The sequence below is a fragment of the Urtica dioica genome, chromosome 11 (genome assembly GCF_054948205.1).
Source record: "Urtica dioica subsp. dioica isolate 48M chromosome 11, U.dioica_male_clone48M_v1_H2, whole genome shotgun sequence".
Lineage (NCBI taxonomy): Eukaryota > Viridiplantae > Streptophyta > Magnoliopsida > Rosales > Urticaceae > Urtica > Urtica dioica.
In genome coordinates this window covers 15,760,142-16,040,555 of record NC_142766.1, presented here as the reverse complement: position 1 = coordinate 16,040,555, position 280,414 = coordinate 15,760,142, and the positions used below count along the sequence as shown (strand labels likewise).

The 280,414-nt window shown below is 37.5% G+C and overlaps 33 protein-coding genes, 2 non-coding genes and 2 pseudogenes across 59 annotated transcripts; 23 read left to right on the top strand and 14 right to left on the bottom strand.

Annotated features, from left to right (window-relative positions):
• Positions 1–3,457: 3,457 nt before the first annotated feature.
• Positions 3,458–11,507, top strand: LOC149381672 (Rab3 GTPase-activating protein catalytic protein). Of its 3 annotated transcripts, XM_089630739.1 has the most exons (23): positions 3,458–3,517; positions 3,703–3,769; positions 3,922–3,965; positions 4,050–4,113; positions 4,261–4,375; positions 4,465–4,532; positions 4,615–4,712; positions 4,903–5,074; positions 5,414–5,639; positions 5,828–5,954; positions 6,491–6,600; positions 6,704–6,793; positions 6,966–7,091; positions 7,229–7,362; positions 8,027–8,110; positions 8,194–8,279; positions 8,486–8,657; positions 8,765–8,836; positions 9,421–9,460; positions 9,707–9,969; positions 10,109–10,286; positions 10,381–10,598; positions 10,972–11,507. In XM_089630739.1, the coding sequence occupies exons 2-23, from the start codon at positions 3,710–3,712 to the stop codon at positions 11,266–11,268; spliced, it is 2,844 nt and encodes a 947-aa protein (XP_089486865.1). In that variant the 5' UTR covers positions 3,458–3,517; positions 3,703–3,709; the 3' UTR covers positions 11,269–11,507. The 3 variants fall into 3 exon arrangements, with proteins under 3 accessions (XP_089486865.1, XP_089486866.1, XP_089486867.1); XM_089630740.1 differs by lacking the exons at positions 3,458–3,517; positions 3,922–3,965 and having other exon boundaries at positions 3,533–3,769; XM_089630741.1 differs by lacking the exons at positions 3,458–3,517; positions 3,703–3,769; positions 3,922–3,965; ... (1 more) ...; positions 4,261–4,375; positions 4,465–4,532 and having other exon boundaries at positions 4,596–4,712; positions 4,914–5,074.
• Positions 11,508–27,799: 16,292 nt separating this feature from the next.
• On the top strand, positions 27,800–28,833 carry LOC149381671 (protein LIGHT-DEPENDENT SHORT HYPOCOTYLS 6-like). Its single transcript, XM_089601410.1, has one exon. The coding sequence runs from the start codon at positions 28,189–28,191 to the stop codon at positions 28,831–28,833; it is 645 nt and encodes a 214-aa protein (XP_089457536.1). The 5' UTR covers positions 27,800–28,188.
• Positions 28,834–38,993: 10,160 nt separating this feature from the next.
• Positions 38,994–46,098, bottom strand: LOC149381670 (uncharacterized). The gene is made up of 4 exons (XM_089601409.1): positions 45,508–46,098; positions 45,341–45,433; positions 45,168–45,269; positions 38,994–39,089 (listed from the first exon to the last, which is right to left on the bottom strand). The coding sequence occupies exons 1-4, from the start codon at positions 46,096–46,098 to the stop codon at positions 38,994–38,996; spliced, it is 882 nt and encodes a 293-aa protein (XP_089457535.1).
• Positions 46,099–53,308: 7,210 nt separating this feature from the next.
• LOC149381669 (gamma-interferon-responsive lysosomal thiol protein-like) lies at positions 53,309–55,368 on the bottom strand. Its single transcript, XM_089630309.1, has 5 exons — positions 54,768–55,368; positions 54,603–54,668; positions 54,366–54,506; positions 53,953–54,045; positions 53,309–53,841 (listed from the first exon to the last, which is right to left on the bottom strand). Exons 1-5 carry the CDS (start codon positions 55,023–55,025, stop codon positions 53,620–53,622), a joined length of 780 nt encoding a protein of 259 aa, XP_089486435.1. The 5' UTR covers positions 55,026–55,368; the 3' UTR covers positions 53,309–53,619.
• Positions 55,369–55,494: 126 nt separating this feature from the next.
• Positions 55,495–58,087, bottom strand: LOC149381668 (gamma-interferon-responsive lysosomal thiol protein-like). Of its 2 annotated transcripts, none has more exons than XM_089630310.1 (6): positions 57,856–58,087; positions 56,425–57,012; positions 56,291–56,356; positions 56,075–56,215; positions 55,884–55,976; positions 55,495–55,819 (listed from the first exon to the last, which is right to left on the bottom strand). In XM_089630310.1, the coding sequence occupies exons 2-6, from the start codon at positions 56,680–56,682 to the stop codon at positions 55,652–55,654; spliced, it is 726 nt and encodes a 241-aa protein (XP_089486436.1). In that variant the 5' UTR covers positions 56,683–57,012; positions 57,856–58,087; the 3' UTR covers positions 55,495–55,651. The 2 variants fall into 2 exon arrangements, with proteins under 2 accessions (XP_089486436.1, XP_089486437.1); XM_089630311.1 differs by having other exon boundaries at positions 56,425–56,691; positions 57,856–58,080.
• A 1,921-nt stretch (positions 58,088–60,008) lies between these two features.
• Positions 60,009–61,386, bottom strand: LOC149381667 (gamma-interferon-responsive lysosomal thiol protein-like). The gene is made up of 5 exons (XM_089630356.1): positions 61,023–61,386; positions 60,869–60,934; positions 60,631–60,771; positions 60,443–60,535; positions 60,009–60,349 (listed from the first exon to the last, which is right to left on the bottom strand). The coding sequence occupies exons 1-5, from the start codon at positions 61,284–61,286 to the stop codon at positions 60,179–60,181; spliced, it is 735 nt and encodes a 244-aa protein (XP_089486482.1). The 5' UTR covers positions 61,287–61,386; the 3' UTR covers positions 60,009–60,178.
• Positions 61,387–61,676: 290 nt separating this feature from the next.
• LOC149381666 (NAD(P)-binding Rossmann-fold superfamily protein) lies at positions 61,677–64,193 on the bottom strand. The gene is made up of 6 exons (XM_089630355.1): positions 63,966–64,193; positions 63,718–63,890; positions 63,323–63,508; positions 63,045–63,207; positions 62,058–62,244; positions 61,677–61,952 (listed from the first exon to the last, which is right to left on the bottom strand). The coding sequence occupies exons 1-6, from the start codon at positions 64,087–64,089 to the stop codon at positions 61,808–61,810; spliced, it is 978 nt and encodes a 325-aa protein (XP_089486481.1). The 5' UTR covers positions 64,090–64,193; the 3' UTR covers positions 61,677–61,807.
• Positions 64,194–67,897: 3,704 nt separating this feature from the next.
• Positions 67,898–71,066, bottom strand: LOC149381665 (Mitochondrial import inner membrane translocase subunit Tim17/Tim22/Tim23 family protein). Its single transcript, XM_089629927.1, has 5 exons — positions 70,750–71,066; positions 70,086–70,276; positions 69,932–70,004; positions 69,206–69,291; positions 67,898–68,442 (listed from the first exon to the last, which is right to left on the bottom strand). The coding sequence occupies exons 1-4, from the start codon at positions 70,913–70,915 to the stop codon at positions 69,206–69,208; spliced, it is 516 nt and encodes a 171-aa protein (XP_089486053.1). The 5' UTR covers positions 70,916–71,066; the 3' UTR covers positions 67,898–68,442.
• Positions 71,067–79,275: 8,209 nt separating this feature from the next.
• LOC149381664 (Ribosomal protein S4 (RPS4A) family protein) lies at positions 79,276–81,113 on the top strand. The gene is made up of 5 exons (XM_089630425.1): positions 79,276–79,340; positions 79,418–79,495; positions 79,580–79,760; positions 79,852–79,949; positions 80,329–81,113. Exons 1-5 carry the CDS (start codon positions 79,338–79,340, stop codon positions 80,761–80,763), a joined length of 795 nt encoding a protein of 264 aa, XP_089486551.1. The 5' UTR covers positions 79,276–79,337; the 3' UTR covers positions 80,764–81,113.
• Positions 81,114–81,401: 288 nt separating this feature from the next.
• Positions 81,402–83,424, top strand: LOC149381663 (O-Glycosyl hydrolases family 17 protein). The gene is made up of 3 exons (XM_089630424.1): positions 81,402–81,955; positions 82,034–82,696; positions 82,771–83,424. The coding sequence occupies exons 1-3, from the start codon at positions 81,582–81,584 to the stop codon at positions 83,195–83,197; spliced, it is 1,464 nt and encodes a 487-aa protein (XP_089486550.1). The 5' UTR covers positions 81,402–81,581; the 3' UTR covers positions 83,198–83,424.
• Positions 83,425–86,095: 2,671 nt separating this feature from the next.
• On the top strand, positions 86,096–89,778 carry TAF15B (TBP-associated factor 15B). 7 transcript variants are annotated; one of them, XR_016302078.1, is made up of 8 exons: positions 86,096–86,370; positions 86,466–86,610; positions 86,769–87,450; positions 87,734–87,884; positions 87,988–88,063; positions 88,505–88,709; positions 88,862–88,884; positions 89,153–89,778. XR_016302078.1 is itself a non-coding variant. In XM_089630848.1 (6 exons), exons 1-6 carry the CDS (start codon positions 86,172–86,174, stop codon positions 88,608–88,610), a joined length of 1,359 nt encoding a protein of 452 aa, XP_089486974.1. In that variant the 5' UTR covers positions 86,096–86,171; the 3' UTR covers positions 88,611–89,114. The 7 variants fall into 7 exon arrangements, 1 of the variants encoding a protein (XP_089486974.1); XR_016302079.1 differs by having other exon boundaries at positions 88,827–88,884; positions 89,394–89,778; XR_016302077.1 differs by having other exon boundaries at positions 88,827–88,884.
• A 4,246-nt stretch (positions 89,779–94,024) lies between these two features.
• Positions 94,025–95,951, top strand: LOC149381661 (uncharacterized). The gene has a single exon (XM_089601998.1). It carries the CDS (start codon positions 94,585–94,587, stop codon positions 95,719–95,721), a length of 1,137 nt encoding a protein of 378 aa, XP_089458124.1. The 5' UTR covers positions 94,025–94,584; the 3' UTR covers positions 95,722–95,951.
• Positions 95,952–96,074: 123 nt separating this feature from the next.
• Positions 96,075–98,573, bottom strand: LOC149381660 (protein FLC EXPRESSOR). 2 transcript variants are annotated; one of them, XM_089629878.1, is made up of 4 exons: positions 97,963–98,573; positions 96,872–97,026; positions 96,719–96,781; positions 96,075–96,337 (listed from the first exon to the last, which is right to left on the bottom strand). In XM_089629878.1, the coding sequence occupies exons 1-3, from the start codon at positions 98,478–98,480 to the stop codon at positions 96,729–96,731; spliced, it is 726 nt and encodes a 241-aa protein (XP_089486004.1). In that variant the 5' UTR covers positions 98,481–98,573; the 3' UTR covers positions 96,075–96,337; positions 96,719–96,728. The 2 variants fall into 2 exon arrangements, with proteins under 2 accessions (XP_089486004.1, XP_089486005.1); XM_089629879.1 differs by having other exon boundaries at positions 96,075–96,328; positions 96,720–96,781.
• Positions 98,574–101,346: 2,773 nt separating this feature from the next.
• LOC149381659 (protein DOUBLE-STRAND BREAK FORMATION) lies at positions 101,347–104,411 on the top strand. Of its 5 annotated transcripts, none has more exons than XM_089629943.1 (6): positions 101,347–101,483; positions 101,563–101,770; positions 101,869–102,060; positions 102,310–102,448; positions 103,443–104,051; positions 104,130–104,411. In XM_089629943.1, exons 1-5 carry the CDS (start codon positions 101,425–101,427, stop codon positions 103,637–103,639), a joined length of 795 nt encoding a protein of 264 aa, XP_089486069.1. In that variant the 5' UTR covers positions 101,347–101,424; the 3' UTR covers positions 103,640–104,051; positions 104,130–104,411. The 5 variants fall into 5 exon arrangements, with proteins under 5 accessions (XP_089486069.1, XP_089486071.1, XP_089486070.1 ...); XM_089629945.1 differs by having other exon boundaries at positions 101,917–102,060; positions 104,130–104,410; XM_089629944.1 differs by having other exon boundaries at positions 103,443–103,828; positions 104,130–104,410.
• Positions 104,412–115,044: 10,633 nt separating this feature from the next.
• On the top strand, positions 115,045–116,103 carry ASL5 (Lateral organ boundaries (LOB) domain family protein). The gene is made up of 2 exons (XM_089630672.1): positions 115,045–115,398; positions 115,590–116,103. Exons 1-2 carry the CDS (start codon positions 115,243–115,245, stop codon positions 116,025–116,027), a joined length of 594 nt encoding a protein of 197 aa, XP_089486798.1. The 5' UTR covers positions 115,045–115,242; the 3' UTR covers positions 116,028–116,103.
• Positions 116,104–120,667: 4,564 nt separating this feature from the next.
• LOC149381657 (CCT motif family protein) lies at positions 120,668–121,871 on the top strand. 2 transcript variants are annotated; one of them, XR_016293840.1, is made up of 3 exons: positions 120,668–121,239; positions 121,387–121,536; positions 121,635–121,871. XR_016293840.1 is itself a non-coding variant. In XM_089601588.1 (3 exons), exons 1-3 carry the CDS (start codon positions 120,687–120,689, stop codon positions 121,659–121,661), a joined length of 735 nt encoding a protein of 244 aa, XP_089457714.1. In that variant the 5' UTR covers positions 120,668–120,686; the 3' UTR covers positions 121,662–121,871. The 2 variants fall into 2 exon arrangements, 1 of the variants encoding a protein (XP_089457714.1); XM_089601588.1 differs by having other exon boundaries at positions 120,668–121,244.
• Positions 121,872–126,532: 4,661 nt separating this feature from the next.
• On the top strand, positions 126,533–128,595 carry LOC149381656 (UDP-glycosyltransferase 87A1-like). Its single transcript, XM_089601101.1, has 2 exons — positions 126,533–127,096; positions 127,579–128,595. Exons 1-2 carry the CDS (start codon positions 126,616–126,618, stop codon positions 128,448–128,450), a joined length of 1,353 nt encoding a protein of 450 aa, XP_089457227.1. The 5' UTR covers positions 126,533–126,615; the 3' UTR covers positions 128,451–128,595.
• An 8,212-nt stretch (positions 128,596–136,807) lies between these two features.
• Positions 136,808–136,969, top strand: LOC149381655 (U2 spliceosomal RNA; annotated as a pseudogene).
• A 1,902-nt stretch (positions 136,970–138,871) lies between these two features.
• On the top strand, positions 138,872–141,136 carry LOC149381654 (UDP-glycosyltransferase 87A1 pseudogene; annotated as a pseudogene).
• An 8,626-nt stretch (positions 141,137–149,762) lies between these two features.
• LOC149381653 (UDP-glycosyltransferase 87A1-like) lies at positions 149,763–152,023 on the top strand. Its single transcript, XM_089601046.1, has 2 exons — positions 149,763–150,533; positions 151,019–152,023. The coding sequence occupies exons 1-2, from the start codon at positions 150,056–150,058 to the stop codon at positions 151,900–151,902; spliced, it is 1,362 nt and encodes a 453-aa protein (XP_089457172.1). The 5' UTR covers positions 149,763–150,055; the 3' UTR covers positions 151,903–152,023.
• A 2,077-nt stretch (positions 152,024–154,100) lies between these two features.
• Positions 154,101–156,200, top strand: LOC149381652 (UDP-glycosyltransferase 87A1-like). The gene is made up of 2 exons (XM_089629802.1): positions 154,101–154,778; positions 155,112–156,200. The coding sequence occupies exons 1-2, from the start codon at positions 154,298–154,300 to the stop codon at positions 156,011–156,013; spliced, it is 1,383 nt and encodes a 460-aa protein (XP_089485928.1). The 5' UTR covers positions 154,101–154,297; the 3' UTR covers positions 156,014–156,200.
• Positions 156,201–160,084: 3,884 nt separating this feature from the next.
• On the top strand, positions 160,085–161,878 carry LOC149381651 (uncharacterized). Its single transcript, XM_089630828.1, has 2 exons — positions 160,085–161,062; positions 161,212–161,878. Exons 1-2 carry the CDS (start codon positions 160,244–160,246, stop codon positions 161,416–161,418), a joined length of 1,026 nt encoding a protein of 341 aa, XP_089486954.1. The 5' UTR covers positions 160,085–160,243; the 3' UTR covers positions 161,419–161,878.
• Positions 161,751–164,194, bottom strand: PBCP (Protein phosphatase 2C family protein). 2 transcript variants are annotated; one of them, XM_089630830.1, is made up of 11 exons: positions 164,012–164,194; positions 163,852–163,903; positions 163,691–163,770; positions 163,512–163,593; positions 163,365–163,435; positions 163,202–163,281; positions 163,022–163,119; positions 162,393–162,516; positions 162,223–162,305; positions 162,087–162,135; positions 161,751–162,005 (listed from the first exon to the last, which is right to left on the bottom strand). In XM_089630830.1, the coding sequence occupies exons 1-11, from the start codon at positions 164,143–164,145 to the stop codon at positions 161,953–161,955; spliced, it is 906 nt and encodes a 301-aa protein (XP_089486956.1). In that variant the 5' UTR covers positions 164,146–164,194; the 3' UTR covers positions 161,751–161,952. The 2 variants fall into 2 exon arrangements, 1 of the variants encoding a protein (XP_089486956.1); XR_016302073.1 differs by having other exon boundaries at positions 161,838–162,005; positions 162,223–162,300.
• A 91-nt stretch (positions 164,195–164,285) lies between these two features.
• Positions 164,286–164,356, top strand: TRNAG-GCC (transfer RNA glycine (anticodon GCC)). The gene has a single exon. It is a non-coding gene; the product is annotated as a tRNA-Gly (tRNA).
• A 41-nt stretch (positions 164,357–164,397) lies between these two features.
• Positions 164,398–165,188, top strand: LOC149381648 (uncharacterized). Its single transcript, XM_089601032.1, has 2 exons — positions 164,398–164,487; positions 164,581–165,188. Exons 1-2 carry the CDS (start codon positions 164,457–164,459, stop codon positions 165,054–165,056), a joined length of 507 nt encoding a protein of 168 aa, XP_089457158.1. The 5' UTR covers positions 164,398–164,456; the 3' UTR covers positions 165,057–165,188.
• Positions 165,189–168,028: 2,840 nt separating this feature from the next.
• SLP1 (Calcineurin-like metallo-phosphoesterase superfamily protein) lies at positions 168,029–171,211 on the bottom strand. The gene is made up of 11 exons (XM_089629807.1): positions 171,056–171,211; positions 170,349–170,565; positions 170,106–170,206; positions 169,919–170,032; positions 169,627–169,839; positions 169,247–169,382; positions 168,988–169,157; positions 168,803–168,891; positions 168,653–168,722; positions 168,437–168,556; positions 168,029–168,353 (listed from the first exon to the last, which is right to left on the bottom strand). The coding sequence occupies exons 2-10, from the start codon at positions 170,539–170,541 to the stop codon at positions 168,470–168,472; spliced, it is 1,173 nt and encodes a 390-aa protein (XP_089485933.1). The 5' UTR covers positions 170,542–170,565; positions 171,056–171,211; the 3' UTR covers positions 168,029–168,353; positions 168,437–168,469.
• Positions 171,212–171,315: 104 nt separating this feature from the next.
• On the top strand, positions 171,316–171,386 carry TRNAG-GCC (transfer RNA glycine (anticodon GCC)). The gene has a single exon. It is a non-coding gene; the product is annotated as a tRNA-Gly (tRNA).
• Positions 171,387–171,755: 369 nt separating this feature from the next.
• Positions 171,756–174,440, bottom strand: LOC149381645 (uncharacterized). Its single transcript, XM_089601760.1, has 10 exons — positions 174,089–174,440; positions 173,766–173,851; positions 173,599–173,665; positions 173,293–173,435; positions 172,983–173,031; positions 172,759–172,896; positions 172,603–172,683; positions 172,339–172,515; positions 172,171–172,257; positions 171,756–172,071 (listed from the first exon to the last, which is right to left on the bottom strand). Exons 1-10 carry the CDS (start codon positions 174,296–174,298, stop codon positions 172,009–172,011), a joined length of 1,101 nt encoding a protein of 366 aa, XP_089457886.1. The 5' UTR covers positions 174,299–174,440; the 3' UTR covers positions 171,756–172,008.
• Positions 174,441–185,844: 11,404 nt separating this feature from the next.
• On the bottom strand, positions 185,845–187,769 carry LOC149381644 (Small nuclear ribonucleoprotein family protein). Of its 3 annotated transcripts, none has more exons than XM_089629743.1 (2): positions 187,658–187,769; positions 185,845–186,348 (listed from the first exon to the last, which is right to left on the bottom strand). In XM_089629743.1, exon 2 carries the CDS (start codon positions 186,321–186,323, stop codon positions 186,036–186,038), a length of 288 nt encoding a protein of 95 aa, XP_089485869.1. In that variant the 5' UTR covers positions 186,324–186,348; positions 187,658–187,769; the 3' UTR covers positions 185,845–186,035. The 3 variants fall into 3 exon arrangements, with proteins under 3 accessions (XP_089485869.1, XP_089485870.1, XP_089485871.1); XM_089629744.1 differs by having other exon boundaries at positions 185,845–186,879; positions 187,658–187,757; XM_089629745.1 differs by having other exon boundaries at positions 185,845–186,341; positions 187,658–187,757.
• Positions 187,770–194,188: 6,419 nt separating this feature from the next.
• Positions 194,189–196,969, top strand: LOC149381643 (eukaryotic translation initiation factor 6-2). Of its 6 annotated transcripts, none has more exons than XM_089600851.1 (7): positions 194,189–194,405; positions 194,507–194,546; positions 194,618–194,668; positions 195,513–195,562; positions 195,662–195,758; positions 196,039–196,169; positions 196,259–196,969. In XM_089600851.1, exons 4-7 carry the CDS (start codon positions 195,553–195,555, stop codon positions 196,756–196,758), a joined length of 738 nt encoding a protein of 245 aa, XP_089456977.1. In that variant the 5' UTR covers positions 194,189–194,405; positions 194,507–194,546; positions 194,618–194,668; positions 195,513–195,552; the 3' UTR covers positions 196,759–196,969. The 6 variants fall into 6 exon arrangements, with proteins under 6 accessions (XP_089456977.1, XP_089456974.1, XP_089456975.1 ...); XM_089600848.1 differs by having other exon boundaries at positions 194,502–194,546; XM_089600849.1 differs by having other exon boundaries at positions 194,502–194,546; positions 194,618–194,679.
• Positions 196,970–211,627: 14,658 nt separating this feature from the next.
• Positions 211,628–212,338, bottom strand: LOC149381642 (uncharacterized). The gene is made up of 2 exons (XM_089601407.1): positions 212,051–212,338; positions 211,628–211,975 (listed from the first exon to the last, which is right to left on the bottom strand). The coding sequence occupies exons 1-2, from the start codon at positions 212,336–212,338 to the stop codon at positions 211,628–211,630; spliced, it is 636 nt and encodes a 211-aa protein (XP_089457533.1).
• A 12,828-nt stretch (positions 212,339–225,166) lies between these two features.
• SEF (HIT-type Zinc finger family protein) lies at positions 225,167–226,415 on the top strand. Its single transcript, XM_089630684.1, has 4 exons — positions 225,167–225,426; positions 225,519–225,621; positions 225,907–226,013; positions 226,118–226,415. Exons 1-4 carry the CDS (start codon positions 225,322–225,324, stop codon positions 226,319–226,321), a joined length of 519 nt encoding a protein of 172 aa, XP_089486810.1. The 5' UTR covers positions 225,167–225,321; the 3' UTR covers positions 226,322–226,415.
• A 156-nt stretch (positions 226,416–226,571) lies between these two features.
• LOC149381640 (laccase-13-like) lies at positions 226,572–229,106 on the bottom strand. The gene is made up of 6 exons (XM_089630685.1): positions 228,930–229,106; positions 228,669–228,820; positions 228,320–228,564; positions 228,099–228,227; positions 227,059–228,006; positions 226,572–226,954 (listed from the first exon to the last, which is right to left on the bottom strand). Exons 1-6 carry the CDS (start codon positions 229,047–229,049, stop codon positions 226,824–226,826), a joined length of 1,725 nt encoding a protein of 574 aa, XP_089486811.1. The 5' UTR covers positions 229,050–229,106; the 3' UTR covers positions 226,572–226,823.
• Positions 229,107–240,087: 10,981 nt separating this feature from the next.
• Positions 240,088–247,256, bottom strand: LOC149381639 (Tetratricopeptide repeat (TPR)-like superfamily protein). The gene is made up of 19 exons (XM_089630797.1): positions 246,950–247,256; positions 246,269–246,425; positions 246,067–246,185; positions 245,878–245,952; positions 245,451–245,544; positions 245,257–245,375; positions 244,839–244,909; positions 244,022–244,163; positions 243,730–243,905; positions 243,354–243,559; positions 243,049–243,179; positions 242,885–242,961; positions 242,727–242,801; positions 242,423–242,615; positions 242,041–242,160; positions 241,808–241,946; positions 241,612–241,652; positions 241,244–241,495; positions 240,088–241,074 (listed from the first exon to the last, which is right to left on the bottom strand). Exons 1-19 carry the CDS (start codon positions 247,094–247,096, stop codon positions 240,391–240,393), a joined length of 3,018 nt encoding a protein of 1,005 aa, XP_089486923.1. The 5' UTR covers positions 247,097–247,256; the 3' UTR covers positions 240,088–240,390.
• A 4,257-nt stretch (positions 247,257–251,513) lies between these two features.
• LOC149381638 (sorting nexin 2A-like) lies at positions 251,514–254,996 on the top strand. 2 transcript variants are annotated; one of them, XM_089600830.1, is made up of 5 exons: positions 251,514–252,815; positions 252,895–253,104; positions 253,254–253,517; positions 254,459–254,545; positions 254,709–254,996. In XM_089600830.1, exons 1-5 carry the CDS (start codon positions 251,775–251,777, stop codon positions 254,787–254,789), a joined length of 1,683 nt encoding a protein of 560 aa, XP_089456956.1. In that variant the 5' UTR covers positions 251,514–251,774; the 3' UTR covers positions 254,790–254,996. The 2 variants fall into 2 exon arrangements, with proteins under 2 accessions (XP_089456956.1, XP_089456957.1); XM_089600831.1 differs by having other exon boundaries at positions 251,516–252,815; positions 253,257–253,517.
• Positions 254,997–255,346: 350 nt separating this feature from the next.
• Positions 255,347–260,193, top strand: CHX24 (cation/H+ exchanger 24). Its single transcript, XM_089601831.1, has 6 exons — positions 255,347–255,779; positions 255,962–256,475; positions 256,559–257,043; positions 257,325–257,841; positions 258,275–258,724; positions 259,231–260,193. Exons 2-6 carry the CDS (start codon positions 256,158–256,160, stop codon positions 259,924–259,926), a joined length of 2,466 nt encoding a protein of 821 aa, XP_089457957.1. The 5' UTR covers positions 255,347–255,779; positions 255,962–256,157; the 3' UTR covers positions 259,927–260,193.
• A 2,243-nt stretch (positions 260,194–262,436) lies between these two features.
• On the top strand, positions 262,437–264,646 carry EXO70B1 (exocyst subunit exo70 family protein B1). Its single transcript, XM_089600713.1, has one exon. It carries the CDS (start codon positions 262,620–262,622, stop codon positions 264,474–264,476), a length of 1,857 nt encoding a protein of 618 aa, XP_089456839.1. The 5' UTR covers positions 262,437–262,619; the 3' UTR covers positions 264,477–264,646.
• The last annotated feature ends 15,768 nt before the right edge of the window (positions 264,647–280,414 follow it).

Below are 280,414 nucleotides of genomic sequence, written 5' to 3'. Positions count from 1 at the left end.
CGAGCTCGTTTGGAGGTCGAGCCTGGCCTAGAGGTCGAGCTCGCCTGGGGGTCGAGCTCGCCTGGGGGGGTCGAGCTCGCCTGGAGGGCGAGATCGCCTGGGGGTCGAGCTCTTGCCTGGGGTCGAGCTCGCCTGGAGGTCGAGCCTGCCTGGAGGTCGAGCTCGTTTGGAGGTCGAGCCTGGCCTGGAGGTCGAGCCTGCCTGGAGGTCATGCTCGTCCGGAGGTCGAGCCTTCCTGGAGGTCGACCCGACCTGGAGGTCGAGCTCGCCTGGAGGTCGAGCCTGGCCTGGAGGTCGACCCTGGCTGGAGGTCGAGCTCGCCTAGAGGTCGAGCTCACCTGGAGGTCGAGCCTGGTCTGGAGGTCGACCCTGGCTGGAGGTTGAGCTCGCCTGGGGATCGATCTCGGGTCGAGCCTGGCCTGGAAGTCGAGCCTGGCTGGAGGTCGAGCCTGGCCTAGAGGGCGAGCCTGCCTGGACGTGGAGCTCGCCTGGAGGTCTAGCCCGTCTGGAGGTCGAGCCTGCCTGGAGGTCGAGCCTGTTTGGAGGTCAAGCCTGCCTGGAGGTCGAGCCTGGCCTGGAGGGCGAGCCTGGCTGGAGGTCGAGCCTGACCTGATAATCGAGCCTGCCTTTAGGTCAAGCCTGCCTGGAGGTCGAGCCTGCCTGGAGGTCGAGCTCGCCTGGGGGTCGAGCTCGTCTGGCGGGCGAGCTCGCCTGGAGGTCGAGCCTGCCTGGAGGTCGAGCCTGGCCTGGAGATCGAACCTGCCTGGAGGTCGAGCTCGCTTGGGGGGGGGGGGGGGCGAGCTTGCTGGGGGGGTCAAGCTCGCCTGGAGGTCGAGCCTGGACTGGAGGTTGAGCTCGCCTGGAGGTCGAGCTGGCCCGGAGTCGGATTTTTGTGGAATCACGTCTGATAATAAAAAAAAAGATTATTATAGTCAACACAATACACAAGATATAATAACAAGACATCTTTTAAAAAAGATCAACGGAATGATGATTTATTGGGTGACCATACCCGAGTCAGCAACCCTACCAGGCTGCGAGGTTGTGCAGTCGCTGCTATCACAAACTGTATCTGCAAAAAAAAAAAAAAAATAGAAAAGCAGCAAAAACAAAGAAGTTTAGTTGCAGAAAAGAGTATCAATTTCTAAGAGAACTGTAGTAGCCAGAATTTTGCAAAAATTTAAACGCGTCTATACACAGGAGAGAATAATAACAAGATATTTAAAAAAAGGATAAAAATTTAAAAAAATTATTATGCAAGCATACCGGAGTCAGCAGCCGTGCACAATAGAAGTTGACGTTTTTTATTCATTTTTTCGTTTAAAAACAAGATCCTCTTCTTCCGCGCGCTAGCCGTAGAACCAAGTTGTGCGTAATTGGAATTGTTTGAAATTACGGCTGATAATAAGAAAAGAAGATATAATCAAGACAACACACAAGATAAAATAACAAGATATTTTTTAATACGTCTCAATAAAGTAACGATGTATTAGATAACCATACCCGAGTCAGACGGAGGAGGTAAGTCAAGCTGACGTTTCCTATTTCTTTTTTTACGTAAGAACAACGCCCGCGCATGCCGTGCGGCAGCGGCATGACCACCTTTTCCAGGTTTTTGCGAAACCTCGTCGGCTGAATAAGGTAAGTCACGACAGCCAATCATTTCAGTGGTAGGACATGTAGTATTAATGTTAAATTTTTAATACGGATCAGTAAATAAATGATGTATTAGATAACCATACCCGAGTCAGACGGACGAGGTAAGTCAAGCTGACGTTTCCTATTTCTTTTTTCACGTAATAACAACGCCCTCGCATGCCGTGCGGCAGCGGCATGACCACCTTTTCCAGGTTTTTGCGAAACCCCGTCGGCTGAATAAGGTAAGTCACGACAGCCAATCATTTCAGTGGTAGGACATGTAGTATTATTGTTATATGTAGTAGACGTAGTAACAATTGGAATAGCACAAGCATTAATAATTGAATGATCTTTCGATCCACTTGTTGTCTTCATTTTCCGTGCATCCTCAGACAGCCTGAATTCTTCTACATTTAGCTTAAAAGTGTGCGGGAAAAAAAAGGGAAGAAGTAACGTCAAACACTGCAAACATAAGATACCTCATCTACCACATTCCAGCGCAAAGAGTCGTTGACTTTCAGTGATTTTGAATGAAATCCAAGGCCAACAAGATTAGCTGCGCAAAAGAACAATTCCAATTACGCACAACTTGGTTGTACGGCTAGCGCGCGGAAGAAGATGATCTTGTTTTTAAACGAAAAAAGGAATAAAAAACGTCAACTTCTATTGTGCACGGCTGCTGACTCCGGTATGCAAGGTCGACCCCCAGGCGAGCTCGACCTCCAGGCAGGGTCGACCTCCAGACAGGGTCGACCTCCAGGCGAGGTCGACATCCAGGCGATCTCGACCTCCAGGCGAGCTCGACCTCCAGACGATCTTGACCCCTAGGCGAGCTCGAACGCCAGGCGATCTCGACCCCTTGGCGAGCTCGACCGACAGGCGAGCTCGACCGACAGGCGATCTCGACCCCTAGGCGAGCTCGACCGACAGGCGATCTCGACCCCTAGGCGAGCTCGACCGACAGGCGATCTCGACCCCTAGGCGAGCTCGACCTCCGGGTCTGTATCATTTTTTTTTGTTATTTTTTCTTGCCCAGGGCAATGGTTGTCAAAGACGAACATTGAAGGAGATTAGAGTGGATAGAACTAACCACGAAGGCGTGACAAAAGCGCGGCCGATGTCGGACCGGAAGCGGTTCGGCGGAGTCAAGTTCGGGGAGATGGAGATGAACTGTTTGCTGGCCTACGGAGAGTCGGCCAACCTCCACGAGCGCCTCTTCACGATCAGCGAGTCGTCTCAGATGAGTTTGCTGCGTCTGCGGCAGTGTCGCCACCGTCGTCCAGCGGCCCGTCGCCGAAGGCCACAAGACAGAGACCCCTCGCCTTTGCGAGTCCGTTGATTCGAAGAAAGAGCGTGATTTGAAGCTTTATCTTTGCCGCAATCCTCTTAATTTCCTCGTTTAGGTTCCTTTGTTTTTTTTTTTTTTAAAGAACCATGGACATTAGGTCAAAGAAGAGGAGAAGATAGGTTAAGAAAATCAAGCTGAGAAGACCAGCAAGAATCCACGTGTCACTAAGAGACTACAAACAATTTCGCCACGTGGCGCTCAAGGAAGGGGGCAAAGAATTGCCACGTGGCAGAGCGTGGATAGGAGTTTAAGAAGCGTAGATACTTATTATCTATGTTATGGATTAGTCGAGAATCTTCCTCATTTAATTCCTTTTTTTGTAACTCTATAAATATTTATATATTATTTTATTCAAATAACAAGTAGAATAAAAAATTCACATAAATTTGGAACACTCTCTCCTCTTCCGATTATCTCTCCTAATTTCTACAATTTAAAAAAAAAAAAAAAAAAAAAAAGCCATTTGTGGAATTATAAAGCAAATTTTGACTGAAATACAAAGGATATAAAAACAGAAGAAACTCCGCGCGGGTATGGTTTTTATTTTAACCGGTCTTTACAGATCTCAAGCTCAATCTAAATTCTAAAGTAAACGACCTTAAATAGCTATATAAAAGCTCGAAGTAAATATAAAATGGGACAATAGAAAATCCATAAGAAATATAATAAATTATACCAAGACAAATTCGAAACATCTCTGCTTTTTATGTCCGCAGATCTTTCATGGCTTCCGCAAGCAAGCTGGAATTAACCGACGACGACGAAGAGGCACCCGAAGAAGAGGTATGACTTGCTCTCTAATTCTGTAATTTATAATTATTGGTCGAAATCATGTTTGACGTCTAATGATAATCACAGTACTAGTTTTAACCTCGAAATCACAAAAAAAAAGGAGGTATTAGTAAAGAGCTCTGATCGTTCGTTTCTTTGTCTAGTATGAGCATTTCGATGATTTCACTCTTGCTTCTACTTGGGAAAGGTAAGTCATACATGTACATGCATATAAATATGTAAATCTATTTGGTAAAGAACGAAGTTTTGGCTAATTTTAGTGACTGTATAGGTTCATTTCCGAGATTGAAGCTGTTTGTAGGCAATGGTTGAGTGATGGTCCAAAGAATCTATTGGTAAGTTTGAATTTTGTCTGGAATTCAATTTATCTCAATGAATAAGAAATTAAGCACAATGACAATTAACAAGGAAAACATATACAATTGAAAAAAAATTAGTTATATGTTTGGGACAATATTGATAGTCTGTTTATTTGGCCATAGAAAAAAAATGCCGTACAGCTAGATAATACCAAGGATTTATTCAAGGTCAAATCTGACTTGAAGGATGTGACAAAGTGCTATTGCATAGAATACTACTTCGAGTCCAATGATAAAGGTACTTGTTGAATCATATATTTTTCGTTTTCATTGTGGTTAGTTAATTGTTGATGTGTAAGACTAATACACTGTGTACAAATTTGTCAGATAAAATTATGGATTGGAATTGTGCGGCGCATGATTTGCAGTTATGTTTTGGAGTCAAAGAGTTTTTGGTATGTTTAAAGTTACTCTCGTGTTTGTTTCCGTAGGAATTGAGCTTTCGCTGTTGTTCATGTATCATTTGTCCATGATAAGGTGATCGCTCCGCAAAGTGCAAGTGGCGTTGTTCTCGATACCCCCGAGTCAAGCAAGCTATTAAGTGCCGTGGCGATTGCTTTATCAAATTGTTCATGGTATGGCCTGTGATGGAAACTCTTTCACTACTTCATAGCGAGTGTAGGATAGTTATGTCGATCAGCTCTGTGATGCTAAACGATTTTAGGCTTATCCTTGCTTTCTGCCAGAATAATATACTTGGGATGTGTGTTATTAGGTTGTTAAGTTTATTGGACTGTTGATATATTCTTTGCTAATTGCTGGCAGTTTATTGCCAGCATTTGTGCCAGTGCACGATCCTTCTCGAAAATCATACATTGGCATTCAAAACATGGGAACAGTTTTCACCAGAAGATTTGAGGCGGACCAATTGGGTAGTCAGGTTCCAGTAAGGCTTATGCATTTGGAAGGTCTATACGAGTTGTTTGTTTCTAAATTTGTAAGTGACTTCTGTACACGATGTCTCATTGTATGTTATACTTGACCTCTTCTGTAATTTTTTGTTTAGTTTAAATTTGTAAGTGACTCTGTTTTTGTCGACTAGCAAAGCTATACGGCTAGCTTAGGTAGTGAGTTCAGAAATGTTTGTAGATATTTAGGACAGCCCAGTCCTAAATGTCTTTCTTTTACTGTTTTTTTTGGTATTTATTATTTATTATTATCGATGATACAAATTAAATTCTTTTGTTTTCTTAAATTAACTTTTTTCGGAACTGCATTTCTTATTCTTTCATCCCCTTGTCGCCCAATCATAGTGAATTTTCTTTTGATGTTGAAGGCATATTCTGCACTGGACTTCACTGTGCATCTATTCAAAGTCCGTTTCACGATGAAGCTAACATACAAAACCCTTCCCATTGACGAATACGATGAAGATGTACAAGGAAACGACACTGATACTACTCAAACTGGTGGTAGTCCTCGCAGTGACACTCGCAACAGAATACAATGGGACGATGACTGTCCCTGGAGCGAATGGTATTCTGCTGAAGATCCTGTACAAGGTGATTGCGTTAGACAGAATTCAGTTTTCTTGCGTGTTGTGGTTGAGATCCATTCTGCTTTAATGTTATTTAATTTCTCAGCTTATGTATAGGTGTTGAATCAGGCTTGTAATATTCATCGGTTTGGCCCGTGCCAAAAAATGTATAGTTTATATTTTTATACTAACTTTTTGTTGTACTCCAAGCAGGATTTGACTTGATTGCCACGTGGTCAGAAAAGACGATTGAAAACTCTCTTGAAATGGCTGAAGTGGAAAATTATTCGCCCCTTGATGCTGAGAAGTGGATGTTACATCCAATTTTTTCTCCAACTTTGTAAGATGTTTGAAAACTCTCTAAACACATTCCCAGGTTATACAATCAAAATAACTGCAGTACCTATGTTTGGGCATGCTGTGACAGCTGTTTATCCATTAGTATTTACACTTTTAAATCTTGGATCCTCTTTCGGTTTTGGTTAAGTTAGTGAATTGAGACCTCAAATTCAGTTTGGACGGTGTTTATGAATATATATCTTTAACTTTTTAATTTCTTTAAGAAACAAAGTTGGTTTAGATATGAGCAGCTGTAAATCTTCACATCAAGAATTGCTATATGGTATTAACGTCATTAAAATATTCATTCGTGTTCTTCTTCTTATGTATTGTTCTACGATATGGGCTTCTTTAGTTTCTTTTGGCGATTAGCTTCTTTTCAAGTAGTCTTTAATTCCAAAAGAAAAATCGTATGTATCAGCTTTTGTACATGTTGTGAACGAGTCCTATTCTGTGTGCAATTATTTTTAATGCTTGTATATGCAAGGTCATCTCATTTCTATTCATAAGTAATAAAATGATATCATTTCTTGTCAGGAGCGATGGTTCCCTGGGAAGCAGGGTAGGTTTTGCTTCACAGCTGCGCCTTTTGGTCGATGCATTAGATATGTCCTTCACAGCCAAATTTATGGAAGATTTTGTGTCAGGTTAGAATTCGATGCATTAAATGGATTTGCATATTGGCACATAAATGCTGGAGAAGGTGATTGTTTCCAGTCTCTCATATTTATTTTGTTTCGTTTTTGGCAGTCGAAAACCCAACTACTGACAAATTGAAGTCAATCGTTCTACCTCCACCAACTGTTACCGATCGCGTGCTTAAAGAACTCTTTCATGAGGGTATTCTCGTTTTTGAAACACTTCACCTTGTTTTGCATGCTACTTTTACCCTTTATATTATCGGCACCCTCTCTTGGATATATATGTGATAATTATAATTTTTAATGCGTCCATATTGTGACTTCAGAAGATATTGGGTCTTATTATGTGCCTGATTTTATCCACATTACAGGTGTAAAACTCCCAAATATTGTTGATGCTAATAAGACTTTGCGAGCTATCAAGGGCGCACCACCACAATCCCTTTTTTCACAGTTTTGTTTACATTGTCTTTGGTTTGGAAACTGCAACATACGTGGTATATACGATTCATTTGCAAATCATATTTTACTGTTAGCTTTTTTCAATTATAAAATAATTTTCTTTCCGCCTCTTCTCTCCGGGCGTGATTAATTTAAGACTTACTTTCAACATGATATAATTCATATGGCGCAGCTATTGCTGTACTCTGGATAGAATTTGTTCGAGAAGTTCGGTGGTGCTGGGAAGAGTTGCAGCCACTGCCTCGAATGCACGTCGATGGTTCGGTGGACTTGAATACTTGTTTGATCAACCAGAAACTGCAAATGGTAGGATTTTTCCTCTTTCTAGTAGTGGCCCTATTTTTATGGTTTAGTCGTAGGAGTAAAAAAATATCCGTCAATGAGTAGATCAGAATTCAAACAAACTAAGCAATTAAGTAACTGTTTGCAATTTAAGTCTGTTTTTTAAGCTTCTAGAACGTAGCATTAACAGGGTGTAATTGAAAACTTAGCTGCAAATTATGTTCTCCAAGTAACAGTAGAAGTTGATACGGTTCAATATTGTCATTTCATCGTCTTAGCAAGCTGTTTAATGCAATCCATAGAGTTGAAACTTGACGTGTATTTCCTTCCTATATTATCCATTTTGATATTACTTGAGCGTTCTGTTGATGGAATACTAGTCTTTCGATGGAATTTTATTCTCAAGGGGCCAATCTTGCGGTAAGCATAAATAATGGGATGTGTGGATAGGCACGCTGTCCCACTGGGAGGGTCTCCTGGGACCTCTAGGGTCCCATGGGCTTAGTCAGAAAAAGACTCGACACCGAAGGTTATACAAAACAATCTTGTTTCCGTCTTGTTCCTCCCGAAGAAACATACCCCTTAGCATATCCTGTTTTTTAGGTTGATAATCAGAACAATCTTTGATATGCAATGTCAAAATTACACTGACGTAAGCAGATTTTACTTATCTGCATTTCTTATTTAGCTAGCAATATGTATTGAGAGAAAGCATGAAAATTCGGAAGACTTTCAAGATTGCATTGCCAGCAGGGATGGCCTTTCTTCTCAGGTTGAGTTCATAAAGCTTTGCGTGCTTACTTATATTTTCCATAGTTGTGCTGTCTTTATAAACCCTTCCTAACGAAATTGCAGGAAGGCAGCATAGACGATGAAGAATCGGTTGATATGGAAATAGTTGACGAACATCTTGATAGAAAACCTGACAGTGAACTAAGCAAGTGAGATCTCTGTGGTTTTCTTATTACAAATCGGCAACTATAGATTAGTTTCCTTCTCTCCCTACAGCACAAAAGTTACCCAGGCATGGAGCAAAATGCCTCGTAAAAAAATTGATATTCACACATATTACAACAATCTGGTTGATCATCCATGGAAATTTTATAAGTATTTTTTTTATATCTGTTCGTTCTGTCCAACATTGCAGCCATTTAACACCTGACGGTCAGCATGATTCTGGAACAAGCTTTGCTGCCAAGCCAGAAGATATGTTGTTCAGCGAGCTAAAGCCAGAATGTTTGAGAAGGGGATCAGCTGGCGTGGCCGGGTCCATGAAGCTTTTGAAGTCAAATCAGAGTATGCATATTCCGTTCACACAGGTTTGTATAAACATCTGCCTCAGCTTCACAGTGTTTTCAGATTTCGATTTCCCAAACATTTCTAAATGCATGGCTGATGTGAGAATTTCTGTTCTTAATCATTGTAGGAACCACCACTGATGACAGAAGACATGCATGAAGAACGGCTCCAGGCTGTTGAAGCATTCGGCGATTCACTCGTAAGCTTATACAAACATAAGCTATTTATCTCGCTCATTCTTTGAAGAATATGATAAAATATGGCCATTGTCGTTCTCAACTTATATGGATTGTGAGGAAAAGGTAGTGGAAAAAGTATGACTCAAGTCTTTCTAATTTTTACTTCTTTGGGGACGTTCCTCATATTTTAGCATAAAGTTCAAAAATTACTTCAGCAATGGGCTAAGTATTGCCTGCACTATGTTCGCTCCAACTGAGCGATGCTTAGGTTTAAAAGGTCTCACATCAAGAGACTGAGAATAGTGGTGGCTGTCACAGGGTGCTATATTACGCTATAAAAATCTTGCTTTGTGGAATCTTAAGAATCGAATTGAATTTGCAGTATAGATACAAGTCTGTAGTGTGTGATTGCTGTTTCGTTTAGCAAATAACTATTTTGGGTCTCTCCTGCAGGAATCCACGTACCTTGTGTTTTGTTTTACGTATATAAATTTTGAAGAACTATTTTGTATGAGATACTTTAAATAAGAGCTATCGGTGTGATGTGTCTGTTTCAATTTACACTTGTTGACTCGCTGAATATTCATTTGCATTTTTTCCCCAGAATTTTTCTGCTCAGTTGGAGAAGGAAATCTTATCTTCAGGTGATAATTTAGCCATTTCTCTTGTCTACTTTTACGATGCTCGTAGTAGTATGAACAACGCGTACTTGAATCTTATGTGTGAAGTTGTTACCTGCGCTCTCACCACTCTCTATGTCATAAAATATGGCCAAAATAATGCAAGTCCGGCTTATAAATAATTACACTACATTGATTATACTTCTGTCAACACACTCAACCGTACCCGTGACACTAAATTGTCTGATGGGGTATGTTAATTTGAACCAGACATGTCAGCGTTCAAAGCAGCAAATCCAGAAGCTGTTTTCGAAGATTTTATCCGGTGGCATTCTCCCGGAGATTGGGAGAACAACCTAAAAGGAAGCGAGTCATCCAAAAGCTTTTCTCAAGATGATTGGCCTCCTCAAGGACATCTTTCACAGAGAATGTCCGAGCAAGGAAATATGTGGCGGAAGATTTGGAATGAAGCACCTGCTTTGCCAGCTTCTGAGCAGAACCCACTTCTCGATCCTAATAAAGAAGGAGAAAAGGTGAGTCTTTTGTTTTCCTCAAATCTGCTTAAGGTTGCATAACTCAAAATTGGTATTTCTGGTTTTCAGATCCTTCATTTTTATTTCCTCAAATCTGCTTAAAGTTGCATAACTCAAAATTGGTATTTCTGATTTTCAGATCCTTCATTACCTTGAAACCGTACGACCACACCAGTTGCTCGAGCAAATGGTTTCTACTGCCTTCAGAGTATCGGCAGCAATTCTAAACCAGACTAGTTATGGAGGCTTGAAGCCAATGGGGACCAGAATCGATCAACTCTACCTTACTCTCGTTTCTGGACTGAAGTCATTGCAAGGTTACTTGGTCTTCTTTTCTTTTTTCAACTGGGCAAACCCTTGAAATCTTTGTTGAAAGTGACACTAATATTGCGGCATAAAATTTGTGCTCAGCAAATTGTGTGTCCCAGGGAAGTGAAGGCATTGAAGACCTTAGACGACTCTGTGGCGTTTTCGAACATGTTGAGAAGCTACTGACAGTTGCAGCTTCTCTACATCGCAAGTTCGTGAAAGCACCGCGTCTCTCTGAAGCAATTTTCAGCGACTTCCACAGTTTTTACCTCCCAAGAATGGGAACGCCCTCAAGTACAGAAGAAGACATTGTTCAAAAGGTAAATACATTATGAATCACAATTTTATTTATCGGAGGGTAAATTAGTACTTTTATTAATCGAATTACAATTTAGTATTAGTAGATCGTTAGGGTGGCGTATCAGAGTTCGTGAGAGAATTATGTGGTTAATCAGTCTAGAAACGAAGTCGTCTAGAGGGAGAGATCGATGTAGCTCTTAAATTGTAGGCCGATCCGGCCTAATCATCAAGCATCAATTTCATGTTCTAAATTATCCTGGGTTCTAGTTCAACAATTGAGCCTATTCAAAAAAAAAAAAAAAAAAAAAACCCTCCTGGATCCAAAGTGCTGAAGGCTCTACAATGCAGCTAACCAGTTTATGATTTATGAATGATTTAATTTTTGGTATGAAGGAGTATGACAAGTGGCAAGAAGTAGGGAGTCGCGAAAGAGAAGTGATCTCGAGCATGTTTGTACCTCCCACAGCCAACCAGTCATGGAGGAAAGTACTAAGCATGGGCAATCTTCTCAACGGCCACGAACCGATTCTCAGGGAAATCATATTTTCGATCCGCGACCGCATGATTGGTAACCATTATGCAACTCCAAATTCGGAGTTACATCGCAAAGAAATAGAAACCTATCGAATGTATATATCAGGGACTTCGAATGATCTTCGAGTTGCACTTTCTGTTACCTCGTGTGATTAAGAATTTATTTTTCTCTAATTGAAAGTCTAATTTTTGTACATTGATTTTTATTCCTAGTGCTGAAAAATCTCACAGGATTCAGGCCGCTTGAGTTGAAAGCTTCATTAACATCTAATTACAGGTACATCTATATGTTTATGTTGGTGATGGATATTGACTGTCACCTATATTTTGAAGCAAGCTTTATGGTGTGTTTGGTTGGAAGTAATGGAATGTACATTCCAAGGAATCTCATTAAAGTAATCAAAGTAATCAGAGTCCTAGAAATGAGAGATTACAGTGTGGTTCAATAAGTTAATGTTTTAAATAGATCAATGAAAATGTTACATTACTGTGTTTCGAATATGAAGATTTTCTCTAATCCATGAATTCTCCTGCATTATACCACTTCTTTGAATGATGATTAGGAGAAGTCGTACAGACAAAGCAACAATTGATTTAATCTATCCATTTGTTGTAAAACGGAAATAAGTCTCAATTTTTGACGGTGGCAAAGAATACGATTCATATCCGTGAGAAGCTTAAAACTGCAGTACAATGAACGAAATTACAAAAAACGATATTAGCAATGAAATATCTAATATGCTTGATTACAAAATATGTTCCTTGCAATTGCATATTCTGTTAGTTAAAACTTAAAATGTGTGTTTTGAAAACATAAATTTCCGAACCATCAATTACCACACAATAACGATAAAGCTTGCAAAATTCTTATAAATAAATAATTGCAATAGACTAATCAACACGAATCCATTAATAAAAAAGCTAACAACCAGAGAAAAACTACGAAATAGGTAAAGAAATCGAAACGGAAATTTGGAAAAAAATAAAAAAAAATACCAGCGTAATTCTAGCTTGGTCGGACGGAGAGGCTCAAAATATGTAGTATCAAGAGTACCAAAGAGGAATGGAAAAGCTGCGTGGTTTAATAATATATTTTATTTGTATGAGCCCAAGGGTTAGTGACATAATATTTTAAAAATAAGTAACGATCAACACATTAATTAGATGGTGGTAATTTGAAAGCCACCAAAGAGGTGGTATTAAGATTATCTCATTTTAGAGTATTTCGATTATTTAGGTGATCACATTTTCAGGAATTTTTTTAACATTAATTTATAACAAACAAGGGAGTTTAAATATTCTTGAGAATGTAATTAACATTACCACATATCAAACACACTCATTATCCCCTGTTTTTTTTTTTAATTTATTTATTTAAATATGTATTATCACCTGGTTGAAATTAGAAACTAAAAGAATAAAAAGGGCCTTTGAAAAGTTTGATTCGCTCAGTATTACAAAATTAAATTATGCATAGGGCATCATGGCCAAAACTACTCATGAAACATAATTTCTCTTTTGTATTTACTATTTTTCGTGACTCCGAGAAAAACGATTTTGTTGTTTATGGCATCATTGATTTGATGCTCATTAAAGTCAAAAGAAAAAAGAGGGAAGATTCGAGTGTATTTTACATTTTTTCTATCTAACTTTTTGGAAATGGTAATCCATATTTTTTTTTTTGTTTGAATTAGAAATGATAATCCACATGAAACCCTATTTTATCATAACCGTCTATGATATATCCGAAAATACGTAACACCGAAGAAACGACATCATTATCGGTTTAGATAAGAGAGCCATCAAAAACGACCCCATGCTGAGCCTAAAGTGTACGGACGCGCCAAAAGTGGGGTCACTACTACTAGTACCCACTACTATCTTTTTTTTGGGTATAATATTGGACTGCTTTTACTCGAGAAGACGACAAAAGGAGAGGGAAAAAAAAAGTGAGAGACCTATTATCTTACGCACTCGCGAATGATTATACCCTCCTCAGATAAGTCTTCATTCCTACCATACAAATGTCCCCTCCAACTAAGCTAAGCAAAGAAGTGTTTCATATCAATCTTTTGAAATAGGAGATTGATACACACTGAACATCATTTTCCTTAACAATCATTTTCTAGATCAGTTCTTGCGGTTTCAATTGCTCATTTGTTCACACATAGTCTTGATCAGGATTATTTCATTTCATATACTCTCAAATTAATCAAGTAGTCAAATAGAATTAGCTTTTGTTTCATGGGCTTCAAGGTCAACATCACCAAGGTTAAATAGACCCTACACAAGAATGGAATGGGAACAAGAGAGACATGAAATATGAAAAATGGTAGGTGGGTTGGGTGTGTGGTAATAAATGTACAAGTATATATATATTATACATACATTCAAGAGATGCTCATCTATGCAACACATCAATTGTTTTAACAAAGATCATGCACCTCCAATGGTACACATTTTTTTACTTGTTTGCCTTCCACTGAATTTTGTGAGACAAGATCGACTACAAATGCTCAACTGTATATGAGCTCACTGCAGGATAGGCAACACTTGACTACATGAGATCAACTATTTGAGCTCATCGATGGCGATGCTAAACTACTTTAGCTTAACGATTTGAATCCATTTTCTGAAGAGAGGTAATGTGTGTCGCCAAGGGAGTAAAAAAACCGAATCAAGGTTCTTCATCTTGAGACATCATCAACTTAACTTACGTAGTCAATAATTTTGCTAAATGGGATATGATTTGTCTCAATACATGACCTCGACGAATATTATTCAACTCAACTCCTCGGCCACACGGCTTTATTTGCCTCAACATACCACCTCGTCAATTAATCAACTCAACTCCTCGGCCACGTCGAATCTGATGATGAAGACTATTACTTGATTAATTACTTTTCTTAATATTTGAGATAGTAAAATGCAACCGACGAGAAGACTTATTTAAAGGCCCTTCGAATAAAAAATAAGGGTTCCAACAATATTATATATGCTTAATAAATTATAGATATTCATTTTTCCAAGTTAAAGACCCATCTCCGAGCTCAAGAAAACATAGACACACTTCGTGGTGAATTTTCTAGGACTTAGAGTGAATTTATTTTTTGTGATCACATTTATTATTCTGACCTTTGATTCAAAGTACTAATTGAGTCAATCATTGTTGACTAATTTCCACCACCAACACTACAAATTATTCATGTATTAGCCGTGATTTATATCTTTGAAATTCAAGCAAGATTTTAACTATCTCGAGTCTTGACCATTATCTATATGAAATGGTTAAAACACCTTGATTATTCTTTATCTAAAAGTTGTTGTTTATAGATGCAGAACGAAGGATTCCTATTCCTAACAGCTATAATACCAATATATCAAGAAATGAATATGTAAAATGAATTTCGCAATGTGTAGAGCTTAAATGTGTGTGTGTGTGTGTGTGTTTAGAAAATAACCAGATCGTGTATTGAAGAAAGCTATTCCTTTTTCCTTTTTCATTTTATTTGTTTACATAACAAAGATTATTATATTTAGGCCATCAATACTTTCGAAATCATAATATGTTAAAGACTAAAATCAATGTTATCAATAACACATATAATTGATCTATGATTGCAGAAACAACCAACCACCATCCATAAAACATAAAAAATAAAAATAAAAAAACAACCACCACCGAAATTTCAGCTCTAGTATAGTATAACCGACCAAAAAACAAAATAATTAATTGAGTAACTAAGTCACCAAAATTTGGGGATTTGCTAAATAGTCAATTTTTTGTAAATTTTAAATAAATAGTCATTATAATGATGTGATATTGTTTGGACGTTTTTAACACTCTATTTATGCTATTGGAGTCTGATAACTATTTACAATTATTATCGAATATTTATAACTATTAATGTCTTTTTAACTTTGTTAATAAAATTTCGTGATTATTTATTTAAAATTTATCAAATACCGACTATATAATAAAACATGAGTTTTCATATGACTATATATATCTAGACTAGAGAGCCCAAAACAAAACAATATAAAGAAATAGCTAGAAATGTTATATTATACTTGAGCCAACCAAGTATTAAAATAGCGATATCGATACCGAGATTCTGATTTTACTGATATATCGAGTATCGACGAATATATCGACGAGTATCTTATAACAATTTCAATATTGACAACCGATGATATATCGACTATTGACGAATATATCGACAAAAATCCTATAGCAAATAGATATTACGTATGTATCATTTAATGATACATATAACCATTATATATATATATATATATATATATATATTCATATCTATACATATACTTAATGAATGAATATATAACACTTATTTGAATTTTGAACCACTTGATTTGAATTTGAAGCAAGTGAATGCAAAAAAAAAAAAAAAAAAAAAAAAAATCGTCTTTAGTTTTTATTTAGCTAACAAATAATGTTCACTTTATTGTGAAACTAAAAAATTAAAAGAAATCACTTCGTATAAAGCTATGTGGTACTTAGATTTTTAGAAGCAACAATGGGTCTTAGTCGGCCAAAGAATTTAAGTTCAAATTTTGGGCTTGTTTGAGGCTCTAAAAATCGGTATTTGATGAATAATTTTTTTTATTTTGGCTGTTATATATTTTTTCGGTATTTTGAACCAAAAAATGTTGCATTATCCATCTATTAACAAGACGTCAAGATATAAAATATAAAACTAAATTGGCAGTGACGGACGGAATATACAATTTTATGTACATAGTGAGACTGAGAGAAGAGGTTATGTATTTTCGTAGCTAGCATTGAATGTTTGAGATGTAATAAATGATTAGGAGGAATCGTCTTTTATATGGTGGGTCATCCATACCTATGAAATTTTGTATAAATTTGTACTGTTTCATTATTTAAAACGAAAAAAAAAATTGTGGGGTTTGGAAATTGACATCTTTTGTCTTAAATTTAGTGATCTATGGAGAAAAATATGAGAGGGAGGGCATTGGATGCGCTATCTTTTGCATTAAAAGAAATAATAATGATAAAACTAGAAATCTTGAAAAGAGATTGTATAGGTGATCGTAGACCTTATGCAACCATTATCCTCTTCGCTTACGCTAGTTGTCGATTTTTATATGGTTTATATTACGTCACCAGAAAATAATTTAGTTAATTATTATTTGCAATGATTTTCAATATTATATGTGTGTGTGTGTGTGTGTGTGTGTGTGTGTGAGCTTTGAACTTGTCCAACTAAATATATATATTACATCTACTAAATTTTGGGAAAGGAATGTCTAAATTGATTAGTTTAATTATTAGAGACTTAGAGTATAACAGCATATTTGTTTTTATAAAAAAAACAACAATTTAAAACATAAACTAAAATATGATACTACAAATATTTTAGAAGACTTTGTTGTAATTAGGCAATCTCCTAATTTTTTTTTAAAATTCTAACTATTTTTTTTTAATAAGAAAATAGTCGATTAAGCCGAAATAAATTAAATTAACTACTTCGACTTAGTGAACTATTTTCTTAATAAAATAAAATTTTAAAAAAGAAGATAAGCTATTGATCTGTTGGCCTAATTGTCTCAATATTTTACATAGCATAATTATAACTGTTTTAACATTATAGCGTATTTAGACACGAATTTCTTATATTTCAATTTTCGGAAGGGGTTATAACCTCCCCTCATTAATTACCATCTGCTTTCGCTAGTGTGTATTTGTTTGATCATTCCATTAATCTTTTAAATCAAACTACCTAATTCTCCCAACGAATTCCTATAGATAGATGAAAGTAACAAAGTTGTAATATATTTGCTTATTTGTGTGATGCAATAGTTTGAAGAAGTATCAAACAATTTAGAATTCACAATGGAAATTTTTTGGAAAAGATGCGTTGAAAATTGGGAAATTGAATTTTTAAACGGTTTTAAGATTTAATTTGGAAAGTATGTATAATTTGACAAAAATGTTCTTGACACATAGTTTTCAAATCCCAACAAGCCACAACAAAAGATCGCATGACACATCAGAAGATCGCAGGTCACCGCAAGATTGTGACGGGACCGCAGACCACATCAGGAGACCGCATGCCACAGTAGGAGATTGCATGTCACCGCAAGGCGCAGCAGAAGACCGCAGACTACGTCTTTAAGGATTCGTATTGTATCAAGGTCATATTTTTTAAATTAAAACTTACTACCTTTTAAAAACCCAATTTTCTAACTTTCAACACATACTTTCCCAAATTTCCCTTCACAGTTTTGGAAGTGAAACATATAATCCCTTATGAAGCTGTTAAGGAAGTTGTCTCGCTTAAGAATTTTTTAGTCTGACGAGAAGTTGTTCCAAACTCGAATGATCAATTGTGACGGAAATCCTGTAGTTCCAATGAGCCTCGCAACCATAATAGAATAAAGCACATAAAAATGAAGCATCATCTCATATGAAGCATGACTATCCTAATTATCCCAATATTGGATAACTTGGGGATCCTTTCACAGAGACTTTACTTGAGCATTTATTAACAAACACATAAAAAAATGAGTCTTATGAGCATGGCTTATCTGTTTAAGTCAAAGTTGGAGATTGACTTAGAAATTCTTGCTAAAAATTGTATTTTAATCATTTATTACGTTTGCTGAATTATAAAAGAAGTAGACATTTTCAACTTATTTGATTAGAACCACTATTTCATTTATGATTTATAACATTCATTAAATTCATAGCCTTTTTTTAGAAGTGACACTATTTGTCAAGATAACATGGTATATTAGCAGTGCAAACTCAGGTGGTATTATTGACCAAGATTACATGATTTAGTACAAGGGCATTAAGCTGAAAGATGATAAATCCTCTATTTGAAAATGGGCATGCATCTCTGCAGCCCAAAGATATCGAACCTAGAAACTCTCAACCGAAATATGTGTGAGATTACCACTAGACAAAATTAGCTACCACTCTAATTTATAGCTTTATGTAGTAAGTAGGTTAGATATTTATATACGAGTATAGACCATCACCAACAAATAATGACTTTAATCCACAAAACAACATATCCTCGAAAAAATGACAAGTCGCGGCTAATTCAAATTTTCACAGCTTAAAAAATCGACAATTGCTACCTTTTAGAGACATGTTTTTAATTAACGTGACAGCCGTGACAAATCGTGACTAGTTTGAACAGAAGTCTTTTTTCTCATTCGACTCTAATACAATCTCTCTCTTTCTCTCAACCCCCCGATAATAATGCTTCCTATATTTGTCTGTATCTCTCTCCCTCATTGTCACTATCTCTCTCTCTCTCTCTCTCTCTCTCTCTCTCTCTCTCTCTCTCTCTCTCTCTCTCGCTTACCCTCTTCGCCTCCGGCTCCACCCCTCCTTCGATAAAATTCCCCTCCTGTCCAACCTCATCTCTCTCATACGCTCTGTGTACCAGCATCTGTCGGTCCACCCTTTCTTCTAGCTGGAATCCCCTCTGACTCACCCATCGAATCTAACCCTCCCCTGAGCCCCAACCACACCCCATCATGACCACGAGCTAAGATCGAGCAGAGAGTAATATATGGACCATGAGCTAACATGTGGTGAGAGATGAAAAAATGAAACACGTGTTAAGTGAAGGGAGATAGAAAGAGAGAGATAATAAATGAAGAAATTAGAGAATTTAATGAGTGGGTAAAATGTACAAAAACTTTTTTTCTTCTACATTTCTTGAATTTACTAATAAATTTGTCCTAGTTAGGATATTAGTTAATTTTAAGAAAAATCTTCAATTTTACTAATATTTGGGTCTCATATATTCTCATAGCATCGTTAATATTATTTATGATTATTAAAAAAAAGTTAAAATTATTTATGATTAGAGGGACAAAAAAGGACAGAATAAAAAGCAGAATTTTTTGATTTGTCATTTGTGTAGTGTACCACACATCTATGGTAATATTCTTTTATTTCGAATATTAAATACGGTATTGATTGTTTTTCTTTTGGCCGGCTATCCGTTTTTATATAATTGATAATTAACATTATGGCGGATACTATTTATACATATAAAGAAAAGTCATACTCTACGATTAATAGTTGAGTTTTCCGTACGTATTGCAGTAATTGTATATACGAAGCCAGTCTAGCATATATATAATTCATCACACTGCAAGAACTTCCCAAAAAAAAAAAAAAAAATCGCACTTCGTCAGGGTTATTAAGTTGAGCTAGCACTTTATCACAAGATCTAAAGACAAAAATCTAAATTTTATGCCAATATGACTGAAATCTCTCCATTAACAGCATTATTAATACCAGCAATATCTTTCTCGAGTGTGTGTGTGTGTGTATATATATATATATATATATATATATATATGGGCTTTGAAAATGTACAATTTTTGTATTTTCCGTGTGTTACATTACATGCAAATGAATGCCAACAATTCAATGGATCATGAATAATTCAGCGATGACTAAGGTTTGCACTAAACACACTTAAATTAAGATACCAAATCAAATATAAAAAAATTAATTGCACCCTAAAATTCGGACGGTCAATACCTCCTTTTATAGATTTGTAGTCATGGTACATTTAAAATAGCTTTGGGATATAGACGGTGTTTGGCTTAGCTTATTAAATTTGTTTTTAACTTTTTCTAAAAGTCTAATTGTTTTAAAGTGTTTGGTAAAAATAGCTTTTAGTAAAAATTGAAAAAATGATTATACAAATTATAGAAGAAAATTGAAATGTTGAATTTTCGTAGCTTTTGAAAAAAAAAACATTTTTTTTTTCAAAAGCAGAATCTAAAAGCGTTTTTTTAAAAGCAAAGTTATGCCTAACACAGTCATAATTGCTGTGTTCATGCCGTTTATTTTATTTTATTCATACAATTAGAAAGTATAAATTTAAGAGCTCAAACTCTGATCACTTCTCAACAACTATTTCAGAGCAAAAATAAATAACGTCATTGAAATTGGGTAATAAAAAAAAATAGAATGCAGACATGCACGAAGCCACTAATATAGGCCCCTCAATTTTATTTTGCATAGGGAAAATGATACATATATATATATATATATATATATATATATATATATATATATCTAGTGTTTTAGTGAAATGTCGAGTTTAACCTTTGATTTTCAAAAATGTCGAGTTCATATCTTCTGTTTAACTAAAATGACGAAATTGTATCATGAAATAAACAACAGTATCATGAATCTTTTTTTTATTGACTTTTAATTGACAACACCAATTTTTTTTTTTTCATTCGCTCCATATATGTAATTTATTTAAAAAATAAAAAATAAACAATTGTCTTTTAATCGTGAAAAACACAGAAAGATGCAAATGGTAAAAATCGACAGTTGATAGTCAAAATCACAGATTCGAACAGAGAATCTAGGATTCATAGTTGCAATTCGAAAACTGAATGAGGTCATCTATTGAGAGATATGAATTTTATAATTTAATTTCAATTTAAGACTATTTTTATTTCAGAATTGAGAATTTAGAAGTTAAGGTAGTGGTGTGGATTTGATTAAGTTTTTCTTATATAATAGTTAATATCAACGAAATGGAGATTTTTGATACTGTTATCCATTTAATGATATAATTTCGTCATTTTAGTTAAACAGAGGGTATGAACTCGATATTTTTGAAAATCAAAGGTTAAACTCGATATTTCACCAAAATAGATGGTATATATGTGTTATTTTCTCTTTTGCATATTAACATTAAAAAATTTACAAATCAGCTCTCCGTTTGTTTTTTTTTTTCATATCAGCCTCTCTAATTTAAATTTCTGGTTTCTCTGAACGAAGCAATTCAAGTGTTGACTAAGCATCATTCTCAAAGAACGTTAGAAAAACCCCAAAGAATTCAAAATAAATTTTCTTGCATGAAAGAAAATTGTGTAAAACATAGATACATGCGGTCCACGGAGTGAGAGAGAGAGAGAGAGAGAGAGAGAGAGAGAGAGAGAGAGAGAGAGAGAGAGAGAGAGAGAGAGAGTAGCTAGTGTGCTATTAGGTTTGTACAATGAAGCCAGTAATAATGCACGCACGGATAGCTTTAATCAAGCTCACATGTTAGCCCTCATCTCCGCAACACTCGCTGTGCATTTACATACATCGATATCTCTCTCTCTCTTTTTTATTTTTATTTTTTATTACTTGCTTTGTCATTCCATGCCATTCTCTTTCTCTTTTAAACATTTTTCATCTTGCTCGTAGATTTCATCTGACATTTGGAATCCCACTGACCGAATTGTACCAATGGGTCCCACGATTTGAATACACTCTGGCCCTTTATATTACCATCTATATATATATACAGATTCATATTAGTAAGCCTTCAACTCCAAAGGCCTAGCTTAGTATATTTGTGTGAGAGAAATGTTGATGTCACAAGTCACAACCAATCACATTTGGTCACTTATTAGGCTAGCTAGAGAAAAAGAAAAGAAAAAAAGCAAAGATATGCCTAGTGCCAACCTCTATAGCCTATATGTCCTAGGTCTGTTTTGGAAAATTTAATTACTGAAAATAAGAGAGAACTATTGTCAAGCGTGTAAGTAAAATTTTCCCTAGTCTGTGTAATACACGAGCTTATTATTATTATGATGTTGGTACGTACGTACATGTAGAAATGAATGATGTGAGCTATAGAGATATATGAGAATTATTACTGCATTGGATGAGAAAATTCACATCTCATGTGTATAATAAGCTAAGTGTCAAATAGTGCATTCTACAAATTAAACTTTACTTGCGAGTTGCGAGTTGCAAGTTGCAACTACTTGCAAGCTATAATGGTCTAAATCTATGCAAGCTATAACTACTTGCAAGCTACAAATTAGAGCTTGTAAACAAATTATTACGGCTTCAAAGTCGCCATTTCTCGCACGAGATCAAGAAACTAATAAAACTAATCGCGTACGATTAAAATCAGAGATACAATAGTGTCATGCACTATTCATGTAATATCGAATTTGATCCATATGAATATCCAGAAAGTCGATGAAAAATATTGTTGAACAATATCCTCAAATAATATCTATAACAAACAATGCTACAATTTAATGTTTAGGATACGAGACTTCAAAATAAAAAAAGGCGGTAATAATATATAAAAAATGAAATAAATTTATAAATAAGACATTTGAAACATAATGATTTTATTTTAGTCAAACATTTTTTTTAAAATAGCTTTCAGATTGATGACAAATATCACGATTTTGGTTTATAATCAAAACTTAATATCTTTTTTTTTAATTAATTGTAAATATGTGATTGTTTCCATATATATGTAGGAAACAATGATTTCATTTATAGGGAGAGTTAGAAATATAACCTATTTAAATCTCATCCGTTAAAAAATTAGCTGAAGTTTCTAAAATTTAGAAAATAGTCCAAACTCAAAAAATATGCATGTGCCGTATTATGAAGACGTAGGCATGAATTATGTTATTTTTTAATATTTGAATAGTTTAGCTATAATTTTAATTAAAAGTAACTATTTGACAATTTTAAATTGTTTTTTCTTCATTATATTTCTTACATTTATTCCTTTTAATTTGAATTTTTAATTGAGCGGTATTGTTGAAGCATTTCACGTTTGCTTTTATTTGGTCCTCGAGTTTTTGTTTGTTCGTTCATATTTGAACCATAAATTGGAGTCTTGCACGGCAGGTTCATCTTGGTCCTTGGTCAAATTTGGTAAAGAAGATAATAGAATTCTATGTCCATTTTCAAAAATTTGGGTTTTTGGGTTTTTTTTTTCTTCTCTAAATCCCATATAATTAATAATCGATAATCAATGTTAATAATTTTATGATTTTCTAGGTATCTGCAGTGACATTTAAATTTTTGATTTTGTATTTTATTTAAATTGTGCATATATAATAACCGATAGTAATTGTTCATAACTATACGAGTTTCTAAGTTTCTGTAATAAGTTTTTTTATTTTTTTTCCCTAAGTTGCGTACAATCAATAATCATTAATAATTATTTTTTAAGTAATTATCTTTAGATTTGTCAAGTAACTCTTTGGTGCTATCTACAATTGTTTTACATATTGGGTTCATTAGGAAAATAGCCAACTTAAATGTTTGACATTGCTAAATAGTCAACGTTTGGTAAATCTTAAGTAAATAGTCATTTTCATGTATTTACATACGTAAATCTTAGATAAATAGCCACCTCCATATATTAGGTCACATCATTATTTACGGCTATTTATCTAAGATTTACCAAACATTGACTATTTAACAATATCAAACATTTAAGTTGACTATTTGTAAAAATATTCATCATAATCTAAATAGAACTTCAATATTTATGAAAAAAAAATAGAATTATACATTTTTTTAGGTCCGAGAAAAATAAGATATTCCTCAATCCGTACTACTATCATTTTTAGATGGTATCAGAAGTTGGAGCGGGAGATTATCTTAAACCACAAATTGAGTGGGAATATATATTCTGTGCGATTTTATGTCGAGCAATTTTGTCACGGGAATTCAACAGCACCCACCAGTAGGTATATTGATCTATATCATTAGATTAATTAAACAAATTAGAGCTCCACTTGTAAATGAAATCAAGTATCAGAATCTTAGTCAAATTGACTCCTAAAGTAGTTGAAAATTATGCCCCTCTTTTTCTCACCTTGGTTAATGGGTGATGAATTAATTTTTTTAGGTTGGTGGAGAATTCAGATCTGAGATACTCCAAGCCATCTATGGACATGTGAACCTTCAATGCCTTTTCAACTTGTACCAAAATCACTAATGTAAAATCCAATGCAAACATTTTATATTGCGGAATCAGATTTGCATATCACTATCATTTTTTCCTGTTATTGCTCCACATCTGTTTGGGTTAGTAAGGAATCCATCCAAGGGATTTCAGGAAAAATAGTACAAAATAATCATTTGAAACTTATTGATTAACAAAATAGTTAAAATTTCAACTTTTCACCAAATTAGCCTCGATTATTTACGTTTTCAAAGTTTTTTTTACAGTCAAAATTAACATTTTTTACGATTATTATAAACAATTTATCACTTTCAAAAAACTTAATCCTGGGATCAAAAAATATTTTGAAACCAGATTACTACACATTTTGACTATTTCACTAAATTAAGATAAACTTTGACTATTTTGACTATTTAACTACATCATCCTTATTTGAAAGGAAGCTAATTTTTAGCTTTTTTATTGTTATTATTATTATTATATATATATATGTATGTATAGGAATGAAGAACGCTCCCCGTGAATTATGAAAAATCATAAATGATACGTTTTAATCGTAACATTTTAAATATCCATATTTTTGAATATTTCAATATTATATTATACATTATATCATTGTATTACATATTTTAAGGTCATCTCACGATCATGACATTTTGACATGGACTAAGCCGTTGTGGAGAAATATTATACACATCTACATAATTAATAATACGATTAGTACATGCTTATAGTTTTCAATGACTTTTGTATTGTTTGAAATCAAGATTCGCTAAGACAAATTGCACCATTATCGGACGACCTTTGAATGAGACTAGTCGCATCCAAAATTCACATCCAATTAAGAATTGGATGCGACTAGTCGCATCCAAATGTGTTAACAAGAGTCTCTAAAATTTCGGTCATTAAAGTTAGTTATTGAGCATTGGATGCGTTATTGTAGTACGATAACATATCAAGATTATATAATACAAGCTGCAAGTAACTAATACACGCTTTATTTATTTATTTTTATTTTTTTAAAACTGACATCCTTAACCTCTCCCCACATTCCTGGGAAGTTCGGTAGAAGGAGGACTAGGAGGAAAATAAAACCCCGAAGGTTCTGAGATTTCAAATTCAGAGAGTGAAAAATACTAATGAGATACAAAATTTATTTTATGGGTACGGTAATCAAACAAAAGAAATAAATATATAATTAGCACTTGAAACTAGTGATTTTTTGGGACCAAATTAAAAGGCTTATGTATTATTTAAATAATACAAAATAGCTATTTGAAACTAATAATTGATTAATAAAATAATCAAAAGTTTCAATTAATTTCAGTAAAATAGTCAAATTATATTGTCAAATTACTTTTTGACACTGATATTAGAAGTTTCGACGGTTCATATAAATAATTTATCACTTTCAAAAGACTTAATCACAAAATATAAAAAAAAATATTGAAACATGATACTCATATATTAACTATTTTACTAATTTTATAAAAAAAATTAATTATTTTATATAAGTATTAATTTCAATTAATTATTTAACTATAGCGGTGTTTATGTGAGCCTAAAAAGTGGGACTAAACCACACTAATTTTTAGTTTTAATTGTTTTACGATTTTTATTTTCTCAAATGATATTAGTCAAGAGATACAACACTGCTTTTATGATTGTAATCCGAAGTTTTATTTTTCGTTAGATTACATATTTGATACACACAATTAAACTAACTTAAATCTTAAAATAATTAATTTGTTAATAGACACAATCTATTGCATCAACTTACATATGTGGTAGTATGTAGAACTTGATTACGAAGCCTAATTGGTACAAACAAAGTACAAACACACACGCACACACACACACACACTATATATATATATATAAAATATAATATATATATATATATATATAAAATATAATATATATATATAATATAATATAAAACCAACATTTTGGAAATAACGCCCAAAATAAAATATAATAAAATGACGAACGAGCAAAACGTTACTACAGTGAAGCAGGAGAGTGGAATCCTATATAAGGAAAGAAATGGCACCGCGGAAGAAATTAATCAGATTGGTGTTTGATTAGATCGTATAGAGAAAGAATGGAAAAACCTTTTAGTTTGGGTCATTTCAATAGGTCATATCTGTCAATCACTATGATATAGCTAGGGCATCATATCTTGTATATTATTAGGAGCTTCAGTACGTAAACGAGCAAAGAAGTTACCTAATTTGGTATGCCATATATGGAACTACTACAATGACTTGAGGGTTTCTCACGTGAACCCTAAAAACTGTAGACAATTTACTTTCCCACGAACATATTATCAGAGCAAAAATATATATACATCAATATTTGATAATGATATGGCATGTGGAATATGCCGATATATAGCGGTAATGGGTTTTCAACTTTCAATACTTCAAATTTAATTACTCTCATGCATCAGTACATGTGTTTTCAGATCATTAATCCAAATCATTTTTTTTCTTTCTAAAACATAAGATACGCAGATGAAAACACGCTTTATTACATAATTATATGAGCCAATGAGCTTTTATATTTCAAGATAAAAATTTATTGTATTCGTTAACCTTTGGTGTGGCAAGTAGTTTATTATACTTGAAATCCCATTTCAAAACATGGTTTAAGTTAATCAACCACAATGGGATACCAACTACCACAAATAAAAAAGGTAACACATTTACTTATACTGCTTTTAGTCATGAGTTGAAATCATATTTTCCCAACACTTGCCAAATAAACACCAAATACTCGATCATGAATCTCTCATCAATGACTGTTAACTTGTAAGATTTACAAATTGACCAACTTATTGAATAACATAACTTAACTAGCACCCCCTCATTTATATATACATAAATACCTGTTTCTCTTTCTCTCTCTCTCACTCTCTCACTATTTCACTTAATTTAAAATCAAGTTTGTGTTACATTCGCATTAGACTGATGTCTTTCTTAAGGGAAAAATTAAAAAAGACGAATGTCTTTCTTAGATTATTCAACAAAAATGGTTTATCTGACTATAAGAGCATTAATAGAAATTACACCATTTGTCACATTTGAAAGCAAGAAAGCATGGAGGTGCACATACGCTTGGGGTGTGAAAACAAAGATTAAAAATAACAAGACACCATAAACAGGCAAAGCATAGACAATCCACGAGCCTCTTTTGTTGTGTATATACATATTTTTTAAGCTCTAAAGTGGCCTTAAGATGTTTGACCTCACCAAGACCTCATTTATTGCCATCCACTCCATGACCATCAATAATCCCACGCACCAATCCACAGATGTGACTAACACGCAATACTAGCGTAGTGGGTCCTTCTCATCACCTCATTATAATTTATATTATATATATATATATATGTATATTGCGTACTAATTATACAAATTTTTTTGAAAAAATATTCTTAAACATTATTATATTGTTTTGTGGAAAGAGATAATATATGCCACTAAATTAAAAGGAATAATAATTTTTGTAAACGCATATTGAGCTGAGAGGGCATTTCTTGGAGCTTATGAAATTGATGATGCATGATTACAACCTTTAATTAGTTGCACATATAATTTCTTTATTATAAAATATAGGTAATAATGCAGAAGAAGAAGAGGAGAGAGAAATTATAACTTATTTGATATGGAATATATGAATGCTTCAGGATTCAAAATTTGACTAATATAATTTGAAACAAAAGAACCTCATAATAGTATTAGTAAATTATATACGTATAGAAGATGTACATGCCATAAGCGCTCAAGAGGAGGTGGAAAAATATAGGGTTTTACAAAAAATTGTAATTAGTAATGTATATTGTATTCTGAATCTGATAGGGAGAGTTAGTATAGCCATGAATACCTTGTCCAATGGGCCACCATGTGAATTTTGAATCTCTCTCTCTCTCTCTCTTACAAAACATAGAACACACACGGGTTTCTCAAATGACTACCATTATTATTCCACTCTCCACATCATCGCCTTCAATAAAAACAAGTCCTCCTTCCCAACCCCCCTTTACTATTTTTATTTTTTTCCTCTCTCAACACTTTGCTTTCTCATTCATTCATGCTCCTTCGCTTCCATACTTTTCACGTCCCATCACTCAAAGCTAATTTCCTTCTCTCTCCCTCTCCCCCAAGAAAACAAAACTAAAATCAAAAGAAACAACAACAAATAATAAAGATCATCATGATCACAACAATTAGTACTCCAGCTCCCCCATGAAAAAGATCAAAGAAGCAATCAATCAAGCATCAAATCAATCAGCGCGCGAGTAAGTACACCTGAAATGGAGTCAACGGCCTCGCCGGAGAATAACAACAACCAGCAGAGCGCAGAAGCAGCGTCGGCGTCGGGATCGGCTCCGGCGGCGCCGAGCCGGTACGAGTCGCAGAAGAGGAGGGACTGGAACACGTTTCTGCAGTACCTGAAGAACCACAAGCCGCCTCTGACGCTGGGGCGGTGCAGCGGAGCGCACGTGATAGAGTTTCTCAAGTACCTCGACCAGTTCGGGAAGACCAAGGTGCACGTGCCGGGCTGCCCGTACTTCGGCCACCCCACCCCGCCCGCCCCCTGCGCCTGCCCGCTCAAGCAGGCCTGGGGCAGCCTCGACGCGCTCATCGGCCGCCTACGCGCCGCCTACGAGGAGAGCGGAGGCCGCCCCGAATCCAACCCCTTCGGCGCGCGTGCCGTCAGGATTTACCTCCGCGAGGTCCGCGAGTCCCAGGCCAAGGCACGTGGCATCCCCTACGAGAAGAAGAAGCGCAAACGCTCTTCCACTAACACCAATCCTAATAATAATGATAATATTATTATTCCCGTTTCTTCTTCTTCTTCTGTTGTTATTCCCGATATCGCCGCTGCCCCGGCGAGCGCCGAAACCGCCGGCCAAGATGCTTCTGCTTCTCTTGGTGCCGGTGCCTCTACATCATGAGGATATCATGATTATGAGTATACAGTTTTTTCTTAATTTATTATTATTATTTTAAGAATTTTTTCATCACTAATTATTAATATATATGATCAATCATCTTCTTCTCTTTCTCTCTTTTTCGTTTGAATTATTGTGATTGTTTATTAGGCTATTATTTTATCATGCGTGTCTCTGTGTGTGTCTATAATATCTTGCTTGCTATTGTTTTAAAATATAGGTGAGTTAGATGATCGTCGAGCTAGCTAGCTATTTAGGAAATGAAATTCTTGAGACAATAAAAAAAAAAAAAAAACCCGAATTAATTTTTCTTTCCTTTTTGTTTCCATCTTTATAAGAGATTAACTTTATTACAGTGTTCTTTTTATGTACATCAAAGAGCTATATTCGCTACTGCGAGTTAAAACGCTTCTTCTTAGCCTACAATCCCGGCAGGATAAACTCTTGTATAGGTTCACATAGTTTATTATATATATACATATATACATATATTCCAATTTAGGAACCAAATTTGTATTTTTATTTTTTTATATATGTTCTTGTGGCTCTGATGCAAATTTAGAATTTATGTCAGGGACAAACGTACTGATTATGAAGAGCATTGTGGAGGATTTGTTAATTAGTGGGTTTGTGTGTGTGTATGATAAGGCAATCCAAGATACCTAATGACCTGGATTATTTTTTAAGTCCATGTAAATTTATATATAGCAGATCTTTATTCGTGATCATCAAAAACGTGGATCTATTGCATCTTTATTTACAGTAATATTTCTCGGCGCACGTGTGTGCCTCGGTGTTTGAAAAAAAACATTTTTTTTACAAATTCTCGGTTAATTTTTCAGGTGGTCCTGACTCCTTTGTGTGTCGGTTTATTTATTTCATTTTTTTTTGTGAAGAAGGCTCGTTTTGTTCTTTGGTATTTGGAGTTTGGACATTAGAGATTTTTATTAATGATCATCATTTGGAACTTTGCCATGAAACTGATCGTATATAACTCTCTCTCTCTCTCTCTCTCTCTCTCTCTCTCTCTCTCTCTCTCTCTCTCTCTCTCTCTCTCTCTCCTCGTCGAAAGGAAAAGTATTTCTTTCTGTGACAACAACAACCGTCGAAAGACACAAACTATACAATCATCTATGAAAAAGGAAAAATGATAAATGCATAACAAAAAAATAAAAATGATATAAATTATATGAATTTCGCATGTTTGTTTATTACTTTTATTTTATTCTGAGTAACCACCACCTCAGTGTGAAAATGACCAGTAGCCAACCCTTCACACTCCCATTCTATCGTACTATCTTATTTATATGGTTTTAGTCTTTTAGATATGGTATTCATTGATAAAATATATTATATATAATATACATTTAGACCCACCGATCTTGAATTTCAAATTTGTTCACGCTCACAGCCAATAGAAATCATGTACAACATTTTTTTTGTCCTATTCATAATGTGCTTAGTAGATTATTTTTAGGATCGTTTCTTGTTTGATTCGATCTAGCAATGTATTTTTTTTCCCTCCCTTTCTTCTTTATATCAATTGCATTTTTACAAGTTCTTTCACTTTCTGGACTTTATGTAGAATCGCAATCTTAATCGCGCGCACACTTTATTCATCACTTTCTTTATCTTTTCTTCGTCTCTCTTTATCCCATTATTATTTTATTACGCATAATCAATAACCAGAAAATCAATACGTGAAGCGATTAGATTCTCTTTACACCAGCTAGTTTTGAAATAGATTATCTTCTAGAATGTATGTTGCTCGTTCCTTTTATTTTATGAAAGTACTAATATTCAGATCTAAAGTAAAATCAAAACTAACTTCATACTTTTACTACATCAGTTCATTAATTATTTCATACGACTGATGGTCTTTTCCTAATTCATTATAATTATTTGAATTTCCCACTTCATATAATTACTTGATTTAGTGTGTGCGCGTGTATATATACGAAAACCAAATATAATTTTAAAAAAGTGCTGATTAATTTAGTATTTAGAGAGCTATATAGTTGTTGCATATATTAATATCTTAAAGACACACGCCACATTAATTTAGTATTTAGAGAGCAATATGTGTATACATTTATATATATATATATATATATACACACACACACACATATATATATATATATATATATGTATATGTATATTATGACTAGTTCCACTACTAGCCACCTCATGGACAGAAATTTCTGAACAATTTAAGTTCAAAAGAAGAAATGTCACAAGAGTATACATTAAAAACCGATGATCTGCAAAGAAATAATGAAAGCCTTAGCAGCTTGATCTGATCATGAAGTTTCTCCATTGATTCTTTTGTCGTCATGCATTTTGGAATTCATTTAACTCCTCTCATGCCAATTAAACTGGCCGCCGAGACTTGATGAGAGAGAGAGAGAGAGAGAGAAGTTATACATATGAATATATGATATGAGCATGGCCTATAAATCTGTGGTTCAGCCTTGATGTGGGGTTCATTTTATAACCTCCTGACTGAGTAGTCTTGTCCATCATCACTGGGACAGGCAGCATTATAATTTATATATGTTTTTTTTTCCCTTCACGTCTTTGTTTTTTTGTTTTTGTTTTTACCAATAATCTATATGGATATATACATACGTCTTCAAGTATATACACATACATAGATCTATATCTCAATTGGATTCCAAAGGAAAAGGTGCCCACATGACATGCCCTTGTTTTTGAAGCACATCGTGTATACGGACAATGCCATAAAACGTGGGGTAATATAGTGCCCTAATATTTCACCTTTGCACTGTATATATTTGAGTGATTTTATGATAGGGCATCTATTTTTCGGTGCAAAATATGATAAGGCCTCTCAACAAGATCTATGATGGAACTATATGCTTTTAGTAAAAAAAAATTTATTTGATAGAAAGGACATTATTCAAGCATTATAGTCTATAAAGAAGTTCGGTTCATTGCAAAATAACCATATTTTTTAAAAATTAAATAAATAATCAACGAGCCTATTAAGTATAAATTATGTTCCATTATGTTTGTGTATTTTCTTGTATGGAAACAAACATATATACAAAATCAAAGAATTTAGAGCGAGAGAGGTTCAATGAGTTGTGCATTAATCTTGAGTGTATTTTGCAGTTGTACTTGATCATATTTAAAATATTTAGAGATGTGTAACTTAAAGGTGGTGTGGCCTTAGTCCCCTCTCAAGTTGGGTTACGTACAAAAAGTGAGTATATAGATATGTGTCACTCGAATAAGATGCGTCCTAGATCCTTGTATCTTGCACTACAACAGTATAACAATATATGTACCTTAAAAAAAAACAAAAGGAATCAAACCCGACTATTCGCATGCGTTTAGACGCGAAAAATTTGAGTTACTAAATGCAATTTATCGCATTTGTTTTGAAAATTCCTAAATTCATTTGCATTGAGATTTGTGCCATTTTGATTTTGATTCAAGATAGACGCGATTAGGAGCGTCTATATATGTGTTAAAATATTTAAATGCAACTACGTCAATTTAAAATTTAAAACATTATATAGGCAATATTTTTTTTTATATATAAAAGTCTAAATAAACACGACAAGTCGCGTATGTTTTCAAGGTTTAGAAGACCTAAATTGAACTCGTCACTGCCTAGGTCTCTCTCTCTCTCTAAGTATGTTCTTCGTACCCTCTCTATCGTCGACTTGTGTTATGTCGTCTCCTCTACCATCGTTGTTGTGCTCATGAATATATTACTTTAACCTTTTTTCTCCTCATCCAACTTCCTTTTCCAACCATCATTGCCGCCACCCCTGCATCCACTGCGAACCTCTTCCATGCACCACCGCCTACCCGCTTTTGCACTTATTACACCTCCCCCTCCACCCTCCTTCAACCCACCCATGTAGCCACTGCCACCAGCCTCCGCCCCGGTGATAGGAATGACAACGGATACGGATTTAAGATTTGGTACACCTATTTCGTTACCCGTATCCACCTCAATTTTATACCAATTACCTGTACCCATCTACCCGATCTCTAAAGTGGGCCGGATAATGGGTATACACGCCAGATAATCGGGTATAAATTATTGTACCCATTACCCGTTTACCCGATTATTTAAGTCGGGTAAACAACATATATCAATCTTTGAATATATTTGTTCAACGAAATGTCAAATTCAAATATACATATATGTTGATGGGTATAGGAGCTGGAGGTAGCAGTAGATATAATCCGTTTCAGGACACGATAGTAGTAGCATGTTGAAGGAATTTTATCATCCTCAACCAGGAAGCGCGAAAGCACGACCGACGTGACCTCTGAGAGAGCCAGCAAAGAGAAAATAGCCTATGTTATTCACCAACTCCTATGTTATTCATCAACTTTTAAGGCGAGATGCACTAGGACAAAAACAGTCATCCGTTGCGACAATTGTCGCACCAAATACTTCATATGTCGCACCTAATAGTTTATTAGGTGCGACAAAGTCGCACCTAAAAGCCCGTCGCAAAAGGCATTAGGTGCGACATGTCGCACCTAATAATCATACATTTAGGTGCGACACTTTCAGGTGCGACATGTCGCAGAGAGAGAGAGAGAGAGAGAGAGAGAGAGAGAGAGAGAGAGAGAGACGGCCAGTGAGACAGAGAGAGAGGGGGACGTACCAGGGAGGCAGCGGCGGAGCGGGGAGCTCTGGCGGCGGGGAGGGACGGCAGAGCGGGGAGCAGAGAGAGAGACATAGTGATACGGTGAGAGAGAGAGAGAGAAAGAGAGAGAGAGTGAGAGAGAATGTGTGAACAAAAAAGAAAAAGCTCGGGTTAAAAACTCCAAAATCTATTGGGTGCGACGCCGTCGCACCTAATAATCATATTAGGTGCGACAATGTCGCACCCAATATGAAATCCCAAACTTAAAAAAAACTCGTCGCTGTCAATTTTAAATTTGAAACCCATTAGGTGCGACATTAGTCGCATCTAATGGTATTCGGTGCGACAAATGTCACACCTAAAAGTATTAGGTGCGACAATTTACTATTAGGTGCGACTTTAACACTTAACATTAGCGAAATTTTTTGTCATCCGGATGAGTATCCGGTGCGACATGTCGCACCGAATATGGGCTTAGGTGCGACATGTCGCACCTAATACCCTTTCGCACAAGAAATGTGAATTTGTAGTAGTAATGGTGAGCGGCGCATCATTCCGTACACCATCTTGGAAGGAAGTATCGCCATAACAACAAATGTGATTATTGAATCACATGCATTCCCTAGATCCTAGGAGGAGGGTCTTTGGATGAAAAGGCGGAGGACGAGAAGAAATTGACCAAACTATCATCACTAAAGCAAAGAAATATATAATGATGAAAATTATTTGTTAGAAATATAATAACAAATAATTTTCATCATTTTATATATAGGAGTTATATAAGTTTAAATCAATAAAATATAAAATCATATATAAATCAATATGATGAGTCACCTAGCACATAAAAAACAAATTCTAATAAAAATAAGAATTAGCTATGGACAATTAAATTATAAGGTGCATGATGGAGGATATTGGTTCAAACTTGAGAGACAAAATTTCAAAACGGACCTACTCGGTGCAACTAGTCCTGCACATTTGCCCTTATCATAGATATTACACTCGCTTTGCTCATTGAATGATCTAAAACTTTTTAGACAAGTCTTTTTATTATTATTAGGGAAAATAACACATATATATCCCGTGTTTTAGTGAAATATCGAGTTTAACTTTTAGTCTTGAAAAATATCGAGTTCATACCATCTGTTTAACTAAAATAACAAAATTATACCCTGAAATTGATAACACTGTCACAAATCTCCATTTAATTGATATTAACTCTAATTTAAGAAAAATCGAATCAAATCCTAATCAGTACCCTAACTTCTAAATTCCCAATTTTGAAATAAAAATAGCCTTAAATTGAAATTAAATAATAAAATTCATATCTATCCAGAGATGACTTAATTCTTTCGAATTGAACCTCTAAATCATGGATTCTCTGTTCGAATATGTGATTTTGATGACTATCAACTGTCGATGTTTACCCATTTGCTTTTTTATGTGTTCTTCACGATTAAGAGACTGTTGTTTACTTTTTAGTTTTTAAATAAATTACATAAATGGCGCGAATGAATAAAGATAATTGATGTTTACATATAAATATTATAGTCAACGTCAATGAAAATTCAATAAAAATTCAAGAAAAATAAGATTCATGGCATTGTTGTCTCTTTCAGGGTATAATTTCGTTATTTTAATTAAACATAATATATGAACTCGACATTTTTTAAAATAATTTCACTAAAACACAAGGTATGTACGTGTCACTTTTTCTTATTATTACTATTATTATTGCTGGGAGCCTGGGACATGTTGAATTGATTTAGTTAATTTATTTATTTAGAGAAACAGCTATTTTTCGCAACTTAATGGAAACAAAGGAAAAGTAGTCACAGCGGTGTGCTATTGGGTAAAGCATTTATATTTGTCTTTCAGTTGATATATTGTCTGGTTCCATTTATGGTGGTCTGTTAGATTTACTGTTGACTTTTGGGTATTGGGGCTATTCTGGACCAGAACTGTGTTTTTGTATTTATACATATTCTTCGTGAACAAGTGTTTCTTCTATGCGTCTTTAGTCCAAAGATTATCAGGTTAAGGTTAGTTTAAAAAGAATTGGAATCAGTTTTTATTTTATTTTAATTTTTCAAGAAATTGAAATCCGCTTAAGTATTATAATTCAGCGGTCGCGAAATTTGAATATAATAATTTCTTCCACTTGTTACAGTTAAAATTGGTTTTCTAATGTGGATAAAACACTATCTATAAGCTCATAATTCTCTCTCTCTCTCAAACCGAGATAATAGAAAATACTATAATATGTATCCCATTAAAAAACAAAACAAGTTCAACACGATAGTAACAAGCCCACAATTAAAATGTCAAAAAATCAAACGAGAATAAAGAGAAGAGGAATATGATAAGATGGACTCCCCCAAATCGTAGTCTAGGTGGAGACGGCGAATAGTTTAAAAAAAAAAAATCCTAATTTGCTGCGGCTATTCTATTTATAATTAATATTTGATAAGGCCTAATTAGGTAATAGACGAAATACTTTTAAAAGCATTATAATCTGAAATTGGTGTCATTATGTTTACCATGCATGTCAATAGCATATTAAAATGAGGACCAAAAAAATGGCGGATCTAATTTTCACTTTATGTAAAGATCAATGAGTAATTACATAAAGAAATAAAGCAGCGCTAAATAAACAAATAAAACTATAATTAAGACAAAATAGTATCCCAAAAAAAAAAATTAAGACAAAATAGTTAAATAACTAAACAAGGGTATCACTACAACAAAACATAGATTATTCAGCCACCATCAGAAATAGTCGCGACAAATCGTAGCTAAATAAAATGATTGTTTTCTAGCTAATTAGAATCGCACAAACCTTAGCTATTTATTAATTATAAGGTTTCTTATATGTTGTTAGTCCTTTATATATTTCTTATATGTATGCAATATGCATATATGTAATATAAGAAGTTGTTATTGTTTGTGTACGTACATCACTCATCAGTTGTGTGCATATAGATGCTTTTTTTTCTGACTTAAAGCCCATTTTTTTTATTTAGACGTCAATATGTATATATGTTTGTTCGATTAAAAAAACATTATTCATTTTAATCGATTTTGGAGTTAATTTTAATAAGTTTTTTAATTTTGGTAAACAGTAAGAGCTGTCAATTGGGCCGGGCCGGGCCGGCCCATCCCAAAAAAATGAGGCCCTTAGTAGGCCCGGGCCTTGGCCCAACCTGGCCCAATAATAAAGGGGCCCGGGTCGGCCCAACCCAAAGTAGAGAACCATCAGGACCAGCCCGGGCCCAGACACAAGGCCCTCTGGGTCACGGGCCGGGCTTGGTCTTGGGCCGGGTCTGGGCCTGGTCCTGGGCCGGGTCTGGGCTTGGTCCTGGGCTTGGTTTGAGCATGGTCTTGGGCCTTGTTTGGGGTTTATTTTTGGTATGTTTGAGCTGTTTTGGGCTTTTTTTAACGGTCCTGTTTTGGGCTCTTTGTTTTTTTTTTTTTTTTTTTTTTTTTTTTTTATTGTTTTGACTGCTTAAAGGCCTATTTTGATATTGTGATTGATTATATGTGACTGCTTAAAGACGCAGAAACTTCATCCTCTAATATTGTAAAGTACGTCGCAATCGAGTCTTCATCTCTGTTTTGTTATCGCCTTCTTGCATCCTCTCAATCCTTTAAAACACATTAGGTCTTCTAGAATATCCGGACTCATTGTTGATCTTCTGTCGTCGAGAACACGGTTACTTGCACTAAATGCTTGCTCTGACGCAACACTTGATACCGGAGTGACAAGAATGTCTTGGGCAATTAAAGACAATGTTGGATAACGCCCTTGCTTGTTATTCCACCATTCTAGAATATCAAATTCGTCTGGATTCTATGTGTAAAATTCAGTTTCCAAATATTTCACAAGCTTAGAAAATGATGTTTGAGCAGATGACGACGGCGAATGATGTCTCGAATTATGAATCAAATTTTTGGCAATATATTTTATTTAACCATCAGTACCAACTAATAATTGACATCTAGGAACTAATGAAGTTGCAATGACATATTAAAAACGGTACTCCTTCTCAATAATTTGTAAATTTTTGTTCATAGGTAAAATAATTAGCTTAATAGATCGTATTGTCTATAAGTAGCAAAAGCGTTTGAAATATTAAATAATTCATGTAATGCAAGATGAGCAGTTGGATAGTATACACCTGATAATACTTATGTGCATTTGCAAAATACTTAAAAAAATCCATGGAAGTAATAAGCCGGATCCCACTCGTAGTTCTTGAGAAATTAAGATGTACAACATTATCAATTAAATCTCTTGAGTTTATATAGAGAATATTACATAGAAAAGGAACGATTTAGAGAATTAAACACTAGGAGCTAGAATATTTAAAAAAGTACTTAATGTTAAGCAAGTACAAGTGTTATAGATAATATTATATGTATAATACATATATTTAGAGATTAAAAAAAAAATTGGGCCTCAAACGGGCTTATGCCTGGGCCGTGCCTAGTCCGTGCTTGGGCCGTGCCGGTTCTGTGCCTGGGCCGTGCCGGTTCTGTGCTTTTCAAGGGCTTCGGGCCGGGCTCGGATTTTGGGCTTAAAACGAAAGCACAAACCAGGACCAATTTAAAAACCGGACCGGCCCGACCCTTCTTTAATCCGGGCAGGGCCGACCCAAAACCAATTAAAATAAGGGCAGGGCCGGGTGGCCCGGCCCAATTGACAGCTTCTAGCTGAAATTAATTGATAAAATATAAATAATATTATTTAATTATAGTTTTTATAAAATATTAAAACTGTTAATGTAAATTAATTTTAACTCGACGTTTTCAATTAAAGTCTATACTTTAACTTAAGACTATAAAGTTGACTGGGGGATAAGATAACTTAACCAAATCTTCCCCTTTGGTTGTGCAGTGAATTGTAATCAAAACTACTGAACATATATATTTAATAGAGGAAATGGCGGCACAAGTGCCCAAAGTTATCGGGTTTTTACACTTATGTATCCAAACTTTTTTTTTTCGCGGCATAAGTATCCAAAGTCACTTCTCGGTTACACTGTTGGTGTTTTGGACGTTAAATGTAAACGGCGAGCCACGTATTTTCATCCTACAATGTCTGAGTTTATAAATGAGAGTAAATGGCGGCACAAGTGCCCAAAGTTATCGGGTTTTTTTTTTTTTTTTGCAGGTCGAGCAGGACGACTTTCCGGAAGACCCGAACCACCACGAGTCCGGCGGCACGGAAATCGAAGCCCCGTCGTTCTTCCCTCCTCTCATGGACTCATCGGCGGCGGACGCAAAAGGAGCCCATCAATGGCAGAACACCATAACGGGCGTGGGGCAGCGGTTCAGCGTGGTCCACGAGTTCCGCGAGACGCTGCAAAAGTACGCGATCGCCCACCAGTTCGCGTTCCGGTACAAGAAGAACGACAGCCACCGCGTGACGGTCAAGTGCAAATCGTAGGGTTGCCCGTGGAGAATCCACGCGTCGCGTCTCTCGACGACTCAGCTAATCTGCATCAAGAAGATGAACCCGGGTCACACTTGCGAGGGCTCGTCCGCCACCAACGGCCACCAGGCCACGAGGAGCTGGGTGACGAGCATCATCAAAGAGAAGCTCAAAGTGTCTCCAAACTACAAGCCCAAGGACATCGTGAACGACATATATCAAGCAAGAATACGGGATTCAACTCAACTACTTCTAGCCTCGCCACGTTCACCACCAAGGACGACTCGAGCTTCCACCGCCTCTTCGTCTCGTTCCTCGCCACGTTCGCCACCAAGGACGACTCGAGCTTCCACCATCAAACGATTTTTTTTTTTTAAATAATAATAAATAAATAAAAAGTTTACTCTCATTTATAAAATCACAGCCTCCGATAAAGTCGTCCTGCTCGACCTGCAAAAAAAAAAAAAAAAAAAAACGATAACTTTGGGCACTTGTGCCGCCACTTACTCTCATTTATAAACTCAGACATTGTAGGATGAAGACACGTGGCTCGCCGTTTACACTTAACGTCCAAAACATTAACAGTGTAACTAAGAAGTGACTTTTGATACTTATGCCGCGAAAAAAAAAAGTTTGGATACATAAGTGTAAAAACCCGATAACTTTGGGCACTTGTGCCGCCATTTCCTCTACTTAATATTCAATAAGTAACATGAGCTGTTAAACTTAAACCAATAATTGCTGACGACGGTGTTTCTAGAAGAGAATTGGCGTTTGGTGCTTTTTAATATTTGTTATTCATTTTAGTGTATCATCTTTAAATTCATTATTAGGCTTTTATCATTCTTTTTCCTTCGTTTTTCCCGTGAATATTATAATAAGAACTTTATGCTCTCACAACAACAGCATCGTTTACTTTTTCCCCTCATTATGATAATTACAATAAAATATATTAAAAGCACCATCGTTGGGATCGGCTCCCCTCACTATGGATAGTATGATCAAAATTAAATAATGCTTGGTATTATTTTATTTATTTATTTTTACCAGTATCCGTTATCACGCATATCCAATATTTAAAATGTTTTATCTCTTTTAAAAAAAATTCTCTTAATTTTTTTATTATCACTAATTACGGTTTTTAAAGACGCATAATTTTTCAGCCTTTTTTTAGGTTTTATGGTAAAAGAAAAATATGCTCTAAAATTAGTAAAGTTTCAACTTTTTAAAGGGTTCTTCAACGTGATAATTTTTTTAATTAAATGTGGTCTTTTTCATTAAGTAATGAGTAGAATACTCATTTTCTAAACTCAATTCAACGAGACAAGTTAAGACATTCATACCTAGAATCGAATAATAGCATTGTGAGCTTCCGAAAAAAAATACACATTGAATTTAGAGCAACTTCATTGATCGTTCAAAAAAATCTCGAAGGTTAATAGATGAAATCAAACACCTGAGAAACCACCCGCTTTGAAGAAGGACGTTAAAGAACATGTACGACCAAAACTCTGATAGAAAAACCTGAAAGATGACTACATCGTCACGACCAAAGACCCACCATCGTGATGAGGGAATATACAACAAAAATAAGAAAACATATGACAACAACAAAATTTAAATCAACAGAATCACAAAACAAAAACCGTCTTCCTCCATCCTTGTCTTGATAGTGGCCACCGCTCTTGTCCCTAATGTCACCATCTTGGTGAGTTACTACTCTTTCTAGATAATAGTGCCATCAACATAAACTTATAAACTCACTTGTTGCAGATTGAATTCTTAGGGTCTTCTCCGACTAAGATGTCACACTCATACAATACAAAGCATTTCTCAAATATGATATAAGATATAAAGGATTAAACAACAACAAAAACGAAAACAAAAAAAAAACCTCTATAATTGGGCACGATTTTTTGAGCTCTGCACGAAAATCGCAAAGAGACAAAAAAATCTCTTGCTGACGATAAATTTGGGCAAAGCCGGTCGACGAAATCATGAAGACGAAAATTTCTTTCCGGTTGAAAACCTTTTACTAGTACAAAAAATTGGAGTCGTAATGCTCCGAAAGAAGGCGACGGTGCTGAAAATTTAAAATCAAACATTTTATTTTCTTGGAATTCAAATTTAAAAGATAACTCCGGCGATTCAATTGATGACGGCTATTACACGACATCATTGTGTACACGCGGTGGTAAATCTTGTACTGCATTTTTTGTAAATAAGCGACTTTGTCTTTTCTGAGTGGTCCTACTAACTGGCAAAATAACTTCACCAAATTAAATTACGCAACGTTTTTGTCTTTGTTAATCCTGAGACGCGCCTTGAGCAGTTTGTCTTATTGTGGCTCAGAATAGTACTGATCGGGAAATTCTTCCTTGAGGGGGAACGTTTTTTTTTTTTTATTATTGATAGGGCAAATACAGATTGTAAAAAAGTTCACTTGTGAATATTATATACTATAATAGCTCTTATTCTAACACCTGAAATTCCCCTAGCCTTTTTTTTTTTTTTTTTTTTTTTGAAGAATTCACTAGCCTATTTGTTGTGATTTATTTGCTATACAAATTAATGATTACGAGAGCCTTTTTTTTTTTTTTTGCCTTAATATTTTGTTGCTTCCATTAGTGTTGCTAAGTTTTATTTTTTTATTTTTTATGTTTTACATATACCACGAACACCATAGTATATACTACGTGTTTATTACAAGACGTAATATAAAATTAAAAACGATTTACATGCTATATATGTTAGTTTTTGTAACTGCAGCTTATGTGTCAGTCCTTTTTTGTATATACCACGAACACCATAGTATTTACTACGAAATTTTTTAACAATGGCCTGCTGATTATTATTAAAGGCTCTGGGGTTAAATACTTGTAGACTTTTGACTCATCTCGCAAGGTAGAGATAACTTGTAACGAAATTTAAGTGCATGACGTAAAAAAAAGTTCAGATAGAGACGGATCGTGGGATGAAACTTTGAACCAGTAGTGAAACAATATATGGTAAAAGAAAAGGAAAATATAAAGTCCAACGTGATAGTAATTACTATATGAAGTTAACTTGTCAAAAAAAGAATAAATACAGTAGTCAGTATTTGAAAAAAAAAAAAAAAAAGTGGGTCCGGAGAAGTTTGACAAACTGTTGTTTGAGAAGCCGACAGCATATTTGATGCGTAGATTTTCCAATAGACGGTGCATGAATCATCATAATTCTCTCTCTCTCTCTCTCTCCCTCTCTCTCTATTCAATACACACAAAAATACAAACCTAAGGTTGTGTTTGGTAGTTAACTCAAAAAGTTTTTTGTTTTCTGTTTTCTAATTTTTGTAGTTGTATTGAAAAACTGTTTTGTAGTTGTTTTCAAAAAGTTGTTTGGTACAGTTTTCATTTTTGTTTTTGAGAAAGTTAAAAAACTGAAAAAAGTGTTTGGTATAGTTTTCATTTTTGTTTTTGAAAGAATGAAAAGAGAAGATGAGGAGAAAGAGGAGAGAAGAGAAAGAAATTTTTTTTCAAAAACACATTTTATTTGTTTTCAGTTTTCTTTACTTTTTTCCAAAACAACTTCAAAATTTTTTGAAATTTTTTTCCGAAAACACTTTACCAAACATGTTTTCAATTTTTGTTTTCAATTTTTTCAACTAAAAAACAGTTTTTGAGTTGTTTACTAAACATGCCCTAAAGAAAGTTACAATAATCAAAGCTAAAACCAAAGTCCCGAACCAACCTTGGCGTTTTCACGGCTTCATACTACTGCTCACACGCGCTTTGTTTTTAGATTTAGCTTTATACAGGAGAATAGTGTCGTTTTGTTCGTATTTGCAATTAAACGCACGAGTTACCTGATTGTTACGATTTTGGGTTACGTGAATATACATATACTAGTACTTGGGTATCATGATGGTTTTAGTTACGAAGTTTTTCTAAATAGACAATGATATTAAATAATTTTAAATTGATTTTTTATACACACTAGTTGTAAGAACAAAAATACTTGAATTCTTAAATGTTTCTCATCTCATCCTGATTATTGAAAGAAAATAAAAATTCCACTTCCGTTAGGGTGTCTTTCATTGCTTAATGAAAATGACATTTCCGTTAGACAATTTTTTATCTGCCATTGCTTAACGAAAGTGGAATTTTCGTTACGCTGAATTTCCGTTAGACTTAATGGAAGTTAACATTTCCGTTAATTTCCATTAAATAATACAAAAAAATTAAGTTTATATGATAAATGAAATGAACTCAAATGATAAAATTTTAAAAGAAAGTACTAACATGTAAATTTAACTATATAGAATATAATTTTTTTTATAGATAATAACAATAAAACTATAATTTTAGAACTATAGTTTAAATAATTTAACTATATTATATTTTTTAAATCAAAACTATATAATATAAATTAATATAATATAAACTTAAGTATGTAAAATATATATCTAAATATCTTGTGTATAGGAAGTTTGTAGAGAGAAATGTAGTTTGTAGATAAATTTGAGAGAGTTGAGAATGTGATTTGTTGTGAAAATTGAATGAAAATCGGGTGTATTTTTAGTGTAAATTGAGGGAGGGATGAAAATGTAAAAAAGTTGTTAATTTTCAAGCTCAAACGGTAAAGAAATGCTTGTTAATTTCCGACAACCTCTCTGCCATTTCTGACTATCCACGGAAGTCTTTTCTTCATTTCCGAGTTAGACGGAAATATGCACTTCCGTCAGGTACACCATGGCATTTGGAAGGCCTTTAAATATGTTCAAAGTCGCATTTCGAATTAGTCTCTTTTCATATATATTTTAGCTTGAATCAAATTTTTAACGTTTCATGTTTTCCTATAAATTTTATGCATTTATATACTATTATTCAACGTTTTCGATGATTTCCTATGAGATTCTAGTTCTTTTTTACCTGCAATGATTTTCGATGATATGAGCTACTTCTAACAATTTTTGAAGGTTTTGTGATGCCATCTGACACTAGTACAAAAAACAGCATTGGGTGCGACTTTTTTCGCACCTGAAAGTCAATTTTCGCACCCAATGATACCTTTAGGTGCGACTTTTTCGCACCCGAAAGTTCGCACCCGAAAGTTCGCACCTAAAGGTCATGGGTGCGAATAGTCGCACCCGAAGGTCATGACTTTTAGGTGCGGTTTTTCGCACCTATATTCGCACCCATAAGTCAGAAAAGATGTGCGAAAAAGTCCGCGGCAAGGCCATTGGGTGCGACCAGTCGCACCCGTTGGCCTACCCGCCAAATTTTTGGGTGCGACCAGTCGCACCCGTTGGCCCATTAGTTTTTTTTAAAATTTTATTTATTTATTATGCTTATGAATTCTATAATTGTAATCAAATAATATGTACTAAATAGTTTACTAATTAGAAAATTCATTAATTAATATTCATAATAATAATAAAAACTAACCATTAGTTGTTCGATTACAATAATTATTATAATGTACGACAAATAATTAAAAAAAATGTTCATTCTTTTCCCTTTCCTTTTCCTCGGTTTGTAAACCACTCCTTGAACATTTTACTCCCTCTTCCGCCAAATCTTGCTCCAGAATTGCTGCTACCTCTTCGTCCACTGCCGCTCGTACGCTCACTGCCGCTCGTACGCTCTCGCTGGGAATCTACTGAAGCTGGCGGCGTCGTCTGAGCATCTGTCATTGAAACTGATGGCGGCGTTGTCTGATGCATAGGGTGCATCTGAGGCGACGGGTGCATTTGAGGCGACGGCGTCGTCTGAGGCATCTGTAGCATCGTGCCGGGCGACATCTGAGGCATCTGTGGCATCGTGCCGGACGACATCTAAGGCAAGGGCGAAAACTGCTGCGTGAACGCGAACATTTGTCGCTGCATCTCCTCCATCTGCTGTTGGTTGGCTCGCCTCATCTCATCCATAGCGAGTTGTTGTGCCGCCACCTGAGCTTGGAGCTCGCCAACCACTGGATCTGGAACGCGGCGCCGCGACGAGCCTGAGCCTGACGACGAGCTTTCGTCCTGAGCCTGAGCAATAGCCCAAGTTGATCTCGGGACCGTTGGACCTATTCCAACGTACCAATCTTGACGGTTCCCGAGAATTTCTAGCATTGCGAGCTCCTCTGCATCGTCCTGGTTAAAGACTACGTCTTGCTCTTCTGCTTGTCGCTGAAGATCCGCCAGTAGAGTAACTATCCGCGTCTTTACACATAAAAAAATTTAATAAAAATTAATTATTATGTAAGTAACGTAATCTTAATTATCACATATGACTTACATGTGCTCGTCTCGCCCAATCTGTCGTCCATTCACCTTTTCTATTATGGTGTTTTTGCTCCCACGTCGTTAACGCGGAGCCCAAAGTCCCATCATCCTTACTCTGCAATTGTTATGAAAATATAAGTATTGAATTTATTTCAAATTAAGTATTTCAAAATTAGAATAACTTACGTTCAAATGACGATGAGCCAAGAAAGAAAGAGATCCTTGAGTCGACCTCGTCTTCTTCTTCTTCGAATTCTCCTTGTTGCGATTAGACTTTTTCTACAAATAATTAATTTTGTCATTATTCAATCTGATAAAGATATTGTGATTTATTACAATCATACATTACGTACCTTCCAATCGTCAGTTGCGAACTCGTCTACCACCGCCTCCCAATCCTCTTTCTTATATCCCGGTGGTGTTTCCGCCTTAGCGTTTTCTGTGCTCCCACAAAACTCCAACCTGAACTTCTCTGATAGCTTGGACTTCTGGTTGCGTCGCCTGATCTTGGCATTCCGAATGATAGTCTGATCAATCGTATTCTGATAGCAATCCGCAGGCAGATCCTCGCCGGTGTTAGCATCCGTGTACACAAATCTGAACTCCGAATGAAGTGCGCTCAAAATAGCAGCCAACATCTGGGGCGTCACTTCACTCCAATCACGAGTCGTAGGCGGGATATGTGATTTCACCAAAGCACCGAGGCGGTTGTTAAATAGTCCAACCTTTTTATTTTCTTTCCTTATCTCTTGATAGAATGTTTGGTTTATTAGGTCCCACTTGACCACCTTCGCACCCGGTACACCCTGTGTTGCTCGCGCCGACGTCGAGCCGGTTGTTGGTCCCCTTGATTTCTTAGGACCTTGGGAATCAGGTTCCTGTGGCGGACCTTGAGAATCCGGTCTCTGTGGCGAATCTCCACCAGAACCTGAAGCGGTCGACATCCTATAAAATGAAAACAACATTTGTAAATTGACATCGTATAAAATAAAACAACATTTGTGAACATACATCACAAAACAAAAGGAAACAACATCATACAAAAACGTGGGTGACACAACGGATATATTTTATTATAAAACCTCACATATGGCGGAGGAAAACCGTGGTTACATAGATAGTTCTCATTCATCGTCATCACTACCTATATCAACATCAACATCAACATCAACATCAACATCAACATCAACATCAACATCTTCTCCCTAAAAAACGATGCATTCCTCATGATCATCATCGTCTTCTTCACCATCGTCAACGATATTTACTAGCTCAGCATCTTCGATTTCATGTCGATGATTCAGACGATCGATGTTTGACAATTCTATTGTCAACGGAATCGAGGCTGAGGTGGTGGGGTCGACTTCAGGAACGTCCCAAATCCCTCGATGATTGCATTCCTGAACGATTTCCCAGTTACCACCTAAAACAAGATCTTTGATGTAAAAGACTTGTTTCGCCTGAATTGCGAGTATGTACGGCTCCTCTGTAAACCACTGTTTCGCGGTAAAAGCACTCGTTTCTCCAGTAGTCTTATCGTTGTGAACTAGTCGCCGAGAATCGTGCTTGTCACCGTACCATATACATTTGAATAATACAACACGACAGTCGTACCTATAATTCAGCACCAAGACGTCTTCCATCCGACCGTAGTAAGTGAAATCATCCACAGACACACATACACCGCTATTTTGAGTGACTCGTTGATTATCGCGACGATGAGTAATGAACTTCAGCTGTATGATATGTTCATATCCCCAAACGGGTTGAAACCATCCGCAGCTAGCCCAAGCCGCACGTTCCGAGGCTCTGCAGCAAAACCTGGGTATCTCTCATCCAAATTCTTCCACGCTGTACCATCAGCAGGATGTCGTAGAACGCCAGCTTCCCTGACGCGATCTCTTTCGTGCCACTGCATATGAAGCGCCGTGTGTCGAGATGCGTACAGTCGATTCAATCGATCTTTCAAGGGAAAATATCGCAATATCTTCTGCGGTATCTTCTTACCAGTTGGCTTCCATCTACTATCGTTACATATCGGGCACACATCGACGTTCGCGAGATGTTTTCGGAATAGGACACAGTCATTAATGCACGCGTCGATCATCTCGTATCCCATGCCAAATCGCTTCAGCTTTGCTTTTTGCCTCGTAGTGCTTCTCCGGTATTCGATTACCGGCTGGATGAGACTTCCTCAAAAGCTGCAGCAGTTCTGTGAACGACTTGTTCGTCCAATGGTTCGTGACTTTAAGGTGCATCAACTGAACCAAGAATGACAACGACGAAAACTTCTTGCATCCAAGGTACAATTCCGCTTCCAACTCAGCGAACAAGTCTTCCACTTGCTCCTCCGCACGCACATCGCTCGGAGCCGGCTCCGTAACACCATCGAAATCCTCGTGATCTCTTATATCCTCCACAGCAGCATGTATTCCTCCTACTCCTCTCTGGGCTGTTTCTCCGATGGGGACTTCTTCAAGATGACCGACGGAACGCACGACCTCACCATGATGATACCATTCTGTGTAGCCCGGGGTAAACCCTTTGTTTAGCAGATGATGCCTTACAACTCCAATGTCGTGTCATCTCACGTTGTTGCAAGGCTTGCATGGACATCGATATTCGTAATTATCGTTCGGAAATCTTCTTGCAGCGCGGATAAATTCATTAACTCCGATTTTATACTGCAAGGACAACCGATTGTTCTCGGTGATCCAACTCTACTTGGATTGGACATTGATTTCGCTAAACGAAAGAGAAAAAGAACAATTATTAAGAGTTGTTGCTAAATGACGAAGACAAATGAAGTCGATTACTTATGTTGGCGATGATGCCGAATAGTGCGGCTTAAAAGTTATTGCTAAGGGACGAAGAACTATAAAGGTGAAATTATGAATTTTATGTTATTTGAAGTCGAATTGAAAAAATTAGGGTTTTGAGAATAATTGGTTGGAAACTCTACCGAAATTTCGGCAGAATTTCCCCTATAATTCTAACAAACCAAAAACCTGCAAACTCATTTAAAAATCATATACAAATCATCAAAAACTATCTTAATAATCAACTAAACCCTAAATCGAACCTCCGTGGCTCGATTACAAAAAAAATTCAATAATATCAACTCATTTATCAAAAATATGTAAACTAAAACTAAATTATACAATAACTCAACTAAATTCAATTTCATGATTAACAATTGAACAAATAACTTAAATTATATGATATTAACTTAAAAAATTACTAACTAAATTAATTTCAATTACATAAAACATTTTACCAATTTTACGAATTATATCAAATTAATTTCAATTACATGATTAACAATGTTAATAATTATATCAAATTAATTTCAATTACATTAACAATTTTACCAATTTTACTAATTATATCAAATTAATTTCAATTACATAATTAACAATTTTTATAATTCTATCAAATTAATTTCAATTACATCATCAACAATTTTATCAAACTAACTACATTATTAATACATATATACATATAAAAAAACTATTTAATTACCTAACTAATTAACAATTAGACTAATTATACTAATTATACTAATTACAATTAATCTAAAGTAATTAAAAACACAATTAAAAGGACTACGAGAGGCTAACCTGTAGGCGGGACTTGAGCTCGGCGAGGCTGCGAGAGGCACGACGGTGCTGCGATGGGAGTTGAAGCGCGCGGGTCTCGAGCAGCTTGGCGGGACAACGGCGGTGCTGCGACGGGAGTTGAAGCGCTCACTCAGGTGCTGGGACAGCAGCTTGACGGGGAATTAAAAAAAAATAAACACACATACACACACTCATACTTATTTGTATAGACGAAGCAAATAAGAACGAAAATCTGAGACTAACCGGCTTGATTACGAGGGAGAGGCTCTCAATTCGAGGGAAGCGGAGCCGCCTGAGACTGAGACTTCTTGGCTGCAGCTAGAGAGACTCACGGACACACACTCAAGTGCAGCAGAGGTTTGAGGGGTCGCGCGAGGAAGAGGCCGGTCCAGAGGGTCTCCGGGGCTGGTCGTCGGAGGACTGGTCCGAGGCTGAGAGAGAGAGGGCCGGTAGTGGTGGCGGTCGGAGGCTGAGAGAGAGTGGTAGTGGTGGCGGTCGGAGTGGTGGCGGCGACGGGGGTCGGAGAAATTGCAGAAGAGTTTCGGAGAGAGAGAATAAGGGTTTTGGTGTTTGGCTCGGGTAAAATGAAAACCGAGCAGCTTTTTATAGAGAACTTTGAATTTGGGTGCGACTTTGTCGCACCCAATGACACCTTTGGGTGCGACAAAGTCGCACCCAATGACTTGTGTCAGTGATTTCGGGTGCGACAAAGTCGCACCCAATGACATTTGTAAAAAAAAAGGGGGAAGTTTGGCCGCGGAAAAATTTAGGTCATTTAGGTGCGACTAAGTCGCACCCAATACTTTCTTTGGTCGCACCCAAAAGTATTAACAAATTCAAAAAAATTCGCGAAAATTTTACAGCGCTTAATTGATTTTTGGGTCCGACTATTCGCACCTGAAAGTGTTTTTGATGCGACTTTTAGGTGCGAAAAGTCGCACCCAAAAGTCATCCGCACCGGAAAACTGTATTTGTAGTAGTGTGATGGTTTGTCTTTCCCGCTCTTTCTTGCATCTTTGAGTATTTGAAGGTTACTGTTTATTTTGTAGTGCGTGTAAAAACAAATCAGTTAAAGTAGTTCATATTCTTTTCAATAGAATTGCTTATAACTAACAAGGAAAACTCATGTATTGGCTTCTTGGCTGGCACAAAGCAAGCTGAGAGTGTAGGGGGCAACAGTACCACCTGAATTCTATTTTATTTTTTTACTACTGGAAGTTCAATTGAACACGTATTCATTATATTAATTTTAAAGGTCATTAAGTTTTTTTGGAAAATCACATGTTAGTTTTTTTTTTCCTTACAAAGGTTCTTAGAAGTTGTGTAAATAGATTTTCTTATATTTTTCATAATTATATTTTAAAATTTGTTAATTGTATAATAAAAGAGTTAGTTAATATGTTTCTTGACTATATAATATAAGAAACATTGTCTTCAATTAAATAATGTTAACTTTTTGTTATTGTTCAATAGGTATCAAGATTTTAGCTAAAACTTTCATTTTCAAAGGGATTGACGAATTGGGATAAGAGAAAAAGCATTATAAGAGAAAGATAGATAATTAGTCACCTATGAGGCAAAATGAGGATCAATCGAATTCAATATTTTGAACTCCTTAGTGATCGTGGATTAAGAACTTTAAGTAAATGCTTTGAGAATTGTGTTCGATAAGCTTGATAATGAGGTTTCTATATGCAACACCTTTAAAGCATGAAAACTTGTCGATGCCAGTATAGTACCATTTTTTTTTTAAGGCAGCTTTGCTGCGGTGGGGATTGAACCCACGACCTCCATACAGGATATGATGTGGAATTACCACTAGGCTATCCTAGGTACCACACCATTTTTTTTTTCTTTTGAATCGGTATTTCTTTTTGTATGGACATTAAAATAGTTATCAAATCTGTAACATAAATTTTATTTATTAGCCTCCCCTCGAGAAATATTATTTTTTTGTCACTGCTTCTCGGCAGTGTTATTCTATTTTTTCTACTATTCAAAATATTTCATAGGATCTTTACATTCCACTACTATAATGGCTTCTAAACATATACGTTTTCCTCTAAATTGCATGTATAATTGTATTTCTCAACATGTAAATGATATTATATGGAATCGATATAACTATTTATGTTAAATTTTAAAGTTTTAAGTTGGAATGTATTAATGTGTATGCGCGCTGACACACACATATTGTTTTGTAATAGCTATCCTACTTTCGCTATAGAAATTAAAACAAAACTTTAATAAATTAAACTCTTCATATATATTATGGTACTGCTTAGATCCCATGGTAGTAATTTAGATCGTTCAAAAGAAATGAAAGATAGAAGACATATTAGTGCGAGTCAGAGAGTGTGGGTAGGTCTTTTTAGACTCTAGTTAGGGCTTGGAATCGGACCAAATCTTCCTCTTCATAACAAGAGGACAAACTTGTGAGACCAAAGTGGGCTTAAAATTAGACGATTCTTTTTGGCTCACACGCCTTTGTTTGACTCTTTGTTTGTTGATGAGAATTGACCGTTCATTAGCCTTTCGTGGGACTTTGAGAGTGTCTAATCATGCGGTACTTTTCCGTTGGATGGGATGGCTCGACGTGGTTTGTGTTCAAACAAGCTTTGTAATAAACTCACGACTTATTGTAAGACATTGAATATATGATTGAAGGGACAAAGTAAAAAATTCAAGTTAAGGAAGACTACTATGCGAAAAAAAAAATTGAGAGTAGTTGATTTGTAAATTTTTAGAATAAAATAATTCAAAAACGGGCAAAAAATGTAAAAAAAAAAAAAAAAAAAAAAAAAAAAATTGATGGGGGATATAGCTTCCTCTGACTCCTTACTAACTTCATGCCTAATGGTTGGATTTAGATGTGATCCTGATACGCATTTATCACTTTGATGGCCACTCAAAAATGAACATCTTTCAACCAAAAAAATATAGATAAATATTATACAAAAGTTTCGTGGAGGTATTTGCTTCTTTAGATTTCTTGTCAGACTTTTCCAAAGTAAAAATCCGCTCTTAAGGTGGGTTAATTTGCATCAAAAAGTGTAAGACGACCAATGGCGTGTTACTTACCGAAATATGTAACTTTCAAAATCAAATGCTTAAGAACGTAATTTAGGGCCTCGACGCTCGGGTAGGCCCTCTTTTTAGAAGATTTCTTGGTCCAACCATTTTTAAAATAGGGTCGGGGCCGAATTGGACGTTCAGGATGAGCTTGGGATATATGCCCGTCCCAGAGTCTGCCCACTTCCATACCCTCAAAAAATTCCAGTCCACCAGTTTGTGCTCAACCTAGGCCTATTCACTGCAACCATTTTAGATTAAAAAATATATTTATTTTCCATTAAAAATTGAATATTATACATAAAAAAATGTTTTTTTTTTTTAAGTAAAACATGTTTCCTTAAATTGGATTTTTAAGGACCAATTTAGCCCTTTCTTAAGCTGGTTTGGGCTCGACCCTCGTCCACGAAGATTGAGAACTTAGTCTCGGGGGTTGACCCTAATAATCTCTTTCTTAGGTTCAATCCGACATTCTAATAAAAGGGTATCTATTGGGTTCGGACATTCTTTGGGCTTGAAAAAATGGTCGGGCTTATCCATAACCCTTGTAGCTCGATGGAATGTAGCCAGTTAGCTCTAGAGTTTTTTTTTATTAAGACAAACTACACCCAAGGTACAGCCCTAACAAGATCATTAGCTTATTATTTTGAAGAAATATCTCTAGTACCGACACAATTTTTTTGTTTTTTTTGTTTAGAGTTAGCAAAGGTACTTATACCACCTCATCTATTTAAAATCGAAATTTCATCCATGTCATTCATCAATTATATCCATTCACGTACACAAAATATACAACCTATATGCCAATAACTTGCTTATAAGATTTTATTGAAAAATCCTATTGCAAATATGAAAGAGAGAGAACAGTACATCTCATTTCCTTAGTTGTCTTATCGATATCCAAGGCAAGATATATGCTCATGATGGGTTAACGGTACGAAAGTTAGTGGAATGAAAACTTTCATTTGCTTTTTTGTACCTCACGGAAGTACAATTTTCGTAACTAACGGTATTGGAATAAACTCTTCCAATAACGTTTTGGAAGTGGAAGAAGGCCATCGGAAGACATTTTTTCCGCTAATTTTCATTAGTCATTTGTATTTTTTAATTAAAAAAATTATGAACCGTTGATAATTATACATCTAGCGGCTGGTATTATTTGTCTCTTATTAATTATTATTTTTAATTAAAAATCGGAAATTACCAATTGTATATGATAAATATTGAATACTATGTATATATAAAATAAAATAAAATAAATTTGAATGATCGCCCAAGTGTTTCCTTCGCTTTCTGCGACTTCTTTGACATCTATGACCTCTAAATTGTTCAGTTGCTAGTGAAAACTAGTATTGTTTACATAAGGTATATATATATATATATATATATATATATTACGTTGTATTGTTTATATTTCGAAAACGTGCAGTTTTTTAATTTCGAAAGAATTCCTAACATACAATACATACAATATATTTCCGAGTACTTTTCACCGTAAAAGCCATATGTTACAAATTCTTACAAACGACTTGTGTGTTTTAAATCACAAGTACAATATTACGTGCTGATTATCCCTTCTCTGACATTACAATATTTACATGCTTTATATCACTATGGTAAGCAATCACTTTGGCGAGTCTTAGCTTCACCTCTTTGAACTTTTCAAGTATTTTCACTCTACTACACTTTACAACACGTAGTTTCAGAAAGAAAGAACACAACACGGGAAACAAGACTCACCAAACCAAACTCAGAGACAAATACAGAACCAAGCTACTCGAGAGCCACCATGTTAGCCCGGCTCACCCACGTAGCCACGGCCGATCTCACTCTTGCCCAGAGGGTCGAAGAAGCCTTAGGCGTCTCGTTGTCGTACGAGACGAGACCGCTAAAACGCTTAGCTCTTATCTTGTTGAGTGATAGCTCGGAGCAAGCCGTCTCTGTCGCGGTACCTTTATAGGCTTCACAGATATAGCTAAGGAAATCCTCGTAGTCCTATATATATCGAGACAAAAAAAAAAAAAAAAACACACACTTACAATTCTTGGGGTAACGAGTCTTTTTGGACCGGAAAATCAAAAGAAACTGTGGAAGGAACATACAAACCTCGTAAAGTGGTTGTCCGTTCACGACCACCCACGGTACGTACTCATGAGGAGGTTCAAGAGCATTGGTTTTTGCTGCGTACTGCGAATTGAGCTGCAAGAATGTGGCCTCAAATCCATTATCAAACTATGCAGAGCCACAGAACGCAATTCACTTCATACTCTCAAATATCATATGGGGTTTTGATCTCAAAACAAAATTGACAACGAGACGATCAACTCATAACATTTTGAACCGCGTTTTAAGGATCCATATATCATTATTTTTAGGCCATGATTCCACAAGTTTCATGAGTTCTATCTCAAAACTAATTAATAACGACATAAGTTGATAGCGAGCTTAAAAGTTAAAACTGATCATTTTATCTTTCTGAACATAAGACCTTAACAAAAATAAATAAAGCAATAACTGACCTGTTCTCCATATCCGCTTTCATAGCAATCGAGGACGGGTTTCGGATCCAAGCTCAGCTTGTCGAAACAGCTTTCCCATTGTTTATATTTGCCTTGCAACGCTATATCCTCGACACAGTAAATGAAAGCGAAATGCTTGTTCTGCACAGAAGTAGTGTATGTGTATACAATCGCTACATCAATTTTCAATTAGTCCAAAAAAAAAAGGAATATATGGCCTCGAGACTCTAGTCTTACCAGATCAGGCCAGATATCGATCGCACAGGCCTCGATCGTGTTCAACAAGCATTCGCTCGGACCGTGCTGAAAGTAAAATAACAGAGATCCAATCAAGAATTTCGCTTCCTCGTGAAAGAAAAGAAATCAAAATTTTGAAGGAAAACAGTGATTCGTGATTGGTACCTGGCAAACGACGGTGTTGTTGGACCTGATCTTGGCGTTGCCCCATGGGAAGAGCTTGAGATCGACGATGGAGATAAGGCCGTTTTGGAAGAGCTTGGGAAGATAATTGACCACGAAGTTGGAGCAGTAAGGGCATAGAGACTCGTAATAGAGCTCCAGCGACACTTTCCCCGAATCCGATCCCGAAATCGGCAAAGCGAAGAGCAAAGCCCAAGAGAGGAACAGAGTCGCCCGAATTTGGGCTCCGCCAAAACCCATGGATGAAGAATGAGAAAGAAAGAGATAAACTCTCAAGATTTTGATCCTCAAAATCAACGATGTTTCGTCGCTTGCGTAACAATCAGCTTAAATGACACGCGTGTCCCATTACGCAAGTTGATGTGAAATCTTAGTCCGATGTGATTGGAGGAAGGAACTCAATTATTGAATTTTCCTCGAATTTAGATATTTGCGGATTGGGTTGTGTTGTATCTTCCCTGGTTGTTACACCATGTTCAGAAATGGTTACGTGTTCGTCTCACGAATCATTCAGCCTATTTTTTTTTTCTTGAAAAACAGGATATGTTTTGTGTATTAATAATTGATGACTTTTCCGATGTTATAAAATTTGTTTGAAGGTGAGAAGATGGGATGGGAAAGGTATTAATTCAAAAGCCCGAGTGAAAGATTTAAATAATTCAAAAGAAACGTGTAAGAAGTTCTTTCTGTGAATTATAATAGGGACTCATTGGAACATGACAATTTCATATATTCAACAAAAGAAAAAGAAAAATAGACGCATATTTATTCGCTTATTATTGTTCATAGAATATGGTTCCACAAACACACAGAAAGAAGAAAGTCTCACAAACAGAGACTTCGAACTAGTATCATAGACAGTAAAACTAAGTTGTTCGGCTACAATGTTTGACTGTCTCGCTCTCGGCTTTGCCAAGTGGACTAGGCTTAGCTCTCCCGGCTCCGATAGTGTCGAGGGAGAGCCCGGAACAAGCCGTAGGTTTTGCTGTGCCTTTATAGGCTTTGCAGATGTAACTTATGAAGTTTCCATAATCCTGCAAAACAAAACAAAACAATAAACAACAATAGAACCAAGGTTAGGGATGTGAGAAAACTAACATCGTAAAGCGGTTTTCCGTTCACTGTCATCCACGGCACGAATCGACGAGGCGGCTCTAGAGCGGCCGTTTTCGCTGCGTATTGTAGCTGGAGCTGCAAGGATGAATATGGCCTCATGTAAAGGTCACTATAAAAGTACGCTAGAGATTTCTTGAAGAGCAAGCAAGGAAGCTAGTAAGAGAAAAAGTCACCTGTTTCCCGTATCCGCTGTGGCTGCAATCGAGGACGGGTTTCGGGTCCAACCTCAGCTTCGAAAAACAGCTTTCCCAATCATTTTGTTTGCCCTGTAACGTCAATCCCTCGATGCAGTAAACGAAAGGAAAATGCGTGTTCTGCATAGATTAAAAAAATAAATTGCAATGTCAACACAATCAAAACCGACTTCAAGAGATGTGTTTAGGTCTTACCGTGTCGGGCCAGGTATGGATCGCACAGGCCTCGATCATGTTTAACAAGCATTCACTCGGACCGTGCTGAAAACAAACGATCATATTCAATTGCAGAACTCAAAACCATTTCGAGACACGAACTTATAACAAACCTGGCAAGCAATGTTGTTGTTTTCCTTAATCTCGGCGTTGCCGGAAGGGAAGAGTTTGAGATCGACGATGGAGATGAGGCCATTTCGGAAGAGCTTGGACAGGTCTTTCACCAAAGAGGTCGCGCAGTAAGGGCAGAGAGACTCGTAGTAGAATTCCACGGACACTTTTTCCGAAGCCGAAGCCGAGCCCAAGAAAGCAAAGAGCAAGGCCCAAGTGAGAAACACAGACACCCGAACCGGGGCTCCGTGAATAGCCATGATAATCAGCTAAGGAAGATGGTGATTATTATCAAGTTTAAGAGTGTATGTTTATATTAAGAAGAAAGCTAAGCTAAGCAACGATTGCTTCAATCCATACAATACACAGTGCAAGAAACGTGAGTGTCACGTGGGTCCCACTTTACGACCTTGACGAGCTGGCTTTTGGTTCAGTTTGATATCCACCACAGAATTTCCCTCGAAATCATTTCTTGGAGATAGGACGCACTATGCAATCCCTAGAGAATTGACGGCATTCAGAAATGACCATGTGCTTGTCTGAAACGGTTTTTTTTAAAGTCTCTGTCTTTTTGTGCTTGGTGTTGCTCACTGTTAAAGATAGCAAATCAACAATAAATAAAAGGTTAATAGCTGTATAACTATAAATACTCGATGTAAAATCTAGTCTTCATCTCCTTTAATTGCATGACTGCTAACGGTGGTATAGAAAATCGTTCATATTCATCATCATTATTAGAGTTAATATATTTTTGGCCCCTGAACTTTTGAATCAATCCTTTTGCCATTTGAACTTTGTTTTTTTGACAAATAGTCTTTCCATCAAGTTTATTGTCAATGAGAACAGGGCTGATGACTTTTTTTTATCAATTAGAGTAGATTATGACAGAGTTACTCGGCTCAGCTCAAAAATGGCAGAGATTCGGAAGACAGCTTGGCTTTCTCAGGAAATTAACCGAAAATTGTAGTGAGAAAGAAGAAGCTTGGGTTAACGTACGAGACTGGTGTAAATAATTAGGTTTTTTTTACAAAATTGAACTCGAAATCAAATATAACACATCGTCAAATTGAAACCAAAGAAGAAAACTAAACGAGCGAATTTTCTCCAACTGAGTACATATTGTGAGATACATCTAACATTTTTTTTTTCAGGAAGCAATGAGATTTGCATACAAGATGCAAATAAATTCCTCGGATTTCCTTGCAAATATTATCTTCCAATTCACTTAAAGGACTTGCCGAAATCACTCAATACGAACCGAGAAGCTCAAACGAAAAAAAAACACACACAAAATTTCACAGTGACAATCTCTTTACACGAAAATAATGTCATGGCAGACAAAGAACAAAGCACATTACAAGGATAAGAACAAAACGCTTAAATGAAGGCCAAAAAACGAACCAAATCGAGAGAAGTTAAGATCGGCGACGAACCTAGAGGAGCGCGAATCTTGATCTGGCCGAGTCCAACACCACAACTTGCTGCGCCATCGCTGGGTATTGCCTTGAGTCCGAAGTCCGATGATGCCCAGGTTGAGAGCTCGGAGGGGTTGCAATTGACGGATTTGGCGGCGATGTCGGAGATTTGTGGTTACGTCGATCAAGCTCTCAAATGTTTATTGGTCATGCTTTTTATTTTTATTTTTACTCTTAATAAACAAATAAATTTTAAAATATTAGAAGGAAATGTGATGGAAGAGAATGGTATATTGATAATTTCATTTTAATCCCCACGCGTGCACGTGCCCACTTAATTACTTTTTTTTAGAGAAATTACCTCATTTGTCACAAATTTCATAACATTTTTCCACTTTCCAGCATAAGATTAATTTTGCCTAAAATGCCACCATCTATGTCAACAATGTTGACATCTATTTTTGCCCTTCACTATTAGATGTCAACATTGTTGACATATCGGTGGTATTTTGGGCCAAATTAATCTTTTGATGGAAAGTATGAAAATGTTATGAAATTGGTGACAAATTTGGCAATTTCTATTTTTTATCCATTTAATTGACTTTTTTTTACACGAAAATTGACCGAAATAGCAAAATGTCAAAAATTAAATCCCAAGAGAGAAACAGTTGCCCAATATGTATTAAAGTTGGCAAATTTTAATGCTGGTGATTAGTTCTATTTTCATATTAACACTTAGTACAAAGCGTAGTTCGACCTAGAGCAGGTTCTATGATCGCGCTTGAGTCAAAAGGTGATGAAAACTCCAATTTGTCGTATTTGCTTCGTCCAAAGTCGACTTTCATGTTCTTCACCAGAGAAATATAAAACGAATTAGAGGGAAGTGGAGGCTTTTTCGAGACTCAACATTAATCCGATATTATGGTGAGGTGAGTGATCTTAAGCTCATCTTTAAGTTTCTAGAGAAAGAAATTGAGGTGAGAATGACACTAAGTTTTTCTAAGTGAAGAGAAGCTTAACTTTAATTTGTGCACTGTGGGGGTATATATGCGGGTCCTCTAGATATATATCTATATGAAAATTCAAGTTTTGCCATATAACCAATCTTTGATAAATTTTAAATAAATAGTCACATATTTTATTAACAAAGCCAAAAAGACATTACTAATTATAAATAGTCGTTAATAATTATAAATAAACTATCAGACTCAAAGACATAAATGAAATGCTAAAAACGTCCAAACAATATCACAGCAACATAATAATTATTTACTTATAATTTATAAAAAGTTAGCTGTTTAGCAAATCTCTAAATTTTTGTGGTTTAGTTACTTATAAATTTGTATATAAGGACTGTTTGAGAGCTTAGTGACGAAGATGATGGGTAAATGGATGACTATAGACTCAAGATAAAGTGGCTGAGGTTCTCTCATGCCATGGACTTGAGTCATGGTCGATGATTTCTTGCCATTGCCAAGGATCTCTCGCGCCATAGACTTGAGTCATGGAAGAGGATCTCTAATGTCATGGATTTGATCGAGACCTCAATTCGATGTCTCGGGAAGGGGTGACTAGACTAAGTGGGGGCAGACGGGCCTGCTTCTTGCGAGGGTGGTCCAAATCCAATGCATCGTGAGCTTTTTTTTTTTTGGTGGGCTGTTACTTTCTATTGTGGAGTAATGACGCTATCACAATTACCAAATCTTGATTCATTTTACATTTATATTGGTAAATAAATAGATAACGTCACGTTGCTTATAAAACTAAAGCCTACAAGCAACGCTGGTGAGGGGCTTTAGCGCACCCTAGATTTTTTTCTTTCAAAATAATTGTTTTTTAATATGTCCTTAAATTTATTTTAAAAGAATATATATTTTCAAAATCCTATCTTTTTTACAACATAGCTCATTTAAGATATGTAAAACCTATATTTATCTATTTTCTTAACAAAAAAACAAACTTAATTTTATGGATTAAAAAGTTATTGCCTCATCATGCACATCCTCTAAAATAATATTTTAACCCTATGCTCCAATAGATCTCAAGCTTCGTCCCTGCGAATGAAAGATTTGGATAATTCGAAAGGAAAAGGAACATGTAAAGAGTTATTAACGTCACCTGACTGTAATAGGGACTCATTGGAAGATGAATATTGCACATATTCACCAAAAGAAGAAGAAAACTATAAACATATTCGCTTATTATTGTTCATAGAAGAAAGTTCCACAAATACAGAAAGACGACAACATAAAAAGAAAGACTCACCAACCAGATTCACAAACACAAACCTCAAACTAGTACATAGACAATAAAAGTAACTTAGGGCAGCTTTATGGGCACTCTATTCCATGGCTACAATCTTTGACGATCTCACTCTCGGCTTTGCCACATGGACACGGCTACACTTAGCTCTCCCGGCGCTGGTAGTGTCGAGGGAGAGCTCGGAGCAAGCAAAAGGTTTTGTGGTACCTTTATAGGCTTTGCAGATGTAGCTTATGAAGTTTGAATCGTCCTACCCCCCAAAAAAAAAAAAAAAAGACGAACAAACATATCGATTATGTGGAAAATACGAAACAAAGGTTAAGGGATCTGAAAGAAAACGAACCTCGTAAAGCGGTTCTCCGTTCACGGTCATCCACGGCACGTATAGATGAGGCGGGTCTAGAGCGGCCGTTTTTGCTGCTAGTTGTAATTGGAGCTGCAAGGAATATATGTCCTCTCGTAAAGTTATAATAAAAGAGCGCGGAGATTTCCTGATGAGCAAGCAAGCAAGCTAGTAAGAGATAAAGTGACCTGTTTCCCGTATCCGCTGTCACGGCAATCGAGGACGGGTTTCGGGTCCAAGCTCAGCTTTGAGAAACAGCTTTCCCATTCGTCGTGTTTGCGCTGTAACGCCAATCCCTCGACGCAGTAAATGAAAGGAAAATGCTTGTTCTGCGTAGATAAAAAAAAAATTGCAGTGTAACACGATCAAAACCTACTAAAAAAAAACCGAAGACTTTGAAAGCTGTGTCTTAAACTAAAGTCTTACCGTGTCGGGCCAGGCGTAGATCGCACAGCCTTCGATCGTGTTTAACAAGCACTCCCTCGGACCGTGCTGAAAACGACACGTTTTTTTTTATCAATCGTATTCTCATATCAATTTCATAACTCTTAACCGTTTCGAGAAACGAACTTTAACAGACCTGGCAAAGTATGGTGTTGTTTTCCTTGATCTCGACGTTTCCGGAAGGGTAGAGTTTGAGATCGACGATGGAGATGAGGCCGTTTCCGAAGAGCTTGGATAGGTCGTTCACCAGGAAGATCGCGCAGTAAGGGCACAGGGACTCATAGTAGAATTCTACGGACACTTTTTCTGAATCCAAATCCGAAGCTGAAGCTGGGAAAGCAAAGAACAAAGCCCAAGCAAGAAACAGAGACACCCGAACCGGGGTTCCGTGAAAAGCCATGAAAATCAACAAAGGAAGATGGTGATTATTATGAAGTTTTAAGTCAACAAAGGAAGATGGTGATTATCATGAAGTTTTAAGTGTGTATTTATTGAAGAAGAAGGAGTCAAACTAAGCAACAAGGCTTCAATCCATTCCATACAAAGTGCAAGAAACGTGAGTGTCACGTTGGTCCCACTGAATTATCTAAAATCTTGAGAGTTGAGACCATGACGACTTGGCTTTTATTCACCGTAGAATTTCCCTCGAAACAGTTTCTTGGAGATAGGACGAACGAGATTCTAAAATGGCCGAGTGCTCGTCTGAAACGGTTATTTTATTCGTGTCTTTTTGTGTCCAGTAATTTCTTTGAACTTGAAGGGAAAAAAGGATAGCAAACCACCAAAAAAATAAATCAAACATTAAACTTTTATTACCAATCATGACAAACCACAAACAGTAGTAGATAAGGTCACGGTGCCATTATTGAATCAAATCCTATTACAGATTATTAATTGGGCTCTACGTAGCTTGGTTGGGTTTTAAGAAATAAGTCCCTTGTTCTTAAGGCACTCGACAGAGTCCTTGATAATTTGCTCCACTGGAATGAAATCCAATCCCAAGGCTATGAGCTTCTTTGACGCTCTCTCTGCCCTCAACAGCCCTGGCTGTGTATCTCTTGGCAAACTGAGGGAAAAAAAAAACAGCAAACATATAATAGTAATGAAACCATAGTCAAAAGATCAGAAACTATGGGTGTTTTTATAGATGTAAAAAAAAAAAGGTGGGTACCTGGGGAGGTTGAATTCAGGGTAAAGTTGAGCAACCTTTGCCACAAAGTCTCCGTAGTGTGATAAAGCCTCGACACACAAGTGCCTTCCTTTTGCCGACTTGTTCTCGTACACCAATACATGAGCCATTGCTACATCTTTGAAATGTACCGGTCCGATGAAGAAGTCCTCGTACGTTTCGGTACTGCCTGCAAAACAAAAAATAAAAATAAAAAATCATGCCGTGATATAATATACTTGACATGAGTCTATGTTAGGTAAATTGCAATCAATAAAAGAGGGAGATACTGTAATTTTGTGTTTTCTTTTTTGAGACCAAAGTTCAAGGCATTCAAAGCAACGTGGAATATATTGTCATTTCACTCATGGCTAACAACACAACGCATACACTGATTAGGTGAAATTCTACAAACGCAAAAACTTCGGACAGCATTGCATCACATGAATTTCATTGCTTTGAAGCTTAACCAGCCATCAATTTTTGCAAATAAGTAGTGAATGAGTGCTTTAGTCCACAATCTTCAATTCACATCAAGTATATATATATATATATATATATATATATATATATATATAGTTGGTTGCATGCTTCACGTTAAGCATTTTAGTCACGGCTTTGGGCAAGAAGCAGAATTCGGGTACGGATACATCATACATGTAATATAGCAGAACGACTGATTATTAATCACAAGTCTATGATCAAGTTCAATGTTTGTACTTTACAGTTTCATATTCCTTCATCACATCTATTCACTCAAAATCTCTGACAAAATAATGTAACCAACACAACCCAATCAATCTGGAACGAACGAGGACCCGCTAATGTTGGATCTAGAGCAGGCAAATTGGAAATATGTATTTTTTCAGATCAATCAATGTCTATAAAGATCGTCCACTTAAGGCCAAGACTAAGCTTAAGAAAATAGAGATTTGGTTATACCTAAGCTAAAAAAAACATGTCAAATGTTTGATGAGAAAGAAGTGTTACCCTGAAGAAGCCTCAAAAACATGACCATGCTTGCATTGAGGCGGGGCGAAATACATGAGCCCATGACGGTGCCCGGGTTCACGACCACCACGTCCAACCCTTTCTCTTCGGCGAATTCCCACGCCGCCTTCTCCGCCAGCACTTTCGAAATCGGATACCACAACTTCAACATTACACAAACAAACACAATCTCGGTGAGCCAATACACACACACACACACACACAAAAAAAAAAAAAATAGTTGTCTTCGAATGCCTTGTTGTGGACACAGGACTCACTTTCTTGTGCTTGCAGTAATCGAGGTCGGTCCAGCAGTCCTCGTCCCTGAGCTTATCGGGGGGCCAGGTAGGGCTCGGGAACATGGCCGAGATGGACGACGTGACCACCACGCGCCCCACGCCGGCCTCCTTCGCCGCCCTCACCACGTTCATCGTTCCTTTGATCGCCGGGTCCAACATCTCCTTCTGTCCGATCCAAAAACAGAACAATGAGTCACCTAAAACCAGAAAAGCTAAAGAAAATTATGAAAATTGTATAGCTAAAATTCGAGAGAAAGAAAATTAGGAAAATTATGTTCTCTTTCTGTTGTTTGGAAATATTTGATTTGAGCACTGTCCTTGGAAATTTGCTATACAATTTTCCATCATAGAATCTTGGTTAAGGAATGCAAAACCTCGGGGTCGTGGACGGGGTCGACGGAGCAGGGAGAGGCGAGGTGGAAGACGCCGGAGCAGCCTTGGATGGCGGCGGCGACGGAGTCGTAGCTGAGAAGGTCCATCTGGAATAGGCGGAGGCCAGACTCCGCTCCCTCTAGGGCTTCAAGATGCTTCGTCTCATTCTCGTTCTCTGAGAAACCACCACTCTCAGTCCAACGCCGAACAAAGAAATCAATATACACAAAGATAGAGAGAGAATACAAACTGAGATCTTGAACGGTGGCGTGGACGGAATAGCCGCGGTGAAGGAGGAGCTGGACCACCGACGATCCGATTCCGCCGCTGGCTCCGGTGACGCACACTACCTCGCCGCTGCTCTGCTTCGACATTTCCAATCCTACTCAATATATGTATCGTATTTCGTATATATCTGCGTAGTAGTACAGCTCTGTAGTTGTTTGTTTGTTTGTTGTTTGTGAGATGATGATACTCGCACGGACTTTTGACATGTGGTATTGGCTTACATCACACTGTTGTTTGTGAGATGATGATCACATCACATCACACTATTGTTTGTTCGTTTATTGACATGTGTTTGGACGATTCCAACAAAGGGGTAAGAGCATTTAATGTAATCTTGATCATGATCAATAGTATCACTTTAAAAAAAAAATTATATTCAATCATAAACTAAATCTCTATTCTAGCTTGAGTTTATCTCACATAAGAATTATATTTTTTTTTTTACTTTTTATTCAATTCTCATTGATTGAAAAAAAAAAGTGACTTATTGATTTTGCTAGAGCTAATTTGCTCCATGAAGCAAGTAGCCAAAAAGTGAAATAATTGTGAAACAAGTTGCTTCAACTTTGTCTAAATTGCTAGCAAATCTTTAAAGTGAACCATTAAAGATGCTCTAAGAGTCTTGAACGATTTGGAGGACTTGGACCGGAACAAACGACGTTCTGTTGAAGATCAAACGACAAAATTGGATCGAAAATAATATGTTTCTATATCTCATGTTTTTTTTCTTCTAATAACATATCATATTTACATTTGGGATCATACCACAAGTATAACTTTCTCAAAAAATTTAGATCAAAATTTAATAAATTTATTTTAATCCAAAAGTATGACTATCTATTTTGTGTATTTACGTTTTTAGCCTATCTCTCTCTCTAAATTTATAATACAAAACTTAAATACACAAAATAAGTAGTCATACTTTGAATTAAAATAGACTTATTGAATTTTAGTCCAAAATTATTGAAAATGTCGTATAATCCCTTTTTAAATATATTTTAACATTACATCGCAACATTAATTCAAAAATAAATTTAAAATGAGACATAAAGTCTTCCACTCTAAAAATAAGATGTTCACATCTAAATTCCGAGACGATCATCATGCAGAGGAATTTGAACGTGGATGCTCCACATTTTTAGGAAAATAGACAAGTTGCCTCGGTTTTCTAAGCAGTAGCATCTACGCCTATTCTAAGTTTGTATTAAATTAATCTTTTTAGTTTAAAATTATATGTAAATGTGGAGTATTACTAGGAGAAAAAACATGAAAGCGGCATAGAAGTCTATCATTTTAAAAATATGAGCAATTAATATCAATTTTATTCACTTTTTTTAGCAGCAGGCATCTATGTCTCTTGTCAAATCTTTTTTTAAATCAATATCTTTTTAGTGCTTAAGTATATGTAAACGTGTGTCATTATTAGAAGAAAAACACAAAAAAGGGCATCAAAGGCTCGTCATCGTAAAAGAAGGGGCATTTAAAGTCATTTCTATAGAAGAAGAAAAAAAAAACAATAAGTTTAGACCCAACAAAACGGGCTCTCTAAATATATAACTACATGAGAACTCAAGTTTTGTCATGTAGTCAACATTTGGTAAATTTATAGTAAATAGCCAAAAGACTTTAGTAACAAAGTAAAAAAGATATTAATAATTGTAAATAGTCGTTAAATAGTCAATGGCATAAATTGAATGCTAAAAAGGCTTAAATAATGTCACATCATCATAATGACTATTTACTTAAAATTTACAAAAAAATTTCTATTTAGCAAATCTCCAAATTTTGGTGACTTGGTTACTTAATATTTTGATAAAAAAAAATTAAAAAAAAATCTAATAACATTCTAAATTACACTTTTTAAAACATCGTATTGTAAATGCCATTTTTCAATTAAATAACCAAGAGTCCACGTGATTAATCCAACATAGTCTTTGGATAGCAGGTGTGCTAATGAATAGTCGGATCTTCAAACCCGACCTCCCTTATTGTTGAAAACCGGGTCTCAAGCCCTCCATCATATGAGAAAATAAGATAAATAAGTTATTAAGGAGGATTCTTGACACGGACTTCGATGCTCAACATTAAGTGAGGTGCATATGATTTGTAACTTTTGAGAGAGAGAGAGAGAGAGAGAGAGAGAGTCTAATTCTCGTCCATTGTAAAATGATTTGTTAGTATAGAGGAGTCGCGGGGCTTAGCTGTCAAGTGGGTAGGCCAAGAAGCATAGGATCGGGGGGAGCCAAAGTCAGGCTAGCGTGCAAGGAGGCCCGAGATTAGCGGCTTCGTCTTGGTCTTCCGAATTATTCGGCCCGGGATTGCTATTCATTATGCATACAAGGACTTGATTTTGGCATTGGAGTTTGATTCTTCGATAGAATTTCAGGCTTGAGTTGCTATTTTATTGCGCCAAATTGATATTTATGTTGCTTTTTTCACAGACAAGAAATTACGCTAGAACATCAATATTTGGTGCATTATCATGACCATAAATGACATTTCAAATCTATAAAAACATTGAAAATATGAATTGAAAATTTTGATTTGTTCCATATTCTAACCAATTCTTTATGATGAAAGTGCATCAAATCTAAACTGAATTATAGTCATCTAAACATAATTTAGGAATTGTTTTTTTGGTTTACTTTGAATTAATCTTATTTAGCATTCGTCATATACCAAACTGTTATAATGTCACTGTCCTTTATTTTAGTGGAAAGAATTGCTATGATCCCTAGAATGGTTGCTCTTATTTTATGTTGGTTCTCTCCTTCCCAATCATGTACGTATTTCTTTCAGCGGCTCTTTTGATTGTGTTATTATTATTAGAGTTATTAACGGCAAACATACTTAATATTTTCGATTTGTTGCAATTTAATATTCATTCTTTAAAAATTACGACAAAAATACTCAATGTTACAAAATAGTATCTTCGTTACTACTTGGCCATTAAATTAAATGGAAAGACACATGTAAGCATATGAAAATCTTAAAAAAAATTAAAAATAAACAATTTATTTTATTATATTTAAATATATAAACAAAATTAAACATATCTCTCTCACACACACAAACACACACACACACACACACATATATATATATATATATATAAATAAAGAGCGTCACCATTTTTTAATAAAGAGAGAAAGACCATGATTTATATTCATATATATATATATGTATATATATATATATATATATATATATAAAGACCGTCACCATTTTTTTAATAAAGAGAAAAAAAAAACCACGATTTATGTGTATGTGTTAACATATGTCTAAGTGTGTATATATATATATATATATATATATATATATATATTTATAATATATGTGTGTGTGTGAGAGAACGATATACGAGAGGTTTTAATTTTGTTTATATATATTTAAACATAACACGAATTGTTTATTTTTGGTATATTTCAAAAGATTTAATTAGATGCTTACATGTATTTTTTCCAACCAATTTAACGGGCATGTAGTAACGGAAGTACGATTTTGTAATATTGAGTATTTTTTCCGCAAATTTTAAAGAATGAGTATTAAACTGCAATAAATTGAAAATATTGAGTATTTTTGCCGCCAATAACTCTTATCATTATTTATATTATATTCCAATTTTTACATCATTTCATACGTCTTGAAATATATTAGACATTAAAATGATAGCTATAATCATTTTACAGAAATAGTTTATTATTCATTAAACGTAATGTTCTCTATGATTATATAACAAACTATAGCTACTTGTAATATTTAATGAAAATATTTTGCTTTGAGCATTGAAAAAGACAACTAAATATTGAATCATGTTACCCTCGAATAAAACGAGCACCTATTTAATCCAATGAACCTGTTCGTGCTTAGATGTTGTAAATAGGAAAAAGAAAATTTTAAAGAAGTAGAAATTGGAATTTAAACATATTTGTCCAAGTCATCTCAACAAACAACGATGTTTTGTGTTCTCCTCAAATACTCAGACGCTCATATAATTATGTTTGAGAATACAAGTTGACCCACCCAAACATGTCCACTAACCTTAAATAACACAAATGTACTTCACCATATTTGTACTTCGAAACCAATTAGGAATGTTCTTGACCAAGACAAATTAAACGTGCAACTCCTAATCCTTTCATCAAAGTCAATCATGTTTTAACTTAAATAAATAAAAATAAAAAAAAATATAAAAAAAAAAGAAGAAGAAAAGAAAAGACAAACACTGTCACGAGAGATGCCCAAATCTTTAAATTCCAGATAAAACATTCTTCTGTGGGAAAGAGACATTATCTCCTAATTCGCGTTGCCATGGCTTGTAGCTGTAAGGTTAACATGTTCTTGATTTCGCTTCTGTTTTTTATTGCATTATCTCCTAAATCTTTCAACTGCACGTTTTATTGTGGATTCTTGCTGGTCTTCGGCGTCATCGTGTACACCTACGTAAAGGGTTACTTATTCTGAGAAACATTCGAAATATCAATGAGGGGAGAGACTCAAATGGCCTATCAATTGGAGCTTCATTTTGCATGGAGGCAGAGATTGCGTGAGGTACAAGTCATGTTAAGATTTTCTTTTGGTACGTGTACGTGTAATACAACAATACAAAAAAAAAAAAAAAAAAAAACAACCCTATATGTACCAACTTTTTTTTTATAGCCATGTAAAAAATATTCATTTGATATTTACTATCTTTTTTCAACATTCCTTTCTTTTGATGACGGGAACATAAATATGAAAAGATGAGCCTCAAATTCTGATGAATGTTATGATAAAATCATAGAAGCATTATGTATACAAACTACAGCTTATGAATGACTCGGGTTAAGTTTCTATGATCAAATCCACTTAAGCTTTTTAAAAGCAAATATGATTCGAGAGGCAATAACTGTGGATTAATCTGTATTCCTTAAATAAAAAATACTCTGTGTGATCTGATCAAAATGTATTGTCTATTTCACATCCATTTGCCAAGTAATTGAATCAGAACCGAGAATGACTACAACAAACTATAGCAAAAGATCTAAAATTTGACTGATTTATTTGAATGTGAACAAAAATACATGGCTAGTGAAGCTCACAGAATCATATATAACTCATCTATTCTCTTAGATATCCCGTGCAGCTGGGACAAACAATCTAAATCAAGTGTGGTCGAATTGAAATAAATATATTATAAATATCCGAAAGCAAGTGAATTACTCAATTGTGGCCATCCAAGAATTTCTCGATCACCGCCGAGAACGCTGCAAAGCCTGCACAGCCAACGCATGCCGCCTTTGGACCACCTACATCATCGCAACACGAGAGGCAAAAAGAGGACTTAGGGCACAATTGTAATTTCGAAACAATCTATAAAGATTTGGCCACAATAATATCATTTTTAGTCCCTGAAGATAATCTTGTCTTTGTATGGTATATATGATTGCTATTTAGTATTTATCAATACTATCCAGCCAATATCTATCTAAGCTATTTCTCCAGATACAGAGCAGAGCACTCATTAGTTTTTGTTTTTACCCGGTATCTGTTTATACCAGCTCGGAAAAATACATTCACAAAGAATATTAAATCCAGAATCCAGTGTGGCTGGTGACATTGTTTAGTGCAACGAACTCTTAAATAAATTTTTTAAAGGGTCTCAATGTTCAGTTAAAGCATATTGTCGACCATGCGAGGATCACCAGTTACACGATTTAAAATACTATATCGATCATTAGTTTGACGACCGGACAACAAAGAAACATACTCTCGTGCTTAAAATCATCAAGACCAACTGTCCTTTTTCATGTGATAATTTTTCATCCAAATCCTAAATCAGTGAGAGCAAAATCAAGTCGGAAGGATCGACTTGAAAACTACATAAATGGCACAAGAACACTCTCGAACAGTAAACGAGAAAGAAGAAGAAGGGAAATATATTTTTACCTTTAGCCGAGATCGCACCTCCAGTCACACAGCCAGCAACGACCGTATTTGTCATATCATGCTTGGCTCGTGCCTGAAAAAAAAAAAATCAAAATCAAAAGGTCATTCAGAACTTCATGAGACAAATATAGGGCTTGTCTTCAAGTCTGTCAACCTTTTCAACGACGCACTCGGCGGCAGAGAAAACAAGGCCCATAACAGCAAATGCCTTTGCAGAGCTCCAACTCTTACGTCCCATCTGCTTAGCCGTGTACACGAATTGCTGTTTCCCACTCATCTCCTCTTGCCGAAGAGGGCTTTCAAACGACCCCAGAAACAATCCCATGAATATTCCAAGTCCGCCGCCTACAAAATCCAAAAATAACATTCCTTGAGCCCTATTCAAAACCTAAATATCTATGAAGTAGCCCTCATTCGCATTTTTTGTTTTCTCTACAAGTATTCTAAAAGACGTAATTTTACATGTACATCAAATGAAGGCAACAGAGTCTAAGTGATTTATCTCTTCAATTTTCCGAATTATAAATAAATAACTTCCAAGGGCTTTTTGCCATATCATTTATTCCAAGTTAGATCCAAATCCAGAACACCGTGAAAGGTAGGAAAAGGCTCTTGGAATGTATTCCTATAAAGCTCTAGTAAACTATTGGAGAACAGGGCGAATTTCATTCAACTAATAGATGGAGGGATATAACGAAAATCGAACTCTGTATCGTGAAAGGGAAACAGACAAAAGCTAGGATCTTTAATCACAGTTAGACCGAAATGAAACTACGAGTGAACGGAGAAAAATTAAAGAGGGTATTTTGGGCAAGTACCCATGACTCCGCTGAAGATACTGCGAACGAAACAGTTGTTGTAAATCTCTTGGCCGCGGATTTCCTCAACGGTAGGCATTCTTATGGGTTCAAGTGGAGGTTTCTCAGCCTCCATCGCGGCCGAAGAGCCGCCGCTCGGAGACTCGTTTTCGGTGCCGGAAGACATTGTCGCTCGTCTCTAGTTACCTTCTTCGCATCAAAGCGGGTCTGTGTGATTTTCGTGTTCGGTACAGAAGAAACGACGCTTAGAAAAAAGGGTTTTGGGTTGTTGGGGTTTTGGGTTTTGGCTTTCGCATCTAGAGTTTCGCACGAGCGTGGTCCAGCTTGCTTCTTTTTTTTTTTTTCTTTTTTTTTTTTTTTTTGCATACAAGTGGTATTTAGAGTTTTCAGTGAAATATGGAATTTTATCTTTTATTTTAAAAATGTCTTAATTTATATTATCTGTTTAACTAAAATAACAAAATTATACTATAAATGGATAACAGTATCACAAATCTCATTTTTATTGATATTAACTCTTATATAAGAAAAATAGAATCAAATCCAAGTTCCTAATTTTCAAATTTCCAATTTCGAAATAAAAATAGTTATAAATTAAAATTAAATAATAAAATTCATATTTCTCAACAGATGACTTCATTCTGTGTTCGAATTACAACTCTGATTAATTGATTCTCTGTTTCGAATCTGTGATTTTGATGACTATCAACTGTCGATTTTTACCCATTTGCTTCTTTTTGTGTTCTTCACGATTAAGAGACTTGTTTATTTTTTAGTTTTTAGATAAATTACATATATGGCGCTGATGAATAAAGATAATTTGTGTTAATATTATAGCCAAAACCTCTGAGCTTACATCTTGTGCGATGATATGTGTTTCTTTCGGCGACTCCATTGAAGACAACAATGATGAAGATGACAGAGGTAGATCACTGAGCACAAGGAAACGTAGAAGACGAAGGGAATTTCTAATCTAGGTGATCAAGCGCGGATCGTACGATTTGATACCATACTACGAAGAATAAGAAGAAGATACGAAGAAGATGAAATGAAAGAAACAGTCATGCTTAAATGAATTGTGCGAAAAAGACCTTAATTGAATATAATGGTTTGAATGAATAATGACTGAAAAACAACACTCGTGTTTATACACCTGAGATCGAATAAGAAAGTTGTCCACGTCAGCTAAAAGGCAACTACGTAGAAAAGAAAAATAAAATACAAAGACAAAAAAAAAAAAAAACTAATACACATTATTTATAGAACACGTAATCAACTAACTGAAGCAAAACACAGAGGATATAAAGTATTATCCTCATTAGATGCTCATAGATATCAATTTCTATCCAGAGATGTTGAGTGAGTTAGAGTTCTTAGTGAGAGATGAATCACATTGTCAAAGATCGTGGAGGGTACTTTCAGTTTCAAACATTTCTAACATATCTTCCGAGCTCGAGAAGATCTCATGTAGCTTACCAAATTTTTGTGGCAATGGAGTGGAGTGGAGTAGAGAGTTTTCTCCGATATCGGAGTTCATCGAGTTGATGAGCAAGGACATCACTATGTTGTTATCGGCCTTCCATCTTTTGTATGTCGGATCTTCATTCTTTGGAGCCTCTGCCACACATGTGAGGTAGTCATCCCTGCTCCGCTCATAAATTAACATGAGCACATATTGTGAATAATGAAGAAAATTGTGACTGTTGAGTTTATGACTTGTGACATGGTTGGAGAACTTATCGAGGTTTGAGTGAGATGTGGATAGTGAGCTCGAAGTGAGGGCAAATGGATTATCGAATATGCTTATGATGTTTGTTTATGGGTCCTGATACTATATATATATATATATATATATATATATATATATATATATATATATATATATATATATATATATATATATATAGAGAGAGAGAGAGAGAGGGAGAGAAAAGGGGAAATATTCTTCTTAGAGAATGACATAAAGACCCTCTGAATTGCACCGTTTGTAACAACGTACCCCTCGTAATATAAAATTGACCAATTTGCCCTTCAATATCATTTTTTATATCATTAAAGTCTTTCTGTGTATTTTGAGCTCAATCTGTCAGTTAAATTGACATGTATTTGGCACGTGAGAATTTAAATTATCAAAAAGCCCATGTATATAACTTCTCAGCTCGATTCTATATGAACTCGTCGTCCCTCTTTCAACCACTACGACAGTCATATGGTGTGACAATCAGGGCGCTAGCTCCTTAGCCTCAAATTCGGTTTATCATGCGCGAACAAACCACATTGGGGTATTTTATTCGCGATTTGGTCCTTAGCAAACCTATCGAAGTTCGGTATGTCCCCACTGAAGATCAACTCACTAATTTTCTGACTAAAGCCTTGCCGGAAAGTCGCTTCACCATGCTCTATTCCAAATTAGGTCTGAAAGACGGCCGTCCAGTTCACACGGGCGCTTGAACACATTAATTTTAAATATGTTTGATTTTTAACTTTTTTTAATCTCTCTTTCTCTCTCTCTCTCTCTCAAGATGGCGAGGATGAGGAGGTTCATGAGGCTCCACGGACAGCAACAGCACATGGCGGAGCAATCCGTCGCTGTTCAATCGGTGACCTCTATAAAGTTGCGAATTCTTCCAACAGAGATTGACGACGAAGTAGGCTGGTGTCATTGAAGAGGTGGTTGGCAGTCCGAGGATGGATGGCGGAGGATTATCGGCTGCTTCGACATGGAATTCAATTCTTTAATTCCTGCGATTTAGAACCGACACTCGGTGACGTAATTATCTTGACTTAGGCTGTGCAATCGGTGACCTCTACAAAGTTGCGAATTCTTCCAACAGAGATTGACGACGAAGTAGGCTGGTGTCATTGAAGAGGTGGTTGGCAGTCCGAGGATGGATGGCGGAGGATTATCGGCTGCTTCGACATGGAATTCAATTCTTTAATTCTTGCGATTTAGAACCGACACTCGGTGACGTAATTATCTTGACTTAGGATTCGATTATCGAAAAATTTAGATTAAAATCAAGATGAAGGAAGTTGTGTTGATGAATTGAACCTTGAATTATGTACGATTCGGATCGCGAAAAATGATATTCTCAGCTTAGAGTTTCGATGTAAAAAAAATAGGGTAACGTCGAATCGATTCTTCTCAAAAGTTTAAATTAAGACGAAGGAAATCGTGTGCGATTCAGACAAAGCAGAGCGAGTCGCGTTTTGTTGTTCTTAATGACGATCGGAGACCATCGAAGATTGATCGCCATTGAAGAATAAAGAAGTAGATGTGGCGATGAGGGGCTTGGCCGTGCTTAGAACTGAATCTGATGAAAGTGAAAAAAATTTAGATTGGCCTTGCTTTTTTATAGGGAAGGTCTGATAAGCGCAAATAAATTATGAGTAGAGAGAGAGAGAGAGAGTTTTAAAAAATAAAAATTAAACATATTTAAAATTAGTTATTTTGTTTTAATTTTATCAAAATTATAAAATGCTGACACGTGTATCGATATTCATTTTACCGTGCAATGTACCAACAGAGGAACAAAATAATGATATTAGATATTTTTTCACAACTTTTGAACAATGAGTACTTAAGTGTAACAACATGTAAATATTGGGTCTTTATACCGTCATTTCCTCTTTTTTTATATACTACTGATGTCTTTTTAGGCTTCGCGGTTTGATAGGTAAGTTACTTATGTTACTTATATTATCTTTATATATTTTACATAAATAAATATATTCAACCTTTGTTATAAGCTCAAAAATCACTAAAGTTTTATGCGGGATAGAATTTACTCTCCATTTTTTTCGACGTGCAAAATCACTAAAGTTTACTTTTAGTGGCGTTGCTACTCCCTTAAAAAATGAACGGCTCTAAATTGTGCTATAATAAACACAATAAAACAATTACATCAATACAAATAACTAGTAATTAAAAAACAGAAAACAATTACCACAAGCATTTAAAATCCCTAAAACTTTGAAAGCCCTAAAATCCCAAAATTACAAGAAGCTTAAATTCTCGTTCGTTGTTCATCGCAGATGGAAGAAGATCAGCATCGTGATGGCGGAAGAGATTTCGAACTCGAAGAAGGGGTATACGGTGACCGAGGAGAGCAAGAACAGGAGTTGCAGAACACTAATCACCCTTATAAATAGTGGTCGTCTGTGAACGAGGTGTGTAACGGCGTCGATGGTGAAAAGGAAAAGTCTAATAGGTTTCGGTTTGATAACGATCGTGAAAACATCCACAACGATGACGACAAGTGTACAAGTTTAAGGGTGTTTAACTCGCGTTCAAACCTAGCCGATTTCGAATTCAGTTTAGGTATGCATTTTCCCAAAATTAGCCATTTGAGACTTGATTTTAAGGACGAGTACATCAGCGGGATATATGAGGATTCCACTATTATAGTAATGATCAAGCTAAGTTACGAGCCAAATGTAAAGGGAAATGGTGCAAATGGATGTTGTATGCTAAGGTTCAAAATTCAAATAACAATGATGTGAGAATCAATACGCTGATAGATAAGCACGATTATGGCATAGTCTTTGATAATAAATTTGTGATCAGTATGCGACTAGCCCATCATTTCCTTTACCAGTCCAGGCTTAACCTAAACCTGGATTATCAAAACTTCAAGGAAATGAGTTATGCAACAAAGTTCAAAAATATCTACAAAACAATGTTTTATATAGCCAAGAAAAAGACAAGACAAGCTTAAAGGGATTTGTTAAAGACTAGCATTCCATTCCAGAAGACTACTACAAGCAGTTGATAGCAACAAATCTAAGTACAACTGCTCTATTGAAAACAAGGTTGATGAATGGAAAAAGTGTTCAAAAGGGTCTACAATTGTCTGACAACTTGCAAGGAGTGATTCAATAAGAGTTGTAGACCCTTGTTGGGCTTTGGTGGTTGTTTACTTAGATGTTATTTCAAGGGATGTTATTGGATGTTGTAGGTATTATTTGAACTCTAATTATTTCCATTTATATTTTAATTGACTCTTGTTAGTTGATCTATGACAATTTTATATTGTTTTTGATTTATACCATTTGAGATTATTGATTTGAATTTAGATTTTGGATTTTGTTATTGATTGGTATATATTGTGATGTCTCCATTTCTTATTGCTTTGATATTTTTATTTATTTATATATTGTTTTGTTGAATTAAAGTAATGATGAACTAAGCATTTAGAAGGGGTGCAATGTAGTTGGGTGATCTGATTCGATTGGTAGATCAATTTAGGATTATGCTTAATGTTGGTTTTATTTGTGGTGTTCAATGGAGAATTGGGGTGATTAATATCATTGCTTGGAGTAGATAAATGGGTAGTGAACCTCTAGACCCATTTATACATCGAGAGGTGATATTGGAGTGCGTTCAACTCATTCTTTAACATTCCGACTTAAAATCCAGACATGGACTAGGAGATTTGTGTAGTTGCCCGAATCTTCGTAGCAAATGCAATTGTTTGTTTTAATGGGATCCACACTGAGATGCGTAAGTTCGTCAAACAATTAAACTCGTTTCTACACGAGATAGATTAAGGGATATTCAAGAGAGAATTAGACTATATTTATCCAAATTAAGATCTCGCTGAAGTTGCGTCCCCTACCTCTTATTATCATATTTCAAACCATATTTACTCGCTATTTTCATTTTAATTCTGTTTTGAATAAAACCTCATAAACCCTTTATTTTTTTACCATTTTTTAAATAATAATTTAAATAATTTTATAGCTATATTTAGTTTGAAATAGTACGAGTTTCTCGTGGGATTGGTTCTCGTGTCTTGTGCACGTTTTATCACTTGACAACATGTATGCTTACGTTTTGTGAGATTTATGAAACAAAAAATATTTATCATCTTACAAACAAATAGATGATAAATTGGTAGCTCATTTTATTGGTTTGTAAGGTGATACCTGTTAATATATATATATATATATATATATATATATATATATATATATGTGTGTGTGTGTGTGTATATATGTGTGTGTGTTTATATTGCGTTTGTAAAAAAATATTCCGAATCAATACCAATAAAGTTGTGATATTATTTTATAAACTTGTTAATAGCAACGTAAATATTAACACAAACACATAAAAAAAGGAGTACCGAACCAACAACACAAACATTTAAAACAAATATTTACGGTTGTTTATAAACCTTTATGTAAATGCATATTATAAAAATAAAAAACAATGCAGATTAAATTAACGCGCCGACGTGGTACCTAGGATAGTCTAGTGGTAATTCCACGTCACCTCATGTGTGGAGGTCGTGAGTTCAATCCCCACTGCAGCAAAGCTGCCTTAAAAAAAAAAATTAACGCGCCGACATAATCGATCTCATCCGTTCGAACCCATCTCACAAGTCTCGTGACTTTTGATGTTTTGGTATTAAATATGCATGAATAAATATGGAATTCTTTGAATGTTTTAATAACTCTAATGGTATTCACTACAACAAATACAATAATTACCGACGATTTTTTTCGTCGGTAATAACCCATTAATCGTCGCTAAATATATTTAGCGACGATTATTATCGTCGCTAAATGTCCGTGCCTAAATATATTTAGCGACGATTTATTCGTCGTTAAATATTTACCGACGAGATTAACGACGATAATTTCGTCCCTAAATGGTGTAACAAATTTTTTTTATTTTATTTTGTGAAAGATAATTAGCGACGACTTTTCCGTCGCTAATACCTCCAGTGTTTTAATAATTAGCGACGACTTTTTCGTCGCTAATTATTTTTTTTTTAATTTTTTTCGTCGTTAATTATTAATTTTTTATGGTTTTTTGTTTATGAAATTCTAAAATGAAAAATCAAATAAAAACCAAATTATATTATCCAAATCAACAAATATATAAAATCCGGTTACGTACGTTTTTGGTTATCGAGAAATATGTAAATAATAATCTACTATATACAAAATATCTAATAAAACACTAGTCGCGACGTTTGCTTTGTCGTCCCGCCGTTCGTTTTCCCCATCCTCGACGTGAAACGCTCTTCGGCTGGCGCTGAGACTCTACAAGCTGCGGCGGAACAATGTGCTGATCAGTAGACTAACTTGGCCCGCCGGACGTCGTCTGCTGGCTAGCGTCGGGAGTCCTCTGCTGACCGCCCGTCGGAGTGTGGACGCCGGCCGTCGGAGTCTGCTGGCTGTGGGATGACGGAGCCTGCTGCGAACTCTGCGGAAATTGGGGCATGAACGAGCTAAGGTTGAGGTCGGGAACCTGACTCTGTATTGCCTCGGCGAACGCGGCGAGGGTCGATGTCAACACCTCCTGCGAGATATATCCTGGTTGCGACGTCCCAGCCTCCGAACCGTAGACTTCAGCGATTTCAGCCGCCATCCGTGCTCCCTGTGGCACCAAACGTCTGACGCCGGTCAAGTGATCAGTCCGCGAACCCATAATATCGCGGATCGCCTGCTACTCTATGAAGGAAATATCAACGTCCGCTCCTTGTTGCTCAGCCTCCGCTCGCAACGTGTTGAACCTATCGACCAGTCGATCCTGATATAATTAACTAGTTAGTATATATTAATTGAAAAATAAGACAAAATAAATGTAAACTTACATAACGTGCGGAGGCTTCAGGAGTCAGCCATTCGGACTTGTCGGACTGATGTTGGCGCTTGTAGTTCGCAAACAAGCTCTCGAAAGCGCATGTCTCGGCGCTCTTCTGCATGTAAACAAAACTTCAAGTGTCAGATAATTTTAACGATTTGATGTATCATATAAACATAAAACTTACGTTTTTCATGCGGTGGGTCGAGAACCCAATCGTCCCATGTCGAGCCTTCGTCTTCTTCTTCGCGCGATTCGCCTTGTTCTTCGCTTGTATGGCCTGTAATATAAGTAAACGTACACGTAAATAACAAATCGTTTAATAAAAGGGTAAACACATATTTAATGTAAATGATTTGATTACCTTAAACTCATTGCTCGTATATCATTGTATCAGCGTCTCCCATTCGTTGTCGAGCTTAACGGTCCTCGGTTTCATCGACCGCGCCACCTGTACGCTGCTCTTGTAGTCGATGTCGAACCATGACCGCAAGGTATGCCTCGAATCGCAAAGACGAGTCTTCGCGTCTCGAATGATTGCCGCATCGACAATCGCCTTCTTCTTCCCGGTTGCGTCACCATCGACTCGAATGTCGTACTTGTCTCGAATCGCTGCTCGGATCTCGGCCTCATTCGCCGGCCCCACGATATTGTTTAAATTTTTCAAAATTATAAGATGGCGACACGTGTATCACCATTCAATTTTAGTTATAAAATTGTAACTTGAAAAACAAAACAATGATATTGAGTATTTTTTCTCACAATTTTTAAACAATGAGTATATAATAATAATATTAGTGTAACCATTCGTAAACATTAGGTGTGTATGCCGTCCTTTTCTAAAAAAAAAAAACGACATCTCTATACAGCCCAATCCGAAAGCCCGAAATATTTTGAAAGCCCAAACAAATATAAATGTGGAGCGACGAGTGCATATCGGAAATATTAACCTAATTCGCTCCCCTAGCCGCTCAAGCCTCGCCATCACCGCAACATGGTACGTCCATTTTATTATCTTCTCCGATCACTCTGCTACTACGATATCTAATACACTGTTACACTCGAATTATACAGGCTCGAGGGTTGAAGAAGCATCTCAAGAGGCTCAATGCCCCGAGGCACTGGATGCTCGATAAACTCGGCGGCGTTTTCGTAAGTCTCATCCTCTAGATCGTCTTTTAGGCTGTTTGATTGAGAATTCGGAACCGATTTTCGTTTCGTTTTTTGGCGTTGTAGGCCCCGAAGCCATCGTCCGGGCCACACAAGTCCAGAGAGTGCTTGCCTCTGATTCTGATACTGAGAAACAGACTGAATTACGCGCTCAACTACCGTGAGGTCCAAGCTATCCTTATGCAGCGCCACGTCATGGTCGACGGCAAGGTCAGGACCGACAAGACCTATCCCGCTGGATTCATGGGTACGACTCTCTCCTTGCCATGCTCGTTATTCTCTGGCTAGGGTTTTCCTGTATTTTGAATTTGTCTCAATTTTGTGTGTTGTTTTTGAAGATGTTGTTTCGATCCCCAAGACCAACGAGAACTTTCGTCTGCTTTACGACACCAAGGGCCGTTTCCGTCTCCACTCTATCAAGGACGAGGAAGCTAAGGTTGGTACTGGAATTCGTTTGAGTTCTTGGTCATAATCTTATTGTGTGTTGTGTATAATGGTGTGTGTTTGGTATAAAATTTCTGGGAATATTGAATTGTTGTACTTGGTTGAGAGACTAATGCTATGTGAATATGGTACAAAAGTGAGAATTATGATAAAGACTCATTTTTTTAATCGGAAATAAAAAATAATTTGTTTTTTTTGTTATGTCAACTTGTTAATTTTAGAGAAGCTAATTTCAATATTTATTTAGGTAATCACATTTCTGTGTATCTTTTCAACATTCCTGCGTACTTATCAAGTTTTTTATTTAGTTGAATTATTTCGATGAGCTCATTTCTTTGTAAATATTTTCTCCATTATAATGATACTTGCAGATCAAGCTCTGCAAGGTAAAGTCAGTCCAGCTCGGGCAAAAGGGAATCCCGTTCCTGAACACGAACGACGGTCGAACCATCAGATACCCGGACCCGTTGATCAAGGCCAACGACACGATCAAGCTCGACATCGAGTCGAACAAGATCGTCGACTTCATCAAGTTTGACGTGGGGAACGTGGTCATGGTGACCGGAGGAAGGAACAGAGGCCGAGTCGGGATCATCAAGAACAGGGAAAAGCACAAGGGAACGTTCGAGACGGTTCACATTCAGGACTCTCTGGGCCACGAGTTTGCGACCCGTCTCTGCAATGTGTTCACCATCGGAAAGGGCTCGAAGCCATGGATCACCCTCCCCAAGGGCAAGGGCATCAAGTTGACCATCCTCGAGGAGGCCAAGAAGAGACTCGCCGCCTCTCAAGCCGCTTCCGCTTGATGAATAACGCAAAAAGGAGTATTCTTCTTTTTCTTTTTCTTATTTATAGTTCCCGAGTAGATTGCGATTCGCTTAGCGGTTATTGAGCTTTATTCTTACATGAGGGTTTTAGGTCTTTGCTCTTATTTTTTTTTATTTTTTTTCTTCTTATTCTTCCTGGAATGTGCTCTTTCTGGAGATTTGTATTGGATCATCAAACAATTTTTTGCGAAACAAGTGAGTGTGTTTTATTTTTCATACTCACCCTGGGGAAATGATTCTTGTTTACTCATCTGTATTCATCACTGGATCTGGTTCAGATATGTGATCAAGTTAAGAAAATCAGTGTTTATGATTTAACTTTTTTTTTTTTCACCTTGTTCTGGATATTTTACTGTTAGTTGCATATCTTCTGATATCGTATTTGGGTAACGAATAATGTTTTTTGGTTCAGAACAAACCAATACACAATTGGTTGGTTTGCACTAGAAATGAGTGATTGATGCCAGGGAAAGTGTTGACATGGCAAAGAGTTTAACTGTAATTTTTAAAAAAATAACATTAAAAGCGGTAAAAATATCATAGATTATTTCATTTTTGTTGTTATTTTTAATAATCTAAAATGAAGTATTTAAGAGATATCTGAAAACTGGATTCGTGGAACTTCCCAATAGGGTTGCGACCGTTTCAATTCAATCAACATTGGGCCTGATCTCCGTTCTTCAAAAGCCCAATAGATAGTAGAGAGAGAGAGAGAGAGAGAGAAGAACGAATCCAGGGGTGTGAGCAGTCAGTCATTAATGAGCAAGAACTAACACACAAACAGAGGAGGAACCGAGATGTGTCTTTGTTCCACGTGTCACTCCTCTCTCCGCCAAATGGCGACGGAGCTTCCCATCCTCGTCGCCGCCCTCCTCTCTCTCTCCTCCTTCACGGCCGCGGCGGCGACGATGCCCGGAGTGTACTGGGGAACGGAGGCGTCACAGCCGCTGGCGGCGGAGACGGTGGTTGAACTCCTGAAGTCCAACAACTTGAGCAGAGTGAGACTCTCCGGCTCCGACCCCGTCGTCCTCCGAGCCCTCTCCGGGTCCCACCTCGCCGTCACCGTCGGCGTCCCCAACTCCATGCTCCGACCACTCAACTCCTCCCGCAAAGCCGCCCACTCCTGGGTCCACGACAACGTCACTCGCTACATCTCCGCCCTCAACATCCAGTCAGCACTTTCCTTCTCTGTTTACCCAACTCGGGGTTTCTCTCTCTCTTAATCGCTGGATTTGAATTCTCATTTCAGATACGTGGCCGTGGGAGACGAAGCGTTTCTCCTGAGCCACGGCGAGCGGTTTTTTCCGTACGTCGTCGGAGCCGCCAGGAACGTTCAGGCGGCCCTGAGAAGAGCCAAGCTGGACGGGAAAGTCAAGGTGGTGGTGCCTTGCAGCTCCGACGCTTTCCTCTCCGCCGCCGCCCCCTCGAAGGGCCGTTTCCGGTCAGACATCAACGCCACGGTCGCCGAGCTGCTCAGATTCCTCACCGCCCACCGATCCCCGTTCTTCGCCACGATCTCCCCGTTCCACGCTCTTCGCAGAAGAAACTCGTCCCTCGACTTTGCTCTCTTTGCCGAGGCGGCGAAGCCACTGCGAGACGGGAAGAAAAAGTACCGGAGCAGCTTCGACGCAATCCACGCGACGCTCGCCTCGGCTCTCTCGGGGCTGGGCTTCCCGGGCACCGAAATCGTCGTGGGCCAGACCGGCTGGCCCACGGACGGGTCCCCCGATGCCACCTCGGAGTTGGCCGAGTCTTTCGCCCTCGGCCTCGTGAAACGCCTCCGAGACCCCAAATCCCCGCCATTGGAGACCTACATTCTCAGCCTATTGGACGAGGATCGCCGAGGGATCAACTCGGGAGGGTTCGAGAGGCACTGGGGAATATTCACCTTCGACGGCCAGGCCAAATACAGGTAAATTCGGAACGAACAAAATCGGTCACTATGTTAATCGGCTCGGGTTTATTAATTAATTACACGAGCGACAGGCTTGACCTCGGGCGGGGTTTGAGGAGCCCCGAGAGCGCTCGGGGAGTGGAGTATCTTCCGGCGAGGTGGTGCGTCGCCAACGACAATGGCGGGGGATTTTCCGGCGGATCGGCGGCGGCGGCGGCGAAGGAGGCTTGTTTGGGGGCGGACTGTACGGCGCTGGGGCCCGGGGGGTCGTGTTCGAATGTGAGTTGGCCCGGGAACGTGTCGTACGCGTTCAACAGGTATTACCAGGAGCGAGGGCAGAGCCCGGGCAGTTGTGATTTCGGGGGGCTTGGGTTGATCACCACCGTCGATCCGTCTGGGGACCGATGCAGGTTCACGATCGGCCTCGGGGCTTCTGGAGCGCCTCGCCCGCTCTTTGCGGCTACGAATGTGCTGATCATGGGTTTTGTAGTTGTGGTAGCTACTTTGGTGGCTATATGAAGTTAGTCTAGTTCTTCTACTATTATTTTTTTTTTTTTTTAAATTACCCCGGTTATGGCTGAGTCTTTAGTTTAATGGAAAATGGGGTTTTTGGAGATTTTTTTTCTTCCCTGGGGAAGATATATTCATTTATCTTCTTGAAGTAGCTGTGTCATTTTAGTTACTACAAAGTTACAAACTTGTATTTCTTTGGCCATAGCTAAACTTGAATGATCGGCTTCATGATACATCTCGCAACGTAAATCTATTCAAGAGCGAAATCATATGTAATGAAAGTAAATCCTTTTCTCTGAGCCAAAAAAAAAAAATGTAATGAAAGTAAATAAATCAAAATATCTTACAGATTGAAACAACAGTATCTATAATCCTACGCTGATTTAATGAGCTTTAGTTTTGGTATTTTTTTTCTTAAGCGTTTGTTTCAATATTCAAGACAAAAGGTCAATTTTCATACGTAAAGTAGTGAGAAAAGTTAAAAGTATCCGGTATATAAAAAGGTAAGCTTAAAAAAAAAAAGAATATGTAACTTTCTTAAAACAAAAACTTTAAAAAGAACTAAATTGCCCTCATATATTATTTAAATGTTTACTAGTTATAATGTAAATGTTTACATTCTGTAGTTATAGACTTATAGTATAATAATGAAATGTTTGTAAATATAATGTTGATTTTCTTTGTAAATCATGTTGTTACCCACTAATCATTGTCCCAAGATGGTTTCATATTGCATTCTTCATGATAATTTATCAAAACCTAATTCGTGTTCGCGTGATCCATATGAGCTTGCGAGTATTCGGTAGTTGGAGGCGGTCTGGTTAAAATATGTTCCAGGCAGAGCAGTCTTCTTTGTAGTATTTTGATCTTGATCGCTTAAAAATGCTTTTCATGATGCTAATGTATTTTTTACAAAAGCAATTTGTGTACTTAATTGGTTGCAAGTCTTTATTGTTTGAACTCGTCAAAATTCGACAATTATCAATACAGCTTTTATAAGTTATTATTGATCCGGCCGGATCAAGATCAATGAATCAATTGTGAAAGTATTTTCATTAAATTTGTAGTTATAATCTCTTGATTAAAGGTGGAAAAAAATATTTAACCGGTTACAAGTTTAATAATTTTATACGGTTAACGGCTAACTGTTAATTTTTAAAAAGGGTCAAAGACATAACTAATAACCATGATTTTTAAAGAAAATTTAACTAATTAATCATTAGTTTCAATATTTTATTTTACTTGGCGGTCAATATTTTAAGCGCTTGATTAATTTAGACCAAAATGAACGATTAAAATTAATCGATCGATCAATATTAACCGATCAAAATATAAATTGACTAATCAATTAATTTTAACCAGTTAAAAATACTCACCTTTACTCTAGGTAGTTTCAGTGATTAGGAAGTATAATTTCTTTCTCGATTAAGAGCATCTCAAACTATGTGACAAAATGGAGTTAAAATTGCTGTAATCCAACTTCATTTCCCACTTTATCATGGAAGTGAGAGAATAATGAAACTCCAAATATGAAGTTTTCCTATTTATTTCACTCCATTTTAAAGTGAGATTTTATTAAATTAATTACAAATCAACCACAATACTTATTATAATTATATATTTTGTGTGTAATTGTATTAATTTATTTCAAAATTGCATTTTTGTATGATGTACTTTTTAAATTTTGAACCAACTAACTAAATATAATGTGTGCTTATTCATTTTTTTTTTAAATATAACATTATTGGATGAAAAGTATACAAGTTAAATAAATATGGGTCGTAGTGTAATAAATAGAAATATTTTTAAATAATTAAAATAATATAGTTATGAAGTATATATATTTTTTTATGTTAATAATGGAGTAGATAGTTGAAGATAAAATACTGTTTGATATGATATAAATTGTAATTTAAAGTAAAAAAAACTGCCTTCTAGAGTTTTTTTGGTGGAAGATGATCTTCAAAAAATAGAGTGAGTAAACAACAACTAGGGGTGGCAATTTGGGGCCGTACACGAGACACGACACGGTTACGACACAGTGTAAATGAGTTTGGGTCGACCTAAAATGGATCTGGGTCCATCCGTGTCGAACACGATTAAATAACGAGTGAGCACGACACGAACATGACAACCCATTGAGACCCAATTAGACACGAATATTAAATGGGTTGTTAATGAGTAAACACGATAAAAACTCATAATGACCCAATGTATTGTGTTTGAACTTCTCTTTTGTAGTAAAAATATTATGTTGGTGGCTTAGTTGATTATATGGAGTATTTTTATTAATTACTTCTTTTGACTAATTTGTTATTTAATTTGATTTAGAGAATTTCAATATTTTGAAGTAAACATGTCTAAGGGACTAAATCGATTCGAGTGTTCAAATGAGTTTAGTGGTCTAAATGAGTCTGTGGGTCTAAGTGGGTTCGTAGGTTACATGGTCCATTGAGACACGATTAATAAATGAGTCTTAGTGAGTTGGGTCTGGGTTTGACAAAAAAATAGTGGGTCGTGTTTGGATTTTGCTCCTAGACACGATTAATAAATGAGTCGCACGACACGTAACCCGAATTGACACCCCTAACAGCAACACATTGTCAATAAAAATAAAGGGAATTGATTGTTGGCCCGATTCACGATTAGTGGACGATCCACTCACGTGTTGACACGTGGCAACGAACTGCCACGTGTCAACACGTGAGTGTATCGTCCATAATCGTGAATCGGGCCAAATAGCAACGCTCAAAAGTAAAACTCAATTTCAGCTAAAGGGTTTTTACATTATATATATATAAAAAAAAACGTTACAAAAATAAAATAAAAAAGCTAAAGGGAAAGAAATAGAAGCTAAGGACAAAAATGAAAATTCCAAAAAACTAAATAATAGATCCCATATAAACGGACTTTTCTCTAGCCTGGGAATATCTTACCCTTTCTCTCTCCTCTCTCTGCCTTTCTTCTGAAACCCTAGATCATGGCAGGGATGTACGGTCAAGACGCCGGTGACGGCGCTCCTCCACCTTACGGAGCGAGCGGCGGAGGATACGGAGGCGGAGGTTATGGAGGTGGAGGATACGGAGGGAAAGGCGGCGACGGTGGTTATGGCGGCGGGGGCCGCGGCGGAGGAGGAGGCCGAGGCGGCGGAGGATATGGAGGTGGCGGCGGAGGACGAGGTTCGCGTTCCATTCTTTCTTCGGTTTACATGTCCAAGATATGATTCTCTTTCTTCTTCTTCTTTTGTATCTTTACTTACTGTGCTAACTTTCAGGTGGTGGCGGATATCAAGGAGATCGTGGTGGCGGTGGAGGCGGAGGCGGAGGATATCAAGCAGATCGTGGGGGCAGGGGCGGCGGAGGAAGAGGCGGCCGCGGCGGAAGCGGCAGAGATGGCGATTGGGTTTGCCCTAACCCTAGGTCAGTCCTAAACTAAAACCTTTACTCAATTCGGATGTAATTCCACTGTATTGCCATTGAAAGATTGGATATTTACGCTGGAAATCAGTGCTTCTTTAAACATCTTTACCGGTTCATTAGATTCCGATAGTGAAAAGCTGGCTATTATTTGGATGTAGCTGTGGAAACGTGAATTTCGCGAGAAGAGTCGAGTGTAATAAGTGTGGTGCTCCGTCTCCTTCTGGAGGTGGTGGCGGAGGAGGTGACCGCGGTGGATATGGTGGGAACCGAGGAGGGAGAGGTGGAAATTACGATAGTGGGCGAAGCGGGAGCTATGAAGGGGGTAATAAGGGCGGTGGCTATGATGGGGGTAGAAGTGGTAATTACGATAGCAGAGGAGGCGGGGGAAGCAGAGGCGGGTCTTACGGTGGTCAAGGCAGAGACGAAGGAGGTTACGGCCAGGCTCCACCGCCTGCAGCCCCGTCGTATGGCGGCGGGAATAATCCGCCTCCCTTCAATAGCTACGGAGGGAATGCCAGCTATGGAACGGACGCGGTGCCTCCTCCGACGAGCTACACTGGCGGGCCCGCGGCTTACCCTCCGTCTTATGGTGGTCCTGCGGGTGGCTATGGTGGGGATGCTGGTGGTGGGAGAAGTGGAAGCCGAGGTGGCGGCGGTGGGTATAGCTCTGGTAATCGAGGTGGGTATAGTTCGGAGGCACCTGCGGAGCCGGCGGCGAAAGTGAAGCAGTGTGACGACACTTGTGGAGACACTTGCGACAACTCTAGAATATACATCTCGAATTTGCCGCCGGATGTCACGGTCGAAGAACTTCAGGAGCTTTTCGGAGGCATTGGACAAGTAAATCAATAATCTTTTTCAACTCTTGCAGCTTTATGGAGTTCATTTGCATGTGCCATCTCTTTTTTATTTTTATTTTTATCTTGGATAGTGTAATTTTTGGGCGCAAGATGACAATAGGACAGAAACGAATTGTCTTAAAATAACTGTTTTAGTTCAGTCGTATCCTCTTGTGATTTTTTTTTAAAGAAAAAGTAGAACCGGTGCCATCTTTAATGTGAGTTAAAAGTTTAAAGAAACAAATTTCTCTGGTGATTCATTTTTTATGTGAATCAAATTTTAGGTGGGAAGAATCAAGCAGAAACGTGGTTACAAGGATCAGTGGCCATGGAACATCAAGATATACACAGATGAGTCGGGAAAGAACAAAGGAGACGCGGCTTTGTCATATGAAGATCCATCTGCAGCACATTCTGCAGGCGGTTTTTACAATGGTATATACAATTACAAGCATGACTTTTATCTTGATATCTTGCCGAGCACTCCATAAATTTGTTTGTGTTTTAGATTGATAATTCATGCTTCGTATTCTTTCAGACTTTGAGTTGAGAGGATTCAAGATAAGTGTCACTATGGCGGAGAGGTCGGCTCCAAAGCCTGCGTTCGATCATGGGTATTAATCTAAAATTTCGCATAAGACCAAAGTTGTTGGATTTTAGATTTTAAGTTGAGCCTGTTTTAAAATATTGTTTGCTTGTGGTTGTGTGTGTCTGTGCTGTCTCTGTTATTTTTTCGGCACTCTCTAATTTGCAATAATGGCATATTTTGGATATCATTATGTCTGTCGAATCGACAGCAAGGTGCTTTCTAATGAGCTAGTTGTGAGCTTTTAGAAGCTAATGTAGATCCTCTTAAGCCCAGTGCATTATTTTTTTATTTTTTATTATTATTTTTTTTTTGTGTTCCTTTCGCAATTGCTAGAGAAGTCACACTTCTGAAAATTTGTATTGTTTGAAAAAACGTTTTTTTTTTCCATTCTTGAATTTAGCTTTTAATTATATTTCAAAAAAGCTTATCCTGTTTGTACAATTGACCAATTTCTGTGTACCGACAGTGGTGGTAGAGGCGGATATGGGGGCGGAGACAGGCGCAGAGATAATTATAGAGATGGGGGACCTGATAGGCACCAGCACGGTGGAAATCGCTCTCGTCCCTACTGATTGCGAAACAAGTGTTTTATGTAATGAGAGAGATCTATGATCTGAGCAAATTTTAATATATTTTGTTCGAGGGTTCAAGAAGTGGAGATATTATAAGAGGTAGGTTGTTCACTTGCCTCTTAGTAAACCTCTCTGCTCTTTAATTACCTGCGTACCTGGAGGGGTTTCGATTCATAGGGCAGGGGATTGATTTTATCGTGTGAATGTTTTTTATAGAGGCAAAGTGGATAACCTCCAAAATGCTTTTGCAGATAAGCTAGGTTGATATTTTCAGGTGAGTGTTGCTCCTCCTTGACTATCCTTTTTTTTTCTTACTATAGTTTCGAGTGTTAATTAGAGACTTCACTCTGTTTTGCTTGCATCTGAGACCAGCACATCTAGACATGTTTCTTTGATGCATGATTAGCTTATAAAATTTTGATGCATGCATAGGATTGTAATTCATTTGTTTTGTTTTTTCTAATCATGTACTCTATCCTAAAAAAATTTCCTTGTTATTTGTTAGGCATTTCTCTTATATTTTCTGTTTCTTTTTTTGTTAGATATGAAAAAGTAATACTGAGCAGTGACATTTTTTCAGCGAATACGCCGATTTTTTTTCTTCCCATTTTTGAACTGGCATTGTCGTTCATTTCATGCCTCCTTTTGCCTATCGATGTCATCTGTGAAGAAATGTTAACAAATATAGGTTAGAGGTGGCATGGAATGTGATAAAAAATAGTGGTTAAAGAACAAGAAAAAAAACGAGTATATGTATTTTCCTAACATCTGCTATAAACTCAGCTGTTGGAGATATAAAAGAGCAAGTGATGGTATGTAAACAGTGAGAGGTAAGTAGTGTAATAGGGAATCAGGAATTCGCCGTGCGATAGTTTTTTTTTTGTGCTCGTTTGGGCCTTTTGATGTAAGAAAGTAAAGAAGTTATGGGTGTTTTTATTCAAGTTTGTTGCCCAATTAAGATGCTGTCTCTCCGCGGTAAGGGGTTTCATGGTTTTGGATTCGAGGAATGCTCTTAGTCTCCGAAGGATGCAAGGAGTTGAAACTTATTTAGGTCTTCTTCCACTTTATGTATTTTGTTTGCTCAGTCTGATTTGTGAGGTGGTTAGTTTTAGATGGCGATGGAATGGTTGTACTACTCCTGCTTTAGCATAAATAAACCCAAATCTTTATTTTTATTTTTACAATATATCTTCAATGCATTTTTTGCTGTAAATATTATTAGAAAAACACATTGCTTGAACTAGTGCAAACGGCAAATTGAAAGGTATTGGAAAATGAAATGAAGAGAGCTCAAACTATATCTATTGGCTTATAATAAGAGTGAATTTTTAATTGGAAAACGACTACCTTTTCTCGATTCAAAGCCGTTAGAATTCAGTGGGGCATTTGCTCATCCTTTCCTTTTCAACGTTTATGAGGAAAGTTTATTATGTCCGGATGTTTTCTCGCTTGATCCGTTTAACATTAAACTAGGTGGTTATTTTATTTTTGAAGGAAAATTGCTTTTATTGGCTAACTGAGCGAAATAAATATCAGCGAAAAGAAGAGGCTAATGTTTTAGTTATAACGGGTTGTATTTACATGGTAAAACATTCAATTTACCTGAAAAAGTAATTGCTGTTTTACTCTCCAGTATTCATCACGAGATTGAAAATTCTATGTTAAGCACAACCATTCAAACTTACATCCCACACGATTGGAAATGCCCGTGAAGGTCCACGCCATCCCTTCATACATAATGACTAATGAGTGTATTTAGGCTCCCGAGAACCCTTAATATATACTGTTTTGCTGGAATGGTTATGGCGAGTCCTTGAAAAAAGCGTTGGCTAAGTAGGTGAAAAATGGGCTTTAAAGATATCGAGTACGTTAGCCAATCCATGGTGAGTCGGCAAGTGTGAGTCGCTAGGAACCCAAAGTGTGTCACGGGGCATATACTAAAAATCAAATACTCCCCCCCTCGGTGGCGAGAGAAAAAAAAAATGGTTGTTAATGAGTGAAGTTAGCTGTCTGGGTGTCCGTGTAACTTTCGAGTTTTTGTAGATTCATTATTAGTATTATATCTTAGAAGAGAACGCAAGAATGCGACTAGAAATTCCTATTTGGGAGTTGATAACTAATAGGCATTTGGAGTTGGACATTTGGCAAATTGAAGGCGACCTTCGATCCATTCATGTGCAATATAATTCGTGATCCACTTCAAGCCCCGGTTTGGGGACTTCTCGGCCAAGAATATTCGCAGCCGCTATTGATTCTCGACGGGCTCTTCACCCGTGCAGTCTCAGAGGACTTTAATGACAAGGATAAGACGCTTCTCGACTCGTCGGTAGGGGTGGTGGCAGTGAGGACACGTGTGCCTGTGATGAATCGCGTCGCGTTTGAGCTTTCCATGATAAGAAACGGACTCGAGTTTGATGGTTCAACTCCCGCCACGATTGGGGTCCTGTTCCAAAAGTAACCGTTCCTCGTTTTGGACAAGATTGGGATCGAGCGGCACATGGGTGGCCCTGATCAAAAGGCCGTTGCTGACATGGCTGCAAGGACTAGTAAGTTGGGGGGAAACAACGATTGGAGATGAAGTGTGATGAAGGAAATAGAGTAATGATCAAGAAGGCCACAGTGGAGGATTTTCGAAGGGAATTCGATGCGTTTCCGTCGAGTTTGGGCTGAAAATATAACTTGATTGTTTTCAACCAATGCCTCGAGCAACTCTGTTCTTGTTAATGTTCGAATGCGAACACGCAATTGTTCAAGAAGCTCAACTTTCTCCATCCCAACACAAATCTCTTCACCAACCTTAATTCGGTTTTGTAGTTTTGATCAATATTATATTTATAGCCACATTCATCTATTTTCGTCTATATTTATATTTCGATTTGAAACAAATGTCGAATTCTAATACAAAATAATAACAAATAATTGGCCACATAAGCCTTACAAACAGTGGCAATTGCATTTTAGCCAACATTTGGTTAATTTTTTGTAAATAGCCATTTCGCCTACGTGGCATGATATTAACTGTTTTTTGTTACTTATTTGCCCTTATTAATTATCATCACTCATTATATTCGGCAGTTTTTTTAAAATTAAAAAAAAAAAAAACTGAATAGGAAAGTAGTTATATAGGAAAGTAGTTATGTAAATTGACTCATTAAAATCGCATTAATTATGACGCTGGTTTTTTTTTAAAATTTGGATTAAACTGAATTGAATAGCAGTTATTGTATTCCCGAAATATTTGGACTTGGTTTGAGAAAATTTTGCGAGCTTATTTACACGTTATCTGATGTTAATTGATTTGACAGCTTATTTACAACACGAATACACTGTAAATAGGCAATTTATTTACAGTGAATATACTGTAAATAAGCTTCAAATTTACACGAATATACTGTAAATATGATTTCTATTTACACGACCATACTGTAAATAGGCTATCCATTTACACAAATAAATAAGCAAGCACTTGCAAATTTCCAATCCCTTTTAATCCCATATGTACAAGAAAAAGAAAAAGAACAAACAAAAAGCCTTGAGCGTCATCGTCCTCGTGAGGCAAAGATCGTCTTCGTCATGTATGGCTCGCTCGAGGTCGGCTTCATCACCACTGCCAACGTCCTCGTCACCTCCGGCGACACCTTCGCTTTCCCGCGCGGCTTCGTTCACTTCCAGAAAAACGCCTGCGATTCTCTGGCCGCTGTGATCGCAGCTTCAACAGCCAGCTTCCGGGGACGGTGTTCATTTCGCTCATGCTTTTTGCTGCCCTGCACGGGTTTCTTCAAGAACAAGGTCAACACCGCCTTGGCTTCTTCTTTCTCAGCCGCCAATAGAGTCGGAGGAACCACTTTCAGGCTGAAAGTTTCGTTTATCTCCGACTCAGCTGTAAAACATAAATAATAATAATACTAACATTCATGAACACCTCATTCAGTTTGCTTAACACACAATGCAGACCCAAAAAAAAAAAAAAATCAAGGCTCACAAAGCCATGGCTTAGAAAAATAGGAGAAACCATAAATCGAAGCCACGAAACTCTTATCCTATTCCATTCCCATGTACATAACAAAAAAAAAAACTCTCTTCTTCTTGATTTCGCTCGTAGAAAACAGGTATTGACCAAAAGAAAATCGCTGAAAGTTTTAGAAAAACAAATGAAATGAGCAGAGACGAAGAAGGAAGAAAGAACCTGGAAGAGCTGAAACATGAAATGCTGACAGCAGTTCCTCTCGGCGTTCCAGATCGGGACGAAAGAGGTTCATCCAGAGACTCGTCTCTCGCGGAGGCCTCCATCGCCGCCGCTTCGTCCACGATCGAGTTCCACAGCGCAGCCTCCTCGGCCTCCCGATCCGTCGCCTCCGAGCGTCCTCAGTCCGCCTCTGAAGGCACGATGTCGCCATGGATCCCGGCCATCCGATGCAGATGTCGGTGAAGACTCCTCTCTGGTTCTGCTCTTTTTTTTTTGGGATTTTCGTTTTGAATTTGTGGTTGAATGAGAGAGAATATTTGTGTATCTTTGGTATTAATTAAGGAAGAGCGTAATCAAGGCCTTGATAACCGCGGTAGTTATTAGCCGAAATATTGATTTAATGCATTTATTTTGTAGGCTGTTTGGGCGGGAACGGTTATGAGGACATTTTGGTATATTTGTTCGTGTAAATAAATTGGGCTGGCCATTTACCCAAAATTAACAGAATGTTGACCATATACAAAACTGTATATTTATAGGAGGCTATTTAGCTATATTACCCAAATAATAAACGTAATCATGGCATCGTAGTCAGTCACTTAGCTCACAAAAATTATGGGTGCACGTTGAAATTAAATAGTCATATATCCAATCGTTTCACGAAGGTACATAGTACATACGCATAGTGAATCAGTAGGTAAGCCGTCACAAATTACTCAATTACAATGCCATGTCGCTTTAGTGCTGATCCACTACTAGACATTAGTATAACACAGGTAATGGCAATATTACTAGGCATGAGAATCTAGGCCATCTCATTTAGTTACATTACACCTACGGATAAACAGTCGAAAAAGCGAAAATGACAAACCGATACGCTACATTTGCAATCCAATATAATCACGTCTCTTTTAGCGATAGGCAAATATGTCCAAAAGTTCATTTTCAAATAAAATGCTATAAAAATTTATATTAATGTTAAAATGTGAGATCTTAGTAGAAAAATAACTTTTTTTTTTATACAGGATAAAAAATAATGTCATTTCCACCCTATTATCTATTATTATTTGGCTCCCAGTGAAAACGACAACAACTCAAACTCTGCCAAATTGACTAATTTCCTAATGATAGATCATGGACCAAAAAAAGTAACACTTTTTTCACACGGATAATTATTAAACTTTTTTTTTTTTCTTTTTAATCTTTTTAACTGCCTGAAGTTTAACAAAATCCTCCAAATTCAATGGAACACCGCAGGCTTCGATTCCCATATAAACCCAGCTTTCTCTTCCATTCCCTAATTATTCACAATCACCATTCCACAACCCAGATCTCTCTCTTTCTCTCTCTTCTCTCTTCCCTCTCTCCAGCCCATTGCTCAGTTTCGAATGATCTCCTTAAATCCATCTTCTGGGTAAAAAGGACTCTCATTCACACAATGGGTGGGTAGAGAAGAAAACAAAAACAGAGATGCACGGCTGAGAAGCGAGAGAGAGAAGCACTGAGCTCGTACGAAGGTACAGCGATGGAGGTTCAGAGGATGAGAGAGCTGTTACTCCTATGGTGTAGAATCCGAAGCAATCGCGTAGCTCTCACGGGTGGGAATCACACCGCAGCCAGGTTTTGTTCCCGCTAGATCAGAAATTCCCAAATTCCTTCAATTTTTCTACTTTCTCCTCTTTATAGAGCAAAAAAAGAAACCTACATTTTCTGTTTGTATCTTTTCTAAAACGATTCCAATCGTCCGAGACTCTTCACTGTCTGACCGGATCAGATCCGAAACCCGCCATGGACCAAAACAAGGTCAAGATCAAGCCATTGCGCGGCCGAACGGGGTTGAGCTCGGAGACCATTGTGATGGTCAAGCTTCCCGATTCGAAGATCCTCCGAGTCGTGTCTCGCTCGGTGTTTATGGCTCTGGTTTTCATAGCCTTCCCTTGCATCGGCCCTCTATCGAAGAAGGGCCTCAGATGCGCCGAAGAGAACAAACCCGGTTTCAGTTTCGACTCCGAGCAGTTTTTCTCGCTCCTCCGCGGCCTAGCCGAAGAGGGTCTCATCCGACAAACCGACAGAGCCGCCATTGTCTTCCCCGGCGGCCTCAAGAACCCTCGCGCCTACGGTCCCCACACCGTGGTTGACCAGTCAACGCCGAGAGACGAGACTTTCGATCTCGTCTACGCCGGGAACTTGGCCCGGGACGCCGAGCTCGCGGGCCGCCTCGCGAAGAAGCCCGGCGGCATCGTCGCGTTCCCGCTCAGGGACGCCGAGCTCGCCGATGCGCCCATCGAGGCAATGTCGAAGGAATACAAGATCGTGTATCTCCGCCGGTACTCGACCAAGACGACCATCGTGGCCATGAAGAGGATCGGAGGAGAAGAACCGGCGGCGAAAGGACGGTCCGAGCGCAGGCTTCTCGTCCACAGCGCGCCCGAGGAGGCGTTGGAGGGGATCGAAGAGCCTCTGCTCGAGCCGCCGAGGCAAGGCTCGACGAGGGAGATCAAGTTTCTCCCGGAGCTTCTGGGCGAGGGCTCGCTCGGGGGGTTCGGGCGGAGGGTGTTCGTCAACGCGGGCCCCGCGGAGGAGGAGCAGAGGAGGGACGTGGCGCGGTGGTTCGAGGACGAGTACCCGAAGATGAGCGAGGATTTCGAGGTGTATGACGTGGCGGGAGAGGTGTCGGCGTCGGATTGGGTGGCGAGGAACGTGAGGGAGGAAGATTTCGTGGTGATGAAGGCGGAGGCGGAGGCGGTGGAGGAGATGGTGGGCCGCGGGACGATCCGGCTCGTCGACGAGCTGTTCTTGGAGTGCAACAATGAGTGGTGGAGAGTTGGGAAGAATAGGAAGATCAAGAGGGCTTATTGGGAGTGCTTGGCCTTGTACGGGAGGGTCAAGGATCAAGGAGTTGCCGTACACCAGTGGTGGGGTTGACCGTTGACTAAAATTTAAAAAAATTAAAACCTTTATGTTAATGTGGGTGTTTGGTTTGATTGTGGAACTCTAAGTGTGATTTATTACTTCTTTGTTGTCATATGTGAAATGTGTGTTGTTTTTCAAAAGACTCTACTTGTTGTATTGTATGCCCTCTTTCTTTTTCTATGGCTCCGTTTACTTTGGAATTGAATAAGAGATCATTTGTGTTATTGGACCCACCCCATTTTTTTTTTAATTTCTTTAATCATGTCTAATGCTTAGTTTACAGTTAAAAGGTCACTTGATTGAGACGCTGCACTTATTTGATTGATTTCGTCGATGGTATTGTTAAAGAGAATTAGCAAAGGTAGTTAGAGGAGGACCAATGGGATCACAAGAATCATTCAATAGGATCAGAAACTACAAATACCGTTTAAAAAAAAACTATAATTACATTTGCTTTTTAGCTATGAATAACTGATGAGCTATAAATAAAATTTAAATATTTTTAGAACGACTAAATTCTAGATTCTATATCGCCCCTTTTCTTCTGGTTGTCTGGTTCAAAACATATACATACATCACCGGAACCGTGTGACCTTGCCCGAGCATTGGGCTCACCAACCATTTGAACCTAAAAAAAGCAATTAATAAAATATATTGGAGCAATTGGAAGGCTACAAGTAGGATTGAAACAATTTTTATTTTCTAATTTAGGTGGTTCTATTTAAGAACATCTCTATCTACAATCCTCTTCCCTTTTCTAACCCAACGCAACTCATAGTCTACCAGATCTCACTTCTTACATTTTGACTGTCTTACTTCTTAGGTTGATAGATACAAAAGGGATAACTTATTCTCTCATCACGCAACACACGAGATAATTTAATTTATAAGCTTGATTTTGCATACTTCCTTTTGCGCTCCTCTTCAAATTGTACTAAATCTTTGTAATTCGCGCCCGACAATCCTACTTTCTTGAAGATGAAATTGAGATTAGAGATTAAGGACGTGCCTGATGTATGTTATATGACTCGGGGGTACGGTTGTGTTCCATAGCCCATGCTGTACACATTATCTGAAAAGAAAGTTTGAGATATTAAAGACTTGAATCTCATTACTCAAATGATTCAAGGTCAATCATCAATGATAGAGCTGAATAGCTTACCTGGATTAGCTGCGGCCCTTGCTTTCATCTCCGCATCAGCAAGCTCGGCACGGAGTTTTTCCATTTCAGCAGCCATTGAAACCATTTTTTCCTCCATTACCTTGCGATATTCAAGGTTATGGGCACGTGTTTTATTCTCCCGCTGAATCGCAGCCCTGTACATTTAAGTATAAAACGGTACTGATTAACCACATAAAACTAGTGTATTTCTTCATTCTGCAATTCCGTTGCACAATTATATCAGGCTACTTAGGAAGTTACCCCTGTGTTTCATCTAGTTCCATCTATAACGAAAAATATCAAGCGAACCCTGGAATCTAGATGTAATGCTATTTAAAACTCGGTGTTTGTAACAGCATGACTGAGTGTGCTTTTACAAATTTCATGAATCAAACATTGAAGAAACACATTCCATATCCACTTCTATTCATTAAGGATCCCCGACAGGACGTCATAGTTTAACTAAGCATTTCCACAATCAAGAGTTAAAATAAAAAACCGAACTTGAATACAAAACAAGTTAGGTGCATGAATAACCATCAATCTAGACCAGTGCGAATAGCATCAACCATCTAAAAAGAAAGCGTTCAACTCATCGATGGATGAATTAAAGTCACAGCTATGCAACCTAAACTAGCATTAGCTGACTGAAATCGAACAATCTATGGTACATAAGGCAAGATACAGAAGACAAGAATTTGAGAATTGAGACGAAACTTGAAAATTTGGAAACACATGACTGTGTTTTTTTGTATAGATGTCATGAATCAAATGTTGAAGAAACACATTCCATATCCACTTTTATTCATCAAACACATTCCATGATTTGATTAAGCATTTCAAATCAAGAAGTTAAAATAAAAACTGAACTTGAAGTACAAAAAAAAAGGATCAATCTAGACCAGCGCATATAGCATGAAGCCATGAACCAATGAAAAGCAAGCATTTAACTCATAAAAATGAATCGAAGTCAAAGTTAAGAAACCTAAACTAGTATTCGCTTCACCAAAGACAAGAATTTGAGACGAAATTTCCTAACTAAGCATCGTTAACCAAGCTTAATTTCGAAGATCAAAGAGTAGAGAAATCACCTTCCTCTCTGAAACTCCCGGCGAACGCTTTCGATTTCAGCCTTGACGTCGTCGACCTGCTTCAAACCCTCGCGAGCGCCGGCGAGGTCCCCCTCGGCCTCCTTGAGCTCCTTCGCGAGATCATCGCGCGACGCGGCGAGCTTTCGGCCGTCGCTGCGAACGCGGTCGACGTCGAGGCCGGCGGATTCGGCGAGGCGGGCGTCGGCGTCGGCCTTGAGGGAGCGCTCGTAGGCGTCGCGCAATCGGGCGTCGCAGTGGGCCTTGGCGTCGGCGGCGGCGGTGGCGACGGCGCGGAGCTCTAGCTGGGCGTCGGCGAGGTCCTGCTTGAGGGCCACGTGGGTGGCGGCGAGGCGCTGGTTCTCCAGGACCAGGGTGCGGATCTCGCCGTGCTGGATCGCCGCGCGGTCGTGGAGACTGGTGGAGGAGGGTTGTGCGGCGGAGATACGGTGGCGGAGGCGTGAATCGGCGGCGGAGTCTTTTGGCGTTGGATGGTGGGGGTGGTGGTATCGTCCGGCCATGCGTATCGTCCCCAAACTCGCCGCTGTACCTTTCCTATATTTGAATATTTTGTTTTAACTTTCTTTTCCTTCCTTCTCTAGTTTATTATCGCCACCAAAACACATGATGAGATGACAAAAATGTCCCGAATTACTCTCTACCTATAGTTTGTTTAATGGCCACCCCTTAATGAAGACGGACTTGTTAGTTGTTACTTGTTACCAAGAGAGAGATAACCAAGCACAATAAATCATATAGTTTTTGTTATGGGTCGTTTTTCCCATCGAGGAAAAAAAAACGACACCCGAACTAGAAAAAATAATATATAAAGCTATATGCTCAAATCCAAAAAACCAACACATCTTCCTCTTCATCGTGGTCAATAAAGAGGCCTACGCCGGCTCAAGGGGCCGGCTAGAAGGACTTACCCATGCCTTGTCCAATAGACCGGCCAAGAAGACTGGCCTATCCTCCTCGTTGTGACCCGGCCAAAAGGGTCGGTCCACGCCTTGCCCAAAGTGCAGGCCAAGAGGATTGGCACCCTCCAATTCATCATAGGTCGGCTTGGAAGGTTGACCCTCCTCTTCTCTATAGGGTCGATCTGGAAGACCAACCCAAGCCTTGTCCATGTGGCTATGAAGGAGCGTCGACCGTCATTGTTCTTAGAGGATTGACCTACCATTTCACAATGCGGACATGCTTCTCAAGGAAGATTCACCTCCCCTAACCATCTCAAGGCTTTTATATATACCTTATTCCATCTGAGCTATAAAGGTGAGTTCGCTCACTAAAACTTTATTCTTCTCTCTATCTTAAGAGACGAGATGAGACCCCTCACTTCACATTCAGCAACCGGAATAATGTTTAGCGTCGGAGCGTGCATCGAAGGAAACCCCTATATACCCTCTTATCTCATTTTCCCTTCTTTTTTTAGGTTACAGGGAGTGGAAAACCTCTTTTCGACGAGAGGAGAACGACGAGTTAGAGGATTGTACTACCATTCGGCTCACGTGTGGTCATATAGCTTGCCCTTGATTGAACAATGTGTGGTTCTAAGTGTTTGATCCGTTTTTTGACAGTTGTTAAAAAAATCATAGTATATATGTGGTACCGTGTCCATAATCCCGTTTCATTTTACACAATGTGCGAGTGTTAAAATATTGAACTTGGCGGAGATATATTGTTTTTTTTAATGTAAGTTGGTGAGCGGCCAACTTTTATACTTGACAGAATTGTAATTACATATTTGCAAGAATCTTAGAGTTGTTTAGCTTGTCAGTCGAGTTTCAGGTTTCGGTTTCTAAGGTTATATCGGACTAAGATATTTTGTTCTAATTTTCATAGATGTGTTCCCAATTATTTGGATCCACATCATTTACACCATGGTAATGAGGTTTTTCTTCCTTATGGTTATAGTTGCCCTCAGCCTCCGAGCTAGAGAGGTTTGCTAGGAGGACTAATATGAAGAAAAATGATTCTAACTGGGGCTTCACCGTCCATATTTAACCGGAGCAGGTCTATGAACCTCTACAACCATTATGCGTGGAGAGTTGATTATCATATGAGAAATTGCCTCAACTACCACCATTCGATAAGTTTTTTTTTCATATTTTTCACCAAAAGTTTAATTTGGTCAAAAATACTAGTAAACCACTTGTACAAATACAATTTTACTCTCAACATGATGTCAACAATTGACATCTCTATGTCAACAATTAACATCTATTATTGACATCTGTGAGTTTTGAGTTATCTGTTTGTTGACATAGATGTCAACAATCGACATCTATTGTTGACATCAATGTCAATAATTGACATCAATTGTTGACATCAATTATTGATGGTAAAATTGTATTTGTACAAGTGTTTTAGTAGTATTTTTGGCCAAATTAAAATTTTGGTGAAAAATTGAATTTTTTTTTATAAATTAGACAATTTCTCTTATCATATTTGTGAAGTCCACGCTCTTTGTGAGTGTTGACTAGGGATGGCAATTCGGGTTACATGTCGTGTTCGTGCCGTGTCTTATTCGTTTTCATGTATTTTTTGACAGACCCAGACACGACCCATTTATTAATCGTGTCTCAATGGACCATGTAACCCACGAACCCACTTAAGCCCACATACCCATTTAGACCACTAAACCCATTTGAACACGCAAATCGGTTTAGGCCCTTAGACATGTTTACTTCAAAATATTGAAATTCTCTAAATCAAATTAAATAACAAATTAGTCAGAATAAATAATTAATAAAAATACTCAATATAATCAACTAAGCCACCAACATAATATTTTTACTACAAAAGAGAAGTTCAAACACAATCCATTGGGTCATTATGGGTCTTTATCGTGTTTACCCATTAACAACTCATTTAATATTCGTGACTAATTGGGTCCCAATGGGTTGCCGTGTTCGTGTCGTGTTCACCCGTTATTTAATCGTGTTCGACACGGATGGACCCAGATCCATTTTAGGTCGACCCAAACTCATTTACACCGTGTCGTAACCGTGTACGGCCATAAATTGCCATCCCTAGTGTTGACCCATAGCACGCTGAGGATTATGCATTATGTGAGCTAATAATGAGAGTATCAATAAAAATAAGAATAAAATAATTTTAGGGGCGCAGTGACGGAGCCAATATAGGTCCAACAGGGGCTTAAAAAAATAATTTTTTTTTCATTTTAAAAAAAATTACATTTTTTTCCCTTGAAAATTTATACTTTTGGCCCAATTTTTATAAATTTTTTACAATCAAGCCCCCTGAATTTTTTTTCTTCTTCAAATTAGCCCCTCTTATGGACTTTTCTGGCTCCGTCACCGCAGGGGGCGTCGTTGCTAATTCGCCTTTATTTATTCATATTTTTTTTTTTTGGAAGGGAAGTTATTTATTCATACTTGCTAAGCTGAGAGCATTACAAAATCCAATAGCCAGACATTACCCGCCAATTGACGCCCAAAAATGTCCAGCACAGTCTCTCACCAAATATCCATGTTACGCTCTCACATCCTCAACAGAAGGTCTCTCTCTCTCTCTCTCTCTCTCTCTATCTCTCTCTCTCTCTATATATATATATATATTAACGGTATCGATTTCCAGGTTCGATGACTTAACGCTCGGAATCGTCGAGTCAGTAATGGCTTCAAAGGACGCGAGCTGCTCGTCCGAAGTCCGATCGAGATTGAGAGACTTTGTAAGGTCAGAAGGAATGTCAATTTTGCGCGAGGGAGCCCAGAAGCCTGTCGACCAGAAGCTTCTGGACCTCGAATTTCTCGTCCGAACTTTTGCTCTTTTAGGCGATTTTCAGGTAAATCATATCCAGATCGATGATCGATGCGACGTAGTTTTCGGATTAGGAATAGCTAAATTATCGTGAGTAATCGATGATGGAAATTGAACTATCAGGCCTGCACAGCACTGTTCACTGATTCGTGTTGGCTGGCGATTTTGCAGAGTTGCTTGGCTATGAGATACGAGGCCTTGAGCTTAAGAGAATTTAAGTCTGCGAGTCACCAGTGGCTCGAGGTTTCCCATGTGGAATGGTTAAAATTCGCCGAGCAATCGCTGGATTATGGTTTTTACTCCATTTCAATAAAGGTGTGTGTACACGCTTGTCATGATTGCGTTTTTTTAGAACTTATAAACATGCTCTATTCTAAAAACTAGCCCAGGCATTGTTCTAATTGAGAGACTAGTGTTAGTTCAGTTTCAACACCGAACTGTTTGGCTTGGCTGATATTGGATTGAGATTCATCATCTGGATACTAAGAACAAAGCAAATGGGATTGCTTTTTGATCTTTCTAAGTTTATACAAAATCTGTGTCGTCTAACATTTCCTTTTGCAGGCCTGTGATAATGCACTCTTGTGCATTCAAAATAAATCTAAAACAAATGAAGCGGCTGAACTATTTGACAATCCAGGAATCATCGAAAATATAAAGAAACTCAAGGAGTGTGCGATGGAATCAGCTGCCACTTATTCGGGTATTAGTTCTTCAAACCTTAATTTTTACTCATTCGTGTCAAGGATATGATGATGAAGAAGCCTACTTTACATAAGTTTTCAGGTCAGCAAAACTTGATGCATCATAAAGTCCTTAATAATGGCAAACTAAAGCTTACAGAAATTTATTGTATAGGCTTCGAGATAGATAAGAATATTGAATTTGAGGATTGAGCTGGAAATTGATCATTTCGTCTAGAATTTTGACATATTATTGTTAAGAGTAGATGGAACCTGTTTGTAATTTCCAATTTATGTTGTAGGAGGTTCATGCTTCTTATGTTGATCGGATGGTTTACTGAATTTTGGGATCGATAAATTTGGATATTAAAATAACTATTTTTTTTAAAACGAGATATTAAAATAACTAGATAGGTGGTTAAGACATTTGACTTCATGTTTCCTCTTCCTTACTATTTCAGAGAACGGCCATGTGAATTCATGCTAGTTCTTTCCCAGAAATGGTTCAATTTTGATCTATGTTTTTAGTATTTTCTAGGTCCCTAGTGGCAAACTGACCGTAATGCTTATGTTAAAGTCGATCATCTCCTGCTGAAAATCTTTGAGATTGATCGTTTTTGTCAATACTACGCCAGATCCAAGTGACAAAGAAAACCCAAAAATGAGAATCCGTCATGTTTTTCTAGCTTTGTTTGAATTGAGAAAAATAAGAGAGAAAATTTTGATTTTCATCACTTCCAAACATAACAAAGAATTTTGATTTTCCCATGCATTTTCCTTACCATATTCATTTTCCTCCACATTTTCCGGGTTCCAAGCGGACCCTACGTACTTGGGAAAAACCATATGATTTTCTGTTCATATAAGAATTCATGGCAATGCTACAACCCAGGCATGGTTATTCGAATGCATATCTCAATTCGGTTACAAATATTCTGTGATTTTTCAATGTTCCTTCCTTTTCTTCTTAAACTGAGAGCTAAATATCATTGGCGAATCGTACTTATATATCAGTTCAGGAGCAGACAGCGAGGTACACAAAGAGCAAACCGATCGACAGAACTGAAGTGCGTTCTTCTGTATGTAATAGGAAAGGAGCTGTAGCAAGTACTCTGTTCAGAAACGGAATCCGAAAAAGAAACCTACGGAATTTGTATGAAAGTCAAAGATTGTTAAGAAAGACTGACGAACCAGATGTCCGAGAAACTTGAGGACCGGCTAGTTTTATTTGCTATAAAAATCAGATTACCAAACTTTTTAGGCAGCACAGGCTAGCTTTTGATCTGTACTTTTTCTCTTTGGCTGTCATTTGAAGGGTGACATCTGAAGGACAAGTCCAGTTGCATTAGTTTGGTAATCCATTTCTGAAATTACAATCCGGAATATAAGCCTTTTAAAAAGTAAGCAACTCCATTAAAACTTTCCTCTATGTGCAATTTGGATTTACTTTTCCTTGAGGAACATATCGGTTGTGGTTGATAATTACGTATTATGATGACCTGCATTTTTTAGAGCAAGATTAAATTATACTGCATTTGATTGTTCAATAAGTTACCTCGCAATAATAACTGCATATCTACGAGTGTCTCACTGAGGAAGTGAAGATCAAGAATGTTGAATTGGGTTAGTCTTAAGGCATTCATTGGCCATTTTGTATAACAAGCTTTGACTCGTTAACCCAATTGACATTGTTTTTCGCAGATGCTACATTAGGTCCCCCATATCCCAATGACTAATTTCAAGCATAGTGGTCAACATTATCGGACATGCGTAGAGGTAGAACTCGTTATTCATTGCTTATGATTGTGACTAAAAGGTTTGTATATTTGTTATATCACAAATGATGATCATATATTCATATGTAGTCTAACGTATAAGCTGCGTGTTATTGAGGTGACTTAACCCTTTGAATTTGGTCTGTACAAATGATAAACAAGATTTCTTATTATGAACAACTTTGCTTAATATTTGCAGATGCTTGTGAAAAATTGATAGGTTAGATTTACAGAAGTACAACTATTGATGGAAATGCCGACGTAAGTTTTAGAGAAATTTGAAATTCAACTGAAATATTAGCATAAGGTTTATAAAACATAGTTTCACTTAAATTTATTTACAAATCAATAAAGAAACGAGATTTGTAACATAATAGCCATTAAGTGATCTTTTAAAAATAATAGCCAAGCTTTATATTAAGCAATTTGCCAAAATTAAATTAGTTTCCAAGAATACCATTTTCTCAAATCCACTTCTTCTTCTCCAACCAGAATGTGAATAGATTTCCAACTTTCATTAAAACACAATCTCTCTCTCTCTCTCTCTCTAAAATCAAATCAAGCCTCACACACCAAACGGAGCAACAATCGCAGCCGCAATCTCTGTCGTTTCAGTGATTGAGAAGATTTCCAGCTTCAGACTCTTCTCCGCCATTGGTACAATCCACCACAATCGACATAATCCAAAAAAACTTGTCCTTGTACTGAGACTGCTCTTCTTCTTCCTCCACCGTGCCATCGCAATCGGAGACCGAAAAATCGAGTTCGTACACTGAAATCTGAAAAACCATGATGATGTTACAGAGAAGCTCCTCCTTTGGCTCACCTGCGCCGGCGCTCAACCTCAGATCTCCTCTGCCGCGGAGGACGAGGAGCATTGAGGATTCAACCTTCCACCCAGTTCCTCAATATAATAGTTGGGTTACAATTTTAAAAGAGGGGTCTAATTTATGATATATAGTTAGTCCATCCTAAAGAAATTTCATAGAGTGACTTAATTACAAGTATTTTTATTTTTATTTTTATTTTTTATAAAATTATACAGTATTTTAGTGGATAGGTTAATATTTATTTCAAAAGAATTACGTTTTTCAAAGAATCTTTTTCATTGGAAAATAAATAATTAATGATTTCCGCAATTTTGGTTTTTCGTCTTTTTTTTTAAATCTTTGCCCTTTAGGTAACCAATACTTGAGGCCAACGATTTTCTGTCGGTATATCTCCGATTTTGTGGCATTTCAATGGTATTTATAGTCGCATAATCTTTTTATCAACTAGCCAATTGACATGATCTCTCATCAACTATAATTAACCTGCTAGTGGATTTCAAATTTTTTTTTTAATTTACTCGCAATAAATCTTTTTATCAAACACGTACATACGCTTGATGTATTTGTTGTTCTGTTTTACATGTTGCCTCAAAAAAGACTTGAAGTACTTGACAAGGAAACGCTTCTGTTTGATACTTTTGAGAACCATTTCTGGTGCAATAAAATCTTCTTCCATCTCTAGCCAGTAAATTACTTCATAAGTTTTCTATTTTTTTTTATACGTGTTGGGATGATGATACCCTTGGGGATAAGCTAAGAATCTCTCTGAAGTTAAAATTGAGCATCGCAGCGACAAAATCTACCGTGGTCCCTTGTTGGCCTTATCTTATAAATATAGATTAATCTTTATGGCTTCATTCCAAAAGTTTATTTTTTATTTTGTTTGTATTGGGCTGATTATGAGGACTTTTAAGCATTGGAAATCCAACACCTCTCTGTTGAAGCAATTGAATTTGAGGTCAGTACTATCCACTTTTATACTCAAACCTAGAGAAGTTCGTCAAACATTGCTTCTAAAACGTTCACCGCTTAGTTTGGATTTTGAGAAAACCATATGCACATCTCAAGAATCGAATCTTCCATATCACCAATGTGCAATTAATGTTTCGCATCGGAGCTCGTATGTTTATTTTAATATAAATTTGTTTTCCCTCTAACATGGTGAAAGATGTCTGTTTTTCTCTATTTAATTAATCCCATTAAAATATATCAGTAAAAACAAAGGTTCTCACTATCTAGAGCGTAGAAGGTTTCCCGTTTTCCTAGGGCTTAGGGGTTTGAAACTTGAAACTGAAAACAGATATTTGAAGTTTAAAAAAAAAAAAAAAAAAAAAAAAAAAATTGAAATACGCTTTATTTTATTTTATTTTATTTTTGTCGTAACGCACTTAAAAAATCAACGCGTAACTTCCTTGCTTGGTTTTCTAATCTCTTTTCCTCCGTCTTCCTCTACCTTTTTTTTTTTCATTTTCTTTTCTTTTGAATACCTTTCCAATAATAAGTTAATAAGTATGTCATATCTCTTAGAAGAAAGGAAACGCCATTTTTATTCAATTAAACTTGAGCTGAGAGCCTTTTAGTGTCATATTTTTTCCTTTGGAGCTCTATTTTTTCTTTCTTAAAAAGACTCGACAAAATATATTGGAATAAAAACAAAAAACTTGCTTAAATTACTATGAAAGCTTAAAGAAAAATTCAAGACTCCTTAATGATGATGTAAAAATGATTTACAATCATAATAACAAGAAGAACTGTGGGTAACATTTTTCAGATAACGTGTACAAAAAATAAAACTAACGTGTTCCTCATGTAGATTGCATTTGTGGAAGACTTTTTTTGACCATATCTACGCCTATAGAAAATAAATTATTTTTCTGATTTGAATTTAAATCTAAATAATAGAACTAAAACACACGGATCAAAGGTCCATTGGTACAAAAATCAGATCTAAATTTGAATTATTTAAACATAAACCAAAAAAAAAAAAAATCAATTTGAGATAGGGTCGACCAATGTCAATTTGCAAGACTGAGACATGCTCATAGTTGTGCAGATGAAGACGACTTTGAGCATCGGACAACAACTACGCGCGAATAGTCACGAATTTCGTGACAAACTTGGAGAAAACCGATGAAAATATGGAAATGATAGAATACCTCCCCTAAGTTGAGAGTAAACCTGGCTTGGCGGGACCTCCCGCTCCTCCCGGTCCCGCCAAGCCCCGGACTCCCGTTAGTTGGCCAAACGGGAGTCCCGTCCCGTTACCTACCGGGACGGTAGGGACTGTGCCTAACGGGAATTCGGACCCCGTTAGGCTTAAAAAAAAAGAAAAAAATGAAAAAAGAAGGACTGAACTGAAAAGATTTTTAAGAATTGGGTTGAAATGAAAAAATGAAAATAGTTAAAGAATTAGATGAAAGGACTTAATTTAAAAGATTTAGAAGTAAATGGGTGGAAAATATGAATATAGAAGAATGTGAAATTAAAAATGGGCCTCCTAAAAAACCTCACCGACCCCTAAAAAGGTGCGACGGCGAGGAAAAAGAGCACCCCTTTCCTCGTTAAATGTTTGAAAATGTATCCCGGACAAGGGCCGGGATATCCCTTTGTTATACACGATACTTTAACCATTTATATTTACGTTTGCAAAATCAACTTCAAAATCGTCTAGAATATCGAAGCACATGAATGTTTCTTGTGCTCGATTTCGATGTTGAATCCAATCTTTTCCGCACGTCAATGCTTCGACCATCTCCGGTTTCAGGCTGCATCTTCTATCGTCGATGATCCGGCCCGCGCTGCTAAAAGCCGCCTCAGAGGACACAGTTGAAACTGGGATGGTGAGGATGTCTTGTGCCATAGATGACAAGATCGGAAACCTCCTCGCATTCTGCCTCCACCAAACCAAGAGGTCGATGGCTTCGTCGTCCGACCTGACCCAATCGTTCCTATCGTACTCTTGGATCTCCGGATGGGACCGTGCGTCGGTTGCGCTTGACCTCGTCTGACTTGCCCCAGCTTCTTGTTGTTGAGGAGACGGGCTGTAAGCGGGCGCGTTGACGAAGACATTCATGTATTGGTGTCTTCTCAGATATTGCGTCTGTGATTGAGAAGATTGCGCTCGGTATTGCGGTAGAAGTTTCGCCTCGTAAACCTTGAAAAGATAAAAAAAAGCTTGCACGATCCTCGGAAGATCAAGTGCAACGTAATCTTGGTCCACAAAATGGTTTTTTATGTATTTCAAATTTTTTTTTAAACCTCCAATTTTACATCGGACGTCTAGAATGGCTCCAAAACCGTATAGTAATGGAACCTTTCCAGCCCCCCAATATTTTAAAAACTTTGCTGTCATTGCTTGAATAGAATCTTGAAAAATAGTTTCGTTTTTATATTTATCAAGATGCACAGCTATTGCGGTCATAGTATGAAGACCGAGAAAAGAAGTGAGAGTGTAAACAGCAGAAAGATAACAAGTTTCTTTATAAAAAATGTCCAGAAAAGAAACAAATGATTCAGCCATCCTAATATCCAAATCAGATATAGCGTTTTCGCCATATACGCTGTTAATGTAAGAAACAATAACATCGACGTAACGCTCGGATAATAAGTTGGTCAGCATAAGAAAGGTTGAATTCCACCTAATTTTGTTATCTAGGTGAAAGGTGCGTTCTTGAAGGCCGTTTAGTCTAAGCCGTCTCTTAAGCTCATCTACTCTAGAGGTTGAACTATTTATCCAACTTATGTAATTCCTAATCTTGTTTATCGAAGGGTCGTAACTAGCGGCTCCGGCTTGAACTATGAGGTTGATGATGTGGGTAGCACAACGTTGATGTATAAGGGTTTCGTCTGCGTTAAGTTTTTGGTTCAACTCCCTAATCATGGCGTTGTTGCTAGTGGCATTATCTAAGGTCACAGATATAACCCTATTGTTCAAACCCCACTCAGCTAAAACACTAACTATGATATCTAAGATGTTCTCACCAGTGTGAGAACCTTCTATCCTCCTAAACGCTATGATACGTTTGTTCAGGTTCCAATCGTCGTCTATGTTATGGACTACAACGCTCATAAAGTCCATCTTAGATTGACCGGTCCATATATCTGATGTTAAGGCTACGCTATATCTACCAGAGGATATTGAGTCTTTCATTTGTTCCTTTTCTCCTAAAAACCATTTTAGGATATCGGATCTCAAGGCTTTCCTAGACATTATTTGTACGTTTGGAATAAGAGAACTAATGAATCTAACAAAGCCTTGAAATTCGATATGACTAAAAGATTGATCGGTTGATACAAAATATTCAACTAAATCACGTCTAAATGTTAAAGGATCGATGTTACTTACTTGGGTTGTAGAGGCTCCAGATTGTGTCCCCCCTGGCAGTGTCTGTGATGACTCCACAATAGCGACGTCCCAACTCTAGTGTTATGAGCGCTAAAGATTTTGCCACAAATGTGACATTTTCCGGCTTTTTCACCGTTGGCAATCACCTCTTCAAAGAACGTCCAGACAACAGACCTCGCTCGACGTCGTGGTGCTTGTGATTGTTGAGGTGCTTGTTGTTGTTGTTCCGGTGGTTGTTGTTGTTGTTGAGGTGGTTGTTGTTGTTGTTGTTCTTGTCGGGCACGTCGTTGTCGTCTTTGTCGGGTATCCTCTTGTTGCTCACGTTGTCGAGGTCGTGAAACTTGAGTTCGAGGCTGAGGTGGTGGTGGTGGGACGTCTTCTTCTTCATCTTCCTCCTCCTCGTCATCATGTTGTTCATTTGGATCTTGGGTTTCGTCGTCGTCTTCTTCTTCATTTGGATTTTGGGATTCACGATAATGTTGCTCGAACACTTGAAACTCTTGAAAAGCGACTTCGGATGGCGGTATTTGTGCTTGATATGCTTGCTCGGGATCCATTTGAGGATAATATGGCATTTGTGTGTTTGGAATTTCGGTGAAATCCGAGTGGTGGAAAGTAGGAGCAACATAATTTGGATCAAATGAGTATTGAGTGTTGGGGTCGGGGGCGTTTTGAGACAAGTGCAACCAATTTTCTTCAAAACGGTGCATTCTTTCACCTCGGGAAGCTCTTCCCCTTCGACCCCCTCGGTTGTGGGATGAAGATGCCATGATAAAATATAAGCGTATGAGACTAAAAACGAGAGAAATTGAGAGAATTCGAGATTGAAATTGAGAGAGAGTTGAGAGAAATTGAGAGAATTCGAGATGATGTGAGAGAGAGTTGTGAGAAAAATGAATGAATTAGGGGGGTATTTATAGATTTTTGAGATAAGTGGGTAAAAAATAGAATTTTTTTTTCACCCGAGCCCCCAACGGCTATATTTCCAACGGCCATATCCTCAACGACTCTATTTTTTCGGCCGTTGGATCTTTGATCCAACGGCCGAGATCAAAAGGCAACGGCCATATTGGCTAGCGGGACTAACGGGACTCCCGTTTCCCGTTAAGCACAGTAACGGGAGCGGGAGTCCCGTCCGTTGCCAGTAACGGGAGTCCCGCTCCCGTTACTGTGCCTAACGGTAGCGGGGATTCCGTCCCGTCCCGCTACCGTTAGGCCAGGTTTAGTTGAGAGCCTTCCTTTTGTGTTACTAAAAATCAAAGCCTCGGCCTCTGGAGGTCACAACGCCACTGGATTTTTTAAAATCCGAATTTTTAAGAAACACACTCTAGGATTTTTAAAGTGACCTTCTTTCATTTGGAATGATATTTCATACTAATATTTCTTTTCATTTTTGTACATTTTTGTTCCCTTGCTCAAGTGCAATGTAGGCCTAATCTTAAGTATGTAATCAGAGAACTAGGTCACTTCATATCTTAGGATTGCAAAATAGTTAAGGTTACTATTTGTCTTTTAAAATATCCAAATTTTTTATACGTATTAATTATACAAAATTTAAATACCTAAATGAACCTTCTTTATTAAGAAAAAAGTAGTAAACAAAAATAAAATAAATTGAAAGTGATTTTGTTGGTAGTTTTTGTTTATGGTTTCAATTAATATTTTGTTTTTGAATCTCTCTCTCTCTCTCAACATTCGCTCTTCTTCTTCTTCAAACAAAATCGCTCATGAGATCTTAAAAAGATTAACAATCTTGGGTGATATTAACCAGTATAAACCATTATAAAGGACCATGTCTTTGTTCTTGAGCGGTTTTAGTTTTAGTGTTTTAGTTTTTTGTTCTTAATCTCCCTTCTTGGTCATTTTTTTTTAATAAAAAACTTGTGGTAACTATTTGGCTCATTATAAAACTCATATTTTTCGTATGTGTTTAATCAATATTAACTGATATAAATTAAAGAGAATATGGAAGATTTTTAAAAATCTGATTTTTATTTTTGTTTGTTTCTTGATTTTTTTTTTTTGGAATTTTGAATGAATCTTAAGTTACATTTTTTTTATTCTTTTTACAATTTCATATTTTTATTTTATTGCTTTTTATATTTTATACTTACTAAGTAAAGAAAGAAGAATAAGTATATGCCATTATAATAATTTTACATGTAGTTTATGACTATTTTGTAATATAAACAAAACATTGTTTTTTCTTTAAATCTTATATTTAACTAGCTCTATAGGTAGAGTGCCCATATACCATTCATATATATTATTTTATAACAAAAATATCCCTCATATATTTGAAATAATGGACTAATTGATTAACTGATTTGAATATTATCAGGGAAAATGAGGTAAAACCCAGTTTTAAATATTAGAATTTAAAAAATATAAAGAAAACCTTTTTGAAATTCTTAAAATATTTGTTTTAATACCTTGGACGATTTTACTTATATTAATACTAATTTTTTAATTTAATATTTTATTTTTAATTTACATTTATTTAAATATTTTACATTTTGTAACACTCAAAGAATTGAAAGCAATAATATAAACACCAGTAACAATTCACAAAAGTTTGTGTGTCTGTAGACTGACTTATAGGCCTACTGTCATATTCTTTGTTATTTGACATTTTAAATTATTATTTTTTAAAGAAAGGAATAGTGTGACTTGGTTAAGAAAATAATGCAGGACTAAAATAAAATGAAACGAAGATTTTTAAATTAAGCAATATACAAGGGATAGAAGGTGCAATCGCGTAGAGTGGCTTATCTCTTACAGAAATCTGATATATATAAAGAAAATTCTTTTTATATTAGTGGATATATAGTATGGTAGTTAAACGATGAATAACAAATCCTAATCATATATACTTGAAGTAACAATTCCAACCTACTCCAATGCTAATTCTATTCATACTCTAAAAAATAATTATGAAGAATTTTGGATACAAGTTAAATTATGAATATTTAATTTTTGTGACATATTTGTTACTAAATATAGTTTTTCAGGATCCTGCATTCTCATAAAAGTGAAAAAAATATTGCTAATAAATAATGAGACCAAACCTTTTATTTAATCATACTTTTTGGAATAATCCCTAAGAAATAAATACACAGCCACAAAACTTTATATGACAGTAGTAGACTTTGTCAAAAACTTTGATATTTGACTTTTTAAGAAAGGAATAGTGTGACTTGGTTTATAAGACAGAAAAAATGAAGGGGAGATTTGTAAATTACGTAATATATAGGAAATCAGCTATTTTCCTCGGTACAGAAGATTAGAAGCTTGGAATCACGTGAAGTGCATTGAATGCAAGACAGAGTGGGAATTAGGTCTTGGGGTTAAACAATCGGATTGTCTTAGTCCCAATCAACCCTCGAAATGGGTTTCTCTTATTTTTGTAACCCTTAAACCTATGTCTCATGTCGGATCTCATAAACTGGTTCACATTAATTTCTTCTCGGTTTGTCGTAATAATATAATATGTATAAGATACAGTGGAGGATGGAGAAGTGAAAAGTTTTCCGATTTAACAATATTCTTTTGTGACACTGCACATGAGTGTTTATTTTTATGAAACCACCCTTTTGTTTCCAATCTATTATTTGTGCAGAGGCTTACGGTATTTCAAACTAACCAGTGACTTACTGAAACCTTTTCATTTATGATCACTACTTTTTAAAAGATATTGATGATATTAATAAATTTAGCTTGCTCACCGCTATCTAGCTCAAAAACCCTAAACAGTCTTGTGCTTGTGGCCATGTACACGTGGCAGCTACACGTATACTATATGTTTCGCTTATTACATGCCAAGCTGAGACCCTTTTACATTCCGATAGAAGGCATTGACTAGTGGATGAGTTTATATGTTAAGATAATATATATATATATATATATATATATATATATATATGTTTAAATTAAGAAGTTACTAGGGTGGCGAAGAAATAATATAAATCTTTTTAGTTAGTTCTACACTCATGATCGTTCAGTATTTCATTTTTTTTTATGTTCAATTGATCATCTAGACAGAGAAAAATAAGTGTATGTGCCCACAAGCACAAGACTGTTTAGGGTTTCTGAGCTAGCTAGCGGCGGCCACAATTGATCATCTTGACACAATATCATCGGAATCTTTCGTATTTATTTTCCCTTTGTTTTGGCTAAGTTTTCTTCCCCTCAAAATTTAAAGTTTAAATGAAAGGCAAATGAATGCAATTAGTAATAGGAGGACGTATTTTGATTGAAAAGACATATATATATATATATATATATATATATATATATATATAATTACACTATTAAAAAAAAACAAAAAAAGTTAAAAATTAAAAAAACCGATCAGAATGTATATACCCTCATATCCAAGCTCTTACAGAATGCTAAAATTAAGTCATGTGGGGGATGCGAGTTTAATAATGGCTAATGAAAATCTGAATCTTCACCTAATCAATTGTAAACACGTTGATGGAATAAAAATATCATGTAAATCACGCACATATATTGCTGTTAACACGAGGCATCGAAGTTGTCATGTGTTCTTTAAATCATGCATGGTAACAAAACCATATGTATACGTGACATTCAAAGTAAAAAAAAAAATCTATGTGTACGTGATATTCAAAATAAACATGTAGAAATCGGTGCATGAGCTAGACAGCCTTGACCAACCTATATAATAGTAATGTAGATATATATTGGTGTTTGTGCGTCAATCGAAAGATGTCTGTTCCATTGAACCAAAAAAGAAAAAAAAAGTCTATGTGATGTCCGTGTATGAGAGAGAGAGAGAGAGAGAGAGAGAGAGAGAGAGAGAGAGAGAGAAATGTATGTTTCAAAGTGAATGTCAGCCAAACAAACATTCACGTTGAACTTGAACCCATCTCTCTCGGAGAGGCTTGGTCCGGTTTCGGCTTTCGCTACTCTTTCATATATTATATGTTTGTATTACCAAACCCTAAACCTAGCTCATTAATGACTGTCTCCACAATTTAATGCTGTCTCGTTTCTCTAATTAAAATATATTTAACATTCCATTTGAGATAATATATACAATTAATATTGAGACCCTGCTATTTTCCTTGATCTCTTACTCTCATATACAGCGCAAAAACACTCCCCGTAATATTTTAAACCGTCTCTCTATTTAACTGTATAATTAAATAATAATCATGTGTGTGCAATTGTACAATATGTGTACACTCTTATAAAATTAGGGTCAAAGGAGAACGTGGAAACTACACAACTGCATGGTATTGCCAACCTATACGCGCAACAACGGTGGTCAACCGTACCGTTGTTTTCTTAAAAACCATCTATTTTAATAAACTACTCGCAAATGACCTAATTACCCCCCTTTAAATTATAATTAGATCACTTGTATACATCACATGGCCACGAGAAGCGTAAATATATAATTGTTGCTTATACACTTGGGAAGAATATTTGGCCTTTAATATTTATTCAATTATTAATTGGTAAGTCTATATAGGCTATATTAATATAGTTGTTGAAGATGTCACTATTTTAATAAGCGAGGCATGTGCAACCATTCCATCAGTGAATTATGTGGCACATTTGCACCCCTAACACTAACCAATTCTAATATAAATATCCGTGCGATCTAGTTCACATCCCCGTCAACTGCTCTAAAAAAAAGCTTGTTTTAATTAGCAACTACAAAAAAGCAGATTCACTAGAGCGACTAGAACTAGTTTTGCTTTTCCAAATATCCTCTCTTTCTAGTAGTACTATTTCTACCTACATATACTATAAACCCAAAAAAAAAAAAAAAATTCTCGTTCTTCATCTTCTTCTTTATTACTTCAAAAAAATACGATCGATACGGTGAAACTATGGGCGGTTCATCACCATGCGCGTCGTGCAAATTGTTGAGGCGCCGCTGCGCCAAGGACTGTATCTTCGCCCCTTATTTCCCGTCCGACGACCCTCACAAGTTTGCAATTGTTCACAAAGTCTTTGGTGCTAGCAATGTCAGCAAAATGTTGCAGGTACTTAATCTCTCTCTCTCTCTCTCTCTCAGGATCCCACGTCGAGTAGATGAAATACCTAGACAAAGTTTATATCACTCTCTCTTGGGGCTAATTTCTCTCCTTTCTAGGGTTACTACTAATAACTTCTAGGGATATATATTTGGCATGAGCATAGTTTATGAATAAAATATATGTGACATATATATCAGGAGCTCCCAATTCACCAGAGAAGAGACGCGGTGAGCAGTTTGGTGTACGAGGCGAACGCGAGAGTGAGAGACCCTGTCTATGGCTGCGTCGGAGCCATCTCGTTCCTTCAGACCCAAGTCTCTCAGCTCCAAATGCAACTCGCGGTCGCCCAGACAGAGATCCTCTACATCCAGATGCACCAAGACCCCGCTGCTTCCTTGCTGCACCACCCTCTCGATCATCACCATCAAGATCAAGATCAAGATCAAGATCACAAACCACCCATTCTCATCGGCAACAATAACAATAATAATATTAGTACCGGAAATAATAGTAACACTAGTAATAGCTTCTCTACCATCCCACACTACCTCGCCTTTGCAGCTAATTCTAATAATATTTCTTCCGCAAGCCATGTAATGCAAGACCCTCTCCAAAGAGAGTCTCTTTGGACTTAGATTATATTTCCATTATCTAATTATCTTTAATGAAAATCCTCTCTCTCTCTCTCTCTCTCTCTCTCTCTCTCTCTCTCTCTCTCTCTCTCTCTTTGGTTTTGGGTGATGACCATTTAGAATAGACGTAATTATGAAATAGAAAAAATGGTTATTAGTATCTGGGTTTATTGATAAAAAAGAAGTCCTGATATCTGAATTATATTTTGCTGGATTAGGTTTAAATACATAATATATATTTGAAATTTTGGGGTCCAACCTAATTGGGTACCCTAGGCACAGGCCTTATTCGCCTATACCAAGGGCCGGCACTGAGTCGACCTCTTGGGAGAGGTGTGGCGGAGTGAAAAAAAATAACATCAAAAGCCAATTTTTCATTGCTTGTTATAGACGTCACGCTTGATAAGAAAAAGTCTTCAAGTATATATGTGATTCGCTTCAATTAGCTTATATTTGACTTGATTGGTTTTTTTTTATTTTTTTATTTTTATTTTTTTATTTTCCGCTATGTATATTACAATAAGACCGTGATTTGGGAAAAAAAAAAGTTATAATGACGGTGACTTGTACAAGCTACAAGTTATATTTATTTTTTTCTGGACAGCAAAGGCAAACCAATATATACTATTAACTGTCTTCGAATTAACCAAAAAAAAAATGATAATCAATAAATATACTTTTGTATATGACCATTGATTAATTCTGGTCTATCACTCAACCTAGAAAAATGAAGGGACTACCAACAAGGTCTGGACGCAGAGAGTTATTTAACCTAATTCATGTGAGCTGTGATGTATGAATGTTCAAAGAAGACAGACAATATTTAATTTTAATACTGATTAAAATCCCTAATTAGATGAGAGAAGGAAAAGCATGTCCGTTTCGTGTTTTATGTTTTTGGGCACGTGTGTGAGAGTAACAATACCAATATATATTCCGTAGCAGACACACACATCTTTTTTCCTGGAATTGGTTATATTTGGGTTAAATGCCAATTAAAGTCAAATTTGAAGGTGTGTGACACATTTGATCTCTAACGTGTTCACAACTAGCTATGGCTCGTGCATATATAATTGATATATGTAAGTGGACCTTGACGAATAGCGACATTCTCGAAATAAATATTGCGATATATATATATATATATATATATATATATATATATATATATATATATATATATATATATATATATATATATATATTGAAAATCGGATCTCTAGATAATCAAAATATTAAAATGACAAACAAATATGAGCGTGAGATCAAATTCAATTGTCACGTTAGTTGAAACGTCGTGTCCTACTCAAATTCGTCTCGAGGAACATATTTGTGGACTAGTCGCTATCTCAAGTACGTTTTTTTTTTTAATTCAATTTTTTTTTACACCCCATCAATTTCATTGTGAAGTTTGTGCGTGTGTATTATATATATGAACACGCACGCACATACATACTTTACCCAAGCATTATGTTAGCGCAAGATAGTGATAAAATTGCGATTGCAACTTCTAAAAAAAAAACAACCAAATTTGGGTAGAAACTAAAGATGTAGTTATTTGAGCACTTGATCAATTAATTTATTAATTAAGTATGTTCCGATTCCTAATATGGATCCATTCGAACCATGACTTGTTTTTTCTTAAATCAGTCTCTGTTGGGAGTATCGACAGTACTTTCCCAATGTGAAAGGTTAGCATGTGTTTCGTGGGAGGGAAATAAAGAAACACAAGAGTTAACTTATATAAAATTATAAATTAATGTTGTAGTCTTTACTATTAGGAAAACTTTAAAAAGGATATCACAAAAGGAAACAAAAATATGATGGGCCTAATCGTAATATACCTACCAAACAACCAACACATGTCTAATACACCCTTCTTTTCATCCCTGTTCTCCTCCTTTTCTACCAAACACAAACTAATTAAACATACATATGGAATAAATTAACAAACTTATATACCTATATTTTATTTTTAAGTAAATAGAGACTAGAATGGATTCCAAGGGCCAAGGGCGCTCCTAGCTCTTATCCTGGGAATTCTGACCTCAAATGGAGAGCACTTAGTAAAGAGTTGTTACTTGGTAGATACACTTAATTAGTACAAAATTGCCAATTAAAGACTTAGAAAGAACCGATTGCCAATTAAAGACTTCAAAAGAACCGACTTAAAAAGTTTTCCGCGTCTCTTTTAGCAACGGCATGGTTAGAAGAAAAGTGTGACCAAGTACGCTACCTTCTACAAAAGCTTGTCAACCACCGGAATATATTAATGAAAATAAAAAAAATCTAAGTTTTATAAGGAAGATTCAAAACTACATTAAAAAGGATAAAAGGTATAGAACATATATAATTGGGTAATCTAGCAACGTAGTCTCAATTTCAAACATGATTTTAATGATGTAGCCATCGTTTGATAAATTTTATAATATAATGTATAGAAATAAACGGTTAGAAAATATCGGAAATACCCTTATGTAACATAAATTATAGAAATCAAGTACTAGTCAACGTTTCAGCTATCCAAAACTTATTGCGTGTAAAATAAACGAAAATTAATTGAAATTAACCCAAAAAACAACCAACTACTAACCAACGTTTTAGCGAGCCAAAACTTATCGCGTGTAAAATAAACGGAAATTAATCCAAGAAAACTTGTCTTACATTATGGATTACGCAGATTTGAATGCCATTTTCAAATCAACTAATTAAACTATAAAAAAATTAAATAAAATATCATGGACTATTAAAAGTTGAAGTGTATTTTAAAAAAAAAAAATTGACGTGTATTAATTGCATTATTTGGCCAATCAAAACGTTGGCTACATGTTAATGTTAGCCGATTTTAATAAAGGATAATCTAGTAATTTTGTAAATGAATAATAAAGTCACGTCATCATTGGTGTTAGATTTAAAACTTAAGTGTAACGTTAGTTAGATTGCAATATCAACGTTTCAAGTTACTTAATCCGACTAATTTTTCTACATAATTACACTAAAAAATCAAATTTAATTAAAGAACGGAACTAAAAACATAATATCAAAAGATATTGGTACAAAAATTAAATCTAAATCTAGATTATTGACACATAAAGAGAAAAAGAAAAAAAATGCAAAGAAACAAGGTGGACCTAAGCTCGTAGGTACGACAGAGACATGTCGCAGTGGTGAGGTACTAGTGATAACTTTAAGCTCAAAATGGCGGAGAATCAAGAATGCCAATGGTGACTTTTTCAAAATCGTCTAAAACAAAGATATAGAAAAAATATATGTTGCCTGAGGTCGAGAGTACTCCGTTGATTCAAACCAATTAATAAGAATCACAATACGCAAGACAGGCAACATCGGTGGAGATTTAAAATCCAGGATTTTTCTTTACTTTTGGTTAGATATTTTGAAGCATTTTTATAACCCTGTCAAGTATATTATCTTAAGAAAATTGCAATCCTATTTAATAGAGGGTAATTTTATACCAATTTGTGACTTAGACAAGTTTACCATATCCCCCCCTTCATTTTATATGCAAATTACATTATTCTCTTTTGTTCGTTTCTCATTGAAAATTCTCCTTTTAATTTTTTTTACCCTTAATAATAAGCTCAAGTATATAATTATTTTGCCACTCTATTTCCTTTTAATAGAGATGAACTTGATTGACAGTTATTCTAGCTATATCGATGTCGTGGGAAAATTTTGCTACACCATTCAAGCACAAATGAGAGAACTATATCGGAAACTGTCTAACTTGTCTTGACGTCATCTGATATTTTTGGATTTATTGAGAAATCACTCAATTTAGATCACCTAAAACTATATCAATTAATAAATATGCCACTTTCGTTTTATTCGAATAACTAGCAATTCTCAAATTCTAAGCTGTTTTTCTTAAATAACTAGCCTGGATTGTTAGTTGGAATGTAATAACAGATTATTTTATTTTATTTTGATATAATTATTATTTCGAGGTATTTTTAAATAACTATTATGGTATTTAATTTATATATACGTCATAATTTTTTATTATATAAAATGTCGACATATATTGAGTCATTGACTTTGATTCCTGGTTCTATTATGCTACTATTCATCTGACGACGAAGAGAGAAGCCGGTAAAGATTATTGATAGATTTATACGTACTTCGTTGTCGTTACCTGTATAAAAACTGAAACATTTATATCTTCAACAGACCGCAACTTAGCAAATCTCTCACTAGAAACGCAACTACAAATAGTATCTACGAGTAGCGCATAAAAAGGTCAAACAGTTCAAAGTACTTCCCGTGTTAGATTTTTCTCTTAACTTGTCAACACATTTCAGGTGTTAAAAGTGGAAATATTGAAGCAACCCCATTGGTTGGTCGTTAAGCAAAAAGGATAGGATAATCATGAAAGAAAAAGTGGATATTCTCCGAATGACCTTTTTATTTCCTTCCACGCTGGATATTTTGAAACTAATCACAATATAGAGAGCTTACTAGATAACCAATAGCAAGAGGATAAGGTGCCACGTAGGATAAATGACACCAAGCAAACAATAATAAAGAAAAGATAATATCCACAGCACCACATGTTCTCTATCGTAGCAAAAAGCCATGCATATATATAGATAGAGTACACTATAGGGTGATACACAGAGAGCTATAGTGATAAGAAGATATATTATGGGTTTCACTTCATTCTTGAAAAGTCCAAAGAGAGAGCTGGAACAACAAGAAGTTCCTGATACCTTTCTCAGCGCTGAATTCGACGGCGATTATGGCCGCAACGACGATCAAGAAGTCGATATCATGGATGATTTGGAGCGCATTTTGGGCATCAACGACGACGATCAAAAGTTGACCAAGTCAAAGACCAGCGTCGGTCAACTCAACTGGGAATTCGTGGACTGGGTCAACGAGTTTCGAAACGGCGAAGAAGAGGAAGACGAAGAAGACGAGGAGGAAGAGAGAGAAGCGAAGCTGTTCGGCGAGCCAATTGGAAAGTGTTTCTTCGAAGAAGAAGGGTATAACAGCTCGTACGGAAACGACAACAACGTCGGTCACAACAGCGTTGAATTAGGCAGCGTTGTGAAGACAGAACAAGTAGGGTTTTGGGACGAAGATTACAATAGAGTTTCGCTGAACCTGAGCTTGAATTACGACGACGTTTTGGATGCATGGTCCGATCGAGGCTCTCTTTGGGCCGATGATTGTTCTCTCTCAACGCCAACAAACGGTTATGTTAGTACTTTTTTTTTTAGTCCTTTTCCATTGAAATCTTAATAATTTCATTGCATACTGATTTTCTTTTGTTAACGTAAATATGCCTTTCATATCGGTACTATCGGTCTTTATTAACGTATATATATTCTGCATAAAACAGATGGGAGAGGTACCAGTAATGGAGGAAGACAGAGCAAGAAGAGAAGCTAGTGTCATGAGGTACAAAGAGAAGCGACAAACAAGACTCTTCTCGAAGAAGATAAGATACGAAGTTCGCAAACTCAATGCAGATAAAAGGCCCAGACTTAAGGTTATAATTCTTATTATTAGTTATATTACTTTTTTCTTTTGAGTTAGATTTTTTCGGATTCTAATTAAAGTATGGTGGGACTTTGGTTGCTTATGCAGGGTCGTTTCGTGAAGAGAGTTTCCTGAGATATTTTCCAGAAAAGTGTAACGAGAAAGAGAGAAAATATCTCCAAAGAGTATCTTTCCCATACACGTGCGTGGACTACTTTTATTTGCCAATTCACGCTCTGTATTTTTTTTTGTCTTCGTGATAAAATATCTCTACAAGTAGCTAACAACGCACACTCGAAAGAGACTCCAGACGGGAAAAAAAATTAAAAATTCTATAAAACTGTCTTTTTTTATTATTATTATTCGACTTGTCAGTTGATTACACAACTTTTCTTTTTCATGCTCTCCCTTTCATTCTGAGCACTTGTTATGGAATAAGGTTTGTCGCGAGAGTTAAAGGTCCATCTAGAATTACTGCGTTTAGCATGGCCTATCTGTGGCGAAGTTTATACACACGTATATTCGTACATATATGTGTGGCATTTAATAAATTGGATCAGCAATCTGACGGTAATCCTTTGTTCGGTGGAATTTGAATTCAATCATGTGTGCATGGAATAATAAACAGACCTATCCACTAGAGTGGTCCTATTCTTGTCTTTTTTATTTCTTTATGGGTCTCTTTCTCTTTCTAGAGAGTGTATTGTGTCGTTTTCTTCACTCTCTGCTGAGTTCACCAGAGGGCTTATAAAAATCTATATTACATATATATTTATACTTATACTTGTAGCGTATGTCATATATATATATATATATATACATATTTTACATAAACTAAAATATTGATGTAATATAGTATAGTACCCCCCCTCTCTCGGTCAACTATTGTATATGTGTGTTATAAGTTATAACTTATAGACCCCCATAACTTATAGTAAATGTATGTACAACTGGGCTGGGCAGAATCTTCCGACTTTGAATGCTTAAATGTGCATTACAAGTTTTAATTTTAATCAGAAATGATTATATAAAGACGGTGTAGCAGAGAGTCATTAATTGCTGCATGTGAACATGATATGCAGATATATATTTGTGATTAGCTCATGTCAAAATATAATCAATATGATTCAAAATTCGTATAATAATGATGGTTCATATCACATTGCTGTGTATTAAAAGAATTCAAATATGGGAACAGGTTGGATTCATTTATTAATATATTTCCTATTATTCTCATGAGACATATATCTGTAGTATAAATAAATGGATCTTATCCATCACATGATCAAGCGTTGAAAAATTGATTATATATAATGATAGGTATAATATTATCAGTTTATGTGATAAAATAAAGCGATAACAAAATTAGTAAGATTTCTAAAACCTAATATATATATATATATATATATATATATATATTGCACTACATTAGATATTTCAGAAGGTCAGTATTCTGGGTTCAGCTTTATATTCGTGGTCCAACAATAGAGTAGGACTGTTGAGGACAAACTAATTCATTGTGGGCATATTATTATATCAGCTATATGCATGTAACATTTCACGATCAGAAGCGGAATAAATATCTTCTTCTTTTTTCTTTTTCTTTTTTACTATTATGGAAAAGATGGACCACACTGCTTGATTGCTTGCACATGCAAATCACGAATGAGACTCGTACCATTTGCGGGTACGGACTACACGAACCAATGAGCTCTTGATCATCTCCGGCTAAAAAACTTCAATATTCTGTTATTTTTAATACTACTACGATGTATACATGTCTAATTAAACTTAATATCTATCATAGTAGCGACTCAAGCTTTTCGAAAAACTATTTGAAATAACTGAACGATTATCTATTACTAAAATTATAGTCTAATTATTCGTAAAATATGAAAAGGGCATTGATTTACCGTTTTCAAATGCCGTTTTCCATGAAAAATAGGTAAGTCGATGAAAAACCGAACGAAAAAAGTGGGAGAATGTTATATATATATATATATAAATATATATATATATATATATATATACTTACTAATTTTGAACCTTATAAAATATAAAGAATGGATTATTCTTAAACTATGACATCTTCAATACATTAAGATCAAAATCCAATAAATCAAAACTAATCCAAAAGTATGACTTCTATATATGTGTTGGTACAAAAATATCCTTAATGAAATATCCTTTTATTTTATTTTGTATTTAATTTTGTTATTTACTTGATGATCACAAAAGCAAAGTTATAGATCATTTTTCGTTTGGTATGTTGAAGTTAAAAAAAAAAAAAAACTTAAAAATCTGGAGAAAAAAAAATATTCAACAGACCAAATTCTATCTCTTGTGAAGTTATAGATCATTTCATCGTTGTCAATAAATTCTATGCATGTCAATAAATCTTCAACAGCCCAAATTTTTTGAAGATTTATAGACATCCATAAAATTTATTCACATCGATGTCAATAAATCTTCAAAGAATTTCCCATAATCGTTTGAAGATTTGTTGAAATTGATGTCAATAAAAAGAAAAAAATATAAATACATCTTCAAACGAATTTTCATATTCTTAAAATCATTTTTTTTTCCAGTTTTCTCAAACTAATAGGTATATACGAGGTTTTAGAAGGAGTGAAATCATGAAACACGTTGATGGACATAATCGTCCTCTCTCTCTCTTTTCGCCTCCACGCCAATTCGTCTCTTCTTCTCCATCATGATTTCTTCTTCTTCTTCTTCTTCTTCTTCTTCTTCTTCTTCTTCTTCTGCTGCTGCTGCTGTTTTTTTCTCCACCAAAAATGACAAAGAAACACCAAACTCCAAACCCTAAAGTTAAAGGTATGACTAATAAACCTAAATCATGCCGGTAAATGGAGAGAGGCTTGAAACGAGATTAATTTTGGATGTGTAGTTGTTGATTTTCGTTTTGGTTTGCTTGAATATTTTTTTTTTCAAATTTTTCAGGTTTCCAAAAAAAAAAATCGTAATGTCGACAATGTCAATAAATCAGATATATTATTGACGTTCATGTAAATAAACTAAACAGACAAATTATGAAGAAGAAAAAATGATATTTTATTGAGGATAGTTTTATACCAACAAATATAACTAGTTATACTTTTAGATTAATTTTGACATATTAGATTTTGATCCAAAAGTATTGAGGATGTCATCATTTAAAAATAATCCCTTTTAAATATAGTATGTATTTTGTAACCCTACTTTAGTAAGCCCAACATCAGGAATTGCCTGAGATTAAAGTTAGATACAAAGCCAAGATTTGATCTAGCTGCTTGGAATGAATTCGGCAGAAGAAGGATAAAAAAACAAAGCCATTTTCTTGTTACTTTAATCAAATGGGCTTTATAATAAAAAAATAAAAATAAAAAAAGCGACACCAAACCTAGCCGAAATTCATCGATTCTTGCCGACATCTTCACATTTTTCAAAAGCGCCGTGCCGAAATGACTACGATAAGTTGATAGTCGTTGATTCTCGCCGGTGGTCATGTTGTCTCCGACTCGTCTTAGATTATAGTTTGAGATTTTCATTGCCGTATTATAGTTTGAGTTTGACATTCAACAACAACAACAAATATAATATTTAGACAAGCACAATCAACACAAACCATAACAGGACTTAGTTACATACCTTTCGGCTCAGCTACAGATCCTCCACGCTCCTAGATTTTGGATCTCCTTACTTCTCGGATTCCTCGACGGCTCCTTGCTCTTTGAATCTTCGGATCTCCAAGCTCTCGGATTCCTTGGTTGCTCGTCGGTTGATCGATACCAGAGTCTTCCAAGATGTAATCTCCGGAAGGATAAAGACCAAGGTGTGAGCCAACTCTTTTGTCATCAATTATTCCAACAAGGTGTCGATATGATTCTTTCTTTCGTTTGGGAAGTGGTATGAACGAATTTTTCTCCTCCGGGAGAGAGGAAAAACGTCCACATCAAGAGGGAGAGGGTTGCCGAATTCCAAGAGTGGAATTGTGCAATGATAGGCGATTTTTTCCTTAGCCTAAGCCTCTTATTTATAGCTTTCTAACTTACCCCAAATAGAATATGCACTTACTTGATTTCCGTTGATCTTGTTCTAATTAAATATGAGATATTTATTCTGTTAATATATCAAATCAAATATCTTCTAGATACTTTAATACTTGCGATTTAAGGTATCTGGTTTTGATACTGAGTTGTGGTGAACGTTTGTAACAAATGGCATATAATTCTCGAACCAAATATGAAATCTCTGCATGGAAAGGTTAATATTTGAATGGGTTCGAGACTTGAGATCGTATTCCACGTCTTTACATTGACCTGAACTGAAATAACTCACTTGGGTTTGCATGACTCATACTGAGATCTTCAAGCTTTTCCGGTGACCCTAAAAAATTGAATGTCTAGCTGCTTTGCTTTGTGTATGTGAGTTGACCTGATTCTGCTTAAATGAATGCTTTTATTTTAAATTTCTGCCAATAATTTTTACAACGGTAAATGATCGCCATATTAATAACAGTTAAAATGACATGGCAATTAAGAACGCATAGGTTCTTCTCCACGTTGACAATTTTTACCATTCATGATGTTGATAACTTGATTAAGATATAACCCTTATTTTATATGAGCAAACAAAGAAAAAACAAATTTTCTCAAAATTTTCTACTCTCTTATTTTAGAGGCTTACCATGGAGATAATGAGGTGCTATATATAGAGTTTTGAAATTTTATTAATGAGTTTTTGGTCATTTTGTGAGGCCAGTCCAATTTAGCCTCAAAATTCCCTTGCACATGCTTTGGGTGAGCAGATTTGTTGGTGGGCGAGGTCTTCTCAGCTTTGAGCGAAAAGATTCTATTTTGGGGGAGCGAAATTAGGCCAGCTTGTCTCTCATGTGGGCGAAAAGCAATAGGCCAGAGTGAAGGACCACAGAAAGGCAAAAAATGATTTGTGCTTCTTTCTTAGCATTAAATCTCATTTATTATCAAGGCCTTAAAAGTCTAGCTTCCAAACTGAAAGTACTGAACTACTCTCAAGTCCACCCTCAAAAGAAAAGAAAAGCGCTCTCTCTCTCGAGATCGGCAATAAATACATGGAGCCAGTCAGAAAGTGCCACGTGGTAGCTCTGCCGTACCCCGGCAGAGGCCACGTCAACCCCATGATGAACTTGTGCAAGCAGCTGTGCGCGAAGAAGCCGGACATCGTGGTGACGTTCGTGGTCACACAGGAATGGGCCGAACTCCTCGGGCCCGACCCGATCCGGCCCACCAACATCTCCTTTGCGGCGCTCCCCAACGTCATTCCGTCGGAGCACGGCCGCGCCGGAGACTTCCCGGGCTTCTTCCAGGCCGTCAACACCAAGCTGGAGGCGCCGTTCGAGGAGCTTTTCGGTCGGCTCGAGTTGGAGCCGAGCGTTATAATAGCCGACAGCTACATCAAGTGGGTCGCCGGAGTTGGGAGCCGGAAGAATGTTCCGGTGGCTTCGCTGTGGACCATGTCGGCTTCGGTGTTCTCGGTGATCTATCACTTCCCGCTCTTGAGACTCAACGGCCATTTCCCGGCTAATCTTTCAGGTGAGTAAGAACCTTTATTTTATTTTTTTGGTTATTGTCTTTGAAACCTTAAATTCCAGAGGCGTAAATGGTTGGTAGGGCTGTATAGATATAAGAGACTTGGGGGTACTTACAACAAAACATATAAATTTGTATTTTTACCTTTGAAAAATAGTAAAATAGGAAATAGGTTCTGTCATTGTGTCACATGTGTAAATTATTCACTCATAAATAAATAATTGTCACCGGGAAAAAAAAAGTTTTTGTAGCTAAGTAGCCACATACAAATTTAATAGAAATTAAGTTTACCAAGTTGAATTCAGTGATTATATATGAGATTTTGGCTAAATAGCAATGTTAATATTTTAATTGGCCTAATCCCTTATATTTTCAAAGATAAATAGCTTATTATAGTTCTCAACAGAAGTTTCATAACCTGTCAAAATAAATGTCTCAATTCATTTTAAATATTTCTATTTTGTTATGTGCAATATTATGAGAAGAACGAGGAGAAGAAATAGTGAAGTACATCCCGGGAGTTTCACCAACCCGCCTCGTTGACCTCACCACATTCTTCTTCGGCGACGGTCTCAAAGTGTTGCCAAACGTCGAGGAAGCCATCTCCAACGTGTCAAAAGCAAACTACCTTCTCTTCACCTCCGCTTACGAGCTCGAACTCGAAGTCTTCGACGCTTTGAAGACCGAATTTACTTTCCCGCTCTACCCTATCGGACCCACCATCCCCTATGGAATCGACCACAAGAATGCTAATCCAAGCTACATCAAATGGCTAGACTCTCAGCCAGACCACTCTGTGTTGTACATCTCAATGGGCAGTTTTCTATCAGTTTCAAAGGCCCAACTAGATGAGATTGTGGCTGGTGTGAATGGTAGCGGCGTTAGGTACTTGTGGGTGGCACGTCAGGATACCGAATTCATCGACGCGAGTAATGAAAACGGATTAGGGTTTGTGGTGTCGTGGTGCGACCAAATGAAGGTGTTGTGCCACCCTTCAGTTGGCGGCTTTTGGACACACTGCGGATGGAATTCGACAATGGAGAGCGTCTTCGCGGGTGTTCCGATGCTCACTTTCCCCATATTTGCGGACCAGATTCCGAATAGCAAGAGGGTGGTTAAGGATTGGAAGATCGGGTATCGGGTGAGGAAAGAGGCGTTTGGGACGGGCGACGAGCGTTTAGTGACAAGGGACGAGATTATCATGCTCGTGAAGAGGCTCATGGATATGGACGGCGGCAACGAAGGGGTTTCGATGAGGAGAAGAGCGGAAAAGCTTCGAGAGGCGTGTCGTGGAGCTGTCTCCGGAGGCGGTTCTTCGGATACTAACCTTGATTCGTTTCTTAGGGATATTTCGTGAGATCGTCACGGTTGAGCTTTGATGATTTACCTTGTCATTCATGATTTTATCTGCTTTTTTCAACAACAAAAACTATTATTCCTTGAAATAAATATTGTTCTTTTTTCCAATGGCTATAGTATAATTATGTCTTTGAAGTACTTATTGTGGGTGGCAATAGCTCTTTCTTGTAAAAAATATCAAAAAATAAATTACATGCCTTTGATTCATTAACAATGTAATTTTTTGCTCATTTAAAACACGATGGATCAAAAGGATAATTCCAAAATTATGACCATTACCAAGGTTGTGTCTCTGACGATAGGTGGGAGGGTTGATCTCTGCGTGTACTAGTTACGCTAGTGCGTATGAGCTAGATTTCTTTCACTGAAATGTTGGGTTGACTCATGCATGAACCAACCGGTGGTTGCTCATGTGGCCAAAGATTCCTATAAAATTGGTAGTTAGTGAGCATAGTTATGAAGGTGCATGTACTATGATTGCTCACTAATCTGAGATGGTTCTCATTTTCACTAGGTGCACTCCGTTACGTCACCAGAGTGAAACGGACTGTGGCTATTAGTCGAATTACCTTGGAATATAAAAACTGGGTTCTTTTGTTTAGTATTTTATCCCGTGCATGTTTGCATTATAGTTTTTATTTCCTAAATTATATTGATAGTTGTTTCTTTTCATATTGCCAATAAATGTGCTTTTTATGTTTTTAGTAATCATGTCGAACCCTATTATGGCCCTGTTGTCGAAAGACGTCCTGACTGGAGATAACTTCCCTAAGTGGAAGTCGAATCTCAACATTGTGCTTGTGAGTGAAAGCATTCGCTTTATCCTCACTGAAGACAGACCTCCTCTTCCTGCTCATGGTGCCTCCAAGAACTTGAGGGAGGACTATGACAAGTGGACTACTGCCAATAACAAGGCAGTGGCCTACATGCTCGCAAGCATATCTGATGCGTTGCGAACTAAGATGGAAGGGAAGGAGACCGCTGTGGAGATCCTTGACTCGTTGCAACAAATGTTTGGGATGCAAAGCGAGCAAGCCCGCATTGAGCTCACCCGTAAGTGCACTAGCACTAGGATGACTGCGGGAACTCCGGTGAGGGATCATGTCATGAAGATGACTAACTACTTCACCGAAGCTGAACTCCATGGGGCACAGATGGATGAGGTTACTCAGGTGGGAATAATCATGAATTCCCTTTCGAGTGACTTTATACAGTTTACGTCCAACTACATCATGAACAAGTTGACGTATAGACTGTCTCAGCTGTTGAATGAACTACAGACTTTCGAGTCTATCACTCGACATGGGAAGAACAAAGGGTCAGCTCTCTATGCTGACAAGAGTTCTTCGCCTAAAACCAAGAAGATGTTGACTTCTGGTGCTGAGTCATCTAAGGCACGTTCTAATACTTCAAAGGGGAAAGGTCCCGCTAAGAAGGAAAAGAAGAACTTCAAGAGAAGTGGAAAAGGAAAAGAAAAGAAGCGAGAAAGCATTGGTAAATGCAACCACTGCAACACTGAAGGCCATTGGAAGAGGCATTGTCCTTTGTACTTGGCCGAGCTTGAGAAAAATAAGAAGAATGCTGGTATTGTACCTTAAAATTCATGATTAAAGATATCCTAAAAATGTTTTGAGGATAATTATTCATGAGCATACTTCTTTGCTTGTTGCAGAGCAGATCTGATGGAGCACACATGTGTAGACGAGCTTGCTGAGCAATGTCGGATTCAAGCCCGAATTGTAGAGAAGCTCATGCTCCGTTTGAAGATCCAATTTCCCGCTAGTTTTATTACTTTCATCTTTGGATTTATTTTTGAACATGGGATGTGTCATTTAATAATCCGAGGTTTTCTGGACTGTAGCCTTTATGGTTATTCCAGAAAGGATGAATCTTTCTTTCTTTATGTTTTATTACATTATTTATGAACACATGGTTGTGTCTTTAAATATTTCCTTCTATAATTGAATGCCTTGATTGCTTTTATGATATTTGAATATGCATGAATGCTTATGTCCTTATGAAAAAGATATAGAATATGAAGGTCACGTTTTTCCGTTCATATGCTATATAGAAGCACAATAAATAAATATAAATATTTTCTAAGTTATTATCTCTGTTAGAATTTAATTAGCTTTTATTGCTTCATTAAATTCTTATGTTGAATATGTTTTATTGTTTTAAGAACTATTTAGAGCTTTGAAAGCGTCTAAATAAATATTACCATTATTCGACAATGACTTGTGCGAATAATAAGTAATAAAGGAGACACAACTAAAAGTTAGTGTTGATGATGAATTAAATTAGTGGAAGCTTCCTTAATTGGAACCTAGTCACTAATATTCGTATTGATTGGGAGCATCCTTGAATGGAACCTAGTCACTCTAGATTCATTGATTGAGTGGGAGCATCCTTAATTGGAACCTAGCCAGTCTAAAATTCAATAATCGAGTAGGAGCATCCTTAGCTGGAACCTAGCTACTCTTATTCATTGACTTAGTGGGAGCATCCATAAATGGAACCTAGCCACTATATAACCAATATTATTGAGTGGGAGCATCCTTAATTGGATTCTAGTCACTATTGTTCAATAAAAGAGTGGGAGCTTTCTTTAATGAAATCCAGCCACTTTTTGTTCAATAAATAGCAAACATCCTTCATAGGATTAAATCCATCATTGAAGATGGCATCCTTAACCGGAATGTATATGCTATTGTTCAATAATTAAAGTGGAAGAGTAATCAATGATTATCTTGCCACATAAATCAATGAATTAAAAGGAAGGATAATTTTGAATTATCTTGTCGTTAAAATCAATAACCTAGTGGGAGCATCCTAGAATGGATCCTTGTCACTCTCATCAACAATAAACATTCCTTAAATGGAAAGACATGATCTTGAGATATCACTCTCGATCATACTAACTTGTCTGAAAGTTATTAGCCCATATTTAATAGATCTACCTGTTAAGCTATTAGCTTAAAGGAATAGAGAGGTCTATAAAAGGATTAATGAAATGGTTTAAGCTTTATAAGCTATAAGGTAAGGGATTGAGCCCTTAAGGAGAGACATTATCATAAATGATACTCTTCTTTCTGATACCACAAACCACTTCATTAGGGATCTTCAAAATTGAAGATGAACTGTCCTTTGAGGATGAAGTTCCAATAACATAAAGACATGGATCGAAGTAGTTATACTACTAAACCTTTTGAAATATGAAAGGTAGATCCTAAGTACTTAACAAACTAGTCATATGATTGTACATGGATGTTTGTTATAATCGATATTTTGAGAATGATCGATAAGTATAGCTCCTAAACAAGTGTCATGAATAAAGTCATTACTATTTAAGTTCTAGAACTCATTATGACACAAGTAAATTGACTGAGCTAACTGTTTCTAAAATCAAATTTAGAAACGACATGCTCGTTCCATTATGTCTCAAACATACTTATTGATATAAGGTATGAGCTCAATGTTGAGGCTATTGACATTGTCTTTAAAAGGACTAATAATTAGACCTTAGACAATGTCGTATTTCCGAGAATAACTACATGTGTTGTAAACACTGTAATTTCTGGAAATAGTGAGATACTTAGTTATTTAAATATAGTAGATCCTTAAAGTCCTGTGTATATATTGAATATGAACACGACAAACAAGGATGAACTATAAATAACCAAGTAATGGAAATAGGTCAATAAAGTTCTTATTTAAACACGTTCAATAAATCACACTATAGTAAGTGGTGATGAGATCAAACCATGCAATGGTGCAACCTGTTTTGGCACCAAAGGGATGTACACCTTGATAGGGAGACTTGTTATCTTTAGATATAAAGTCTGGTGTATAATCTAAAGGTATGCGAAGTGTTAATTTGTTCTAAAGTAAATTTATTTACTGTGAACAAATTGACTTGACCTTAAATGGTAAGTCAAAGAACACTTGCAAAAATGCATGAACTAGAATAATATGAAAATGGGACATATGTCAGATCGACAAAAATGATAGAGTATAGATAAAAGTGGGAATCCATATGATGGGAATCTCAATCCTGGGTCAAAGTCTAAACCGTCTATAATGATGGCAAAGAATTAAATTGGCTAAAGGAAACTTATCTTCTCTGGTCAAAGTGGGAGATTGTTAGGAATATTGCCCACTTGAAGATAATGAATAAATGATTACTAAATTCGATAATAAGATTACTTTATTAGCATTATATGATTAGTGGGTTGAGTTCTAAACAATTAGAATCAATAACAACTATCTTCCATAGCCTCCGTATCTAACTGAGTCACGTGCTGGGCACCTGAGTTCGGGCGGTGTGCTAAAACATGGTCGATGACTGATATACGCCTGGAAAACTATATCTAAAGTCATATATGTGGAACACATGGGTGAAGGCTGATCACTATGTGGGAGCATTCTACACTTGTGGTAAGTGTACGACCTGGACAGGTCTTGGTGTAGATGTGTCGTTTAAGGACCGTTACGACACACTAACCGAGGCCACTATGATGGTCACAGTGAGACTTGATCTAAATCCTGAAGTGATCATGGACACTGGGTTATGTTACTGGGCTCTTTGACTCATTCGCTAAAAGACTATTCATGCTAATCACAGCTTATGTCTTGGGAGTTTTCTCAGAGCATGATTCGAGTGGGAAGTGATTTACAGATACGGAATCCAGCCTTCCTGAAAGAAGGTTAATGTTCACTCACCTAAGGGTTGATTCCAGAACCGATAGATTGCTAGCACTTTCGAAGTAAGTAACGTTCGAAAGAATCTTTCGCTGGGGAAGCAACAATGCTTAGGGCTGATATGTATCAAGAGAAGTATAACGGAAAAATTGACTTCTCTCGATACGGGTTGAACCTGGAGGATCTTGATCACGAACTGACTATATCAGTGGACACTCGTCACGATGAGTAAATATAATTCTAGTATAAAGGAGAGTTCAGTCTTGGCTTACAAGGTGGAGTATTTGACCAAGATTAGACGAATCGATGGACGAAAGAGAAATGACTATTTCGTCTTTTTCATCGGATTTGTTAAGCTTCTATTACTAGGTCCATAGTCCCCGATTTGGCTCTGATAAAGGCGGATAAGAACTTTCGTATAATAATGTTTATCATTATTAAATCTCACTTGCTGTAATTGTGATTGACAGCATTAATTCTGGAAAACGGGTATTCGCAGAATTAAATAAATATTTATGGTAGAGTTGTTTATTTATTGTTTGATCAAGTAAATAAACAATTATTAATTATTTGTTTATTGTTGGACCAAGTAAATAAATAATTAATTGGGTTTTAAGCAATTGGGCCTTGCACAAAATATGAAAATCGGATTTAGGGTTTTGGCACTAGGGTTTGCGCAAATCCCCTTGGCCGTGTGCCTAAAAACCGATTTTTATAATATTGGTATTTACCAATATTTTCTCTTTAGTTGTTTAAATAAAGGAGAGAGAATAATATGAGATATTTTCCTATATTTTCTCCTTATTTAAAGGAGAGTATTTAGGAGAATATTTAGGAGAATATTTAGGAGAAAATTTAGGAGAATAATATATTCTCCTTTATTATCTCACTAAATAAATTATTCTCTATTTAAATATCCCATAGATATTGATCTGATGGATGAGAGAAAAAGTAGGATTCACTTGTTGAGATCCAAGGGCCTAGATTAAATCCTCTAGTGTGAACACAATAAAAGGAAATAAAATATTCTGGAAGATTCCATGAATATCTCCTTTTACTGCTATAAATAGGGGTTCATGAGAAGACAAAAACAAGCAATTATTTGAAGCAATTTTTGGTGAAAATTTCGTGCTCTCTAGCCTACCTTGGCCGAGCACTTCACTTCTCTTCCCCTCGGAAAATTCGTTTTCATTCTTAGTAAAATAAGAGCGAGATCTCGAAACACCTAGTTTCGTGATCTAGTGAGATAAAGACTGTGCCCACTCATCCTTCTTATTCGCCTCGGAGATTACGTTTCAGAAGACTAAGGTGTCATCCTCGAGTCATCAAGACGAAGACGGATTGTGAAAGCTTTCAGTTCGTGAGCCAAAACTGTAAGTATTCGTTTTTCGCTCTATATCGGTTGCTTGACTTATATGCTCTCGTGAATTAAATTAATTAAACATAACTAGATCTTGTTAATTATAACCATAATTTAATTAGCTTATGATCAGCGTAATTAATTATTTTTTCCGCATTAATATGGTTATATGGTGGAATCATCTCAAAAGAGGCGCATCGGAGCGATCGTTCGTGTCCGATGCGCGCTCGATCCACCAACAGCGACACTATTGGGTGCGACTTATCGCATCTGAAGTCGCGCCTATTTTTCCGTGAGAAAGGAGGGAATTTGACTTTTGGGTGCGACATGTCGCACCCAATACCCTACCCGCCAACGTATTGGGTGCGACTAGTCGCACCGAATAGCCTACCCGCCAACTTATTGGGTGCGACCAGTCGCACTCAATACCCTTCCTGCCATAGTATTGGGTGCGACTAGTCGCACCCGATTCCCAATTTATTTAAATTTTTTTTTACAAATATTAGAATTAGAGTATAATATTATTAGAATTAGAAATTAATATTATTAGAATTATAATAGAATTATAATTAGAATTAGAAATTAATATTTCATATTAAAATATTTTTAATATACAAGCAACTAATACGAGTTTGTTCGCTAATATAAAAATATACAAGTGCAACTATTTTCGTTGTTGCCTATAAAACTTATCTATAGAGGAATTTCCTCTTCCTCTAAATAAGTTGCCTCCGCGGCCACTACTGTTGCTTCCTCCTCGGCCATTGCCGCTACCGCTAGGACGATCACGCTGAAACTCCGCAGAACCTGGCGTTTCATTATCAGCCATTGCCGCTGATGTCGGCGTAGGGGAAGCCTGAGTATGCATCTGTGTAAACGAAAGCAGATGTCGCTGCATCTCTTCCATCTGCATTTGTTGTGCCGCCATTTGAGCTTGTTGTGCTGCCAACTGAGTTTGCAACTCGGTATACAGTACTGGATCGGCGCGTAATTGAGGTGACGAACCAGACGAGCTTCCATCTTGAGCTCGAGCCACACTCAAAGCCCCAACTGGTGTCGTGGGTCCTATCCCGACATCCCAATCACGGCGTGGCCCGAGAACGTCATGCATCGCATACTCCTCTGCGCGTTCGAGGCTCACCTCTTCGCCTCTCTCATCCGCTTGTCGCAAAATATCTGCCACTTGGGCGTTGATTCGCGCCTTTACAAAAAAACCAAATTAAATTATTATATAATTATTATTAAGTAATTAAATAAAATAACTTACAAATTGTTGACTCGCGAAGGGCGTTGTCCAGTTGCCGTTAATATCTTGATGCTTTTTCTCCCACGTCGCTAATGCGGAGGACAATGTCCCATCCTCCTTCCTCTGCAAGTTTTAATCATCAAAATAAGACTAATGTGTCTAATGTTAATAAAAATTAAGCAATTTACGCTCTTCTGTCGATGAGCGAAAAAAGGTATCGACCCTTGTTTGGCCTTTGTCTGCTTCTTCTTCGCATTTTGTCGGTTGCGGTCAGCCTTTGCCTGCGAGACATAAATTCATTTAATTCGATTCGATGAGAAAAAAAAAATCATGTTCAACTCATACCTTATGTTCCGGTGTGTTGAACACCTCTATTGCCTTCAACCAAGCCTCGTGCGTATAGCCCTTTGGTGTTTCTTCTCTGGCGAGCTCTATTTTCCCGCAAACCTTGTTGAAGAATCTAGATGATAACTTTGACTTTTGGTTGCGTCGCAACCGCTTCATTTCGCGAATGATAGTAGACTCTATCTCGTTGCGAATGCAATCAGCTGGCACTCTCTCGCCAGTTGCAGGATCCTCGTACACAAAACGGTACTCGTTATGGATTGCGGTCATAACGGCCGTCACATGCTGAGGCTCGACTTCATTCCAGTCATTTGCGTGTGCTTGAAACGTCGCCTTGATCAAGTTTCCAAGACGGTTCGAGAAGGTGCCGATCAAGGGATTTTGCTCCCTGATGTCCTGGTAGAACATCATGTGTCGCCGATCGTAGCGAACTACATTCGCACCAGGAGTCCCTACCCCTGCTTTCGCTGACACGAGACCCTTCGTTGGTCCACGTGTGTTCTTCGATCCGGAGGATCCCGGCGTCTGTGGTGGATCCTCGCCTCCACCTGCTCCATTCGACATCCTATAAGAAGAAAACAAAATTAGAAAACAAAGAAACGTGGACGACACCACTGAGTGTTCCCAGATTCATGCATTGTGTTCCAAGCTTAACCTTGCGTCTCCAGGTTGAGCTTGAGGGGGCGTATTAAACACAAGTGTGGGAGATTTTTGGCCTTTTGGCTACGACCAAGTGTAGTATATGTTCTTATCAGCTTAATGTATGATAATTGGTTTTCTCGGCTAAGGGGACCAACGGATTCGGAGCTAAAGATAAATTGTGGAAGGCTCACGGTATTGTTCTGCCGGGTGGCCTCCAATGATATAAAGAGCACTTAAATTAGTCCGCAAAGCTTTTTGAATTTTGTTTTATTTACAACCTTGGAGGTTGGGATATTTCATAAATAAAATAAATAATTTACAAATATGATTTGGTAGATAATAAACTTTATTTAAATAAAAGAGAATATTAGCTATTTTATTCTAACAAATAGAATATAGTTGTTATGATTCTTTTTATTATAAGGATTAATATAAAAATAAAGTGGTTAATTAAATCTTAGATTTTTTCTAGATTCAAGGATCTTGAAAAGCCAAAAATAGAGAGCAAGCTATAAATAGGGGGCAGGGATAGAAGGAAATTACGACTAATAAAAGTGAATTTCATTTTAAAATTTGACTTACTCAATTCTGTAAGCTTTGGAATTCAATATTTTATTTAGACTCTAGAAATATTCTGTAAGCTATAAAGAAATATTTTAAACTCTAGAAGTCAGAACTTTTTTTTTGTCTTTAGAAACATATTTTATTATTTGAACCGAAAAAAAAGAACATCGAGAAATAGAATGTTACGTGATATTACATTGAGAAATCACGAATAAATAAATAGAAATGCTTGTGTAGAATCTTTAAGTGTTTTTTTTTTTAATTTCATGTTTCAGGAGATTAAGAAGTTGAATATGCAATTGACTTCTCTTGTTTATGTATATGTATATTTATATATACACATTGGTTATAATTAATTGTCTACTAAGGATTTTTAGGTAAGATTTTTGTTAAATACAATAAATACGTTAAAGCTGGATTAATTATATAAAACTTATTCATGAAGGTAATTGTCGGAATGTTTGTGCTTTACATATGTTTCGTTAGCGGGGATAGCTCAGTTGGGAGAGCGTCAGACTGAGAGAGAGACTGTGAAAGGTATCTTATTTTTTTAAATGGATTGTAGAAATTGTGGGAAAGATACTAAAGCGCCTCAAAATCCTGGAAAATGGATTGTTTTTGAAAATGGACTGTTTCTAGTGGATTTCGATTCTAATTGGTTCAAAACTCTACCGAAATTTTGGCAGAGTTTCCTCTATAATATTGTTAAACCAAAAACCTGCAAACTACTTTAAAAACATTTAAAATCCATCCAGAAACTATCATATTAATTAACTAAGTCCTAAACGGAGCCTCTGTGGTTCGATCACAACATTTTATCAATATCTATAGTTTAAACAATTAACCAATTTCAATCTTAATTAAACTAACATTTAAAATTTAAAATTAGTTACATAACCAATTTCATTATTAAGTACAAATTGTTAACAATTTAACTACAAATTAATTAGTTAACTAAACTAACAACTTATTAACCAATTTGATTTCCACTACAAATTAATTAGTTAACTAAACTAATTATAAACACTATATATATTAACAATTATACTACAATAATTAATACATGTACTTATTAAACACAAATATACTTCATTCATTAAATTAACAAATTAATCAACAAGTTAATTAAATACTACTTATTAACCTAACATATTAACTAGTATTAATAAATGTAATAACTAATTAGCATTTTTATAAACATGTGAATTAATTACATAAATAACAACTTAACAAATTTATTTACCTAATTTATGAACTTAACTAACTAATTACTACAACTAATCAATTAATTTAATTAACATAAATAACCACTAACCTTCACTGACGGGGCTGCGAGGTACAAGGCGCGGCAACGCGGAGGCGAAGCGGCAAGGACGGGGCTGAGGCGACGCGGCGAGGACGGGGCTGAGGCGACGCGGCGAGGACGGTGGCTCGCGGTGGTGGCTCGGAAAAGAGGGAGCGAGGACGGGGCTGAGGCGACGCGGCGAGGACGGGGCTGAGACGACGCGGCGAGGACGGTGGCTCGCGGTGGTGGCTCGGAAAAGAGAGAGCGAGGACGGGGATGAGGCGACGCGGCGAGGACGGGGCTGAGGCGACGCGGCGAGGACGGTGGCTCGCGGTGGTGGCTCGCCGGGGTGGCCTCGGTGGTGGTTCGCGGTGGTACCTCGGAAAAGAGAGAGCGAGGGAGATGGTGGTGGCTCACGGTGGTGGCTCGCAGTGGTGGCTCGCAGAGGGAGGAAGAGAGGGTTTGATTTTTTCGGCTGTGACCAAATGAGGAAGACGAACCAGGAAATTGTGTTTTATAAACTAACCCTAGTAATCAGGTGCGACAAGTCGCACCTGATACTCAAATAGGTGCGACTAGTCGCACCTAAAAAAACTATCAGGTGCGACTAGTCGCACCTGATAGTAAAAAAAAAAAAACTTAAAAATTAATTCCACGTCAGACAAATGAAAAAAATGAGGGGGAGAAGTTGAGCGCTGAATTTTTTTTGGACTGTCAGGTGCGACTTGTCGCACCCGAAAGTTTTCAAAACTATTCGCACCCAATACCACTTAAAATCAGCGAAATTTTTTTCTTTTTTGGAGCCCTTTGAGTGCGACAAGTCGCACCTGATGCCCAATTAGGTGCGACTTGTCGCACCTAATGCCCCTCCGCACCAGAAAGGCTTATTTGTAGTAGTGGAGCCAGTCAGAAAGTGCCACGTGGTAGCTCTGCCGTACCCCGGCAGAGGCCACGTCAACCCCATGATGAACTTGTGCAAGCAGCTGTGTGCGAAGAAGCCGGACATCGTGGTGACGTTCGTGGTCACACAGGAATGGGCCGAACTCCTCGGGCCCGACCCGACCCGGCCCACCAACATCTCCTTCGCGGAGCTCCCCAACGTCATCCCGTCGAAGCACGGCCGCGCCGGAGACTTCCCGGGCTTCTTCCAGGCCGTCAGCACCAAGCTGGAGGCGCCGTTCGAGGAGCTTTTCGGTCGGCTCGAGTTGGAGCCGAGCGTTATAATAGCCGACAGCTTCATCAAATGGGTCGCCGGAGTTGGGAGCCGGAAAAATGTTCCGGTGGCTTCGCTGTGGACCATGTCGGCTTCGGTGTTCTCGGTGATCTATCACTTCCCGCTCTTGAGACTCAACGGCCATTTCCCGGCTAATCTTTCAGGTGAGTAAGAACCTTTATTTTATTTTTTTGGTTATTGTCTTTGAAACCTCAAATTCCAGAGGAGTAAATGGTTGGTAGGGCTGTATAGATATAAGATAGACTTGGGGGTTACAACAAAACATATATATTTGTATTTTTACCTTTGAAAAATAGTAAAATAGGAAATAGGTTCTGTCATTGTGTCACATGTGTAAATTATTCACTCATAAATAAATAATTGTCATCGGAAAAAAAAAAAAGTTTTTGTAGCTAAGTAGCCACGTACAAATTTAACAGAAATTAAGTTTGCCTCGTAGAATTCAGTGACTATATATGAAATCTTGGCTAAATAGCAATGTTAATATTTTAAGTGGTCTAATCCGTTATATTTTCAAAGATAAATAGCTTAATTATAGTCCTCAACATAAGTTTCATAATATTTCAATATAAATGTCTCAATTCATTTTAACATTTTCTATTTTGTTATGTGCAATATTATGAGAAGAACGAGGAGAAGAAATAGTGAAGTACATCCCGGGAGTTTCACCAACCCGCCTCGCTGACCTCACCACATTCTTCTTCGGCGACGGTCAAATGGCTAGGCTCTCAGCCAGACCACTCTGTGTTGTACATCTCAATGGGCAGTTTTCTATCAGTTTCAAAGGCCCAACTAGATGAGATGATGGCTGGTGTGAATGATAGCGGCGTTAGGTACTTGTGGGTGGCGCGTTGGGATACCGAATTCATCGACGCAAGTAATAAAAACGGATTAGGGTTTGTGGTGTCGTGGTGTGACCAACTAAAGGTGTTGTGCCACCCTTCAGTTGGCGGCTTTTTTGGACACACTGCGGATGGAATTCGATACTGGGGAGCGTCTTCGCGAGTGTTCCGATGCTCACTTTCCCCATATTTGGGGACCAGATTCCGAATAGCAAGAGGGTGGTTAAGGATTGGAAGATCGGGTATCGGGTGAGGAAACAGGCGTTTGAGACGGGCGGCGAGCGTTTAGTGACAAGGGACGAGATTATCATGCTCGTGAAGAGGCGCATGGATATGGACGGCGGCAACGAAGGGGTTTCGATGAGGAGAAGAGCGGAAAAGCTTCGAGAGGCGTGTCGTGGAGCTGTCTCCAGAGGCGGTTCTTCGGATACTAACCTTGATTCGTTTCTTAGGGATATTTCGTGAGATCGTCGCGATTGAGCTTTGATGATTTACCTTGTCATTCATGATTTTATGTGCTTTTTAAAAAAAAAAAAACTATTATTCCTTGAAATAAATATTGTTCTTTTTTCCAATGGCTGTAGTATAATTATGTCTTTGAAGTACTTATTATGGGTGGCAATAGCTCTTTCTGGCAAGTTTTCGGTTTTTCCAGATTGTCTCGCTGGTGACTTTATTGCGTGATATTCTTGGGAGAATGGGTAAGGAAACCCTAGATATACTTCCAGGATTGTACAGTTGCTATAAAAGCCCTGCGCTACCCTCTTAGCAGCCTTGACGCTTTATCGAAATACTTAGAGCTCCTAGACGTGCAAGACCAGCGGATTGGGAGGCTTTGTGTATTGATAAAAGCGGTGTCATTCATCAAATACTATTCGAGAAGATTGAGTGTTTTGGTGATTTGGGTTCTGTGTTTACGTGATTGAAGACTCACGTGCGTTTGAAGACTGAAGTCATCCGAGCATAGGCGTTTGCTCGAAAAGTAGAATTGAGGAGGATCTCAAATTCAGGGGGGTCTCTGGTCTAGGTATTCACTCGTGGTAATAGTTTCTAGGGCTTTGATTTTGTGTTGTAATCATATAAGACCTTGCTTGTACTATTGACTACTATAGAGTGAAATTCTTTCCACTGGCAGAGTGCCCCCAGACGTAGGTGATGTTGCACCGAACTGGGTAACCATATTGTGTGTCTTTTATTTTTCGTACTGTTTGTTGATTATCCTTTATCTGTGTTCAAGCTAGTTGTCGGACACATTGTCAATACATTGTGTGCGACATCTTGTCTTTGTAACTAATCAGAATTACAGAGTTTTGCTGTTCATAACAATATCCAATAAGAGTGTCTCTTTTTGTTTAAGTGGCCAATTATATGTAAGCCATGTGAAGCTGAGTAATATCATCACCACCTAAGCCACTATGTTGTTTTTTGGGGTTGAAATAATATACAAAACTGAATACACATCATACAATCTCTCTCTCTCTCTCTCTCTCTCTCTCTCTCTCTCTCTCTCTCTCTCTCTTTCTCTCTCTCTCTCTCTCTCTCTCTCTCTCTCTAAAAAAAACGTCAATATCATAATGTATTAAGTATATACACTCTAATAGTTTTAATTAGAAGAAAAAAGAAAATTATAATAGTTCTAATATCATGTGAACATACTTAGCAAACTAACCAATTAAAATTAGAAAAATTTATAATTAGCCAATATTTTGTAAATTTTAGGTAAATAGACAATGTTTAGGAAGTTTTAGGGAATTTTAGGGAAATAATCAACGTCATGATAAGTCATTTCAATTCATTTACGCGTGTAAATATTTGATCATGGCTATTTAACAAAACGGAAATTATACGTGATTAAGATGGTTATTCAACAAGTGGGTGGAATAACTTGTTGAACAACTGATTGTCTATAAGTAGTTTTAATCAATGTGATAAACAAGCAAACAATCAAACAAAAGCGAGTAAAGGACAAAAGAGAATTGGTAATCATGTTCAGCTATAAATTCGGGTGAAAACAATTCACTATATCAATCAGTCAAAGGAATAGAGATATTAAGTTTGATGACTCCATCGCAAACACCTCCGTCCTTGACTCCATCCAGTGGATGACGATTTGAGCTCCGCTCTGATTCGAGACTCCCTCTCTATGTTTCACCCAATCTTCTCCCAAAGATTATCAAGCACGTCAATGCAAACACACGCACTTACAAATTCAGATCAAGGCAGTGATCATAGAAATGCAAGCACCAACAGCTAGTTGTCGATGAATATCTCCAAGACAGAGAGACTAGCTAAAGGTTTAAGGCTGGTGATTTACCTAACAAAAGAGTGAATGACCTGATTCGACTCCAAAGAGCTTTATTAGGTCAATCCATAAAATCTCGTGAATCTACCAGATTTGGAAACCAAATATCCGATAAACCAAAACAATTTTATATTCGCGCGGGAGGACAATGCAGCACAAGTAACCCGGGTCTTGAATATCTTCCTGCAGAAAGCTCGAAAAACTTTAACAAAATTGTTTTGTCAAACTAAATCATGCCACATAGGATCCAACAATCTCTCTCTTGACATTTTTGGCAAAACAAACAGACACTACGCATAGTGCTTGGAGCAAACCAAAAGAAATAACCACCAGTTACAATCAAAAGGAAGTAAAGCATGGTTTAAGTCTAGCTATTACAACCAAAAAGAAACTAAGCACTCAACAAAAAATACTCTTTTTTTGCCATAGAAAGACAAGCCAGGGGAATAATAAAGTCTAGATTGAGAGAAACAAAAGCTTAAAAGACTAAAAAGAATTAAAATGAAAAAAAAAATACATTGTTGGTCATGCAGCGGTCTCGTTGTCTTCGTTTTCTTCTTCAGTAGGAACTATATCCACCGGGTACTTGAGATCTCTAAGAAGAGCAGTCAGCTTCATCCTTGCCACAATAAACCTCTTGATATCATCATTCTTCTCCTTGATCTCTGACTCAAGCTACTTGATCATCACCTGCTTCATAGCAGAAGAAACAAATGAAGATGTACCTGCAAGAGATGGGAGATGGTTGAACATCTCGTTGAACATCTGGTGCATCAGGTACTCCTTCAATATCATTGGCATGATTTCTTGTGAATAACTCAGGATCAGCATTGAAGTGCAATGGCTCTCCAAAAAGATCACCATCAGAAGCCTTCAGCCAAGTATGCTGACTGATCACCATCTCATAGATTAGATGTGAATTTAACTCTCTAGGCTGAAATATTTGCGGTCTCTGTCTAAGATAGTTGTCGGGGTTGGAAATCGCGGGCCCAAAATCAGCACATTGAGAAAGCTTCAACCTTTCTTCGGGAGGCTCGAGATATAAAGCATCGAAAACGTTGCCCACGCAGCAGAGGCCAGGGAGGCCGGTCTGAAGGACAAGAGCAGCCTCACAAACCTGACACTGCAGTGGAGTTCTCGATCGGAGAAAGAAAAGGAAGTGCTCGATTCGCTCCGGCCTCATACGAACGTGAGAGAGCTCGTGATCGACCGCTATTGAGGCTCGGTGTTCTCAGATTGGGTCGGCCATGATTCATTCACTTGTGTGGTCTCGGTCTCCCTACAGAATTGCAAAGGCTGTCGCTTTCTACCGCCTCTCGGAGAACTACCTTCCCTAAAGAAGCTCTACATAACCGGTCTAGATGGCACTGTCTCAGTAGGCGATGAGTTCCATGGCACCAACCAGAGACAGAGGTAACTTTTTTTTTTTTCTTTCTTTCTTTTCTTTTAGTCCTTTAACAGGTTCTATCTAATTTTATTTATATGGGGATTGTCTTTGATTATTAATTTATATATAAAAAAATAAATAAAATAAATTAGCTAATTTCTCTGTAAAAAAGTAAAACTGTCCTTAAATTGAATTTTGACATTTACCCTGGCCTGGCAACAGCAACAATCCATCATTCAGATGTTTAGAGAAGCTTTGGATATCAGACATGTCGGAATGGAAAGACTGGTCGTTGGGTATGGGCAGAAAAGCCTTCCCTCACCTCACTTTTCACTCTCTGGAATGATGCCCGAAGCTATGCATCACCATCCAGTCCGCGGGGGTCACACCTTTCCCGTCTCTTGCCTCGCCGCGGTATGTTTCGATAGATGTCCAGAACTGGGTTCGAATATTCTGGGCATGTTACGGAGCTCGAAGTTAAAGATTCTCTCGTCGACCCACTGCAAAAAAGCTCTTTCAGGACGGAGAACTGCACAGAGTATCGTACCGCTGGAGGATCTAACCATCGGCGAGTGGGAGAGAGATATTTTCCCTCCGGACAGGTTGTTTTTCCCCGGATGGTTTGGCCACTCTGTAGATCGAGAACAACAACGACCTTGTGACACTCGACGGCGAGGCCTTTGAAGGGCTGACTCGGCTCCGTCACTTGACGATTTCTGGCTGTTCCAAACTCCGGGGCTTGCCCAAGGAACGACTTCCAGGTTCGCTCTCGAGTTTAGTGATCACGGACTGTCATTTGCTGAGAGAACGGTACCAGAGAGACCATCACTAGTACAAAAAACAGCATTGGGTGCGACTTTTTTCGCACCTGAAAGTCAATTTTCGCACCCAATGATACCTTTAGGTGCGACTTTAGGTGCGACTTTTTCGCACCCGAAAGTTCGCACCTAAAGGTCATGGGTGCGAAAAGTCGCACCCGAAGGTCATAACTTTTAGGTGCGACTTTTAGGTGCGGTTTTTCGCACCCATATTCGCACCCATAAGTCAAAAAAAATGTGCGAAAAAGTCCGCGGGTAGGCCAACGGGTGCGACTGGTCGCACCCAAAAATTTGGCGGGTAGGCCAACGGGTGCGACCAGTCGCACCCAAAGTCCTACCCGCCAAACTAATCAAACTAAACTAGTAATCAAAATACTAATCAAATTATGAAAAATACCTAATGAAGCGGAGAGGCTGGTCGGAGGCTCGGGACAAGTCGGAGGAGCTGGTCGGAGAGGCAGCAGCGGAGGGACTCGTCGGAATCAATCAACACGCAGAAATCAAAAGCCCCAAAATTCGAAACTTCAAATCCTAGTTCATCAAATTTCGGCCAAATCACTAACAAACCAAGGAAATCCGAACTCAATCCACAAATTCAAGCTATAACCATCACTAATCGAGTTCAATGAGCAACCAAAATCAATCAATTTCACAAAAATCATCTTTGAAATCCGAAACCCCAAATTTGAATTTCGGAGCTCAAAAATCCAAAATCAACTCTAGGTCAAGAATGCTCACCTTGTGGTAGTGGTGGCGGTCGGAGTGGTGGCTGCGACGGGGTGGCCTGAGAGAGAGAGGGTAGTGGCGGCGGTCCTCGTGACGGAGGCTGAGAGAGATAGAGGGTAGTGGCGGCGGTCGGAGGAGCGTAGTGGTGGCGGTCGGAGGCTGAGAGAGAGTGCTAGTGGTGGCGGTCGGAGTGGTGGCTGCGACGGGGTGGGAGAGAGAGAGGGTAGTGGCGGCGGTTCGTGACGGAGGCTGAGAGAGAGAGGGTCGTGGCGGCGGTTCGTGACGGAGGCTGAGAGAGAGAGGGTCGTGGTGGCGGCGACGGGGTGGGAGAGCAGGAGAGACTCGGAGACAGAGAGAAATCGCAGGTTTTTTTGGGTGTTTGAATGAAAACCCGATCGAACATGCTTTATATATAAAGACTTTTGAATTTGGGTGCGACTTTGTCGCACCCAAAGACACTTTTGGGTGCGACAAAGTCGCACCCACTGACTTGTGTCAGTGGTTTCGGGTGCGACTATGTCGCACCCAATGACATTTTGTAAAAAAAGGGGGAAGTTTTGGCCGCCGAAAATTTTAGTTCATTTAGGTGCGACTTAGTCGCACCTATAACTTCGGAGAAAGTATTGGGTGCGACTAAGTCGCACCCAATAGTAGTACCACAGTTTTGGGTGCGACTAGTCGCACCCAAATTCAAAAAATTTCGCGAAAATTTTCCAACGCTTAATTGATTTTTGGGTCCGACTATTCGCACCTGAAAGTCTTTTTGGTGCGACTTTTAGGTGCGAATAGTCGCACCCAAAAGTCATCCGCACCGAAAAACTGTATTTGTAGTAGTGCATGGCGAAATCGGGTACACGTTCAAAATGTAGCTTTACTAGTTTAAGGACTGTCTTTGTAGAGACCATGGCGAACAGACTGTCTTAGTAGTAGTACTTGCATCAGAGCTTTTTATTGAAAACAAGTTTAAGGATTGTTTATTTTTTGTTTTTATTTTTTATTTTTCAGTGTTTAATACTTCATCACTATACTGGTTTTGATTTCGGATATTGTTTAATGTTGATAGAATGGCATATGAATTCTCGAACCAAATATGAAGTCTCTGCATGGAAAGGTTAATATTTGAATGGGTTCGAGACTTGAGAGCGTATTCCACGTCTTTACATTGACCCTGAACTGAAATAACTCACTTGGGTTTGCATGACTCATACTGAGAGATCTTCAAGCTTTTCCGGTGACCCAAAAAAATTGAATGTCTAGCTGCTTTGCTTTGTGTACGTGATTTGATTTGATTCTGCTTATGGAAAGGTTTATGGGTTACAAAGAAAATCATAGGTACCGCATCAAACACATCGCACATGCTGTAAATTTAGTATTCTCTATGGTGTTAAAATGAACGCTTTTATTTTTAATTTCTGCCAATAATTTTTACAATGGTAAATGATCGCCATATTAATAACAGTTAAAATGACATGGCAATTAAGAACGCATAGGTTCTTCTCCACGTTGACAATTTTTACCATTCATGATGTTGATAACCTGAAATGACAATTAAGAAACATTAAGATATAACCCTTATTTTATATGAGCAAACAAATTAAAGATATAAACCGTATTGCATAATTTTTTTCACAAATTACTAGAAACCGGTAAAATTCAAAATAATATACGCTAACGAGGTCAATAAAAGATACCCACGATTCGGAAAGCTATTAACACACGAGCATTAACACTTACCATTTGAAATTTAAATTTTTTGATATAATGTCTATTAATGCGTTTTTTCAATCAACACTCCACGTGTTGTGTGCGGATTTGGTCGCGTATTTTGGCTTGGAGGGCCTAAGTCACTTTTTTAGATTTTAAGAAGCACAAAAAAAGTTGAGACGAGAGCCGAACAACTGAGAGTTTCGAAGGATTTTTGAATCGTGACAAAGAGATGGGATCCGCTCTTTTAGAAGTCAAGAGAAAGAGAAAACACTTTGTAAGCATTGGCCCTAAAAGCCTTCGATCTTTTATTTTTAAGAGGGATTTGAGTGTGGTGGTGTCCCCTCGCTCTACTTTACGCCGAAAAGTGAGTTCGGTGTCTTGGTTTCCTAAGAAAAGAAGAGAACGTGAGCTAAGGGAACGCGGAAGGTTTCCCCTCGGGACGTTCTCCGACATTCAACATTAGTCTTGATGACAATATGAGTGGAGTGACCTTAATTCTCTCTTCTTCTTTTTGTTACCTTAAATATGTTAATTTAGAGAAAATAAAAGATTAGAAAATTTTGCATTAATTGGACTTTAGAGAGAAAAATTTTCCTCAACATGAAGATAAAATGAGGTGCTATATATAGAGTTTTGAAATTTTATTTATGAGTTTTGGGTCATTTTATGAGGGCCAGTCGAATTTGGCCTCAAAATTCCCTTGCACATGCTTTGGGTGAGCAAATTTGTTGGTGGGCGAGCTATTTTCGGCTTTGTGCGGAAAGATTACCTTTTGGGGGAGCGAAATTGGGCTTCCGGGCGAGTGGGCTGTCTTTTGGGTGAGAAGCCACATCATGCGGGCGGGAAGGCTTCTTCGCAGGCCTGGGTGAGAGGCCCACAAGGCGGGGGAAGAAACAAATAAGATTTTAATGCCAATTTTCTAATTTCATTAATACCTTACTATTTCAATGTGTGGGTCCTTCTCAAAGCGAGCATTCAAGTCATTATTTGATATATTTTCATGTCATATTTTAAAAAAAAAATAACATATGTATCTCTTGTGTTTAATCGAAATGCTACGATTATTTTCACAGTTTTCAAAAATATCACAGTTATCCCTTTAGATTACTATTTTTAGCATTGAATCAAATATTACCCTTTTCATAATTTTTATTGACTTTATAATTAAAAAAAATATATATATATATATTAAATGCACATAACCTTTAATAAGATCTTATATTTATTTTTCATTTTATAAAAAAATAAGGTCCATTAGATGAATAGCCATATTTATAGTTTCACATTGCTAAATAGTCAATGTTTTGTAAATCTTAGGTAAATAGTTACTTTCATATATTTACAGACGTAAATCTTAGGTAAATAGTCACTTTCATTTATTAGACCACGTCATCTTTATGACTATTTATCTAAGATTTACGAAACGTTGGCTATATAGTAATTCCAAACGTTTTAATTGGTTATTTACCTAATTTTTTTGGAAAAATATCTCCATTTACTTTTTATTTTATTAAAAAAAATCTTCTTCATCTTACGATAAGTTTGGAGATTGGCTTTGGCGGTCCAAAAAAGCGATGGCGATGACCTATGACCTTGGAGTTTTGTGGGTTTGACGAAGAAGAAAAAAAATGTGTGAAATGTGTCCGATACGATTTTCATCCATCTCCACACTAAATTTTTTGATTTTTTTTATTTATCTCTAATATATGAGAATTACGGAATAGTAGGTATTCATTAATACACTTTATTGTCTTCAAGATTATATACAGCAATGCCCCTTGAACTCCTGCACGTGTAACACTATGCTCCCTCAATTTGAAAACCGTACACAGCCAACCCTAAAATAAACTCCTGCACGTGTAACACTATGCCCCCTTAATTTAGGGTTGACTATCTTATAGGAGTTCAAGGGGCATTGCTGTAAATAATCCTATTTAGGGTTGGCTATGTACGGTTTTCAAATTGAGGGGGCATAGTGTTACACGTGCAGGAGTTCAAAGGCATTGCTGTAAATAATCCTAAAATAAAAGATAAATATGTGATATCTCCTGGAGTAAATAAGTTAAAAGTCAATAAAATTTTAGTTATCTAAAGGTATAGATGTGATATTTTTTAAAAATTGGGGGAATAATCGCAATATTTCGAGCAAACAACAGGGAATATATGTTTTTCCTATTTCAAACAATTCAAGTTGTACTGGCTTTCAAAAAAAAAAAAAAAAAAAAAAATTCAAGTTGTACTAAACTACTATGTATACACAGGTAGAGAACCGGTCCAGAGTGAAGGACCACAGAAAGGCAAAAAATGATTTGTGCTTCTTTCTTAGCATTAAATCTCATTTATTATCAAGGCCTTAAAAGTCTAGCTTCCAAACTGAACTACTCTCACTCCAATCCAGTCCACCCCAAAAGAAAAGCTCTCTCTCTCTCTATCGCAATAAACATATGGAAGTCAGAAAGTGCCACGTGGTGGCTCTGCCGTACCCCGGCAGAGGCCACGTCAACCCCATGATGAACATGTGCAAGCAGCTGTGCGCGAAGAAGCCGGACATCGTGGTGACGTTCGTGGTCACGCAGGAATGGGCCGAACTCCTCGGGCCCGACCCGACCCGGCCCACCAACATCTCCTTCGCGGCGCTCCCCAACGTCATCCCGTCGGAGCACGGCCGCGCCGGAGACTTCCCGGGCTTCTTCCAGGCCGTCAACACCAAGCTGGAGGCGCCGTTCGAGGAGCTTTTCGGTCGGCTCGAGTTGGAGCCGAGCGTTATAATAGCCGACAGCTTCATCAAGTGGGTCGCCGGAGTTGGGAGCCGGAAGAATGTTCCGGTGGCTTCGCTGTGGACCATGTCGGCTTCGGTGTTCTCGGTACTCTATCACTTCCCGCTCTTGAGACTCAACGGCCATTTTCCGGCTAATCTTTCAGGTGAGTAAGAACCTTTATTTTATTTTTTTTAGTTATTGTCTTTGAAACCTCAAATTCCAGAGGAGTAAATGGTTGGTAGGGCTGTATAGATATAAGATAGACTTGGGGGTTACAACAAAACATATATATTTGTATTTTTACCTTTGAAAAATAGTAAAATAGGAAATAGGTTCTGTCATTGTGTCACATGTGTAAATTATTCACTCATAAATAAATAATTGTCATCGGAAAAAAAAAAAAGTTTTTGTAGCTAAGTAGCCACGTACAAATTTAACAGAAATTAAGTTTGCCTCGTAGAATTCAGTGACTATATATGAAATCTTGGCTAAATAGCAATGTTAATATTTTAAGTGGTCTAATCCGTTATATTTTCAAAGATAAATAGCTTAATTATAGTCCTCAACATAAGTTTCATAATATTTCAATATAAATGTCTCAATTCATTTTAACATTTTCTATTTTGTTATGTGCAATATTATGAGAAGAACGAGGAGAAGAAATAGTGAAGTACATCCCGGGAGTTTCACCAACCCGCCTCGCTGACCTCACCACATTCTTCTTTGGCGACGGTCTCAAAGTGTTGCCAAACGTCGAGGAAGCCATCTCCAACGTGTCAAAAGCAAACTACCTTCTCTTCACCTCCGCTTACGAGCTCGAACCCGAAGTCTTCGACGCTCTGAAGACCAAATTTCCTTTCCCGCTCTACCCAATCGGACCCACCATCCCCCATGGAATCGACCACAAGAATGCTAATCCAACCTACATCAAATGGCTAGACTCTCAGCCAGACCACTCTGTGTTGTACATCTCAATGGGCAGTTTTCTATCACTTTCAAAGGCCCAACTAGATGAGATGGTGGTTGGTGTGAATGGTAGCGGCGTTAGGTACATGTGGGTGGCGCGTCGGGATACCGAATTCATCGACGCGAGTAATGAAAATGGATTAGGGTTTGTGGTGTCGTGGTGCGACCAATTGAAGGTGTTGTGCCACCCTTCAGTTGGTGGCTTTTGGACACACTGTGGATGGAATTCGACAATGGAGAGCGTCTTCGCGGGTGTTCCGATGCTCACTTTCCCCATATTTTGGGACCAGATTCCTAACAGTAAGAGGGTGGTTAAGGATTGGAAGATCGGGTATCGGGTGAGGAAAGAGGCGTTTGGGACGGGCGACGAGCGTTTGGCGACAAGGGACGAGATTGTTATGCTCGTGAAGAGGCTCATGGATATGGACAGCAACGAAGGGTTTTCGATGAGGAGAAGGGCGGAAAAGCTTCGAGAGGCATGTTGTGGAGCTGTCTCCGGAGGCGGTTCTTCAGATATTAACCTTGATTTGTTTCTTAGGGATATTTCGAGAGATTGTCACGGTTGAGCTTTGATGATTTACCTTGTCATTTATGATTTTATCTACTTTTTTCAACAACAAAAACTATTGTTCCTTGAAATAAATATTGTTCCTTTTTTTTCTATGGCTACGGTATAATTATATGTATTTGAAGCAAGGAACTAAATGCCGACGAATTTCCCGGAATTTCGGCTGGAAATTCCATTTCGGAGGGTTAACGGCCGGAGACAAGCAATTGTGTCGTTTCCTTCTAATTTGTCGTTCGGTTTTCCAAGAAACGGCATGTCGTTTTCGCTTGGTCTCTGCCGGTCAATGTCGTTCATCTCCCTGTATAAAACCATCAACGTGTCGTGGAAATTCGCCGACATTCCCAGGAAAAGAAAAAAAAAATAAACGAAACTCTGGTTTTTTTTTAGTTTCTGCAGATGAAGCACGAAGAAGAAAGGAAGAAGAAGAAGAAAACAAACGTAATAACCAAGAGTTGGTTAATTGCTCATTTAAGTCCTCAGCTTTTTCCCTAAGCTTCACTTCTGACCCAAAATTAACTTTTTTGTTGCAACTGTGTCCTTAATTTTTGTTGCAAATGGGTCATATCCATTTAATAATTCCTTATTCAAGTCCACAATTAAATGGATAATATCACACATAGTGTAATAGATAATATCACACATTTATAAATTATATATATTAAATATTATTAATAACACACATTTATAAAATATTATATATATACAATTTTCTATTAAAAAAGATTATATACATAATGTATTTTCTTTATATATGTTTAAAAATTGAAAAATATATGTATGTATATATTTATAATATATTTTACCACATTATTTCCGTTCGGTTTTCCGTCGGCACGTCGAATTTCCATGGAAATCGGCATTTGAAAACGGCATTTCACTTGCCCATTTCCACAATTTTTCCGTTGGAAATTCCATCGGCATGACGAATTTTCGTAAATCAGGAGGCTCGAAACGGCAACGAAAACGGCATTTTTTTCCTTGCTTTGAAGTACTTAGTGTGGGTGGCAATAACTCCTTGTAAAAAAAATATCAAAAATAAATTACATGCCTTTGATTCATCATTAACAATGTAATTTTTTGCTCATTTAAAACATGATGGATCAAAAGGATAATTCCAAAATTATGACCATTATAATTTTTTTGGACCAAAATCTATTATTTGTTTAAAATTCCAAAACTATGATCAATAGTCAATAAACATAGTTGTTTATTGATATGTTTGTCGATAAACAACTATAGTTTTGAAATTAGAAGCAATTAATGAATTTTTGTTAAAAAAAAAATATTTTCAAATAGTCATAGTTTTGGTATAATCCATGATAGTTGGTGCATGAGTTTAGTGGGCTTTCAGGTACATTAATTCTAATTTAAATTGAAATAATTCCAAAACTATGATCATCTATTTTTTTTTTTATCCAAATCCATTCATTGTGTTTTATTCCAAATTTATGACAATGATTAAGAAAGAGATAAATTTTTTGGTACCAAAATATCATTCGCCATTAACACCCTCTCTCTCTCTCTCTACTATTTCAACGTGTGGGTCCTTCTCAAACTTGTGTCACGAAACGAGCATTCAAACCGTTATTTGATACATTTTTATGCCATATTTCCCACGATTCAAGTTGTATTAAACTGCTACGTACACTACATCACATGCATATGCATTTGCATTGAATTGATACGGAAACAGAGACCATATAAAGGAAATGATGATGTGTGTTTTAGTTCGTGATTAAGTCAAAAGACCCGCCTATTTAAATTTTCTTAATAAATTTAAATATTAAATAAATGATTAAAATAATTTGGCTAGTCTCGGTTAATTTAGATTAACTTGACTGAAAAAATTCGGCTAAACGGTTAACCTTTGACCTAAATTTTTGGTTAAAGACTAATCTAAATTAATTGAATTTTCATCTTTAATCAGCATTCAAATCGTTATTTGATACATTTTTATGCCATATTTCCCATAATTCAAATTGTACTAAACTACTACGTACATTGCATTGATACGGAAACAGAGACCATATAAAGGAAAATGATGATGTGTGTTTTAGTTCCTGATTAAGTCAAAAGACCCGCCTATTTTGAGGTTGGTGGCTGAATTATTGTCACAAAGTAAGATTTTAAAATTGGCCATAAAATACATTCAAGTGCCATTTTTTAAACAATTATTTCCAGAAATTAACACTACCTTGGAAACACAAAAGCCAAGAAAAGAATGATGTGTGTCTCTTAAGTCTTAACAGTTACAGATTTACTCGCCGATTAAGACACATTTATCAACGTGAAAGCGGACTTCCAACTACTTTCTCTCCAATCCAGTCCATCCCCAAAAGAAAAGCGCTCTATTTCTCTCTCTCTCTCCCTCTCTCGAGATCGGCAATAAATACATGGAGCCAGTCAGAAAGTGCCACGTGGTAGCTCTGCCGTTCCCTGGCAGAGGCCACGTCAACCCGATGATGAACATATGCAAGCAGCTGTGCGCGAAGAAGCCGGACATTGTCGTGACGTTCGTGGTCACAGAGGAATGGGCCGGACTCATCGGGCCCGACCCGACCCGGCCCACCAACATCTCCCTCGCGGCGATCCCCAACGCCATTCCGTCGGAGCACGGCCGCGCCGGCGACTTCCCGGGCTTCATCCAGGCCGTCAGCACCAAACTGGAGGGTCTGTTCGAGGAGCTTCTGGATCGGCTCGAGCCGGAGCCGAGCGTTATATTAGCCGACAGCTTCTTCAAGGGGATCGTCGATGTTGGCTGCCGGAAGAACATCCCAGTGGCTTCGCTCTGTCCGATATCCGCTTCGGTGTTCTCGGTGTTCCATCATTTTGAGCTCTTGAGACTCCACCACCATTTCCCAGCTAATCTTTCCGGTGAGTAAGATTTTTTTTTTTTTTTACATCTTGTCCGTGCATGTGTTAGAAACTTAGAATAAGGCGTCAATGATCTTATAATGATACATAAAGGTTGTAGACTTGCAGTAGCGTGGACTTGGAAGTTGAAACATAAGCTAAAATGTCAGCAGTTTTTTTTTTTTTTTTTTTGGGAATACCAAAGTGTCGATCAGCAGTTAATAACTTAGCCATAGCTCTCATCAGTTTTATAATGTGTCAAAACAGAAAAATAAATGTCTCAATTCAACTTTACCAAATCAAGAATAGTATAATTTTACAAGTTCTTTTTTGTTTATAACATGTTATGAAAAGAGCGAGGACAAGAAATAGTAAGCTACATCCCGGGAGTTTCCCCGACCCGCCTCGCAGATCTCACAACATTCTTCTTTGGTGACGGCCTCAAAGTCTTGCCGATCGTCCATGAATTCATCTCCAGCGTCTCAAAAGCAAAGTACCTTCTCTTCACCTCCGCTTACGAGCTCGAACCCGAAGTATTCGACGCTCTGAAGACCGAATTCCCTTTCCCGGTCTACCCCATCGGGCCCACCATCCCCCACTTCCTTCTTCACCAACATGGAATCGACCGCAACAACGCCGAGCCAAGCTACATCAAGTGGTTGGACTCTCAGCCAGACTGCTCTGTGCTGTACATCTCGATGGGCAGTTTTCTGTCGGTTTCGAAGGCACAGCTAGACGAGATCGTGGCCGGAGTGAACGGTAGCAGGGTTAGGTATCTTTGGGTGGCGCGTGGAGATACCAAACTCATCGACGCGAGTAACAGAAACGGATTAGGGTTTGTGGTCCCGTGGTGCGACCAACTAAGGGTGTTGTGTCATCCTTCCGTGGGCGGGTTTTGGACTCACTGCGGCTGGAATTCGACGATGGAGAGCGTCTTCGCAGGCGTTCCGATGCTCACTTTTCCGATATTTTGGGACCAGATTCCGAATAGCAAGAGGGTGGTCGAGGATTGGAAGATCGGGTATCGGGTGAGGAAAGAGGCGGTTGGGACGGGCGATGAGTGTGTGGCGACGAGGGACGAGATCGCCGGGCTAGTGAGGAAGCTCATGGATTTGGACGGCAGCGAAGGGGTTTCGGTGAGGAGAAGAGCGGAGGATCTTCGAGAGGCGTGCCGCGGGGCAGTCGCCAAAGGCGGTTCTTCGGATGCTAACTTTGATGCTTTCGTGAGGGATATTTCGCCAGATGCTCGCACTTGAGCTTTTATTTATTGCCTTATCATTCATGATCTTCTCATGTGCTCCACTATATGTCAAATTTCACCTTTACCTCCAATTTCTATGTTATAATTGTGCACTTATCAGCTAATAGTTGCAAACATCAATTTGAATCCATAATAAAATCTGGAGCAATAAAGTTGACGCATTTTTTGTATTTTTTGTAATGAGAGCGAATCATAAATTGTGTCTTTTGTTCTTCGTATTTGCTACTCGTTTTCTAGTCTAGGTCGATATTGGGCTCATCAAATCCTAACAAGAATAAACTTGTAAAATTGTGCATGCTCATTAATTATGAGCCATTGAAAATGTTTGTCGAAGAGCTCGTATAAATATTTACTATTTTTCAGATTATACATCTATGTACAATGGAGTTTTACTGTTCATAACAATATCCAATAAGAGTGTATCCTTTTGTTTAAGTGGCCAATTATATGTAAGCCATGTGAAGCTGAGTAATATCATCACCACCTAAGCCACTATGTTAGTAATATCATTCTCTTTCTCTCTCTCTCTCTCTCTCTCTCTCTCTCTCTCTCTCTCTCTCTCTCTCTCTCTCTCTAAAACGTCAATATCATAATGTATTAAGTATATACACTATAATAGTTTTAATTAGAAGAAAAATAGTTCTAATATCATGTGAACATACTTAGCAAACTAACCAATTAAAATTAGAAAAATTTCTAATTAGCCAATATTTTGTAAATGTTAGGTAAATAGCCAATGTTTAGGAAGTTTTAGGGAAATTTTAGGGAAATAATCAACGTTTTGATAAGTCATTTCAATTAATTTACGCGTGTAAATATTTGATCATGACTATTTAACAAAACTGAAATTATACGTGATTAAGATGGTTATTCAACAAGTGGGTGAAATAACTTGTTGAACAACTGATTGTCTATAAGCAGTTTTAATCAAGGTGATAAACAAGCAAACAATCAAACAAAAGTGAGTAAAGGACAAAAAAGAATTGGTAATCATGTTCAGTTATAAATAACATACTCAGTGGAATTATACATTCGGGTGAAAACAATTCACTATATCGATCAGTCAAATGAATAGGGATATTAAGTTTGATGACTCCATCGTAAACACCTCCATCCTTGACATCATCCAGTGGATGACGATTTGAGCTCCCCTCAGATTCGAGACTCCCTCTTTATGTTTCACCCAATCTTCTCCCAAAGATTATCAAGCACGTCAATGCAAACACACGCACTTACAAATTCATATCAAGGCAGTGATCATAGAATTGCTAGCACCAATAGCTAGTTGTCGATGAATATCTCCAAGACAGATAGACTAGCTAAAGGTTTAAGGCTACGTGATTTACCTAACAAAAGAGTGAATGACCTAATTCGACTCCAAAGAGCTTTATTAGGTCAATCCACAAAATCTCTCGTGAATCTACAAGAATTGGAAACCAAATATCCGATAATATATACCCAATGTATTCTTAACTGACAACTGTGAAGTTTTCAGTTATATTCGCGCGGGAGGACAATGCAGCACAAGTAACCCGAGTCTTGAACATCTTCTTGCAGAAAGCTCGAAAAACTTTAACAAAATTGTTTTTCCAAACTAAATCATGCCACATAGGATCCAACAATCTCTCTCTTGACATTTTTGGCAAAACAAATAGACACTACGCATAGTGCTTGGAGCAAACCAAAAGAAATAACCACCAGTTCAATCAAAAGGAAGTAAAGCATGGTTTAAGTCTACCTATTACAACCAAAAAGAAACTAAGCACTCAACAAAAAATACTCTCTATTTTTGCCATAGAAAGACAAGCCAAAGGAATAATAAAGTCTAGATTGAGATAAACAAAAGCTTAAAAGACTAAAAAGAATTAAAATTAAAGAAAAAAACACATTGTTGGTCACGCAGCGGTCTCGTTGTCTTCATTTTCTTCTTCAGTAGGAACTTCATCCACCGAGTACTTGAGATCTCTAAGAAGAGCAGTCAGCTTCATCCTTGCCACAATAAACCTCTTGATATCAATCATTCTTCTCCTTGATCTCTGACTCAAGCTACTTGATCATCACCTGCTTCATAGCAGAAGAAACAAATGAAGATGTACATGCAAGAGATGGGGGATGGTGACTGAACACGATCTCATAGATTATAGAAGGAAACTCAATGGGATGGTTAACTTTCTCAAAATCTCCATGAGCAGCAATCTGATAAAAAAATGATCTACCCAATCTGATAAAAAAATGATCTACCCAATCTCCAATGGCATACAGAACTTGACCCAAGAATTTGCTCACTGCTCCCCTATGAAGATTTGGGAACCAATTTTTTATGGCAATGTCATACAGCAGGGAGAACTTGGTGGTCATCTATGTAGATGGCAAGTCTGATCAATCCAACCAGTCAACCAGTTTTTGACAGCATAATTTTGACTACTTTGCTTAAAATTTGAAACTTTAGTCATTTGGTTAATCAATTAATTTCAAATAACTATTTTGTATAATTTTTTTTCTTTTCTAAACATGGTTAAAATAGACAAAAGTAGCAAGTTTGTAGATAAAGCGAGACGAGGTGAGGGAACCCTTGAAGCGTGCCTCTCGGGCTTGGTAGAAGGCGGCGGCGTCGATGAGAGTTTTGGCACATGCGGCGGAGGCACAAGAGCCATCTAAGTTGGGATCGCCGTAGCCTATTTTGACAAAGCTTTGTATCTTCTTGACTATGACGACGTTGAAAGTAAGTGCAATCCACAATCTAGTATTTAGTATTTACTCGTAGCATAAGTTATTATTTGGTTAATAAATATTGAGCCTTTTATAATATACACTTTTGTATTCCTCAATGTAATATACACATTTGTATTCCTCACTTTTCTGTACTTTCTCTAAAACATAGTGCTTATGATTTCAAAAGGTAGGAAAATTATCACCTATACCTTTTTCATGGTACCGTATGTGTACACAAATATTTTGACCTAATAAATAGAGCATGTTATTTTAAGAAAACTTTGAAAAAATTTAGAAACACGTGCAAAATTTTATTTTATTTTGATATCTATCATTGAAAACAATATTGAATTTGATTCAAAATTATCGGAATTCATTCGGATTAAAGAAAGAATGACTTTTTTTTGCAACAGCGACTACAAGATAAGTCGCCGTTGATCTTAATTCAAAATAATTCTACTTAGTTTCGATTAATTTTGATGAATTTCGATGATATCCAAAAGTCATTAGAATTCATCTGAAATAATCGTAACTAATCGAAATTAATTCGATTAATTCTAATGACTTTCGATGATATTCAAAACTCATCAGATTTCATCTGAAATAATCGTAACTAATCGAAATTAATTTTAATTACGAGCAACAACACCTACTTTCATACTGCTTTGGAGTTCGCCTAATCCTGTTATTTACCACTTGCATTCGTCATTTTAATTGTTCATTGTTGTTTCGCTACTACAATCCAATAATAAGGTTCATAACCACATTTCGATCATTGTACTTTACGCTATTTCGTTTATTTCTATTTATTATTTCGGATCAGATTTAATATCGGTACGAAATTCTGAGGCTCATTTACAAATCTAAATCGATCATTTTCATCGGCTGGCCCAATAAAATTTATGGTCGAAAATTGGAATGGGAAGTTTGCTCATAAGTCCGTCAAGCCCCAAAGAGGTTACTATTATACACAAATATAATGTTAATTGTAGCTATTTTATTGATGTATAGAAATCAACATTACTACGGTCTACGGCTAAATAGTTTTTTAAAGCGAATGTTAAGATTTTTAAAGACAAATAAAAGAAAAAATTAAGATTTATTTGTCTCATACATAAAGTTGAAAACTATGAATTATTTATGGGAGAATAAAAAGCAAACTGCAATATTATGTCATTTAATCAAAACCGGAGTATTTTCAGTTATTTTCCATAATTGTGCTATTTACTTATGAACACACGTCACCCACTCTTTCTCATGAATGAAACGTCCTGTCGTTTGCTGGCAATTCCGAAATCTAACAGCACATCAGAAGAAAAACCCTAATTCCCAAAATCTAGGAGGTATCCGACTAGTCAAAAATACCCACAAAAAAATATAAATAAAAAAATAAAGTAGTTGTCGTTGGGTCGGTTCGATTCGGCGTTGTCCCTAACACAAACTCAAAGTCCAATTCGGATTTGGTCTTCTCATCTCCCAAACGATATCATTCAATAATCTCCCCCGAAGTTTTATGGCATTGAATCACAATCCCAAACCAAACCCGATCCAACTCTCGATGGCCACCGACGCGTCTCCCAAGTTCCAGACCACCTCAACCACCGCCGCCGCCGCCTCGGACTTCCGGCCGATCCCACAGCCGCCGGACTTCCACCCGGAAGTCTCCGTGGCCCACGACGGCCTCCACTTCTGGCAGTTCATGATCGCCGGCTCCATCGCGGGGTCGATCGAGCACATGGCCATGTTCCCCGTCGACACCGTGAAGACCCACATGCAAGCCCTCGGTTCCTGCCCCATCAAGTCCGTCGGAATCCGCCACGCCGTCCGGTCGATCCTCGTCTCCGAGGGCCCGCGCGGGCTCTACCGGGGAATCGGCGCCATGGGCCTCGGCGCCGGCCCGGCACACGCCGTCTACTTCTCCGTCTACGAGCTCTGCAAGAAGTCCTTCTCCGGCGACGCAGGCTCGGCGGCCTCGCACGCCGCGGCGGGGGTCTGCGCCACGGTGGCGAGCGACGCCGTGTTCACGCCCATGGACATGGTCAAGCAGAGGCTCCAGCTCGGGAGCAGTCCGTACAAGGGCGTGTTTGACTGCGTACGGACGGTTCTGAGGGAAGACGGGTTTAGGGCTTTCTACGCTTCGTATAGGACCACCGTGCTCATGAACGCTCCGTTCACCGCCGTCCACTTCGCCACCTACGAGGCCGCCAAGTCGGCCCTCGGAGCCGGCGAGGACGGGCTCGCCGTCCACGCCACCGCCGGAGCTGGCGCCGGAGCTCTCGCCGCCGCCGTCACCACGCCGCTCGACGTGGTCAAGACCCAGCTCCAGTGCCAGGTATGCTTCTTGTGCTTTTATAAAGGATTCTAGAAACTCATCAACAAATAACGAAATTGACTGTAGCCCCAATTAAAACTTGGGAAGAACATAATCACACTTTCAAACAGGACATCACAGCTTGAGCTATATCGGTTTGGACGTTGCAGGGAATTTGCGGGTGCGACAGATTCAAAAGCGGGTCGATCAGAGACGTGGTGAAGACGATATTGGAGAAGGACGGTTACAGAGGGTTGATGCGAGGATGGACTCCGAGAATGCTGTTCCACGCACCGGCCGCGGCAATTTGCTGGTCCACCTACGAAGCCGCCAAATCCTTCTTCCAAGATTCCAACAACCAGCGGCTCGACAAGTAGCACCGATGATGTAACTCGATTCGGTTGACTTTCAGTTTCGAGAGAGTATTTATTGAGATGGGTTGCCACGGCCCTTCTGTACGACTGACCATGTGGCTTCACACGGCGCACATACAGACGAAGACGAGAGCATCACAAAGCGATTTTTATACACAACTGTGGTTTATTTTTTCTATATATTAGGCTGGGCGATTTCTTAGATAAGTTAGATGATGAGTTTTGCTGAGTTTTAGGTCAGTACATCTATTCTTCTCTTTAGGGCCTTGCTCTGTTAGTTTTCTGTTTTTGTTTTGTTGTTGGAATAAGCACAAGACAAAGAGGTTTCATTATTGTGTTCTTCTTATTTGTACGGATGGAAGTTTTGATTGGCTCTGAATACATCAAATGATTCTGAAATTCAAGTAATGTATGTCTTTACACAAGTACTTTTACAAACAAGGAATCAAGCTCTTCTGCTCTACTTGCTTCTCTGAATGTTTCTGTGAAGGTATGTAGTTCATTCAACTGGTATTGTATGTGAAACGTCAATGCGTTTCAAGAGCTTACAACTTGACCAACAATCACGGTAATGTCATCAAGCTTTCCTCCTGAGGTAAATTAGATCATCAATAATGAGAATCCTTGATCATGGAGGTAAGGGAATAGTAATATTAATAGTAATATTATACCTGTGAGTTTCATGCCAATAGCTTTCTTCCACCAAGGAACATCGAATCCCTGCAAACGAGTCCCGGATCAACGAACATCGTAATTCCTTTCTACAAGTGAATAATGTCAAGTTGAAAGACGGACGTTATGTTTTACCTTGGACCTGGCTTCTAATATGTACGGAGAATCGAAACTGGAGTCCAGCGAATGAGTGCTTGCTAGATTAGCTAATGCCTTTGCTACCATGGTAATGAAATTATCTAAGTTGAGATTGCGACCGAGTTTTTATAAATGGATTTCGAGACAAAAAAAATATATATATTTACCAGCATCGACAACGTTGTTGTATATGGCTGTGGTAGTGACGATTTCTTCGTCGAAAACATTGTCAAAGAGTCCATCTGAGCCCATCACTATGGTGTCCCCTTCCATCACTTCCACGCTACTAACCTGTCATGACATCAGACTAATCATGAAAACAGAGATTATTTCACATAATGTTGGCTTTCCCATAATTTGCAAACAATAACTGGTTTGGCTTGAGAGCAAGCGTTTTACATCGCCTCGCTCAAGTCTCTATCCGATCCCATTCCTAGCTAAATATACCAAATAATGCACCAGTTTCTTAATGAATCACGCCAATAACGTAGACCACTCTTGAAAAAAAAACACGAAATTTTCACATTTCCCCGATAAAATGGCCATAAAAGTCTTTTTTTTTTAAAGAAAACAGTAAGGATTGGTGGTTACAATGAGTACATGTTTCGCCCACTATGATGTCGATTTCTAGTTGGATTAACAAATAAACAAGTCAATTCCAGTGAGTTGCAGAATGATCCTAAATTATTTCGACATAGCTCAGGGAATTCAGTCCTGTGTTGGGAGTCATAATGCATTTAAACAAAGCCAAAAAATAAGAAAGCAGACGTTTGGTATAATGTTGAAGTAATCATACCGTGGCATCGCGGCACGTCTGGGTGATTTCCCCAGAGCTCAGTTGGTAAGGACAGTCGAAATAGTGTTCTTGCGGAGTCGTCGAAAATAACACTCGACCTAAGCAATATAGAACAAAAAACGGCCATGTTAATTTCAGCAAGGAAAACCGACTCAAGCGGAGAGATAGAAAAACAAGTACCTTCCCGAATAACCCTTAAACCACAGTCCCCGACATTGGCTATCTTCAAGAAGCCATTCTCCTCCAAAACAGCAAGAATTCTACTCAAAATAGTCTCAAACCTCAGCCAAGAAAAAGTGCCAATTGGATCATTTTTTCGCGAAATAGAAACATAATTGCTTACACTGTAGCAGAGCCGGTGGAGGTGGTAGTAGCATGAGCTTTCCCCATCAGGATCTGCGGATCTTTGTTAACCTGACATTACAATACACGACCATTGTCATCATAGAACTGAATAAAATAGAGGTAATGTATGATTAGTAAGAGCGACCTCTTCGCGGCTGATCAAATAGGACACGTTACTCATCAGCTCCCGAGCAAACAACGCAGGGTCAACATTCTTTTCGGCCCAACTGCTCAAAGGGAAAAGAAACAAGATTTAGTTGACAGCAAGTACATTCTCTACCTGTTTGTGGGAATGTAATGTCTCGAAAAATGATTGATTCCTACCCGGAAACACCGTCCGCAATGGCAAGAACTCCGGCGCTTTGCCCGCTCACAAAGAAAGCATCTTCTCCGCCTCGATCAATCTTTAATATTTTTTTTGTTTAGGAATTTGGTACAAGTATAGTAATTGGGGAAATGGATTGATAAGAGTCGAAAGAATCTACCTTTTTGGGGTGTGGAATGAGATGAGTTCCAACGCTGACTGACAAAACAGGCCTGCATAGAAAGAAAGAAAGAAAGAAAGAAATGCCAAGACTCTTTTGCATACACATTAGTGGCTACCAGAAACTACCAAGGAAGGAAATGAGACGAAAAGTGACTCACCGAGTTGGGTTATCAAGTTCCGGTGGAGCACAGAAGAGCGACTTTCTGTTCCCTGAAATTCCGTCAACTGGTGGTGCCAAAAAGGGACGATGAGAGTAATGTGGAATTGAGGCTCTCAGTATTGGTATGCCCATTTTTTCCCGCTTTGGTCTCCTTCGCTCTGGCCAACTGTCATAACAGTAATCCCACGGAATGTGCGGTCATGCTTATCAATTTACACCTCTTATAAGAATTTACTCATTATTTATATTAAATTTCCATGAAGATTTCAAAAGCACCAGTGGTCTAGTGGTAGAATAGTACCCTGCCACGGTACAGACCCGGGTTCGATTCCCGGCTGGTGCACCGACCTCTCTTCTTTTCATTTCTTTTCTTTTGTAGCTTTTCACGATTACTCTCTCTATCTCTCTCTGTCTCGGATCTATAGAGTCCAACAATAAACGCCATGACCATCTCTCCTGCTGATTTCGTCCAAGGTTTTCCTTTTTGCTGCGAGCTTCTTGCTTTACTCTCTGATCCCTCTCTCTCTCTCTCTGTGCACTAGTGTAAAATGTGCGTCGTTGTTGCAGACCCCATTGACGGAAGCGATTCCGACTCCAACCTCGACGAAGACGAAGAATCTCTCGACTATTACCAGCCGATCTCCACAGTCGACGATTGCGAAGACGGCGATCTCGGCCGAATAAGCGCCGACGATCTCGATTCCCTGAGGCTGACCAATGGTTTCATGAGTCCGGGCGATGCAGAGAACGGAATAGCGTCGCTGAGTCTGGGTGACGACGCAGAGTCGAGCAACAGAGACGAGGAGAAAGATGAAGCGGATGATAGAATCGCAGAGGATTCCGATTCGGCGGTGACGAGAGCTTTCAGAGAAGACGACGATCGGAGAAACGCGCCGCTGACGGAGGATAACGCCGTCAGGGTAATGGAGGCCATGCGCGGAGTCTCCTTCACTGGCGTTGCTCCCGATTGGGCCCACCGAGTTCCCGAGTCCGACTGGATCGACCAGGTCCGGCGACTCAGTGAGTCAACTCGTCGACCTTAAAATTGGGAACAGTAGTAGCCTGTTATGATTTTATCATTCTGTTTGGTCTTCGACTGATTTCTATTGTCCGTTAAGTGTTCGACAATTTTTCTTCTTTACAAGTACAATAGAAGAGCTTCATTCAAATCCTCAGTTAATTGATTGAATTGAACAGAAACCGAAAAAAAAAAAAACAACACGTACCAAGTTACTCAACTTAAATTACTACATTATGGATAAAATTATAGTTCTAATCCAGAATTTCTAGTCTAATTTGCTCTCGGTTTGAATTTAGTTTCATTATCCGCAGAAGCTCTTGTTGACAATCTTAAGCACTAATATTCTTAAAGGCTGCACTTTCGTCTACTCTCTTCACAATGCCCGCTATAACCTGAGATAAAATAATGACGCAGTACAGAGTGTTGAAAAAAGATAGACTAAATAAATGTCTAAACGTATTTCCAGCTAAATGTTGAGTTAACAATATACCTTCCCAGGTCCCAATTCATAGGATTTCTTCACACCCTTGGTTAGAAGAGTCTTTGATAGTGGTCTCCCATTGAACCGGTGTGAAGTCACCTGTGAAAGATTGAATCAAAAGCGGAATTAGAATCCAGATTGTTTGGTGGGAAAGGAGCTCTGAGTAGTAAGCTATACAACCTGGCGTGCCAATATCTTCCTAATCATATCAGGGTCTGCATGTGGAAGCACATCGACGTTCGAGATAACGGGGAATCTCGGGAGTTTTAATCTCCGTCGCGGCCAAAGCCGCTTCCAATCTCGACACAACTGGCTCCATGAAACTGGTGTGGAAAACACCAGCAACGGCTAGTCGGACCTGAGGCAGAGAAACCGAGATTTGTGTCTTACGAAGCTATCAAGTAGTTGAAAAAAATATTAGAAGAGAAACCGAGATTTGAAGGACTTTGCCTTGGCTTCTACAGCTTCCACACCTTTTAAACCCCCAGAAGCAGCATAGTTTGTTTCCCTATGATTCATAATCACAAGCACTCAATACGTTGTGCCCACGTTAAGGTTATTACTACTGGAGTGCCTTTTGGAGACTCTGGATCGGCCAAAGTTAGCGGCGGCTAGGCATCGGAAACCATGGGCCGGAGGCGAGAGAGGACGATGACATGGCGGCGGAGAGAGAGAATATGTGTGTTGTTATTGTTAGAATTGGTTTTGGATGATTTTAGGCAGCGTAGTTCACGAGAGTGAGTGTGTGAGAGATGGCTTAGTTGGAAAAGAAAAGAAAACAAAATTCGAAACTCAATTCATTAAAACTACAGGGGATTTCCCAGACCGAGTGACTGAGAAAGTCCCAAAACTTTGAGGCTCCGTTTGGAACCCGGAAAATAAGAAAGAAAGTGAAAATAATAGAGAAAATGAAAATGTAAGAGAAAATAATAGAAAAAATCAAAATTCTAATTGTGTTTGAAAGTCATAGAAAATATGAGAGAAAATTGACGGGAAAGTAACGATGAGAGTAGGGACGGAGCTAACTCAAGTCCAGGGTGGGCTCTAGCCCCCTCCCCCTCAAATTTTTTTTATTTACATTTTTTGCTCATTTTTAAAAAAAATTTACATTTTTTACCCTAAAATATTTACACTTTTGACCCATTTTTTAAAAAAATTTCATTTTTACCATGAATTTTTTTTAATTATAGCCCCCTAAATTTTTTTATTTAAATTTTATCCCATTTTTAAAAAGTTTTACATTTTTACCCTAAAAAATTTACACTTTTGACCCAATTTTTTTAAAAAATTTTATTTTTACCATGATTTTTTTAATTAGCCCCCCTAAATTTTTTTATTTACATTTTTTACCCATTTTTAAAAAAGTTTTACATTTTTACCCTAAAAAATTTACACTTTTGACCCATTTTAAAAAAAAATTCATTTTTACCATGATTTTTTTCAATCAGCTCCCCTAAATTTTTTTATTTACATTTTTTGCAATTTTTAAATTTTTTTACATTTTTACCCTAGACAAATGTGATCCCCTTATAGACAAATGTGGAGAGATTCTCATTTTCCATTTGATTTTCGAAGGAAAATGAAATACTCATTTTAGTTATACACTTTCCCTCGCATTTTCTATCATATTTTTTTTCTACCATATTCTCCTCAATCCAAACAACCTAAGTAAAATATGAGGGATTTCCATTTTACTTTCCCTCCTATTTTTCGGGTTCCAAACGGAGCCTGAGTCTTTACTGCTCATTTATACACCTGATGGGCTAGCATATTACAACTTCTTGGAAACCAAACAACTACATATACTCTTCGGTTTTTTTTTTCATTAATATATTCAGCCCTATTTATATTTAGAAATTTCATAATAATGTACTTTTTATTTGTAGACTTTTGAGAAGATTCTTGTTAAGTTTTTTTAACAATGTACCTCAAACACTTTTTCAGGTTTCTCCTTTTTTTATCTCTAATTCTATTCTTACTTCTTCGACAAACTACTGACGAATACATACGAAATCAATTCTCTTTTTTTTTTTAACCCTATCATTGAAAATATATTAAAATTTCATATGAACTAATCAGAATTAAGGGCAACTACTCCTTTTGTAGTCTTTCTTTTGAGTTGTTGCCCTTAATTCAGATGACTTCCAATAAAATTCAATGTCTTCGACAAAATTGAAAATGAAAACAATTGATTTTTTTTTATAAATTAATGCCGGGCATGTTCGTCGGAAGCCTTGGAGAGTGAGTAGTTATAGAGATAGATAAGAGAGAGAGAGAGATTAGTGGGAAATGAATTTGGATTGTAACATATCCGACTCTATTTTGTCATTTTTCACTCTATTATGTTATGGTTGAAGACGGTCTACGTGATTATTTGGAGCTACAAGTTACTGCACATTTATTTTATTTTATTTTTGAGCTACATATGAGGGTAGTTGAACAAGTACCTTAAATGAAGTATAATCAGGCATTTCAGCTTTATACATGCTGTTTAAAATAATTAAAGCGTATAAGACTCGAGGAGTAATCAATCCACCTTTATACTCTATAAAACTTTGGAACAAAAGTGAGAGACATCAAAATAATTAGTGATGCTCAACCATAAGCTCACTTCTGGGTTGACAAAGCTCAAATATACATCTTTAGAGTATACAACAATTCATTTGTCCGTACATCTTCATCTGGTATTTCTCTCTATATATATATACACATATGATTGCATATTCTCGTACATAATTACCACGATTTTTGTTTATCCGTATAAATTCCATGGATAGAATAATCTATACAGTAGCTGAGTAGAGCTGACGAAGAGTTGAATTCTGCTGCAACTATATCCTGAGAAGCATCATCTAAAGTCAAGTTAAAACTACAGATTAAAAAAATGATGAAACTTCCGTCTTCTAAATCAATGATCTTACCTTGCCGTGTTGATTTTTGTTGGCTTTTAATCTCTACGTATAATCTGCAACCTGAAGCTCACTGAGTGAATTTCTCTCGCTCCGTACAACTCTTGCTTGGTTGCCTATTATTTCTAAAACCTGAACGCCATTTGCTAAAAGCTCAATAAACTCGGAAATCTTGGTCATTTTTTATTTCTAGAATAGAGAATCATAAAAAAAAAAAAATTAGGTTACCTCGGGTCTTGAATGAAAAACCCCGCTAGACATGCCAACATCCACGCGCCATATGCTACAATTGTATTTACTGCACCAAAGAAGCCGTAAATTTTCGAGTACCAAAGTGTTCGGTTGAAGAAAAAAAAAACATTTGGTATAAACGCGTACCAATTAACCCCCGTGGTTTGAGGAGTGTGTCCCACCACCATTGCCTTGGCATCCATTGCTTGGAGAGTCTCTTCTAAGATGGCATTTATCTGAGGAAAAAAAGAAAAAAAACTAGCCTAGTTATCGATCTATAGCCACTTTCTTTACACAACAATAATGATGACAATAACCAATAATTTCCTTGCCTGATCAATCTGATAGCCGTCTAAATCGGAAGTGTCTCTAGAGTACAAGCGGTTCCAAACAACACTATCGTAGCCTCTCGTGGCAAGAAAAGGTGGAGCTCCGTCTTCCTCCTCGAGCCCTCTCATCCATAGCGACACTTCCATGTTCATCTTCTCTATCCCGTGTTCGACTGTGAAACAAACAAAATCATAATCAACAAAAACCTTCCTAAGAATCCCTTCTTTTTTTTCTTTTTTTTTTGCCGGTATGGATTCTGACCGTGGTGAGGAAGAAGTCCGCCGTGACAGAACACCCAATCGTTGACCTTGAGAACAACCGGGTGGCGAGCTAGCTCGTGTGCCAATGGACCTCCTGGTCTCAGAAGGAATGACCTCGCAATTATTCCCTTTTGCCTCTGTCATTATAGTTTCGAAACTACATCAGAACTAAATCTCGAAACGCAATATTTCAGCCAAGGCATCAAAATTAAAAAAGAATTAAAAACACACTGTACATGAGCCTCTAATTCAGCCTTGTCAGGCATTGGCCACCTAGTCTCTTGCATCCCGGGCCACTTTGACAGTGACGCCGAACCGGAAAAATGGGTCAACTTTCTTGGGTCAACAAATCGGGAAGAAAAAAAAGAAGAATCGGAATACCTTGACTAGGTTCCAGTGACCCCAATAGGAGTGGGACATTTTGCGCTTCTCTTTCCAATTTTCGGAGACGCCGATCCACTTCACGAGACCTTCTTCCCAGCTGTCTCTGTATCCGTCCAAGAAGTCAAGGAAGTCGCTGCACTCGTCATAGGATCCCGGGTCAACGTACCTGAAATCCCCTTCCACGTTCATAGTCTCGTGATTCCCATTCACCTGAATAAATCGCCACTAAGCCACTTAGTTTTATGAATTAAGTGCTTTTAGGAGCAAGGAGAAGAAGTAAAAAAAATACCTGAAAAACCGCTCCGCCCTGAGCTTTCGCCTGAATGTCCAACGACCTCAACAAGGACAAAATCGCTATTTCATCTTCGCCTCTGTCGAGGATATCTCCCAGCTGAACTAACACCTGTTGTGCTCACAAAACAAGTCAATACAATAGGCGTAAAGAACTGACGAGGAATCATATATGAGGTTATCACCGTTTGACCGCCGGTCCACGAGTCTCGACCATCGGAGCTCAACACACCAGCGATCTCAAATGCACACCTTGCTTGCTCAATGTCTCCGTGAAGATCCCCAACTACACAACACAAACATCAAAGAAGAGCCGATTTAGATGAACCATGACAAGTAGATTTTTCGACTAATTATTATGAAAGAGCTGAACTTTTGAACCGTACTACACAACTTATTGCTAAAGCAATCAAGGCAAAGGGACGAACCAGCAACGATTCTGCGTCCGGGAGCGGATACGAAAGTCGGTGGATCACCGTTGATAACTATGGGCTTCAAAGCATCTTCTTTGACATGGCGGTTGTAATTAGTACCGTTCACCAACGAAGACGAACATTCGACGAGTTTGCGAGGATGAGAACGAGATCGTAGAGGCAAATAGTTGAGACAGGGAGAAGCCATTAGAACAGCTCTGAAATGTATGTACTGCAAAAGCAAAGCATTACTCTCGGCTCTGGTTATGGTTCACTCATCAAAACGTTTGTCCTGGAAAACAACTGCGTCAACTGAAACTACACTGAAAACGAGTAATTGAAATTTCTCAGTCAAGCATTTGGTATATATTTCTATTGTTTTTTTTCCCTTTCTTTTTGTAGTTATTTTCTGGAGGGAGTTAATTTGAGTCCGCAATGGCGAGAACTCCGGCACTTTGCCCGCTCACAAAGAAATCATCTTCTTCGCCTCGATCAATCTTAAATATATTTTTTTAGGAATTTTGTACAAGTATAGCAGTTGAAGAAATGGGTTGATAAGAGTCAAAGAACCTACCTTTTAAAGGTGTGGAATGAGATGAGTTTCAACGCTGACTGACAAAACAGGCATGTATAGAAAGAAAAAAAAATTGCCAAGACTCGTTTGCATACATACAAGTGGCTACCAGAAACTACAAGGACGGAGATGAGACGAAAAGGCTCACCAAGTTGGGTTATCAAGTTCCGGTGGAGCACAGAAGAGCGACTTTGTGTTCCTTGAGATTCTGTCAAGTGGTTGTGCCAAAAAGGGACGATGAAGAATTGTGTACGGTAATGCCCATTTTTTTCCCGCTTCTATCTACTTCTCTCCGGCTAACTGTAATAACAGCAATACCACGGAATGTGTGGACATGCTTTATCAATTTACTTCTCCTATACACAAGTTTTACAATATCACGTTTCATTTCTGCCGATGTCTCCACAAGCACCAGTGGTCTAGTGGTAGAATAGTACCCTGCCACGGTACAGACCCGGGTTCGATTCCCGGCTGGTGCATGAGTTTCTATTTTTTGATTTTATCTATTTTTGTCGCTTTTCACGATTACCATATGTCTCTCTCTATCTCACGGATTTAAAGAGTCCCAACAATAAACGCCATGACAATCTCCAGCTGATTTTGTCCCTTTTTGCTGTGACCTTCTTGCTTTACTCTCTCTCTCTCTCTCTCTCTCTCTCTGCACTAGTGTAAAATGTGTGTCCTCATTGCAGACCCAATTGGCGGAAGCGCATCCGACTCCAACCTCGATGAAGAAGCGAGCCTTTTGAAAACATGAAGTGAAGGACGGCGGAGACGAATGCGAAGACCGAGATCTCCGCTGAGTCAGCGCCGTTGATCTCGATTTCTCTCATTTACAAGTGCAATAGAACTGCGAAAGTTTCATTTATATCTTCAATTTATTAATCAAATGGGTTTGAACAGAAACGACGAAAAATAATTCATACAAAAAATTACAACACATAACAAGTTACTCAATTTAAGTCACTACATTATGGTACTTCTGAAAGATAAAGTTACAGTACTAAAATCCAGAATTCTAGTCTCGCTTCCCAAAAATTTGCTCTCGGATTGAATTCTAGTTTCTTCATCTCGCAGAAGCTCTTGTAATCGTTGACAGTCTTAAGCACTAATATTCTCAAAGGCTGCAGTTTTGTCTACTCTCTTCACAATGCCCGCTATAACCTGAGATAAAATAATAACGCAGTACAGAGAGTTGTGAAAAGATAGACTAAATAAATGTCTTAAAAGTATTTCTAGCTTAATGTTGAGTTAATAATATACCTTTCCAGGTCCCAATTCATAGGATTTCTTCACACCCTTGGTTAGAAGAGTTTTTATAGTGGTCTCCCATTGAACCGGTGAAGTCACCTGTGAAAGATTGAATCAAAAGCGGAATTAAAATCCAGATTGTTTGGTGGGAAAGGAGTTCTGAGTAGTAAGCTATACAACCTGGCGTGCCAATATCTTCCTAATCATATCGGGGTCTGCATGTGGAAGAACATCGACGTTCGAGATAACGGGGATTCTCGGAGTTTTAATCTCCGTCGCAGCCAAAGCCGCTTCCAATCTCGACACAGCTGGCTCCATGAAACTGGTGTGGAAAGCACCAGCAACGGCAAGTCTGACCTGAGGCAGAGAAGCCGAGATTTGTGTCTTATCAAGCTATCAAGTAGTTGAAAAAATTATTAGACGAGATATAAATTGGAAATGTACCGTCATTCGAGCTTTGAAGGACTTTGCCTTGGCTTCTACAGCTTCCACTCCTTTTAGACCCCCAGAAACAGCATAGTTTCCCTATGCATAATCACAAGCACTTAATACGCTGAGCCCACTTTAGGGTTATTACTACTGGAGTGTAAAAATCCTTACGGGGCACAAGTAATTTGCGATCTGGACTTTTTCGCTGTCATCGACTTCTTGATTCGCCGCGTCACACAGTTGTTGAACCTTCTCTGAATCCAGTCCAATGATACTGACCATGGCACTTTTGGCGGCATCCGCGGCTTCCTTGAGGAATTTGAACAGAAATGTCAAATTGGTGAACAAAGTGCAAGCTCAAGTATATGCCAGGACAATAAAATTGACAAAATTACCTGCATGGCTTCTCCACGTAATTTGACCAGCTTGAGACCATCCTCAAAGCTTAAACATATCGAGTAAATCCAGATGACGAAAAAAACATTAGAACCAGTAATAAACGAAACTCCTATAATGCACTTAACTTCAAATTACTGGGCTGTGCACCCTAAAGAAACATTTTGAAGATCTATATTGTGTAGTCAATTACATGGGCATAGAAGGTGGTGGAAATTGACAAATCGAAGCAAAGACTTTACCCCTTTTTCTCATACTTATTTATGGCATGCAATATATACAACTACGTTTTTAACAATGACGTCTCACCTAAACGCCCCTGAAAAAGCTAGAGCGGTATATTCTCCCAAGCTTAGACCACAGGCAACATCGACAGAGTCAATGATCTGCTGACCTCCCTCGCGAGCACGGAGTAATTCTACCGCAGCTAAACTTGTCACATAGATTGCTGGCTGCAAAAAAGAAAAATGACGCTATCAACAGATAAAATAACACATTTCGATGGTATCGATAGTAGAACTATTTTGTTTTTAAATATACATTTCCGTTTCGCACGCAAAAAGAGAATACATCCGAAAATTAGCGCACAAAGATCAAATTACATTGCAACTATACCTGACTTAGAACAGTCGAATCCAGCTTCTCTTTCGGTCCGTTGATGCAAACGTCTAGAAGATCGAATCTGGAAACAAGTTGCATAGATCAGACAACATTGCATTGTATCTCAACATTGAAATTTACCAAGACAATCTACGAAAAATTTCTAAGGATGTAATGAATACCCTAGAATATCGTTCGCTTTCTTGTACAACTCCGCAGCCGCTGGGAGATTTTGCGCCTCGTTTCCCATTCCAACGGCTTGAGCACCCTAAGAACACGAATTCGATACTGTAAGAATCCAATGCCACACAATGGAAAGAAAAATGAATGTGATAATCAGCATTTATTTGATTTCTTTGGAGGAAATCGGAATGCGGTTTGAGAAAACACAATCCTCAGCTAAAACTCTTGTATTTAAAAATTGACTTCAACAAGAAAACGAATTACATATAAACAACTGGAGTTAATCGGGATCAAAGAGCGAGATGAATGCGCATTAACTCACTTGGCCGGGAAAGAGGAAAGCGAGAGTGGGCTTGTAGTCGGAAAACAAATCGTCGCTGCGAACGAAGGCCTGCGATCCAGCGGAGACGCTCATGGAGACTCTGGATCGGCCGAAGTTAGCGGCGGCGAGGCGTCGGAAACCATGGGAGGTGGAGCGCCTCGTGGCGGAGGAGAGGGCGAACGAAGGAGCGGCGAGAGAGGACGATGACATGGCGGCGGAGAGAGAGAGAGAGAGACTTTGAGTGTTGTTATTATTAGGAGAGACGGTGGTTTGGATGAGTTTAGGCAGCGGAGTTTACGAGAGTGAGTGTGTGAGAGATAGCTTAACTTGGAAAAGGAAAAAAAAAAAAAAACCGGTCAACTACTTTGTGCTCTTTCTCTTCGTCCCTATTTTTTTTTTTCGTCGTCAATCGATTCAATCCTATTTTTATTTAGAAATTTAATTTTAATGAATTGTTTATTTATAGACTTTTAGGAAGATTTATATTAAGTTTTTGTCTTAAAAAAAAACATTTGCTTTGTCTCGCTTCTCTATCTCTTTAATTCTCTCGGTTCTTACTCATTTGACGATCATTACCGAACATGCACAAAATCATTTTTTAAATTTATCATTTTTTTATTACGAATTTTGCATTGAAGATCATTGTAATTAATCAGAACTAAGAACAACAACTCCATGTTTAGTCATTTTTGTCATAACGAGTTGTTGTTGCCCTTAATTTCGATGACTTGCGATAAAATTAAATATCAATAACATAGTTCAAAATAAATAACAATAAAATAATTTTTATTTTTTAAACTTGCGCGTGTTTGTTGAGAAGCGAGAATCGGTGGAGTTATAGAGATAAAGAATAGAAAGAGAAACGAGAGAATGAGACAAAGTGTTTGAAATAATATCCTTGTCCAAAAATATGACAAAAGTCCATTCTCAAAAGTGTGTAAATAAAAAATTTATTTATGTGTTGACCTGTGAAATTAGTACAACAATATCTCACGAAAATACACTGACTCCGAGTACAAAGCCTTCGAGTACAGAGGTGATTTAGGCAAGACTTTCTCTTTATACAGACGAATCAAATACAAGAGAGCAATGTTTTCTAGAGATTTCAAGTGAAAGAAAGTGTGTAAAAAAGTCCGTGTCTCGTTCTGTGCTGCTGCCTCTATTTATACTCATCTGGTCGCGTCTTTGACGGTTATTTTGAGGAACGTGGGGTGATCAATCCCACGTTCTGGACGGTTATGGGTAACTGTCTTTCGCCTTTCTCTGAGGTGGGCGGTTAATGCTCTTCGTGTGGTTCCTGAACCGTCAAGGTGTGCGTTTTAGAGCTTGAAACATGTTTTCTATTAGTTTTGACTAGTCTTTGACCCACGTTCTTCTCTTCTCTTCGAAGTTCTGATCGGTGGGTTTCGTTCTTAACTTATGAACGGTTCGTTCCTTTTCAATGGATGGCCCTTGGGTTTACTTAACCTGAGCTCGGTGCTGGATTCTTCTTGCTGCTCGGTAGTCCGACTAGCCAGCTCGGAGTCTGACTAATTTATCCCGTAACAGCTGCCCTCCAGTTTCTTAGTTTTTTCTTTAGCAAAAATGGTAAGGAACTATTTCGGTTTGCTTCGTGACCGTGTTCATCTTTGCTTACTCGTCTCGGGATGATCCGAGTAGAATTCTTCATTCTTTTGCTCTTTTTCTTTTCTTTTTACAGGACGACGTCGTTTGTCATCTGGCCTTTCTGAACCGTAGCGTCTTTTGCTTCGACGGTCAGATGTGTTTGGCTTCCTAGACAAGCTTAATCATCACCGTTCATGAAGTCTTTATATAAGGCCTTTCCTCAACTTTTGACTTCATTTCGCTTTTTCTTCTAAATTCTAGTCTCAGAGCGTTCTCGGCTTGATCTGCTTATTCAGATTGTGCTTTTGGCTTTTTCGTTTTTGCTCGGATCTTCCGATCTTCAATCTCGCGGGTAAGGTCTGTTCTTTTTCATCGTTTTGATACCTTCCTTTTGTTTTGAGATCGTTGTTCGGCGATCGATATCTTCTTTATTTATTGTATTCGGACCCTTCGGACTTTAGGAATCTTAGTTTCTCAACTTCATTAGGGCTATGGGTGGACTTGCGCGTCCTGATCTAAGCTTCGATCCTCGCGTCGTTCGGCGATCGGAACCTGATCCCGATAGTGTTACTTTGTTGGATGGGTCCAAGTTTCCTTTCCTCAGAAGTCCCGTGTGGTATCATGTCCCAGAGATCGGATGGGACCGTCCTGTAATGGCATATGATGAATCATGCGTGCCTCCCAATCCTGAGTCCGAGGGGGTTGATAACGAGAAAAAGGTTTTTGACTCGTCTTCCCTGTCGTGTAGGGACACTATGGTCGTGGAGATATCGTCCTCGTCCGATTCTTCGAGGGAGAGCGGGTCGGAATCTCGTGATACGACGAGCCTTTCTCTTTCGCAAGACCGAGGAGATGGCTGCTCTCAAGGCATTCCGGGTCCAAGTGGGAGGACCTTTGGGGTTGATCTTCCAGAGGAAGAGGAAGAGGCCCTGGTCTTTGAACGGAAAGAGGGCCAGTTTTCGGCCAAGGTTTGGACTTCTCGGGTTACCGAGAAATATCTACAAGGGTTGAGGGAGGAATTTGAGATAGCTGATGGAATTATCCTCTCGGCACCTTTGGAACACGAGAGAGCCGATCAGCCTCCTGTCGGAAAGATTGCGTTCAATAGGGCTATTTTGAACGTGATCGGAGGGTTGCCAATGCATCCTCTCATTTCCCAGTTCGTTTCCGACCTGTGTTGTTCTCCTACCCAGCTCGTCCCCAACGTGTATAAAATCTTCGTCGGGATGGCCGTGCTGTGGGCGAAAATTTATGATCGCCCTGTCACTTTGCAAGATTTCTCACAATACTACTCGTTTAAATCGGCCCCAGGGCAGCATGGTTACTATTATGCTCGGGCTAACGACGATCAGTCTAAGGTGGTTACTCGCTTGCCGACCAGCCAGAAAAATTGGAAAGATCATTTCTTTTGGGTTGAAGGGAACGCTTCTTATGAAAGGTGCCCCATAAGGGCTCCGTTCTCGGAATTGGGTGTGATTTTGGTCCAGAATTCTTGTTTGATAATCTGAGCCGGGCTTTTGTTCTGGGTTCTTATATGTTTTATGTTTGGTTCCAGGTTCCCTTCCGCAATACTCCGAGGAGGAGCGACCACTTCATTCGGAAATTTTTGATCTTTCAGAGGCTGATCGGTCGACGTTTTTGTTATCGGACCCGGACCTGCTCGACCAATATTATTATTACCCTTATTCAAGTAAGTATTTTACCTGCCCTTTCTCAGTTTACATATGTTCTTTTCTCATTTTCATTTTCGTTTCTTAACAGAGATTGCCCAGATGGCAAAAAAGAAATCCGCTCCCGAGCTGATTCCTCCCAATCCGAAACGCCTCAAGGCTTCTAAGGCTTCGACGGCCGGCAAGCGGGCGTCCTCGTCGATTTCGAAGGTCTCGGAGCCTCTGAGCTCTTCTCCCGTTAAGAGTCTGGCCGAGCCTTCTTCTGCCTCTGATCCTTTGGCTCCGGTCGTTACTTTCTTCCGCGAGCGTTTCCCTGCCGAGAAGGTTCAGGAGGTTCTCAGGCTCGAGCCTTTGGAGAGGCTTAACCAGGCCACCGACTCGGCGATTTCGGTAAGTTTTGACTCGTCTAGTCGGTACCTTTTCCCTTGATAACTCATTGTGGCTGATCATTTGATCGTTGCAGAGTTTTGTCAGTATGACCGGTCTTGTCGGACTGCTAGGCTCCGAGCTCACCTCCTTGAGACAAAGGAATGATCGATTCCTCAAGGAGAGAGATGTTGCCAGGGATGAGACAGCCAAGGTTAGGTCTGAGTTAACTCGAAAATTCCGAGAAGACCTTGAGGCTGCTCGTTTAGCGGCGGTGGAAGAGTACAAAGCTTCCGACGATTATCGTGATATGCGCGATGATCTTTATACCGCTGGAATGACCGAGGCTGTTCGGCTTCTTGGTCCGAAGAATCCTACTCTGAATGCGTCGGATCTCGATCTCGACTCGGAGTCAAGGGCTAGCGAAGAAGGCGACCAGGAGTAGAATTTATCTTTGTTGTTGTTTTATTTTGATTTCTGCTAACCCGCTTGGGTTTTGAACAAATGATCCGAGGTCGGATTTTTATTATGTAATTTTCGTTTTTCCCTTTCGGGATTTGAACAAATGATCCTTGGTTGGATCTATATTTTGTGTAAATTCACTTTAATTTCAAAATTTCGGCAAAGTAAAGTATTACTAGGTATATTTTCTAAAAACTGTTCGTTAGTTATCTAGCCGCCCAGTTTACTTTATCGAAATGAAAGATAATTTACACATAGCGTGATAATTAATACATAATGCGATACATAAGTAATTCCGAGTAGAAAATTGAAAGATAGAAAATTACTTGAAATCATAAGTACGTGCGACCAAGCCGCTTTTCGAAAATTTAACAAGTAAACATATTTCATGCGACCAAGCCGTTTTTTGAAAATGTAAACGCGATACATGCGACCAAGCCGCTTTTTGAAAGATTAACAAGTAAACAAGTCAAACGTAAAATTGGCGAAGGTGCTCAGCGTTCCAGGGGTTTTTCTCCATATCGCCGCTCAACTGTTGTAGTCGGTAGGCCCCGTTTCCGAAGTCTTCTCGGATGATGTAGGGTCCCTCCCAGTTTGCGTTGAAGGCTCCTTCCTGGTGGATTTTGGTGTGGAGAAAAACTCTTCTGAGGACTTTGTCGCCGACTTTGAATGGTCTTGGTCGGACTCTCCTGTTGAAATACCGAGAAACCTTTTGCTGGTTAGCTAGATTTCTCAATCTGGCGTTTTCTCTTTTTTCTTCTAACAGGTCTAGACTAATTTCAAGCATGTCGTTGTTTACCTTTGTTGAGTAATTTTCTCTTCTCATTGTTGGTATTAAGACGTCGGTCGGTATGGCCGCGTCGGAACCGTATGCGAGGGAGAAAGGTGTTTCGCCAGTTGCGGAGTGCTCGGTGGTCCTGTATGACTAGAGGACTTCTTGGAGCATATCTACCCACTCTGACTTTTGCTCGTCTAACTTTGTTTTCAGGCCGTGTTTTATTGTTTTGTTGACGGCCTCCACCAATCCATTGGATTGTGGTCTGACTGGTGTAGAAAAAACTTTGTTAATGCCATATTTTTCACAAAAGCCTTTGAAGGAATCGCAGTCGAATTGAGTTCCGTGGTCGGATACAATTTTGACTGGTATTCCAAAACGAGTAATGATATTTTTCCATACGAATTTCTCAATTGCATGGGCCGTTATTTTATTTAAGGGTTCGGCTTCAACCCATTTTGAAAAATAGTCGATGACTACAATCGCATACCTGCATCCTCCTCGGCCTGTTGGCAAAGCTCCGATTAGGTCTATCCCCCATTCTGCGAATGGGATCGGGCATGAGAGGGTGATGAGTGGATTAGGCGGAAGCCTCGGAATGTTTGAGAACTTTTGACACTTGACGCATCTTTGCGTCATGTGCCGAGCATCGGCCTTTAATGTCGGCCAGTAGAGTCCTTGTCGGATGATCTTTTGCGCCAATGCTTCGCATCCGATGTGACTTCCGCATATCCCTTCATGGATTTCTTTGAGAGCGTACTCGGCTTCGTCTTCATCTAGGCACTTGAGTAGAGCTTGGGAAAATCCCCTTTTGTAGAGATTCTGACCTTCGAGGAAATATCGGGCGGCTCTGAACTTCAAACTTCTAGCCTCGTTTTTGTCGTTGGGTAGAGTTCCCTGCTTCAAGTATTCCCTGATCGGAGTTTGCCAAGATTTTCGTTGCTCGATATGAAGCACGTGGGTGGCCTGCTCGATGCTGGGCTGCCCAATTTTGATCACTGGGATTGACTCCGAGTCTGATCCTTGAGTGGCGTGTTTTGCTAATGCGTCGGCCTCTTCGTTCATGGCCCTTGGGACTTGGGTGATCTCGCAAAGTTCGAATTTGCTTGCTAGGTTTCTAGCTTTCTCGGCATATAGCGACATCTTTTCGCCTTTTGCCTGAAATTCACATTTCATTTGATTAACAATTAACTGAGAATCCGAATATACTTTGAGCTTTTTGATTTCTAAATCTTTTGCTATTTGAAGCCCATGTATTATAGCTTCGTATTCAGCTTCATTGTTCGAAGTATTAAAATCGAATTTTAAAGCGAATTTTACCTTGTCTCCTTCTGGACTGGATAGCGCAATTCCGACCCCGGACCCTTTTTCGTTGACTGCTCCGTCTACATACATGTCCCAAATCGGGAATTCAACTGGCCTGTATGTGAACTCTGCAATGAAGTCAGCGACTGCCTGCCCTTTAATTGCTGGTCGGGGGCTGAAGTGTATGTCATATTGTGTCAATTCAATTGACCATTTCATTAGCCTTCCGGATACGTCGGGCTTTTGCAGCACCTGGCGTAGTGGGAAATTGGTGAGGACCGTAATCGGATGTGCGAGGAAGTAGTGTTTCAGCTTCCGAGAAGCAGTGATGAGGGCGAATGCTAGCTTTTCAAGTTCCGGGTATCTTTCTTCTGCCTCATTAAGGCGTCGCGAAGTGTAATAAACCGGGACCTGGTGTTTTCCCTCATTCTTGATCAGCGCTGAACTTACTGCATGTTCCGAGACGGCTAGGTAGATCTCTAGGGGCTCTCCCTCCTGCACTTTTCTCAAAGTCGGAGGCCATGCCAAGTGTTCCTTTAGAGATTCGAAGCTCTCGTCGCACTGCTTGGTCCATTCAAATTCCTTGGAGCCTCTGAGTATGTTGAAGAAATGAATACTTCGGTCGGTAGACCGAGAGATAAAGCGACTTAATGCGGCTATGCATCCTGTCAATTTTTGCACCTCTTTGATGTTTCGTGGTGGTCTCATGTTCCATAGGGCTGTGATCTTTTCTGGATTCACTTCAATGCCTCGTTCATGAACGATGAAACCCAAGAATTTTCCTGCGGAGACACCAAATGTACATTTTAGAGGATTTAATTTCATGCGATATTGCCTTAACAGTTCGAATGATCTTCTAAAATCATTCGTATGTTCAACTATTTTTCGGCTCTTAACTAACAAGTCATCAATATATGCTTCCATTGTGATCCCGAGTAATTCGGCGAACATTCGGTTTACTAATCTTTGATATGTTGCTCCAGCATTTTTTAACCCGAAAGGCATTACCGTGTAACAGTATAGCCCCCGATCAGTTATGAATGCCGTGTGGTCCTGGTCGGGACCATACATAGGGATTTGATTGTAGCCAGAGTAGGCATCCATAAAACTTAGGATTTCATGACCTGCCGTGGCGTCTACTAACTGATCAATTCTCGGCATAGGAAAACTATCCTTTGGACAAGCCTTGTTCAGATCTGTAAAATCCACACAAGTTCTCCATTTCCCGTTAGGTTTCTTGACCAAGACGGGGTTGGCCACCCACTTAGGATATTTAGTTTCTTTTATTGATCCGTTAGAAATCAGTTTGTCTACTTCTTCCTTCAGAGCAGTATACCTTTCGGAGTTTAAAGCCCTTCTTTTTTGTCTGATAGGTTTTTCTTTAGGATCTATATTTAACCTATGACATGCTATTTGAGGATCTATCCCTGTCATGTCGGACTGTGACCAGGCAAATATATCTAAGCTATTAGATAGGAGAGTAATTAAGTTACTTTTGGTACCTGATTCAAGATATTTTCCAATCTTGAGCTTCTTCTCAGGTTGCTTTGGATCTGGGGCGACTTCCTCGACTTCGTCTCCTGGGCCAATTTCTTCTCGGCTCGGGAGGCGTGGGTCAAAATCTGAATCGATCATCATAACCTTGTGAACATCTTTGTCCTGACTCTCTTTGAGATAATTCGCATAGCAGCTCCTTGCGATAGCCTGAGTTCCGACTACTTCACCTATCCCGTGTTCGGTAGGGAACTTCATCTTCAAATATTCCACCGACGCAACGGCCCCGCGGGACTGCAAGGTCGGCCTGCCAATGATCGCATTGAATGAAGATTTTCCGGGGACCACTATCCATGTTGTGTTGATGGTTTTACTCCTCGGGTTTTCTCCCACAGTTATTGGGAGTGAGACTAATCCATTGGGCTGGATTGAATCTCCCGTGAAGCCATAGAGGTTCTCAGGGGAAGGAGCCAACGTGTCTTGCTTAAGACCCATCTTATTGAATGTGTCTTCATAGAGTACGTCAACAGCGCTTCCAGTGTCCACCAAAATTCGGTGTACGTTCCTGTTGCCGATTAAGGCCGAAATGACCAATGGATCGTTGTGAGGATACATCACCCACCGAGCATCTTCTGCTGTAAAGGTAATAGGCTCCGAGCTAGACTTGGCTATCTTGTTAGGCCTCTGCTCGGCTGTAAACAAGATCTGCCGGGGTCCTGCGTAGGCTTCCCTTACATAGCTTTTTTGAGCGCTCCTTGAAGTTCCTCCCACATGTGGTCCTCCGACTATGAGTGAGATTTCAGCATATGCCTCACCTCTCTGCTCTTCTTGCTCCCCTTGCTCGGCCTTGAATTTCTTCAACGCTCCTCTTCGGATTAGAGCTTCTATGGCCTCTTTGAGGTTGAAACAGTCGGCAGTACGGTGACCGATGTCCGCGTGGAAAGCGCAATATTTTGTTTTGTCTCTCTTTGAGATATCTTTCTTGATCGGCTTTGGCTTAGGGAAATCTTCCTTGTCCTGTGTAAGACTAAATATCTCCTCTATCGGGGTATTGAGCTTATGATATTTATCGAACTTACTGGAAAAAGGTTTCAGAGGTCCTGCTCCTGACCGGCTCTTCTTCGGTGGGCGGTGGTCCTCAGAATGTCGTTCCCTATGCTCTTCTCGGTAGCTCTTCGGCGGCTTTGCTTTTCTTGCCGCCAGCCTTGCTTCCTCCGCGTTGATATATTTCTGAGCTCTCTTCAAGAAATCGTTGTAGTCCCTTGGACTAGTCTTCTGAAGAGACCACCAGAATTCTGATTCTGTTCGGACGCCGGAAGAGATCCCGAAGAGCTTAAAGTCTTCGTTCAGATCGTCAACCTGAAGTGCTTGTTCCGAGTAGCGATTAATAAAATCTTTTAGAGACTCGTCATGAGCTTGTCTTACCGCCAGCAGTCTTTCTTTGGGAGTTTTCCCTGAACTGGAGCCGACAAACTGTTCCATGAATTTTCTAGACAGCTGTTTCCAGGATCCTATGGAGTTTGGCTTTAGTTTTCTGTACCATCTTTTGGCTGAGCCAGTCAGAGTGATAGAGAAGGCTCTGCACATAACTTCTGGTCCGGCTCCTTGCAGCAGCATCCAAGAGGAAAAGGTGTCTATATGGTCTCCCGGGTCGGTCTTTCCATCGTATACTGGGATGCTTGGCATCCTAAACCGATCAGGCAACGGGTGTTCTAACACGCGGGCCGTGAACGGGGAGATAGCTTCTCCGACCTTTGGAACAGACTCCTTCTGACCTAGGGCTACCTTTTCAATCCGACGTTCCAATCTTCTAAGATTTGTTTTGTTGGTGCTTGCACTGTCTTCGGTCTCCGAGCTTTCTAAGCTGTGCCTGAAAGTGCTTGAATGTCCTTTGTCCATGCTGGGCTGGTACCGATCAGGAATCTTTTCCTGACTGTACTGCTCCTTCTCGGACTCAGAAACATCTTCCATCCTCTCATACCGATCTCTGGCATGTTTCCGAGGTTTCTTAACCTGTGGATCTTGTCCGATGGGTTCCTTCCCTGATCGGTGCGAGGGCTCTTCATCTGGGATCACTATTGCGCTTCGCAGTGTGACCCTCTTTGCCTGTAACCTTCTCTTCAAATCCCTGTTATTTGCCTCTAAGACCGAGAGGCGCTCTTGCATCTGTCTGAATTGTTCTTCGAGGCTGGGTTCCGGAAGGAGTTCAGCTATTTCTTCCGAGGTGAGAGGCAGGGTGCGGTTATGGTGCTCTATCTCCATCTCCTGGTTAGAGACAGCGTTCACGGGTGCGGACGAACTAGCCATATTCTTCAGCTGGTCCCCCTCCTTCTAGCGTCAACTGTTGACCTGTGAAATTAGTACAACAATATCTCACGAAAATACACTGACTCCGAGTACAAAGCCTTCGAGTACATAGGTGATTTAGGCAAGACTTTCTCTTTATACAGACGAATCAAATACAAGAGAGCAATGTTTTCTAGAGATTTCAAGTGAAAGAAAGTGTGTAAAAAAGTCTGTGTCTCGTTCTGTGCTGCTGCCTCTATTTATACTCATCTGGTCGCGTCTTTGACGGTTATTTTGAGGAACGTGGGGTAATCAATCCCACGTTCTGGACGGTTATGGGTAACTGCCTTTCGCCTTTCTCTGAGGTGGGCGGTTAATGCTCTTCGTGTGGTTCCTGAACCGTCAAGGTGTGCGTTTTAGAGCTTGAAACATGTTTTCTATTAGTTTTGACTAGTCTTTGACCAACGTTCTTCTCTTCTCTTCGAAGTTCTGATCGGTGGGTTTCGTTCTTAACTTATGAACGGTTCGTTCCTTTTCAATGGATGGCCCTTGGGTTTACTTAACCTGAGCTCGGTGCTGGATTCTTCTTGCTGCTCGGTAGTCCGACTAGCCAGCTCGGAGTCTGACTAATTTATCCCGTAACATTATGATTATTTACAATTTAGCAAATTTAGAAGAAAAAAAATATATCATTTTAGAGCTAAAGTATACTAGCCAATTTAAAACATGAAATTGGCAAAATAGCTAATGTTTGGTTTATTTTGTGAACTACCCAATTAACCACATTAGCCAACATAAATAGACAATAATACCCTTCATTTAATATGAAGGGTTACCAAATATAAATTTGTTAACAGAAATAAATAAATTAATAAAAAAAAATATTACAATAAATAATTATTTCATTAATAGATTAAAAATCTCTAAATATAATACGAGATCTTCACCGCCGGTCTTTAACGCCAAGTCAGCTTGCGCAATTTCTCGCCGATCTTCACCGTCGATCCGTCTCGAACCGCAAATTCTCCGACCAGAGACACATAGTCGCCAATTATCCTATAAATAAAAATTGAAATTAAAACGAATAAACACATATTAACACAAATTAACATATTACAACGACATTTCAATACTAACTCGCAAATCAACACAAATTAACAAAAACCAACACTAGTTTTCAAATCAATAGAAATCAACACAAGTCAACAGATTTAACAAATCAATACAAATCAATACGTATCAACACAAATTGACAGATTCCTACGACATTCAACACTAATTTCAATTCAACACAAATTAACACAAACCAACACTAATTTCACAAATCAACATTAATTTTCAAATCAACATAAATCCATAGCTATAAATATTAATTTAAACCAAAATCGCGACTAATTTCAACACTAATTTCAAACCAACGCCAATCACCACTAACAACAATCAACATAAATCAACATACTAAATTCTTACCGATTTTTTTATTTTATTTTACAAGAATCTCGATACTCTCGTGAGCGATCAGCTGCATGTCCACGCACTCTCGCTCCAAGTCTCAGATGCGTGCACGTCTTGTCGATGCTCGGGGTTTCGATCCGCCGCGGCTCGGCCTCGTTCCAGTCGAACGAGGTCAGATCGAAGACGCGGACCAAGCCGTCGCCGAAGAAGGACGCGAACACCCCGGAGACATTTGGAAACAAATCCTGCTATAAATCTGGAATGAAACAAACCTGCCTCGGAGACATGTTGCAAGAAATTCACAAACATGCAAAACTACTTAAAAAATAAGTCAACAATAGAGCAACTAACAATATTTATATGAATTAAAAATATGTCCTTAGTTCTATGAATTTTTTTAAGAGAAACTGAAAATCAAGTTAATAACTGATCTGATAATCACAACATTGAAGACAACAACAACACTCAACAAGAACTCCACACACACACACACAAAAAACATTAGTAATATTTTAAAATCTAGGTCAAATTAAATGGAGAGGAGAGAAAGACGTTCATCGACGGGGCAATCGACATGGCAGGAGGAGCGAGAGGAGAAAGGTATGAGGATGAGACCGAGACACCGCTGCTCCATCGGAGACGGCGAGCTCCGGCGAGTTCCCCGGTACTCCACGGCGTCTTGGAGGATGATATTCCCTTGCTTGTCGATGCAGTGGAAGTTTCCGAGGAAGAACCGACCGTCTTTTATTCCAACCAGCATCTTCCGGTGGACAAGCTCTCCGGCCCTCTTCACCGCCTCCGAAGTCGGACCTTCCATCGAACACTTGGTCTGCGTCTAAGATCTTAGCCGAGGAGAGGATTGAGCAGAGGAAAAAAGTCAAGGATTAACGAATATGATTCGGGTTTGTAACATGAGACCTAGACCTCCACTGTAGTTCTATGAATTAAGTTAATGTATCATTTCTCTCTTCACTAGATCTAAAAATATGCGTAACATAAGACCTAGACCTCATAAATCTCGACGTGACGATTATTTTAGGCAATCAAATCAGGTTAGAATATATTGGCAATCAATTATGATTTTCTTTAATTATACTTTTTATTTAAAATATAAATATTAAAAAAGGGCAAAACAGGAAACACAAATATTAGCTGAAACGCCACATCAGCGAAATTGGCTATTTCTCAAAATAAATGTAAACGTTGACTAATCTGCAATCTCAATGTTTAAATTTGGCTGGTCCGTCTAATTATTCTATATATCGACATTCAATTTATTTATTTTTTTAGATGTTACTACGTAGTTATTTGTAGCTACATATTACTACATAGTTATTTGGAGCTACGGCATATGAGAGTAGTTGAACAAGTACCTGAAATGAAGTACAGGAAGTATAATCAAGCATTGCAGCAAATAACTATGAATTTTAGAACAAAAGTGACATCAAAATAATTAATCATGCTCAACAATAAGCTCATTTAGGGGTTGACAAATCTCAATTTAATATACATCTTTAGAATATACAACAACAATCAAGTTGTCCATACATCTATAGCTTGTATGTATCCCTCAATATATATACACATCTTATTACATATTCTCGTACATAATTACCACTATTTTTGTTTATCTGTATAGCTATCCATGGATACAATAATCCATGTAGTAGTTGAGTAGAGCTGAAGAAGAGTTGAATTCTGCTACAACTATATCCTGAGAAGCATCATCTAAAGTCAAGTTAAAACTACATATTCAGAAAATGATAAAAACTTCTTTCTTCGAAATCAACGATCTTACCGTGCCGTGTTAATTATTTAACTTACCCCTCGTCAAAAAAAAAAAAAAATCTTAAGTAGAGTGAGTATATTTTAGGTCTTTGAAATAAGTCGCGACTTCGACGAATGCGACAATGAACCTCAAAAATTGGAAATCAAAATACACAGCCACGAAATGATCCCATTTCTCACAAACACAATACTGAATAAATTAATACACACGAATTCAAATCAAACCTTTACACGTAAAACCACAGCAACAGTAAAGAAAAGTCCAAATTCACACAAGCCAGAGCGATCAAACAAGACCGTCATAGAGGTTCAAACCGACATATTAAAAATGAAAAAAAGCACGTCAAGAATAGAGATCACTACCTCCGACGGGGTAGAGAGAGTAGTGGCCGCTGAGGGAGCGAAAATATCAAAGCCCTGAGCAGTAACAGAGGAGCGAAAGGGTTTTATGAAATTTAGGACTTCTTTTATAGAAATTGTTTGGCGTCGGTTTTAGTCATATTCCACTTGACTTTGTGTAATTGCGATTTTGCCACACTACTTGCTCTTGTATGGCTGTATGATAATGTTTGCAATTGGAAAAGTGTCCCTCTATTTAGATGTAATATCACAAATCTCTCAATAGTTTTACATTCTGCCAAATGTTTTCTTAGTTCTCAGTTATCACTTTGACATTTTAGCCTATAAACTATTGCTTAGATCAATATAGTACTATCAATTTTGTTTTACAACTTTTTTCCTTCTTTATAATTGTAGAATATCATAAATTAGGTTACTTATTTACTTATGCATATTTTATAAGTAATTTAAGTGTTCAATTTCATACATTTTTTTTATTTATAAAAGATGGAAGCTATTAACTTATTAGATGTGATGTTGTCATTTAATTTTGTATTCCACTTATATCTAATGAGAAATTTGCTTGAGGCTACAAATGAGTTGTCGAAAGCTCTCCAAAAGAAAGATCAAGATATTGTGAATGCTATGAGTTCGGTGAGAGTTTACAAGAAACAACTACAAGCAATGATAGATAATGGATGGACTTCTTTATTTGAACAAGTCTCCACTTTGTGTAGAAAACACGACATAGACACTCCAAAAATAGAGGAAGAGTTTTTAACTCGAGGCCGATCACGACGCAAAGTTCAAAAAATCACAAATTTGCATCATTTTCAAGTGGAGTTATTCTATGCGATCAATGGTATGCAATTTTTAGAACCGAATGACCGATTTAATGAGGTAAACACTGAGTTGATTCGTTGCTTAGCATACTTAAATCCAAATGATTCGTTTTCGTCTTATGATCATAAAAAGTGGAGTTATTCTATGCGATCATTAAAAATTAATAGTAAACCATACCTCTCTTTTATATATATACAAACGGAATGTCCACGCGTTGCTGCGGGTACTTTACGATAATTGATTATTCAAATAATTCATTATTTCTTTGTGATGACAAATATGACATATTAAAAATATTTCAATATATTTTTTTTTTAAATCAAATAACATAGTAAGTTTAATTATCTTTTCATCATCTATATTTTTTGTTTGATAACATAGTAAATTGAAAATGTATAGTGTAATGCATTACATTATATGATATACATATATAATATACATATGCATATATATATATATTCAAATATGCAAATATATTTATTACTCGAGAGCAAAATGTTTATAAAGTTGTGAATTTACTTGTGTATACAATTTAATAATATATATTATAGTTTAAAAAAGAAGGCCTATTTTTATACTAACCTAATCATCCCACTATTATTAGGAGAATAATTCAAGTTCTCCTAAATTAAGGGAATAGCCCAACTAACCTAAACTGCATAAATTACTCCCAGGTACTTCCCCGTTCTCGTCTTCGACTTCGCGCTCGCCATCGTCACCGAGTGGCTCTCCCACTCGCGCCTCCTCAACACGCGCTCCTCCGCCGCCGCCCTCGCCCAGACGCTCCTCCACGCGCTGCACGTCGGTCTCGCCTACCTCGTTAAGCTCGTCGTCATGTCCTTTAACGGCGGCGTCTTCCTCGTCGCCGTCGCCGGTCACACCGTTGGGTTCGTGGTTTTCGGTAGCCGTCTTTTCCGGAGCGGCGATACCAAGAAAGTCTCATCTGATCTCCCACACATGGGTTGTTGAGTCCGTTACGACTCTATCTACCCTCGATCGATCGGTTTATTGAATTGTTGAGCTATTTTGTTGATTCATTGCTAATTCGCGAATCATTTAATTAATTAACTGACTGAATTGAGTTAGGTTAATTAATTAACTGATTGGTTGAATTAAGAATTAGCTTAGGTTCTGATTTTTTTTTAATAAAGTTAATTTACTAATTGACTGAATTAGGTTGACTGAATTAAGAATTAGGTTAATTAATTGAATGCCTTGAATAGGAATTGACTTAAGTTCTGATTTTTGTAAATTTTTTGTGAATTTCAAATCCAAACATTCAGTTGATTAATTAACCTAACTCAATTTAATCTGTTAATTAATTAACCGCGAAGGGTATAATTGTCTGCTAAGAAAAAATGAGCTATTTCCTTAATTATTTTTTATGTTGATTATAGTGTTGATGTTGATTATAGTTTTATGTTGTTGAAGAAAGATCTTTGGCGCCTAAATGTGAGATGTTAATTATAGTTTTAATCCGTTGACGTTGATGTTAGTTTCTCATGTGTTTGGTGTTGCCGGGGTCGTTGACAGTAGCTGGTTTATTGACATTGATGTCAATAAACCGTCTGTTTTATTGACATTGATGTCAATAAACCGTCTGTTTTATTTACATTGCTGTCAATAAACCGACAGGTTTGACAATGGTACTTCAACGATATCATGTTCTAAGTAATGTTTTTTTCATTTAGGGATGGAGCAGAGTCTTGGACGATGACCAAATTGTCGGGGTTACGTTCAACTTTTTGGGGTGAAATCAGCAGAGAATTGCGTCTGTCCATGGGTAGACGTGGGTATTATTTACGTCCCATTTCACTCAAAGGATCATTGGATTCTTTTGGTTATCTCCATCCCCGTCAAGTCAATCACTGTTTATGACTCGTTGAGCTATCGAAAGGGAACTAGAGACAGTATAGCCGGTTTGGCTGAATTCCTTCCCATCTTGCTAGGCTCAATTGGTGCATTTGGAAGCTTGAAAATTGAGGCTCAGACTTCCGAGCCATTCAAAATTATATTCGTCGATGATATGCCTCGACAACTTAACGGGTAATGATGTTTGTCATTATAAATGTCTACTTTAGGGTAGTAAATATATTTTTAAATTTAATATTGTGTATTATATTGACAGCGGAGACTGCGAGATGTTTGTCATTAAGACCGCAGAGTTCTTGATGCACGGGCTTCCATTGACGGATTTGAAGCAAGACAACATGGGCATGTACCGCCAAAAGCTAGTGATTGATCTTTATAGGCACGGCAGTTTGAAGCAAGAGAATAGATGCATGTCCGACAAAGATATGTGATGTGTAGTATTAGCGACATTGATATGTATGTTTTTATTTTGCTATCTCATAACTATGATATGGTAATCTTTTGTGTGTGGTATTATCAGACGTGTTCAGGTTCACTATTTAATTTATAGAGTATGTTATTTTACTGATGTGTGTGGTATTATCTTTTGTGTGTGTATTATCAGATATGTGTGGTATTTACTGATGTGTTCAGGTATGGTATTTAATAAAGTTTTATTGACATCATTGTCTATAAAACTGGGGTTTTATTGACATCATAGTTTTATTGACATCATTGTCAATAAAACTGGGGTTTTATTGACATCATTGTCAATAAAACTGGGGTTTTATTGACATCATTGTCAATAAAAATGGAGTTTTATTGACATCATTGTCTATAAAACTGTTGGTTTTAAGAGAAGTAGAAGACTTTCATATTAACAAAAGTCGACATCCATAATTATAAAGTATCAGATCATTCATATTCAGAATTACAAAATGGTTACAACATTAAATTAAAACTTATTCAACGACTGCTTCTCTGAGACAAAGGAACAGGATCGTCACATGTCTTTCTATTGTGTCATTCTTTGCCGCACCTGCTACATTTACGCCTACTAGGCACTTCACCTTGGGATAGTATCCTTCTCTTCTTAGGTCTACCTGCAGGACAGCTGTTGAAGTGAGGAGGAAGTAATTTGATTTGTTTAACTTCAACAGGAATGTCCCATGCTTTAGCACTGCCATGGGGGTGGATGACACCTAAATAACAACATTTCCAGTACTCGGTGGTATAATAGGCAGAACAAAAGTCCACAGGTGGAAGGTTACGAATATGACATGCCGCAATCACAGCCCATCTCTCTCCATCTTTATCTAAAACCTCAAACTCGAAAACAGAAGAAGGTCTCACCTACAATGAACAAGTATTTATAGTGAGTTATGGAACAATAAACATTGGAACTTATTGGTATTAATGTCAATAAAAAGTCATAGTGAGTTATTGAAAAATAAATAATTCCTGTTCTTTTTTATTTATATTAATGTCAATAAACATTGGAACTTATTGGTATTAATGTCAATAAAAAGTCACAGTGAGATATTGAAAAATAATTAATTCATGTTCTTTTTTATTTATATTAATGTCAATAAACACTGGAACTTATTGGTATTAATGTCAATAAACATTGGAACTTATTGGTATTAATGTCAATAAAAAGTCACAGTGAGTTATTGATTTTTTTTTTCTTCAGAAAGAGCATATTACACTAGTATAGATCTTACCAGCATTAAAGTAGAAAGAGCATGAGAGTCATCCATTCGCTTTTGAAATTTTGGAGTAAGCACCTTCGTTGAATACAAGTAGACGAGAGTCATCCGTAGACGAGGACGGCTGATTTACTGCCTCATCGGGCGTTAGCTTAACTATCTCAATAACAAGATGATAATTTGACATGGAAAGGTCTCGGCTCCTCAAATACAAGTAATTTTTGACGTGGCTATCGTTTGTAATCTTTATTGGCAATGCCGAAAATGGTATCTCATATTTGACCACAATGGAATGAGTGGACGGTAAGAGCCCCATCTCAGCGTACAAGGCGTCCATGAGATGGTTGTACTCAAAACCATCTGAAAGCACAAGTACAAACGATGCACCCTCCTTGTATACACATGGTTTAACCCATATACCACTATGCTTGACATACACTAAAATATCACCCATTACTGCATAAAAATAGTGTAATCGGGATGTTAATTTAATATTTTAAACATTTAAAATTCCTTCATAAACATTTAAAATCATAACAAAAAAAATTAAAAAACTGTGAAGATTTATTGACATTGATGTCAATAAAATTTCATTTTTATTGACATTGATGTCAATAAATCTTCAAAGAATTTTCCCAGAACCGTTGAAGATTTATTGACATTAATGTCAATAAAAATGCAACAATGTCAATAAATCTTCAACGATTCCCAGAAATTTTCATAATTTTTTCCAGATTTTCCATGCTTCCAAGAATCGTTTTTTCCTTGTTTTTTAACTTCAAAGACCACAGGAATCCAACGAGAAACTTTTTTCATGAAAATCTCTAAACCCTAAAGTGAAAATGACAAACTATAACATACTAAAAGTGAACGAAAATGAAGAAAAAAAAAGAGCAAACCTTCTTTCCTTGAGTTGAAACCACTGAAAAACGAGTTGAAGACCAGAGAGAGAGAGATAAGAGTTGAAGCTTGACGACGAGAGAGAGAGAGAGAGATAAGAGTTGAAGCTTGACGACGAGAGAGAGAGAGAGATAAGAGTTGAAGCTTGACGAGAGAGAGAGAGAGGGAGAGAGAGAGACGGGTTGAAGCTTGAAGACGAGAGAGAGAGACACAGTAGTACTAGAGAGAGAAAGAGGGAACGTAGGACATAGGGCTAAGAGAGGGAAAACATAATACAATAATAAACTAATCCCAAGAACAAAATTTATTAAATATAAGTAAAAGTCAAACGAAAATGTTAATAAAATTGAGGGTATTTTTGTACTTAAAGAAAATACATAGTCATAGTTTAGGATTAAATTGAACTTTATTTGATTTTGGTCCAAAATCATCATAGAAGTCATAGAATAGGAATAATCCATTTTTTTAAAATTAGGCTTACATTTCGTGGTCCAAGCCCAAGCCCTTTATGCATCTTTTAATCAAAACAATAAAGAGGTTGAAATTTTATCAGAGTCGTATTTCCTCTTCGCTTCACTCTTCCGAGACCTCCCTTCTCTTTCTTTTTAGTTAGGGCAACCGTCGCTTCAACACTCTAATCGACGCTAAGCTCTTAGGTCTCTTTTTTTTTTTTCTATTTTCTTCGTTTTCTTTTTCCTTCATCATCATCTCTCTCCAGGCCCGGCCCATCCTTTAGGCAACTTAGACGGTTGCCTAAGGCCTCACCACTTTGAAAAAATAAAAGGCCTCAAAATGGCGTCTAATTAACAGATACGAACATACATGCGTCACACGTGTGGAAAAACTAGTTCCATTTTATAGCACTATAGACTTACTTTACCCTTGTCTTTTGCCCGATGCGGGACTTTGCACATGCCTCAACAAGATGCCAATTATATGACCATATGAGAAAAACAAAAATAGATTTAACGTTTTTTATTTTGTATCCCTAATTTTCACATTATTCTTTGTTTTATTTTCTTTTCCTTAGTATAATATTCAACACAAATAATAATAATGCATGATAACTTTAATTCATATAAACACTCATACCCAAATCAAACATTAAAATTATAACATATGAAATCTATTATTAATATTTCTCTTGTTGGTTTTGTTTTTTTTTTTTTTTTTTATGTCTGGCAAGTTTTATCTTTTATATAAAAAGGCCACATTTTTTATTTTTGCCTCTAATATATCAGGCCGGCCCTGTCTCTCTCTCTCGGTTTTCTAGGGTTACGTTGATTGTTATATTGAACTTTCTCTTCTCAAACAGATAGGAATCTCGTATCTTTCTCTCCCTTTGTCTTTCTCTCTTTCTCTGACTCGCTCTCTCTATCTTTCTGACTCTCTCTCTCTCTATACCCAAACGCTCAGCGTTGAAGCCACCTTCGAACGCTCCGCCGTCAACTCCAAGCTGATCACGTCTGGTAAGTATCTCTCAAACTCTCTGTATTTGGTTTTCTAGGGTTACGAATTTTTTTTATTATAATAAAGATGTATACCGATGCTTCTATCTGAAACAGGGCAGTGTCAAACTCTTATTCCTGGTCCTGGTCAAGTTCCAAAAGGTGGTTGTATTTTTTATTTATTTAATACTTTGAATTTTTGTGTTGTGTATTTTTTTTAATCTATTTTGTAGTCTGTGGTCGAAGCTTTGGAAACCCAAGTGAAGAGTAAGGTCACAATTAAGGTAAAAAAAAAGTATGTTCTACGTTTCAATCTGTGACAGAATTACTCTTTCAATTTCTGATTCTGTTTGACTGTTAGTTTTATTGGTTAAAATGTTGGTGTCGATGTGTAGCTAAATGTGAATCAAAGTGTAAAGCGATCGAGGGTTATGAGACGATAATGTCAACCGGAAAAAAAAGTTTGGAGTCGATGTTTAGGATTTTCTAACAGTTGTATGAGCTGAAAACATTAATGGTTTGTGTTCACATGCGTGCTTTATTGTGAATGAATAATAGATGTCAAAATTCAGCCAAAAGAAAATTTTGAAACAGGAAAAATTGAAAATTAGAATAGAGCTAATTTGCTTCTATTGTATGCCTTTGAGAGGTATTCTGATAATCTAACAATCAAACAAATTAATTTATACTCTCTGTAATTATGCTGAACTAACAATCAAACAAATTAATTTATTATTCTCTGTAAATATGCTGAGCTCTCATGTTATATTTGTAATAACTCAAACTCGTGAACTAAGTTGAATGAATTTTTTTGAATTGATGATGAAAATAGACGACTTCCGTTTTTGTGCGGTTGTTAAGTATATTATCACATTAGTTGCTTATTGCGGGCATAGTATCATTTTGCTTTGTTCCGTCTAGATGTCAATGAAGCATGTTTTTGAATGATAATTACCTGATTTTGTTTGTTTACAGGTGTGAAGAGCGGGTGGAGAGTTGTGTGACACAGATAGTTGATAGCTATAGTTTTAGTTTTAGTTTTAGTTTTTTTTTTCTCCGAAGTTATTATATATAAAAACGGACTGAATGGACTTATCCAGAAGTCTGATTAGAAGCTCCTTTGTGCAGCCAAACACTAGCTGAGCATCTGATCATTTAGCTTTTCGTCATGGCAACAAGTAGGTTTATTCTTCCTTGCTTCCTTATTGTTTCATTGGGGATTTGATGAGTTGTCGCAAATTTAAATGTTCCATCTGCTTTCTTTCTAAAAAAAAAAGGGCTGCAATTCGAGAATTCTTGTGAGATTGGTGTATTCTCAAAGCTCACAAATGCCTATTGCTTGGTAGCCATAGGAGGCTCCGAGAACTTCTACAGGTTTGGTCTCTCTTTGGCCTCTTTTACACTTTCCTCGGCTTTGAATTCTGTTGCTCCACTACTACATTTAATCATCATGAACCAAATTTAAAAAAACATCTAGTACCGTATGAGTGGTCTGATGGAGGGTAATGAAGCTAGTGTGATTGTCAAACATTTTAAAACGCAAGAGTACTTTCTTTCTGTCTGTTTTGCATGTGTTTGGTCTCTTTTTTCGTTATCGGGTTTATATATAATAACCTCTAAACCAACATGTTGATAAAAAAAAATGACAAAACAGCACGTTCGAGTCGGAGCTCAGCGACGTGATCCCCGTTGTGAAGACCTCGATCGGCGGGACCCGCATCATCGGGCGCCTCTGCGCCGGGAACAAGAAAGGCCTCCTCTTGCCTCACACCACCACAGACCAAGGCAGAGACTCCTTTACCATCCCAACCCCTTTTTCGAACATCTTTTTTTTTTTCTGATTATATTTATACTTTAAAATCGTTTATCCACAGAGTTGCAACACCTACGCAACAGCCTCCCCGACGGAGTGGTGGTGCAGCGGATCGAGGAGCGGCTCTCGGCCCTCGGGAACTGCATAGCCTGCAACGACCACGTGGCGCTGAGCCACACGGACCTTGACAAGGAGACCGAGGACATGATCGCGGACGTGCTCGGCGTCGAGGTTTTCAGGCAGACCGTGGCCGGGAACATCCTCGTCGGAAGCTACTGCGCGTTCTCCAACAGGGGCGGAATCGTCCATCCACACACCTCCGTGGAGGACCTCGACGAGCTGTCCACGTTGCTCCAGGTCCCGCTCGTGGCCGGGACGGTCAACCGAGGAAGCGAGGTCATCGGGGCCGGGATCACCGTCAACGACTGGACCGCCTTCTGCGGCTCCGACACCACCGCCACCGAGCTCTCCGTCATCGAGAGCGTCTTCAAGCTCAGGGAAGCACAGCCCGGCACCATTGTTGACGAGATGAGGAAGTCCCTCGTCGACACTTATATTTGAGTATCACTTTTTTTTTTTTTTTTATTATTGTTCCTGCCCAACTTTTTTTTTACTTGTTTCTCTATCGCGCGTTTCACAGTGACCTGGGTTTTTTTTTTTTTTTTTTTGTGTCTGGGATTATATGTTTTTGTTCGCTCTTTTTCGCAAGATTTAGAGCATATTGTTCATGTGTTAGTGAGATCATAATACACTTCAGATGCTCCTTTGTTAATTCCCAGTTTTGTTAATTCCAGGTAAATGCAATAAGTCTAGTTTTTTGGGTAATTCCAGTGAAAATCTGCCAAAACTTCTGGACAGTTTAAAGATGGCTGTAAAAAAATTGCTACGACAGGTATTTTCACTAAAATCGGTATCTTCGTTGAACCTTTAACAACAGTGTAGCGAAGGAGAAAAATGAATTAATGAAGAGAAAAGACGGAATGAAGATGAAAGGAGATTACGAAAAGGTTTCGGTGAGAAGGTTTTCGTCTGAATTGAAACAAGATTGAAGAGGAACTGTAGAGAGGGAAATGTTGAGATAGGAGATAGGAAAATAAAAATAAGGATAGTCATTTGATAACCATCCCAATAATAAATTATATATAAAATAATTACAATCTTTCTTACTTTTGGTAAAAAAAAAAGCTTTCCCGTCTGAGAAGGAAAAAAACCAAAACAAAAGAACCTTTGACTACTTGCATCATCTCCTCACTAATAAAATTGGCTATATGAAACACAAGAAATGAGATTTTTTAGTCCCATCCCACTTACAGGAAATAAGACTATCGGAATCATTTTTCATGGAATCAGAATTTTCAGGTACAATATTTTACAGTTTCAAGTCCTATATTTTTATTTTCTTTTAATTCTTTATCAAGTATTTCGATTTAAAAATAACTTACATGAATTAAAAATAAATATAAATAAAAAAAATTAATATGGTACTAGTGCTCTAATCGGAATCCCAATTTCGTCCCACTTTCCATATGGTACTGGGACCAAAATCAAAGTACTATATTTTAGAAATTTTTTTGTTCATTTCTCACACGATACTAATAATACGGGTAATCCGGTATAACCAGTTTTACTCACTAATTTATTTAACTAACTTAAAGAGAGTTGGGGGATACTTAAAAAGAACAGAGGCTTACTTTAGATAGATATAAGGGATCCTTAGATATAAGTATGGAAAAATATCAAAATTAGTTTAAAATGTTCACCACTTTTTATATCTCATTCATGTTTATGAAAAAATTACAAAATTAGCCTAAAACGTGCCTCACTTTTTATATCTCATTCATGTTTTCAGAATGTTTCGGTTGTAACTGTTTCCCTTTTCTTCGAACAAAAATACACTTGTGTTTCAACTCTGATCAACAGTTATTGAAATTTGATCAACAATTATTGAAATCTGGTTAACAATTTTTGAAATATGATTAGCAGTTTTTGAAATCTGGTTCAAAATATTGGTATATTGAAATCCTGTTAACAATTATTGAAATATGGTTAACAGTTATTAAGGAAAAAATAGGCACTTCAAAAATTAAAATAATTATTTATGAAAAATAGAAGGTCAGCGGCTAATATTGAATTTTTTTTTTACGAAAAACGGTTATTGGAGGCTATTTCAACTATAAATATCTTTTTTTGATTCAGCTTGGACCCGTCAGCGCATGGCCACTGACTTCATGGGCTTGTTTGAAATGGGCCCATTTTAACAAGAAAGCTCATTCCTAATAATAATAATAATAATAATAATAAAATGTTCAGAGGGAGAGTTAGGGGCTTAAAATAAGAAAAGAAAAAAGATAGGCACTGAAGGGGGGGCCATAATTAATTATGGAAACGTAAAGATAGAAGATGGTCCAAGATTTAGAGAGATATATTAGGAGGACATATGGCATGCAATATTGAGGATTGTCGAGTGCCACATTTATGCTTGGCGGTCCACTCGTCGCAGATCCTCGTATATATCTTCTGCCCAATATTACACGCCATACCTACCTGTAGGGTCTTCCATAATCTCCCCAATTAATTCCCTCATTTTCATGTTTAATGTCTTTAACTTTGGTGGCCCTTCTCATAGTAAACAAATAAACATGTAACATTAATAATAGGACACAAGTGGAGAGGTTATGATTTTGTTTTGGTACGTAAAAGGTATATCTTTAATGGCCCAAGAACCTCCTAGCTCCTTATAAATATATACCAACCTCTTAAACCCACATTATTATATAAAAACGATAATAATAATAATAAAGTGGTATGACGAGTGAAATGTAATAATCTGAAATTGTCATTCATTAATTGTTTTTTAAAAGAAAAAAGGTTATTCGTTTATATTTTATGGGATATTTTTTTTATTAGTGAGCTTATATTATTAGCGAGAAAAATGTTGAGTGAGCTTACTTTTCCGTGAGATCATTTTTTTAGGGGATATTATAGTAGAAAATACATATACTGATATTTATAATTCTGATAATTTATTTTCAATAATTCAATTTTTTACAGGTTTTTTTATTTTTTTTTTATTTTTATTTTATTTTTACTGTTAGTCGATTTCTATCTTCATGATTCTTAAATATATATATTGCATACGTTTTAGACCAATGCATATATTATTTGCCTAACTTTCAAATATTTGAAGGTCTTCGTCGTAACAAATACAATCGAGTGTAGTCCATAATACCATCATCTCTTATATTGATTCTTCTCTGCCTATAGCTGATTTACGTAGTCCTGGTCTTGGATGAGTAAAATATAACGTACATTACATATTTACTTTGCTACCGCTGAAAATGTAGTTTCAAAATTCATTTAGTATCCACCATACGATCAATTTATTACTCTTAAAATAATAAAATATAAGGAATTGAACATTAAACATCATACATTAACATCAATATATTGAAGAAGAGCCACGTAGGGACGAAAATTTTGAAAATATCACATCGAAATAAAACATGTATAAGGGTAGATGTAAGATTAGCAATCACTCGTCTAATTAATAGTTAGTTCTATCAGGAATTCAATTATCTAATATATTTTTTTATAAAAAAAAAATACAACGAACACGACAATATAGAAGAGTAGATACGCATAAATTTAAATAATTAAACTATAATATTTTAATCGAGAAGTCCTATATACATAATATGACTGAGCGTTATAAGTGATTTAACTTATAAGATTATCATTGGACCATATGACTCATGAAGTACTCGTTGCTCAGAAAGAAAAATAAAATGGCTGCGTGAGAAGTCAAATTGGGTCAAAATTGTTTCTAGCAAAAACAAATTCAAATTCAGTACCCCTTACGTTGGATCGATTGGTCACTCTCATAGATTTCACTGACCATCTCAAGCTTGGCTTCTTTACATGTCACTCTCTCTATCTAGGTTACGTACCTTACACATATTATTTGATATATGGTTTATAATAACTTTATATAACTTTCAAATAATTTGCATTCAAAGAACAAGATTTTTGGAAGAAAAAAAAGCTCTTCGCAACCCCAGCCAATTATCTAGACCATATGATGTTGAAAAGAGAGAAACAAGGACGTTAATATATATATATATATATATATATATATATATATATATATATATATATATATATATATATATATATTCATGGATCACTTTCTACACTTCAGAAAAGTAGTCCTCTAGATATTCCAAATTCGGTACAATGGTGGACGCAACCAGACGTTGACAACACCAAGAAGGCGATTACAATTTCTCTGGTCCTTTGTCCGAATTTAATGTTAATGTTGTGTTTCACTCAGGACGAATACAGATATTGGTCTTAAATATCATGTGCCTAGTTAAAAATTTTCATTTTTTTATGAAAGAGTCTCAAGAACACTTGAAAACGTTGTAAATTTATTGTTTTTTGCTAAGACGGGTGGTGATTGGATACACTATGATACGAAACATTAATCGTATTAAAATGTGAGGTGGTGTGTCTTTAGCTCATCTTTAGGGTTTAGGAAAAAAAAAGTGAGGTAAGAAAGAGAGAATTCTACGTTTTATGAGTATAACTCGTGACCCATTGTGATGTCCTTATATTTACATAAGACTCGTGGTTGAATGAAAGAGGACACTCAAGATTGGCATGGGGCAAATATTGGACCGAGGGTCAGCAAGGCATGTCTGTCACACGTAGAGTACTACTAGCGAACTCCTTTATCGAAGGCTATAAACTGAACAATAACTAGACATCTATTACCTGGACAAGGCTGAGTACTGGGTCAAATCCATTGGCTCATAGCCAAGGTCGAACCATGGGCAGGCCTCTTGGCCAAAGGCCCGAGCTGGAGACTCTAAAAGGAACATTTGAACTACGGTTTGAGTCCTAAACTCTCGGTTGGGAAATGTTGTCCATGATTTGGACAAGGTTGGGGATATGGTTTGACCTGGTGGAAGAGAATATAGGGGAAAGGCCACCAACGGGCCTCTAAGCCGAGCCCATGGGCCTAAAACTTCAAATGAACCTCTTGGCCAAGAGTTGGTCTTACGGTTGATACTGAAGTCGATAATTGGGGTCGAAGCCGACGGTCGAGAATTAGGGCTGAAGCCTGCGAACGAAGCTCTTGGGCAAGGAACCACTACGTCTCTTAGAAGGATTTATTAGCCTCTACACATATGCTTAGACACTTATATTTTGGAATATTGAGATATGATTGATGAAGAGAGGGAAATTCCAAAAGTGGAATTCAACTCTCGTAAAAAATCGTTAATGTTCGCTTACTTGATAGATGAGTCTAGATTTATTAATCGTGTTGACGATGTTGCATAGTAAGTGGTAAATGAAATCTTTCGCTAGGGAATTAGTGGAACCCATGACTCATAAGGTATAATTGAATATATCGATGGACACTCTTTCATGATCAAGTAGATATAAGTCTCATAGCTTTGAAAGTGTAGTCTTTGGGATTTTAGTGGAATATCACCAAGATTTGACGAAATGAAAGTAAAAGAGAAAACGATGTATTATAACCAACGTTTTAAGTTTAACAGGTTTTTGCTATCGATTAACCGGGATTTTGCAAAATAATTGAAGGCTATAAAGGAAAAAAAAAAATACAGTCATCCCGATTATACTTTAAAGGGATTACAACTAACTAAGGCAAATAAAACGTTAAAATTGTATTATGACCAACGTTTAAGTTTTTTTTAGTGAATAACAAAACTCATGATGTTGCAATAAAGCCATATTTGTATTTGCCAATTTTCTACTCATTATTACCGCCTTACTTGATTTGCATTAGCGATGATATATTTGATATACTACATTTGTAGGACACCGCGCTAACGTTTAATGAAACATATTAGAATATTATTTTAAGAGAGTTGAATTGTGTTTTGATTGGTTCTCTGTTTATAAAGATAATATTCAAATTACTTTTTTAGATTCATTCATTTTTACTACAGATTCAAGCAATATTCATTTTTTTCCTTTTGTTTGTATGTTGGTTTCGAGTTCGACATTGATTTATGTCATTTATAGGCAAGTATGAATCATTTTGTGTTTCATTTTTTGCATTTCAATTTATAATCATCATAGTTCTTGTTTTAACTTGTATTATTGAGATTATTCGTAATCTAGTACAATATTGAATAAATTGTTATACTCGTTTATTAATAGTTTTTTTTTTTTCTCGTAGTTAAAATTCTTCAGCGTCAATATACTAAGGAAGAAGCCAACAATAGCTATAAAGGGATATAAACAAAGTAGCAAGGTGGAGGCTGAGTTCGATGAGTTGATAGTGACTAAACTTGATACTTAATGTTGGATATTCGATTTTTCTTTTGAAATTGTTTGTAGATAAGTTCAATTAAATTGTTTGAATATGTTTGTTTTAATTATGTAGGTTTGTCTTATTTTAATTACTATAAACGATTATAAGCACGTCAAAACAAATAAACATGGAGTACTATTCATAATAAACCATTATAAACATAGAAATGATATATGAATTAATGAAAGATAACAAACAGAGCAAGTGGGGAGAGAATTAAGGATTATAAAGCAAAAATATTTTCTTCCTAAATAATTATTGTCCTGATTGCTGTCAAAAAAAGAAATTACGACAAGTATATTAATAATAACTATTATATTAATATTATATATATTTACAAATAGATATGTGGTTTTTTTATTAAATGTTGAAAAGAGAGAAAGAGAATGTGAGAAAAAAAATAGATAAAAAATATGAAAATCAAGTTAGATATTAATATTTTTATTTATAAAAATTGCCAGGTAGTTGATGTTTTTTTTCAATTTAATTCGGGTAAAGGAAGTACGTATAATTATACTTGTTAATTTTAATTTATAACTATTTTATATATATTAACTAAACGTTAGCTAATGTATAAAATTAGGGATCCTAAAATCAGCGAGCCATTTACTGGAACATCAACTATAATATTTGCGAATATAATATAATTTCCGTGAAGAAGAAAAAAAAAAGAAAAAAGAAAAAAAAAAGGGGGAGTCGAAGAAGAAGATAGTATAAACCATAAAGTTCAGTTCAGGCATGCCTAAAACTAAAAGCATAAAGAAAAGATAATTTTGAGCTTTTTGGGCAGAGTGGGTCCCACGAAGAAGAAGGAAAAGAAAAGGGAGCTGGGTTGGCGCTATATTTGCATGCACAGCCTGGGGCGAGGAAGGGAATATAGAAGAGGCGTATGACCAAAATACCCAGACTTTTGTTCTTCCCAATAGAGAAATCTTCAATAGCCCTTAATGCTACGCTGTCAAAGGGCATTAATGTCCTTTCAGACAAGGCACAGACCCTTCTCTCACGCAGGAGGACTGGGGAGACTCTGGAAGGAAAGAGTAGTTTGAAAAACCACTAAACCAACGAAACCATCACAACCCATAATCATAATCATATATTTAATACGCATCGATTAAGAAATTGAGAAAGTACATACTACATTCTACATACATATATTTTCAGGCAAAATCATCGATACAATAATCGTGTACAAAAATACAATCACAACAATGCATAGAGAAATATCATAACTCACGAATTCACAAATCCGTATAAAAAATCGTGTACAAAAAATAAAATATAATAGAATAAAATATAAGTAGTACTGGTAATAATGCCCCTAGGGAGAGAGAGAGGTCCTCGCTTTTTGAGCCAAGAGTACTTAGATATATGGGGACCTGAGTCTGTATGGCTGTCACATTTCTGTACACAAAAGGGAGACCAGAGGAACTAGTGGACAACTAAATAAATACTAATATGAAATATCCCTATGTATCTATTAGTGTACACTGTATACTTTACTCTACACATTAATATCATTAGTAGCCAGTGCCACCCTTTTCATAACTCGTATTATATTCGAAGTCAAACTTATGGCATTGCAATAAATAATACTAAATAAATAGATGTTCATCGAAATTAAACATTAGATCTTTTTTTTGTTTAAGGCTTTAAGCCAATTTCGGTGGGATTGAACCCACAATTTTCATTTTAGAAGTTGTATAAAATTACCAACTAAGTCAAGCTCTCTCTCTCTCTCTCTCTCTCTCTCTCTCTCTCTCTTACACACACGTATTAGACTTGTTGTGAGACCTGACCTTTGGAGGGCTTTGAGGAAGAGGTCGAGTTTGTTATTTGTCGTTTCATTTACCGCATTAGCACCAAAGGGATCCCAAACTATTAATAATTATAAGGCTCCAACATTAATTTTAACTCTCGTCGTTATCTTGCTCGAAAATCCATGGAAGAAAGGCTTTCGATTTCGTTGACTTTGCAATTAAATGATGAAGTTGAAGCTTTGTTGTTGTCTAAATTCGATGATGATTCACTCTTACTCCTTGAATGTGTTGATTTTGCGAAATTACTTCTTCAATTTTAAGAATTTGCTCGACATTGAGTCCAAAGTATTTTGGGAGTATTATAAGGTTACAACTCTTGAGTGTGACCAGATATCTAAGGCGTTTCCTTCAAATTTCTTGAGGGACCTTACGGCAGGTTCAACAATAAACTTCATTAAGCATGGTGAAATCAAAGATGGTGATCCACATTCCACTTCCAGTTTCCCAATGGGAGGTGTTCAACATCAAAAGAACTTGCGTCGATGCGGAGAATGAGAAATGTTCCTATTCACAACGAGGGAGGGTAAGCACATGGTGGAGAGATCAGAAGCCAAGAGGACGGCGATGTTGGATTTCTTAGGAATGCTTGAATTTGAGCAAGGTTCAAGTGAGATCCTCAATGCTCTACTTCTTATTTTAAGGTATTTAATTGTCAAGGGGACTATGAGAATTTCAAAGTAGATAGGTGTTACGGGATAAATTAGTCAGACTCCGACCCGGCTAGTCGGACTACCGAGCAGAAATACGAATCCAGCACCGAGCTCAGGTTAAGTAAACCAAAGGGTCATCCATTGAAAAGGAACGAACCGTTCATAAGTTAAGAACGAAACCCACCGATCAGAACTTCGAAGAGAAGAGAAGAACGTGGGTCAAAGACTAGTCAAAACTAATAGAAAACATGTTTCAAGCTCTAAAACGCACACCTCGACGGTTCAGGAACCGTCGAGGAGCATTAACCGCCCACCTCCTAGAGAGGCGAAAGGCAGTTACCCATAACCGTCCAGAACGTGGGATTGATCACCCCACGTTCCTCAAAATAACCGTCAAGGACACGACCAGATGAGTATAAATAGAGGCAGCGGCACAGAACGAGATACGGACTTTTTTAGACACTTTCTGTCACTTAGAATCCCTAGAAAACATTGCTCTCTTGTATTAGATTCGTCTGTATAAAGAGAAAGTCTTGCCTAAATTACCTCTGTACTCGGAGGCCTTGTATTCGGAGTCAGTATATTTTCGTGAGATATTGTTGTACTAATTTTACAGGTCAACAGTTGGCGCTAGAAGGAGGGGGACCAGCTGAAGAATATGGCTAGTTCGTCCGCACCCGTGAACGCTGTCTCTAACCAGGAGACGGAGATAGAGCACCATAACCGCACCCTGCCTCTCACCTCGGAAGAAATAGCTGAGCTCCTTCCGGAACCCAGCCTCGAAGAACAATTCAGACAGATGCAAGAGCGTCTCTCGGTCTTAGAGGCAAATAACAGCGACTTGAAGAGAAGGTTACAGGCAAAAAGGGTCACACTGCGAAGTGCAATAGTGATCCCAGATGAAGAGCCCTCGCACCGATCAGGGAAGGAACCCATCGGGCAAGATCCGCAGGTTAAGAAACCTCGGAAACATGCCAGAGATCGGTATGAGAGGATGGAAGATGTTTCTGAGTCCGAAAAGGAGCAGTACAGTCAGGAAAAGATTCCTGATCGGTACCAGCCCAGCATGGACAAAGGATATTCAAGCACTTTCAGGCACAGCTTAGACAGCTCGGAGACTGAAGACAGTGCAAGCACCAACAAAACAAACCTTAGAAGGTTGGAACGTCGGATTGAAGAGGTAGCTCTAGGTCAGAAGGAGTTTGTTCCGAAGGTTGGAGAAGCTATCTCCCCGTTCACGGCCCGCGTGTTAGAACACCCGTTGCCTGATCGGTTTAGGATGCCAAGCATCCCAGTATACGACGGAAAGACCGACCCGGGAGACCATATAGACACTTTTTCCTCTTGGATGCTGTTGCAAGGAGCCGGACCAGAAGTTATGTGCAGAGCTTTCTCTATCACTTTAACTGGCTCAGCCAAAAGATGGTACAGAAAGCTAAAGCCAAACTCCATAGGATCCTGGAAACAGCTGTCTAGAAAATTCATGGAACAGTTTGTCGGCTCCAGTTCAGGAAAAACTCCCAAAGAAAGGCTGCTGGCGGTAAGACAAACCCATGACGAGTCCCTAAAAGATTTTATTAATCGATACTCGGAACAAGCACTTCAGGTTGACGATCTGAACGAAGACTTTAAGCTCTTCGGCATCTCTTCCGGCGTCCGAACAGAATCAGAATTCTGGTGGTCTCTTCAGAAGACTAGTCCAAAGGACTACAACGATTTCTTGAAGAGAGCTCAAAAATATATCAACGCGGAAGAAGCAAGGCTGGCGGCAAGAAAAGCAAAGCCGCCGAAGAGCTACCGAGAAGAGCATAGGGAACGACATTCTGAGGACCACCGCCCACCAAAGAAGAGCCGGTCAGGAGCAGGACCTCTGAAACCTTTTTCCAGTAAGTTCGACAAATATCATAAGCTCAATACCCCGATAGAGGAGATATTTAGTCTTACACAGGACAAGGAAGATTTCCCCAAGCCAAAGCCGATCAAGAAAGATATCTCGAAGAGGGATAAAACAAAATATTGCGCTTTCCACGCGGACATCGGTCACCGTACTGCCGATTGTTTCAACCTCAAAGAGGCCATAGAAGCCCTGATCCGAAGAGGAGCATTGAAGAAATTCAAGGCCGAGCAAGAGGAGCAGAAAAGAGAGGCATATGCCGAAATCTCACTCATAGTCGGAGGACCACATGTGGGAGGAACATCAAGGAGCGCTCAAAAAAGCTATGTGAGGGAAGCCTACGCAGGACCCCGGCAGATCTTGTTTACAGCCGAGCAGAGGCCTAACAAGATAGCCAAGTCTAGCTCGGAACCTATCACCTTTACAGCAGAAGATGCTCGGTGGGTGATGTATCCTCACAACGACCCATTGGTCATTTCGGCCTTAATCGGCAACAGGAACGTACACCGGATTTTTGGTGGACACTGGAAGCGCTGTTGACGTACTCTATGAAGACACATTCAATAAGATGGGTCTTAAGCAAGACGCGTTGGCTCCTTCCCCCGAGAATCTCTATGGCTTCACGGGAGATTCAATCCAGCCCAAGGGATTAATCTCACTCCCAATAACTGTGGGAGAAAACCCGAGGAGTAAAACCATCAACACAGCATGGATAGTGATCCCCGTAAAATCTTCATTCAATGCGATCATTGGCAGGCCCACCTTGCAGTCCCTCGGGGCCGTTGCGTCGGTGGAGTATTTGAAGATGAAGTTCCCTACCGAGCACGGAATAGGTGAAGTAGTCGGAACTCAGGCTATCGCAAGGAGCTGCTATGCGAATTATCTCAAGGAGAGTCAGGACAAAGATGTTCACAAGGTTATGATGATCGATCCAGATTTTGATCCACGCCTCCCGAGCCGAGAAGAAATTGGCCCAGGAGACGAAGTCGAGGAAGTCGCCCCAGATCCAAATCAACCTGAGAAGAAGCTCCAGATTGGAAAGTATCTTGAATCAGGTACCAAAAGTGACTTAATTACTCTCCTATCTAATAGTTTAGATATATTTGCTTGGTCGCAGTCCGACATGACAGGGATAGATCCTCAAATAGCATGTCATAGGTTAAATATAGATCCTAAAGAAAAACCTATCAGACAGAAAAGAAGAGCTTTAAACTCCGAAAGGTATACTGCTCTGAAGGAAGAAGTAGATAAACTAATTTCTAACGGATCAATAAAAGAAACTAAATATCCTAAGTGGGTGGCCAACCCCGTCTTGGTTAAGAAACCCAACGGGAAATGGAGAACTTGTGTGGATTTTACAGATCTGAACAAGGCTTGCCCGAAGGATAGTTTTCCTATGCCGAGAATTGATCAGTTAGTAGACGCCACAGCAGGTCATGAAATCCTAAGTTTCATGGATGCCTACTCTGGCTACAATCAAATCCCTATGTACGGTCCCGACCAGGACCACACGGCATTCATAACTGATCGGGGGCTATACTGTTATACGGTAATGCCTTTCGGGTTAAAAAATGCTGGAGCAACATATCAAAGATTAGTAAATCGAATGTTCGCCGAATTACTCGGGATCACAATGGAAGCATACATTGATGACTTGTTAGTTAAGAGCCGAAAAATAGTTGAACATACGAATGATCTTAGAAGATCATTCGACTTATTAAGGCAATATCGCATGAAATTGAATCCTCTAAAATGTACATTTGGTGTGTCCGCAGGAAAATTCTTGGGTTTCATCGTTCATGAACGAGGCATTGAAGTGAATCCAGAAAAGATCACAGCCCTATGGAACATGAGACCACCACGAAACATCAAAGAGGTGCAAAAATTGACGGGATGCATAGCTGCACTAAGTCGCTTTATCTCTCGGTCTACCGACCGAAGCATTCATTTCTTCAATATACTCAGAGGCTCCAAAGAATTTGAATGGACCAAGCAGTGCGACGAAAGCTTCGAATCTCTAAAGGAACACTTGGCATGGCCTCCGACTTTGAGAAAAGTACAGGAGGGAGAGCCCTTGGAGATCTACCTAGCCGTCTCGGAGCATGCAGTAAGCTCAGCACTAATCAAGAATGAGGGAAAACACCAGGTCCCGGTCTATTATACTTCGCGGCGTCTTAACGAGGCAGAAGGAAGATACCCGGAACTCGAAAAGCTAGCTTTCGCCCTCATCACTGCTTCTCGGAAGCTAAAACACTACTTCCTTGCACATCCGATTACGGTCCTCACCAATTTCCCACTGCGCCAGGTGCTGCAAAAGCCTGACGTATCCGGAAGGCTAATGAAATGGTCAATTGAGTTGACACAATATGATATACACTTCAGCCCCCGACCAGCAATAAAAGGACAAGCAGTCGCTGACTTCATTGCAGAGTTCACATACAGGCCAGTCGAATTCCCGATTTGGGACATGTATGTAGACGGAGCAGCCAACGAAAAGGGGTCCGGGGTCGGAATTGCTCTATCCAGTCCAGAAGGAGACAAGGTAAAATTCGCTTTAAAATTCGATTTTAACACTTCAAACAATGAAGCTGAGTACGAAGCTATGATACATGGGCTGCAAATAGCAAAAGATTTAGAAATCAAAAAGCTCAAAGTATATTCGGATTCTCAGTTAATTGTTAATCAAATGAAATGTGAATTTCAGGCAAAAGGCGAAAAGATGTCGCTATATGCCGAGAAGGCTAAAAACTTAGCAAACGAATTCGAACTTTGCGAGATCACTCAAGTCCCAAGAGCCATGAACGTAGAGGCCGACGCGTTAGCAAAGCACGCTACTCAAGGATCAGACTCAGAGTCAATCCCAGTGATCAAAATTGGGCAGCCCAGCATCGAGCAGGCCACCCACGTGCTTCATGTCGAGCAACGAAAGTCTTGGCAAACTCCGATCAGGAAATACTTGCAGCAGGGAACTCTACCCAACGACAAGAACGAGGCTAGAAGTCTGAAGTTCAGAGCTGCCCGATATTTCCTCGAAGGTCAGAATCTCTACAAAATGGGATTTTCTCAAGCTCTACTCAAGTGCCTAGATGAAGACGAATCCGAATACGCTCTCAAAGAAATCCATGAAGGGATATGCGGAAGTCACATCGGAGGCGAAGCATTGGCGCAAAAGATCATCCGACAAGGACTCTACTGGCCGACATTAAAGGCCGATGCACGGCACATGACGCAAAGATGCGTCAAGTGTCAGAAGTTCTCAAACATCCCGAGGCTTCCACCTAATCCGCTCATCACCCTCTCATGCCCGATCCCATTCGCAGAATGGGGAATAGACCTAATCGGAGCTTTGCCAACAGGCCGAGGAGGATGCAGGTACGCGATTGTAGCCATCGACTATTTTTCAAAATGGGTTGAAGCCGAACCCTTAAATAAAATAACGGCCCATGCAATTGAGAAATTTGTATGGAAAAATATCATTACTCGTTTTGGAATACCAGTCAAAATTGTATCCGACCACGGAACCCAATTCGACTGCGATTCTTTCAAAAGGTTTTGTGACAAATATGGCATTAACAAAGTTTTTTCTACACCAGTCAGACCACAATCCAATGGATTGGTGGAGGCCGTCAACAAAACAATAAAACACGGCCTGAAAACAAAGTTAGACGAGCAAAAGTCAGAGTGTGTGGATATGCTTCAAGAAGTCCTCTGGTCATACAGGACCACCGAGCACTCCGCAACTGGCGAAACACCTTTCTCCCTCGCATACGGTTCCGACGCGGCCATACCGACCGACGTCTTAATACCAACAATGAGAAGGGAAAATTACTCAACAAAGGTAAACAACGACATACTTGAAATTAGTCTAGACCTGTTAGAAGAAAAAAGAGAAAACGCCATATTGAGAAATCTAGCTAACCAGCAAAAGGTTTCTCGGTATTTCAACAGGAGAGTCCGACCAAGGTCATTCAAAGTCGGCGACAAAGTCCTCAGAAGAGTTTTTCTCCACACCAAAATCCACCAGGAAGGAGCCTTCAACGCAAACTGGGAGGGACCCTACATCATCCGAGAAGACTTCGGAAACGGGGCCTACCGACTACAACAGTTGAGCGGCGATATGGAGAAAAATCCCTGGAACGCTGAGCACCTTCGCCGATTTTACGTTTGACTTGTTTATTTGTTAATCTTTTAAAAAGCGGCTTGGTCGCATGTATCGCGTTTACATTTTCAAAAAGCGGCTTGGTCGCATGAATTATGTTCACTTGTTAATTTTTCGAAAAGCGGCTTGGTCGCCAAACTTATGATTTCAAGTAATTTTCTATCTTTCAAATTTTCTACTCGGAGTTTCGAGTAATCACGCGCTTATAATTTCAAGTATTTGTTCATCTTTCTTTCCTCTGTTCGTAATTACTTATGTATCGCATTATGTAGTACTTATCATAAATCATCTTTCAAAAATTTCGACAAAGTAAACTGGGCGGCTAGATAACTAACGAACAATTTTTAGAAAAATTACCTAGTAATAATAGTACTTTACTTTACCAAATTTTTGAAACTAAATTTACACAAAATATAGATCCGACCAAGGATCACTTGTTCAAATCCCGAAAGGGAAAAACAAAAATTACAAAATGAAGATCCGACCTCGGACCGATTGTTCAAAACCCAAGCGGGTTAACAGAAATATAAAAAGAATATATAAAAACAACAACTATAAACCCTATTCCTGGTCGCCTTCTTCGCTAGCCCTTGACTCCGAGTCGAGATCAAGATCCGTCGCATCCAGATTAGGATTCTTCGGACCAAGAAGCCGAACAGCCTCGGTCATCCCAGCGGTATAGAGATCATCGCGCATATCACGATAATCGTCGGAAGCTTTGTACTCTTCCACCGCCGCTAGACGAGCAGCCTCGAGGTCTTCTCGGAACTTTCGAGTTAACTCAGACCTGACCTTGGCTGTCTCATCCTTGGCAGCATCTCTCTCCTTGAGAAATCGATCATTCCTTTGTCTCAAGGAGGTGAGCTCGGAGCCTAGCAGTCCGACTAGCCCGGTCATACTGACAAAATTCTGCAACGATCAAACGATCAGCCACAATGAGTTATCAAAAGAGAAGAGGTACCGACTAGACAAGTCAAAACTTACCGAAATCGCCAAGTCAGTGGCCTGGTTAAGCCTCTCCAAAGGCTCGAGCCTGAGAACCTCCTGAGCCTTCTCGGCAGGGAAACGCTCGCGGAAGAAAGAAACGACCGGAGCCAAAGGATCGGAGGCAGATGAAGGCTCGGCCAGACCCTTAGCGGGAGAAGAGCTCAGAGGCTCCGGAACCTTCGAAATCGACGAGGAAGCCCGTTTGCCGGCCGTCGAAGCCTTAGAAGCCTTGACGCGTTTCGGATTGGGAGGGATCAGCTCGGGAGCAGATTTCTTTTTTGCCATCTGGGCGATCTCTGTTAAGAAACGAAAATGAAAATGAGAAAAGAACATAAGTAAGCTGAGAAAGGACAGGTAAAATACTTACTTGAATAAGGGTAATAATAATATTGGTCGAGCAGGTCCGGGTCCGATAACAGGAACGTCGACCGATCAGCCTCTGAAAGATCAAAAATTTCCGAGTGAAGTGGTCGCTCCTCCTCGGAATATTGCGGAAGGGGACCTGAAACCAAACATAAAACATATAAAAACCCAGAACAAAAGCCCGGTTCAGATTATCAAGCAAGAATTCGGGACCAAAATCACACCCAATTCCGAGAACGGAGCCCTTATGGGGCACCTTTCATAAGAAGCGTTCCCTTCGACCCAAAAGAAATGATCTTTCCAATTTTTCTGGCTGGTCGGTAGGCGAGTAACCACCTTAGAATGATCGTCATTAGCCCGAGCATAATAGTAACCATGTTGCCCTGGGGCCGACTTAAACGAGTAATATTGTGAGAAATCTTGCAAAGTGACAGGGCGATCATAAATCTTCGCCCACAGCACGGCCATCCCGACGAAGATTTTATACACATTGGGAACGAGCTGGGTAGGGGAACAACCCAGGTCGGAAACGAACTGGGAAATGAGAGGATGCATTGGCAACCCTCCGATCACGTTCAAAATAGCCCTATTGAACGCAATCTTTCCAACAGGAGGCTGATCGGCTCTCTCGTCTTCCAAAGGTGCCGAGAGGATAATTCCATCAGCTATCTCAAATTCCTCCCTCAACCCTTGCAGATATTTCTCGGTAACCCGAGAAGTCCAAACCTTGGCCGAAAACTGGCCCTCTTTCCGTTCAAAGACCAGGGCCTCTTCCTCTTCCTCTGGAAGATCAACCCCAAAGGTCCTCCCACTTGGACCCGGAATGCCTTGAGAACAGCCCTCTCCTCGGTCTTGCGAAAGAGAAAGGCTTGTCGTATCACGAGACTCCGATCCGCTCTCCCTCGAGGAATCGGACGAGGACGATATCTCCACGACCATAGTGTCCCTACACGACAGGGAAGACGAGTCAAAAACCTTTTTCTCGTTATCAACCCCCTCGGACTCAGGATTGGGAGGCACGCATGATTCATCGTATGCCATTACAGGACGGTCCCATCCGATCTCTGGGATATGATACCACACGGGACTTCTGAGGAAAGGAAACTTGGACCCATCCAACAAGGTAACACTATCGGGATCAGGCTCCGATCGCCGAACGACGCGAGGATCAAAGCTCAGATCAGGACGCGCAAGTCCACCCATAGCCCTAATGAAGTTGAGAAACTAAGATTCCTAAAGTCCGAAGGGTCCGAATACCATAAATAAAGAAGAGATCGATCGCCGAACAACAATCTCAAAACAAAAGGAAGGTATCAAAAACAAATAAAAAAAAAAGGAACAGACCTTACCCGCAAGATTGAAGATCGGAAGATCCGAGCAAAAACTAAAAAGCCGAGAAAAAATCTGAATAAGCAGGTCAAGCCGAGAACGCTCTGAGACCAGAATTTAGAAGAAAAAGCGAAATGAATTCAAAAGTTGAGGAAAGGCCTTATATAAAGACTTCATGAACGGTGAAGATTAAGCTTGTCCAGGAAGCCAAACACATCTGACCGTCGAAGCAAAAGACGCTACGTTTCAGAAAGGCCCGATGACAAACGACGTCGTCCTGTAAAAAGAAAGAATGAAGAATTCTACTCGGATCATCCCGAGGCAAGTAAGCAAAGATGAACACGGTCACGAAGCAAACCGAAATAGTTCCTTACCATTTTTGCTAAAGAAAAAACTAAGAAACTGGAGGGCAGCTGTTACGGGATAAATTAGTCAGACTCCGACCCGGCTAGTCGGACTACCGAGCAGAAATACGAATCCAGCACCGAGCTCAGGTTAAGTAAACCAAAGGGTCATCCATTGAAAAGGAACGAACCGTTCATAAGTTAAGAACGAAACCCACCGATCAGAACTTCGAAGAGAAGAGAAGAACGTGGGTCAAAGACTAGTCAAAACTAATAGAAAACATGTTTCAAGCTCTAAAACGCACACCTCGACGGTTCAGGAACCGTCGAGGAGCATTAACCGCCCACCTCCTAGAGAGGCGAAAGGCAGTTACCCATAACCGTCCAGAACGTGGGATTGATCACCCCACGTTCCTCAAAATAACCGTCAAGGACACGACCAGATGAGTATAAATAGAGGCAGCGGCACAGAACGAGATACGGACTTTTTTAGACACTTTCTGTCACTTAGAATCCCTAGAAAACATTGCTCTCTTGTATTAGATTCGTCTGTATAAAGAGAAAGTCTTGCCTAAATTACCTCTGTACTCGGAGGCCTTGTATTCGGAGTCAGTATATTTTCGTGAGATATTGTTGTACTAATTTTACAGGTCAACAATAGGACATGGAGACTAAAATAAAAGACGAAAGACCCATGGTGATTATAGCGAATTTTGTCATCGATTTAAACCAAATATTATACTAAATTTTGTACAACAGTCTTCATATGTGTAAAATACCAATTATAAAATTTTTAGAATTTTACTATTAGAAAACTTTAAATCTAGAGTTTTAGAATTCTCTTAGAGTATCTCCAATGGAGGCACCAAATTTGGTGTAATTTTCACACCAAATTTGATGTAAGTTTTATACCAAATATATTTTTTGCTCCAATGTATTACACTATATGTTACACAAAAAATAATATTATGATACAATTCTTTTTATTAGGCTTTTTAATCTAAATAGTTTTAGATCAAGTGCCTTTAATTAGTTATTTGTAATGTCTAATCAGATATATAAAAATGTAATTATATTTTATTTATCAATTATGTGTAACATATAGTATAAATCAATAATAAATAATGTGTAATCCTTAATTTTTTTGTCGTTTTTTTTTAAATCTTTTTTCTTCTTCTTGTAATGTTAAGACTTTTGTAGTAATAGTATTTGTATAATTATCTTTTAATTATCGGCTTAGTTAAGTTTGATATCTATAAATTATTATCATTAATTATCAGCTTAATTTGGTTTGATATGTATAAACTTTTTTTAATTATTGACTTAATTGAAGTGTTATTGAAGAAATTAATTTGATTATAAACAAAACTTCAAACAGTTAAAAAACATATTGATTAAACTTGGATTAATTAAAATATGTAATTTTAATTAAAGATTATGAATAATTAAATTGTAATAATATTTAAACATTTGATATAATCTTGAAATCAAATGAGCAGTGTTACGTTAAATTTGACGTAATACTGTTCATTTAGTATTAAAATTACATCAAATATAGAGTCTTAAAATTATCATTTAAAAACGGCCCTTTAAAAACTCTGTCTATTTATATATTTTTAGGAGTTCTCAATCGGAGTTACTCTTATCTTATGCTCCAAGAGAATGAGTTGTGACTTGTGTCCCCAGGTTTAATTGAAATTTATATCATTTATCATATTATTAAAAAAAAAAATGTGTTTGTTTGATTTGGTGGCTGTAGGTGCAAGTGCCGAGGCATTCCTCCGAGTCAGAGATCTTTGGGCACGGAATATGACTTCAGAAACAGGGCCCAAAATTCACGTTACCCTTCTCTTCTATCTTAATATCGCCCTATCATATTATTTACGTTATATATTATTTTTATACTTATTCAACCTCTTTTCCGTTTCAAAATATACTTGTTCTTTTTTTTTTTCTTTTTTTTTTTAATACAAAATATACTTGTTCAACCTCTTACATACTTTACTTTTCTTTTTCTTTTTTTCTGCTCACACTTACATACTTTTTTTTTTGAGGGATCACACTTGCATACTTTACTTACATACATAATACATTACATTCACCATACTATTTATGACAATCCTTTACTTCTGGGTTCTGGCCTACGGAAGACTAAACTTGCTACACGACAAATATTTTTAGCCTCATTTTTGGGCTACTTTTTATCTTTGTAAAGTTCGTAACTTTGTATACATGGTGGTCACTGTATGAATATATATATATATATATATATATATATATATATATATAATTTTTTTTTTTTGAAAGGAGTATGATTTTTTTTTTCTTCTAACCTATTTTTCTCCCATTCCACTGAACAAATATAGGCATCGGGTGTGAAGAAAATCTCACCGATGTTTAAAATGTCGTACCCAAAAATTCTTCGGTTGCGACAAAGTCGCACCCGAAAGTCCGTCGCTAAAAATTTCGTCGGACCCAAAGTTGCACTTATATTTGTAGTAGTGTTGGTTGCAAATAATTTTCCCGTAAATAGTACACTAAAGTATTTTGCTAATAGTCATTGTCCATTTACATTTATAAAATAGCCAAATTTTAATATTTAGTCACTAATTAAAGGTGGGCATTAGAAAGTGAAATTTTATTCCGACCAAATAAGAATTTTCGGTCCTTAATTGACCGGAATGTTGCATTTCAAATAATGTTAGAATTTCGGTCAAACGAGAAAATAATATTTTGTTTTGATTATTTATAACACTACTTACCTTATAATAAAAAAATTGAAACCTAGTTAAAATATAGTCTACTTTTTTTAAAAAAAAAAGATATATTTTAATCTTTCGTGAACAAGCTTTTTCGACCTTAAGGTTTGGAGAACATACCTCCTCGAGTTTGAAGGAGCTCTGGAGAACATTTAAAAGGCGAAGACACAATATAAATAAGAAAAAAAATGTTTGACGAGAAGACCTATGATGTCTAGACAAAATTATTACAAATTTAAAATTTATTTGACCGGCTAAAATTATTGAATTAATCGAAGAATTTAAACTATATTTTAAGTAATAGTTTCATAATTTTGAATAGTGACTATTTTGCTAAATGATTTGTCTGAGATAATAATTTCATTACATATCTAGATTAATTTTGATTAACTCACCTAATTTGAACGGTTTAAATGTTACCAAAATGCATTTAAGATCAACAACAGGTTAACATAGTCCAAATGATTTTTCTTAATAGAATTTTCCTCTTTAGTTTCAAATCATATAGATATCTATTTTTTAGTTATATACATAATTCTCCAATAAATGTTGAGCATACATTTAAAAAAAATTGAATTTTTTTAACTACATAAATTTTAGATATAGTCTATATTGGTTCCTTCTATGGCATGGTCTTAGTTTGACAAAATTGTGTGTTCTAAGCTATTCAAGACGATGGCGCAATTACTTGCTAAAGATCTTGGTTGTACAAGACACGTGGCAGTCTGCGCGAATTGAACTAAAAACAAAATATTTGTAGTTTCAATTTTTGTGGAGATACAATCGGATTTGATTTACTGATCGATTTAATTCGCGGAGATTCTGATATTAACGCCTATAAAATCCCCTAGGGTTTCATTATGTCAATTGACACTTTTAGGTCAATAAATACGAACCTTAATCTAAAATCAGTCTCTCTACCGGAGATCTACATCGGCAACTGGTTTAAAATAACTTGCTATTGTGGTGCTTTATTTGCACATAGTTTGGATCTACATGTGTTTGCGTTGATACGCTGAGAAGATCTTTGGGATGAAGAGTCGCGTGAAAGTGAGATGAAGTCTCAGATTTGAGGGGAGCTCATATTGCAGATCATTGGAGATCGGAGGAGACGGCTGTTTGAATGAGAGTCTTCAAACTTTAGTCATTGTACATTTGATTATTATAATAAATTGGTTTTAACCACCGGACGTATCAGTCCTGTTGAGTATGTGTTTTATCACCGAACATGGTTACCTATTCTGTGTATCATTTATTACTTTTTATTTCTGATCGTTTGATTGCTTACTTAATTATTTTTGCACTATCAGAATAATTGTTTAACTAGTTGTTCAAATCGATATAGTTGAACAATCTTCACCATTACACGTTTAGTAATTTCAATTTAAGTTCGTAATTTAAAAGTAAAACTGTAAGTGATATAAAAAATTAATTTAGTAGATATGTTTATAGGAAAATGGTTTTGATCGAGGAATTCGAGTTTTGGACTGTAAATATTCGTCGCACTTGCTTTCATGGTGCTTTCTCACCAACCCGATCAGAATTAGCAAAGGTCAAGTGTGACATGACCAGTAAAATTGATATAAGTTTACCAATTTGGTGAAAGGGAAGTGAAAAGGCGATAAAAGGAAAGGCATTGAAAAAGGCTAATAGTGATCGTATATGGATATAGTATTATCCCATGAAAAACGTCATGTAACAGTGTTGAAGCACTTAAACTCAAGGCAATTGCTGGAGATTATAATATTAGTTGCCACATACATGTCAATTATCATTCATCTATTTTATTTATATATATATATATATATATTATTTTTCTTCTTCAGTGAAATTTCATATTGCCGACTTAAATTTTGAAATTATTATTGGAAAAAATATACGAAATGGTAATGGGTCATTGACGAATATGGTAGACTTCATAACAAGTGATGTTAGGCTAATGCTAGCTGCAAAATGACCAGTAAATCAGTGATGTAATTATAGTTTTATTGGACCCACCCAATGAGTTTAATTATAATATAAGTAATCAATCGTACTTTTCTTTCCATTTAATGGTCAAAAAGACTACAACGAAACCGCACAAAATCTTACCATAAATTGTGAGCCATAATTTCCATCTAAATAATATGCATTGGTTGGGAGGTATTGTCATATATTAATAATATGATTATGAAAATGAATTTTTGGGGTTCCCTTATAAGAATAGCCCTTTTTTGGTCCATCGCATATTGTAGTTCTTGCAATCGCTATAGGATAATCGAGAGGAATTTAATCATGATTATTTCAAGACATGTACTACTATTTATTATAATTAATTTGAATAAAACTCTGCAAATATTATACAATAAAATTCCAAGTAAAAATAACAACCTCGGAATCCATGATCCATAAAATTCTATTATAACTTGATCCACTGCATTGCAATACTCTCATCACCTCATAAAGTATTTTGTGCTCTTACAATACAATAGTAATAAATTTGAGTAAACGTCATTATTGTATATATTCATGATATCACAAAATCCAATAGCGTATCCCAAGATTGAAGATGAGTATCGTAGTCGGCAGCGTATTTGGTACGAAGAGAAGCAGAGCAAAGCTTGAAAAGAGGGTTATTGACTTATTTCGATAATTTAATCTCACAAAATATATTATGATCTGTATTTTTATTATTATTATTATTATTATTATTATAATGTATAAAACAGCCCCTCCACAAATCAGTCTTTATTTTAGCACTCATTTTAGTCTTAGTCCAACTCCAAGTCAAGTAGTTACGCTTATAAATACCACCCCTTCCCTAACCTCTTTCCACACACACACTCTCTCTCTCTCTCTCTCTCTCTCATGAAATATGAATGTGTTTAAGCGGAATTACAAGAAAGTAAGGTAGAATCTTTGAAGCTCAGGAGGGATAGCGCCGAGACCATAAAATGGATTTCCAATTTTTTTTAAAATTTAAATTATCCTTATTATCTATTTTACTTGCATATTTTTTGTGTGTGTAAATCGGCGCTATCTATCCTGAGTTTCATGGCTTCTTCTTACTATGCGATCAGCTTCTTCTGGTTCACTTGCACAATCCAACCACATGGGTATTTTATCTGCGTCAATTAATAATTTTTAGTTCTATAACTAATCGGAGTACATGAATTCATTTTGACCTTGGTACGTGAATCTGGTAGATCTATCTTAATTAATTTGTTTCTAATTCGTCATTTTATTCTCTCTGAATTAGGTCACCAAGAGATGTTGAATTCATGTTTATAATGCTCAAGTAATTTTTATTTATGTCTCAAACAAAATAACTAATTAATTACTACTGATAAACCGTAGCTTGAAGGTTTAATGGAGCAATGAGAATTATCCTACCGATCTGTTATTCGATAGCTGTTTAATTCATTTGATTTTGTTCATGATTACACAGTTCTTCTGATATGTGTTAGGTTTCTTTTCCTGCTTGAATTGAACAATAATCAACAGCTGGCTTCTTGTAATTTTCAATTTCTGTGTCCACTTAGAATTGGGATCTTTTGATATGGTTTGATCAAAACCCTAGAGAACAGTGTGTAATATAAGATCCTATTTTTTTTCTTATCGTACAACATGAAAAGAACTATTTGATATTATGTTAACTGTTCATCCATTGTTTTTGTAAAGTCACAAAGCTATGTGTTCAGATCTTGGAGCTGAGATTTTTATTTTTATTTTACTTGTATAGTTGTTGATATTTATATTTTCAGCAAATTTCCCTCGATGAGAGAGAGGGAGAGAGACTTTACTGTTTATGTACTGGGTCAGTCCGCTTTTAATGGAATCAGAGTCGACTCTGAAAACCCTAATAAGTCTCGTCTAGAAGAAAAACGTTCTCTGAGTGACTTCGTAAAGCTGAGCCTAGGGTTTTTTTATGCCTTTGACTGAAACTTTTGCAGGCTTTTCAATAATGGAGGTTACAAAGTATGTATGTAAATAACTGTGGATGTTGACTACTTTCAAACTTTCTTCGCCTCATTGTCTCGTCGTTTTCTTCTTATTATTATACTATTTATGATATATTATTAATATTATAGAGAGAGTACTAGCTATTTTTCCTAGATGATCTTAAGTATCTCTTTCCTTATTAGTATAATCAATCAGTAGCTCAATTCTGTTAATGTTTTTATAACCATTTTCGTAATTAATATCTAGACGTAATTCAGTCCCACTTAATGTCAATGGGTGCCTATTTTTTTTTTTTTTTGTATGTATATAGCAAATGGTTGCCTACTCTAATGCTCTAATTAGCACTTTTTTAATTATTTTTTAGTTTCCCTAATAACTAACATATCCCCATAATTTTAAATTATTTTTTTCTTTTCGTTGATGAATCCCATGATGATTAGATTATAATACTATGAAAAGTCAGTAACGTAATGATGTTTGAAGTTGACTCAGTTAAAGCAAATTTCCTTTCATTATTGTATTTGTAATTACTACATATTTTATACTCTCGTTAATGTAATTTGAATTGATCGGATATCTGTTCCTAATGCAAATGTATATCATCTGGTTGGCCACAAGTGTACGAACTGGATGAGCAATCTTTTGACCGGAATTGAAGCACTAACAAGTTTGACACAACTTTAGGGCACAACATGTGTCTTAGTGTTTTGGGACAAATAAATAAGGCCAGTAATATTAATATACCTGTATCTATTGGCTGATTCGGTCCATGTGTATATGATTATTCTTTGACGTCGTTCATAAGAATCACCATCATTTTCGTATAAAATATTGTCATGTGCTGGAACAGTAAGTCCCACATTTCCTGAAACATTTCATGTTATGTTATATTAATTTATTTGATTTCTATAGTGCATTTGTATTTGATAGTTGTTCAGCTCCAAATCCAATAATATTGTCTGTCTTTTGACGCACCAGAGAATGAGGTTTATTTGTCCAATGTAGCCGTTAGGCCTAGTAGTGGTTATGGCAGACCAACGAGATACTTGGGAAAGCTATCTATAAGCCTTGAACGAGAAGTTAGCGTAAGAACTAAAAGCCGGCAAGCTGTGTAAATGATTTTTTTTTTTGTATTAGTTGTAAACATATATAGGTATATTTATATGAGAATAATGAACCATATTTATTTACTGAATCATGTCTTCAAATTCATGGTTTTGGTGCGTCTCATTAGCTGATTAACGCTGCGACTTATATAAACGAAGCATGCTGTAATTTAAGCAATTTTTTGTCATAAGAATGACGGAGATGAATGAAATTATTTCTCCTCTTTCTGTTTTGTTTTCTAGTAATTATGGGCGTGTCAAAGTCTCGAAGACTAAGTTAAGAGAGACGGATTTGTAATTATACTAGAAAACAAAACAAAAAGAGGAGAAATTTCATTAATATCCGCCAGAGGAGATTCTTATGACAAATCTCTCTCTTATTTCATTTCACTTGATTTCCGTTCTCTTGGACTTGGTTGACCAATTTGGCACACTAGAGGCTTTTGTCTATAAAAACTGATGTTGTGCAGCTTGTGCTCAATATTGTATATGCATTATTGATATTTTACCATCCGCTACACGTATAAAGTTTAAACCCATGCACATTTCACCGATTTTATAAATGGATCTACTCTATATTTGTACAGATACTATGCATTACCGATTGTGTCGATTTTTATCTACTTGTTTTTTTTTTATTTACAGAAAATTGTACATGAAATATATGAATGGAAGATTGTTTAGGATTCCTTTTGACAATTTTTTGTTTATTTATTTTGTTAACTTATTTTGTGGAGCTGATTTTAAATTATTTTGGAATTCTCGTTATTTGGTCTCTAATTCTTATATTAACGTATTTATTCTTCAATATTTTTTTCCTGGCATTTCTAGTCTAGTTAAAAATATATTTTTGGTTGATGACGGTCAGAATATAAGGCCCTACATCTGAAAATCAAGGTTCTTAATGTCCATTTTAGGAAAACTTGGTTTTGGACACTTGAAAGGTAAAAAATACCCTTAATTTAAAATTTGAATTCACAACTCCTCATCCCCTCTTTCCCTTCTCCCATTTCTCATTTCATGGCCAAACACATCTCATTTTCTCTACGAGAATTTAAGGTCTCGAGCGTTATCGAAGACTTCAAAATTTTCTTCAAAATGGGTAAGTTTAGGAGAACAAATTAATAAGAATTTCGAAGTTTTTAACTCAATTTTAGAGTTTTGACCTCCATTACAAAGTTTAGTCGTACAATTTCAAACTTAGTTAAAAACTTTGCAAACAATGAGTAGAGAGACTCCAAAGTTTCGTAATTTATGCCTTAGATTTTGAAATTTCGAAGTTTCTGGTAATTTTTGTAATTTTTTTTAGAAACTTTGATATGGTACAATCTTTAAAATAGAGGTTAAAACTCGGAAATCAAGTTTAAAACTTCATAAATGTGGGTAGTTTTAGGCGAACACAGATTTTACCTCCAAAAATATGACTACACATTGTTAAAAAGTACACGAGAAAGTAAAAAATTGTAATTTTGTGCTAGAGATTTATCCATATTGAAAAAAAAAAATCAAAGATAATCTTCAACATTACTTGAAACCCTAGGTTCTCTTAAGAGAATGAGATGTGTTTGACCATGAAATGAGGGAATGGGAGAAGAGGGAAAGACAAGTTAAGGAGTTTTTATTATTATAAAGAAACAAATCTCATACCTTAGCTTTCGTTGGGCATATTTGCCAGCACCCCCTGTTTGCCAGCACCCCCTGTTGATTATTGTATATCAAGAGGAAAGCAGAGTTTCAAGATACATCAATAATAAGAGTTTTTTTTTGTTAAGTTGTGAACTACCATATTACAAAGCATTGGTACAAACAAAACTTCACACAAAAAATAAAATCTAGCAACAAAAAACAAACAATATCCGCGATGATAAGACCCACATCAATAGTCGGAATCGTCTTTGCTTTGATAAGTTAAACCACTACTGCACAATCCGATTGTATCAACACCTTCTTAAAGCCTCTGTCAAAAGCTTCCTTCAAACCATACAAAATTGCCAAAGCTTCCGCTAAGAAAGAGTCAAAAGGCCGGTCAAGAGGAGCACTATAGGCAAAGAGGACAATACCTCCTACCCCGCATTTCAACCCACCGCCATATATGTCCGCATCAACGCTAACGGCCGTCATGTCCCAAGTCGGAGGGGGCTCGCTTGAGCTTTGGAAGGGAAGAGGTCGGTGTGTTCTTCCCGTAGCTTTTGTGGACCAAAATTCATTGAGGAACCCAATCACTCCAGTGAAAAAAGTCGACCGTAGTCTCCACCGACGTGTTGTGGATCATGTTGTTGTGGCGATTTCACGTACTCCACATAACTACCACAAAAAGCTTGAAATCTTTTTATGCATTGCGGTTCCACATATTAAGAAGTTATATGTTCATATTTTAACTTGGGAAAATGACACATATATACCATGTGTTTTTAGTGAAATGTCGAGTTTAACTTAAAAAAATGTCGAGTTTCTACTCTTCGTTTAATTAAAATGACGAAATTATATCATAAAATAAATATTAGTGTCATGATTATTCATTCTATTGAATTTTTATTAATGTTAACTATGATATAAAAAAACTGAACCAAACCCTAAATCAATACCCCAACCCCCAAATTCTTAATTTACAAATATAAAATAGTCCTAAAACGAAATAGACTTCTAAAACTCATACTTTCCAAGAGATAGCTTTCTTCCGTGTTCGAATTGCAACTCTAAGTCCTGGATTTGACGATCGAATCAGTGATTTTGATGATTATCGATTGCAACTTTTACTCTTTTCCTTTGTATGTATTCTCCATGATCCAGTGATTGTTGTTTGTTTTTTTTTTTTTTTTTTTTTCATTTTTAAGTAAATTATATATAGGTCGCGTATAAATAAGGATAAAATGAGGTTTGCATATAAATATTAGAGTTAACATGGATAAAAAGTTAATAAAAAGAAGATTTGTGACACTATTATCTATTTTAGGGTATAAATTTGTCCTTTTAATCAAACAGAAGGTTAAAACTCGATATTTTTTAAAACCAAATGCTAAATTCGACATTTCTCTAAAACAAGTGTGATATATATATATATATATATATATATATATATATATATATATATATATATATATATATATATACACACATTTTCCCTTTTAACTTGCATGTATTTTCTTTTTTTTTTTTGATAAAAACTTGCATGTATTTTGGACAAGTGTGTAAAACCTTATTTTTCCTACTTGTCAAAAAAAAAAAAAAAAAAAAAAAACCTTATTTTCCTGAAGTGTACCATAGGAAATAACTCAGCCTAAGGGGTATTATTGCAAAAGAATTTTAAGAGCTCTGGATTCAGCATAGGACGATGGCTCCTGAGTTGTGAATCGGAGTGTGATGATCAGAATCTTGTATTCTCTCTGAGCCTTTCCAATTGAATTCCGACTCGACGACAAGCAAACATGGACGACGACGTTTCGAACCCCTCCCGTCGAATGTCCAGCCGAACAAAAAAGGTCGCCCCAAAGATGGTCGCTGCGCTCGCAAGCACCGACAATCGCTCCCAGGTCTGTCTTTTTCATCTAGGGTTTTCTTTATGTATGTATATATGTGTGTGTGTAGCCTTGAATTGAAAGTTGTGATTTTCCGATTTCTTTAGGCAGCTCTTGCTCGTCTTGAAGCTTTGGAAAATGACAATGCCGGTATCGAAACTGTGGAAATTAACGACGAGGACGAAGATTCTCTTGAAGACGATGATCAAGGTTTTCGCTTTATTAATATATGATGTTGTTAAAGGATTCCAATACATTCTTTGGTTTTGCATAAATTGCTGAAGTAGAGGATTATAGCGATAAATGTGTGAATGTTCAATTTTTGGGCCTTTTGTGTGAAAGATGTCTCTTTTCTAACATTATAATGTGCTTCCAAAGCGACCACAATTGGGAATTTTCTTGCTAATTGCTTCAACTTCTAACTGCTAATCCTCGCTAACTGATTATCTCTATTTTTAAAATTGTTCACAAAGTCTCTCTCTCACTCTGATACAGTGTACGCTCAAAAGAAGCAGTCTAAGAGCGTGAAGCGTAAAACTCGACAGGCAAAAGCTCTCGAGGCAAGGAAGGCTCCGAAATCGTTTCTGGAGCTCTTACACGAGGTATCGATGAAAACCACCACCACGGACGATGATTTTTTTTTTTTTATGCACTTATCCTATTAGTGACTGATTGATTGATTCATTGATTAAATATGGTAAATCAGGCGGATCTGGAGTCTTTGCCGCCACATGTTCCGTCATACTTGAGGGCAGCAGTGGGACCCCCGAGCTCGACAGCTCGCCGCCATTTCTGCACGGTTTGTGGTTCGGCCGCGAGCTACACATGTGTGAGGTGTGGCGTTCGTTTTTGTTCTTGTCGTTGCCGTAATATACATAACGATACTCGCTGTCTTAAGTTCGTTGCCTGATTGTTTTAGTAGTACAGCTAGAGTTTGTACAGAAATCGTATGCTTACACACCGTAGTGTTTCTCAGTGTAGAACTGTATGAAGTGTTTCATGAACATTGCTGCTTCTTGTTTAGCTTTTTTTTTTCTTGTTTAGTTTTATGGTGCGAGGGGAATTTACTTTAGTCGTCGAACTTTGTGGATTAGGTTATAAAAGAGTCTAGTCTTCGTGGTGTTTCGTCAGCATTGGAAAGTAAATGTCGAAGACAACAGTAAATAAAAATCAGAACTCTTTTATTATAACCTTAAAACAATCTCGAGTAAACATAGAAGTAAAATAGGACAAATCAAGCTATCTGATAAGCCCTACCTAATCCCAGAGAAAGGCCATCCATATGGATTTGCGTTTTAACTGAACCAAGACATCAACGTCAACACTAAAAATACAAACGAAAGAAAATAGAAAAAAAAAAGCACACAAGAAAACAGGAAAATCTTAAACTTGTATCGTTTTGTTATGAGTAACTAGCATCTGGGCAAATCTGCTGGGGGAGGTATGACTGACTGAGATTGTCCAACTCCATTCTCAACGAGAAATGCCATAGCCAATCCCAGCTGAATATGAGCATCAAGATGGCAGTGCATCAGCCAAATCCCTGGACAACCGAAAAATGTCAAAAATACTGAAACCTCAACTAGGTAATCATGAATATTGTGGCTGAAAGACACATGCTCTTATGTCAGCATAATATTATTTTACCTGGGTTGTCAGCTTTGAATCTGATGGCTACCCATCCACCCGGAGGTGTTCCAATGGTGTTCCTTTGTGGTGGGTCATTGAGGTTGAATCTCGACGGATCCGTCTGTGGGTTGAAATTCCCGAAACCCGAGCCAACCACATAGAAATGGTAGCCGTGTAAATGCATAGGGTGGTCCTCGACCGTGACGATGCTCGTGTCTTGCAGCACAACTTGCACGGTGTCGCCGTACTTCACCTTGTAGAGCCTCGTCCCAGTCGATGGTTGCCACAGCCCGCGTGGCACGTTCCCGGTGTAATCGAACTGGACCGGAGGGACGGGAGGGAAATCCGTGGTGAAAACCCCGGGCACGCCCTGATAGTAAGCCTGCATCAGCGAAGTCCTCCTAGGGAACACGAAAGAAACGTTGTTCATGCTCGTGGTGAAGCGAGTCCCGTTCGGCCCTTGGCAGCGCGGGCCGTTGGGCACCGAGCAGTTGTTGAGTCCGAACCCGACCGTGATTATTAGGCTGTGGTCTATCTGGGTTGGGACGTCGGTTTGGGCGGGGCTTCTGAATTGGGCGGTGAAGGCGGTCGCGGTGGCCGTGTCGTTGAACGCCGGCAATCTCGGGAGAAGCGGTCTCAGAGACTGGCCTTTCTTGCAAGGAGCGTTCGTGTATTCGAGGATCGCGGTGGTTGTGGTGTTGTCGAAGGCCGCGTTGGCGGTTTGGTAGGCTCGCGCCGCGATGTAGTAGTGGGCCGGGGGCTGATCGGCGGTGACGAGCACGTCTGTCGTTTGGCCCGGCCCGATCATCACGACCTGAGTCGTGAAGGGCTTTTGGTACACCGCGTCGGCGGCCACGACCGTCATTTTGTGGTTGGCGATCGCGAAGTAGAGTTCTTGATTGAGTGCAGAGTTGATGAGCCTAAGAAGGACCGTCTCCCCCGAGTTCACGGGAATCCTCATGGTTTCTGCATCGGTAAATAAATCAACATTAATTTTTTTATTTTTTATTTTTATATATAGAAAATTTATGAGTTAAGATCTCGGGATTTGGACGTGCCTTGGCTCGAGCAAGGGTAAAGATCGCCGGGCTGGCCGTTCATGGTGTACGCATCAGACGAATTAGGCGCTCCTCCGGTGAACTGTGCTTGCCTCAGCACATCCATGGGATCTCTGTGCCACCATTCACCTGCGAATCACAACTCGTGGTCAAACTTCGAGAGTTTCTTCAATAGGTAAAAGAGAAAAACAATTCTAAACCACTTAAATACAAGTCGTTACCGAGCATGATGGGGAATTCTTTTTTGGGCATAATGAATGGGTATGGCGAGCTGAGTTTGGGGTAGATAATGAGAGCACCGTAAACGGTGGCTCTGAGCCATCGGCTGTGAGCGTGCCACCACAGGGTTCCTTCTTGGTCAATGATTGTGTATCTATACGTGTATGTGCCTCCTGGTTGGATCGGGCACTGAGTCACATACTCGGGACCGTCGGCCCATGGGTTCTGCAGCTGTCGAATGCCGTGCCTGTAACATATTCAACATCATCATCGTCATAAATTACAAGCACCGTGAATAAGAAAAACACACATATCCACGTTGAGTTTTTACTCTCTGTAATCCTTCATTACCAGTGCATGGAAATGTTGTATCGTCCGCTATTGATGACTTTGATCACAAGGGTGTCTCCGTTTCTGACAGCCAATGTCGGTCCCGGGAATTGCCCGTTGACTGTTGTCCTGGTTCGGGTTTTGCACAGCCTCTTCACCGGCGTTTGTTGAACCTGAAATTCAGTACAAGGAAGAAAAAAAAAACAAAAATACCGCGTTAGGTTTGAAACCTGTTCCCCGAGACTTGGCAATGAATAATATGGTTCGAGTTTCGAGGCTTACGACAAATTGATGGTAGTGAGTTTCGGCGTGGGCGAAAGAAGCAAGAAAAGCAAGCAAGGCAAAGATGGTAAGCCTTAGAAATGAGCACCAAGGCTTGGCACTGAGACTGAAACCCTCCATTGCCGAATTCAGCTTCCTTGTTTGTTTAATCTGTCGATGAAATGAGAGGTTGTTGTTTTGGGTGAGTATGGAAGCATAGGAGACCAAGTATTTATACTTGGTGGATAAAGCGGGAAGACTACAGTTAAATACATAATTAATTACAAAGTGATGGAATATTTTTTAAAAATTAGGTTTTGAGTCAACAGTTATTCTTTGAGATTTTAGGACATCTAGTCCAACCATAAAAGAGGATTTGGTGCACCCACTAATAGCCCTCAAATTCTTTGATACAACGAAACGAAATTTATTTGTTTATTCGCGTACATTAAGTGCAGCTTTGAGATATCCTTGAATCAAATAATTACGGTACCAAAGAATTTCGTTATTTATTCCTAACTCTTTGTGGTCTACAAGTGGAAGTTTTGTAATCAGAATGTCAAGCGATTCAAACGCTCTAGAACGGCAATACATTTTGTTCAAAGAGTAGTTATATCATTTTTGTTGAGTTTGTAATCTCATTTTTGGTAATGATATGGTGTGTGTGTATATGGGTAATTCTATGATTAGAGCACGACTAGATACGGCACTTATTCTACATATATAAACGGTTTGGATAATAATGCCTTTTTTTCTTTATTAAAAGATAAAGGAAGAGAAAGGAAGAGTGGATGTAGTTTGTTGTGATTTCGAAATTATTAATGAGTTGTGTTTTTTGATCGTTACATATTTCGTATATTTGTGTACATTAAAATTGAAAATTTTACTTAATTTGATATATTTCGGCATTGAAATACGAAACATAGGGTTTGTTGGTGTGCTTTGTTTTGGTGATATATGCAGCCCCGTAAAGGACATTATTTTAGTGAACATAGTCATAGTTTTCAAATATTTGACAAGGTAAAAAAAAACCCAATTACATGCATAAAGAGTCGAATGTCTCAGAAGAAATAACGTTATTATTAGCTTAATATGGTTTTTTTATAATAAGAAAAAAAAAAGTATAACATATTTGCGTATTGTTCTACTTCTACTTCTAGTATGAAACAAACAAAACAAACATGTGCTAGGTTTTTTTACAGCCAAAATAGTCTCGTACGAAAACGAAACCAAGAGTATTGACTATTGACCATAAAGATCTTGATTATAATAAGTCCTCGGGTAGAAAAGGGCATAACCGATCCCACAATACGAAATAAGTATATGTCCAAGCTTGTAGATAAATTTATAAATGAATGATTATACAAGTTCAGTGAGATTTTTTTAGCTTGAAGTTTTATGACATTTCATTGTAGTTGGTGTGTTTTATGTATTCAATGTTTTTTTTTCCTTCTTTTGGTTATTAGTGTTGTATCTCATACTTCTCAATTTAAAAAGTATATATTTGATTATCCTACCCGAATTCAAAATTTGGTCAATTTATTAACTTAAAATAATTATTCTAGCAGTTTGAGTCTATTGCCAATTTTTCCAGAAAAATAAAAAGATAAAAAATAAAAAACTCAAACCTATCCCAAACTTAGAAAGTGTATTATTTAGAGACATGAATGGTGAAATAAGGGAACCACTTTAAAAGAACAGATAAATAAAGTTTAAAAAAAATCAGTAAAATGTAAAACACAAACAAAATAGTAAGAATTTAATATATAGATAGTGTTTTCTATAAATTCTCTTACATTATGTTTATATTGGTACAACCTATAAATCTCTAGAGATTTGTTTTTGGTTTATATCTATTTTATTTATTTATTTAGATCTCAAGGTTGCCAGATCAATGGTTAGCTCAACAATCCAAACTCGGATAACGCCATCTGGAACGAGGCAATAATTAATACCAAGAACTTATGGAAATTTTAAGGATTTAGTCATGCTTTCACTTTCCTTACAGTTTTCTTATTATATTTTATAATTATGTTATTATAGGACAGTTAGGCTGGCTGAGGTTGAACTTTGGTTTGGTTTGGTATATAGGAAAGATTAAGGTAATATATATATATACACACACACATATATAAGTACATAATAATTACGGAAGGTAACACAGTCAAAATTTAATTGTAAGAAATCAAACAATTTTCTCATCGGCTCCACAATCATTTGTTAGATGAGAATTCAAATTTCCAATATGTTTCAACAAATTTGCCACCAATGAACAATGTAAATTGCAAATGACTACATTCCAAGAAAATTGGAGACTATATACTAAATAGTCTACATTTCAAAACCTATCAGAGAGATAAAATTAGCCTATTTCTCAAGAAATTTTGAGAATGTTCAAATTCCAAGAACCAAAAGGAAAGTTGATTGAAAATTGGAAATACATGGAATAGGCTAGATCGGTTATAATTTGATGGTCCTTTCCGTACGTAACCTTATGAAAATCAAACTTTTTTTTTTTAAATCATATATACCTATAACGAATTATTAGATAAAATAAGCATATGATTATATTTGGTAAGTGGAGTAGAGACCAAACCTGCTGTGAATTGGCTTAGCAACTCCTAAATATTGAATTAATAATAGTATATGTTTTGTCAGCGGGTTTAGTTTCAAAGACATCAATCAAGGCACTGATTTGCATGCAATGCAAAATTAAGCTTTCACTCCAATTTTAGTGATAATCAACAGAAAATCGATTGAATAAGCTGATATTAAAAAATTCATCTCTGTGTTTTTTTTTTTTTGCTCCTGTGGTCCTCTAACTAGCTGTGGAATTTTGTTTTTGGCTCAACTAATGGCCCATAAATTATCACAACTTTGCACTTGTAGCCCTTCTCATTTAGACGTATGACTGGTGTGTGCAAATTAATCTTTAGACTTGACTCGTGAACTTTTAAAAGCTTTTTGAGCTTAAAAAGGCTAGGAAAAATTAGTCCATGAACTTTGTATTATTTGGTGCACCTTAACACTAAGTGCAAGTTATTTCTCAAATGCGTAATTAGTCAAAAAGATAAGAAGTGCCAAATTTTGAAGCTACCTAGGCCACCCAAAAAAATAAACTTATTGACGATTGTGGAGCTATTCAAAATACCCCCGGGGGACCAAAGGCATAAATTAATCGATAAATTACTATTATCATCGTATACAATATTTAGTGAATTTATTACACCAAGGCCATATTCTCTGTACCGAATTCTTTAAAAAAAAAATTTAGACTATCGTTGTTCACTTACTACACCACAAATGCTATTTCAGTAGGATATCCGTTTATAAAAAATACAGCCAATATTTGTATAATTCATTTGAAAATCGAAGTTACAATTTTTTAGTTATTTTTATTTTAAATTTTTGCATCAACAATATTATAACGGCATTTATAAATTCATTGGTGTATATGGACAACGCTTTTTACATAAAGAAAAATTATCTTATAAATTTATAATTTTTTTTTTTTACAATTACGCTGGTCTAATATCTCATTAATTCTAGATTTTCTTCAGATTGTGTTTAGGAGTCAGTAGTACTTCGTTTTAATAGTTGATAAGAGTTTCAAAAATTGAAAGGAGTTTGGTTACCTGCCACAGACTCCATAGAACTGCTATCATTTTGGTTATTTTATTATGTGTGCTCTTCACGAATTCACAATTTCAATTAATATAAATTCATTTCATACTCCTTTGTCGGAGCTTCTAATATCATTCTAGCTTATATCTCTAGAAGCGTTTTGACATCGATAGGCAGGCAAGTAAACAAATGTATAATATTTACTTAATTTCAACGCTGAAAAAGTACCTATATTGGCTAATTGCGAAGTTCATATATGTATAATAGTAATAAATAAATAAGAAAAGAGCGAAAATGTCTCACATGCAATGCAAAGTCTCTCGTTGACGGCTTCAATAAGCAGAGAACTACCCATAAAGGATAAAGCTACGGCACAATCTTTCAAACGTCGTGATACAACTTTTAGTCATACACGTTTGTTTGTTTTTTTTTCGTATCACCTACAACGAAGCTGTAACTATCCAGCGTCTTGATTCTGATTAGGCCTAATTAAACAACTCCTATGTGGTACTGAATAAAAAAACAAAACAAAACAAAAATGATCGGACATTAGTAGTCTAGCTCGAAGCCAAGTGGTATTGGAGTAACCCCTTAAAATTCAATGTTAGTATTTTTTGCTCAAATTAAGTTATTAATTATTATTTAATTCTTGCAAGTATATGTGTTTATAAAATGAAATTAAAGTAAAATATCCCTTTTTGAAGACTTTAAACAAAAAAATTTCTACATTTCAACCGTATGAAATCTCGTATATGATACGTTATATACAAGGTCAGATAATTGCCACATTGTTTGCGTGGTGAACCATTTTCAATCCAACCCTTAATCCGAACATTGGGTAACTATAAAACATATTTTTAAGCATTTTTGCAAAACTAGGAACTATATGCTATCAATACTCTGGTAGTGACCTTATCATGATGGGATATACCGACTCTGATTTTCATAAGATAAGGATTATTGGACATCCACTTTACGGTATGTGTTCTTCATGAATGATGGATATGTGGTTTGGAGGGGTATCAAGCAATCCTGCAGTGCTACCTCAACCATGAAAGTGGAATATGTGGCGCCTTGTGATGTTGTAAAGCAAGATGTATGACTTAAAAATTCCTTAAGTAGGAAAAAGTTATCAACGATCCCATGACACTTCATTGTGATAACAATGTGGCTATTGCAAACTTAAAGTAACCGAGAAGCCATAAAAGGTTTCAAATATATAGAGCAAAATATCGTCTCATAAGAGAGATTGTTCATAGAGGAGACGTGGAAGTAAAAAGATCTCAACGGTGGACAACCCAGTGGATCCATTTACAAAGGCTTTCACGAGTAGCGTCTTTGACGGCCATATGGAGGGATTAAGTATTAAGGATCACTCACATCAACTGTGAGTCAAGCTGGAGTTTTTTTGGGTATAGAGCCCACAAGTAGATGTGATTGCTGCATTTACTTAAGTGTAGTACGTCATTTCAATGGAAACTTGATGTAAAGTTGAATTCAAATCATAAATAAAATGAAACATTCAATCTCACTTAGTTTGTGTTATGATTTCATTATTTTTTGTCCTAAAACAACTCATAACATTTGAAGAGTCAAAACAAATTTGCATAAAACCTCTTATAATGGTTGCTTGCTCAAATAATCATCTCAAGTCTTTTAGTATATTTTTTTTAATGCCCTAAAAAGGCTAGTCTTCAAAAGTTGGGTAGTAGGAAAACACAACCGTGAAATTGTTTCGATGAATCCTTGCGTACCTAGCATTGCCCCAATCCATTCCCAACAATTTTTTCCAATGTAGTATCTATAATCATTGTTGGAGGTGTCTTGTTCGACAACAAACAACGCGTAAAAAGCGCTTAAAAAGTTCAGGCTCCTTAGTTTTTTTGTCTTCTAACCTTCCGTTTCATCTACAGTCTCACCACCAAAATAGATATCTCATCACCATCTGTCTCATATACATTTTAATCACCTTCCGTTCCATCATCAAAATCGTAAAGTACAAATTTTTTTTTAATGTAAGTTTATTTACTTGTCAACTTGAATATTATATATTTTTGCTTAGTCTTTTTTTTTTAAATGGGTCCATTAGGTAAATAGCCACATTTATAGTTTGTCATTACTAAATAGCTAACGTTTCATAAATCTTAGGTAAATAGTCGCGTCCATGTATTTATGTGTAAATTGGCATAAATACCCCCTTTTTTATTTCAATGAAAGGATAAACTAGGCATGCCACATCATCATTATGGTTATTTACTTAAGATTTACGAAACGTTGGCTATATAGCAATTTCAAACGTTTTAGTTGGCTAATTACCTAATTTTTTGTTAGGAAAATAACCAATTTAAACGTTTGACATTGCTAAATAGCCAACGTTTGGTAAATCTTAGGTAAATAGCTACTTTCATATATTTACAAACGTAAATCTTAAGTAAATAACAACTTCCATATATTAGGCTAGTTATCATTTATGGCTATTTACCTAAGATTTATCAAACGTTGATTATTTAGCAATGTCAAACGTTTAAGTGAACTATTTTCTTAATGTTCTGTTTTTTAATTGTATAACTAAACATATATAGACGGTGAAAATATATAATCTATAACATTATCAAGTTTTAAAAAATCTGTTACAATATAATTTTTTTTAAAAAGAAATCTATAACATCATAAATTTATTTAATTGTTACGTCAACTATACAGTTAAATGATATTCATCATGTTTCTCACACCACCTAACATAAATTCAAGGATTTATTCTTTAGTACGCTAATTATAATTATGTACACATGTTATACCGGAAACCTCTCATATTTTATTTATTAATTTGTTTCCTCAAATAAATCTCAATTCTCTTAGCATATATTTTTTTTTCTAATTAACGCTAGATTTACTCTACTTAAATGCCAGGTCACTAGTAGTTTTATATATATGCGACATCTCTCGCGATATCTATATTAATTTCTTTTAATGTCTCAATATGAGATCTACAATATATCGTATAGGTTTGTAAAATTTTATGATAGCTAGATTTCGCGATATCTATATTAATTTCTTTTACTCAATTTTTTTTTTCATATATTTTTATTATTTTTACACTACTTTCTTTGTTTTGTTTTGAAGTTTCAATTTTTTATTTTCCAAGCCAAAAAAAACCACGAACATGGTCGAGATTTTCCTCCCTGTGCTTAGCAGGACCGACCCAACACAATCGGAGGTCTTATGCAAAATTTAAGAATTAGGCCTCTTAAAAAAATTACATTTAAAAAAAAATTGGTCAATATTTACATGCCCAACACAAGGCATTTATCGTGTACAAATACAAACCAATCTACTACGTACTTGACAGTTCTTCAAATAAATATAAGAAAATGTTTTTATTACTACTAGTCTGTAATTAAAAAAACAAGAGGAGCACTTGAGCCAAAACATAAAAACAAGAAAGAGAGGGCACACCAATAAATAAACAAATATTATGTAAGTGTGTGTATATATATACTAGGCTTTGTCAATAAAACAAATATGAGCTTTAAAAAAATCTTTAATAAAATGGCAAAAGATCAAAAACATATCATCCCCAAGTTTTTGCCCCAATCTAGTCCCAAACAATTCTTTTTAACGTTTTAATCATGACCATTGATAGCGGTGTCTTGTTCGACAACAACCAGTAAGTTTCAGGCTCCTTAGTTTTCTTCTTCTCACATTCTATCTTATCTACATTCCCATCACCAAAATAGATGTCTCGTCTCATATACATTCTCATCATACAAAAATACTTTTTAATATAAGTTTATTCAATTTTCCTTGAATATGGTATATTTAAGCTTAGTTTTTTTTAATTGTATAATCAAATAATTTTTATAGACCATCAAAATATATAATTTATAACATTATCAAGTTTTCAAAAAAATCTATTCCATGGTAAAGTTAAAAAAAAATCGATAACATTATAAAGTTTAAAAAATGTTAAGGCAGTTATACAATTTAATGATATTGAGCTTATTTCCTACACCCCCAACCCCCCCCCCCCCCCCCCCCCCAATGAAAACTCATGGCTTTGTCTTTGGGTAGGGTAATAATTATGTACAAATGTTATATATGAAACCTCTTCTATTTTACGGATTAATTTTTTTATCAACTCATCATCTCAATCCTTTTAGCAATTTTTTTTACTAATTCAAACTTGCTTTTACCTACTAAATTCAAGGCCATAAGTAATTTTATATAGGTGATATTTCGCGATAACTAAATCTAATTTATTTTCATGTCTCGGTATGATATCTACAATCTATCACTAGGTTTAAAAAAAATTCGCAATATCTAGGGTCTTTTTGTGTGCCAATGTACGAATTCTACAATGTATCATAATATATTATAAAAACTCCAATATTTATATACTAATATATAAGGCATTTCTCTTGTATAAAGTAATATACTACATACTTGATCGTACTTTAGCGATCGTGGCATATCTAGTCTTCCCTTCTTTGCCACAGTTCTCTTGACTCCGTTGGAAAAGCGATAGCGATGACCTTAAACAACGCACATGACAAGTCTCCATCTCGTTACCTGCGTCGCAAGTTATCGTTGATCCAAATTTTGCATCAACAAACATAATAAATTTATATCGAGATGACAAAGAATGAAGACCTAGCGATCGTGGCATTTAGTATCTTCCCCGCTTTGCCACGGTCCTCTTAAATCCACGGGGAAAGCGACAATGACACATGTGACAAGTCTCCACCTCGTCACGTCTATCGCAAGTGTTCGATGATATGAGAAATCGCATTAACAAACATAAAAAAAATTATCCCGAGATGACAAATATTGAAGACCTTGTGCTTCTCGTTTTAGAATTTGAAATGACACATATTTTAGTATTCTTGTGCTAGTTTCACGAATCTTTTTTTTTTTTTTTTTTTTTGCATTAGCAAACTTGGACCTTAACCGAGCAAAGAAATGATTCTCTCTTAATTATTGATTCTTCTTTTAGCTGAAACAGATTTTGTATTAGCGCAACTATATTTTATTCTCCTTTTTTTTTTTCCTTTACAAAATCTCACTTCGCCAAGATATTGTAATTCACAAGTGTAGGCGATATTTTTCTTACCCCTCTGTTTGTTTTTTTGCGATTCCTAAAATATCAGAACACTTTCTTTTGTTGGTTGTGAATAATTGATTTAAGAATTCCTTTTCCCTAGCAGTTTTAAGGTGCTTTTCTTATCAAATCTGATGGATGCAAACTTTTGTCTTTTTTTCTTTGTTTCTTATGAATTACTCCTCTCTTTTCTCCAAATCAATCAAACTTCTTCAAACAAATAGTCCACATCCATCAGATTTTTTTCCCCCATTTGCTATCTTTATGTGTGTTAGTTGTTTTAAAACTCTCGTGCATTTGGTTTTCAAAATTTAGTCAATTTCATATTCAAACTTTCTCTTATTTTTTCTTTTATAATGCTAAAAAAAAAGCTCAATGATAATATTTAGCTATATCGGTCTAAGAATTCAAATTTAAATTATTATTATATATTTTCTACACACAAGATAAATTTATTTTCAAACAAGAATTCAAATTTAAATTGTTATGATATATTCTTGCGTTAACGATATAAAATGAAGAAATAGCCTTATAAATGGGCTATATCATTTTCAATTATAATACATTATAAATATCTGTCATAAATTTTAAATTGGTATATCGATAACAACATTTCAAATATCTATTGAAATCATCGGTATCTGTATCTGATTTGATTGGTAGCAGTATTTGAATCCTTCCCAACAAAGACTATTGGAGTGATTCGTTCATTTTTCACGGACAAGATTAGATTACTCCGCCGTAAATAGAGTCATCAATAAAATCTTCAAACAATCATTGTATAACATAATAAAAGGTAAATTTTATAGCCGTGTTGGACCCGCATTAACGAAATCGATGGTGAGATAGCCCACACGGACGTCGACGTTGAACGGAGCCGTCTCCAAATATAGCAGATAATTTTTCTAGGTCGATGCCTCTCTTTGCATCGACCTACAAGGCGTGCAATTGCTCTAAGCGTAATTTTTGGACGAAAGTTGTAGAGATGAGGTTGAAAAGAGAGAAGGGTGTTCTTTTCCATTTGTTGGTTAGCTTCACCAAGCTTCATGTTGTTAGCCAAGAGAAATAAATGAAAGTTTCAGAAGACTATGAAAAAAACCAACATAAGGAGTTTTCTTTTTCATTAGAGATTCTTTACTTTATTTTGTCAATGGTTGAGAACTAACGTACCAATGATTATTGATGGGATAAATGAGTAGGTAACTGCATTTAATACAATAATAGGTGGATGTTAGATGGTATCAGTTAGTGTTGTCAATTGGGCCGGGTCACCCGTGGGATAACCGGCTCAGCCTTTTTTTTTTACCAGGCAGGGGCAGAATACCAGAGCAAGTATTAGTAGCATAGCAAAAATGTGTTCCTCGTCATTATTATGTTTGCTCGCGGTAATTGTGTTCTCCCCCATCTTCCGCATATCTTGCTCATCCGACATGACATGAATCACCGAACTTACAATCAGGAATAGTAATGCTTTGAAAAACGCTTTTATTATTTATTCAATTTGGAATAGCTATTTTTCTCTGCTATGGAAACCCAACGAAACTGGTTTTGGGCCGATCCACCCTTTTTGGAAAAATGTCGGGCCGAACCGGGATTCACGAAAGGCCTGGCTGGGCCTAGGGTAAAGGCCCTGAAGTCTAACCCGAGCCCTCAGAAAAGCCCAACCCAGGCCCGATCCAAACCATAATTAGGCCCGGTTCGGGTCAAACCATTTTTAATAAAATAATATTATATTTTGTTTTAAATTTTAAGTTTATCATGTACAAAAAAATAGTTTTGACACATAAATTTAATTTTATATTAATGATATTATTGTTTTTTACTAGCATATTTGTTTAGAATAAAATTGTATTTTTTTGAATTTTAAAAAATATTTTTATATAATTTTTTTTCGTGATTATAATTTGAGCTTTTTGAGTCCCAACTTAAGACCTTTTCATTCCCGATCCCGGCCCTTGGCCTCGAGAGTCAAAGGCTTGGTCCTGATTCGAGCCTTAGGTCATACTCCTTCGGCCCGGCCGGGCCCTCCAGTAAAAAAGTTCGGGCCAGGTCCGGATCTCATTTGGGCTTGATGAAAAAAAGCTGGCCCGACTCGGCCCTGCCCTTTTTATACCCTTAAAAAAGAAATGGTCACCATTTTGAATGAATTTAATATACCTCCAGACCATAATTGAAATAAGGGTGATTTCCCCTTTTAAGAGCCATTTTAAATAGTTTTAATGCTTTGAAAATTCTTCCCTAATAAACACAAAGTTCAATTTAAACAATTAATTTTAATAAGAATAGGCCATTGATTGTGCACCAAACAGGCTGAAAAAAAAACACACACACACACACACTTTCCCATCGAATTTCATTGCATACATTTGCCAAACTCCGTATGGCTTGGTTGGGATAATCTGATTAGTTGAAAGGAGTTCCTGAGCGGAAATAATTTTAGCTGAATAGCCAAAAAAATGAAAGATGGATGCATTAAAAACAAAAATTAGTCCGAAAATCAAGGCTTCATGCCTGCATTACAAAATCTCAGTCATGAAATCCAATGAGAAAAAGAATTAAGGATTGCCCTAGATGTGGTTACAAGAGCAAAACAAATGAAATAACCAAAATCCAGCTTTATACCAACCAGCGGTCAACCACGGAGGCCACGACGTACAGCCAGCAGGCAAGCACAGAACAAAACACAAAATCCAAAAAAATACAACAAAATGATTTAAACAAAGAAGAAGAAAGTACCGACTCGGCTGGGATCAACGCACTTCACACTTGAGCTATCCGTCTTTTCAATCCCTGCAACATCTTGAACTTAGACTCACAAATTCGAAGAAACTCAACCAACATTGCAGATTTCCCGATCACGATATTCCTGGCCACATCAACAGAACTCCAGGACTTCAATGATTGGGAGATCCGGTGTCCGTGGTCGGCTTCATTTGCGGATAAGGCTAGCGTCTCGAGAACCTCGAATACTTGCCCCGGGCCATCTTGTTCCTTTTTGTGGAACGTGGAAAGAAAAGAGTCCAACTTCTCGTCCACGGGCTTGTTGAGATGCTCTTTCAACCAATTGGTGAGCTTCTCTAATGTATCGCACAGGGATTGGACCGAGTCACGCGTACGGGATAGAGCTGATGGGTCCGTTGGTCCGGATTTCTTCTTTCTTTTCCCGGATGGGAGAGAGGAACGTACACAGGCTTGAAGCACGAGACCGTGCCAGGCTAATGGTTCAGAGACCAATTGCACCAGAATCGGTAAATTGATCCAAGGGGTTGTGATGGAGAGCTCTGTTGAGCTCATATTCTCCGCGATGGTCTTCTCCACCAAAGAGTTCACGATTTTCCATGTGTCTCTTTCTCCGTCTGCCCGATCAAGTTCACGGGCACTAAAGTCCCAGGAATTCAAAATTATGGCAAAGTTCAACCAATCGATCAAGTCTGAACCAAATACCTACAACATATTCCGATGTAAGCTCTTTATTAAACTGACATACATATAAAGTATGAAACTTGCCAAAACTACATCAAATAGAGACATACCCTTTATTACAAACAAAATAATATTTGAGATTACGTAACAAACTCTGAATGCGATTTAGTGGTTTAAATTTCAATCATACCTCGGAAGACTTTTGGCCACCAAGAATGCCCAAAACACGATCGATCGCATCACTGAGAGTGAATCCCAACATTTTGGCATATCGTTCGAGCAGAGCCTTTAGCTCTGAGGAGATTTTGGGGTCAGAAACTGAACCATTGAACTCGGAATTTTCCTTTAGCGACGTCACACTTTGAATAGACAGATAGATCATCCGAGGAAGAAGGGATCTCCTCTCAACAAGTCTCTGCACGCTTTCTTCGCGTTGATTTATCTAATTTTTGGCCAGCAGAGAGATTGACAAAGAAAAAGTTACTACCACAAATTGACGGAAGGAAAAATCATTAATTAAGTTGACAGATGACCAGAAAATAAGTGAAAATTGCATACCAAGCTTTCTCTAGGGCAAAAGGAAACACCCTCAAATGGGCCTGAAACAAAAATTCAAGTATAAGTTAGGACTTGGGACAGCAAACCACAACATTCCAGTGCAGAAAAGAGCAAAAAAGATTTTTTATAACAATTTTGAATCGCTTCAAGTACATATGATTAACTCTGAAGAATAAAATCCACGATGCCCACTGACCTAAAAGATAATTTCTTTCTGAAGATGGGGTCCACCATGGACGTGTCTGCATATCTTCATTGAAGGTCAATGATTTGGATCCGATCTCATTGGAGAGTTCGAGAAAGTGAACACCACATTTCAGGCTTTCCAGTATTGCCTAAAAGATGTGATATAAAGCAATGTCAATTCATTTTAGCCTGCGTGTAAATAGTGGAGTACAGTGCTGGGAAAGCAAAAAAAAAACACTATACCTCCTCTTCTTCAAGGTTATCAGCATTCTGCTTCAGCTGCAAAATAGGCGCTTCAACTCTCGCAACTAAGTATTGATCAGAGTGTTGAAGTTGTTCCTTGAACTGGACAAACTCAATCACCTGTAGTATACAGTCATATTACGTATTAATACATTTCCATTAGGCAGTTCTAATAGATAGTGGCCAGAGAAACGTTTTGATCTAGGCATATATAGACTTTGGACACCAAGACACATACATCAAGATTATTTTTTTATCCAGAAGAAAATATCAGTGATATTCACACAAAGAAGTTATGAATCAAAATGCTCTTTTACATTTATTTTCATGAATAAAATCGTGCTTTTATAAACAACATTAGAGAAAATAACTAATTTCTTGCCTTTGAGTAGTTTCTATGACGATAAGCAAGAAACGTCAGATCTGCAGATTCCCTCATATGGTCATCCATAAACTTAAGGTAATCCTGTAGCAGATTATTAAGATCTGCCCAAAGGGGTGAAACCAAAATCTGGGGTAAGATGTGGTGAGAAACAGTTTCCATCATAATGTTTTTGACGTCCAGTGATTTATACCTGACAGAATACAGAGCTCTCTTATCTCTTAATTCTTGTCTATGCACATTGTACAGAGATTGCATAATATCTACATAGAAAATATAAAAAACCAGAATTGAAAAAACTTACCTTTCGTGTGCTAACGAAAGGGCACCCCAGTGAGAATACAAATGCAGCAATAAGATCTTGCACTGCCATACATGTCTAAAATTTCCAACAAATGGTCATGCATGGGTAAAAATAAATTGTATCATAACAATCAAACGTGAAACAGTGAATGCTCTCACCTTCCTACAGTCAAACCAAACTCCAAGACCATGATTGCCTCGATTAAATAGCCAACTTGCCCAGTCCGCCAGAATAACTACAAAAAGAAGTAAGGTTCAAAATTGGAAGCATATAAACCATTGACATTCATAACTTTCTTCACAACATATTTGAAGGTACATACTTGAATCAATAAATTGCACAGCATTGCTAACAGCTCTTCACCGTGCATGTTCTCTTGAGGATCCAAATCTTTCGAAAGTGGAAGATAATTTCCAAATATCGTTGCCATTTGTACAGCCCAAACCTTTAGTTCTGCAGAGAAATAAAAGAGGTAAATTGATGATAGAGCTTTACCCATAAAACACTTTACAAAGAATGAGATACCAAATAGTATGTATGGCACAGAACCTCTAAGATAAGAATGTTATAAACTGGAGATATAATCATAATAATACAATGAATCTTGATCAGCCTTCTCGAGCTCACCATCGACAGGTAGTGCAAAATCTTTAGCAATCAACATCTGAATCTTATACACTGTAATTAACTGCCCAAGCTGTTTTGTTGGCACAACTGCAGAGAGGCCATCGTAGCTTTTCCTTATCTTGCTGAGAACTTCTTTTCTCTTCTCATAGCTTAGCATATCAAAATACACTTCCACATCTGACGATGAGCAGGCTAAGTAGCCAAATCTGAGTTTGCACAATCAAATACCACATGTCAGAGTAGCAATTATACTTCAATCTTAATTCTTAACTAAAAACACCCGATGTGATGTATTAACATGAAGTATGTTAGTATCACAAGAAATTGAAGTTTACTCCGCATTTCAGAGAGCAAGGGTCTGAAACTTCTATGGTACCTCACAATGTATTGCACCAGAAACTCTGATAGCTTATCACTGTCCCCCTTTCCCTGTAAGTGCTTTTTTCGTTCAATTTCAAGAGTTGCCAAGTAAGGACCCCTTATAATATCCTTATCGGTATCTTCCCGTAACTTTTCTACAAAGGCTTCTGCGTTCGATATCCGAGAATCAAACTGCACAACAATTTGCAAAACTGAGACCCTACAAACCATTCCAAAGATCTCTACACGAGGGAAAGACTGAGAGCAAGAAAACATAACCTATCAGAACCTCTACATGAGATACTTACCACTTCGTCAGCCAAGTGTGGGATCTTCTGATCAACATATTTCAGTTTGTTAATTGAATTATCTGTACCCTGACTGCACCAGTATCTATCATCTTCCAGTAAACAGCCTAGATAATGTTGGAAAGACTCCCAGTCATCAGGACTGCAAAATCAAATGAAACATAATTACGGATGAAAATACTGACGGGCACAAAACTAATGCACATATAGGAAATTTTTAAATATGGTATAGAGAACATAAAGAACTTTTAAACAAGGCCATTGCATTCAATCAAACTTCAGATTTAGGGCCAATATTTTCTATTCAACGTTGCTCTTTTAATGATGTGGTGTGATGTACACTTGCAGTGACACTAAAATCAGAACGCCAGGAAAAATCATTGAGGGGGACATAAGACTTAGAAATATTGATAACCAAGCTAAGTAGAGGGACCATCCTAAATTTTATTTCTTTCTTGTTTTCGTAATAAGACCTAGTAAACTTGCATTTCCAAGAGCGCACATCTGACATATGAAAATAAACTTAAACTGAAGGGATAATCAAAAGCTTAGAGGTTCCATTGAATTTATTTCAAAACTCCAGCTAAAAGTATAATAATTTAAAAGTTGAAAACTCTTCCTCTCCCAATCCTGACTATAACTATCAACCCCTTATGATTGTGCGATAAAAAATAATAAATAAAAAAAGTGCAGTAAACTTTTATCATAACAAATTAACAATAAAATGGGAATGCAATGTCACAAGCACATTAATGTCCTAACAAGCCCAATGGGCCAAAAAGTGCCAATGTTGTTTAGAAAGCTTCCAGGAATGTACCTTAATTCCAAGGTTTTCTGATATATATTGGCAGCAGCACTATAATCACCTGCCCGAGCAAGAAGCCTCCCCTGTCAACTTGAAGTTGAAGTTCCCAAGTTGATAAGGATAGCAAAAAAAATATGTAATAAGACAAATATATATATATATATATATATATAGAGAGAGAGAGAGAGAGAGAACCAGGTCCACGGATACTTTGCTAAATTTTCTCAACAAAAAGAAATTTAAAAAACCAATAAAATTTAACCAATTAATGTATGAGGATTCTAAAAGGAGTGTTTTCAACAAATCAAGTTAATCTGGTGAACCAAATAGGCAAGATAAACACCATTGATGGTCTATACAAGCCAAACAATAAAAGCTACCTGAAAGTACAGAAGGTCAGTATTTTAAATTGTCAATCTTTCTAACGTACCTGTAATCGGAGTTTGTCAACTTCAATCGCTAACAGTGATCCTAAATCCCCAGAAAGAATGTCTAAAGCATCCCCATACTTGGCTTGTTGCTCCAATATTGATATATAGACCATTAGAGCTGCAGCAGGTATAATGTTCAGTAATGAATAATAAATAAACTAAATTATATCAGAGAAGATTTAAGGCAATGTACCTTCCACCTCATGCAAACTATGGCTTGCCACGTGCTTCTTAAGCAAACCTTCAGCCAACTGTAGAAGCTTTTCTCCCCCATTTCCGCAGAACACCTAACAAAATTTAAATTATAAGCAATTTAAGGGCATGTTCTCAATGAGTTTGATTTGGATATCAAAACATATTGAATTATATCACCACCAGCCTCTATGAAAAATTACATATAACACTGATAAGAAATATAGCACAAATTTGAACCCCAAGAGATTGGTCTAGTAGTAAGGGCAATTCTTGGGACCTCATCCCGAGTCGACTCCCTATGGACGCAACAACTGGGGCCACTGAGGTAGTCCCCAGTCGATAATGCCAAAATCTCATGGATTTAAATCGGGTCTAACCTGGACACCACGATTATAAAAATATATATAGCACAAATTTGGACGTACCTGTAACTGGACGCTACAAACTGCCCAGAGCAAAGTTCTTTCTTCAACAGAAAGTTTGTACATCTTGATGGCTGTCTGCAAAAAGACATTTTATTTTTAAGCAAATTAGCAATAACACATTCAGAAACTAGTATAGAAAACAAGTGTAAATACATTAATCCATGTTAACGAATTTTGTAAATACTGTACCTGTTGTTGCTTCACAAATGAGTATTCGCGAACATAACAGTTAAAAAGACCCATCATTAATTCCATGTTGTTAGGAAATTTTCCGCATGCATACTCATAACAGTTAGTAGCCAAGTCCACTGTTGCATGATATTTAATACACAGCATCAGAAAAGCACACAACATTACTGAAAATAATTTAAAGTAGTGAAATTATACTCACAGTGATCAAGTCGCTGAAAAACTATTTGGAGTGTGCTAAGAGTGAGGTCATCCATTAAGACGGCGTCGTTGGTATGCAAACGTTCTTTTGCATTCAAGCAAACAGCTAATGCTTCCTCAGGTTTCCCCATTCTTTCCAAGATCAGCGCTTTAAGTGCCTGCAAAATCCCGTGAGTCAATAATGTCAAACAAGACCAAAACTACATACATAAATTCAAGCAAAATATAAATACATATTATCCTCTGATACAATCACAAACATAGATTCCAAGGCCTGGTTCGGATAAACTCACTAAGTCCCTGCATTTTCAGCTTTACATTGTCATTTCGTGCCAAGGAACACATAAAGAACAAAACCACACATTCCCACTCCAATTAATAAACAAAAAGTTGAGCTAGAAACAGCCTAGATTAATTTAAAAAAAAAAAATGATTCTTGATAGTTGATTCTAAACATAAACGTCAAGTCTTTCCAAATTACAATCAATAATCACATTTTAATTGAACAATTTTCCCTAATTTCCTAACATCAACGTCTCGACAAGTCGATTCTTCTGTATATTCAGACGCAAGCAACAAAACCCGCATTTCTATTGGTATTGCTCCGAGTGAAAAGGAAAAAGATGGTGTACAACGAGAGAGACACTTTTATAATCAGAATCATCGAGAAAGAGAATCGAACCAGAGCGTAAGGAGAGTTAGGGCTCTTGGCGAGAACAGCCGTGACGAGCTTGAGAGCGTTCTTAAACTGCCGGGAATCAACGGCGTCCCAGATTGGCCGGACTCGCCTCTCCGGCAACCCGCCGGCTAAGCCGAATTTCGACGCCATGTGAGAGAGAAGGGACTAGGGTTTCAGTAGCCGATAGATGTGACTGTTGGGCCAATATTGCGCTTGCTTCGCTCTTCAATTTTTTTTTTTTTTTTTTTTCCTTCTTTCTTTATGTGAGAGAAATGAGTCAACTGAGAATAAGCTTACGTCACCCCTTGCTCAGCTTTTTACTGCCACTATTTACCCGGCGCTAATGATATCTCATAGCCGGGCTAGCCCGGAACCGGAACTGGGCCTGGGCAATAAGCCCCAGGCCCGAGCCCATGCCTGTGATCCTCACCCCATCGCATTATTTTTTCTTACCACACCTTTTAACTTGAAAAATCAAACTCAATATTACTCACATTTGAAAACCAAGCTCCATGTTGAACATTTTAAGAAAACCAAACTTTTAGATACGTAAAACGTCCAAAATGCCATTTTAAAATATTTTGAAATCACTAGAAAAATGATGACAAAAACTTCGAAATCACTACAAAATTGAAGGCGAAACTTTCGAAACAATTAGAAAGATATAGTAGACAATGATACAAATAAAAATTGTATTTAATAAGAATTATGATCATATGATTTAAAAATTTAAGTTAAAACCCTACCTTTTATTACTCAAACCATATCGGCTTTCAAACTTAGAGCCTAAAATCATATGATTGCCGTTTTACACAATCAAAATACAAAATATAAAAATAAAAAATAAATCTCCACACTTAGTAATAAATAAGTTGAACGGGGAGACCATTTGATCTTCGCTTCACATAGTGTTCATCATCAATAAACAATTTGTTTCGAACTTGATTGAGCTCAAACTTTTTTTTATGAATCCAAAGCTTATCAAAATCCCATGGATTTAATTAGCAATCAGACAATTCGCAACCCCAATAACAGCCTTAAAGTAAATACCCACCATCCCACATCTTTCATCTCTCGCCACCATTCCCACGTCTTCAAAAACAGCTGCATCAAAATTAACCTTCACTTCATGCACAGTAGGTCACCGCCCTTTTTGATTTCCGTTATCGTATGTCTGACTCACTGATAAACAATTGCCTCGTGTCATGTAGCTTGTACCATTGAATGACTTGGTTACTCTCGAAATTCATTATCTCCACCGACCACCCTTTTACACTACATCTCGATCATTTCTCCCTTTCCACAATGCCTATCACACCATTTATGCCCTTCCTGCTTCCTTGTCGCCAAAAGAAAAAATATCATTTGCCCAACACCTAAATTGTTGTCTTCACTCCCTTAAACTCTCGTCCTACCTACTGCCAACACTTTTGGGCAAACTAGCACCCCACCGGGATGTGAATGGTCATCTCCAACTCTTTACAATAGACTAGGCACACCAGTTCGATGTCTACATGTTTATCCCTTAATGTCATCTTTTTGGGAAGCAACCTGACTTGGCACTCCATACCGAGTTCATAAACATTGGAGGAATCTTGCAAAACCACAACCCCATCAAATAAATTGACGACCCCTCCCTAATCCTATCGTGTGTCACTCGGGGGAATTTATACACGCTTTTCACTATGATCATCCACAATTTTTTTTACCCTAGTACCAACTAACTCGGCTGCCATAATATAAACCTTATTATCTCTAAGCAAAAAGAAGTCAATAATCATCTTTAAGTCCCACTATGCTTCACCTTGTTTGAGTATGTTATGAAGCAACGCTTGATTTTGATTTGATTACATGAATGGGCCAAACTCGTATGGAAGCCACGCTTCGCCTACAATTGAAATGTTTTCTCCCGTCAGTATGCTTTGTCTACCTCCTCGCGGGATCAACTTATAAGCTTCCCACACACTTCTCTAGATGTAATTAGGATTCGGACCCAAATCCGCTTCTAAACATGAACAACACAAAAAATATTGGTTGAACACCCAACGTGATAATAAACTCTCATCAGTCATTAGTCTCCGCCTTTGTTTCGTAGCTACGCTAATTTGAAATCCCGCATATCTCAAAAAGTAAAAAAAAAATGACTCATGGTAAATGTAAATAAAAAATATTAAACGTTAGAATGCAATATTAAAAAAATTAAAGATCACTTATATCAATAAAAGCTTATTTATATTTGCTAGCAAAAAAAAGAAAATATTGATAATAGTTGGTACTTTGCAAAGTAATACTCATAGAAAAACTTATCATATGACTATAAAAATGTAAGAAATGATTGGTATTATCAAAAGATAAGTTTTTTGTATATATATATATATATATATATATATATATATATATATATATAAATAATTAAAATATACTTTTTTAAAACATAAAAGAAAGACGCTCATTAAATAATGGTTAGTAAATCACTAATATACAAAAAAGATTTTTAAGAATCCAACAAACATCATGATCGAATTTAAAAGAGACCGAATGAGTGTCTGCATTGCCCGTATCATTTAAGCGATAAATAGGGACACATTTTTCACAGTCTAGCTAAAGCATCAACATACGAATGTAAACATTTTTTTTAGGTTGTCGGTCGAAATTTTGTTGTTGTTAACCATTTGGACTATAAGCAGACAATAAAAATCCATAGCAACCAAGTAAATATTGAGTCTTCGCGAAGAAGAGCCCCGCTTTGAGGGCGAAGGAATCTGCCATTAAATGGTCTAAGGACACCGTCGAGTAAGAGCAAAAAAAACCAATTACCCACATATGAATTCGAATAATCGCGTCAAGACCCGATCTCCGTTTGGCATTCAAGATACCTGCATTGATTTTAAGATTGGACTAATTAGGCGGAGGAGCGGACCATCTCGGAGCACGATATCGCCTTTGTCACTGACCTTTGGAGTTAGTGTATGCTCTTTGAAGCTCGAAAATGCACTACTCACAACTTTATGAATGTCAATAGTTGAGGTGTTCACTTCTCCATGAAGAAGTGCATTACGAGCTTGCCAAACAAGAAAGGAACATGAACTCAACAATCTAATTGTCATAAAAGAGATGAAAACATAGCCACAATCGAGTCCAACAATTTATGGTAAATATTGAGCGGGATCAATTTAAAAAATTTGTGTTAACCACCAACGAAAAGTTCTCAAGGTTTTTTTTTTTTTTTTGTGCTCATTTCATGTTTCTAATATATAAAGGTTGCAACTTTGAGAATTATGTCTATTCCTTTGGGATAGTGACTAGAAAAAACGATCCCCTCAAATACTCAATATATTTCATCCTTTGTTTGTACAATAGTATAGTTTAACATTTAGTGTAATAGTAAAGCCGACTGTATAATTAAGGCTACTTAAAAAAAAACTGAAATTATGTTTTATAAATACATTTTCGTAAGTGAAATAGCTATAAATAATAAATAGATTATAACGTGAGTTTGTGTCATTTAAAAAAAAAACTTATCATCTCTCTAATTTTCTACATAATAACAACATTAAACTCCCGTTGTGAAAATAGTCTCCAATAATCTTTTTTAATCTTTTTTAATATTAGTCACTGAATTTTTTATTTTTCATAAATAACTGTTTTAATTTTTAAAGTATCTATTTTACTCTTAATAACTGTAAACCAGATTACAATAACTGCTAACCAGATTTCAATAAATGTTAATTAGATTTCAATAAATGTTAACATATTTCAATATACCAAATACCAATATTTTGAATCAGAGTTCAATAACTATTAACCGGATTTCAAAAACTATTAACCAGATTTCAATAGCCGTTGATCAACCAAATTTCAATAGCTGTTGACCAAATTTGGATTACAAGGATAATTATGTAATTTTCCCTAGATCGACCAAATAAATACACCATTTAAAAAAAAATATACTATTGCTAACTATGACATCCAACTAATTAGATTTATTTCTTTTTCTTTATTTGTTTCTTTAAAAATGGTAACCATATAAGTTGATGTATTAAACCATAAATATAAGATTAGTTACACTATAATCATGCAAATTATTAAAGGACAATTAGATCAGCAGCCCAATAATTTACGTTTTTTTTTTAAATAATAGTTAAACCTCAAGTATAATTTTATTAAAAAATTAGCTCAGCAGGTCAAAGTTAGTTAAATTAATTATTCAATTGATTGAATAATTAATTTCATTAATTTCGACATATGGTGAATTATTTCCATAAAAATATGAAACTTAAGATAAAACCTTAAAAAGAGATAAAAAAAAATTAATTAATTGCAACAAATACTTAGAATTATTAAACGTCTGTCAACATTATTATTTTAAATATAATGTGAAATGCTCTCGCACATTTTTTTCAGTTATTATTATTTTTTTGTTGTAGATTTTCAGTTTTGATCCAAAAATTTGTAAAATACTTCACTTCGTATTTTCCTAAAGCAGACTCCCTAAACTAAAGAGATCCAGCCAATCAGCGGTCCGGAAACACGTCACACGTCATAAAAACCCCCCAAAACTCAAAAAAATCCAGAACACAATAAAAACAAGGATAGATAAAATAAACACAGTACTGACTTTTCAATTTTACATTAAACCACGTGCCATCATCGATCTTCATCTACCTTGGTTCGCCCCAGCTGGCTGGCTTCACCCCCGGCGCACGTTAGCCCACCCGGCTTCGCTTCTGGTAACCTCTGCTGACTCTTCTTCTTCACTCTTGTCTATTTTCCTCTCCCGCTCCGTAAAAATCCCAAACCCTAAACAACCGAGAAGCAAAACGAAACGATGATGGATTCAGAGAGCCACGGGTTCGGAGAAGCCCGGCTATACGCATCCAAGGAAGAAATGGAGAGCCTCGTCCTCGACGATCCTCTAAACGACAATAGTGACTCCAGGTACCGGAGCGCCGTGTCGTTTTCCCCTTCATCATCTCTCTCCGCCGCCGATTCCGATCCCCTCCTCGCGCCGCCGCCGCCGCAGACGGCCGACGGATCGTACCTCGACCCTCCGTCGTACGCCGACGTAGTCTTCTCCCCCTTCGATTCCTCCTCCGCCGCGGATCTCAACGGCACCGAAAGCCCCGGCCGAGTCTCCTCCGGGAGATCGATCACCTCGGCGGAGAGCTTCTCGAGATCGTCGTCATCGGCGGGGCAGGGACTGATCAGGATCACGGTGTCGAGTCCGCAGAAGGAGCAGGAAGCCTCGAGCTCGCTCGTCCCCGGCGGCGGGACCTACGTCACGTACCTGATCACGTCGCGGACCGATCTCCCGGAATTCGGCGGCGGCGGCGGAGAGTTCGGAGTTCGGCGGCGGTTCCGCGACGTGGTGACGCTGGCGGACAGGCTGGCGGAGTCGTACCGGGGATTCTTCGTGCCGCCGCGGCCGGACAAGAGCGTGGTGGAGAGCCAGGTGATGCAGAAGCAGGAGTTCGTGGAGCAGAGGAGGGTCGCGGTGGAGAAGTACCTCCGGAGACTGGCGGCGCATCCGGTGATCTGCCGGAGCGACGAGCTCAGGGTGTTCCTTCAGGTCCAGGGGAAGCTTCCGCTGCTGGCCACCACCGACGTGGCCTCGAGGATGCTCGACGGAGCCGCCAAGCTGCCGCGCCAGCTGTTCAGCGAGAGCGCGGCCGCGGTGCCGCCCCACGAGGCGGTGCAGCCCGCCAAAGGGGGCCGCGATCTGCTGAGGCTCTTTCGCGAGCTCAGGCAGTCCGTGGCCAATGACTGGGGCGGCTCGAGGCCTCCGCTCGTCGAGGAGGATAAGGGTTTCATCGACAGGAAGGAGAAGATGAACGAGCTCGAGCAAAACCTCAGCCTCGCTTCCCAACAGGTAAACATTGTTGGCACATTAGGACCAATTTGGTGTCATTATATCGTTTGAATACCAAAATGGTTTGTTGTTGTGATAGGCGGAATCGCTCGTGAAAGCCCAACAAGATATGGGAGAGACACTTGGGGAGTTGGGATTGGCGTTCATAAAGCTAACCAAATTTGAGAACGAGGAGGCGATTCTTAACGCGCAGAGAGTTCGGGCTAATGACATGAAAGGGCTTGCGACCGCTGCTGTGAAGGCCAGCAGGTTCTACCGTGAGTTGAATGCTCAGACAGTAAAGCACTTGGTAATTGCGAAATCTTTGTTGAGAGATTTTTATATTTGTTGGATTGGAGATTGTGACTTGTATCAAAACTTGAATCTTGTGAACAAAGTTTAGTTTCGTATGCATTTACGTTTTCTGTTTCGTCCTTGTGATTCTGTTTCTGTGCATAGCAGGACACCCTTCATGAATATCTTGGGCTAATGCTAGCTGTCAACGGCGCATTTGCAGACCGCACTAGTGCCTTACTGACTGTGCAGACTCTTCTATCGGAACTTGCTTCGTTACAGTCGAGGGCTGAAAAACTCGAAGTAGCATCGTCTAAAATATTCGGCGGGGACAAGTCCAGGATCCGTAAATTAGAGGAGTTACAAGAAACCATTAAGGTTACTGAGGATGCTAAAAGCGTGGCAATCCGAGAATATGAGAGAATTAAGGTACCATTTACTTGCTTTATAAATCTGTTGGATTCAGCCTTTTTTCTGAAAATGAAAAAACTATAAACTCCGACTGATGATGATGTTAAAATTGCTTCCCAGGGCACTTAAAGGATTATCTATATTTATTCACAATTTATATTGTGTATCTGTATACTGAGAGCTTAACATTATCTCTTAGCCAAACTAGCAGAGAATCAACTGCTTGATTTAGGTTCCTGGTTCTAACCTTTCCAATTTACGTGCATCCATTTCTAACTTTTGGATCTAGATAGCTGTTATCTTACTTGCGATTAGTAGTCATCGTCACTTGTCCATCGTGATAAACACAGTTTAATAATAGGTTTTGACACTTCTCTTGTTGAATCGGTCAATTTTGAGTTTGCCATGGATAATGTGTTCGAGTTAGTGGACAACTTTGACTTAGAACCATGGATTTTTTTTATTTATAATTTTTATGAACTAGGGTTTAGTCCCTTGGTCACCTGCCACAACATTTGTGGAGCTGGAAATACTAGGTGGAAATAAGCCATGGGCTTGAACGCTAGACCAACAACTTTTAGGTGAAGTTTATTAGAAAACAGTTGTCCGAGCAACCACATGGGTATTTCATAGTTACTGCTGGCTAAGGAAGTGACTAGGGTTAATAGGAAGTTCCGAGTAATGTTACTCACTAAATTAACTATTATCTTCAGGGATGGGCTGTGACATAAATATCGAACATGTATTCAGAATTGACATTTGAATTATGTTTCCTTCAGACACATTTTCTTGTGCTTGGTGTCTCTTGGTCTCATTTAAACCTCTTGATTGTTGACGTATGGAGTTCGATCTAGGATCATGAAAGCTTGTTTGACTTTAAGCCAGTCCTTTTAAGTACGTCTGATGTGCAGATATATTTTTTTCTTCTTCCTTTCCATTAATGTAACTCTTTAATGCAGGAAAACAATAGGAATGAACTTGATCGTTTTAACAACGAGAGGCATGCTGATTTCTTGAATATGTTGAAAGGCTTCGTGCTTAACCAGGTACTTGCGCATTTTTTGTTTAGAATTAAATAATAAATAGTGCCTATCAAGGCAATTATTTCAAAGGGCTTCTTGAAAATGGATTCGTTTCTGAAACTTGTTATCATCTTAACACTCTCTGTTATTATTTGGGGATTAATTCTTTCACAATGCAATCTAACAGGTGGGATATGCGGAGAAAATTTCAAATGTATGGGCAAAGGTTGCGGAAGATACAAGCGGGTATGCTCAAGATAGCAGTTGAAAACGCACATGATGTAAATTCAAAAAGTTTCGTTTTTTTTCTTTTTCTTTTTCTTTTCTTCATATTTTTATTCATTTCCATCCTATGGAAATTTTATTACCTCGAGACAAATAAAACTACGGAATATAGGTGCACTTGGTAGTTCATTAATTTTCCCGAGTTTGTATCTGTTAGAAAATCAAGGGACTTGCGTTTGGTTTTTGTAAATTTTAAATACTACTTGCTTGACATTTGAGGTTTTACATTTAGAGTTGCTAATTTTATAATTTGTTGACGAAGGATTAACGAAAGTATAGAATATAATACAAATTTGATTGCTTCTTATCAGCGTCTCAAGACTAAATACTGAGTTATCAAAGGCAAAAGTGTTAAAAATCACTAACACGGGCTAATGTGAAATTAATTGAGCATTCCTTCTCTACCTTTAGTCCCATGTCCCATGATTTGTGACGATGGTAAAAATGTGTGAAAGATGCGTCACGAAAATGAATTTGAGCGTAAATCTTTGAAGAATTTTTTTTTCTCTTCTTTCAAATAAAGTAAGAAATGTTGGTTAATGAACTCCCTGTCTCTTTCACTCAGATGAACAAGTATAGGAATGGTGGTTAGTGAACTCTTCTGTCTCATGTCGCTCATTGAAAGCGCTCGTAGCTTCGGAATTCGTCATCATTATTCCTCTCCCTCTATCCCTGTCTGTTCTCTCGCCAAATAACCAAGAAGAAGCCAACAGAAAAAAAAAAAAGAAGAAGACGAACAATGCTTGGCCGAAAGAGAAACGGAGGAGGAGAACGAGACAAGACGAAGAAATCAAAGAAGAAGAAGAAGAAGAAGAAGAGGTTGGCGAAGAAAGAGGAATCCCGAGAGAAGGAGCCACCTTGACGACCGAGAAAATGAGCTTTGTTTGCTGAGAAGAGCTATCGCCGGAGATCGAGCTGTCTCCGGCGCGGCCAACTTCGATCACCTCTGCCGTGGTACGTCTCAGAAATTGAGGTGGGTTTGGGACTATTGGGTCAATGAGTACTATTATGGTGTTATTTTCAGATACATAAACTGAATATGAGTTGGCACATAAAAATGTTACTGCTCGCTCGAGTATAGATCTGAGACCACAGACACATTTGCATGGCTTAACGAGACTTATTCATGTTTTTTTTTTTCCCGCGATTTTTCAGAGGAAATGTCACTAAAAATAGAATAATCACACGCTAAAAATAGACTCGGAGTTTCTGACTCTCCCTCTAACTCTCCCAATCTCCATTATCGATAATTTTTTTCTCTCTCATTCAAACCAAAGCAAAATCAAAACCACCACCTGAAACGAAAATCACTAAAATAGTTAAAAAAAAAAAAAAGAAATCTGTTACACACATGGTAAGAGAATTCCCGCCATACTACTCCGATGCTGGCTACAACTGGTCATCGATGGGACACCCACACGTGGCGAGCTCGGTGAGAGCGGAGACGATGGGCTTCGCAGCCGGGTTCGAGAGCGTCGTTCCCGGCGGCTCCTTCATTTGCCAGCGCACAAACCACAACCACCCGTTCGGCATCTTCTACGGCGAAAACCCACTCTCCTATTCCTTCCCTCTAATCTTGCTCGAGATCAGCTTCGTCGTGATCGCCACTCGCCTCGTCCGCTTCGTCCTCACGCCTCTCCGCCAGCCCAAGATCGTCGCCGAAATCATCGTGAGCAATCCACAATGACACAAAGATACCACATTTTGATATCCTGATTAATTTCGTGTTTGTGTGTGTGTGTGTGTGGGTAGGGCGGGATATTGGTGGGGCCGAGCGTGCTGGGTCGGAGCAAGAGGTTCAAGGAGTTCCTGTTCCCGGAGAATTCGGACTTCATGGTGAAGAACATAGGGCTGATGGGGTTCATGTACTTCCTGTTCGTGTCGGGGGTGAAGATGGACATGACTCTGGTGACAAAGTCGGGGAAGAAGCACATATGGATCGCGCTGGTGAGCATGATGGTCCCGCTCGCCTTCGGGCTCGTGCTCGGGTTCAGCCTCAGGAAGTACATGGACACTGACCTGGCGAGCGTGTCGTCCATCGGGGCCGTGGCGTCCACGGTGGCCATCACGGCCTTTCCCGTCCTCTACCCCGTCCTCAAGGAGCTCAACCTCCTCAGCTCCGAGGTCGGTCGAATGGCTCTCTCCACTTCCATCATCTCCGACGCCGTCGGGATCAGCGCTCTCATCGCCTTTGAGTCCTCCAAGCAAGGGGAGGCACAGAGCAAGAATGCCGGCTGGTAATTTTTTTTTTTTTTCTTTCAAATAATTAGCTAACTAAACTAAGCCACCAAAAGTAGAGGAATTACTAGTTAGCCAACGTTCCGTAACTTTTTTATAAATATCCACCAGCAATTATTTACACCGCTGAAAATACGCAAATACCCAACAATTATTCATATTTGAGGAGGGAAGTTTCGGTGGATATCTACCAAAACTTTACGAAACGTTGGCTATATGACAATTTCCAACGTTTCATATTGCTATATATTATTTCTTATTTTGGTGTTTCTTATTTAAGGTACGTGATGTCTTTCTTCGTGGTGGTGTTTCTGCTGTTCATCTTTCGGAAGATCATGATCCGGATCATGTTGCGAGCCCAGACGGGGAAGCCAATACAACAGACGTACATCGTGCTGATCATTCTGGCGGCTCTGTCGGCGGGATTCGTGACGGACATGTTCGGGCTGGCCATAGCGAACGGGCCCATGTGGCTGGGCCTGGTCATACCCGACGGCCCTCCCCTGGGGTCCCTCCTGGTGGACCGGACCGAGACCATCATGACCGACATCCTCATGCCCTTCTCTTTCGCCTTCATCGGGATGTACGTCGACTTGTCCACCGTCAGCGCCGTGTGGCCCGCCCTCAAGCCCCTCGTCGCCATAGTCGTCATCGGATACATCGTCAAGATCGTCGCCACGCTCACCATCTCTCTCTACTTTAGGATGCCGGTCAGGGATAGCATCGCGCTTAGCCTCATCCTCAGCGTGAGGGGTCAGGTCGAGCTTTTGTTGTTCATCCACTGGATGGATAAAGCGGTAAGTTTACTCTTTCAGTATTATAGTTTTGTCAATCGTGTCCTTGAAACACTTTCTAACTACCTAATCAAGTCGTTGAATTTCAATAAATTAGATTCTAGTGAGTTAACTAGCTTTTCAAGCTAAAACAGACCTCTTATTCTTTTTGTCTCATTTTCTAGTAATCCCATTCTATTAATTTTTAGAATTATATAATTAATTACAAATTTAGGACTTGGATAAAAACCGTTTTAAACCAGACCGGCGGTTTTAAAAACCTATGATCTGTTCCGGTGAACAATTTCCATTTTTTTTTTCGCACACCCCTAATACTATACACCAAATACTCATCAAACCCGTCTGATTCATAAAACATTTGTTGAATAGGTGAGAATCAGCACGCAATAATAATCTAGTTCTGAAGTCGGTTTGGTTTGGTTTGATTTGGTTTCAGATCCTACAACCGTCGTACTTCACAATGATGGTGCTGCTGACGGTGCTGATAACGGCGGTGGTGACACCGATCATAAGTCTGCTGTACGACCCGTCGAAGCCGTACATGGTGGGGAAGCGGCGCACGATCCAGCACACGGCGCCGGGGACGGACCTGCGGGTGGTGATGGTGGTGGAGCAGCAGGAGAGCGTGGCGGGGCTCGTGAACCTTCTCGAGGCCTCCCACCCGTCGGCGGCCACCCCCTTCTCGGTGGCGGCGCTGTGCATCATAGAGCTTGTGGGCCGCGCGGCCCCCGTGTTCATCGACCACGAGAAGCAGCGGGAAGTCCCCACGCAGTACTCCCACTGCCTCACCATCCACAACGCCCTCGCTCTCTACCACGAGTCCCGCTCCGACTTCCTCAAGCTTCACTCCTACACCGCCGTAACCCCCAAACGCACCATGTACCAGGTATGTACAGTACGCAATTACTTAGCACCAGACTTTAATTTTGATAAATAGCCAACGTTCTATAAATTTTGCAAAGTAGACATTAACAGAAATTAGCGGCATACGAATATCCAAAGTAATAACAGAATTTAACTTTACAACGTCGGATTCAGTGGCCATATTTGAAACATATTTGTTTTTCATGCATTGATCTAAGGAATGGAAAATTCATTATGATCATTCCATTTCAGAGAAGGGTGACTCGTTATTCCATGAAAAGAAAACAAAGATTAAAACTTTGATTACCCGATAGTTCAACTCTATATAAATATCGACCAAAATATTACAATGCTAATCTGGTCTTTTACTAAGGTTTCCAATCGGGCCTTGCATTGAATTATTTTTTGAGATCAAATGAGCCATTTTATGCATCGATGCAAGGAATGGAAATCCACGAATATGGGTGAATGATCATTCCATTCCATTCCATATATGCAATGTAATGTATGTGTATATATATAAATCAGGACATATGCGAGCTGGCGCTGCTAAACAAGTCGACGCTGATAATCGTGCCGTTCCACACGGACAGCGTGGAGAAGGGCGTGAACGCGATGGTGCTGTCGAACGCGCCGTGCTCGGTGGCCATCTTCGTGGACAAGGGCAGCATGGGCGGCAGCCACGCGAGCGTGGTGTTTGGGCGCACGGGTCACCACTTCGCGGTGCTCTTCCTGGGCGGCGCCGACTCCCGCGAGGCCCTGGCCTACGCCGACCGCATGCTCGCCTCCCCCGACATCTGCATGACCGTCATCCGCTTCCTCGCCGCCGACGGCCACTCCGAGCTCGAGAAGAAGCTCGACGACGGCCTCGTCACCTGGTTCTGGGTCAAGAACGAGGCCAACGACCGCGTCGTCTACCGCGAGGTCGTCGTTCGAAACGGGGCCGAGACCGTCGCCGCCATCCAGGCCATCAACGACGGCTCGTTTGATCTCTGGGTCGTTGGTCGTAAGCAAGGGATCAACCCCGTCCTGCTCCAGGGACTCTCCGACTGGACTGAGAATCATCAGGAGCTCGGGATCATCGGGGATTACGTTGCCGCCACCGATTTCGGCGGCACCGCCTCTGTGCTCGTCGTTCAGCAGCAGATTCTCCGCGAGCAAGCCTCGTCGTCCAACGCTTGCGGTTCTCAAGTTTTGTCCAACATTTTTGGAGCTCGTCGTTAATTAGCCTTTTTTTTTGTTGTTGTTGCTTATACTAGATTGATCTGATCTTCTTGTGTTTGTATGTAAAAAAATACATCTTCATCTGATAGTATACACTGTGAAAACCGGTTAGTTTTATGGCTTTTGTATGTTTTTGTTTCTTCTAGAAACAAAGGAAAATAACGATACTTTTTTTCTCTATTTTTCGTCGCTGAAGTTGAATCTGTGACCAGGACCGTTAGGTCGTGACTTTTATGGCAAAGTTGAATGGTATAACGATAGACTTCATCAGTGTTATTTATTACAAAAATTAGCAAAATAGCCACTTAAACGTTTGGGTTTAGCGAAATAGTCAATATTTCATAAATATTAGATAAATAAACACTGCATTTTATTTACAAGTGTATTTTTACAAAAATATCCATAAATAAGTTCAAATTTTTTTGGGTATTTTTATAAATATACGTTTATAAATAAGAATAAAAAAAAGTAATTAGCTATTTACCAAAGATTTACGAAACGTTGATTATTTTGCAAAAGTAAATATTTAAGTTGACTATATACCTAATGGACCATATTTATTACGTTGTCACTAGTAATTTAAATACATACTTTAATTAGCATGGCAGAATACATTTTAACCTATTTGGTTTCCAGTTATAATTAAATTTAGATAAAATTTTACCCTATGGCTTAATTTAATCAAAAAGTTAATTTATGTCTCGAATTAAAGTCACTCTTGTTTTATTTAATAATATTTACAAGATTATAAACTAAATAATTTCATAATAAACTTTGATCATAACTTCCAGGCCCTAGTATTACACTGGGTTTAAATGAATTTTGAGGTTTTTTTTATACATGTCTCAGGAATGGATTGCACATATTAAGTACTCCTTAATTAAAATGCGAGATTTATCCTTTCGATTTCTAGAAATATCAGACATATCTCTTCAGTTTAATATAAATGACATAGACCTCTCCTAAAAAAAATGTTATATTACAAATATCACCATTTTCGTTTATTTTTATTTTTTAAATTTTGAACTCCCCAAAATACTCTTAATGAAATAATCTTTTTATTTTCTATTATATATACAAAAAAGTAAATTAAAAAATTTCTTTATAAAAAGTTAAGGATTTTTTTTTTGTATAAATAGAGATTTTAATTTTTTTTTTAATAAAATAGTAAATAAATATTTATTCTATTAAGGGTATTTTGGGGAGTTCAAATTATTTTTTTGTAAAAAATAAACGAAAATGATTGTATTTGCAATATAACATTTTTTTAGGGGATGTATATGTCATTTATATTAAAATGAAGGGATATATATGATATTTTTAGAAATCGAAAGGATAAATCTCGCATTTCGATTAAACACGATGTATACTCTTGATATTTTCTCTATTTTATAAAATGCACAACAATTATTTATTTATTATTTTCCAAGATTTTTATCAATCTTATTATTATTATTTATAAATATTTTGGATTTATTCTTAATTACTCTAAAAATAGTATTAAATGTCATATAGCAAATTATAATAAGGTTGCATAAATTTTAAGAAGTGAGTGTATATATTTGCACAATTAAAAAGTTAGGCTATTATTTTAAATAAATTTAAAATATTAGGGTATTATTTTGCACCATTGAAAAGTGACTATTACTATATAAAGTAAAGTGTTATTTGAGGTTTTCAAATTTAATTTTTGTCCAAAGTTCCGTAATTTGTTGAGCCGTATTTGCATGATTGATAAATACAAAATGAAATAATCACGGCGATCTTCACTTCCATTCCTGTCAACCAAATATCCGTGACGAAACAATCTTGTATTGATATTTATTTACTTACTGTCAGTCTGGTTCGCAACCATTCTCATAAATTCAACAACAACGCGGATAAGTTAAAAAAGTAAACTATTAGCAGAAAGTCAGAAACCATTAGACGAAACTAAACACGAAAGTGTGGCACTCCACTACTTTACGAGAGCCTCTAAAAATAAAACACAAATAATCTAGATTTCTGTCATTTTTGAAGCCATCACTAAACAAAAATGATATCTTACGATTATTAAATCGGAAAGACCGGTCAAATAGAACTGGAAGAAAAAAACACGTCTTATTTCAAAGTCCCATGTCACGGGAGCAAATTTAGATGCAAAAAAGCGAAAAAGAAAAATCACAACAGAAAAATAAGTATAAAAATTCTAAAACCATCAGAGCCAATCTTCCCTCGTTTTTTTTTTCTGTCTTCCCAAGTTTCAATCCTTATCCTATTTGGCTACCAGAATAATAACCAAAAATAACAAACGCAAATTTGGAAAATAAAAGGAAAAGAACAACTTTAAAGTCAAATCAGAGAAAGCTCGGTTTTCATCAGCTTCTTTAAATTTTCTTTTTTACCGTTCAGTCCTTTTCCCTCGCGAGTCCCAATCAATTCTTGTCTGTACACTCTCGTCTTTTCTCAATTCATGACTAACTTTTAATACTCATCCTCCGTTTAATTACCTTTCTGTCCTCAGCTCACCACCAAACCGCGTTTTCCAAGGAGTTCGTTCCCTCTTTAATTTCCGTCTCGCGTCTCAAAACTAAATAAAGCCTAAATGTATATTTCCCCCGATTCTCTCTGTTCATCATAGTTCGACTAAAGATCTTTAGTTCTTTGTTGTTTCAACTTTCATTTCCTAATCGAATTAATAATAAAAAATAATTATGGCCGAGAACGGCGAGGAGAAATTGTTTGCCGTGGCGCGGCACATAGCGAAGACGCTGGGAAACAACGAGACGATGGCTGACGATATTTTGCAGATATTCTCGAACTTCGACGGTCGATTTTCTCGCGAGAAATTGTCCGAGAAGGTAATGGCCGCCGCGACGGAAGACGGGATCGGAATCGGCGATTCAAGGGCTAGCAGTGCGCTGGATCACGTTCTGACGTCCCTGGGCCGTCAGATCTCCCGCTACGAAGCCGCCGATCAGCCAATCTGGTCGGACTCCGCCGACTCCGCCGCGTTCCTCGACACGATCGACGAGCTTCTCGCCACCGTCCGCGAATGGTCCCATTCCGGCGCCGCAGGCGACAGAGCCGTCGCCGCGTGCCTCTCACGCGCCGACGACTTAGTGCAACGCGCCATGTTCCGCCTCGAGGACGAGTTCCGCTCCCTGATGGAGCGCGGCGGCGAGTCTCTCGCGGCTCTCTCCGCCGACTCCGACACCGATGAGGACGACGAAAACGGCGGAGCCGACGAGGAGGAGATTCCGACGGCGAGGCCGCTCGGGGAGTACGACGTGGTGATCGACGCGCTTCCGTCGGGGACGATCGGCGAGCTCCACGAGATGGCGAAGCGGATGGTCGCGGCGGGGTTCGGAAAGGAGTGCTGCCACGTGTACAGCAGCTGCCGGAGGGAGTTCCTCGAGGAGTCTCTGTCTCGGCTAGGGCTAAGAAAGCTGAGCACCGAGGAGGTTCAGCGGACTCCATGGCAGGAGCTAGAGGACGAGATCGAACGGTGGACGAAAGCCCTGGGCGTCTCGCTCCGGATCCTCTTCCCGAGCGAGCGCCGCCTCTGCGACCGAGTCTTCTTCGGCCTCTCCTCCGCCGCCGATCTCTCATTCATGGAAGTCTGTCGCAGCTCCGCAATTCAGCTCCTCAACTTCGCCGACGCCGTGGCCATCGGAACCCGCTCCCCGGAGCGCCTCTTCAAGATCCTCGACGTCTTCGAATCCCTCCGCGACCTGATGCCGGAGATCGACGCCGTGTTCTCCGACCAATACTCGTCCCCACTCCGCAACGAGGCCACCACGATCTGGAAGAGGCTCGGCGACGCAGTCCGCGGGATCTTCATGGAGCTCGAGAATCTGATCAGCCGCGACCCCGCCAAAACCGGCGTCCCCGGCGGCGGGCTCCACCCGATCACACGCTACGTGATGAACTACCTCCGAGCGGCCTCCCGGTCCCGCCACAGCCTCGAGCAGATCTTCGAGGACGGCTCCGGCGGCGGCGGGCCCGCCTCGGCACTGTCGGTCCAGGTGGCGTGGATCATGGAGCTTCTGGAGAGGAACCTCGAGGCCAAGTCCAAGGTGTACAAAGACCCGTCCCTCTGCTCCGTCTTCCTCATGAACAACGGGCGGTACATCGTCCAGAAAGCCAGGGACGGCGAGCTCGGGTCGCTCCTCGGCGACGACTGGGTCAGGAAACACACGGCCAAGCTCAGGCAGTGCCACGGAAACTACCAGCGCAGCACCTGGAACAAGCTCGTGGGCCTCCTCAAGCCCGACCCGGCACGACCCATGAAAGACAAGCTCAAGAACTTCTACCAGAGCTTCGACGAGGTCTGCAAGGTTCAGTCCGCGTGGGTCGTGTTCGACGACCAGCTCAGGGCCGAGCTCAAGATTTCCATCACCGAGCTCGTTCTCCCAGCGTACCAGAGCTTCCTCGGGAGGTTTCAGAGCAGCCTCGAGATCGGGAGGAACGCGGAGAGGTACGTCAAGTACGACGCTGAGGACATCGAGGCCCGGATCGAAGGGTTGTTTCAGGGCAGCGGAGGAGGATCCTCCGGTGGCCGGAGATGAAAAAGGTAAAAACTTAATCTCTATGTAGAGTAAAAAGAGTGTACCTTACCTTGATTATAGATTTACATATATGTTTTTTAATTTCTTGTACGGCCATCTGTTGTTAGATTCTTGTTATGATGATGAGTAAATTATTTTTTTTTTTTTCATTGAAATCGGTTTCTGAAGCTTACTAATCTTGAAGCAATATCATTTTTTTTAAACAAGACTCTTTATATTAACAGGTCATTAAGCCTACTGTGTCTTTTGAAGCAATATCATTTGACTTGAGAGAACCATACTAACATACACTGCTAGATTTTGGATGGTGTTCTGTGTGAATGATTATTAGGATGTTAGCTAAGTGATGAATGATGATTAGCTTAATTATAACAACCTGGCAGCCATAACAAATATTTAATTAAGCTAGTCATCACATCAATGAACATCTCAATAATTATACAATCCAAAATTAAATCACAATACAATTAATTGCCATCATCGTTGGCTGTTGAATAGGATTCGAAGATGCAGAAAATGTATTAGAACTCTACATGAGATATCTTAGAGAGTCAGATTACAAAAGAGATTTCTGAGAAATATGAGTAAAGGTTCCATCCTTGGGGTTGGCGTGCTATTTTATTATTGACTATTCTGGCGGGAAAATTTGTTACCAATTTAGATTTGTATAAATCAATCACGTTTCTCACTTTTATATTCTCGGTGTCTCTGCTGTCATCCAGTTGATCAATGAGGAATATACACACACACACACACACACACATATATATATATATATATATATATATATATATATATATATATGAATATTTCATCACCAATTATTCACATGTAAAGTTGCTGAGATTTTAATCAGTAATCTTATTCTCCATGTGAGCATTGCATCCAGGTATGAGCCTGAAATCAAACTTAGTTTGCAAAATATGATAAATAGTTTTTGGGGGCAAAAATGAGAAAAAAAATTTGAAAGACTCCCCCAAAAAAAAAATTGCTCTTCGCATACGTTAAATGGAACTTATTGATAATAACTGAAGTTGTTTTCAAGGATCGTGACAATATGGGTTGATTTTTTTTTAAATAAAGATCTGTAAAAAATCTCTGTCATTCCTTTGTGGAAAGGGAGGTAAAGGAAAGAGCACTCCTTGCATTGATTAAACTAGCGGAATCTGTCTCAAAAGTGCTCCGCATAAGGCGCATAGCATCCCTTAAATTACAAAAACCCGAATCTCCTTCATAAGACCTGAATTTTGCCAAAAGCAACCCCAAGTGAAATCCCATCATTTCCACCGAGTCTACATGGATAGGGCTCTTCCATAACCAATTCGCAGAGCCAAACTCGTTTCTAGCAGTAATACCAACCACTGCAGAATTGTTTCGAAATGAAGCATCAACGTTAATATACGTAATAGAGTACCCCTGTGAGATTTCTCTCCACGCACGCAAATGTACGTATCGTTAAGTACCCCTGCGAGCCTCGATACAATATACGTAATAGAGTACCCCCTAGGAGATTTCTCTCCACGCACGCAAGGGGTACTTAACGAAACGTACGCTTGTGTGCGTGGAGAGAAATCTCTCTCTCTATTACGTAAATTGTATCCACGCATGCAAGCATACGTATCGTAATGCAATTCATCGATCCCAAGAGGAACTTGTATATTTTATCGACTCAATTAACTAATCTATCTTTATGAGCTATGAAAATGCAAAGATGAGGATTTTGATAGTTTTGAAGTTAAGATGAAAATAAAATGCAAGAATTAAACAAATAAAATAAAACAAAGATTTATCAAATGAGATGGAGAGCAAAGGAGTGTGACTTCGTTGGTTTCAAGGTGTGGTTGGCTATTGAATGCATATGTAACTATGAAAAGCTAGGGGTCTTAATCACACCTCTCAATTTTATGCACTAACCTTTCCCGAGTCGCTAGGGACCTAATAGACTGACAAGCTTACACATCCCAGCTTGGGCCCTATATAAACAACCTATTGCATTACGTTCGAGGCTCAAACGATTACCACTCTCTACTCTTTCTATAAATCTAGGTGGACTAGTGATAGATTGGGTAGATCTCCAATGTCTTTTACCTACCGGTCTCAAAACATGGAAGAACAATCACTAATTACGTCACCATGCTAACTAAGAGAATGAAAAGCACCTACAACCCATAAAATTCCTCTTTGAATTTTCTCTCATGAAGAACTCTTCTATCTTAAGCCATAAACCAACACACACGTATTCATCCAACTACATCACACCCCTCCTAGATCTTTAGCTACTCATTGTTGCGATTTTTACGCGCGCAAGTGCACGTGTCGCCCAAGTAATATAGTGAATTAAGTACGAATGTCGATCCCACGAGGAACAAGCTTAATTAACAAACAAATCAACTAGCACGAATTGAACAAAAAGGAAAGATGGAAAGATGTCACAAATTATTGACAAGTTTTAAAACAATTAAATAACAATATAATCAAATAAAAGTTGTAAGCAGAAAGAGATGCTAAGGACCAAGGCTTCACGGGTTTATTCAACGGTTTGGATACATGAATTTCATGCACAATCATTAATCAACTCACTACTCTTTGCTAACCATACTCACAGAATAATATTGCTAAATCTCTCTTGAGCATCTAACAACCTATGTCAAAGCTAGGAAAATCTTCTCTCGATCTCAATCCCTAACAAAAACATGCATTCATAACAAGAGTATTCACACGATTCTATGGCAACCTAACTATCTCTAGCCTAGGCATGCATCATAGTAATTCAAACCAAAACACTAACAACCTAATCTTTCTCAAGCATCAAGTTGAAGTATAAAATCATGAACAAGGTAGCTAATCTCGAACAAGCATTAAAAACGGATTTGAATTAAGCAAAGTAGTAGAGAATGGAAATTGAACTTCAATATATTAGATCATATCCATAACCGAATCCTAAACCCGCTACGCCATAGTCCTTAATGGAATTAGTTCATGGCGTAGCGAGAAAAAAAAAATAAAATAAAAGAAAAAGAAGTAGAAGAAACCATAATTGAAAACTAAATTGAAAAATTAAAATACGGGAGTTCAAGAGTAAAAGTGAAGAAGAAAACTGTAATTGGCGCGAATTGTTGAAGAACGGCTCTCCTCTTTCTCTCTATCTCTCCCAAACACTAAGAAAAACAATGAAAAAGTGCCAAAAGTCCCTAAACAAGAGATTGAGAGGTGTATTTATAGGCCTAGGTCAAAATCCTTGGGTTTCTCTTAATTTTCGGAGCATATTGGGTAATTAAAAGTCATCCAACGGCTCAGATCGTCTCCAAATCCGCGTTTCCTCTTTTTTTGTCTCGGCGGACCTCGCGGCGCGCAGTTCTAGGGTCGCGCCGCGAGGTTGACATCCCGGAAGACCGCGCCGCGCGCTTTTTCTTCCCGCGCGCACCGATTTTGTAACGGCCATAACTCCTAGCTCCGATGTCCGATTCTTGCAAATAAACATGCGTTGGAAAGCTAAGAGTGAGCTCTATCCAATCATGGAATTGGATCATCCAAAATATTTACTTCAAACTCTCAGAATTGTTCACAAGAGGACGCTGTATTTCTTCTTTGCTCTAACTTGGCGAAAAGTCTTCGAATCTTCTCAAAATGGCTCCGTTACTTCACGTGATGCTCTACTAACCTCCTTAATATCTCATTGGCCTCTAAAACCTACAAGTATCTTAAAAACACACAAAAAAACATCACAAATACTCAAGAACAAGCTTGGATTTAGTCGGGAAAATAGGAGTTTTCCGCGTGATTAACGCACCTATCACTCGTTATTAAGATTAGGCAAAACAAGTTTGATATGAGCACAAACATAAACATCAAGGGAGACATCTTTATTTAGTAAAAAAACTCAAAACAAATTCACTAAAAAAGTAATCTCAAATAAACAACTCAAGATTCAAACTCAAATGGAAAATAAAGCAAGAGGGAGTTCAAGCAAAAGTTAGAGGTAGAGATAGAAGGATAAAACTATGGATTGAAGTTGATGAGGATGATGATGAAAGATGGCTGTCAGTTCCTCCTTCTTCTTCTTCTCCAAGCTCCAATGGCTCATTCTTCTCCCAAACCCTCTCTTTGCTCATTCCCCCTCACCAAACAACCCTCCAAAACAAGCCTCAAATCAAGTCTCTTTACAAATGAACACATACCCAAAGTATAAGGATGTTTTCGAATCATTCTAGACCTTTGGATTAGATCAAGGTCAAAATACATGAAAAAGCGGAGAAAATGAGGTTGAGATAGTGCCTGTGAGCGTCGCACTCTTGCTAGTGCGTCGCGTGGAGTTTTTGCGCCCTCGCGCTCGACTCGGAGATTAATGCGCACCCGTTTTGAATTTGCCATAACTCCTTGCTCCGGACTCTGATTTTGGCAAAAAAACATGCATTGGAAAGCTGAGCGAGATATATATTTAGTTCTAGAAAGAACTCATCCAAAAACTTCAATTATGAATATCCAAAATGTGTAGAAGAAGGCGTTAAGATTCTTGCTTTGCTCCAACTTGTCCGAAAATCTTTAAATCACTCCGAAATTGCTCCATGAAGCTCCAAATATTCTCTATGACTCATAACCTAAAAATTCACTAATAACTAACAAAATAACATCAAAACCTTCAAGAACAAGCTTCGATTCACTTCCAAAAGGCGTAGATAGTGTGAATAATTTACACTTATCAGTTACATCAGATGGATGTGAAGACTGCGTTCCTTAATGGTGATATCGAGGTAACGATCTATATGGTGCAACAAAAAATTATGTGTCCAAAGACGCAAATGATTTGGTCTGCAAACTTAAGAAATCCATCTATGGACTCAAACAAGCATCTCGACAATGGTATTTCAAATTTCACCAAGTGATTATTTCGTTTGGTTTTGAAACGAACTTGGTGGATGAATGTATATACCATAAGTTCTGTGGGAGTAAGTGAATTTTATGGTTTTATATGTCGATGACATTTTGCTTGCCAGCAACGATATAGGCTTATTGCACGAAAACAAGAGACTTCTAGCTAAGAATTTTGAGATTAAAGATCTTGGTGACGCTTCTTTTGTATTAGGAATCCAGATAATCCGCAGTCACTCTCGGGGCATTCTTGGATTATTACAAAAGAATTATATAAAAATGGTTCTAAAGAGATATGACATGCAAGAATGTAAACCAGGTGATACCCCTGTCGCTAAAAGAGACAAGTTCAGTCTCAATCAGTGCCCTAAGAATGACTTTGAAGAAAAGGAAGACTGCAAAAGAGTCCTTATGCTTCGGTAATAAGAAATCTGATGTATGCTCAGGTTTGTACCTGTTTAGATATTGCATGCATTACAAGAATGTTGAACAAATATTTAAGCAACACAAGAATGCACAATTGGAAAGCAGCTAAACGGGTCCTGCTATACTTACAAAGAACAAAAGACTACATGCTCAAATATCGGAGGTCTGATCAGATCAAGATCGTCGGATATACTGACTTTGATTTTGCTGGATGACAAGACAGTATGAAATCTACACTTTATTAGTTGGCTGGAGGTGTTATCTCCTGGAAGAAATCATTTCCACTGGTGGAAGTCAACTTCCGCTCACCCACTGGAAGGAAATCCTTCCACTCACACTTTCCTATGGAAGGAATCCTTCCGCTCGAATATCAAGACCGGAAGGAAGAAATTTCCATACCTCTTCCATACCATAAGCCCAAGTTTAGTCTTGACGATTATGATTTCATCAGATTATATGTATTGCCCAACGATGATTAATTTTGTCTTATTCGTAAGATGTTTTGATATATGCGATTTTGTGTTTGATGTAAGTTTTATTTGAATATTTACATCAGACTCTTGATTTTTATTTATTATGCTTTCATGTATAAGATCATTAGAGAAATATGTCGCATAAATTTTGTTCACATCGGCGTTTAGGATGGTACACATTATTGGCCATCATTGATGGAAACCCTAGATTTTCACAAAGTAATTTGGGCTCTGGCCCATTATTTATTTATTTTATTTGAATAGGGATTTTTTTTTCTTAAGCCATTCGAAAAAAAAAAATCAAATATTAGTATTTTTGGTATGTATGTGTTTTAGTTATTTGAAGCAATATGTCACCATAGTGACTTTTGTTGTGAAACCTTGATCGTAAATACTATTTTTTAATTATAACGTACATGTTTAATAAATTGTTAACATAAAATCGTAACATTAACACGGGAACACGGAAACATAGACATAAGTATGTAAATTATTAACATAATGAATTTCATAATACATAGTTACATACTCATCATCATTGAATGTCATAAATTACTACACTAATATTCAGTTTTAAGATTTCACTGAGAACCCGGTTTAAAAATTGGATATCGGACCCAAATTTTAGTAAAACTGAAGATTTTTTTTAAAATTAACCAAAAACATAATCAAGAAAAATGTAATAGTGGGCTCGACATGTATGATTTAATGACATATGACGTGATCAACAAATTATGAATCTATTGACATACATCTATGAGGCTAACTAATACATTTGTCATTTTTATACTTTTCCTTGATTTTGGAAGTCCAAATTTACTAATATTCAAGTCAAAATCACTAAAAAAAATAATAAGATCCAATGAGTCCCTTGAAATCATTCTATTAAGGGGACATGTGTGATCAGTCATCGGTTTAGAATCCAAAAAATAGGAATACAGGCATGTGTGAACATGTACGTCAACAATCATAGACTTTGTAACTGTGGACATAAAAGTAAATAATTTCAGTATTTGTTAACATACAAAATCAACAAATTTTAGATTTGTTATATAAGGCAACACATTTGAATAAGTCAACAAATCTTTGTTTTCTTTGATATGTAAGTCAACAAATATCAGAAACTGTTGGCTCTTGTATGTCAACAAATATTGTATGTAAAAAAAAACGTGATCGAGCTCATAGCAAGGAGGAGATCGTCGCGGAGGAGTTGGCCTTGAGAGTCCGAAGCATCAATCGTAATCGTGTGTGTGCATGAGAGGGAGGTATCTTTGCATCGAGAAAAAAGAGAGGATTAGATAAATGAGAAAAAATTAAAGCTCAAGGGTAATATGGATATTTCATATTGGGCCCCACTAATATTTTGTCCTGATTATATTCTTGATTGTTTGAAATATTGGGCCTACTAATATTTTGTCCTGATTATATTCTTGATTCTTTTAAGTATAATTTTGAGATGGAAGCACAAAGCCCAACATTTCCAATGAGAGCCCAAATAGAGAATTGGACCCAAATATGAGTAAAATTGAAGATTTTTCTAAAATCAACCAAAAAAAAAAACATAATCAGGACAAATGTGTTAGTGGATTCCACATGTATGATTTAATGAGATCATAGATTTGTTGACATAATCAACCGATTATGGTCTATGGAGTTCGTTAACACATTTGTCATGACTCAATGACTATACTTTTGGTTGATTTTATGAAAAATCTTCAACTTTACTAATATTCAAGTCCAAATCACTTAAAAATAATAATATCCAATGAGTCCCTTGAAATCAATATATTAAGGGGACTTGTGTGATAATTGGTCCGTAACCCAAAAAATAGGAGTAAAGAAAAATGGGATCCCTCAATACGTTCTTAGTTTTGTTTGGATGGAAGAAAAAGGCAAGGGAAAATACGATAAAAGAGAGAATATAAGAGGGAACATGTATAACTTATAAGTAAATTTCATATTCGATAAAATTTGGGTGAAAAATTAAATTCATCAAAATATCTACATTTGTGTTTGGTGTCAATTTCTTTACTTTCTCTTCCTTTTTCTCACTCATTTTCCACGACTTTTATATAAAATTGAATTTTAATTTTCCCTTTTTATTTTGATTCAATTTTTTTTTCCCCGTATTTTATATTTTCTTTCATATTTTTCAGGTTCTAAATGAGCCAAAGAGACTTGGCAATAGCAATGTATAAGTTTACTTGTGATAAATCATAAGCAATTAGGACATCATGTAGAAACCATGATATTTAACACTATCAGCGGCACAAAACGAACATTTGAAGGCGAAGAGCAACATCTTATTGATATAAAAAGATCTATAAGCTCATGGTGAAACTGAACAATATTCAAAACATGTTCAGGAATTTTTTTCTCTTATTCTCAAACACACTTCTTCTTATAGACCTATTTCTCAAAGTTTGGCACAGCTGCTCTTGACCCAAACACTTTAATAAGAGCACTCTAGGAATTCAGCCAAATTTAAACATAAAATTTGAAATGTAGGCATACTTTGATTAATTTATGGTAATTAGCCAAAATATGTTAATATAATTCTCGGAGAAGTTCGAATCCGTTCCGTTCGGATATTGATCGGTCTTGGTTTGACATGGTTTACGCGTTACTGGTTCCCCAAGTACCTTTAATTATATATTTTCAGAAATTTGTTTAAAAATCATAATAATTAAGATCCCATAAATTTAGTAATTGTGTTATTAAAAAAATTGTCATTCTTCATTAACAAAACAAAATCGAGAAGAAAAAGATTCCTGCTAAAGAAGTTGAAGACGAAAAACTATTAACAGTTATTAACAAATATTAGTTGCACATTTTTATAAAACTTTCAAAAACATAAATTCAGAAACCTATTAACAGATATTAATGACTATTAATTGCGCAATTTTGAATACAAACCCAGAAACTTATTAACATTTATTAACGATTATCATTGTGTAGTTTGAAAAACAAAGTCATAAAATCATAAATCTAGTTACCCGTTAATAATTATTACCAAATATTAACTGAACAATATTTAGAAGAAAAAACTTAGAATCGTCGTTGATGACCTTCACGCTAATCTTCAAACGCTAATTCTAGCTCCGATCTTCGGTTGCGCGTTTTACATCAAACAATTCACAGAAAACCACATGGAAATCAAATCCTAATTTTTCAAATCCTAAATCGGATAAAAAAAAAAAAAAAACACCGTTTTGGATGCTAAAACGGCAGAATGTGGCTAAAATCATTGAACACTCGTGACAAAGTTACAATGTTATTTTTGTTGAACTGTTTCCACTAAAAAAACTATACATATTTGCGAAATTCTGATTTCGTGTTCCAATACTGCATTAGACCGATTTTGGAGAGACAAATGTGCGATTTTGGAGAGAGAGAGGGAGAGAGATTTGAAAAAAATGAGAGAGATATGATAGAGAGCGTATCTATTAATGAGGAAAATTTGAATAATATATTAGTTATTTTTTATTTCGAAAATCTTATTTAATTAATTAATAAAATAAGGGTAATAAAAGTGTAAAAAAACTTATCACGTCAAGCTAATGATTAAAAAAAAAAAACATTGATTAAAATGAAATTCATACGTTTTAAGTGACTTGCTCGGTGACAATTCTCCTTTAATAATGGGCCTAGCTTAGGGCATAAGTTTTCAAAAAGGAGCACTGGATCAGATTCAGAAATCTATCCAGGGGATATTCAATTAAGAAAAAAAAAACTACATTCTAGGCATTATTCCTATTTTGTCTTTTACCTATTTCGTCTTTTAGTACAGAGGTTGAAAATTGAAAGTGATACGTGCAGGTCTTGTTACAAAAGACAAAATAGCAAGTGAAGTCAACCAGAAACCTTGGCCAGCAAACCGTGATCATATCTTGAAAATCTCTCTCAATATTAGTTTATATACATGTGTGTGTGTGTGCAAGTTTCTTTAGTATTTCAAATATAGCATTATTCAGCTGCAGAATCATGGATTGATATCTCTTCTGGGAATTCATGACAACCACCATATTAATATAGTACTTGTTAAGAGTTTCCATTTTCGATACAATTTTACTGCTGGCACAAATATGATATAATGATATGTATGATATGATTATATATGTATATCTCTATATATATTATTGCTCCATATCTTTTCCCATATCGTACCTCATGTCATGAAACATGAAGCAAACATATATAAATATAAATCTTTTGGAAACTAGTGGCAATCACAAGCCTGAATTGAAACTCGGACTTTTCAGTATATTTATTCGTGAACATGTGAAACACTCATGCATAAAATATATAGTGCATGATTGCACTACATCTCACCAACCAAAGATATTACTCTGAATTCCGTATATATAATTGAAAAAAGATCTTAAATGTATAAATAACTACGCATATAATTTTGTTCAGAAATGATATCGCCGGTGATCGAAGAAGGCTCCACTTGAATAAAGTCTGAACCATCCATATTGAGCGCTGACAGAAATTAGCTGGCTCGAGGATTTGAAAAATTGACGTAAACTAATAATTATGAATTATTCAGTGAATCAGTATCCAAGCTTATTGTGTGGATGATTGACGACTCTCTTTGGAATTTTGCAAGGAAGAGGCACCAACTTTTGGCATCACATTGGCGGTTGTTGGGATTTTAAGTAACTATATAGTCATGTGAAAAATACAAAAGAAATTAAAACGTTTTGTTTGGTAATATTTTTTAATTCTTTAACAAAAAAGAACGTAATTGCACAAAAAAAAGGGACCTAATTTCTTTTGTAATAACTTTGAGCGTCTAAATTTTCCAAAAATGTACTATTTTTGTTTCTAAATACAAATTTGTGATGGTATAGCTTTTTCTATTACAATGTATACCAAGTTATACTGAGGCCTGCAACAAGCCCTTTTTCCATATGCGATTTTTTTTTTTATATATTTTATCTTTACATCATAAACATTATACTTAACTATGTTAATCTGACCTTATTAGTCAACATTTGGCCATTAACTAGCTGTTTATCACGCCTGGCGCGCAGCTGGAGATACATATTTTACCCAATAAGATCTTCAAAATCCAACGTCTGTCCATTCAAATGTAGTGTAAAAAATGTCATCTCCAACCAACACTTGCGTATTTAACAGCAATCAGAGTACTCCCATGATTTTTTTTCTTTGTTTATATACATATAATTTTCAATATAGCACGATGATCTTATATCTGGCGTCTTAATTCTAAATTAGGTTGGTTTATATCGTTAAATTTCAAATATTAACTCGACATGTTAAGATAGGAGAATTATAGATATATAGGTCGTTTTTTTAATTTATGAGAGTTAATTCACAATTGGGATTATTCTAATATTATAATCAGTTAGTAGTATTTTCTCATTAATTATTATCCAATAAGCCCCGTTTATTTTGAAGTGTGATAATAATAGAAAAAACACTATCAAATGATCATATTTTTTAAAATAATGCCTGAACTATTTTGGTGAGAGATGAAAAAAAAAAGAGAAATGACGGTAAATACCAAGAGTTTTACGTTGGATACATTTAACTACTCATTTTTTTTGCAGGTAAAATATCTAATGTTAGAATTGACAACAGTAATACTATTTGCTTGACAATTACTAAAAATCAACAAAAAAATTAAATATTAACACATCTAGTACTAAATCAGTCACAAATTGGTTGATTTCGTGGCATATTTGATCACGAATTGATTGAGTCTATGACACATTTGATACTAGACGTGTCAATATTTGATTTTTGGTTGATTTTTTATAAGTGACAAACAAGTGACATTATTACTGTCAATTTGTGGAACCAAAAACTGACATTAGATATTTTATCAGCCGAAAAAATGAATAATTAAATATATTTAACATAAAATTTTGGGTATTTTTTCCGCCATTAACTTAAGCAAAAAGGTATTGGCAAAATCAAATAACATCTGTCAATTTAGTAAAGGAAAAAAAAGTGTTATTTCGGTATATATGGTATGTAGGATGACTACGTGGAGCTTTCATTACCACTGATAATATATAATCATACAAAGACAACAAGATAGCTTTAACACAAACATATCATCATATTTGGCCAAATCTACACATGGACGTTAATTTTGACGTTTTTGTTCCTTTACATCATGTTTCCATTCCAATGTCTTCATTGCAAGTTTTGAGCGTTATAAACAGGACTAGTGGGTCAATATTGATTAAAAAATTGCGATCTTCTAAAACATATATATTATACGTGTCTTTCTTGGCCATCCAAAACAATAATCGTTCATATTACTGATATTCTTTTGGCGTTTTCTGAATACAAGCTAGTTTTTATTTGTTGGGTCTAATTAACAATATGTATATTGAAGCTGAAAATTCAAATCTACCATGCATATGCAAACCCATGCTAAATTAAATATAACATGGGTCCATGCACAATAAGACTAATGACTAAACGTACCATAATATATAGTATGGCCTATATAACTTGATCAGGAAAATCCTTCCATGATTTATGCAATCCTTACACGTTTGGATTCATAATGAAATAAGCTTGACATTTCACCAAATCATATAATACAGGGAAACTCATGTGCACAACTATTAAGTATTTATTGACCACTCGTTGGCGGCTGGGGCCTTTCTGATTTAAATCTTTTTGCATGCATGTCTTGAAATTTATTTATAATAAAAAAAGGGAAAACAAAATGATTAAAGAAAGTTTAAAAGCAGTAACACTACTATGATCTACAACTTTGCGTACTTTTTTTTATAGATATTTTCTTTACATCAATCATGCATGTTGATAATAATGATCTATATATTTTATCTGTCAATTATTCAAGGGTCTGTTGCATTGGTCATATATGCTTCGTTATCAGATTCATATTGACAGTATATACATACTGAAAATCGAGGGCAATATCAGTGCCGTGTTTGTAAAAAAAATTTACTACAATTTCCAGTTTGTATACCTCCTATTTGTTTCAGGTCATAATTTGTTTATGTTTGTGCACTACTAATAATACGTAGGTGAAGATTGAGTTGAATGTTGCGGCAAGAAATTGAAATGTATACATTAATCAGCTCGACGACCCAATAAAAAGAATATCGATCGTTTATATAAGCGTTATAATAAGAGGACTATTATAGGCATGGACATGCGTTTGACAAAAAATGATTAATTAATACGTTTGACAAAAAATGACAAAGCTACAAAATTAAGCTCTTTTTCTTATTAGTCCCAAAAAATTACAAATTAAGTTGCACCTAGCTTACCTCTCATCTTCCAATCTAGCCTAACACGTCTGGAACGTTCAGCCAAATATGAATTTAGTTAGTCATTATAAAAGTTTGAAATATTATTACCGAGCTTTTTGATATCCTCCCGCAAGTTACGTCAAATTCTGAGGTATTTTCGCAGATACAGCATTAATTCTTAAAATATAGTAAATATCACAAAGTACCACAAAATTTTAAACAGTGATTTCTTCAAATACCTAAAATATCGTATATTTACCTCAAATACCGCAGTTTTACTTTTTCTTTTCTTTCAACTTTTATATTTATATGTAATATATATATATATATATATATATATATATATATATGATATACATACGCGGGTTATATTCTCGGTATACTTAAGGCGGTACGCGCGGGTTATAAATAAAAATTAAAAATGTGGCGAAGCTGCGATAAGCGGCATTTTAATGATCGGTCATTGTAACATCAAGAATTCAAGTTTTCTTATATTTATTGGAGAAGAATATCACCAATAATGAAGAATTAAACAAAATATCGAAATTGGCATTTTATAAAATAAATTAAAAAATATGGCAATAGTACCATGGAAGTAGTGATAAATTAGTGTTAAAAAACAAGCTTGGTATTATATTTTTGTTGTCTATTTCTTTGTTATTGATAATGTCGCACTTCCTTTTGCTTCCAATTACCCGATCATCTGCCTTCCAACGGATCGAAGATACTCTATACCGTATAAAGGTATCAAGGGCATTTCCAGTTCCCGACTTTTTTTTTGCCCCCATACTATTTCAACTTCTTTTTTTCTTCAATCTATTCATTGTTGTGAATTGTGATTAAGTCTTAATTTCATGTGTCACTTTATTAAGATAATTCAAATTATTTTGCTACTAAATCTCTGATACTTTTGTTTTTAATATTTTATGTTTGACAACAACAAACACACCATAACATCTTATTTTATGAATGAAAAATATGAGCTCAGTATTTTATGCAATATGAATATACGACAAAATATAATCATATTTTATTTGTACAGTAAATATTTTACTATGTTTAATTTCTGAAAATAAAGGTAAATTTAACTTTTTTTATCGGAAGGTAAAATCGTATGACACTGCAACTGATTGTGCATGTTTGTCATTACCAAAAAAGATTCTAACATCTACCAAATCAAACCAACGATTCCTAATAAATTGAAATTCAGCACTGACTTGGATATCTACTGAAGTTTATAAATTGACCGATAAGTTTTTAAAAATATTTATTATTTCAGGCTATATTAGCTGAACACGATATTGTTGGTGCAGTAGATGGAGAACTGCTATGGTGGTAATTTCATAGGCAGTGGCGCGACAAAGCACAATGTCCAGCACTTCACGTGAAAAGCTGAATTACGTTGTATTCCGTTTGAAAAAAAAAAAAAAAAATCTATTTGGATAAATTACAAAATTCCTCCTGAACTCAGTGTTCGATTATAATGTACACCTTCATCTCTATCTTATCACAGAAGTTACTACTTTTGTTTTTCTCGCGCCCCTTTTGTCAATATTTCTCAAAAGAATTATTTACACTCTTGCCCCTCAACTATAACGGCATGTCCCTCGAAATTCAAAAAATAGCATCCGTACCCTTGTAATTTTACATTGGTAAAATTGTACTCCTATTAACATTTTTTTAACGACAGTCTAATTATTTATCACGTTTTGGTCACTTCACCAATTTTTATTTGTAGGATATTACTTAAATACCCTTAGTCTCTCTCTCTCTCTCTCTCTCTCTCTATATATATATATATATATATATATATATAGGCACAAACTTGGAAAATTATACAAAAAAAAAAAACAAATTAACCAAGAAATATTCGCGATCAACAATCAGATCATTTCATGAAGAAGAAAGAAAGAATACTTTGTTGATCATTGATCAAATGTTACTGTTGTATATTTTCTTCAAGAAAGAACATTTGGTATCGCTATGATTAGTAATTAGCCAAGCCGAATTGTTCCACGTATTATAGATTAATTAATAATAGCTGAGTCTATTAGGAAAATGACCAATTTAAACGTTTGACATTACTAAATAATCAACGTTTTGTAAATTTTAGATAAATAGCCACTTTCAGACGTAAACTTTAAGTAAATATTCACTTTCACATACCAAATGTTGTCTCTTTATCTAAAATTTACGTCTGAAAGTGACTATTTACCGAAGATTTATCAAACGTTGGCTACTTAAGAAAGTCAAACGCTTAAGTGGACTATTTTTTAATTTTCTTTTTTATAATAGTTCTAAATTAATTATATACTTTTATTTATGAAATATTCTAAAGAAATGCCCGGAGAAGATTAAGGAGAATTGTCATAGATATAAATTTCCTAGCAGCCGGGGGTGTTGGTAGACATTATTGGAGTAGGGTTATGCAATTCGAATTCAAAACTGATTTGCCCCGGATAAGACACTAAGAGAAAATATTGTTCATTACTAACTTTTTAACGTATAGGTTGATCTCTAGACCCCAAAAAAAAATAAAGAAAGAAAAAAAAATAGTTTCTTTGGAATATTTCGGCAGTAGTATTTCAGAAAAGGGAAAGGGGACGACTGCTGCCGCTCAAGCATAGTATGTAAGTTGAAACCATAATTTGTTTTGTAAGCATAAAATATATTTAGAGTATCTCAATTTTCATTATTTTAGCTCAAATTGAGTAAGATGTGTGACAATCAACTCAATCGATCATTTGCTTAAAGTCTAATTTGCGGTTTGATACTGGATTCGAACACGCTTGTTAGAAGAAAGACATGGACGCATGAGTTCCATCGAGGTTAAAGACCTATTCATAGACTCTTCGATTAGCTAATAATGGAGTTGGATCTTTATTACTCTCAAACTTTTGTA

Bases quoted from the DNA above. Each gene is read 5' to 3' on its own strand.
- LOC149381667 (XM_089630356.1), bottom strand. From the start codon at position 61,286: ATGGCTTTTCACGGAACCCCGGTTCGGGTGTCTCTGTTTCTTGCTTGG. The intron at 60,935-61,022 runs GTCTGTTAAAGT...TGTCGTTTTCAG, and splicing joins ACAACACCATACTTTGCCAG to CACGGTCCGAGGGAGTGCTT. The intron at 60,536-60,630 runs GTCACTTTATCT...TATTCCTTGCAG, and splicing joins ACAGCGGATACGGGAAACAG to CTCCAATTACAACTAGCAGC.
- LOC149381644 (XM_089629743.1), bottom strand. From the start codon at position 186,323: ATGGAAGGTCCGACTTCGGAGGCGGTGAAGAGGGCCGGAGAGCTTGTC.
- LOC149381669 (XM_089630309.1), bottom strand. From the start codon at position 55,025: ATGGGTTTTGGCGGAGCCCAAATTCGGGCGACTCTGTTCCTCTCTTGG. The intron at 54,046-54,365 runs GTCAGTTATTGC...ACATTCTTGCAG, and splicing joins AAAGCGGATATGGAGAACAG to CTCAATTCGCAGTACGCAGC. The intron at 53,842-53,952 runs GTTTGTATGTTC...CGATATATATAG, and splicing joins ACGGACAACCACTTTACGAG to GACTACGAGGATTTCCTTAG.
- LOC149381670 (XM_089601409.1), bottom strand. From the start codon at position 46,098: ATGTCGACCGCTTCAGGTTCTGGTGGAGATTCGCCACAGAGACCGGAT. The intron at 45,434-45,507 runs GTACGTAATGTA...AATTATTTGTAG, and splicing joins TCGCAACTGACGATTGGAAG to AAAAAGTCTAATCGCAACAA. The intron at 45,270-45,340 runs GTAAGTTATTCT...TAACAATTGCAG, and splicing joins TGGCTCATCGTCATTTGAAC to AGTAAGGATGATGGGACTTT.
- LOC149381651 (XM_089630828.1), top strand. From the start codon at position 160,244: ATGGCATTGAATCACAATCCCAAACCAAACCCGATCCAACTCTCGATG. The intron at 161,063-161,211 runs GTATGCTTCTTG...TGGACGTTGCAG, and splicing joins AGACCCAGCTCCAGTGCCAG to GGAATTTGCGGGTGCGACAG.
- LOC149381640 (XM_089630685.1), bottom strand. From the start codon at position 229,049: ATGGAGGGTTTCAGTCTCAGTGCCAAGCCTTGGTGCTCATTTCTAAGG. The intron at 228,821-228,929 runs GTAAGCCTCGAA...ACTGAATTTCAG, and splicing joins CTCACTACCATCAATTTGTC to GTTCAACAAACGCCGGTGAA. The intron at 228,228-228,319 runs GTAACGACTTGT...TGTGATTCGCAG, and splicing joins AGAATTCCCCATCATGCTCG to GTGAATGGTGGCACAGAGAT.
- LOC149381668 (XM_089630310.1), bottom strand. From the start codon at position 56,682: ATGGCTATTCACGGAGCCCCGGTTCGGGTGTCTGTGTTTCTCACTTGG. The intron at 56,357-56,424 runs GTTTGTTATAAG...GTTTGTTTTCAG, and splicing joins ACAACAACATTGCTTGCCAG to CACGGTCCGAGTGAATGCTT. The intron at 55,820-55,883 runs GTTAGTTTTCTC...TTTGTTTTGCAG, and splicing joins ACGGAAAACCGCTTTACGAT to GATTATGGAAACTTCATAAG.
- LOC149381656 (XM_089601101.1), top strand. From the start codon at position 126,616: ATGGAGCCAGTCAGAAAGTGCCACGTGGTAGCTCTGCCGTACCCCGGC. The intron at 127,097-127,578 runs GTGAGTAAGAAC...TATTATGAGAAG, and splicing joins TTTCCCGGCTAATCTTTCAG to AACGAGGAGAAGAAATAGTG.
- LOC149381645 (XM_089601760.1), bottom strand. From the start codon at position 174,298: ATGTCATCGTCCTCTCTCGCCGCTCCTTCGTTCGCCCTCTCCTCCGCC. The intron at 173,436-173,598 runs GTATAGTTGCAA...TCTTTTTTGCAG, and splicing joins ATTCGACTGTTCTAAGTCAG to CCAGCAATCTATGTGACAAG. The intron at 172,516-172,602 runs GTACATTTCCAA...TCTCTGCCTCAG, and splicing joins CCTTCAAAGCTCGAATGACG to GTCAGACTTGCCGTTGCTGG.
- EXO70B1 (XM_089600713.1), top strand. From the start codon at position 262,620: ATGGCCGAGAACGGCGAGGAGAAATTGTTTGCCGTGGCGCGGCACATA.
- LOC149381671 (XM_089601410.1), top strand. From the start codon at position 28,189: ATGGAGTCAACGGCCTCGCCGGAGAATAACAACAACCAGCAGAGCGCA.
- LOC149381657 (XM_089601588.1), top strand. From the start codon at position 120,687: ATGGGTTTCACTTCATTCTTGAAAAGTCCAAAGAGAGAGCTGGAACAA. The intron at 121,245-121,386 runs GTTAGTACTTTT...TGCATAAAACAG, and splicing joins CAACGCCAACAAACGGTTAT to ATGGGAGAGGTACCAGTAAT. The intron at 121,537-121,634 runs GTTATAATTCTT...TTGCTTATGCAG, and splicing joins ATAAAAGGCCCAGACTTAAG to GGTCGTTTCGTGAAGAGAGT.
- LOC149381665 (XM_089629927.1), bottom strand. From the start codon at position 70,915: ATGTCTTCCGGCACCGAAAACGAGTCTCCGAGCGGCGGCTCTTCGGCC. The intron at 70,277-70,749 runs GTACTTGCCCAA...TGGATTTTGTAG, and splicing joins TATCTTCAGCGGAGTCATGG to GCGGCGGACTTGGAATATTC. The intron at 70,005-70,085 runs GTTGACAGACTT...TTTTTTTTTCAG, and splicing joins CCGAGTGCGTCGTTGAAAAG to GCACGAGCCAAGCATGATAT.
- CHX24 (XM_089601831.1), top strand. From the start codon at position 256,158: ATGGTAAGAGAATTCCCGCCATACTACTCCGATGCTGGCTACAACTGG. The intron at 257,044-257,324 runs GTAATTTTTTTT...TTCTTATTTAAG, and splicing joins CAGAGCAAGAATGCCGGCTG to GTACGTGATGTCTTTCTTCG. The intron at 258,725-259,230 runs GTATGTACAGTA...TATATAAATCAG, and splicing joins CCAAACGCACCATGTACCAG to GACATATGCGAGCTGGCGCT.
- LOC149381652 (XM_089629802.1), top strand. From the start codon at position 154,298: ATGGAGCCAGTCAGAAAGTGCCACGTGGTAGCTCTGCCGTTCCCTGGC. The intron at 154,779-155,111 runs GTGAGTAAGATT...TGTTATGAAAAG, and splicing joins TTTCCCAGCTAATCTTTCCG to AGCGAGGACAAGAAATAGTA.
- LOC149381653 (XM_089601046.1), top strand. From the start codon at position 150,056: ATGGAAGTCAGAAAGTGCCACGTGGTGGCTCTGCCGTACCCCGGCAGA. The intron at 150,534-151,018 runs GTGAGTAAGAAC...TATTATGAGAAG, and splicing joins TTTTCCGGCTAATCTTTCAG to AACGAGGAGAAGAAATAGTG.
- LOC149381660 (XM_089629878.1), bottom strand. From the start codon at position 98,480: ATGGCCGGACGATACCACCACCCCCACCATCCAACGCCAAAAGACTCC. The intron at 97,027-97,962 runs GTGATTTCTCTA...TTAAATGTACAG, and splicing joins CGGGAGTTTCAGAGAGGAAG to GGCTGCGATTCAGCGGGAGA. The intron at 96,782-96,871 runs GTAAGCTATTCA...CTTTCTTTTCAG, and splicing joins AAGGGCCGCAGCTAATCCAG to ATAATGTGTACAGCATGGGC.
- LOC149381661 (XM_089601998.1), top strand. From the start codon at position 94,585: ATGGACCAAAACAAGGTCAAGATCAAGCCATTGCGCGGCCGAACGGGG.
- SEF (XM_089630684.1), top strand. From the start codon at position 225,322: ATGGACGACGACGTTTCGAACCCCTCCCGTCGAATGTCCAGCCGAACA. The intron at 225,427-225,518 runs GTCTGTCTTTTT...CGATTTCTTTAG, and splicing joins GCACCGACAATCGCTCCCAG to GCAGCTCTTGCTCGTCTTGA. The intron at 225,622-225,906 runs GTTTTCGCTTTA...ACTCTGATACAG, and splicing joins TCTTGAAGACGATGATCAAG to TGTACGCTCAAAAGAAGCAG.
- SLP1 (XM_089629807.1), bottom strand. From the start codon at position 170,541: ATGGCTTCTCCCTGTCTCAACTATTTGCCTCTACGATCTCGTTCTCAT. The intron at 170,207-170,348 runs GTTCGTCCCTTT...TGTGTTGTGTAG, and splicing joins CGGACGCAGAATCGTTGCTG to TTGGGGATCTTCACGGAGAC. The intron at 168,892-168,987 runs GCAAGGAAATTA...TTTTTTCCTCAG, and splicing joins ACGGCTATCAGATTGATCAG to ATAAATGCCATCTTAGAAGA.
- LOC149381639 (XM_089630797.1), bottom strand. From the start codon at position 247,096: ATGGCGTCGAAATTCGGCTTAGCCGGCGGGTTGCCGGAGAGGCGAGTC. The intron at 246,426-246,949 runs GTTCGATTCTCT...GGGATTTTGCAG, and splicing joins CTAACTCTCCTTACGCTCTG to GCACTTAAAGCGCTGATCTT. The intron at 243,180-243,353 runs GTGAGCTCGAGA...ATTTCTCTGCAG, and splicing joins TTTTGCACTACCTGTCGATG to AACTAAAGGTTTGGGCTGTA.
- LOC149381648 (XM_089601032.1), top strand. From the start codon at position 164,457: ATGACCATCTCTCCTGCTGATTTCGTCCAAG. The intron at 164,488-164,580 runs GTTTTCCTTTTT...TCGTTGTTGCAG, and splicing joins TCCTGCTGATTTCGTCCAAG to ACCCCATTGACGGAAGCGAT.
- LOC149381659 (XM_089629943.1), top strand. From the start codon at position 101,425: ATGTCCAGCACAGTCTCTCACCAAATATCCATGTTACGCTCTCACATC. The intron at 101,484-101,562 runs GTCTCTCTCTCT...ATCGATTTCCAG, and splicing joins TCTCACATCCTCAACAGAAG to GTTCGATGACTTAACGCTCG. The intron at 102,449-103,442 runs GTATTAGTTCTT...CTTATATATCAG, and splicing joins ATCAGCTGCCACTTATTCGG to TTCAGGAGCAGACAGCGAGG.
- ASL5 (XM_089630672.1), top strand. From the start codon at position 115,243: ATGGGCGGTTCATCACCATGCGCGTCGTGCAAATTGTTGAGGCGCCGC. The intron at 115,399-115,589 runs GTACTTAATCTC...CATATATATCAG, and splicing joins ATGTCAGCAAAATGTTGCAG to GAGCTCCCAATTCACCAGAG.
- LOC149381666 (XM_089630355.1), bottom strand. From the start codon at position 64,089: ATGTCGAAGCAGAGCAGCGGCGAGGTAGTGTGCGTCACCGGAGCCAGC. The intron at 63,891-63,965 runs GTTTGTATTCTC...GTGGTTTCTCAG, and splicing joins CGCCACCGTTCAAGATCTCA to AGAACGAGAATGAGACGAAG. The intron at 63,208-63,322 runs GTGAGTCCTGTG...GTAATGTTGAAG, and splicing joins ATTACTGCAAGCACAAGAAA to TTGTGGTATCCGATTTCGAA.
- TAF15B (XM_089630848.1), top strand. From the start codon at position 86,172: ATGGCAGGGATGTACGGTCAAGACGCCGGTGACGGCGCTCCTCCACCT. The intron at 86,371-86,465 runs GTTCGCGTTCCA...GCTAACTTTCAG, and splicing joins AGGTGGCGGCGGAGGACGAG to GTGGTGGCGGATATCAAGGA. The intron at 87,885-87,987 runs GTATATACAATT...GTATTCTTTCAG, and splicing joins TGCAGGCGGTTTTTACAATG to ACTTTGAGTTGAGAGGATTC.
- LOC149381672 (XM_089630739.1), top strand. From the start codon at position 3,710: ATGGCTTCCGCAAGCAAGCTGGAATTAACCGACGACGACGAAGAGGCA. The intron at 4,533-4,614 runs GTATGTTTAAAG...GTCCATGATAAG, and splicing joins TTGGAGTCAAAGAGTTTTTG to GTGATCGCTCCGCAAAGTGC. The intron at 4,713-4,902 runs GTATGGCCTGTG...AATTGCTGGCAG, and splicing joins GCTTTATCAAATTGTTCATG to TTTATTGCCAGCATTTGTGC.
- LOC149381642 (XM_089601407.1), bottom strand. From the start codon at position 212,338: ATGGCAAAAAAGAAATCTGCTCCCGAGCTGATCCCTCCCAATCCGAAA. The intron at 211,976-212,050 runs GTAAGTTTTGAC...TGATCGTTGCAG, and splicing joins CCACTGACTTGGCGATTTCG to AATTTTGTCAGTATGACCGG.
- LOC149381638 (XM_089600830.1), top strand. From the start codon at position 251,775: ATGATGGATTCAGAGAGCCACGGGTTCGGAGAAGCCCGGCTATACGCA. The intron at 252,816-252,894 runs GTAAACATTGTT...TTGTTGTGATAG, and splicing joins TCAGCCTCGCTTCCCAACAG to GCGGAATCGCTCGTGAAAGC. The intron at 254,546-254,708 runs GTACTTGCGCAT...GCAATCTAACAG, and splicing joins AAGGCTTCGTGCTTAACCAG to GTGGGATATGCGGAGAAAAT.
- LOC149381663 (XM_089630424.1), top strand. From the start codon at position 81,582: ATGTGTCTTTGTTCCACGTGTCACTCCTCTCTCCGCCAAATGGCGACG. The intron at 81,956-82,033 runs GTCAGCACTTTC...TTCTCATTTCAG, and splicing joins ATCTCCGCCCTCAACATCCA to ATACGTGGCCGTGGGAGACG. The intron at 82,697-82,770 runs GTAAATTCGGAA...CACGAGCGACAG, and splicing joins GACGGCCAGGCCAAATACAG to GCTTGACCTCGGGCGGGGTT.
- LOC149381643 (XM_089600850.1), top strand. The intron at 195,759-196,038 runs GTTTGGTCTCTC...ATGACAAAACAG, and splicing joins GGCTCCGAGAACTTCTACAG to CACGTTCGAGTCGGAGCTCA. The intron at 196,170-196,258 runs GCAGAGACTCCT...GTTTATCCACAG, and splicing joins TCACACCACCACAGACCAAG to AGTTGCAACACCTACGCAAC.
- PBCP (XM_089630830.1), bottom strand. From the start codon at position 164,145: ATGGGCATACCAATACTGAGAGCCTCAATTCCACATTACTCTCATCGT. The intron at 163,120-163,201 runs GTACTTGTTTTT...TATATTGCTTAG, and splicing joins TTTAAGGGTTATTCGGGAAG to GTCGAGTGTTATTTTCGACG. The intron at 162,306-162,392 runs GTAAATATATAT...TTACCATGGTAG, and splicing joins CAACAACGTTGTCGATGCTG to CAAAGGCATTAGCTAATCTA.
- LOC149381664 (XM_089630425.1), top strand. The intron at 79,496-79,579 runs GTAAGTCTCATC...TTGGCGTTGTAG, and splicing joins ATAAACTCGGCGGCGTTTTC to GCCCCGAAGCCATCGTCCGG. The intron at 79,950-80,328 runs GTTGGTACTGGA...TGATACTTGCAG, and splicing joins TCAAGGACGAGGAAGCTAAG to ATCAAGCTCTGCAAGGTAAA.